We start from the raw sequence: 288,358 nt of genomic DNA, 5'->3' as shown, positions 1-288,358 counted from the left end.
ATATAACCTGACTTACATTTTAATAGAATCCCTCTGACTTCTATGTTGAAAACTACTCTGGCTTCTGTGTTCTCTTCTCCCTTCTCTGGGAGAGGGGTTCAGATAAAGCAGGTAAGAGATAGCGATGTCACAGACTGTCATAAAGAGAAGGTTTGGGGATGTATTTTGAAGAGAGTACTGGAAAGATTCGCTCATGGATTGGATGTGAGATGTGAGAGAAAGAGTCAAGCATGAGTTGAGTGGCTTAAGTCAGTAAGTGGTTGAAGCTGCCATTTATCAGGATGGGAAGATTGTTGGAAAAGATTTGGGGAAGGGTACAATATGTGAGCAAGATTTGATGGGCCTATAGCAATTCTCCAGGAGAGAGCAAGGGTGTGGAAGTAAAGATGTACTAGGCAAAGGGATCATTGTGTGCAGTGTCACTGAACCTTGGAAATACTTTAATTGTTTGGGAAGTGGTGAGATATTCAGTGTGGTGTAAGCAGTGTACATTAGGGGCTGGCAGACTATGGCTCACAGGCCAAATCCAGCACACTGCCTTTTCTTTTCTATGGCCCATAAGCTGTACAAATGGTTGAGAAAAAATTAAAAGAAGAATAATATTTTGTGGCATGTGAAAATTAGATGAAATTCACATTTCAGTGTCCGCAAGTAAAGTTTGATTGGAATGCAACCATGCTCATTCATTTATCTGTTGCCTGTGGCTGTTTTTGCACTAAAATGGCATATTAAATTGTTGTGACAGAGACTAAATGGCCTGCAAAGGTGGAAATACTTACCCTCTTGCCCTTTATAGAAAAAGTTTGCTAGAGTCAAAATGGAGCATTATTTGGGGGCAGATCGTGAAGTACCTTGTGTGCCTTGCTAAAGAATTGGGCCTTGATTGTAGGCAACAGGAAGATATCAAGGGTGGTTATCTTCCTAAAATATTACAAATAATACAGGAAAAATCCTAGCCCAACCTTATTCCCAGCTGGAGGAACAAACATGGAGACAGCAATGATTTGCCCAGAGGTTCCCAGCACTTCAGTGCAAAGACTAGGCAAGGACTGCAGTGTGTCAGTGCCCAGAATCATAGTTTTACTCCCGTTGTCCATCGTCTACTGTGGAGCTTCTGCATACAGGGAAGTTCCTCCAAAGATCTCATAGAATGTGCATGTGTGCTATAGAATGTCAGGAGAGAGAATTACTAGAGTTTAATGTTTTATCCGAACTTAACTACATGTTTATTTCATAATCAATAAAATTTGAGAAAAGAACCTTCATAAACTTTGAATGAAATTATAATGAAAATTGAGCCATTATTTTAATAAAGTTTGATCCAGAGCAAAGCTGAATTAGGCTAAAATTCGGCACTTCTTCCTCTTCTTATTGGAATATTCTCATTTGACTCCTTATCCCTTCATCCCATCCTGTTTCCCTTAAGCTATGAAAAGGCAAGTGTTTGCAGCAGGCCTGTAACACGGTCTCTCATTATCGTCATGGATTCCTAAAATTAATGATTGGAGGCGTATCACTAATTCTAGCTACTGTTGAATGGAGGAGCTTTTATGGATTTACAACTTATTCCAGGGAGTGAACCAAGAAGAAGCGTTAGGAAGGATTCTGTTATTGCCAGTGCTATGGTTGAACAGTGTATCTGAGCTGGAAAACCCAACCACAGGGGAAATGATGGGGGTGTAAACAGGTAACAAATGGAAACGGGAATGTCATAGCAAACAGAGGTGGGACATATCCCAGGGAAGAATGCAATAAGAGCAAGAGAATAATACTCTAAGCTATCCCTCTCAGGTCTAAGGCTGACAAATGGTGGATGCTGGGAGAAACTTCTTGATCTCTCTTTTCTGAAGAAGGGGAATTGGACTCTACTTGAATAATTTGAGAAAAGAAGTGATGCAGCATGTTCTCATGAATGAACTTACTGCAGCTAACTACGGCTCTCTTTCAGGTCATTGTTTACAGGCTGTATTTACCATTCTGGTTATTTCTCAGTTGACCTGAGAGAAATGCTATTGCTGAATTCTACTGGATGGAGATGCCAAACAGCAGAGCATCAGCATTCTGTGTGGGCCTAAGTCATGATGATGCATTGCTGCAGCAGCTGCCTGGATATGATGGAAAGCAGATTGTGCCTTCTGCCAAGTATTTTAGAGCTTGATTTGTCCCTTTGAATATATCAAATGTGAATGTGCATGGAGCACATTTAAAGAAAGCTGAAATGGAACCCAGTGATCCAATGTTACCAGTAAGTCTCTTTTGGAGGTACACAAAGGATGGTTATGGGAAGCATTATGGTGCTCTCAGATGGAGTTGTGTTTGAGGGTAGAATATATCCAATTGACAGCCTCATGTGGCACACAGTGTTTTTCATTGTAGCCTATATTTCCAAACTGCGTAAGTCCCATACATGTTAAATGGCAGCAACATATGTGGTAGCTTGATAAGAAATGACCTTGTCACGCCAGATGTTCTTTGGAGACGGCTTTGGGTATTGAGTCAGTTTGAAATGTTTCTGGATGATCATCATGGTAATAAGAGAGACTTGTTAACCCAAACAGTGACACTAGAGGGAGCTCTCTTTCAAAAATCACCACAGAGAAGCTAGTAAAGCTATACATAAATGAATGAATTGAATAGATATTCAACTGGAGCACTCTAATCATCAACAACACTAGGAGAGGGTGTGTATCCTCCCCAAGGAAGGACTATTGGATATTCTAGTCACTCCTGAATATGAAGTTTTTAAAGGCCGGTGGCCAAGAGTGTTGCAAAGGCTAGGTTGGGTGGATACACTTAGGGGAACAATATGCTAAGCCTAAATTATGCCGCTGGACAGTGAAGGTTTTATCACTGTCGTCTAATGACCCAAGTGTCATGGCTAGAAAATAAATATCTTCCCTTTGTAACCGATTTGGATGCACAGATGATGAACCCACTGTGCTGTACCTATGGGAGGTAGAGGAGTGGCATTAGAAAATGACACACGGGGACCTAACCTGTGTCTGTAACCCTGTCCGTTAGTGTCCAAGATATGGTTATATCAAACACCAGTGGAATCTAGAATGTCCCAAACAATACCTTCTAAGTCACCGTTCCAGTCATTGGGAATATGTGGTACACGTGAAAATTTCATTTGTGTTGGAAGGAATGCAGAATGACACCATAATTTTGACTAATTTCATGGTGTGTTAAGTGTTACTTTAATCTTTCTGCCAAAGCTGTGTAGTGTAACACGTGGCTTGTTAATCAACGAAATTATACAATAATTAGAAAATATTTTGGGAGGTTGATTTGAAGCTCACAAATAATATATGCATGGAAACTAATTGGCCAGAAATATGAGTGAATTTGGCCTTACTTTAGAAATAATTGCATACACTCCATCAAAACATATAAATGATTCAAATAACTATAGATGAGAAAGAGAAAAGAGTAACCAAACTTGTAAGAGAATGTCAAAATATACATGAAGGGATGTGGCCATAATTGAGTCCATTGGGTAGGCTCAATTTTGGTAGTTGTCAGGATGTTGTTGGACTTATTCTTCTGTATAAAATATTGTAAGACAGGGCTTCCCTGGTGGCGCAGTGGTTGAGAGTCTGCCTGCCGATGCAGGGGACACGGGTTCGTGCCCCGGTCCGGGAAGATCCCACATGCCGTGGAGCGGCTGGGCCCGTGAGCCATGGCCACTGAGCCTGTGCGTCCGGAGCCTGTGCTCCGCAACGGGAGAGGCCACAGCAATGAGAGGCCCGCATACCGCAAAAAAAAATATATATATATATATATATATATATATAGTAAGACAAATAATGAAAAGAAACTCAAGAAATAAGTGTCAAGGAGGTATTGACTAATGTCAGAATGTGGATTGGAAAGGAAAATGCTAGACACAGACTTGCAAGTCATTTTCTCCGTTTGCTACGGGATGCTCCTGGAAAGAAAAATACACCAAAACCCCTTGTAAAAATCTAAAAGATAGAAATGGCAAACACAGCAATGGTATTTTCTAGCAAGAGTATTTTTATACATGGAGTATTTATAGTATATGTATCTAATCTGTCTAGGACTGCTTGTATTAAACCTGTGTGAATTTAAGGGTCCTGGCTAACTGGAAAATATCACATAAGCTATGTTAACAACTGTGTACAAAATGGAGATATTTCATGACAGAAACACCTCTCTTTTATTAATGTAATGCTTCTGCATACAACACATAAAACTCATGTATTAAATCTACACCACAGCAGGCACTAATGCAGCATTAAACAACCTGGGGAGTGGCATTGGCTATCCCAGACTTCTCCATCCTTCCCTTTTCTCATGATTTCCTGTCTCCTTGAAATTATTTGTACAGCTTAATTCTAGATAACATCTCTGATCCTTTGAATCTGATTTGACAGTTCACGCCTTTTGATCATTTCAAGCTATAGCCCTCAATGCCCAAGACTGACCACTCTAACCCTTTAAATTGGCTTCCTAGGTTTTTTCACATCCAAGCCTTTCCTCTCTAAAGCCATATCAAAACTTGCCTGCTCCTTGATCAGGGTCCTCTAGATCTTGCTCTCAATTCATAAATTAATCATTAATAATTAATATATACTTATCATTATTATCTTTCTTAGTGTTTTCTGGTTAAAGAAATGGATCTGGGGTCACGTGTCTTAACACAAAACTACGGTGACAGGATACGTTATTTTCTAGTTTTCTAATTTATTTATTTATTTATATCTTTATTGGAGTATAATTGCTTTACAATGTTGTGTTAGTTTCTGCTTTATAACAAAGTGAATCAGCTATACATATACATATATCCCCATATCACCTCCCTCTTGCATCTCCCTCCCACCCTCCTGATCCCACCCCTCTAGGTGGTCACAAAGCACCGAGCTCATCTCCCTGTGCTATGCAGATGCTTCCCACTAGCTGTTTTATATTTGGTAGTCTATATATTTCAATGCTACTCTCTCACTTCATCCCAGCTTACCCTTCGCCCACCCCGTGTCCTCAAGTCCATTCTCTACATCTGCATCTTTATTCCTGTCCTGCCCCTAGGTTCTTCAGAACCATTTTTTTTTTAGATTCCATATATATGTGTTAGCATGCGGTATTTGTTTTTCTCTTTCTGACTTACTTCACTCTGTGTGACAGACTCTATGTCCATCCACCTCACTACAAATAACTCAATTTCGTTTCTTTTTATGGCTGAGTAGTATTCCATTGTATATATGTGCCACATCTTCTTTATCCATTCATCTGTTGATGGACACTTAGGTTGCTTCCATGTCCTGGTTATTGTAAATAGAGCTGCGATGAACATTGTGGTACATGACTCTTTTTTTTTTTTTTACATCTTTATTGGAGTATACTTGCTTTACAGTGGTGTGTTAGTTTCTGCTTTATAACAAAGTGAATCAGTTATACATATACATATGTTCCCATATCTACTCCCTCCTGCATCTCCCTCCCACCCTCCCTATCCCATCCCTCCAGGTGGTCACAAAGCACTGAGCTGATCTCCCTGTGCTATGCGGCTGCCTCCCACTAGCTATCTATCTTACACTTGGTAGTGTATATATGTCTATGCCACTCTCTCGCCTTATCACAGTTTACCCTTCCCCCTCCCCATATCCTCAAGTCCATTCTCTAGTAGGTCTGTGTCTTTATTCCTGTCTTACCCCTAGGTTCTTCATGACATTTTTTTTCTTAAATTCCATATATATTTGTTAGCATACAGTACCTGTCTCTCTCTTTCTGACTTACTTCACTCTGTATGACAGACTCCACGTCCATCCACCTCATTACAAATAGCTCAGTTGCATTTCTTTTTATGGCTGAGTAATATTCCATTGTATATATGTGCCACATCTTCTTTATCCATTCATCTGATGATGGACATTTAGGTTGTTTCCATCTCCGGGCTATTGTAAATAGAGCTGCAATGAATATTTTGCTACATGACTCTTTTTGAATTATGGTTTTCTCAAGTATATGCCCAGTAGTGGGATTCCTGGGTCATATGGTAGTTCTATTTTTAGGTTTTTGAGGAACCTCCATACTGTTCTCCATAGTGGCTGTGTCAATTTACATTCCCACCAGCAGTGCAAGAGGGTTCCCTTTTCTCCACACCCTCTCCAGCATTTATTGTTTGTATTTTTGATGATGGCCATTCTGAGCAGTGTGAGGTAATACCACATTGTAGTTTTGATTTGCATTTCTCTAATGATTAGTGATGTCGAGCATCCTTTCATGTGTTTTTTGGCATTCCATGTATCTTCTTTGCAGAAATGTCTATGTCTTCTGCCCATTTTTGGATTGGGTTTTTTGTTTTTTTGTTATTGAGCTGCATGAGCTGTTTATATATTTTGGAGATTTATCCTTTGTCAGTTGCTTCATTTGCAAATATTCTCTCCCATTCTGAGGGTTGTCTTTTTGTCTTATTTATGTTTTCTTTTGCTGTGCAAAAGCTTTTAAGTTTCATTAGGTCCCATTTGTTTATTTTTGTTTATATTTGTTTATTTTTATTTTTGTCTCCATTTCCCTATGAGGTGGGTCAAAAAGGATCTTTCTGTGATTTATGTCATAGAGTGTTCTGCCTATGTTTTCCTCTAAGAGTTTTATAGTGTCTGGCCTTACATTTAGGTCTTTAATCCATTTTGAGTTTATTTTTGTATATGGTGTTAGGGAGTGTTCTAATTTCATTCTTTTACATGTAGCTGTCCAGTTTTCCCAGCACTACTTATTAAAAAGGCTGTCTTTTCTCCATCGTATATTCTTGCTTCTTGTATCAAAAATAAGGTGACCATATGTGTGTGGGTTTATCTCTGGGCTTTCTATGCTGTTCCATTGATCTGTATTTCTGTTTTTTTGGCAGTAGCATACTGTCTTGAGTACTGTAGGTTTGTAGTATAGTCTGAAGTCAGGGAGCCTGATTCCTCCAGCTCTGTTTTTCTTTCTCAAGATTGCTTTGGCAATTTGGGGTCTTTTGTGTTTCCATACAAGCTGTGAAAGTTTTTGTTCTAGTTCTGTGAAAAATGCCATTGGTAGTTTGATAGGGATTGCATTGAATCTGTAGATTGCTCTGGGTAGTAGAGTCATTTTCACAATATTGATTTGTCCAACCCAAGAACATGATATATCTCTTCATTTATTAGTATCATCTTTAATTTCTTTCAGTGTCTTATAGTTTTCTGCATACAGGTCTTTTGTCTCCTGAGGTAGGTTTATTCCTAGGTATTTTGTTTTTGTTACAATGGTAAATTGGAGTGTTTCCTTAATTTCTCTTTCAGATTTTTCATTGTTAGTATATAGGAATGCTAGAGATTTCTGTGCATTAATTTTGTATCCTGCTACTTTACCAAATTCATTAATTAGCTCTGTACTTTTCTGGTATCATCTTTAGGATTCTCTATGTATAGTATCATGTCATCTGCAAACAGTGACAGTTTTACTTCTTTTCCAATTTGGATTCCTTTTATTTCTTTTTCTTCTCTGATTGCTGTGGCTAAAACTTCCAAAACTATGTTGAATAATAGTGGTGAGAGTGGGCAACCTTGTCTTGTTCCTGATATTAGAGGAAATGCTTTCAGTTTTTCACCACTGAAAATGATGTTGGCTGTGGGTTTGTCATATATGGCCTTTATTATGTTTAGGTAGGTTCCCTCTATGCCCACTTTCTGGAGAGTTTTTATCATAAATGGGTGTTGAATTTTGTTGAAAGCTTTTTCTGCATCAACTGAGATTATCATATGGTTTTTATTCTTCAATTAGTTAATATGGTGTATCACATTTATTGATTTGCATATATTGAAGAATTCTTGCATTCCTGGGATAAATCCCACTTGCTCATGGTGTATGATCCTTTTAATGTGCTGTTGGATTCTGTTTACTAGTATTTTGTTCAGGATGTTTGCATCTATGTTCATCAGTGATATTGGCCTGTAGTTTTCTTTTTTTGTGACATCTTTGTCTGGTTTTGGTATCAGTGTGATGGTGGCTTCACAGATTGAGATTGGGAGTGTTCCTCCCTCTACTATACTCTGGAGGAGGTTGAGAAGGATAGGTATTAGCTCTTCTCTAAATGTTTGATAGAATTCACCTGTGAAGCCATCGGGTCCCGGGTTCTTGTTTGTTGGAAGATTTTTAATCACAGTTTCAACTACAGTGCTTGGTCAGTTCATATTTTCTGTTTCTTCCTGGTTCATTCGGAAGGTTGTGCTTTTCTAAGAATTTGTCCATTTCTTCCAGGTTGTCCATTTTATTGGCATAGAGTTGCTTGTAGTAATCTCTCATGATCCTTTGTACTTCTGCAGTGCCAATTGTTACTTCTTTTTCATTTCTAATTCTGTTGGTTTGAGTCTTCTCCCGCTTCTTCTTGATGAGTCTGGCCAATGGTTTATCAATTTTGTTTATCTTCTCAAAGAACCAGCTTTTAGTTTTATTCATCTTTGCTATTGTTTGTTTCTATTTCATTTGTCTCTGCTCTGATCTTTATGATGTTTTTCTTTCTGCTAACTTTGGGTTTTGTTTGTTCTTCGTTCGCTAGTTCCTTTAGGTGTAAGGTTAGATTGTTTATTTGAGATTTTTCGTTTTTCTGGAGGTAGGATTGTATTGCTATAAACTTCCCTGTTAGAACTGCTTTTGTTGTATCCCATAGGTTTTGGGTCGTCATGCTTTCATCCTCATTTGTTTCTAGGTATTTTTGTTTTCCTCTTTGATTTCTTCAGTGATCTCTTGGTTATTTAGTAGCATATGGTTTAGCCTCCGTGTGCTTTTTTCTTAAGTTTTTTTCCTGTAGTTGATGTCTAGTTTCATAGCATTGTGGTTGGAAAAGATACTTGAAACAATTTCAGTTTTCATAAATTTACCAAGGCTTGATTTGTGACTCAAGATATGATCTATCCTGGAGAATATTCTATGAACACTTGAGAAGAAAGTGTTTTCTGTTGTTTTTGGATAGAATGTCCTATAAATATCAATTAAGTCCATCTTGTTTAATGTATCATTTAAAGCTTGTGTTTCCTTATTTATTTTCATTATGGATGATCTGTCCATTGGTGAAAGTGGGTTGTTAAGGTCCTCTGCTATGATTGTGTTACTGTTGATTTCCCCTTTTATGGGTGTTAGCATTTGCCGTATGTATTGTGGTGCTCCTATGTGGTATGCATAAATATTTACAGTTGTTATAACTTCTTCTTGGATTGATCCCTTGATCATTATGTAGTGTCCTTCCTTGTCTCTTGTAATAGTCTTTGTTTTAAAGTCTAATTTGTCTGATATGAGAATTGCTTCTCTAGCTTTCTTTTGATTTCCATTTGCATGGAATATCTTTTTCTGTCCCCTCACTTTCAGTTTGTATGTGTCCCTAAGTCTGAAATGGGTCTCTTGTAGACAGCATATATACGGGTCTTGTTTTTGTATCCATTCAGCCAGTCTATGTCTTTTGTTTAGAGCATTTAATCCATTTACATTTAAGGTAATTATCAGTATGTATGTTCCTATTCCCATTTTCTTAATTGTTTTGGGTTTGTTTTTGTAGGTCTTTTCCTTCTCTTGTCTTTCCTGCCTAGAGAAGTACGTTTAGCATTTGTTGTAAAGCTGGTTTGGTGGTGCTGAATTCTCTTAACTTTTGCTTGTCTGTAAAGGTTTTAATTTCTCTGTTGAATCTGAATGAGATCCTTGCTGGGTAGAATAATCTTGGTTTTAGGTTCTTCCCTTTCACCACTTTAAATATGTGCTGCCACTCCTTTCTGGCTTGCAGATTTTCTGCTGAAAGACCAGCTGTTAACCTTATGGGGATTCCCTTGTATGTTATTTGTTGTTTTTCCCTTGCTGCTTTTAATATTTTTTCTTTGTATTTAATTTTTGATAGTTTGATTAATATGTGTCATAGTGTGTTTCTCCTTGGATTTATCCTGTATGGGATTGTCTGCACTTCCTGGACTTGACTATTTCCTTTCCCATATTAAAGAAGTTTTCCACTATAATCTCTTCAGATATTTTCTCAGACCCTTTCTTTTCTCTTCTTCTTCTGGTTCCCCTATAAATCAAATGTTGATGCATTTAATGTTGTCCCAGATATCTCTGAGACTGTTCTCAACTCTTTTCATTCTTTTTTCTTTATTCTGCTCTGTGGTAGGTATTTCCACTATATTATCTTCCAGGTCACTTATCCATTCTTCTGCCTCAGTTATTCTGCTACTTATTCCTTCTAGAGAATTTTTTATTTCATGTATTGTGTTGTTCATCATTATTTGTTTGCTCTGTAGTTCTTCTAGGTCCTTGTTAAATGTTTCTTGTACTTTCTCCATTCTGTTTCCAAGATTTTGGATCATCTTTACTATCATCACTCTGAATTCTTTTTCAGGTAGACTGCTTATTTCCTCTTCATGTGTTTGGTCTGGTGGGTTTTTACATTGCTCCTTCATCTGCTGCATATTTCTCTGTATTTTCATTTTGCTTAACTTACTGTGTTTGGGGTCTCTTTTTCACAGGCTGAAGGTTTGTAGTTCCCATTAGTTTTGGTGTCTGTCCCCAGTTCTTGAGGTTGGTTCAGTGGCTTGTGTAGGTTACCTGGTGGAGGGGGCTGGTGCCTCTGTTCTGGTGTGTGGGGCTCTATCTTGTCCTTCTGGTGGGCATGGCCACATCCGATGGCGTGTTTTGGAGTGTCTGTGAAGTTAGTATGACTTTTGGCAGCCTCTCTGCTAATGGGTGGGGTTGTGTTCCTGTCTTGCTAGTTGTATGGCATGGGGCATTCAGCACTGGAGCTTGCCATTGGGTGGAGCTGGGTCTTAGTGTTGAGACGGAGATCTCTGGGAGAGCTCTCGCCAATTGATATTACATGGGGCCGGGAGGTCTCTGGTTGTCCAATGTCCTGGACTTGGCTCTCCCACCTTGGAGGCTCAGACCTGACACCTGGCCAGAGCACCAAGACCCTGTCACCCACATGGCTCAGAAGAAAAGGAAGAAAAACAAGGAAGAGAAAAAAATAAAAGAGAGCAACCAAACCAGTTAACAAATCCACCAGTGATAGTAAGCACTAAAAACTAAGCTAAGATAAATACAAAAGTCAGAAACAAATCACCTGCAGACAGCAAACCCCAAATCTACAGTTGCTCCCAAAGTCCACCACCTCAATTTTTGGTGGTTTGTTGTCTAGTCAGGTATTCCACAGGTGTAGGGTACCTCTAGTTGATTGTGGGGATTTAATCAGCTGCTGCTGGGGCTGCACGGAGAAATTTCCCTTTCTCTTCTTTGTTCGCACAGCTCCTGAGGTTCAGCTTTGGTTTTGGCCCCACCTCTGTGCGTAGGTTGCCCTCAGGTGTCTGTTCCCAACTGAGACAAAAGGTGGTTAAAGCAGAGGCTGATTAGGGCTCTCTTGCTCTCTCAGGCTGTGGAGAGGGAAGGGTACGGTAGTCATAATTGGAATGCAGGGCGAGCCTGCGGTGGCAGAGGCCAGCGTGACAGTGCAACAACCTGTGGCACACTGTGTGTTCTCCTGCGGAACTTGTCCCTGGAGTTTGGGACCCTGGCAGTAGTGTGTTGCACAGGCTCCCTTGGGGGCTGTGGGTAGTGACTTGTGCTTGCACGCAGGACTGTTGGTGGCAGTGGCAGCAGCATTAGCATTTCATTCCCATCTCTGGGGTCTGAGCTGATAGCTGCAGCTTGTGCCTGTCTCTGGAGTCACTTAGGCGGTGCTCTGCCTTCTGTGGGCACAGGAGGAAGGAATCCCCTCTCCTCATGCACCCCAAAATAATGGTCTCTTGCCTATTAGGCAAGTCCAGACATTTTCCCTGACTCTCTCCCTGCTAGTTGTGGCACGCCAACCCCCTTCAGGCTGTGTTCATGCAGCCAACACCAGTCCTCTCCCTGGGACCCGACCGAAGCCCGAGCCTCAGCTCCCAGCCCCGCCCACCCTGGTGGGTGAGCAGACAAGCCTCTCAGGCTGGTGAGTGCTGGTTGGCAGCGATCCTCTGTGTGGGAATCTCTCCACTTTGCCCTCTGCACCCCTGTTGCTGTGCTCTCCTCCGTGGCTCCGAAGCTTCCCCGTCTCTACCAGTGAAGGAGTTTCCTAGTGTGTGGAAGCTTTTCCTCCTTCACAGCTCCCTCCCAGAGGTGCAGGTCCCATCCCTATTCTTTTGTCACTGTTTTTTCTTTTACCCTACCCAGGTACGTGGGGATTTTCTTGCCTTTTGGGAAGTCTGAGGTCTTCTGCCAATGTTCAGTAGGTGTTCTGTAGGAGTTGTTCCACATGTAGATGTATATTTGATGTATTTGTGCAGAGGAAGATGATCTCCACGTCTTACTCTGCCATCTTGAAGGTCCCCCTCTTTTTTTTTTAAATTAATTTTTACTGGAGTATAGTTAACTTACAATGTTGTGTTAGTTTCTGCTGTACAGCAAAGTGAATCAGTTAACAGCAAAGTGAATCAGTTATACATATACATATATTCACCCTTTTTTAGATTCTATTCCCATATAGGTCATTACAGAATACTGAGTTGAGTTCCCTGTGCCATACATTAGGTCCTGTTAGTTATCTGTTTCATATATAGTAGTGTGTATATGTCGATTCCAATGTCCCAATTTATCCAATTCATAGGAGGTGACGTCTTTTACCTTTTGAACCATCCATGTGACTCTTTCTTACTGCCTTTCTTGATATATTCAGCCTTGAAATAAATTTTGTGTAAACATGTCTTATTTCTAGAATTAGGACAGAAATGTATGTAAGTTTTCTAAATCTCCCAGTGTTTGGCAGAATGTATTTTCTCTAAAGGCAGTTCATGAATATTTGACAAATTAAATTGAGTGGACAGATAAGCCTTTTTGTTTTCCTCAAAACAGGGGAGATTGTGATGATAACATTATTAGCATAAATAAAGAAATTCTACTCCAGTTTATTTTCTAATATCCTGCCCTTAGAAAAAAGAGATGAAACATCTTTCCTTTTTTATGTTTTCTTTATTGTGAGGAAAAAGACAAAGATTTATTTTTCTTTTTGGTGGGGGTGGGAAGCACCTTCAAGGAATTTTATTCAATTTGTCCAGCAGATTTCAGAAAATTCCTGAATTTGCCAGCAATCAAATATATGGGAGAAATGAAAAATCAGAGAATTAGGGAAATTAGGAAGCCTATTGTGTATTACTGATCTGAGTTATCAGTATCTGAGGTTTAATGAACAGTCACTGAAAAGGAAAGAACAGAGAAAATTGGCATTTAGAGAAACTTGTAATTTGTTTGTTCCTAAGAAACGTTCACATTGAGGTCCAATTAAGATCAAAATAGTTTTTATTGGTAGTTCATTAAACCCAGCAGATGGCCAGTGGTTTCTGCTGAGGGAATTATAGTTTACAAGTGATGATTTTGAGAAGTATTTAGATACTTGAATGCTTTGAGGACACGTTCTCTTAAGGGCACCTCCTACCATTCCCCATCCATTGATGTGCAGAGAGCCTGATCTGTCACCCAGAGGAGCAAGGGCTGTGGGAAGTTCAGAGGCTGGACCTTTGCACGTTAGGGTCTTCACATAAGGCACTCAGAGAAAACAGTCAGTCTTTAGTATTTTCTTGCTTCAGTCACTTTTTCTCCTGCAATTAGGCCAAGGTCAGGGATCTTCTGATAGTTTATCTATATGTAAGCAGATAGCCAAGTGAGGGGAAAAAAAGATGACAATTCTGTTCAGAGGATTGTCTTTAACTGTCTCATCTGAAACTGTTAATAAAACTCTACAAGTATAAAACCAACTTTGGTAGGAAAATAACATTATATAGCCTTATGCACTTAACAGAAAAACTTTCTTTGTTTTTCTAAGAACTTAATAGTATTCTTATGAAGTAGATACATATAAAATATTGCACATCTTCATTAAACAGGGACATTGGTGTGGGCTGTAGTTTAAATGGGTCACCTTCTCACTAGCTCTTTTACTGGCCACAAAGGAAGTTGTCAGTATGTTTGTGTTTTTTCTATGTGGATACAATAGCAATATTATTTATTAAATTTTGCTTTCTTGACTTACAGAAAAAACATCCAATATGAAGACTTTCTTTGTCAACATATCTCAGATAAAAACGTTTTCCTTTCTTTAGAAAATAATTTTCTGTTAGGATTATTTCTAGGAGGCTTATCAAAGTTTAATGTGATATGCTAGTCTTTATTCTGGAAGTTGGTATTTAAGTGCTATTGTGCAATACTCAAAAAGTCTTAAAATTTAGTCTCAGATCAGTGGTGTGATAAAAAAATCTATAACCAATAAATAATTTCATAGAAACTCAAAAATTTCCTTGCATTTCTCAAATACCCTGAAAAGCAATAACTTTGCTCATGCTAGGAATAACTCAAAAAATTTTTTCTCAATAATTAACTTTTGTTCCTTCATGTAAATTTTAACGCTGTCTAGTTGATAAAACTCTCCATGTAAGATTGCTTCAGGAATTGGCTCATACTTAAAGGAAGGAAGGAAAGATCATTTTCCAGTCATGTCCCAGAACTTGATAGCTGAGGGACACTAAGGACTTGACTAGTTTCCTTGTCTTACTAATTCTAAGTGAATTAGTAAGTGAATTTTACTAATTTACTAGTAAATTTTACTAATTTACTAGTAAATTTTACTAATACTAACTTTACTTACTAATACTAACTTACTAATACTAACTTTACTTACTAATACTAATCTTACTAATACTAAGTGAATTAGTAAGTGAATTTTACTAATTTACTAATTTACTAGTAAATTTACTAATTTACTAAGTGAATCTTACTAATTCACTATTTTCTTAAAAACAAGTTGATGAAACAAACAAGCAAACAAACAGACAAAAACAGGCTTGCTTACTGCTTCCAGCTCAGAAACTTTCAACGACCCTATTTCATGTTCTGTTAGAACCAAATTTCTCTGCGTGGCTTTTGTCTCTTTTTACATTCTGGCTACGTTGTTAGCTCTCAAATTCACTTCCTCCAGCCTGGTCTCTCTATGGTTTCATGAACATGGCATATATATTCATTCTTACACATCATTAATAATGGTGTTTCTTTGTCCGGAAATTCCATCTCCTCACCTACTTGTTCCCAACTAGTCCAAGGAGAATGCAGGCACTACCAGCTTTTTGAAATCTTCCGTGACAATCTCAGCAGTTTTTGAACCATTTCTCCTAGTACATTTACATTGTATTACATAAAATGCTTTATATAATTAGTGCAACATTTCATTTATCTGTTAGTGTTGCAAATGATTGCTTTCACAAGAGTGAGTTTTCTGGAATATGAAAGCACTGAAATGTCTTCATTTTTATATAATTTTGTATGAAATATTTCTGTCAAGTACTACAAGCATCTCTGCCTAATTAAATAAAGAATACAGAGCATACTTAAAACTACTGATGGTTCAGGATCATTACTATGAATGTCAATTATTACATTATGCTATAATATAGTAAATACCAAGGTATTTGCTCTATGTACACATTCTTCTGAGTTCATATTTTCTTTCGTGTCTTTCCTTGATCATAGACTTCCACCCCGTTTAGATGGACTGGACCTTCCTTGTTGGTGACAGGTGCATTGCTGAGCAACAAAGGCAGCATGCCATCTTAATTTCTAGGGGCTTGTGCTAATTTATTTGAGCCTCCACCACATCAGGAGAATGATTTCTAACTCTTCCCATTCCTGGGGAGTCCTTTTACACCATGCTGACAACCAGATAGATTGGGCAAGTGGATATAGGAGTATTGAGTTGATTGACATCAACATATGTATCTTTGAGGTCTTTGCCTGATCTCCAACTGGATCTGGACTTGCTATAAATGTACTATTGGGTTTTTTTTCTTCTTTTTTAAAATATTTATTTATTTATTTATTTATTTATGGTTGTGTTGGGTCTTTGTTGCTGTGCGCAGGCTTTCTCTAGTTGCGGCGAGCAGGGGCTACTCTTCGTTGTGGTGTGTGGGCTGCTTATTGCAGTGGCTTCTCTTGTTGTGGAGCACGGGCTCTAGGTGTGCAGGCTTCTGTAGTCGTGGCTTGTGGGCTCTAGAGCGCAGGCTCATTAGTTGTGGCTCGTGGGCTCTAGAGTGCAGGCTCAGTAGTTGTGTGGTGCATGGGCTTAGTTGCTCCGCGGCATGTGGGATCTTCCCAGACCAGGGCTCGAACCCATGTCCCCTGCATTGGCAGGTAGATTCTTAACCACTGCACCACCAGGGAAGCTCTGTACTATTGTTTTATAGTATTTCATGTCTTCCTTTCCTCAATGTGATAAAATTATAAAAATATCTTTTGTACATTTACCATAAAATAGGTACGTTCTGGATGATGAAAAATAATTATTATTTATGTTTATATCTGCTTTATGTTATAGATTTCTCATACATTACCAGTTTAACCCTCATAATCATACTGCATTGTAATTTATGATACATTAATTTTACAGATGACTAAAGGGAAGTTTAGAGAGAGAAAGAGGTTATGCTGTTGGTACATGGGTTTCAGACTCAAGTCTTCTGACCCCTATTCCAGTGTATCCTCAAGTACTACTTTACCCTCTGAGCAAGGCGTTGCGCTAGCCTTCAAGAAGCTTCTTGCTTATTCAGGATGAATAAAATGAACACAGAATAACTACATAATTGGGATGTGATAAGTGCTCTGCAGAGGTGTGGCAGTGCAGTGGAAATTTGAAGGGGTGGTGTGGTGTGTAATTGTGTGTCTGAGTGCTTGCTCAAAGCAAAACATATAAGAAAGTCGTTGATATTTATAAGGAAGAAATATCCTAAGAAATAGGCTTTGGTATGTGTAGTGTTTGGAAAATAGATACTGAATGGAATATGATGGCAGACAGAGGCGTAGGTTGGAGAAACACAGACTTGTACAGTTTGATACAAAGTACACATAGGAGATTTGTACGGGCTTAGTGGAGATTTATGGTATATATCAAGGAGAGCTGTGATGACCATGCTGAGGATTACGTCCTTAAAACTGTTTCTTGTTTATGGGGGTCTTGGTTTAATGGTGAGAGATGGAATTAGATATCATGTTATAATGAATTCATTTTTTTCCTTGGTTGAAGAAACAGTGAGATCGACATGTAAGCTTCTTGACTAAGAGGATGTTATTAATTAATATGCTCTTGAATATGATGTTCCAGGCAGCATTTGTTTGTATGCTGGTGCATGGGGAATTTGGAGATTTCTAGTTGTTTGTGTGATCCAATACTCTTGTTTCCACTCCAGATACAGATTCTTCAGTAGTCACTGGAGAAGAGATCAGTAGTGCTATAAAGACCCCTCACTGGGATTTTAATTAAAGATAGTGTATTTATGCACCAAGAAGAAGGTTATTAGAAATTATTAATAACACAATTTAAACTCCATAGGAAGAATTTTATATTTTTCAATAACCTGTCTTTAATATGGGTGCAATTTACATCATTTTCACTTTCATTTTACCTAAAGCTTTGGTAATGCTCTTTTGTTTTTCTAAACAATGATTGTATTGACCAACTGCTTACTTTAAAAATTTGTCTCTTTAAGACAAATCATTAAGATCAGTTGCTGGACTAGCTGCTTGGTTGATCTGTTAACTCAGGTAAAATGAACTCCTTAGTCCCTTGTAGAAAAAAAATCTGCAATATCTAAAATACAAATAAGCCCTCTTTTTCTTCCTCCCCATTTTAGTGGGCACACTAAATGTGCAAAGGTTTTTGTCTTTGCCTTATCTTCCCACAAGACTTTAAGGATTAAGTAATTCCTAGCAAAGAAACAAAAGCAAAGTCATCCTACTCCTCAAAGAATTCAAGTGAAACCTGGTAATAAGATGAAGTATAAGCTCAGGACACAGGAAGAACCAAATTGGGACTGCAAAAAACAGCCCACATGAAGGTGAACATTTTTGTGCTGTATTGAATTCAAGCTAGAAAGACACTCTGAAAATATTTTGATGCAGTTTTTTTTTTAAAGAAAAATGTCAGGTACTGAAGCTTTTAAACTTTTATTCATGCATTGAATAAAAAAAATTTTATATATGCGGCTGTGGGCTGTTTTGAACTAAGAATAAAATCTGAAACATTTTATTTGAAGGAGCACTTTTATAATCAAGTTTCCAAATTAAAATACACCTTTTGAAGCTCAAATAATCCTTCAACTGTGATTGGGTTTAGTTCTATTGGTACCTGATATTTTTAGGCTTTAGTGGCTAATATAAAAGTAACTTGATTTTCTCTATAAGTCAGTTTAAATTTTGAGCCACGGCTTTCAGTTTTTCTGAGAGCTAAAGTCAGAAAATACATCATACTCCTGTATAGTGCCATCTATTCCTATTTAAGAAAATTTACAGAAAAACTATTGTATCTTATTATTATGGCCGGAAGCACCATGTTTGCATTATTTGCAAACAAAAAGTTATATCCATATCCTGATGTAAATTCATTGTATGATTCTATTAATTTGTTACTTTCCAAAATATAGTTTTCTTTAAAAGTGAAAATTTTTTACCTAAATTTTTGTGTCTTTTGTATATAATCACTAAAAATATATTTGTGTTTAAACACTGTCTCTCTAGTTCCTTGCAAGTGTCAGACAATGACATTTCTCAGTTTTGTATTCCATCTATTCACTGATGATCTCAAATTTGTATCTCCAAACTGAGTTACTCTCCTGAGCCCCATAGTCACATATACAGCATCTTATTTGAGATCCCCATTTGGAGATCTAATAGGTATTTCAAACTTAATGTGTCTAAATAGAAGTATAGATGCTCTAGTCTCTCACCTCAATCCCAAATCTAATTTCTTCCAAGCCATTATATCTCCGATTATGCAAACTGCTCAATAAAAAGAAAATCAAGAAGTCATTCTTGGCTCTTTTCTTTCTTTCATATTTGCAACCAGTGTGTCAGTAAGCTACACCCCCCCTTCTAAAATAACTATATTTGAAATCTGACCTGTTCTCTTTATTTTCCTTGACACAGCCAGTCCAAATAACCATAATTCTTGCCCTCATTTCTACAATAGCCTCCTGTAACCATTCTGCTGAAAACCTTCCAAAGACTTTACATTGTACATGAAAAAAGCCAGTGCCAAAGAATCCTAGCACTCACCAATATCCTAGTTGCTTTTTTTTTTAAATAAAGAACCAAAATTTATTTCTCACAGTTTTTTTTGTTTTAAATTTGAACTATATTTGATTTACAATCTTGTGTTAGTTTCAAGTGTACAGCAAAGTGATTCAGTGCCATATATATATATATATATATATATATATTCTTTTTCAGATTCTTCTCCCTTATAGGTTACTACAAAATATTGCATATAGGTCCCTGTGCTATACAGTAGGTCCTTGTTGGTTGTCTGTTTTATTAATCAATATATATAGTAGTATGTATATGTTAATCCCAAACTCCTAATTTATCCCTCCGCCACGTTTCCCCTTTGGTAAGAGGATCCCATGTGGGATCCTCTACTCTCTCTCCCTGCTGGGTGGCAGAGTTGGAGACCATGTGTTAAGGGTGGTATTGCCGCAAGATGAAAGGAGGATGGGTTCTTCAATGTCTCCATGGAGCAAACCACCCACCCTAGCCAACTCTTATGAGACTGTAAGGTGTGTAAGAAATAAAGCTTTGCTTTGGTAAGTCGCAGTTTTAGTCCCCTTGTCATTCCGCCCCTGTCCATCTCTTCAACCTCATTTTTTAATACTCTCTCCTTTCTCACTAGGCCCCAGTTACTCTGGATTTCTTTCTGTCCTATGAATTCACACAGATGAGAACCTTAGCACTTGCTATCCTTCTGCTCGGATTGATCTTTCCTTTGGATCAAAACATGACTACTCCCTTCTCTTCAGATTATCAACCCAAGCGCCATTTCTTCAAAGAGGTCTTCTCTGACCATCCAATCCAAAACAGCCTCCCTTACTGGTCACTTTCTGTAACGTTACACTAATGCATCTTCTTCTCGGCAATTATGAGTACCTGAAATTATCATATTGTGTTTACTTTTTGCTCCTCAATTTCTAAAATGTCAGCTCAATAAGAGGAAGGATTCTTTTTTTTAAGTTGAAATGTACAATATTATGTTAGTTCTAGGTGTACTACACAGTGATTTGACATTTGCATGTATTATGAAATGATAACTATGAGAAATCTAGTAACCATTAGTCCCCTTACAAAGTTATGATGATATTATCGACCATAAACATCCCTTATGCTATATGTTACATCCCCCTGGCTTATTTATTTTGTAACTGGGTTTTGTACCTTTTAATCACCTTCACCTATTTTGCTGCTCCCTTCTTCGTAATCATCCATTTGTTCTTTGTATCTATGAGTCTGTTTTCATTTTGCTTTGCTTGTTTGATTTGTTTTTTAGATTCTCCATTTGAGTTCACATGGTATTTGTCTTTCTCTGACTTATTTCATTCTCTGTCTGACTTATTTCACTTCGCGTAATACCATCTAGATCCATCCATGCTGTTGTAAATGGCAAGTTTCATTTATTATGGCTGAATAATATTCCATTGTGTGTACATATATATATATACACACTTTGTATATATACATACATCTTCCTTATCCATTCAATAAGCTTCCATATCTTGGCAATTATAAATAATGCTGCTATGAACATTGGAATGCATGTCTTTTCAAATTAGTGTTTTTGGTTTCTTTGGGTAGATACCCAGAAGTGGAATTGCTAGATCAGATGATAGTTCTATTTTTAACTTTTTGAGAAACCTCCATACTGTTTTCCATAGTGACTGCAAGAAGTGGAATTGCTAGATCAGATGATAGTTCTATTTTTAACTTTTTGAGGAACCTCCATACTGTTTTCCATAATGACTGCACCAATTTATAATCCCAGTAAATGTGTACAAGGGTTCCCTTTACTCCACATATTTGCCAACACTAGGTACTTATTGTCTTTTTGATTATAGCCATTCTGACAGATGTGAGGTGATATCTTACTGTGGTTTTGATGTGCATTTCCCTAATGCTTAGTGATGTTGAGCATCTTTTCATGTCTCTGTTGGCCATCTGTATGTCTTTATCGGAAAAATGTCTATTCAGGCTCTTTGCCTATTTTAAAATTGGATTGTTCATTTTTTGACGTTGAGTTTTATGAGTTCTTTGTATATTTTGGATATTATTCCCTTATTGGGTATATTGTTTGCAAATACAGTCTCCCATATTTAGTAGCCTGCTTTTTTGTTTTGTTCATGGTTTCTTTCACTGTGCAAAAGCTTTTTGATTTGATGTAGTCCCATTAAAAATTTTTTGCTTTCGTTTCATTTGCATTAGGAGACAGATCCAAAAAAATATTATTAAGACCAATGTCAGAGACCATACTGCCTATGTTTTCTTCTAGGAATTTTCTGATTTTAGGTCTTACATTTAAATCTTTAATCTATGTTGAATTTATTTTTGTATACGGTGTTAGAAAGTAGTCCAGTTGCATTCTTGTGCATCTAGCTGTCCAGTTTTCCCAACACCATATATTGAAGAAGCTGCTGTTTCCTTATTGTATATTCTTGCCTCCTTTGTCATAGATTAATTGACCATATGCATTTATTTCTGGGCTCTCTATTCTGTTCCATTGATCTATGTGTCTGTTTTTATGCCAGTATCATACTGCTTTGATTATTGTAGCTTTGTGGTGTAGTTTAAAATCAAGAAGCATGATACCTGAGAGAAGGAATTCTAAATGTTCATCGTTATAGTCTAAAATATTGCATGTCATGTAGTGTGCACTCAATAAATATTTTAACTGATTGACTACTATACAAATGTAAGTTATTTGAAGATAGGAATTGAATCCTGTAGCTTAAATGTATATAAAGCATATATCTCATATAAACCATCATATTTCATTTAATTGCATGTAAATAAGGTAATAATGGAAAGGCATAGGATTTGGAGACAAATACCCAATTCACGCTTTGAACCTATTGTGTGATCCTAAGAAATTCTTTCTCAGGCTCTATTTCCACTATTTACACAATGGAAATACTATAGTATATACCTCATTCTGGTGGCAATTTCATGATATATAAAGTTTGTTAATAAACAGTATAAACTGTTTAGAGTTTTTACAGTGTAAGAGTTAAGGCCACAAAGCTGTTTTTAAACATATGTAAAATATTTTTTGTGTTGGGTAGACACCTTGTGTGTATAAATACTTTGTGGGTAGACAATGCTGATAAGTGATATGTATTTTAATTAGAAATATTATCCCATATTATTAAAATACAAGGTTCTCTGAGGTGTGTAACAGTCTGTCTCAGTCATCACAGTTTTTTGGGACTTCAGAATAAAGAAATTGCTTTCCATTCAACATATATTTCTATAATTCAATTTTTTCTTTGACATGCTACTATTCCTGTCTGGTGAGGGTGAATTAAGTGTCAATAAATGGGTGAAAACTTGAATTTTTTTCTGTTAGACATTAAAGTTTCTCTTCAGTGGTCTATTTAGCATTGTTCTTAGAGGCCCATACTCAACTGTCCTTTACTGACCTCAAGTCTTCCCAGATTCACCAAAGCTAGAAAAAGTAGCATCATGGGATCAAATATTTATTGTTCATAAACAAAATTTACAATCAAGCTTTTATCTGTGTGTGCTTTTCCTAGAAAACAACATATATTGTAGCAAATAGAACACGTAATGCTTATTGAATTCCTATGAGAAACGTTCTTTGGGAAACTAGGCTTGGTTGCTGTTAAATATTGCTAATGGAAAGAAGGGAGACTTGTCCCCTGAAACTGCCTCAATGAGGAAGTGGGTTATGATTGGTTATTATCACTGTTCCTAGTTCTGCTCCAGAGTATGTAATAAAGTGATCAGAATATTCCTGCCTTTCAAGTCCCCTGTTTGACCCTCAAATGAAGTTGTAGGTTGTAGGCAGTTCTCTCTGTACCTGTAAGACCAAGGGGCCATGCCAGCTCAGAACTTTCCCTCTTCAGCAGAGGGCTGAAATGCAATGTGAAATATATTGTAATTGAATCTTTTAAAAGCATTGCCTTAGGGGAAGTAATAAAGGGAAGAGTAGAATATTCCTTTGACTGGTTTCTGTCTCCAGGTGTGCTGAAACATCCATCTTATTGCTTATTAAAAAGACAATCAGATAGTCCTAGTCCTGAGAAGAGATCATTTCTGATTTTGACAAGGCTCCCAAACAAAGTTGTTTTTAAATGCTGTTATGCACGTTTTCACAAAGCAAGAGTTAACATCTTTGTCCTGCTTGGTAACACTGGCAAAAATTTTTTTCTTGATTTTGTTAATGAAATCGACAAATCAAGGAACATTTGAATAGAGACCTAGGAGGGCACGTCTATTAATGTTTTATAATACTTATTTAAAAGAACATAAAGGAACCTGAGAGATTTTGTGTCAGGATGGAATTGAAATGCATTATTGCATATCAGTGAGAATATACAGGAATTTTTCCCATAAATTGGATTCCAGCTAACCTAATACCCTGCTATAATAGGGCTTTTACCTTATGGATGTGTATTATTAGCAAACTTTATGGTGCTGAGTATATTGCATTTATAAGTCTAGTGGGGCCTGATCCAGCTTTTTAAAATTGTGCTTAATTAAACACTAGTGCCTCATCGAGCATGCTTACTCTGGAGGTAGGAAGAGAATGTGCTCCTAGGAGCCAGTACTGTGGATATATTGTGGGTTAGGTATGAGTGTTTATGCTTCATTTTAAGCAAAGAAAACCCTGCCATGGCTAACTTGATCTTTTTCTTTCATACTTGACAGTTCTTGCGGCATTAAAAAATTAACTTTTATCAGGAAAAAAACAAAAACAAAATTCAAAGTGGTCTCATATCCCAGCTGCTAGGATAAATCCCATAGACATTTTGGAAAATGTTTGTAAATGCACATGGTCAGAAAATTTACATCGTGTAGTGTGTTCTAGGGAGCATCAAGACAGACTTAAATGTGTCTTGAGGTAATCAGGAGAAATTTTTCTTGATATCTGCTATGACTTTTGACAGTTGTCTAGCCAACTCATTTTTGTTAATTTATTATTATTCTTAACCTTTTGCTTCAAAGGAAATTGGTTATTATAGCTACTAGTGCTTGATATATTTTCTAGTCTTTTTTTAATAAAGTGTCTAGCAAAATAAGAATAACTCTTTATGCCAACAGCTATGAAATAAAGAAGAGCTTTACAAAAATTTATTTTATACCATGGTTTTATTTATTTTATTATTTCAAAGTGGGCATAAAATCTTTCCTTCAAAAATGGATGGTGTTGGGCTTTCCTGGTGGCGCAGTGGTTGAGAGTCCGCCTGCCGATGCAGGGGACACGGGTTCGTGCCCCGGTCCGGGAAGATCCCACATGCTGCGGAGAGGCTGGGCCCGTGAGCCATGGCCGCTGAGCCTGCGTGTCCGGAGCCTGTGCTCCCCAACAGGAGAGGCCACAACAGTGAGAGGCCCGCGTACCACAAAAACAAAAACAAAAACAAAAATGGATGGTCTTTGAATTGTTCCATTATCCACACCTAACTTCAGTGGGGAATCTGGTTCTGGATGATTGTATAGTTATAATGAGGTTCTTCATCCCAGGAAGGTTTTCTTTGTTTTTATTTTTATTATTAATATTTGTGCTTGTATTTGTTCTTATTTAATTATTGGAAAAAGGGCAGCAACTATCATTGTGACTTTTTCTTTTCAAATGCTTCCACTGAATCCAGGGATTTAATCCAGAGTATTAAGCAATTTCTCCTTAAGCCAAAATGAGTTTCAGGGTCACTTTTATCTCTAAAAATGGTGATATTATGAAAAGTTTCATTTTGGATTTTCTCTCTACTTGGGAAAAACTGCTTTCATGGAAAACATTTGCATTTCAATCACTTGGAGGGTTGGCCTGTGAGAACCACCTTTTGTTCATAGCGAATTTTAGTGGGTTCTTTGATTTGCTGTTATCTAGACAGGCATATCCACTTGGATGGCTTCTATCTCTTCCCTCTTCTGGTCTTTCATGAGGCCTGGTTGTTCTCTGTCTTTTATTTCACACGTGCTCCCATGACTCCCTCTGTCAGTTGGTCTTGATGGTGGGTATTTATTTTGTTCTTGGCAGAATTCCCCATGTGCAGTTGTGGTGCAGTGCTCATATCTTCCAGTGACAATGCTGACTCTCCTCCTGAATCTATTCAGCTCCCCTTCAGCCAACTTTCACTCAGGCTAACAAAACTTTTATTCAGTGGCAACTGGCTCATTTTATAGAAGGAACTGCTTTTTAAAAAATTTAGCTCTGAAAGTCAACTCTAGTGTTGAAATAAAATAAGATAAAGACTCAACTAGTTAAATTTCCATATTTTCTGATATCTTTGGCATGCATAAAATTTAGTATTAGACCTAGTCTTTGATGAAATAAAATGAAGCTAGAAAATAACTCTTCTTCTGGGGATAATATTTCTTCTGGATATCAGATATCTGCTTTTTTCCCTCCCAGTTTTACTGAGGTATAATTGACAAATAGAAACTGTATATATTAAAGGATTGCAACTTGATGTTTTGATATAGGTATATGTTGTGAAATGATCACCACAATCAAGCTATTAACATATCCATCATCTCAACATGGTATTTTCTCTCCTTCTTGCCTTCATTCTTTTCTTCCTTTCTTTTTTTTTTTTTTTTTTCGGTGGTGACAACAAAGAGCTACCCTCTTAGCAGATTTCAAGTACCCAATACAGTATTGTTATCTACAGTGCCCATCTCCAGAACTTAATCATTTTGCATTATTGAAACTTTGTGCCCTTTGACTGACATTTCCCTATTTCCCCTTCCCCCACCCCTGGCAACCTCCATTCTACTCTCTGCTTTTATGAGTTTGACTGTTTTTGATTCCACATATAAGTGAGATCATTTGTCTTTTTGTGTCTTGCTTATTTCACTTAACTTACTGTATTCCAGGTTCATCTGTATAATCACAAATGGCAGGATTTCCTTCTTTCCCATGGCTGCATAATATTCCATTGTATGCATGTATATCATATTTTTTATGCATTAACCTGTTGATGGACATTTAGGGTGTTTCCATATCTTGGCTTTTGTGGATAATGCTGCAAGGAACATGGGTGTGCAGATATCTCTTTGAAATATTGATTTTGTTTCCTTTGGATGTATACCCAGAAGTGAGATTGCTAGGTCATAGTTTTACTTTTAATATTTGAGGAATCTCCATACTGTTTTCCATAATGGCTGTGCCAATTTACCTTCCCACCAATAGTGCACAAGGTTTCCCTTTTCTCCAAATTCTTGCTAATATTTATTATCTTTTTTTTATAATAGCCATTCTAACAGATGTGAGGTAATATTGCATTGTGGTTTTGAGTTGCATTTCCCTAATGATTAGTGATGTTGAGCACATTTTCATATACCTGTTGGCCATTTGTATGTCTTCTTGGGAGAGTTGTCTTTTAAGGTCTTTTGCCCATTTTTTTTAAAAAAAAGTTTATTTATTTATTTTTGTCTGTGTTGGGTCTTCGTTGCTGTGCGCAGGCTTTCTCTAGTTGCAGCGAGTGGGTGCTATTCTTCATTGCAGTGCACGGGCTTCTCATTGCGGTGGCTTCTCTTGTTGCAGAGCATGGGCTCTAGGGTGCACGGGCTTCAGTAGTTGTGGTGCATGGGCTTAGTTGCTCTGCAGCATGTGGGATCTACCCGGACCAGGTCTCGAACCCGTGTCTCCTGCATTGGCAGGTGGATTCTTAAGCACTGCGCCACCAGGGAAGCCCTTTTGCCCATTTTAAAATTAAGTTATTTGTTTTGTTTTGTTTTTACTATTGAATTTGCTGTGCAGAAGCTTTTTAGTTTGATGTAATCTCATGTAACTATTTTTTTTCTTTTGTTGGTTGTATTTTTGGTGTCATATCCAAAAAACTGTTGCCAAGACAAATGTCAAGAAGCTTTTTTTCTATATTTTCTTCTAGGAGTTTTACCATTTTATGCCTTATGCTTAAGTGTTTAATTCATTTTAGTTGATTTTTGAATATGGTATGAGATAAGGGTCCAATTTCATTCTTCTGTGTATGGATATCCAGTTTTTCTGAAACCACTTACTGAAGAGACTATCTTTTCCCCATTTTGCTTTCTTGGCCAGTTGACCTTAATGATGTAGATTTATTTCTGAGCTCTCTGTTTTGTTCTATTTATCTATATGTCTGTCTTTATGCCAGTTCCATATTGTTTTGATTTCTGTAGCTTTGTAATGTATTTTAAAATCAGGAAATGTAATACTCCATCTTTTTCGCTCTTGTTAAAGATTGCTTTGACTGTAGGGAGTCTTTTGTGTTTTCATATGAATTTTAGGATTGTTTTTTCTATTTCTAAAAAGGATGTAATTGAGATTTGAATAAATTTTGCATTGAATCTGTAGATCATTTTCAGTAGTTTAGATTTTTTAACAATACTAATTCTTTCAATCCATAAACAAAGGATGCCTTTCTGTATATCTGTGTATCTTTAATTTCTTTCATCTATGTCTTATAATTTTTAGCATGCAAGTCTTTCACCTCTTTGGATGAATTATTTCCCAAGTTTTTTGTTCTTTTTGTTGCTCTTGTATATGGTATAAAAACAATGTTTTCTTTGATAGTTTGTTGTTAGTGTATAGATATACTACTGATTTTTGAATGTTATTATTATATCCTGCAACTTTACTGAATTAGTTTGTTAGTTATAACAGTTTTTGTTGTTGTTGTTGAGTCTTAAGGGTTTTCTACATACGTAATCATGTCATCTGCCAACAGAGACAATTTTACCTCTTACTCTCTGATTTGCATGCCTTTTATTTATTTTTTCTTATCTAAATGCTCTCACTAGGATTTCCAACACTATATTGAATAGAAGTGGTGAGAGTGGGCATCCTTGCCTTGTACCAGATCATAGAGGAAAAGCTTTCAGTTTTCCTCATTGATTATGACGTTAGCTGTGAACTCTTCATATATGGCTTTTATCATGTTCCTTCTATATGTATTTTGTTGAGTTTTTCTTTTTATCATGAATGGATGTAAAATGCTTTTCCTGCATCTATGAAGATGATCATGTGGTTTTACTCTTTTATTCTGTCACTGTGGTATATCACATTAATTGATTTGGATATGTTGAACTGTCCTTTCACCCCAGGGTTAAATCCGACTCAGTTAGCCTCCATAATCCTTTTAAAGTGCTATTGATTAGATTTCTGTTTTTGAGTATTCTAAAATTTTTAAATTTTTAATTTTTATTATATTTTTGGCTGTGCCCACATGCAGCATATGGGATCTTAGTTCCCCAACCAGGGATCAAACCTGCACCCCCTGCAGTGGAAGAGTGGAGTCTTAACCACTGGACTGCCAGGGAAGTCCCTTTAAATATTATTTTTAATTCTGAACTGAGATCTCTTTGTATATGTATCTATGTAACTATTTACTCACCATCTGTCACAATTCAACATGGCACTGGCTTCAATCTCATTCCAAACAATTTACTGAAACTCCAAAAAGATGCTTTAAAAGATGCTTTGAAGATGCTTTAAAGTCTCTTCTATAAAGTGATTTAGTTTTACTTGAATTTGAGTAACGATCATGTCACTTAGCGGCTAATTGACCTTGGGTAAGCCACTTAACTTCTCCATTTCCTTATCCATAAAGTGAGGACAATGAACCTTATCAAGTGCTTTCAAAAGTACCAAATGAAATAACATATGTGAAAGTGTTTTATAAATAGGAGTGCTATATAATGTTAATTATTATTATTATTTTGGAGCAGATTATAGGATTTACAGCTTTATGTTTTTAAATATCTCCTAAAAATTGCTTGCACGGTTGCAATAGGAAAAGCATTTACCTGTGTAAATTATTCAGTTCTTTTAAGCTCTTCTATTGTTTTACACTTTATTCAGGAAGAAATGATTAGCTGTTGAGAGATTTTAAACAAGAGAGTAATGTATTTAGACCTATGCTTTTGAAAGATCACTCAGGCTGCAGTGTGAGAATAGAATGGGTGGTAGTGGGAGTGGCAGCAGAAGTGAAGAGACCATGTGGGAAGCTGTTAGAGTGAACACACAAGGGGATAATGGCATTTTGAATTTAGCAGCGAAGACCAATGGAAGTGCCAACTTTGCAAAATTTTGAGGAGGTGGAACCAACCAGATGAGGAAGAAGAAGGTTATAAACAACATACAGGTTTTTGGCATGATCAGCTAGAGGGAATTTTGCAGCGTTTTCCTGGGATGGGAGATGTAAGAGGGTTTTATTTAGTTGGCAGGATTTTGCTGTTTTTCATGGGGATGGGAAATACAGAAAGAGGAACACATTTGTGGGATCGGTTATTGGTTCATTTTTGTACCAGTGGAGCTCGAGATATTTAAATGGATAAATGTCTTTGCAATTGCATAACTTTGCTGGAACTCAGGAGGACACTGAACTAGTGTGGAAATTGCAGTCATGAGCATGAATGCAGTTATTTAGGGAGAGAATTTGTAGACTAAAAGAGTAGAGGGTAGAGAGTATGAACATTTAAGCAATGAATAGAAAAGGTCCATTTTTTGCATATCCCATCTGAGAAAAAGTAGCCAAGATCATGAGGAAAATGTGGCACCGCCTACCTCAAGGAAAGATAGAGTTTCACATAAAAGGGAGCACCCAACAGTGTTACGTGCTGCGGAGACGTCAAATAAGACCTGCACGTGACTATTGGATTTACCAAAATAGAGGTCATTGGTCATAATAGTCAGAGCTATTTTAGTGAACTGATGGTAGACACCTGACATGGGTTGAGAAGTAAATAGGAGGTGAGGAAGTGGAAACAAAATAAGTGGACAACGCAGAGAACTGTGTAGTATGTACTAATTTGTTGAATAAATGAAGATAAATGAGAGACAAGGCAGCTGTGGAGGGAGACGTAGTCTTTTTTTTTAATAGATCTTTATTGGAGTATAATTACTTCACAATACTCTGTTAGTTTCTGTTGTACACCAAAGTGAATCAGCCATATGTATACATATATCCCCATATCACCTCCCTCTTGAGCCTCCCTCCCATCCTTGCTATCCCACCCCTCTAGGTCATCACAAAGCACCGAGCTGATCTCCCTGTGCTATGCGGCTGCTTCCCACCAGCTAACTATTTGACATTCGTTAGTATATATATGTCGATGCTACTCTCACTTCGCCCCAGCTTCCCCCTCCCACCCCGTGTCCTCAAGTACATTCTCTACGTCTACAATCTTCATTCCTGCTCTGAAACTAGGTTCATAAATACCATGCTTAACATCACTAATTATTAGAGAAATGCAAGTCAAAACTACAGTGAGGTATTACCTCATGCTGGTCAGAATGGCCATTATCAAAAAATCTAGAAACAGTAAATGCTGGAGAGGGTGTGGTGAAAAGGGAACACTCCTGCACTGTTGGTGGGAATGTAAATTGATACAACCACTATGGAAAACAGTATGGAGGTTCCTTAAAAAACTAAAAATAGAACTACCATATGACCCAGCAATCTCACTACTGGGGAAACAAATATGAATTTTTTCACATTTTATTTTCATTTTTGATGTCTAGTGTTAGTAATGGGTGTAACATCTACAGCATTTTGTATCATTTAAGGCAATATTGATGTAGGTGCTGACATATGACTCATCTTGTAAATGGAAAAACATGAACTCATGGTATTGATAATTATAGTACAGACTGTAAGTGTATTTTCTCTTATGATTTTCTTAACTTTTTCTTTTATTTAGCTTTATTATAAAAATATAGTATATAATACTTATAACATACAAAATATGTGTTAACTGTTTATGTTATCGGTAAGGCTTCTGGTCAACAGCAGGTCATTAGTAGCTAAGTTTTGGGAGAGTCAAAAGTTATATTTAGATTTTCAACTGCATAGGGGGTTAGTGCTCCTAACCGCCATTGTTCAAGAGTCAACTGTATGTTCTATATATTATAATATTATCTTATGACTTCTTAACAGATCATTGTCAGACTTAAAGAATTTTCTCCTTCTATGCCTTTGATAATATTGTTCCAAAGGAATTTTGTGCTCTTTAGTAGAATATTTACTGTTCTATGTTTGAAAGGTCACAGGTTTCTTTGCTGTGACTGAACTTCATTCCTTAGGGACAGAGAATTTCAAGAGGGTTGTTTGTTTTGTCCCTTCAGGATAATCTCTTTCCATCATGAATGCATCATAAAAAGAAATTTTGTGTCTGATACAAGATTTAAAGATTCTACTTTTGTTCTTCTGACTTTTTCTTAGAAATATATTTCTGTACTCTTTCTGTATTCCAAAGTTAACCATTTTCTCTGCTTTTCTAACACTGGAGAAATCTTGTTCATTACTCTCCATAAGAGAAGCATTAGTATTTCACAAAAATTTAACAGTTATCTGTATTTATTTGGAAAGATGCTGTGATGGCTAATTTTACGTGTCAGCTTGACTCGGCCGTGGGGTGCTCAGACATTTGGTCAAACATTATTCTGGATGTATTTGTGAAGGTTTTTCTGTAGGAGATTGATATTTAAGTCGGTAGACTGAGTAAGGTAGGTTGCCCTCCCTAATGTGGGTGGATCTCATCCAATCAGTTGAAGGCATGAATTGAACAAAAAGCCTGACCGTTCTTTGAATAAGGGGGTACTCCTCCTGCCTGACTGTTTGAGCTGGGATATTGGTCTTTTCCTGCTTTCAAACTTCAACTGAAAAATTGGCTCTTCATGGGCCTGCAGCCTGCTGGCTTTTAGACTGGAACTTACGTCATTTGCTCTCCTGGGTCTCAGGCCTTTGGACTTGAGCTAGAACTGCACCCTGCGTTCACCTGGGTCTCCAGATCTTGGGACTTGCCAGCTTCCATATCATGTGAGTTGATTCCTTATAATAAATGCCTCTTGGGCTTCCCTGGTGGTGCTGTGGTTAAGAATCCGCCTGCCAATGCAGGGGACACCGGTTTGAGCCCTCGTCCAGTAAGATCCCACATACTGCTGAGCAACTAAGCCCGTGAGCCACAACTACTGAGCCCACGTGCCACAACTACTGAAGCCCATGCACCTAGAGCCCGTGCTCTGCAACAAGAGAAGCCACCACAATGAGAAGCCTGCACACCGCAACAAAGAGTAGCCCCCGCTCTCAGCAACTATAGAAAACCCGCATGCAGCAGCGAAGACCCAATGCAGCCAAAAATTAAATAAGTGAATAAATAAAATAAATAAATAAATAAATAAATAAATAAATAAATACCTCTCTATATAGATATACTGGTTCTGTTTCCCTGGAGAATCCTGACTAATATGATGTCAAATGAACGTAAGGCAGTCTTTCAAAACTTGATTTATTTATTTTGATGGAGGGCAGGGGAAGGCAGATATATGTAGAAATAGAGCCTGAACATAGATGCAATTTTATGTTTTACAGAACCAGTTCTCAGCAGATGTCTTGAGTGGTCCACATTAAATGAGACTATATAATAGACGCTCACATTTATATTTGAACTTATTCATTTTATAATGTAGAGATAACTATCTTTTATGTTCTAAAGATTTACTGTCCTATTGATCTCTTCAGTGTGTTTCATTATAAATGGTTGCTTCAGATAAATGATTAGAAAATTATTTTGATAAAAACCATATTTTCTTTTTCCTAATCTATCAAACATTTATGTTTCTCCTAAGGATCATGACAAACATGGAATTCAATACTGAGATTAAAGTGCTTCACTTCTTTTTGGATCAGATATCCATGAGGCTGCAATGTCTTCCTTAAAATTTTTTTCGATCTTTTGTGATCTGATATTATTCTCAATACTTTCAAGAAAGGCCTTGCAATATAACTTATTTGCTGGGAAATAAAGGTATTCATCTAGTAAGTAGGTAGTTTGACAGATCCAAGATCTGTCAGTCCTAAATATAAGACTTTCTCAGACTGATAATAATTTTATTCAACCTTTCATCCAGTCAAAATCTTCTTGTTTTTGAACTACTCTGAAAATTTCAAGTTGTATGAATGGTTTCAGGCCAAGGTGATTTACTACTTCACTAGGAGATAAGTTAGCTAATGATATCTCTAACACAAATTTAAAAGGGGTCATTGCGCTTTGAGAACTTTAATTTTGTTTTATTTTTGTTTTTGGTCCTGAGGAGTGATGTATCCATTTGTTACTTGGTTAAAAGAAGGTGCAAGTATATAGAAAACACACATTCCAATAACTTTAAGCAAATTCGCAAATAAAGATGTATCTTTGGTTCTGCTCCTTTTTTTCTGTAAATGTGTTTTTTAAAAAAATTTTACCTCCGATCATGAACATTGAGTTGTGCATTTGATCCTAAATTTTTTCTCCAGTATATGATTTTGTTTGAGTGTTTCCTCACATTTTGTGGTGCTAGATGATGAATTGCCTGTGGAGATCGCTTTGAAAACCATGGTGTAGCTTGCTGTTCAGATGCCATTTTAACCTGGAAAACTTGTTCTTTTTTTTTTTTTCAAATTACCCACAACACCCTGGAAATATTTTTATGGCTGCCAAATAATAATTATTGGATGGTGTTGAGGTATCTTGATTTGACATAAAAGGAATGTTTTTTTTTAGCAAGGCTGTCCCTAGGTCTATAGGGTCTTATGTGAATTGTGTTCTCCCAAATTCATATGTTGGAACCCTAATCACCAATGTGGCTATGTTTGGAGATAGGACTTTTAAAGAGGTAATTAAAGTTAAATGAAATCATAAGGGTGGGACCTTATTTCAATATGACTAGTGTTCCTCTAAGAAAAGGAGGAGATAACAGGGGTGTACTCACAGAACAAAAGCCATTTGAAGACACAGTAAGGAAGTTTGATTAGTTCCCATTTATTTTTTGCTTTTATTTCTGTTGCCTTGGGAGACTGACCTAAGAAAACATTCGTACAATTTATGTCAGAGAATGTTTTGCCTGTGTTCTCTTTTAAGAGTTTTATGATGTCATGTCTTATATTTAAGTCTTTAAGCCATTTTGATTTTATTTTTGTGTATGGTATGAGGGTGTATTCTAACTTCATTGATTGACATGTGGCTGTCCAGTTTTCTGAATACCACTTGCTGAAGACATTCTCTTTTTTCCATTGTATATTCTTTAGGGTGGCAGAATCTTTACACTGTTTAGAGTTCTTCCCCTTTAATGACATCAAAAATCATGCCTAAAGCCTTTGATCGCTCACAGGTAAAGAAGTGAAAAAAAACTTTATGTTCTTTGCTTACTTCTTTTTATTAAAAGTGAATATATGACAAATGGATTATTCAATTTCATTTTTAGTACCCTGCAATATAATTTAAATTATATAATATCAATAATCATTTTTGACAATTTCCTTTTTATTCTGTGAACTAGAAGATGCCGTTTTTGACATTTGTTTAATGTTTAGTCATGTTTACAGAAAGATTAGAGTCCTAAAGTTACAATAACCCCCAAACCAAAAGGAAAATTTCAGCCTTTGACAAGGAACTGTTTAAGTTCATCACCTGAGACGACTTGTTGACTTGAATTGGGGATTATAAGAAAGAGAGTAATGGTGGCTTCAAGTGCCTCAAACCTGGGTTTCCAGGGTCTGGTTGATTGTAAACGTAGCCCAAAGAATGTGAAAATTTTTAGCTAAGAAATGAAAAATGTCTTTCAGTATCTTGAAACCATTTAGAGAAAATGCTCTGATGTCATGAATGTGCTATCCTGTGATATAATTAATAAAATGCCCTTGACACTGGACTAGAAGTCAAGAGATTTTTGTCTTGACTTTGTCACTAACTTATGTAAGTAAACTGCTTCACCTGAGCCTCAGTTTCCTCTTATGGGTAAATGAGAAACTTGAGCTAGACTATCTCCAAGGTCTCATTCAGTTTTTACATTTTATAATTCCCTATTTTAAAAAAGAAATTGTCTTGGAATATACTTTACATCACTTATGATTTTAAAAGAATTAGTCCCAACTCAAAATTCAATCTCCTTCAGACCTAATAGAATAAGTGCTTGATATTCCAACTTGCGTGTTACCATATCAACTTGCACATATGTCTAGAATAACCGTCATTTTGCATAGCAATCTGATTTATGGGTATCACTCTCTTCTACTAGGTCCTCTGTTTCTCTAGGGCAGCTACTCTACTCATTATTCATTTTGTCCATGGAATTCAGAACAGGGATCATAATGTAGTAGATCCTCAGTAAATACTTTTTGAATAAATTCATTTAATAAATGCACTATTTCTCAGAGTATGTTCCGTGTACATAATAGTCCACTGAGATACTCTGCAAAAGGAGTTCCATGATATCAAGTTTGTTAAATATGACTTTGCTTTCTCTGTTATGAATATTTACAATTAACTCTTTGAGAAGTTCTGCAGAAAGAAAAATGACTTAATTTTGTGTAAGCTGGAATTTTGCACACGTTGGACTATGAAATTATTTAAAATGGAAACAATGATCCATGCAAGATGCTTTGTGAAGCAGTACATTAATGAATTAAATTTAAAACTCTGATAAATATGTTGTTTAGTAATTCTGAAGGAATTCCATATTCTTAAGTAATTAACCACATCAGCTTTGATATGATCTCTGCCTACCTCATATCAAAATATTCTCTCTGGGCATTATTACTGTAGTTTCACAAGGCTTCTAAAACCAGCAGGTAATTTCTGCTCAGGGCCTTTGCACAAACCTTCCCAATCTTGTCAGACCGTTCTTTGCTAAACACATCATATGTCTAATAACCACTCATTTTTCATTTCTCTATTAAAATTTCACTTCCTGAAAATATTCATTATTCTGTCTTATAGAACCCTGTTACTTTCCTTTATAGAATTTATCACAGTTGGTACTTTGTTTAATGTTTGTCTTCCTCATTAGGCTTTATAACAATATTGGTGATATATATTTTGTTCACCATTTTTACTCAGCTCCTAGTCTGTAACATGAGCTTAATAAATACTTTTTGAATGAGGATAAATATATTTATTTATTTTCTTAATGATAAATATTTCTCTCCCTCTTTAGGTGATAATGTGAAGGACGTTAGGGACTGTGTGTGTTTGTTTACTGTTGTAGTGACAAAAATATGAGTGCAGTAAGTAGTATTCGATAAATACTTGTTGAATAAGCTAGTTGTTTATTCCACCAGTTTGCATAAACTAAGTTGAATGATGAACTTTTCCCCCTAGTTTTATTGAGGTATAATTGACAAAAATGTAAGATATTTAAAGTGTACAACATGATCTGATATATGTATACATTGTGAGATGGTTCCCCCATCAAGTTAATTAACAGATTCATAACCTCACATATTTACCTTTTTATTTTTGGTGAGGACAGTTAAGTTCTAGCCTTAGCAAATTTCAGTTATACAATAGACTGTTATCAACTATAGTTACCATGTTATATGTTAGATCCTTGGAGCTTATTCATCTTATAACAGAAAGTTTGTACCCTTTTATCAACCTCTCTCCCTGTTTCCTCCATCCCCTACCCCCTGGCAACAACTTTTCTAGTCTGATTTCAACTTAAAAAAAAGTTTTTTAAGATTCCTCATTTTAGTGATACTATGAGGTATTTGTCTTTTTCTGTCTGGCTTACATCACTTAGCATAATGCACTCCCAGTTCATCCATGGTGTTGCAAATGACAGACTTTCTTTTTTTTAAGGCTGAATAATATTCCATTGTGTGTAATTTTCTTTAGCCATTCATTCGTTGATGGACATTTAGGTTGTATTGTGAATAATACTGCTATGAATATGGGAGTACAGATATCTCTAAGATACTGGTTTCGGGATTTCTCTGGCGGCGCAGTGGTTAAAAATCTGCCTGCCAATGCAGGGGACACGAGTTCGAGCCCTGGTCCGGGAAGATCCCACATGCTGCGGAGCAACTAAGCCCCGTGCACCACAACTACTGAGCCTGCGCTCTAGAGCCCATGTGCCACAACTACTGAAGCCCATGCGCCTAGAGCCCGTGCTCTGCAACAAGAGAAGCCACTGCAACGAGAAGCCCGCATACCACAACAACGAGTAGACCCCACTCGCCGCAACTAGGGAAAGCCTGTGTGCAGCAATGAAGAACTCAGCCAAAGATAAAAAATAAATAAATAAAAATTAAAAAAAAAAAGATAATGGTTTCATTTCCTTTGGATAAACACCCAGAAGTGGAATTGCTGGATCCTATGATAGTTCTATTTATAATTTTTGAGGAACCTCTTTATTGTTTTCCACAGTGGCCGAACCAGGATATGTTCCCACCAGCAGTGTATGAAGTTTTCTCCATGTCTTCAGTGTATGAGGTTTTCTCCATATCTTCACCAGCATTTGTTTTCTCTAATGATGAACTTTCTTTCTTTCTTTCTCTCTCTCTCTCTCTCTCTCTCTCTCTCTCTCTCTCGGCCTCTCACTGTTGTGGCCTCTCCCGTTGTGGAACCCAGGCTCCGGACGCGCAGGCTCAGCGACCATGGCTCACGGGCCCAGCCGCTCCACAGCATGTGGGATCTTCCCGGACCGGGGCACGAACCCGTGTCCCCTGCATCGGCAGGCGGACTCTCAACCACTGCGCCACCAGGGAAGCCCTCTAATGATGAACTTTAAATGGTGAACTTCTGGTTATTTTTTATTCTTTAAAATATTTATTTAACTTTCTAACTGATAGAATACTAGGAAATAGGATTTTCAAGGGGATGCGAGAAAAAAAAAATGAAGCAAAACAAATTGTCTGATTTGCAGTTTAGTAGAATGGAATTTTGTCACTAGAATAGAATTTAAATAGAAACCCAAATTTTGGAAGACTCTTTATGCAATTTCTATAGTAAGAAATTCCTATATGAAGCTGAATGTGCAGGAAGTAGAAAAGAATTCAGAATCGTGAGAGTTTGATTATTTCATGAAATATTTGTTGAGACTACAAAGAATTTTACAGTGTGTTCAAATAGATTGGATATCAGGGTGAGTATCAGAACTACAAAGGATCACAGTTTGTTTTTCATTATAAACGGTGATAATAATATAAACAACAAAGTATGAAGAGACTATAACAATTTTCTGAACTATAAGCCTCAGGAATTTCACTGTTTCTGAGGTAGGTGGGGATGAACAATGGGTTAGCCCCTTTGAGGAAGAGGAAAGCTTGGGCCCAGTGGAATTGTGACTTATCAGCTGTGCTTACGGGTATAGCTGGAAATGTTTGCCCTGTATTTGCTGACCTGTTCTTTTTCTGCTGTACTGATGAGTTTCTCTCTCTCTCCAACCCCTCCACCCCCTAATCTTTCTAATCAGCTTGGTACTTCAGAAAATATTTTAGCCTAATATTTTAGTCAGGGTAGAAAGTTCAGCAGCTCTTATTTCAAGATTTATTTCCTGGGGAAAATAAATGGAATTAGTGTGTTAAATTTCTCTAGGAAAGTCCTCTTGAGGCAGTTGAGAGTTCGGGTGTGGGGTGGATGCCATTCCGTGTGCTTTAAAGCAATCATTGCAAATGAGAGCACTTCCATAATCATATGTTACACAGTTTCTAATACCCAAGGTGAGTAATTTGCAAAGAAAATATAAAAAAGTGTATATGCAAGAGAGAGGTTAAAGTCAGTCTATTTCCCATTTCTGGGGAATTATATATATATAATTTCTGGAGGCTTTTAGATGTCTGGCAGTCCTGAAAGCTCTGAGTGCCCCATGAAAGAAGGTATGACCTTTTCTCTAGAGGTTTCTTTTGTCTAAAGTGTGAGGTGCAGAGAGCCTATCACTACTTTGCTGGAAATCACACCTTTGTTGTTTTCATTTGACCAGTTTTGGTTTAGAATGTGCGTAATGCCGATGATCACAACTGATGTCCCATTATTGGCTCTTGGGTGCTGACTCAAATCTCTTTAGCAGGGTTTTCATTACTTGAAAAGATCATTTGTGTATTTAGTAAACATTTCTTGAGCTCTGGTTCGGTGACAGGTGCTCACTGTTCCATGAGTAGGGGCACTGCGCTGAACGAACGGGCAGAAAGCCCTGCCCTTGTGCAGCCGAATCAAGAAAGTATACGATAGTTTAGTGACTGTTGCTGAGGGTCTACATCAGCGAAGGGAGCTCTAAAATGGCAGGGGTGGCCAGAGAAGGGATCACTGAGAAGTAGACTTTTATGTCAAGCAAGTGATAGAGCTGGCTTTCTCGGGGAGAGCAGCCCAGGAAGATGGGAGAGCCAGTGCGCTGGCTGAGATGGGAGCTTGTCCCTCGGCTTCAAGGAACAGAGAGAGAGGCCGCCAGTGTGTCTGGGATGGTGTAAGTGAGGAAGCACAGTTATGAGATGAAATCAGAGGGAATGTGTACCTCACATTGGGCCTTAAGGTCTGTATATTAGAGTCACCGGGGGAGCTCAGGCCACATCCTGGACCAATTAAATTAGAATCCGTGGGGGATGAACCCAGGCACTGGCCGTTTTGAAGTCACTCAGTGTGGAACCAAGACTAAGAAACATCACTAATAGGGGGATGAAATTATATGATCTGAATGGCATGATGGGATATCCATTTAAAAATATTCACGTTAGCGTCTAGTTTAAGAGTATTCTGAATGGAAAAGAAAAGAGCAGGGATTATCACTTGGGAGGTTATTGTAAGCTTCCAGGCAAGAAATGGTAGCAGTGTGGGGTGGCAAGAAGTGGTATATTTTGAGCTCAGTGATATGTATTTTGAGCTCAGTGATATATAAATTGAGCTCAGTGATATATAAATTGCATCCCCTAAAAGTTTTATATGCTGGTCTGCAATAAGTAGCTTATATAATTCACGGTTGTGAAATAGGCTGGCACTGACTCCTTGGTATCCAGCATAGGTATGGTGGTTCAAAGTAAGGGGAAACTGCCATCAGAGGTTCTGGCAACGTTCTGGTTCTTGAGTTGGATAATGATCTGCTTGTAAGACTCCATGAAATCATACATTCATGACTAGCACTTTTCTGCATATGTTTTATAATTCTACATGTAACAAGGTGGAGGAGCCTATCTTAGAATATAAGAGACTAAAGAGGCTTAAAAATGCATTGGTGATGCCTCTCTCTTGTTCAGTAGCTGCAGGATGGTGCAGGTGATTATGAACATTTGGGCATCCTTGCTTTCCAAGCCCCTGATGACCGACCTTTCTGTGTGCCAGTTTTCTACAAAGACCTTTGCCATAATAACAAACGTGTAAGACGTCTGTTCTGTTCTGATGAGGTTACTCAGATGAGGGTCTTTCCCTCATTAGTATTCGACCTGGTGGGATTGAGATCCTTGTGGAAGTAAGATGAATGTTTGACTTGGTGGGAGGGAAACAGGGGCATGTCTAAGGTCACCAAAAGATCAGAGAAATCAGTTTATTGGAGAATCTTACTCTCTTGACTACTGACTTTGTCACATGACCTTGTGCTTTACTAATACTGCAGTCTTAAAAAGTGACTCTGTACTTTGGGGAGTTCAGTGAAAGCTGATGTTTAAAAAGAAGCAGTGGACCCCAAAGACTCAACCAATGCGATTGCAACACCTTCTGGAATGCATTAATGTGCTTTTTTGAATAGACTTAAGCAAAGTTTGCATTTGTAAACAAAAATGAATAGAGTGAAAGATTCCTCTCTTGTAGAAAGAAATTGACATGCCAGACATAATTCACTTGGACCTGCATTTGTTGGTGAATACAGTGCATTAAAAGAGAGTGTTTTCAAGGAGCCAAGTCACAGCGAATACTTTGGCATTGTTTCATGGCTTTATATCTAGAAAGAGTAAGCTTGGAGGGACCTGCCAGCATTTGCTTGGCACTGTGAGTAGGGCCCTTGAAGGGACAAGTTGGATGTTAGTGCCTTGTCTGATGTTAGGGAGAGCATCATTTGGATAATGACACTCAGTTTTGTTCTGTTCTCTATTCAAGTGCCTTAAGAGTTGGTTTTGAAGGTAGAGTTTTTCAGGGCCTGAAATGGATGCTTATATATGCCTAACTACCTTCCAGTGTAATATCTGATAATCATTACATGTCAGCTAGTCAGCTTAAAAGCAATCTCAAAGAGGATTTTTCTGCTGTTTTTTAAACCCTGTCTTTTAAAGCTTAAGAGGAAGCAGAGAGGAAGTCTTTTCTATACCAAAAGAGATACAAAGGTACCAATCATTGGCTTTTGCTGAGCTGACAGTGCACTTAACTTCTGCTGCAAATGCATTTTATTGTAATAGGATGATGTGAAAAAAGATGTTTTGCTACACACAGGCAGGCAAATATTACACCACAGGGCTTGTATTAATTGCCATCCGGGCCATATGCTCTGCTTAAGCAAATGCATTGCCTTGTGAAAATTGCTTTCCCTGGTAAACCTAGTGTAGCCATCTCTCATTTATTTCCTTTTTAGGATTTAGTCTGAGCACTCAAGCTAATCAGTAATACTAACATTTAATATATTGAAAACATTGTCATTTTCTAGTTCTTTCTAAACTTGAAACATATAATAAAGAAAACATTGGAGGATTATTTTTTCATTTTTATAGATTTATTTATTTATTTATTTTTGGCTGAGTTGGGTCTTCGTTGCCGTGTGCGGGCTTTCTCTAGCTGTGGCGAGCAGGGGCTACTCTTCGTTGTGGCGCACAGGCTTCTCATGGCGGTGGCTTCTCTTGTTCCAGAGCACGGGCTCTAGGCACGTGGGCTTCAGCAGTTGTGGCACGCAGGCTCAACAGTTGTGGCTCGCGGGCTCATAGGTTGTGGCGCACAGGCTCAGTTGCTCTGCGGCATGTGAGATTTTCCTGGACCAGGGCTCGAACCCATGTCCCCTGCATTGATAGGCAGATTCTTAACCACTGCGCCACCAGGGAAGTCCCATATCGGAGGTTTTGAACATTGTTTATATTTTTGCTTCATTGAATGGAATTTTGTGGGCTTTAAGAATGTGATCGTAACTTTGAAGTTTAAATTAATTTTCTAGTTTTTTTTAGCCCTTTGCCTACTGAGTAAACTTTAGATCATTCTGAACAAAATTCAAAATAGAAGCAGGATTTTTCCCTTCAGTTGTCACACAGGTCTGTGACTTTGGAGCTTCCATAACAACAGAAACTTGAAGATAGGGTATCTGTACTGGTTCTGGATTATCTGAAAGTATTTTTCGGATCTGATGAAATTGAACAGCATTAATGACACTGTTGCCCGTGATAAAGGAGACACTGGTGGTCCATGACATGCTATGGCAAGATACTCATGCTCCATGTTGAGAAAGGCAGTTTGGTGCATGAGTCTTTCGACTCCCATTCAACCTCTTCAAGGTGGGCCTTGAGCTTGGGAGAAGGAGCTCACACAGCCAGTGCCAAGCTTATCATTTTGCATGGGAAGATCTTTCTCTGTTGTTAGCCCAAGGTATGTTCTTTTGTTCTGCTGTGTGCGAGCGTCATATAGAACTTGGCTGACCCCAATGCTATGTCTGTTCTCTGAGAGGAGGGGATAGAAGCCATCTGTTGCATGTGAGCCAAATGTCCTGTGTCAGCTGGCAGGAGAGACCCTTTGGCCCTGGGTGACTGATGTCCACTATTGAAGTGGCTCTTGCTCTGTCTCTTCTCTTTATGAGTAAAATATTGTTCCATCCAGTGCCTGACTCTGTTGTATTCTCCCTGGTCACTTTGATACCAAGATGCAATGGGCAGAAGTGTTTGGAATCCTCCCCTGGGACTGGTAACTAAATGGTGTTCTGCTAGACACTGGGCTATTTCTAAGTGTAGGGGAGAACTTGAAGAAAGAAAATGGTGGTCTCAAGTCTCAAGATTCAGAGAACGGACTAAAATGCGTTTATGACTGCCCTAAAATAAACTTTTATTTTCTGTAAACATAGGGCTGAGATTTCTGAAAACCAAACCTGAAGTCTAGTCCTGAAGGTGCCTAAATTTCAATGCAAAAAAACCGTGAAGAATTTCTAAATTTCAGTGCAAAAAAACCTCGAAGAATTTCTTACCTTTTTTAAAAAATTTTTTGAGTATAGTTGATTTAAAATGTGTTAGTTTCTACTGTACAGCAAAGTGCATCAATTGTACATATATATCCACTCTTTTTTAGACTCTTTTCCCATATAGGCCATTACAGAATATTGAGCAGTGCTCCCTGTGCTATACAGTAGGTCCTTATTAGTTACCTATTTTATATATAGTAGTGTGTTTATGTCAATTCCAAACTCCCAATTTATCCCTCCACCCCTTTCCCCCCTGGTAACCATAAGTTTGTTTTCTATGTCTGTGACTCTATTTCTGTTTTGTAAATAAGTTCTTTTGTACAATTTTTTTAGATGCCACATATAAGCAATATCATATGATATTTGTCTTTTTCTGTCAGACTTCACTCAGTATGACAATCTCTAGGTCCATCCATGTACAATCTTACAGAATTTCTTATGTTGATTATATTGATTTGCAAGAAGTGGAAACCAAAACATTGAAGTGAGGGCATATGGACAGACACTGATAGAGTGGAGGACATTGGACTCAAATTCTGCTGAGTCTGCTAGAATAAGAGGCTCTTTATCCATTGTCTGTGGAGGGTAGCTCTACTTGCCTGAAGAACATGAAGCCTCCTTTGAGGTAAAAGCCTTGCAAAGCCCTGCTGATTCTTCTTAGGGCCTACTTCCATCCAATACCTTTTAGATCTGTAATCAGACTAAAAATCCTGGTGCCAGCTTAGAGGGTTAGATACAAAATGCGATACATGAAACACTGCCATACACACCAAGATAACTGCAATTTTACTGATTATATTGACAGAATCCTGGAGCACATGTATGGGAATGAATTCTAAGGTAGTTGGAACAGCGTGGGAGAAATATAATCTTGTTTTGGGCTGAATTTGTTGATCTGGATGAACTAAGGAGAGATTCTATATTTAATATTTTAGCTTAAGTAGCTAGGATGACTCTAAGAGTTTCCTTGGTTTGTTTACTGAAACAGGGGCCCAAAGATGACCTATACTAATTGAAGTTGAAATTTCAGGAGTTTCTTGATGTACTGTAGAGAAAGGTATTCAAAGGCTTAGAAAGATTGTGATGCAAGAGTGGATCTGTTATGTAAGACCTATGCACCCAACCCGGAACCATGTCCCACAGGAGGGTCCAGAGGACACTCCCTTCATCTGAGCTCTAAGAAATATATATGTAAAGGAGCTCAGCATCCCTGGAGAGCTCTATAGTGGCAATTCTCTATAGGTTAGGACTGACAGTGGGATGCTGTCATCAAACTGGACTCCTGGAATTCAAAGGGGATGTTGAGGTCCCTGGGGGGCAGGGACCAAAAAAGTGGCACTTAATTTCCAGAAGCAAGGTGGGTGTAGTTACCATACTGGACAGCAGAACTAAAGCAGTAATCAGAATTCGACCTGTAAAGAGAGAGGGAGATCTTTGATGATCATGGTGTCTATAAAATTGAAATATTTTTGCAGTCGCCTGTAGTCTTACTTGAATTGTTTAAGTGGCAAACTCTAGGTCTAGAAACAAAGATCTGTCTTGAATAACAGCAATAGAGTCGTTCTTCTCAATCAATTCCCAAACACAAGCCAGTTTCCAGACCCAGAGTACCTTGAATGAAGGGAAGGCCAGGTCTCCTTGAGGAAGGATCCTTTGACATAGCCAACATTTTATACTGGAAATTTTTTCAACATTCCTCAAAGGGACCTACTGCTATTTACCAGTGTGGTAAGTTGAAAAAAGGGTAAATCACCAGTGTTTTAGGGAATTACTGGATAGTGGTCTCATGACAGACATTCCAAGAAACCCCAAATGCCATTGTGGTCCACTAGTCAGAGAAGAGGCTTATGGATGCAAGGTAATCAAAGAAGTTTTGATTTGGGTATTAGTGGGACAATGGGTCCTTAAATCCTTCCTGTGGTTATTTCCCTGGTTTGCAAATCCATATTTGAAATAGGCATGCTCAGCACTGGCAGAATCGCCACACTGGTTTCCTGACCAAGGTGGTAAGGTGGCTATTTTGATAAGAAAGGTCAGGTGGTAGCGCCTAGATCTTCTTCTGTCTACCAGAATCATAAATCAAAGACAGCAGCACACATCTGAAGTGATTGTAGAGAATATGGCCCCCACCGTGTGCTTGAAAAATGGTGACTCATGTCCTCACAACTTGAGTATTGGCTCAGCAGACAGATGGATCTTGGAGAATATCAGTGGATTAGCATCCCCTTATTTGGGTGTTAACTCCAATTCTAGCTGCTGTTCCAGATGTGGTTTGTTTTTGGAGCAAACTGGCATACCTTCATAACTTGGTATATCACTATTTACCTTGAAAATGCTTTTTTTTTTAAACCGTCTGTAGTAGCTAGAATAGACCAGATGGAGTGGTGAAATGGTCTTTTGGAGACTTTATTACAGCACCAGCTAGATGACAGCACATGGCAGGGTTGGGGCAGCATCCTCCAGCATGTGCTATATGCTCTACATCACTGTCCAATACATTAAGAAAATGCTCAACATTTATAACTGTGAGGCTCAAATTAGGTTTTTACTGATTGTTCATCCCTCACCTGCTAAACCAAACAGACCATCCTGAACAGAATTCACAATAGAAACAGGATTTTTTTCTTTAATTCTCACTCCCTGGAGCCAACTGTGGATTGTGATTTTCTCTTTTAGTTATACTGTTGACTTTCGGGTGAACCTGTAACTCCCATGCATGTATTTTTTGAGGTTGACATTGAGTCCAGTATTACAGGATCATGGGGAGAAAGTGTCAGCTTTGCGGTGGTGGCTTTTTGTGCCTGAATTGTTAGAACATATTTAAATGTTAGTAGTTCTCCTAAATACATGCATATTTCATTGTGCCTGGAGCATAGTATTTTTGCTGGGCCATGGACCACACATTAGAAAAAGAAATGAAGAGAATTTCTTTATGCTTTTATCCACTGTAGATTTGATATGTTACATTACGTGCTTTAAAATTTAACAGAGTATAATGCTCCCCTTCACTGTGTCTTTCATCGATAAAGAAATCTAATAAATAAACTTATTTGGGTCCTGGAGAGAAAATCTCAGGGAGTTTCATCACAGCAGAACCCGCTTTTGACTCAAAACTAGTATATCCGCATTGCGTTGCAATAAAAGAATTGAGCTACGTGGAAGCTGTTAAATGTTATAATGCAGGGATCCTAATGGTGATCAGAATTATATCAAATAAGCTTATTATAATGATACATTTGCATAAAACCTCGTATGTTCTCTGGATATCATTGTGAATCATCCTTGTTCATGTGAAATTTTTAAAAATTACATTATATTGCACGGAGCTTCATGTAACATTATATCTTGGACTACAAAAAAAAAGATAAAAGATTTCTTATTTTCCTATAAGGTAAAATTTGAGACTGTTTTTTTTTTTTGCCGTACGCGGATCTCTCACTGTTGTGGCCTCTCCGGTTGTGGAGCACAGGCTCCAGATGCGCAGGCTCAGCGGCCATGGCTCACGGGCGCAGCCGCTCCGCGGCATGTGGGATCTTCCCGGACCGGGGCACGAACCCGTGTCCCCTGCATCGGCAGGCGGACTCTCAACCACGGCGCCACCAGGGAAGCCCGAGACTGTTTTTAAGAGGTCAGGGAATGTATTATTTTTGCTATACATATAGGAAAGAGAAATGTCTCCTTTGCACATTTGGAATGGAAGTCCTTCAAAAGTCAGAAGTAGAGCGGAAAAGCATTTCTTGAGCTTTGGCCTGATTAGATGCAACTAACACTTGATGTAGCATTCAACCATTTACTAGGTGAACCAGACTGGATGGAATTCAGCTGAAAAATGATAAAATTTAAAACAAACTATAATAATAGTTGTCTGTAATGTTTATTAAATTGGTCAAGGACTTGAAAGTAATATCTTTGATAGGTCAGGTCATAAATTCTCTAAATTTGACAGTCCACTCAAAAGAAAAATGCAGGCTTTCAGACAGCTGCCAACTGTTAAATAATTTTTATCACTGACTAATCTTACCTTGTGATTTAGGAGATGCTAGGGATTACATGAGGCTTAAGTCAGGCCAGCTTCCATTACTTTATCTCCTGTATCCTCTTTTCAGTATTTTGCTGCCATCAAGAAGTTACATAATTATTCCCCGGGTATAATCAGTCAGGCAGCCCATCTTGTCCTTTCAGCTGGCTGTGAGGTCATTCTGGGAAAATGAAGTCTTTAGAGGATAAGGCTATGCATTTCAGAAAGCATGAAGAAAGGGTATCTGCTCACGTGCTAAAATATATTTTACTAAAATGATAAAAATCATCTCGAATTGCAGATGTTGGACTTTATCCTGTCTGGCCTTACAAAGATTGTGAAAACATGGTTGTGCTTCTGGACAGATTCTTGCTTCCTGTTCATCTTTTCAAGCTCCAAGAGGATGAGAGGAAAATGAAAATCTTGTTCCATTTTCTTCCCATTTCAACACTAACAGTATATATGAATCAGTTTCCTTTATGATAGGTCAACTTATTTTTTTGTGGTACGCGGGCCTTTCACTGTTGTGGCCTCTCCCGCTGCGGAGCACAGGCTCCGGACGCACAGGCTCAGCGGCCATGGCTCACGGGCCCAGCCGCTCCGTGGCATGTGGGATCTTCCCGGACCGGGGCACGAACCCGTGTCCCCTGCATTGGCAGGCGGACTCTCAACCACTGTGCCACCAGGGAAGCCCAGGTCAACCTATTTTTATAACGACCATGTTATACCTGGATTCTCTCTGTTTTACACACACACATCCTTTTCTTTTTTCTCAAAAGCAAGCACGGGGAAATCTTCATGTGTACTATCTTCTTGAATATAAGATCAAGTATACATGGGCTGAAAGATAGTCCTAGTGTTTATTGCATCCTCTTTAAGATATGGATCGCTTCATAGTTAGGACCTTGTTGTTTATCTATTTTACATATAGTAGTTTGTATCTGCTAATTCCAAACTCCTAATTTATCCCTTCCCTCCATTTCTCCTTTGGTAACCAGAAGTTTGTTTTCTGTGTCTGTGAGTCTGTTTCTGGTTTGTAAATAAGTTCATTTGTATCGTATTTTATATTCGGCGTATAAGTCATATCCTATGATATATGCCTTTCTCTGTCTGACTTACCTCACTTAGTATGATAATCTCTAGGTCCATCCATGTTGCTGCAAATGGCATTATTTCATTTTTTTTTTTTAATGGCAGAGTAGTAAGGAATTTGTTCTTTTTTATTGTTGAATAGTGTCCTGTGGTATGGATGTGCCAGTTTGTTTATTCATTCTACAGGTGAGAGATATTTGGGTTGCTTCTATATTTTAGTGATTATGAATAAAGCCACAAAAAGTATTTGTGCAGGCTTTGGTGTGAACACAAGTGTTCATTTCTCTTGCTGTAGAGATTGTCATAGGTATTTCTTGTGATTTTTTAATTAATTACATTCTACTTTCAAATACTACTATACCACTTTACATGTAATGTAAAGATCTTCCAACAATGTATCCCCAATCTTCCCTTCCATCTTTCGTGCTAGTTTTGCCACACATTATACTTTTACCTGTGCTGAGATCCCATAAGGCATGGCTACCATTTATGCTTTAGACAATCGTTGGACTTTGGAAACATTTTAAACTTGAGTTTTATTTTTATTTATTTATTTTTTTTGCCAAGCAAGAGGCTTTCTCCATTTTATTTCTTTGGGAAAAGAAAACGAAGTCTTTCCATCACATGTGGTAGATATATATATATATTTATATATATTTATATATAATTTCTTTTGTGGTTGGAAATCCCCAAGCTGAGTCTGTTCATATTTTTTTCATTTTTTTGTTTCCTACTAATGCCTCCTCTTCCCCCTGCCCCTCTGGCTCAGGCCCAGTTTCTGGGGCAGGTGCAGTGAAGGGTGAGTGGAATGGGCTGTGGTTGCCAGGACAGCCCCCCACCCAGCTCAGAGATCTGGTGAGGGGCACTGGAAAGGGCTGTGGAGAAGGACAGAGGCCACAGGGGCACTCCTGTTTTTGTGGGGGATGCACAGCTTGTTAAACAGTCACCAGTCATGGGAGGAAGCTGGTCAGGGGTCGGGGGATTGCTCACAGTGTTTGCCAGCTCCCTCCACCCTGCCCCACGAACCCAGTCTGTGGGTGGGAAGGAGAGAGTGAAAAGAGAGAAATACAAGGGCTGAGGGCCAAGCCTCCTCTGATTTTTATTGCTGGTGTTAAACTTGAGTTTTAGATTAACTTTGTTTATGCCAATTTTAGTGCTTTTTATTGCCTGTGTAATTAAAAGTTTCTTTCTGGCATTATTACTTTTACCTGAAGAACTTTAATCTTTCCTATAGTGTAGGTTTGCTAGACTAGTGTAGGTTTGAAAGACTTTGTTTCTGTTTGTTTGAAAAGTCTTTATTTCTCCTTCATTTTGTAAGATATATTCATTGCATACATGATTCTGTGCTGACAGTTTTTTTTTCACCTTCAGTACCTTAAAGATGTCACTCCATTAGCAGTTATATTTGATATATTAAAAAACATTGACTTGTGGAAGTGTTTAATAACTAAAATGAGTAGAAAAGGGACTCTGAGGAATATAGGACTTGCTACCACCATAGGGCTCAGGGAGCACAGCCAAAAAAGGAACAAGGAATTTGGAAGCCGTCCCTTCCTACCACAAGAGATTCAGACATCATGGGAAAGGGTATGGCTGGGGATTGCTAGATGGTGGAGAAGTTCTCTCTGGCAACGAGGCATGAAGCTGGACTGCAGAAAGCTGCCCTCTGGAGTGTCAGAGAAATTGGCTGGAGAGTGAGCACCCCGGCGGCCAGCTGCCATCCCAGAGGAAGGGGAAAAAATCACCCTAGAACACAGAAAGGAAGCCCTTTTCTGTACTATTTCTTCCAGTGTCCCTCCAACCCTCTCTGTTGAGCAAGCCTAATATTGTGCCAGCTAACAAAGGAGAGATGTTCATAGGGGCTTTGCTTTACTCTAAAAATGCAGAACAAAGAATTGTGGATTTGGAGTTATGAAGCAGTAAACTGACAACCAACACACATGCCAAAATAAACTAGTTGCAAAATGTACAACTAGGTATCACATGAGGCTTATCTACATAACAACTAGAAAACTGGATATAGAACAATCTTCCCTGAAGACTTCAGTGGAGAATCTTTCTTCACCTCTTTCAGCTCATACCTGGTGGCCCCAGGTCTAACTCCAGTCTCTGTGTCCATCTTCACATGGCTTTCTTCTCTGTGTGTCTTTCTGTGTCCTCTCGTCTCCTTATAAGGAAGCCCACCCTAAATCCAGGATGATTTCATCTTCAGATCCTTAACTAACGCAAATATCCAATTTCCAAATAATGTCACAAGTTCTGAGTGGACACAGATTTTGGGGGGCCGCTATTCAACCCACCATAATCATTATACAAAATTCAACTGCATTTGTACATACTAACAATGAACAATTAGAAAATACAGTTTAGAAACTCATTTATAATCACAAGAATAAATTCAATAATGAATGTGCAAGTCCTTTATGCAAAAATCTACCAAACATTGTTGGGAGAAGTTAAAGAAGACCTAAATAAATGGAGAAATACACCATGTTCTTAAATTGAAAACCTCAGTATTGTTAGGATATCAACTCTCCACACACTGATCTATAGATTCATTGCAATTTCAGTCAAAATTCTGGCAGGCTTTCTGGCAGAAATTGACAATTTGATTCATCAACTTATATAAAATGAGCAAAGGCTTGGAACAGATAATAATATAAGAATCAATATGTACACGACAGGATGCTCAACATCTTTAATTGTCATGGAAATGCAAATTAAATCATAATGAGATACTGACAGACATCTAGTAAAATGGATAAAATAAATAAACAAGTAAATAAATGAATAAACATATATGATAATGTTGTCGAACCCAAGTTTGTGTGCCCAATGCACAGTGAAGCAAAGAAACCAAAACGTCAGAGTTCGGAGCAGAGACAGGTTTATGGCAAGGGTAGAGCAAGGAGAGCATGGCAGCTCACACTCAAAAGCCCCAAACTCCCTAATGGGTTTCAGGGAAGAGTTTTTAAGGGGAAGGTGAGGGCGAGGAGTCTCAGGGGTGTGATCAGCTCATGTATGATTCTCTGATTGGTTGATGGTGAGGTAACAGGGCTGTGTCACAGGGCTGATATTATCAGTCCTTAGGCTCCAGTAGGTCTGGGGGCTGTATGTGCTTGTGTTCATCCAGTAGTTAACATCTTCCATTTGGTGGGGATTTTAGCATCTATAAAACAACTCAGGAAATGTGCATCAGGTAGTGTTATCTAGGTACTTCAGGGAGAAACTTAAAGATTCTTTGACTGACACGTGGCTGATTACTGTTTAAATTGTAACCACTTCTCCTGGCCCAACTACTTTTGTTGCTACCTGTTCACATCCTTTCAATCAATAATTCTTGAGCTAGGCTTTTGTGGCTCAGGGGAATCCTGGGAGACTATAGCTTTTCTACAAATATGAGGGAGGCAGAGGATGTGGGGAGAAGGGTCTGTCCCATGAAAGCCCCAAAAGGTCCTGCTAGGTTACAATAGCAAGTGTTGGTCATGATGTGAAGCAATAGGAACTCTCATACTTTGTCAGTGGGAATGTAAATGGTACAACTTTGGGAAGCCACTTAAAGCAGTTTCTTAACGAGTAACATACACATCATATGACCAGAAATTTCACTCTTAGGTATGCAAGAAAGAGACATGAAAATGTATATCTATCTAATAATTTGTGTATAAGAATGTCCAGAGTAGTTTTATTCATTAACTCCAAAACTGAAAACAACCCAAATGTCCCTCATCAGGTGCTTTGATAAACTGTGGTACAACTGTAAAATGAACAACTACTCAGCAATGAAAAGAAATAAAATATTGAGAATAGGTAGCAAAACAAATGATCCACAGAAACATTGGGCTAAATTAAAGAAGTCAGACATACAATGCCTACCATGTGATTTCATTTATATGATAGTCTAGAAGAGAAGAAATAATCTATAGGGATAGAAATCATATCAGTGGTTGCCTGGGGTGATCATATCAATGGTTGGCTAGTGGCATGAGGGAGTTTTTTGGGGTGATGTAAATGTTCCACGTTTGATGGATATAGTAAATAAATATGTGTATTAAAAGCTCATTGTTCTATGCACTTCACATGGGTGCATTGTATTTTATGTAAATTATAGGAAAATGTGGTTTATTAAAAACAATCCAAACAACCTGAGAATAATTTCAACCCAGTGTTGAGAATGAATGCCAGATTGCATGCTCTTCACAGGAGAGTGGGACTTGAGAAAGTGGGGAAAGAGGCACTTTTAACTCCTTAGTAGAGGAGTGTGGCTGGAGGTACATAGGACTCCAATTTGGGTGATGCCGGAACCCCTTCTGCCCCCAAAGCCCATCCTGAGTACACAGCACTGCATGTTATGCTCCCCCTTTTCCAGATTGTTTCTTCCCGCAGACCACCTTGTAATTGTTTACATCTGTGTCCCTAATAGGCTGTGAAGAACTCTTTCATTTATCTCTTATTGTAGGCACCTGAAGTGGTTGGCCGTAGTTCAACGTCTGTGAATGAATTAGCTCACAGTCCAGAAAGATCAGAGCTGCACTTAGAATTTCAGGTTAACAACTGCAGGAACTACTGGCTGTCACCCCACTGTGTTCTCATAATGGGGTCTCTAGCAGAACATTAAGATCAAGTTGAAATAAGAAAGAATCACAGTAACAAAGGGTAGAGTAAATTGTTTAAATCTCAAGCTGAGTTATTTCTGGTTCAGTTTCAAGTTCTAGGGGATGATATTTATTAGTCCTTTGATACAATCTAAGCTGGCCATTCCATTTTGGGGAACAGTCAGTGTTTAACTTGCCAGCACAGAAATTCTTTGCCATAGTTAGCCTCACCTTTGATACCTCTTGATCAGATTGTAGCAATGGTTGCACTTAAGCTGGAAAACTCAGAAGTAGAAGCTACTAATATGCATTTTTTCTCTTTGGCTGTATTTTCCCCTGGAACTCTGTTCTAGACTCTGCAGTGATTGCTTATGCCCTTCTGGGGAAGTTCAGAGTGCTCACTTGAATCTGTGGAGTTTGGGTGTTCTAACCACCTTGGAAAGCACGGGAGCACCTATTTCCTAGTGCAGGGAGGTCATCCAGGGAGCTGCTGCTTTTATATGTAAAGTTGAAACTATGCATTACTCTGGGAAAAAAGAGAAATTACTTTCCTTGAAACGTCCATTTGAGCCAAATGTTTTGACCTCCGGTATAAAAAGCATTAGTTGTGGCACTTTTTGTCGTCTAACAACATTCTCTCTTCTTCTTTATTAACAATCCCTTGATTCTATTCAGGCCTTAATTAACCAGCCCCAGGTGAAGCTGGTTTGTGCGACCCAACGTGGCAATCCCACGGGCTTCACCACTGATTGGTTGAAGTGTGAGCATGTGACTTACTTCTAACCAATGAGAGATAGCAGGGAATCTGCTGGGGGGGCGGTGCTTAGGGAAGATGCATGTTTTCTCCTTGATAAGAGAGAGCGCAGCGTGAGGGGGTGATGTTTTTCTTCCCCTCTTTCTTCTTGCTTTGGGTGCCAGTGCCTGAGATGCGTTTCCTGCTCCTGTGCTCCGTTAGGGAGACCATGTACTCACACCTCATCTCTCAGTGGGATATGCTGCTTGGAGGAGTCAGCCAGCACCTTGAAGCTGTAAGGAGAAGGGTAAGCAAATCAGTCTCTTGGACCCAGTGGTTTGGCGTCTTTGCGTTAATGAACCAATCCTAGGCTTGCTACTGCAAGCTTCTTGTTACATGAGGAAGTGGGATAACTTTATCACTTAAGCTTCACATGATCAAGTATTTGGTTACTTGCGGTGGAAAGCATTCTGACCGCTGATTCATTGTTTAATACCGATGATTGGTTTCCTTCTTTCCTTCCCTCCTTCTCTTAAACAGAATGTCAGCCTCACTGTTCTGCTTACAATTGAGTTTAAGTGAAAAGTTAGAGTTGCTGCATCTTTGCTCCTTTGAAGTTTCGAGTATTCTTGAGCCTTTAGAAGATGGAGTCAGTACGAAGTAATTATCTAATTATGCGTTTCTTGGGTGTCTGTTATCACTCAGTGAAGATTTGCTCAAACGATGAGCCCCTAAGCCATTGTTTAGTTTCCATGCTTACATTTAAGCATTGCTATTCATATTCTTAGAGTCTAAAGTGCCAAGGAAGAAATAGACAGCTGAATAATGAAAACCTGGTGTTTCACCTGGTGTTAGCAAGAATGTTTGCATGTGTGTTTTTCCAATCAAAACAACCTTTAATACTTAGAATATACCTTTACTTTGCCCCTATTTCATGTAATACTTGTTCCAGGATTTCGTTTTCGTTTAATTTTAAGGAAACGCACTAACTTTCCAGAGCCTTTGGAGACAACTGTAAATAATTTACACCTTGACAAATGCCTGCCCGGTGTGCAGAGATGAGAGCATGTGTGAGGTTGGGCCACTCATTACTCTCACTTGCTGGCAGCTCAACTGCACCTGGAGGTAGAGGGGAAAAATCCTTCTCCCCCATTACATATGCTTAAAACAGGACAAGTACCTTTTGAGTATTTTGGAAGATTTATTTTTCTGCCAGGTATAAATGGCCTCCATTGATATCTTTTTTAATTTTAATTAATTAATTTATTTTTTTGTGGTACGCGGGCCTTTCACTGTTGTGGCCTCTCCTGCTGCGGAGCAGGCTCCGGACGCGCAGGCTCAGCGGCCATGGCTCACGGTTCCAGCTGCTCCGCGGCATGTGGGATCTTCCTGGACCGGGGCACGAACCCGTGTCCCCTGCATTGGCAGGCGGACTCTCAACCACTGCGCCACCAGGGAATCCCCCCACCCGCCCCCCGCCATTGATATCTTAAACCCTGGCCAGAAAGCTGCATGGCTCTTGGTATTGCTATTAAGGCAGAATTATTTACGTTGAAATGCATTCTGTTTTATTTTTCCCCTTTTTGGTATGCATGCCCTTTCTTCGGTAGCTGTAGTATTTCTGCAATGTGCTGTGTGTCTACAAATACTTCATTACTGCAAACAAAAATATCCAGTGTCCTTTCTGTGGGTCAGGGTAACCAGTGACTTTGTTTGGTTCCCCAAATCGCCTAAGGATAGTTGGTTAATTAGGGAGTTGAAGTAGAGTTCACAGTCATGTTGGTTTGCTTCTTAGCTCAGGTTTCATTTGGGGAAAACCCTCAGAATTATTTAACATATACTTTAGTCTTAGTCTCTGACCCCATGGACTTCCATATTAATTATGACTTGGAGGCATGTGGTTATAGATCACAGACAGTTTAAACTTAACACAATATTTTTAAGAGAGAATTTTTTATTACTCAGTAAAAAAAATGCAAAGTAATATCCCAGATAAACTTGAGATTTTTATTTTAGTACCTTATCTCTAAAGAGTAAGTAACTATTATATTGAGTGTTTGCAATTTGAGTATCATATTCAGTTTTTAAAGCTTTCATTGACATTATACCTATTACTGCTTTAGGCTAAAATAAAAGGGTAGTCTATTTCTGATGTCTAAGCATCTCTAATGATATCTTTTCTCTTAAAAAGGGGCCATGAGTTTCCAAATAAAGTGGTGGTCAAGGTTGAGATCATGGGCAAGGATTCCCAGTAACCTAAACATGATGAATAATGTTGTTTCTAATGAAGTTGTAGAGGCTGTGCCAGTGGTTTTGGAAGGAAAATGGAGAGCTGGATTTTACCAGTAACAACTAAAGAATGTAGTAAAATGAGAAAAGTTCAAACAGAGGATATGATGATTTAAGAGTTTTTACTTTTAACGTTATTTTAATATATAATTCGATGCTTAACACAATCCCTTGTGGGGGGCTTGAGATAGAGGCTATATACTAAGTAGTATGGAAGTATCAGTATTTCAAAAGTAGATATGATCATTCCAATGAATACCAGCTAAATAGTTGCACTGCCTTCTTGTTGTAAGTATCTCTCAACGCTGAGAGCTCAGAACTTGGGGTACAACAGAATACGGGATGCTGGGCCTCTGCTCTACTTTTGTCTCTTTTGGTTCCTGAGCCAATAAATGCATTGCTTTAGCCTCCATTATTATTTCTGTTGGCCCCTGGTCTACACAAAAGTTTATCTTTTTTTTTGGCCATGGTTATAAGTATTTAAAACTATTAAGGCAGGGCTGGGTAAGTGCTTAAAGTATAAATTCAAAAATGCCAAACTCAATGGAAATCTCTTGACTATATATATATATATATATATTTTTTTTTAAATAAAATACTGTCTTTGCTGTTGGTGCTATGTGTTTGGGAAAAAATCATTTCCCAACTCAGAGTCAACTTAACCTGAAGTCTCATTCTCTCCTCAGACCACCCCTGTTTTGCTTCCCTTCTCACTACTCCACCAAAATGGCAGATGACCAAAGTCTCCTGTCTCTAAAGCCAACAGACAATTTTAAGTCATCTTCCTTGTACTCCCGGCAGCATCTGACCAGTTGACCTTCCACTCATCCTCAATATGCTCTCTTCTCTTAGCATTAAACACCATAATCACACTTTTCTTCCTTAGTATTCGTCGTCACTTGCTCCTCTGTTCTCGACCTTCACGTTTTGGAAGGTTTCATGACTATCCTTTTGTTGCTCACTCTACATTTTTTCCCTAGGTGATTCTAATTACTTCCTCAGCTTTCAACTCTATATTCTCATACCTCCCAAATTCATATAGAAGTCTTCTGAGCTTCACATTTTTTACCTAACTCCCTGTGTGACTCCCTCTCTGTTTAGGTGACTCCAAATAACTTTGATCTTAATATAACTGAAACTGAACTGTTAATTTTTTAGTTTTGGATTTACTCTTATTTCAGTTTTCTGTATCTCAGCAAATTCTACTAACATCTTTTCATTTTCTCTTGTTAGAAATGAAGAAACCAACCTCAATGCCCATTTCCCCCACACTCTCATATAGATCCATGACCAAATTCCATAGGTTTTCTGCCAAAGTATATCTGGAACCTGACTGACTACTGCCACCACTAGGGTACTGAAAGCTAGAAGCAAGTCCCTTTTAGCCACTACATTAGCTTCTTATTTGGTCTTTCCACCTCTAATCTTGCCAAATTGGAATCCATTCTCCACAAACCTAGGCAAAGAAATCTATTTAAAATAGAAATCAAATTTTGTAATCCCTTGCTGGGTTACTCTCGGTTCTCCAGAGGGTAGGCACCAAGGTAAAACTAAATGTGTGTGGATTTTATTAGGGAAACTCGTAAGAGAAAAAATGGGAATGGAGTTGGGGACGCTTAAAGAGTCATCAGACTATGATACAGGCTGATTCCAAGAGAAGGAGAGAGGGAAAGAAGGTTGGGTGTTAGCATCTAAAGACTGTAGTCAGTCTAACGTGTCAAGGCTGTGGAAGTGTCTTTGAGTCAAAATTGCCTGTCAAGGGCTTCCCTGGTGGCACAGTGGTTGAGAGTCCGCCTGCCGATGCAGGGGACACGGGTTCGTGCCCTGGTCCAGGAGGATCCCACATGCCACGGAGCGGCTGGGCCCGTGAGCCATGGCTGCTGAGCCTGCATGTCCGGAGCCTGTGCTCCACAACGGGAGAGGCCAGAACAGTGAGAGGCCCGCGTACCACAAAAATAAATAAATAAATAAATAAAATAAAAGATGTTGGTAAAGGTTGGTTCCCTCTTGAGGCTCTGAGGGGGAAACCCTTCCATGCCTCTCTCCTAGCTCCTGGTTGTTGCTGGCAAGCCTTTGCATTCCTTGGCTTGTAGGTGTATGATTCTAATGTTTGGCCCCATCTTCATACTGTTTCTCTCCCTGTTTTCGCGTCTCTGTGTGTCCTCATCTTCTTATAAGGACAGAACTTATTGGATTTAGGGCCCACCCTGGTCCAGTATGACCTCATCTTAACTAAGGAATCTACAAAAACCCTGTTTCCAAATAGGTCACGTTCTGAGGTTTGGGATGGACGTGAATTTATGGGGAAATTTAATCTATTATATTGACCCACCTCTTTAAGTCTTAAGGAAGTAGAGCACAAATAGATGAAAATGAGTGAGTTTTAATGAAGATGAGTATTATATAAAGATGCAGTTGGGGTGAGGTAGGAAGGAAAGGGAATGCCTCAAGTCAGCGGCAGCACCAGAAAAGAGGCTCTGGGAGTCCTCAAGATAGAGTATGAAGTTCTAAATGGCATGGAAGAGATGGTTTAAAGTGAAAGTATATAGAACCTGATAGCTGACTCAATAGAGGAAGTGAGGGAAAGGTGTAAATGCTTGATCTGATTGACACACAGTAGTGGTAGAGGAAAGGATGTGGAGTAAGACAGCAAACAGATGAGTTCTCAGCAAACAGATAAGTTAAATTTGGGGCATTTTGAATTTGTGGAGGTAGAAAGATACCTAGGGGAGAATAACTAACAGATGAGTAACATGGGTTAAGATTAAAGATGCTGAAATCATAAGGAAGGAGCTCCCCAAGAAAGGAAGGGTTGGGGGCTACCATGCATTATTAATCTTACCGGTCTTGGATTAGAGAATAGTTAATATCCCTAATCCCTAGACAAATAGGCACGTTTTTTGAATGGCGAAAAGTCATCTTTGCCCTTCTGTTTATAGCATATCTATGAAACAAGGCAAAGCAGCAAACGTGAACCAGTCACTAAACTGGGGGATAAAAGTTCAGGGTTCTTATAAAACAGTGAAATGGTATTCCTGTTCTTGAAGAGCAAAGGATCCTGGGCAGGGATCAGAGGCACTTCAATTCCTTATGTTTCTGCACTACAGAATAATGCAAACTCTGATGTACAGAGTGAAATCCTAACATAGGTCTGTTCAGTAGATTTCAAGTGAAGCAAAGCTCTTGGCCTTCATATGTGTATTTTGCAGAAAGCTGAGCTGTTCTGCAGCATTTTCTTCCACAGTACTTCTATATTCTCAACCGGAGCAAGGTCTAAATCAGTTTCTCCACCTTGGCACTATTGATATTCTGCTGTGTGTGGGGACTGTCCTATACGCTGTAGGATACTTAGCAGTATCTGTGCCCCTACCCAGTAGATGCCATTAGCACACCCCCTCCGCCAAGTTGTGACAGCCAGTATCATCTCTAGACATTGTCAAATGTCCCATGGGGACAAAATCATGCCTGGTTGAGAACCTCGGGTTTAAATCATGGCTCTCACACACAAGAGATCCTTGGTCTGCAGTGTAAGCTCTTAACATGTTCATATAATGAAGGAAATGGGCTAAACAAATGACATAGCAGGTAAAGAGCATTTGATTTAAAAGCTCTGAATACTGCCAGCTTTGCTGAGGACAGCTGTATGGCAGCCAGGGTGCAGTAGTTCTATTTAAGAAGTCTTTTGATCACCAGCAAGTTTTGCTAGAAGAGCACAACAACAAATGGCCAATCCTTTCTCATCTCCTGGACTTTAGCTAAACGAATGCCTAAGAGATGTCAAATTAGCCTATTTCATGTGTCATCTTGTTTGTAGTTTACTAAATGTCTTAGATAAAGTCTTTGAAGGTTGGAAGAGCTCAGGAAGGCTTTTTGATTTACCCAGCTCTCCTAATGCTTAGTCTCATTAACATAAATTCTGTAATTGACATCTTCTACTTGTTACCAGTATTGAATGCTGGGCTTTTGAAAGCTTTTCTGAGTTGCAGTTGGGATTTCTTGGGGAGATTTGTTGGTATTTCTTTTCCTCTCACTTAAGAGTCTCATCACAGCAGGTTTTCTCTCCCCACATTGTGAGTTCAGTGGAGCTAGCACCCCAGCAAAGCATGCTTTCTCCTTCCTAATTCTCTTCTAGCTTTTATTTGTAGCTTTGTTCTGTGGGGGACCCTGAACCTACTGCGAATAAAATGTGGCAGATATCAAAACTGCTGACACTCTTTCAAAGCAGATTGAGAGAGCAGCCAAATTTCAGGGCTGTGCTTAATTTGAAAAATTGGTGAGGAAGTCTTGCATGCAGTGAAGCATCTGGAATGTTTGAAAAATGGCCTTGGTGTTCCTAGCTGGAGAGAGGAGGTTGTTGACCAGTGTGGGATGAAGTGCACATGCCGCTCTGCCTTCAAGCATTATTATTTTTTTTTTCATTCTCTTTCTTTTGAAGAAAAATTATATATCTTCTGCTTCTGTCACTGAGGGGCTTTAAAATAGCATCATGCGTCTTCCTACCTCTCTGGACTTGATGGAAGGGGAGTCACTAGAGCGGATCAGATGCAAGGGTACCTGGTACAAGGTGCCTGTCGTCCATCACACTCATTCCCCACCACTGTTACAAATGCTTAATGGCAGCCTCAGGAGAACTCTCCCCATGGTGTCTCCAGCAGGACTTTCCCTGACTGTATAATAATCAGATCTGACCAGATGGTGATGAGTCCGGGAATGCTTTCTGAATGGATGCTTTTTAATCATTCCTGGTAGGCTTCCTCATTCTAAGCGGACCAGTCTGCTTTAGGCTGGTGCACATTACAAGATACCTCATGATTTGGATGAAAAGACTGCTACTAATTGTGATTTCCCATAGTTCAATGGGAGGGCAGTTTTCCCTGTCTTCAGTAATTTTATTTTAAGTGGCTGAAGTGACAGATTGTGACAGATCAACAGCTGCCGTCTGAAGACCTGATAACGTACACCGAGACACTCTTGGTGCCTTTATATACGTCTCGCCCGTATCAGAAAGATCACTGCGAGGGTCTCAGGTCTGTATGTTACTCCCATACTGTCTGAGGTTTGAGCTTCTGAGTGAGGGAGTAAGCTGCATGGTTGTGGGCACTGTGGGACATCACCCAGAGTCCTCTTCACAGCCTGCTCATCTGCAGGGTTGTTGGTGGCCCATGGCTTGCAGCTGGTCCTCTCCAGAAGGGGGTCGCCCTCAGCTCCCTCAGCAGAAGGGGGCTGCCTCCTCCAAGATCGCTTCACCCGCCTCGTCTCTGCGAGGCACCCATCTCTAGGCAGAGTGTAGGTCCTTTGCCTTAATCCTGGTAGCTCTAAAGGACCCCCCTGCTCCAGAATCTCACCCCCAGCTAAGGCCTCTGTGGCAACAGTCCAGCAGTTTGGCTTCTCCCCGTGTCCGATCCTGCTGGCCTTACTCCAGAGCAGTTTTACTCTTAGGACGCTCGCCAACTGACTTCCTGTGCAGACATCTCCGTCTCAGAACCCGCTTCTGGAACCCAAACTAAGGCAGCCGTTTAGAGAAAAACAGCGGTAAATGCTGTGTCCTCTGTCCATTTCAGGGACATTTCTCCGTTCAGCCTAGGAATGATTTATCACAACATGATGGTATTTTTCTTTTAATTCTGGAGGTGATGATTTTTCCCCACCAAGTGAAAGGTTATGATAACCATGCAGCAAACATTAATTGAGCATCTTATTCATTCTAGGTATTGGGCTGGACATAAAGATGACAGGGTCTCTGCTCCTGAGGAGCTCACAGTCCAGGGAGAAGACAGTAAAAACTGTTCCTGCCAGACCTGTAATGGACTGTGACAAGAGGCGGTGGGGAGGGGAAGACAGTGGAGGAATACACAGAGCCAAATGACATAATCATAGCCTGTAGCCATCCCTCGCCCCATCCCTCCCCCACCCCTCCCCCATCCCTCCCACCATCCCCAGTGTGCTCTCTGAGCTGTTCAGGATAGTGGTGCTTCCCACATTCTTATAATTCTGCTTTTATTACTTGGAAATAAACTAATTTTGTGCTGGCAGGTCTTAACTTACTCTAGATTACAAAAATGCCATTATGTGTTCTACAATTTTTTTTAGAGTTTCTGCTCTATACTGGAATGAGCATAGCATCTCATTTCAATGTAAATGTTCCCTCTACTCTGGTCCTTTATTACAGTTGGGTAGAACAAAAATTCTTATTCCTTGTTGATTATGTACAATGCTCAAGCCTTTATGAAAACACTTGTCTAAATTTGTGTTTAAGTTTTAAATTGAAGTTTGGACATTTGGGAGAAATGTTCTGCAGAGTTCTGCTTGCTCTATTCACATCTGTTTATCATCTATTTTGTATCATTAACTTCAGGATGTTTTCAGTGGGAGTGAGACTTAAAAAATACTAAAGCCCATGTAGGATGAAAACTTTTGAATTGAGGAAGTTATAACTCCCCTCAAATTCTACTGCAGTTCTATTCCTAAACTAGTTACATGAGTACATTTGAAAGCAAATTGTGTATATTTAGGATATTTAATGTAGGTGACACATAGGGTCTAAGGAATTTGGCAATAAAGAAAAGCAGAAAATATAATTTTGTCAGAGATTAGTGAGAAACAAAGAAAAATGCAAATGAAGTCCTTTAGATTTGCTAAACTTTTTTCTTTTTTTTGGCCAGTGTAATTTGTTGACCACACATTACAAAAATCATTTTTGATTTCATTTTTGACTCCCTATTAAAAGGGGTAAGATGTGCAGAACTGATGGGGTAGAAGATGATCAATCACCTTTTGGAATAGTAAAGGCAGAGAACATTTTTTATGCAAGTGCATACTCATAGCAGAGTCTTCATAATGGTCTAAGGCACTCAATTTTTTTTTTTTTTTTTTTGCGGTACACGGGCCTCTCACTGTGTGGCCTCTCCCATTGCGGAGCACAGGCAACGGATGTGCAAGCTCAGCGGCCATGGCTCACGGGCCCAGCTGCTCCGTGGCATGTGGGATCTTCCTGGACTGAGGCACGAACCTGTGTCCCCTGCATTGTCAGGCAGACTCTAAACCACTGTGCCACCAGGGAAGCCCAAGGCACTCAGTTTTTATTTCAAAGTAAGCAGAGCACTGTGAAGTCATAGAGCGGTGTGGATTCATAGTAAGTTTAGGCTTCTGTTTTTTTGTATTATCTCCCCCATGATTTTTCATCATGCTGTCACATTTTACGCTGCCTGCCTTGCTTCTGGCTTTTTACATCTGGGAGCTGGTCAGGGCACGTAGCCCTTTAGCCTGCGGATCGGGAGAGTGTGGTCAGTTGCGAACAATTCCCGCAGGTAAGGGGTCTTGACACCACACTCGTTTCACGTTCCTTTACTAGAGCACAGCAAGAGGATGGTGGGTTTGGGGTCGGGGGCAGGGTAGAGAGAGCAAAATGTTGGAGGAGAGAGAATGCTAGGTCCAGGTTCAAATTAGTCACCTGATAGGCAGCAGCAACCAAAAGATCTTTTAGCTTCCCTCAGTTCCTTTAGCCACAGCTCAGGAACAAGTGACTCTACTTCTTCCTTTGGTTGTCATCTAGACCATCCTGAACATGCCTCCAGAAAACCCAGACCAACCTTTCTGTGCTATTGGATGATATTCTGTATAATTGGGCACTATTCTGTGTCCACTGATTCAGTTCTCCTTTACTCAGCTGACCTAGCAACATAGGTCTGGACCCGATTCCTTTGTCTTTCCTGTAAAGCAGAATTTTTCTTGATTGTGGGCCATGTTCCAAAGGGAGCACAGGAAATGACTCACAGAACATTAAATAATATCCCATCACATGGTGAAAATTCAACCGTATCTCCTTTTAAATTATTTTTAATTTGTATTATTCTAGATTGAGGCAAGTTTTTCATTACAATCTTGCTGAAAAAAATATATTTTCACAAAGGAAGAACAGCTCTCAGGAGCTGAAGCACGTGCTGAAGTTTCACAGATAATAGTGAAATATTTAATTGGATTAAATACAAATGTTTAAAATTGAATTTACTTATCTAAAGGCTTTATTTTTTAGAGTAGTTGTGGGTTCACAGCAAAATTGAGAGGAATGTACAGAGACTTTCCACGTACCTCCTACCCTCACCCCCAGTCCCTCCACTGCAGGCACAGCCTTCCCCGCCATCCACATCCCCCGCCATCCACATCCCCCGCCATCAGAGTGGTGCATTTGTTGATAAATGATGAACCTACGTTGACACAGCATTACAGTTTAACTTTATGGTCATTTTCCATTTATTATGCTGAGTAATATAGTTTTTTTTTTTTTACAGTAGTGATAAATGTTTTGTTTGAAAATAAAGTAAAAAACATGCCAGTTCAAAAACTATTCAATAAACAATGGGACAGGTGGTACACTAACATGGCAAAAGTCCTGAAGTCCTTGAATAACTGAAGTTTGAAAAACACTGATTTTTTGTTTTGTTTCTCTGCGAAGGATTCTTGAGTGAATCCCATTAGTCTCCATGGCTTTAAATACTGCCAATATGTTGAAGTCTCTCAGATACACGTCTGTCTTCTGAGATCCAGGGTCATTATTATATGACAGTGTCCACAGGCTCACCTGGTCAAATGTGAACACACTTTCTTCATTATAAAACTTTCTCCTCTGATGTTCCCACTCATTGTTGGCATACCTCCTCCCTCCCACCCCCCAAGTCAGCAACCTAAGAGACTTCCTTAACTCCCCCTTTCCCATCCCTGTGCTTCCCATATGGAATTCTTTGCCAAATTCTATGGCTTCTTCCTCTTAAATCTCTTTTGAATCTGTTCTCTTTCATCCGTGTCTATCAGCAGTGCCGTAGCCCTGGCCCCTACAGTCTGTCTCTTGGACCAAAACACTTCTTAACTGAATTCTCTGCCTCCTTTTATTGATTCCCCTCCCGTCCACTGTGCTCACCGCTGCCTAAGTTATTTTTGTACTGAATAAATCAATACATGTCACTCCATTGTTTAAAAGCCTTTGTTGGTTTGCACCATCTTACTTAAAAATGGTATAAACTCCGTTCCTTGATATATGAACCCTCATGGTCTGCCTTTTGACTAACCATCCATCTTCTCTCATTTCCTGACATAACCCTTCTGATTTTCCACCTCACACCATATATTATAGCAACAGTTATGGTTTTCTAGTGTACTGTTACGGGTTACGCCTCTTTGCCTCTGTTACACATTACTCCATCTACTGAAGAAGTCTAGTAGTGTTTGAGAGCGAACTATTTGGTTTTGCTGCCTATCACTGTCATTTAAAAATTATGCAATCTTGGTCAGATTATTTAACCTTTCTAGGCCTCAGTTGCCTTATCTGTAAAATAAGGATATGTGCTAAGAATAACACATCTCACAGGTTTGTTTTGAGGATATAATGATTTAAAAATCTGAAGTGCCTAGAACAGTGCTTGAAACAGGAAGTGATACATATAAATAGGACTTACTACTGTCACTCTGAATGCCTTTTCCTCATGTCACCGGAATGAACTCCTGTAAATTCTTAACGACAGATCTAGTATCACCTCCTCTCTGAAGTCCTGATTCATGTCTCCTGGGGTATGTCTTTTCCCTTACACTGTGCCCCCACTGTAACTGTAATGTGCTTATTTGAGCAAGTATCATACTTCATTGCAATTTTTTTTTTTCTATTTCTCCCACTACTAGATTGTGAGCTTCTTGGGAGAAAAGGTTGTATTTTACTTACTTTGTTCTGCAAAGGGTACGTGTCCAACTTGTCAAATGAATAGTTACATGATTGTTTAAAAATATTTTACCATGAATAATTTCAAACACACTCAAAAGTAGAGATGCTCATATAATGAGCCATCGTATATCCCAAACCTAGTTTCAGCCATCAACATACTGCCAGTTTTGTTTTGTCTATTCTCTCTTCTTTATTGGTAGGGTATTTTAAAGCAAATTCCAAATATATTTTTATTCATAAATAAATCAGTAGGTATCATTAATAGATAAGGAATTAGTTTAAATTTAACCATGATGAACAAATTGACATTAATTCCTTGATATCCTCTAATACCCATTCCATATTTAATTTCCTCAATTGTTTCCAAAATGTCTTTGAAGTATTTGTTGGGTTGCATTAAGATTCTGCCCACCAAAGTATATATACTGCATTTAGTTAATGTGTCTCTAAACTCCTGAGTTTGAAGAGCATCTCCTCTTATACCATTAAATTTTGAAAGAAACTAGATCATTTGTTCTTTAGCATTTCCCACATTTTAGGTTTGGCTGATTATATTTTTATGCTGTCATTTAACATGTTGCTCTGTTTCTATATCTTGTAAAGTTATATCTAGAGGATTGATTAAATTCAGGTTCAAGTTTTTAAATATGAAGAGTACTTCATAGATTCTAATGTGCATTTTCTATCACATCGTATCAGTAGTAACATAATATCTGATTGTTCAGTTTTAGTGATGTTAAAATTTATCAGTGGAGCTTAAGTGGTGTCAACCTCATTCATCCCTTTTAAAAGACCCTCCTCATCCTTTAGCTCAATGTTCTAGTAGTCGATGAATGACCATTGCCTTGAGTCATTATTTTATTAGGAGTTGCAAAATGGTGATTGTCTAATTCCAACATGTCTTTTGCACTTATTAGCTGTGATTCTTATATAAAGATCATCTTTCCCTTATTATTATTTTTCCATTACCTTAAAATACAGTTCTTAAAGGAGAGGAAGAATAAAGGCATCAACTTTCCTTTTGTAAATTTTCATAATGATGGCATGGTGCTCTGATGATGCCAATGACGCAGTGTCTAAAGGTGATCAGTACAGTTTTGGACCATGATTTTGATCTCAAGGAATTTTTTATATTTGATGTGGTTCTTTCAATAGCAATCAGTATTACGTATGGTAATAAATTTTTCCAGCTTTGGTCTATGGGAACTGTTGAAGGTATTCCTAAGTGCTTTTGACATGTCTTCAGAAGTCTTACCTAGCATCCTTGCTTTCAGGTACAGCAAGATAACATCTTGTTCATTTCTTGCCACAGACCTAAAATGATTGATTGAGCTCTACTTGCCATAGCAAGTGCCCACATTGTTCTAGGGTCAACCCTCTTTGTTATTACTGTTAAGTTTTGAGTGTTCTCTGTATATTATAGATATTAGTCCTGTATGAGATATGTATTTTGTAAATATTTTATCCTACTCTGTAGCTTCTCTTTTCATCTTCTTAAGGGTATTTTGCTGAGTAAAAGTTAATTTTGATGAAGTCAAATTTATCAGTTTTTTCTTTTATGGGTTGTACGTTTGGTATCACATTTAAGAACACCTTGTCTAGCTCTAGATACCTAAATTTTATCCTATATTTTTCTACATATTTTTATAGCTTTAAATTTTAGATTTAAGTGACCCATTTTGGGTTAATTTTTTTGGTATGAAGTGTGAGACATAAGCAAAGAGTTTTTTGGTTTTCATTTTATGCTTGTTTTTTGCTATAGATGTCCAGTTGCTCCAGAACCATTTGTTGAAAGGCTATCTTTCCCCTACTGAACAACTTTTACATTTCTGTCAAGCACCAGTTGTGCATATTTGCATGCATCTATTTCTGGGTTCTTTATTCTGTCCCACTGGTCTGTGTGTTTATTCTTTGGTCAATGCCACATCACCTTGGTTCCTGTGGCTATATAGTAAGTCTTGAAATCGGGTAGACAGACTCCTATCACTTTATTTCTTTTCAAAACTGTTATAGCCATTCTAGTGCTGTCACCTTTCTACATAACATTTAAACTAATCTTGTCTATATTTACAAAATCTTGCAGAGATTTTGATGCAAATTGCATTAAACCTGTATATAAATTTAAAGGAGAATTCACATCTATGCTATTTGAGTCTTGTAATCCATGAACACATATGCTTCTCCATTTATTTGACTCTTTGATTTCTTTCATCATTGTGTTGTAGTTTTCAGCATACAAGTCCCACGTATGTTTTGTTATATTTAAATCTTTTTCATTTTCTGGAGGAGCGATTATAAATAGTATTTATTTCCATGTTCACATGTTCACTGTTTATAGAAATACAATTGATTTTTGTGTGATTATCTTGTATCCTTTGACCATGTTGAATTCACTTACTAGCTCTAGAAGGTTTCTGTGTGTTGATCTCTTGGGATTTTCTACAGAGACAATCATGGCACTTGCAAATCGGGACAGTATTTTTTTCTTTCTGATCTATATGTTTTTTATTATATTTGACTTACTTGCACTGGCTAGAATTTCTAGTACTATGTATCTTTTTTTAACACCTTTATTAGAGTATAATTGCTTTACAATGGTGTGTTAGTTTCTACTGTATAACAAAGTGAATCAGCTATACATATACATGTATCCCCATATCTCCTCCCTCTTGCTTCTCCCTCCCACCCTCCCTATCCCATCCCTCTAAGGTGGTCACAAAGCACCGAACTGATCTCCCTGTGCTATGCGGCTGCTTCCCACTAGCTATTGGTTTTACATTTGGTAGTGTATATATGTCCATGCCACTCTCTCACTTCGTCCAAGCTTACCCTTCCCCCTCCCCGTGTACTCAAGTCCATTCTCTACATCTGCATCTTTATTCCTGTCATGGCCCTAGGTTCTTCAGAACTATTTTTTTTTTTTGATTCCATATATATGTGTTAGCATATGGTATTTGTTTTTCTCTTTCCGACTTACTTCACTCTGTGTGACAGACTCTAGGTCCATCCACCTCATTACAAGTAACTCAATTTCATTTCTTTTTATGACTAATATTCCATTGTATATATGTGCCACATCTTCTTTATCCATTCATCTGTCGATGGACACTTAGGTTGCTTCCATGCCCTGGCTATTGTAAACAGAGCTGCAGTGAACATTGTGGTACATGACTCTTTTTGAATTATGGTTTTCTCAGGGTATATGCTCAGTAGTGGGATTACTGGGTCATATGGTAGTTCTATTTTTAGTTTTTAAAGGAACCTCCATACTGTTCTCCATAGTGGCTGTATCAATTTACTTTCCCACCAACAGTGCAAGAGGGTTCCCTTTTCTCCACACTCTCTCCAGCATTTATTATTTGTAGATTTTTTGATGATGGCCATTGTAACTGGTATGAGGTGATACCTCATTGTAGTTTTGATTTGCATTTATGTAGTGATTAGTGATGTTGAGCATCCTTTCATGTGTTTGTTGGCAATCTGTATATCTTCTTTGGAGAAATGTCTATTTAGGTCTTCTGCCCAGTTTTGGATTGGGCGGTTTGTTTTCTTGATTGAGCTATATGAGCTGCTTGTAAATTTTGGAGATGAATCCTTAGTCAGTTGCTTCATTTGCAAATATTCTCTCCCATTCTGAGGGTTGTCTTTTCATCTTGTTTATGGTTTCCTTTGCTGTGCACAAAAGCTTTTAAGTTTCATTAGGTCCCATTTGTTTATTTTTGTTTTTATTTCCCTTTCTCTAGGAGGTGGGTCAAAAAGGGTCTTGCTATGATTTATGTCAGAGTGTTCTGCCTGTGTTTTCCTCTTAAGAGTTTTATAGTGTCTGGCCTTACCTTTAGGTCTATAATTGATTTTGAGTTTATTTTTGTGTATGGTGTTAGGGAGTGTTGTAATTTCATTCTTTTACATGTAGCTGTCCAGTTTTCCCAGCACCACTTATTGAAGAGGCTGTCTTTTCTCCATTGTGTATTCTTGCCTCCTTTATCAAAAATAAGGTGACCATATGTGCATGGGTTTATCTCTGGGCTTTTTGTGCTGTTCCATTGATCTGTATTTCTGTTTTTGTGCCATTAGCATACTGTCTTGATTACTGTAGCTTTTCAGTACAGTCTGAAGTCTGGGAGCGTGATTCCTCCAGCTCCATTTTTCTTTCTCAAGATTGCTTTGGCTATTCGGGGTCTTCTGTGTTTCCATACAAATTGTGAAATTTTTTGTTCTAGTTCTGTGAAGAATGCCATTGGTAGATTGATAGGGATTGCATTGAATCTGTAGATTGCTTTGGGTAGTATAGTCATTTTCACATGTTGATTCTTCCAATCCAAGAACATGGTATATCTTTCCATCTGTTTGTATCATCTTTAATTTCTTTCGTCAAGGTCTTATAGTTTTCTGCATACAGGTCTTTTGTCTCCTTAGGTAGGTTTATTCCTAGGTATTTTATTCTTTTTGCTGCAATGGTAAATGGTAGTGTTTCCTGAATTTCTGTTTCAGATTTTTCACTAGTGTATAGGAATGCAAGGGATTTCTGTGCATTAATTTTGTATCCTGCTACTTCACCAAATTCATTGATTAGCTCCTGTAGTTTTCTGGTAGCATCTTTAGGATTCTCTACATGTAGCATCATGTCATCTGCAAACAGTGACAGTTTTACTTCTTCTTTTCTGATTTGGATTCCTTTTATTTCTTTTTCTTCCCTGATTGCTGTGGCTAAAACTTACAAAACTATGTTGAATAATAGTGGTGAGAGTGGACAACCTTGTCTTGTTCCTGATCTTAGAGGAAATGGTTTCAGTTTTTCACCATTGAGAAGGATGTTGGCTGTGTGTTTGTCATATATGGCCTTTTTTATGTTGAGGTAATTTCTCTCTGTGCTTACTTTTTGGAGGGTTTTTATATTAAATGTGTTTTGAATTTTGTCAAGCTTTTTCTGCATCTATTGAGATGATCAGATGGTTTTTCTCCTTCAGTTTGTTAATATGGTGTATCCCATTGATTCATTTGCATATATTGAAGAATCCTTGCATTCCTGGGGTAAACCCCACTTGATCATGGTGTATTATCCTTTTAATGTGCTGTTGGATTCTGTTTGCTAGTATTTTTTTTTGTGGATTTTGCATCTGTGTTCATTAGTGATATTTCTTTCTTTGTGAAATCTTTGTCTGCTTTTGATATCAGGGTGATGGTGGACTCGAAGAATGAGTTTGGGAGTGTTCCTCCCTCTGCTATATTTTGGAAGAGTTTGAGAAGGAAAGGTGGTAGCTCTTCTCCAAAGTTTGATCCAATTCGCCTGTGAAGCCATCTGGTCCTGGACTTTTGTTTGTTGGAAGACTTTTAATCACAGTTTCAATTTCAGTACTTGTAGACAGGGCCTGTCAACATGGTTGGCTGTAGGGTTTGGGGTGTCCTGATGCTGGTGTTGGCCTGTTGGCGGGTGGATCTGGATCCCAGGGTGGCTGACTGAGGGACCCGAAGTCTCCCGGAGTTGTTGCCAGCCGGCTGGTGGGTGGGTTGGCTCCTGGTATGGTAGGTTGCGGGGCTGTGTTAGTCCTGGGGCTGGTGTCTGTCTGCTGCTGTGTGAGGCTGGTGCTGGTCCACTGGTGGATGGAACTGAGTTCCCAGGTCTCTGGCTGCAGGGCCCTAAGGGTCCTGGGGTTAGTGCCAGCATACTGGTGTGGGGGGCCATGTTTTGGGCCCTCTGGTTGACAGGGCCGAGTCCTGGCGTGGCAGTGGCTCAGGGGGTCTTAAGGCAACGGGTCTGCTGGTGGGTGTTGCTGTTTGTCTGCCCAGCTAGTTGCTTGGCCTGAGCCATCCCCGTACTGGTACCTACAGGCTGGTTGGGAGTACTGGGTCTTGGAGCTAATAAACTAGAAGGAGGATTCCTGAATGGTGCCTGCTGGCATCAGTGTCCACGTGGTAAAACGAGCTCCCAGATGCCTCCTAGAGTTGCTTCAAGATCAGCAGGTGGGTCTACCACAGGCTCCTTTGAAATGACTGCTTCTGCCCTGGGTCCTGGAGTGTGTGAGATTTTGTGTGCACCCGTCACGAGTGAAGTCTCTGCTGCCCACAGCTCTCTGGGTCTCCTGAGCGTAAGCCCCACTGGTTTTCAAAGCTAAACATTCTGGGGGCTTGTCTTCCTAGTGCAGACACCTGAGCTGGGGAGCCTGATTTGGAGCTCAGACCCCTAGCTCCTTGGGGAGAGCCTCTGCATTAGTAATTATTCGCCGGTTTGAGGGTCACCCATCCAGGGGTATTGATCTTGACTATACTACACCCCTCTTGCCCTTCTCGTGGTTTCTTCTTTATATCGTTAGTTGTAGAAAGTCTTTTTTGTTAGTCTTCCAGTTTTTCTCATCAATAGTTGCTCTGTAAATAGTTGTAATTTTCGTGTGCCCGTGGGAGGAGGTGAGCTCAGAGTCTTCTTACACTGCTGTCTTGGCCACTCCTCCTCTCCCCCTTTTAGAAGCTTTTAAATTACAAACTTAACTTCCTTTAGCATTCTTTTAGGTTAGGTATACTGGTAACAAGTTCTTTCAGTTTTCCTTCATTTGAGAATGTTTCGATTTCCCCTGAATTGCTGAAAGCTATTTTCATTGTATATAGGATTCTGTCTTGACAGTTCCTTTCTTTCAGCATTTGAAAAATGCTGTGACATTTCTTTCTGGGCTCCATGTTTTCTGATAAGAAAGACACTGTCATTGAAATGCTTTTCTCCTAAAAGTAAGGTGTCATTTCTCTCAAGCTTTCAAGATTTCTAATTTGGTTTTCTTTTTTTAGAAGTTTCACTATGATGTTTCTTGGTGTGGATTTCTTTTGAGTCCATCTTAATTTTAGACCTAAACTTGACTTCTTGAATATGTAGGTTTATGTTTTTTGCCAGTTTGGGGGAGTTTTAGGCCATTATTTCTTTGAGTACATTTGTAGCCTTAGTCCCTTTTACCTCTGCTTCTGAGACTGTTTTGTTATAGTCCCACAAGTCCCTGAATATCTTGTTTTCCCTTCCTTTATTTCTTTATTGTTCAAAGTCAGTAGTTGCAGACAGCAGAGTCTTTCCCAGTTTCTGAGAGAAATGTTTTCACAGAATTATTGTGAGGACTAGAGATATGAGCTCTAAATTTAAGCTTCCAGATGCACACTGCAGTTTTGTCCCGTTCATGAAGTTGTTGTTATCTCTGACCTGAGAAACCACACAGCCTTTGATGCTTCTGTACCAGCAAAATGGACGCCCCATGTCCAACATGTGTTCCCACATAGCTTACTTCTGAGTCAGTCTCATACTAGCACCTTTGATTAATAGACCCAGACATATATCTGCCTCCATGCAGCAAGGGAGTGTGAGAAATGTAAGCTTTGGGTTTTTTTCAGATTTATTGAGATATAATTGACATATAACATTGGGTAAGTTTAAGGTGTACAACGTGTTGATTTGATAGGCTTAAATGTTGCAAAATGATTACCACCTATGGTCAGTTAACACCTTCATAACCTCACATAATTACCATTTCTTTTCTGTGGTGAGAACACTTAAGATCTATTCTCTTAGCAACTTTCAAGTATATAATACAGTATCATTAACTATAGTTACTATGCTGTATACTACATCATCAGAACTTACTTATAACTAGAAATTTGTACTCTTTGATCAACATCTCCTTGATTTCTCCCACCCTGCTCTCTCCCCTGGCAACCACCATTCTACTTCCCGTTTCTGTGAGTTGGCTTTTTTAGATTCATATATAAGTGATGTCACATGGTATTTGTTTTTCTCTATCTGACTTATTTTGTTTAGCATAATGCCCTTGAGTTCCATTTATGTTGTTGTAAATGGCAGAATTCCTTTTTTTCTCGTGGCTGACTAATACTTCATTGTACCATACTATATCACATCTTTTTTTTGTCCAGTCTTCTGTAGATGGGCATTTAGGTTGTTTCCATATCTTGGCTATTGTGAATAATGCTGTAACAGACTTGGGAGTACAGGTATCTCCTTGAGGTCCTGATTTCCTTTGGATATATACCTAGAAGTGGGATTGCTGGATCATATGATAGTTTTACTTTTAATCTTTGAGGAACTTCCACACCATTTCCATAGAGACTGCACCAACTTAGATTCCCACAAACAGTGCACAAGTGATTTTTCCATATCCTTGCCAACACTTGTTATCTTTTTCTTTTTGATGATAGCCATTCTAAGTTGTGTTTCTTTGTACTAAATAAGAAATATCTGAAAAAGAAACAAAGAAAATCCCACTCAAATAGCATCAAAACAATAAAATATTTAGGAATAAATGTAACCAAGGAAGGGAGCGACCTGTAGTGGAAAACTATTAAGACCTTTATGAAAGAAATTGAAGATATAAGTAATGGAAAGATATATCATGTTCATAGACTGGGAAATTATTATAAAAATGTCCATATTACTCAAAGCAGTCTATAGATTTAATGCAATCCTTTGCAAAATTTTAAAGGCATTTTTCACAGAAATAGAAAAAAAAATCTTAATTTATGTGGAACCACAAAAGACCCTGAATAGCCATCCAGAAAAAGAACAACAAAGGTAAGGGGACCACACTTCATGATTTCACACCATACTACGGAGGTGTAGTAATCAAATCAGTATGATACTAGCATGAAAATAGACACTTTGACGAGTGGCAGAAAACTGAGAGCCCAGCAATAAACCCTCACATATATGGTCAACCAGTATTTGACTAGGGGTCCAGCAATACCCAATGGAGGAAGGATAGTCTCTTCAATAAGTGGTGTTGGGAAAGCTGGATAATTACATGCAGAATAATGAAATTGGACTCCTATTTTATGCCACTAACAAATTAACTTGGAATGGATTAAAGACTGAAACATATCACTTTTAAAAAGTCTTTTTTTCCTCTCTGTTCAGATTGGATAATTTCTCTTGCTTTATCTTACAGTCCACTGATTCTTCCTCTGTCCCCTTCATTTGGCTGTTGAACCCAGCCATCAAGTTTTTTAGTTTTGGCTATTGTACCTTTAAGTTCTAAAATTTATTTTTGATTCGAATTACATCCTGTTTAAATATGGAAATTCCTTCTTGTATTTCAGGAAGGTTTCCTTGTATTATAGTTTTTGGTATTCTATTCCACTGATTTTGTTTTCTTTTCAGAGCTGCTTATACGTCTATGTTGGTTTATTTTTGCCTGTCATCTATATTTATTACTTTCTTCAATTAAAAAATTTTCTGTTTATATTTTACTCATTCTTTTTTCCTCTCTATTTCTACAATAGTTTGTTCTGTGGTGTCTTTTTTTAATTCAATCTGGCTTAATCTTTTTTCTATCCTTTTATCTACATCTGTTGCTAACTGTCCATAAATGACTCAACATTTATGATGTTTTAAAGTTCAGATTTGTTTCATTTGGCAGCTTCTAAAATTTTCCTTAGATTTTTTGGATAATTTTAGGTTCTGCCTTTTGTTCCATAGCCACGTTTTCCCATTGTGACTTCATTTTATAAGAATATAACTTAGATTTTTATCCTGTTTATCTTATAATATCTTAAATTATGTTTAACGGCAATTCTTTTAATTGTTCATTTTAAGTGAGAAGCACTTTCCTGTCTTTTTATTTTTAATTTTTTAATAGATTTTTATTAGAGTATACTTGCTTCACAATACTGTGTTAGTTTCTATCGTACACCAAAGTGAATCAGCCATATGCATACATAAGTCTCCATATCCCCTCCCTCATGAGCCTCCCTTCCATCCTCCCTATCCCAACCCTCTAGGTGGTCACAAAGAACAGATCTGATCTCCCTGTGCTATGCTGCTGCTTCCCACTTTTGACATTCAGTAGTGTGTATATGTCGATGCTACTCTCATTTCACCCCAGCTTCCCCCTCCAACCCCATGTCCTCCAGTACATTCTCTATGTCTGCATCTTTATTCCTGCCCTGCAACTAGGTTCATGAGTACCATTTTTTTTTGAAGATTCCATATATATGTGTTAGTATATGGTATTTGTTTTTATCTTTCTGACTTCACTCTGTATGACAGACTCTAGGTCCATCCACCTCACTACATATAACTCAGTTTCATTTCTTTTTATGGCTGAGTAATATTCCATTGTATATATGTGCCACATCTTCTTTATCCATTCATCTGTCGAAGGACACTTAGGTTGCTTCCATGTCCTGGCTATTGTAAATAGTGCTGCAGTGAACATTGTGGTACGTGTCTCTTTATGTATTATGGTGTTCTCAGGGTATATGCCCAGTAGTGGGATTGCTGGGTCATATGGTAGTTCTATTTTTAGTTTTTTAAGGAACCTCCATACTGTTTTCCATAGTGGTGTATAAATTTACATTCCCACCAACAGTGCAGGAGTGTTCCCTTTTCACCACACACTTTCCAGCATTTATTGTCTCTAGATTTTTTGATAATGACCATGCTGACCAGTGTGAGGTGATACCTCACTGTAGTTTTGATGTGCATTTCTCTAATAATTAGTGATGTTGAGCATCTTTTCATGGGCCTCTTGACCATAGGTTTGTCTTCCTTAAAGAAATGTCTATATAGGTCTTCTGCCCATTTTTTAACTGGATTGTTTGGTTTTCTTGATATTGAGCTCCATGAGCAGTTTGTATAATTTGGAGATGAATCCTTTGTTGTTTCATTTGCAAATATTCACTCCCATTCTGAGGGTTGTCTTTTTGTCTTGTTTATGGTTTCCTTTGCTGTGCAAAAGCTTTTAAGTTTAATTAAGACCATTTGTTTATTTTTGTTTTTATTTCTGTTACTCTAGGAGGTGGGTCAAAAAAGATCTTGCTGTGGTTTATGTCAAAGGGTGTTTTTCCTACGTTTTCATCAAAGAGTTTTTTTTTATACTGTCTGGTCTTACATTTAAGTCTTTAATCCATTTGGAGTTTATTTCTGTGTATGGTATTAGGCAGTGTTCTAATTTCCTTCTTTTACATGTAGCTGTCCAGTTTTCCCAGCACCACTTATTGAAGAGGCTGTCTTTTCTCCATTGTATATTCTTGCCTCCTTTGTCATAAATAAGGTATCCATATGTGCATGGGTTTATCTCTGGGCATTCAGTCCTGTACCATTGATCTGTATTTCTGTTTTTCTGCTAGTACAATACTGTCCTGATTAGTGTAGCTTTATGGTATAGTTTGAAGTCCGGGAGCCTGATCCCTCCAACTCCATTTTTCTTTCTCAAGGTTGCTTTGGCTATTAGGTGTCTTTTGTGTTTCCATACGAATTGCAAATTTTTTTGTTCTAATTCTGTGAAAAATGCCATTGGTAGTTTGATAGGGATTACACTGAATCTGTAGTTTGCTTTGGGTAGTCATTTTCACAATGTTGATTCTTCCAATCCAAGAACATGGTATATTTCTCCATCTGTTTATGTTATCTTTGATTTCTTTCATCAGTGTTTTATAGTTTTCTGAGTACAGCCTTTTGCCTCCTTAGGCAGGTTTATTCCTAGGTATTTTATTCTTTTTGTTGCAATGGTAAATGGGAGTGTTTCCGTAATTTCCCTTTCTGATTCTTTGTTGTTGGTGTATAGGAATGCCAGAGATTTCTCTGCATTAATTTTGTATTCTGCAACCTTACGAAATTCATTGATTAGTTCTAGGAGTTTTCTGGTGGCATATTTAGGTTTTCTATGTATAGTATCATGTCATTTGCACACAGTGACAGTTTTACTTCTTTTCCAGTTTGTATTCCTTTTATTTTATTTTTTCTCTGACTGCCATGGCTAAGACTTGTAAAACTATGTTGAGTAAGAGTGGCGAGAGTGGACATCCTTGTCTTGTTCCTGATCTTCCTGGAAATGGTTTCAGTTTTTCACCACTGAGTGTGATGCTTGCTGTGGGTTTGTCATATATGGCCTGTGTTATGTTGAGGTAGGTTCCCTCTATGCCCATTTTCTGGAGAGTTTTTATCATAAATGGGTGTTGAATTTTGTCAAAGATTTACTGCATCTATTGCGATGATCATATGGTTTTTATTCCTTAATTTGTTAATGTGTATCACATTAATTGATTTGCATATATTGAGGAATCCTTGCATCCCTGGGATAAATCCCACTTGATCATGGTGTGTGATCCTTTTAATGTGCTGTTTGCTAGTATTTTGTTCAGGATTTTTGCATCTGTGTTCATCAGTGATATTGGTATATAATTTTCTTTTTTTTGTGATATCTTTTTCTGGTTTTGGTATCAGGGTGATGGTGGCTTCGTAGAATGAATTTGGGAGTGTTTCTCCCTCTGCAGTTTTTTGGAAGAGTTTGAGAAGGATAGGTGTTAGCTCTTCTCTTAATGTTTGATAGAATTTGCCTGTAAAGCCATCTGGTCCTGCATTTTTGTTTGTTGGAAGATTTTTAATTACAGTTTTAATTTCATTACTTGTGATAGGTCTGTTTATATTTTCTAATTCTTCCTGGTTCAGTCTTGGAAATTTGTACCTGTCCAAGAATTTGTCCATTTCTTCGTGGTTGTCCCTTTTATTGGCATGTAGCTGTGTGTAGTAATCTCTTATAAACCTTTGGATTTCTGCCGTGTCAGTTGTGATTTCTCCTTTTTCATTTCTAATTTAATTGATTTGCGTCCTCTCCCTTTGTTTCTTGATGAGTCTGGCTAATGGTTTATCAAAGAACCAGCTTTTAGTTTTATTGATCTTTGCTATTGTTTTCTTTGTTTTTATTTTATTTATTTTACTCTGATCTTTATGATTTCTTTCCTTCTACTGACTTTGGATTTTCTTTGTTCTTCTTTCTCTAGTTGTTTTAAGTGTAGGGTTAGATTTTTTTTTGAGATTTTTCTTGTTTCTTGAGGTGAGATTGAATTGCTATAAACTTCGCACTTAGAACTGCTTTTGCTGCATCCCATAGGTTTTGGGTCATCAGGTTTTCATTGTCATTTGTTTCTATGTATTTTTTGATTTCTTCTTTGATTTGTTCAGTGGACTCTTGGTTATTTAGTAGCACACTGTTTAGCCTCCATGTATTTGTGTGTTCTACAGTTTTTTTCCTCTGATTTCCAATCTCATAGCATTGTTGTCAGAAAAGATGTTTGATATGATTTCAATTTTCTTAAATTTTCTGAGGCTTGATTTGGGACCCAAGATGTGATCTATCCTGGAGAATGTTCCATGTGCACTTGAGTAGAAAGTGTATTCTGCCACTTTTGGGTGGAATATTCTATAAATATCAATTAAATCTGTCTGGTCATTTGTGTCATTTAAAGCTTGTGTTTCTTTATTTTCTGTTATGATCTGTCCATTGGTGTAAGTGGGGTACCCTACTATTATTGTGTTACTGTCGATTTCTCCTCTCATGGTTGTTAGCATTTGTATTGAGATGCTCCTATGTTGGGTGCATGACCATTTATAATTGTTGTATCTTCTTATTGGATTGATCCTTTGATCATTACGTAGTGTCCCTCCTTATCTCTTGTAACGGTCTTTGTTTTAAAGTCTATTTTGTCAGATACGATTATTGCTTCTCCACCTTTCTTTTGATTTCCATTTGCAGGGAATATCTTTTTCCATCCCTTCACTTTCAGACTGTATGTTTCCCTAGGTCTGAAGGGGTCTCTTGTAGACAGGATATATATGGGTCTTGTTTTTGTATACATTCAGTGAGCCTGTGTCTTTTGGTTGGGGCACTTAATCCATTTACATTCAAGGTTATCATCAATATGTATGTTCCTATTACCATTTTCTTAATTGTTTTGGGTTTCTTATTGTAAATCTTTTCCTTCTCTTGTGTTTCTTGCCTAGAGAAGTTCCTTTAACATATGTTGTAAAGCTGGTTTGGTGGTGCTGAATTCTCTTAGCTTTTGCTTGTCTGAAAAGCTTTTGACTTCTCCATTGAATCTGAATGAGATCCTTGCTGGACAGAATAATCTTGGTTGCAGGTTTTTCTCTTTCATCACTTTAAGTATATCCTGCCACTCCCTTCTGGCTTGCAGAGTTTCTACTGAAAAATCAGTTGATAACCTTATGGGATTCCTTTGTATGTTATTTGTTGTTTTTCTCTTGCTACTTTTAATACTTTTTCTTTGAATTTAATTTTTGTTAGTTTGATTAATACGTGTCTTGGTGTGTTTTTCCTAGGGTTTATCCTGTATGGGACACTCTGTGCTTCCTGGACTTGGGTGACTATTTCCTTTCCCACGTTAGGGAAGTTTTCGACTATAATCTCTTCAAATATTTTCTCAGACCGTTTCTTTTTCTCTTCTTTTTTTGGGACTCCTATAATTTGAATGTTGGTTTGTTTAGTGTTTTCCCAGAGGTCTCTGGGATTGTGTTAAATTCTTTTCATTCTTTTTTCTTTATTCTGCTCCACGGCAGTTATTTCTACCATTTTGTCTTCCAGCTCACTTATTCGTTCTTCTGCCTCAGTTATTCTGTTACTGATTCCTTTTAGTGTATTTTTCATTTCAATTACTGTATTGTTCATCTCTGTTTTTTCTTTAGTTCTTCTAGATCTTTGTTAAACATTGGTTGTATTTTCTTAGTCCATGCCTCTGTTCTATTTCCGAGTTTCTGGATCGTCTTTACTATCACTCTGAATTCTTTTTCAGGTAGATTGCCTATTTCCTCTTCTCTTATTTGGTCTTATAGATTTTTACCTTGCTCCTTCATCTGTGACATATTTGTTTTGCTATCTCATTTTTTTTTTTTTTCTTGAGTGGCATTGTGTTCTTGTCTTACTGGTTGTTTGGCCTGAGGCTTCCAACGCTGGAGTTTGTAGGGTGTTGGGTAGAACTGGGTCTTGGTGCTGAGATGAGGTGCTCTGTGAGACCTTACTCGGATGAATATTCCTTGGAGTCTGAGGTTCTCTGTTAGTCCAGTGGTTCCAACTCGGAGCTCCCACTGCAAGAGCTTCGGCCCACCCCCAAGCTTGTGAACCAAGATCCCACAAGCTGCCTGGGGTGGCAAAAAAAAAAAAAGAACAATAATAAAGTAAAAAATAAAATTAGACTAGGAAACTAACAGATATATTAGGAAGAATATAAAAATAAAAATGAATCAACAACTGGAAGACATCAGTACCACAATAGTAAAAAAAAAAAAAAAAAGAGAAGGGAAAAGAAAAAAAAAGGAAAAAAAAAAGTGGGGGGGAAGATCTTGGGTGTGGAGGGTGGGGCCTAAGCCAGGGTGAGGTTTGGGTGGCGGTGGGGGGGGCTATGCTTAGGACACACAGGCTGGAAAAGGCCCTGGGGGCTGTGGGGGGGTGGGGCTTAGGCTCAAGGAACAGAAGGGGTCCAGGTGTGCCCCACACCCCTGGTCTCAGAGGGCAGGGGACCTCACTTGGGAGCCCAGCAGGCTTCCTGGGCTCAAATGGGTGGGCCAAACCCACTCCAGTCTTCTCCGGCTCCTCCCAGAGGGCCCCTCCCACCTGCCTCTCCTGTTCTCCCCTCAGCCTCTTTCCTATGACCCAAGGACCAGTGCAGCCTGAAGGAGGGGCTTTGGAGGGGGGTACTGGCCTTGGAGCTCAGCAGGCTTCCCAGCCCTAGTGGGCCAGGCGATCACCCACCACTCCTCTCCCGCTTTTCCCAGAGGGTCCCTCCTGCCTGTCTCTCTTCATCTCTCTGGCCCCAGGGGCAACGATCCTATCTGGCCTCCACTTCTACTCCCCCCTCAGTCCCAACATGTCCTACCCGTTCACTTGGGGGTTCCTCCTGTCTTCTTGGGCATCAGGGTCCCCCAACAGCAGCCGGCAGGTACCCTAGTTGTGAGGAGATGCTAACTCGGTGTCTCCCCGTACCGCCATCTTGACTCTACCTCTCTTTCCTGTATTTTTAGGAGGAAGTGCCTGTTGAGCAGAAGTGAAAGTCAAGATTGCTTTTCTGGCTTCATAACTAGGTTTCTTGTTTCGTTTCACTGTGATGTGTTACAGATTTATCTGCATACCTGGATCACTAATATTTTGAGACTTACCTCTTCTGCTCTTCTTTCATTAGAATCTATATCTTTTCTCTCTTTCACACCCAAGAGTTGTTACCCTCAACAAGTGGTGTTTTGTTCTGACCAGTTTCTCTTCATTGTAGGGTTTTGACTGTTTTTGACATCCCAGGGGGCTAGGTTGCCCCAATACCCCCAGAAGTCTCCCAGTCATTATGACTATCCTAAGTTTGGCCATTTGAGTCTCCACTCTGAATGGAGACCTCTTTTTGAAATGAATTCCCGAGTTTCTTGGCTTTTAGAGCCCGCTGGAATTCCCTTTGTATTCCCTTTGCTTATTCCTGCATAGCTGCTGCTGTTCCAGGATCTTGCTGCTGTCAGTGATGTAAGTACCCTTGCTCTTATACTAGGATTTATAGAATAATTTATCACCTTGTTTTGCAGTCTATTCTGTTTATTGCTGCATAACAAATGTGGCCAGAGCTTATTGCCTTTGAACAACAATTTATTATATTTCATGATATTTTGGGGTCATGGATTCAGGCATGACACAGTATGGGTGTGTTGTCTCTGTTTCACAGTGTTGCAACCTCAGGTGAGATAACTTGAGTGGTTGAGAGTTGGAACATCTGGGGGCTTGCCAAACATCTTTTTTCTTTCTCTCTCCACATGGCTAACATAGGCTTCCTTGGACTAGAGTGACTCCAAGGTATTTGAAGTTGTTACAAAGCAGCTGAAATCTCCCAGAGATGGAGATGGAAGCATCCAGTTCTGTTAAAGGCTAGGCCTGGAAGTGGTGTAGAATCACTTTCACCTACTCTATTATTCAAAGCTGTCACAGGCCAGCCCAGATTCAAGGGCAAGAGAAATAGATCCTGCCTTTTGATGGCAGAAATGTCTAAGAACTGTGGCCTCTTTTAACTCACCATAATATGCTACTCAGTTTTTTAAGAGTAAGAGTTTTATTGATACAATCCACATATCATACAATTCATTCATTTAAAGTGTACAATTTAATGACTTTTAGTATATGAACAGAGTTATGTGACTTTTGTGCAATCAATTTCAGAACATTTGTCACCCCCCAAATAAATCCTGAACCAATTAGCAGTAGCACCCCATTTCTGTCAGCTTTTTAAACAGGATTGGGGAGATTGAACAAAATGTAACGCCATCCCCACCACCATTTTGCTCAAACTTGTTTTAAGATTTTTAAAAAAGGGAATATTTCCAGGCTTCCCTGGTGGCACAGTGGTTGAGAATCCACCTGCCAATTCAGGAGACACGGGTTTGCGCCCTGGTCCGGGAAGATTCCACGTGCCGCGGAGCAACTAAGCCTGCGTGCCACAACTCCTGAAGCCCGTGCATCTAGAGCCTGTGCTCTGCAACAAGCAAAGCTACCGCAATGAGAAGCCCACGCACCACAATGAAGTGTAGCCCCCACTCGCTGCAATTAGAGAAAGCCCGTATATGGCAACGAAGACCCAATGCAGCCAAAAATAATAAAACAAATAAAATTTTTAAAAAGAATATTTCTGGTTTCTGAGATATGTATTATTGAAACCAAGGCAAAGATACGATTTTAAAAATACATCAGTAATATGAGATTTTATCTTCCCTATTACCTACCACATGTTATAGGGAACAAATGAAATGATGAAAACAGTTTTAAAAAGTTAAATTCATTCTACGTGTATTATTTATTGTAACTTAAATATTAAACACAAGAGGAAAATGAAGTGTTTTGAGAACATTACCCCAGATTTTATATATTTCTCAGTAGTTGTAGTATCAGTCTTCCTGTATTAAATTATAAATATACACATTCCTCACATTCAAAGCAGTGAATTCTAAAAACTTTTCCAATATGGTGAATGTTCACCCATACAGTTGTTTTCTCTTTTGAACCAATTAGAAAACAATGAACTTAAAAACCTAGAGACTAGAGAAATAGATTTAGAGAGTATGAGTTGTGCAGCAGGGCTTTGGTAATGACCTTGGTCCTCTAGTGCTTCTGCACCTACCTTGCCTTTCTCCTCTATGCCCTCTTCCTCATCCTGGCCTGGACCTCTGCAGCAAGGCTGTCCAGGTCACAGGCTTAGATGAGGCTGTGCCTGACAGCTTTCCTAAATGGGGGTCCACCAGGGGGAGAGAGATTTTTTCCTCACCTGCAGTTGGTGTGATCATATCATATATCCTGCCAAGTGTGATGCTTTGTCCTAGAGAAACACTGAACAGGACAGGCCACTGGATTAGCAGGTATATACTGGGCCACTCCCGAGCCATCAAGATGTGTGGTTCCTGCCTAATTCTTCTTGCTTTTCCTTTGTTTTAAACTGCCCCTGAGTTGCCTGCTAACTAAAGAATTGGATGCTTTTCTCTCCGGGTATATTCTCTGAGACGAGTCAAGTTTGGCAACGGCAGCTGGGGAAGAAAATGGATTTATGGAAAGGTATACCTCCATTGCTATGTAAGGTGAATACAGCATACATTCAGATATGTACTTATTCCTTTGAAGAGAGAGGGTCAGTGATATAGTCATTAGATAAATTATTTGGCTACATTTGGAAGGTGAATTTTTGTTACTGGATTAACACGTAAGTTATTTAGTGTTCTGTCAAATTAGACTTAAAAAAACTCCAATAAAACATGAGGGAATGTCTGCTGTGAATGGCCAGCTTAAATTCTCTCTGCAAACCTTATTCTTTGTTTCTCTCATGTTGGAGATGGTCTTGGGCTCAGTATTTCTCTTTACCTCAGTTTCCTTTAAAAATGAGGATAATACTAGTCCCTAATTCATAGGGTTACATCATACAAGGTGAGGTACAAAACACCTTCTATAAACTTAGTCTTACATAAATGGTAACCACATGGAAGGTGTTATTGTTGACTAGTAAAGCACGTGAGCCCTGAGATGAAGAGTCTTGGGCCAAAATTCCTGTTTTGTAACTTACTGTGTATTTTACAGATGACTTAATCTAAGCCTCAGGGTTTTTTGTTTGTTTTATGTTTTTTTAATTTAATTTATTTTTTTTATACAGCAGGTTGTTATTAGTCATCAGTTGTATACACATCAGTGTATACATGTCAATCCCAATCTCCCAGTTCATCCCACCCCCACCCCCGCCCCCCCGCCACTTTGCCCCCTTGGTGTCCATACGTTTAAGCCTCAGTTTTATCTATAAGATGATAAAACCGGTAACTTCTTCATAGGCTTGTTGTAAGAATTGAAGGAGATAATATATGTAAATACTGTAGCGTAGTGCTCATAGATGTTAGCTGTGGTTATTAATAGGATCATTAGTTCTATTAACAAAGATAATGGGAAACAGGATAAGAACATTTATTAATTTCAACAAGGTTTAATTGGGATTGTTCTTATCAATTTGTCATTTTATCCTGGAGAGGTCTCCCAAAGATTTGAGCTCCACCCCCACCCCCCCCCCCACCCCCGTCTCCAGGCTTTATTTCTGTCCTTACCACATGTGAATATGGTTTTCTTTGCTACATTATGGGCTTAAATTCTGGAGTAGTAAAAGACCAGTAGGTGAAAAAAAGATTATCTGTTTATTCTTCTGTCAACCTGTGCTACATTAAACACTACCCTCAGGGGAACTGAGCTTGTTAGATGCACCAGAGTAGAGGTCAAGGTATTTGCTTTATCTCCACCCCTGGCCCCAGCACACTTTTGGCCACTGAACCTGCAAGAGTCTGGACCCTTGGCCCAGATAGGATTCAATTCCCAGAAGGAAGAGGTGGCCTCCTGCCACTGACCTAGAATTGTGGCATTGTAACGTTCTATCATTTGATCTTCTGATTGCTCTCAGCCACGTTGTGATCACTTTGCGCTGGACACTCATTACTGCAGTGTGGTTTCATCTGTTTCATACCACGGACCTAAGTCCTCTTCAAAACAGACCATAATGTCAGAATTCAGTTTTTAATTCAATATTAAGGACCGATTTCATAGCTGCGTCGAAGCTGATTTGAACTCCTCTATCTGTAAAAGAATCTGTAGATAACTAGAAAGATAGTTCTTTATTTTACTTTTGTTTAAGTGCTCAATGTATGTGTTTCAAAAGGCCTCTACATTCAGATATATAAAGAACTAGCTTGTTCATTTCTTATAAATGATCTGATCTTTGTCACAGGCTACTGACGGGGTTAAAACAGTCCCCTTCAGTTATATGTTCAGATTTTCAGAATGCTGTTTCCTTCTCATATTTCCCCCTAAGATGGAGTCTGAGTATACAGAGATGCTCACTGTCTCCGCTGGCTTCAGAGAAAGGGCCACAGCTCTCTGTGTGTCCTTGTGCTGTTCTCGGGATCTTTATTGAATTCTGCAGCAACGATATCCCTTAACAGCCTGTCACATCTTGATTCACTGGCATCCTCTGCTGAGGTTTGAGGATGAAGGACATGGGGTCTCTCCTCTCTCGGCTTGGACAGGACCTATGGTCCTGTCAGCTGTCTTGATCCCACGTTAGCTCTTCCAAGTACGTTGGCTGCCAATGAGGTCTGGCTGTGATTCCCTTTTACCTCCAGCCTGTGTGGTCTGCAGCCCTCAGATACAGGTGTCGATGTCCTGTTTGTCATCCCGTCAATTAATTACAAGACATCCCATCAGTTACCTTCCACGGCTGTCCTTAAGGCATATGAGAATTTCTGGATTCTTTCCATGCCACGAGAGCCAAGCTGCAGAGCTAAACTCAGGCCCTTTCTCTGCATAACAACGCTATGCCATTGGCTTTATTCTGAAAGAGCTTCCCTAGGTCGGCTGGTCTCCTCCCCAAAGTGGCAAAACGAAAGTGGGGGAGAAGCCCTCCTAAGCTACTGAGAACGGAGGAGTAAGATTTTTCTTAGCTCCTGATTAATGGATATAGACTATTTTCTTTCCCTCCCAATGAAAGAAAGGCACCCTGAGTTTTGAGTCTCCTGTTAGCACACCCTGCCACTCATTATCTCTTTTTGAAGTCATCTACTGTCTGTATTTCACTTCTCATTTCCTGAAAAATTGAGCTCCTGTGTCAATTTTTTCCTCCTGTACAAGTACTGTCATAATTCCTGGTGATGTCAACATCTAAAGTTCATGCAATATCCTGACCTCTCATGTCCTTGGCCTTATGTCCTCCAATGATACTGGCCCTATATCTACCACTCTTGTTTATAGCCTAGATTTTGTGATTATTATTAACTACATCCCTTCTATCATTATAATCTCTTGCTTCCCATTCTCTGACCACCACTTCCTGCCTTTCCAGCTGACTCCCTTTAAGAGTCCAACTCAACAATCCTTTTACTATCAAGGACTTATAATTAGCTTATCTATCACTTTTCCATGTCCTTAACTCAGCAAATGCCCCACACCTTTATTTATACAAATTTATACAATGACTATTTCATGTTTCATAGCTAGAATCATTCCTTTGCTATAAAACCGCAGCTCCCTTTATCTCTCTTGTTTTACTCTACTGCCTGACAAAATCACAACTATAGTCAAATCCAACTCTCTGCCTAATGTGTGCCCATATCTGAAAAGCCAAACATGGCTGGAGAAAAACTTACCATCATGCCCACTGGTCTTGTTTTGAATTTATAACTAACCTCAAGTGGGTTCTAATGAAGCCTGATAGCCATATTATATTTCCCAAGTATACTTACTCCCTCAGTCTTTAGCTAACTTCTCAGACCTTTTTCTTTATGCTAAAACTTCTATCTCTTCCCTCATCATCATTCTCAGCTGATGATGATACAATGAAAGCAATCAGAAGAGCCTTTGCCTCTGTTTACTCAGTCTAATCTTTCTACCTATGTCAGTGCTCACGTATTCTGCCTTAACACCTTTTTTTCTTCCAGTTTTATTCAGATACAGTTCATATACAGCACTGTAAGTTTAAGGTATACAGCATAATGATTGCCTTACATACATCATAAAATGATGACCACAGTAAGTTTAGTGAACATCCATCATCTCATACAGATACAACATTAAAGAAATAGAAAAAAACATCTTTTCTTGCTATGAGAACTCTCAGGATTTAGTCGCTTAACAACTTTCATATATATCATACAGCAGTGTTAATTATCTTGTCATGTTGTACATGACATTCCTAGTTCTTATTTATCTTAAAACTGGAAGTTGGTACCTTATTGACTGCCTTTGTCCAATTCCTCTTCTCCCCTCCCCCACCTCTGGTAACCACAGATCTAATCTCTTTTTAATAAGTTTGTTTTTGAAGTATAATTGACCTTCAACACTATGTTAGTTCCTGGTACACAACATAGTGATTCATTATTTCTGTACATTTCAAAATGATCACCATGATAAGTCTAGTTACTATCTTAAATCCTTTGTGTGAATGAATTGTCTAAATTCCTAGCAAAGGAAACCCATCTATTTGTACACAAGATCTCATGCCCTTATCCTCTTAAGAACTTCCCTAGAAATTCTCTTACTCTATTCTTGCATCATCAGACTTCATTGAACTTTTCCATGAGCATACAGTAGTTTATTTTAACAAAACAACTGCTTCTACTTCTTCCAGCTACTACCTCTGTTTCCTTTCACTTATATCAAAGCTTCTAAAAAGATCTAGCTCTGTGCATCGACTGCAATTCTTTTTTTTTCTGTTAGACTGAACCTATTCCAGTCAGATTTTATTTTATACCCAGAATTATTTTAAGAGTGTTTGTGGAGGTCTCCAATGATCTCCAAGTTGCTAAATCCAGTGGCATTTTTTAGTCCTCATCTTATCTGATCTTTCTACAGGATTTGAAACAGTTAGTTATTCCCTTATCCTTGCAATACTTTCTTGCTTTGGTTCGCAAGATATTACACATTTGTCTACCTCATATCTCAATGGCTGCTCCATTTGAGTCTCCTTTGCTGGTGCATCTTAACCTCTCAAACTTCTCCAACCTCCAGGGCTGAGTTGTTTGACCTTTTCTCCATCTGTAGAGAGTCCCTTGGTGATATCATCCTACCTAGTGGCCTTAAGTGCCATCTGTGTGCTGGCAGCTCTCAAATTTATATATCTTGGGCCAAGACCTTCTTCTTGACTTCATAATCATACATCCAAAGGCTGACTCATTATTTGTATGTCTTATAGACCATTCAAAATTAACATTATTTATGTCTCACCCTGAACTTTTTCTCTTGTTGTTCCCATCTCAAAATCAACATCCTCCTTTTACTTCTTCAAAGTAACTTAGATTCATCTTCGGCTCTTCTCTTTCTCTTATTATACATGTCCAATCTGGCAGTACATCAAACAGGCTCAACCTTAAAATTACTTATTGAATACAGGACACTTAAACCACCTCCGCTGCCATCATCGTGCTTCAGGCCACATATCCATGCTTTTTGCAGCAGCCTCCTAGCTGGTTTTCCCATTCATATCCTTGACTCTCCAATCCTATTTATGGTGAAGCTGCCCGATGGAGACTGAAAACACATAGATCACTATTCTGTATGGTGCTGGAGTGGTGGATATATGACGCTATATGTTTATTAAAATCCATATGAAAAACATTTCACTCTATGCAAATTCAAAAAACAAAACAATAAAAATAAAAACGCAGATTGTCATTCGTGTCTCCAAAGTTTGAGCCGAAGTCCTTACAATGGCCTCCAAGTTCATTCTGCTTCAGTCATACTGAACACTTCATGTCTTCAAACACGTAAGATATGCTCTAGTTTCAGGATCCTTACACCATAGTCAAACAATGTAGATCCTAATGTTGCTAGTTTAAAAAGTTTGTTTTTATATTTGGCCTCAAATGTCAGGTTTTATAAATGGTCAAGGGACATTTAAAAACGAGTATTGTTTCGTTGCAAGTCTACGCATAAATCTCTAAAACCCAACTTATTAATTATATTATTACCAGTCATTATCTCCATATGGTCATTTTACTTTTGACTAATCTGTCACATACTGAGAAAGGAGGATTAAAATACTGCACAACACCTAAATACTGTCTAGCATGATCAGTACTGGAGCAAATCAAAAAATCCAACATGTCTGTTAAGACAGGGGATAAAGAAAAAAATATACAGAAGACCTTTTATTTTGACTTAAATAAAACACGGATAGACATTTAGTCGCTAATCTTTCGATGAAGAGCCGAAGTCTCTTAGAGTACGGGCCCTACATTGGAGTTCTATTATTTGTCTGGTTTAAACCACACCCATTGTGTAAGGTCGATCACTTTTAATTGTAGATTTTTAAAGTAGAATGAGAGTTTAGAGACATTTTTGAAAGTGATTTGAGTGTAGAATAATGTGTAGGTTTTTTCGGTTAATGTCTGATCTTCCAATAACTTAAATTTGTGTCCCCACACCTAATTTGACAGGAATTTTTAGAGAGTCACACTGTTGGAGGCTTTACAAACCGTTGTTTTAGTTAAGTATAAACTCTATTTTCACGTTTTAATACATGCTACTTAATACATAATATTGGGTCCAATGTCAACATCAAGTACAACAGATGTAAGCACGTTTGGGAACAAAGAGGACTGACCCTTGGTAAGCAGACAACTCGATTTGTGGGAGTAGAAAGGTATGAGCATGCAGTGGGGGTCAATCCATTGGTGGATGGTGGTGGTCAGTGTTTAGACTCCTATGGATATGTCAGCATATTTTGCAGAGGAATAGAAATTGTCAGTTAATCTAGAGAGTCAGTTAGGAGAGCTCTTACTGCATTATTATGTTTCTGTTAATGTCAACTTTTATTTCCAACCCTTTTCTTTTTGCTTTATGTTTTATGCTTTATTTGATGCATAAAAGTTGATGACAGTATAGCCTTTGCGCATTGTCCTTTTGTTCATAAAAGTAACATTCTTTGTTCCTTTGAAGCTTTTACCTTAAACTTGAAATTGTCTCTTAGAGCTATTGCAATCGTTTTTTTTTTGATACTCCTTACCTCTTTGTTTTTTCTTTTATGGCCAGAGTTCCTTTATTTTTTCTCTTCTGTAATTTGGAAGGCCTCCAAATTGATAGAGATCGATATTAAGACTTGAAAAACCTTTCTGGATTCTGTATTACTCAAGATACCAACTTCAATAACAATCAGCTTCTCTTCTATAAGATGAAGTGTTGGCAAACATCCAGTTACTTCAATCTCTTGTTTAACTTACATCTTAACTTATACATATATATATTTAAATTTTTAGATACTGAATTTTTTTTTAATTGGAGTATAGTTACTTTACAATGTTGTTAGTTTCTGCTGTACAGCAAAGTGAATCAGCTATATGTAAACATACATCCCCTCTTTTTTGGATTTCCTTCCCATTTTGGTCACCACAGAGCACTGAGTAGAGCTCCTTGTGCTATACAGTAGGTTCTCATTAGTTATCTATTTTATACATAGTATCAATAGTGTATATATGTCAATCCCAATCTCCCAATGGCAGATCTAATTAGAGTTTCTCCAGTAGAACATCAGCCCTACAAAAACTCATGAAGAAAACCTGCAACATAAAAGTGAAAGTAAACATAACATGCAAAAGTACAGATGCAAAAGTATGCTTTTGAAGCTACATTAAAGGCAGCAGAAGAAAATTTTAAGCATACATAGAATGGATAAAACAATAAGATCCTACTGTATAGCACAGGAAACTATATTCAATATCCTGTAATAAACCATAATGGAAAAGAATATGAAAAAGAATGTTTATATGTATAACTGAATCACTTTTCTGTATAGCAGAAACTAACGCAACATTGTAAATCAACTCTACTTCAGTAAAATAAATTAAAAAAAGAAAACTTTAAACAAAAACTGCTTTGCTAATATTTTAATAAGTTACAAATAAATCTCTATAGAAGTTACTATCACCATACCTTTATCCATATAGTTGAGAAAGTTTGTATACTCATTCAGCCAGTAATTGGTCTTAAAGGATTCCTCTACTCTGTCAATTCTTGCATATTTTATAAATGCAATTAAATGTATACTACTTTCATTGTAATAAAAAAACCCTGCTTTGCTCTCTCAAGGAAAAAAACAGAATCAATGAGTGATAAGCCAATAAACTTACATAAAACGGAGTATGATACGGTTAAGTCAAAAAAAATTTTTAATCTCTAAAGAGTTTTAAGTGGTATTGAAAGCTATATAAGCTTAGAAGCTATTGAAAAGAGCAGTAGAATCAACAATGTCAAAAATCTAGTCACCGCTTTGGATGAGAGGCTTTAAAATTCACCCAACATTTGTGGTGACTTTGTTTCTGTAAGGTTTGCTCTTAATATCTGTTGAAATGACTAAACTAAGGGTCAGTGTTCCCGACTTTGTTTTCTTTTCATTCTGTCCTCAATCCCAGAATTTGGCGGTGGAGTTGGGCTCTGCATAATCCTTCTTCTTGGTTTTTCAGCTTGCTCAGTGGAGGGCGTGCTACATCCCTCATCCTTCTGGGGACGTGGTCGAATACCTTCATTGTAAATCCGCCTTCATGGCCTTAGAGTCCTGTGAGGAAGGGAACAGTGGTACATCTCGTGTCTTTCTCATAGCAGCACAATTCCTCCAGCCTTTACTGCTTCAAATTAAAGCAGTTTGACAATTGTCTTTGTTTACTTTCTGCAGCACTGCTCTGTTTTTGCTGGTTTGTTTAAAGGAGTTGTTCATCAGCCCATATTTTCTTTTATTCTGTCTGGATTATATCTTGCAGGCATTCCTATGTTGGGGTTTGGTACCATCCCTTGTTATTAGTGTTCTTGTATCTCTCTGGTTATCACAATTGGTTTCTGGCTTGGGGAATTGGAATAGCCTCATTGATTTCTAGTGCGTTATCTTTTCTAGAAGACACCTTCAATAGGAATTTTGTTGCTATCTATACATTCTTTTTATTCATCCTCCTCCTTCACCCATTTCATTAACTGATTAACCTAAATGTTCTCTTCTTTTCTCCTTAACACCTAACTCCTCTAGATTTCTTGTAGAGAGTCACCTCAAGCTGGTGACTTTGTTTCTTTGTCTACTTTTGAATATATCATGACCACCAACCCATTGAATAAGCACGATTGAGGGAAATGATGTTCTACAATGAAATCATGAAGCACAGTGCTTGCCATGTGGGACTTTCTCAATAAATGTGAGTTCCAGTCCCCTACTCTTCCCACTTGGTTTTGTTCTCTAGCTCCTCCCTGGTTCTCTACATCCTGAAAATAATTGCTGACTAATTCTCTCTAAACATAGCTCTCTTGTTACTTACCTCTCTTGGGACAAAACCACCAACAAAGTATGTAGTCAATATTTGTTTCTGCTTCTTCATCCTTTACTTGATTTCCCTGTACATTTCTAGATGATATATAGCCAGACCAGTTATAAGAATAGAATAGATACTCAGGAACAGAATTCACTAATAAAGTAGGAATAATCTTTGCCTGTTTGATTACTGTATTATTCTGTATCACTACTTAACCCTCCGTGGCATCTGTCTTCCTTCCACTCTTCCTTATGTCTTAGGAGGAGGGGTTGAGAATACCTAAGAAATACTGAAACTATTATTTTGAAAAGAAAATCCCATGGAAAATGGAAAGTAATATTTGCTTGACATTTTGGGGTTTCATCTGAGATTTCTTTTGAATCTGTGTAAAATATTTTCTGCCATTTTTGAATTATGTGTGGAAAGGAAAAGATATTTATTCTTTAAAAAGTGTACTGGGGCTTTAAAAAATTCTATATTTATGCAGAAGGCAATTAGCAGTTAGATATTTCAAAATTGCTTTAGGAAAGAAAATTAATCTGGAGTTAAAGAGAAATGATGCATCATCTTATAAAAGATTAAGTAATAATGTCTGTGTTAGCAATAAACTATATCTTAGGTTAACACAATCTGTGTGCCCTAGTTAATGTTGAAACTGTTGAAAGAAGTCATAAGACTCAACTTAGATCAGAACAAATTATAGAATGAGTCAGAAAAGGGATCTTGCTTTGCTAGTTAGAAATGCATATACTCCAAAGTGTTCTTCCTTTCAAAAGTTCTTCCTTTTCAGTGTGAAGGATGATTTTTTCAATGATTTCTTTGATATCTAAGCTCAACTACTTTTACTGCAATTTAAAACTTTTTCCTATACTATCGTACTTATGTGGAATTGGGGACGTCATTTGACTCCAGTAGTTGCTGTCTTCCCAATCAATGGATGCATTTAAAGGAACCTGAGACGAATACCACACAAAATGCCTTTCCATAGGACTTCTATTCTTCTCTTCTGGTTACAATTGGAAATTATTTTTTCTTCCTTCCTCTACTATCTCCCTCTTACTTTAGAAACTTCTTTCTTATGTAGTTTAATACAGATAACCACATTTATCACAGGGAAGAGTTCAAATTAACGGCAGAATAATTTTTGTCAGGGATATGGACTTCATAAAATCATTACTACATATTGATCATGATTTTTATTTATTTTGAAGTATGCCTTTAACTTTTTCCAAAAAGCATCTGAATGGACATACCAGTAAATTCTACATGTTTATGTTCTATCCTTAAATTATCAAACATTTTAGAAAAATACCAGAAAGACAGGTTCCAAAAGTTAAAAGCAAAACCACTGCAGGTTTCATTAATGAGTATTACTGCCTCTGATTTTGGAGATTTCAAGCAAAAGATACTGTATTACAGGGTCTGGTGGTAACAGAAGCAAATCTAAGTGTCTGTTCATTGTAGTTACATGATCATAGTGAAATTTAAGAATTTAAGTCTATGGACTTTCTGTAAAATATATTTGAAAATGAAATTAATGTGTTGAGAAAATATTTGTAGTTATATATTCTGTTGTATCATGATACAAGATTTTTAACAAGTACTATTTTAATGACGGCTTAAAATAGCTTGTGTGTTTGGACATCTGCTAAAATCTCTTTAATGAAAGAAGACTTTACTCGTGTCGTACAGAATTTCTTCCTGCTCAGCATCTTTTTCTATTCTTGTGGTAATACAATATTTCATGGGAGAAACTCGTTAAGATTCAGGTTGAGGTCATTGACCCTCAGGAACCACAGGTGGTATACATGCCTTAGGTCTGGGCAACCAGAGCGTTGTATTCTGTGCTCCTTACAAGCGATCGTGATTCATTCAGAGGTGGACCCGTGGCCCAAGAACAAGCTCTCCCTAGGACATTTTTGGAATTAGAGATGAAGAGCGGGGACACTTCTTGCCTGAGATTGCAAGTATAAAAAAACGTTAATTATGAAATTTGGCAGGGGAAGTTTGCCACCCATTGGAAGAGGAAAACAGAGTGATCGTTCCAGTGGCTTTGTTTGAAAGCTGGGCCAAATCCACCGACTTCATGGTTATACATAATAATATATTCTCTACTGGTTTTTTTTTTTAAGTTGTTGCTGTTTTGCTTGAATTAAGTTTGTTTCTTTCACTTGCATTGATGAAGTTCTGAGTAGTACAAAAAATGGCCAGCATAGCATAATGGTTAAAGAATTCAGACTCTGGAGCAGATGGGCTTAGTTTGAATTCCAGCTCTTCACTCAGAGCTGTGTGACCTTGGCCAAGTCACTTAACTTCTCTTCCTCTGTTTCCTCACTTGTAAAATAGACATAATCATAGTACTGACCTCAGAGGGTTGTTACGATTTTGATAGTTTCTATATATAAAGTGCGGGCAAGAGTTCCTGGCACATAGTATGTACTGCATAATATTTGTTAAATAAATATGAATCATGTTGAATAAGTAGGTTCTTCATATTATAGGAGGGTTGACATTACGTTATCTTTGATTTTGTGATCCGTTTAAAAAGGGCAGAGAATATGCATAGAATGCTGCAGTTTTTTGCTGTTGGTAGCCAGATTACTCATTATCATGATAAAATTTAGGCTCAGCACAATCTATAATGATTATTTTGGTTTATCAAATATTCTATTTTTAAAGGATCACTTTTGTTACTTTAGTGGGCCATTTGGGTATAAGACTTGGGGCACCAGCTAAAAAGACTGTTTCACTTCATGAACATTAGTTTTCTCAGTCCTTTGAATTAAAGCAAGTTTCTGACAGCTCTAAAATCTGGCAGACATATGCTTAAAAATTAAAAGTCAGGTCCTTGACACGTAACATGCACTAATACAACAAATATTCTCTGCCTCTGTTACTGGTCCACCATGGTCTGTTTGATCCATTCTGCCGTGAAGAATCCGCTCAAGCATTTTGAAGAGAAGCATATTGTGGCAAAGACTTGAAGGAGCAAAGTCCCTCTCTTTCAGTGTACACACTTTCTTAAGTTATAACTATGGGTTCTTTATTTTTTACATATCCTTTGACTTTAACATTTTTAATAAATAAGAAGAGAAATGTGATTGCAAATATATATTTTTTGAAACTGAGAGAACTCAAGTTTTTAGTTTGCTGTCTTTTCATGGTTTCAGTTGAAGTAATTAAAGTTTATTAAATAAAGCTTGTGAAGTCACATTACAAACCTTTTTTTGTAAAGTCCACAATTTTTTTTGAGGTACAGTTGATCTACAATATTAAATAAGTTTTAGGTATATAACATAGTGATTCGCAATTTTAAAGGTTTTTTCCATTTTTAGTTACTATAAAATATTGGCTATATTCCCAGTTTTGCACAATATATCCTTATAGCTGTTTTTTTTTTTTTTTAGTGAGTGCATTGTGCCTTGAGACACTTGATTTTATTTTATTTTTTTAACATCTTTATTAGAGTATAATTGCTTTACAATGGTGTATTAATTTCTGCTGTATAACAGATCAGCTATACATAAACGTATATGCCCATATCTTCTCCCTCTTGTGTCTCCCTTCTACCCTCCCTATCCCATCCCTCTAGGCGGACACAAAGCACCGAGCCGATCTCCCTGTGCTATGCGGCTGCTTCCCACTAGCTATCTGTTATACACTTGATAGTGTATATATTGCCACTCTCTCACTTCGTCCCAGCTTAACCTTCCCCCCGCCCCATGTCCTCAAGTCCATTCTTTACGTCTTTATTCCTGTCCTGCCGCTAGGTTCTTCAGAACCATTTTTTTTAGATTCCATACATATGTGTTAGCATATGGTATTTGTTTTTATCGTTCTGACTTACTTCACTCTGTATGACAGACTCTAGGTCCATCCACTTCACTACAAATAACTCAGTTTCGTTTCTTTTTATGGCAGAGTAATATTCCATTGTACATATGGGCCACATCTTCTTTATCCATTCATCTGTCAATGGACACTTAGGTTGCTTCCATTTCCTAGCTATTGTAAACAGAGCTGCAGTGAACACTGTGGTACATGACTCTTTTTGAATTATGGTTTTCTCAGGGTATATGCCCAGCAATGGGATTGCTGGGTCATATGGTAGTTCTATTTTTAGTTTTTTAAGGAACCTCCATACTGTTTCCATAGTGGCTGTATCAATTCATAGTCCCACCAACAGTGCAAAGGGTTCCCATTTCTCCACACCCTCTCCAGCATTTATTGTTTGTAGATGTTTTGATGATGGCCATTCTGACTGGTATGAGGTGATACCTCATTGTACTTTTGATTTGCATTTCTGTTATGATTAGTGATGTTGAGCATCCTTTCATGTGTTTGTTGGCAATCTGTATATATTCTTTGGAGAAATGTCTGTTTAGGACTTCTGCTCATTTTTGGATTCGGTTGTTTGTTTTTTTCATATTGAGCTGCATTAGCTGCCTGTATATTTTGGAGATTAATCCTTTGTCAATTGCTTCGTTTGCAAATATTTTCTCCCATTCTGAGGCTTGTCTTTTCATCTTGTTATGGTTTCCTTCACTGTGCAAAAGCTTTTAAGTTTCATTAGGTCCCATTTCGTTTTGTTTTTATTGCCATTACTCTAGGAGGTGGGTGGAAAAGGATCTTGCTGTGATGTATGTCATAGAGTGTTCTACCTAAGTTTTCCTCTAAGAGTTTTATAGTGTCTGGCCTTACATTTAGGTCTTTAATCCATTTTGAGTTTATTTTTGTGTATGGTGTTAGGAAGTGTTCTACTTTCATTCTTTTACATGTAGCTGTTCAGTTTTCCCAGCACCACTTATTGAAGAGGCTGTCTTTTCTCCATTGTGTATTCTTGCCTCCTTTATCAAAGATAAGGTGACCATATGTGCGTGAGTTTATCTCTGGGCTTTCTATGCTGTTCCATTGATTTATATTTCTGTTTTTGTGCCAGTACCATACTGTCTTGATTACTGTAGCTTTGTAGTATAGTCTGAAGCCAGGGAGCCTGATTACTCCAGCTCCGTTTTCCTTTCTCAAGATTACTTTGTGTATTCGGGATCTTTTGTGTTTCCATACAAATTGTGAAATTTTTTGTTGTAGTTCTGTGAAAAATGCCGTTGGTAGTTTGATAGGGATTGCAATGAATCTGTAGATTGCTTTGGGTAGTACAGTTGTTTTCACTATGTTGATTCTTCCAATCCAAGAACATGGTGTATCTTTCCGTCTGATTGTATCATCTGTAATTTCTTTCAGTAGTGTCTTACAGTTTTCTGCATAGAGGTCTTTTGTCTCCCTAGGTAGGTTTATTCCTAGGTATTTTATTCTTTTTGTTGCAATGGTAAATGGGAGTGTTTCCTTAATTTCTCTTTCAGATTTTTCATCATTAGTGTATAGGAATGCAAGGGATTTCTGTGCATTAATTTTGTATCCTGCTACTGTATCAAATTCATTGATTAGCTCTAGTAGTTTTCTAGTAGCATCTTTGAGATTCTCTATGTATAGTATTATTTCATTGGCAAAGAGTGACAGCTTTACCTTTCCTTTCCATTTTGGATTCCTTTTATTTCTTTTTCTCCTCTGATTGCTGTGGCTAAAACTTCCAAAACTATGTTGAATAACAGTGGTGAGAGTGGGCAACCTTGTCTTTTTCCTGATCTTAGTGGAAATGCTTTCAGTTTTTCACCATTGAGGACGATGTTGGCTGTGGGTTTGTCATATATGGCCTTTATTATGTTGAGGAAAGTTCCCTCTGCCTACTTTATGCAGGGTTTTTATCATAAATGGGTGTTGAATTTTGTTGACAGCTTTCTTTGCATCTATTGAGATGATCATATGGTTTTTCTCCTTCAATTTGTTAATATGGTGTATCACGTTGATAGATTTGCGTATATTGAAGAATCCTTGCATTCGTGGAATAAACCGCACTTAATCATGGTGTTTGATCCTTTTAATGTGCTGTTGGATTCTGTTTGCTAGTATTTTGTTGAGGATTTTTGCATCTGTGCTCATCAGTGATACTGGCCTGTAGTTTTCTTTCTTTGTGACATCCTTGTCTGGTTTTGGTATCAGGCCTCGTAGAATGAGTTTGGGAGTGTTCCTCCCTCTGCTATATTTTGGAAGAGTTTGAGAAGGATAGGTGTTAGCTCTTCTCTAAATGTTTGATAGAATTCACTTGAATTCTGTGAATTCACAGAAGCCATCTGGTCCCTGGCCTTTTTTGTTGGCAGATTTTTAATCACAGTTTAAATTGCAGTGCTTGTGATTGGTCTGTTTACATTTTGTATTTCTTTGTGGCTCAGGCTCAGGAGGTTGTGCTTTTCTAAGAACTTGTCCTTTTTATTGGAATACAGTTGCTTATAGTAATCTCTCATGATCCTTTGTATTTCTGCAGTGTCAGGTGTTACGTCTCCTTTTTCATTTCTAATTCTATTCATTTGAGTCTTCTCCCTTTTTTCCTTGATGAGTCTGGCTAGTGGTTTATCAATTTTGTTTATCTTCTCAAAGAACCACCTTTTAGTTTTACTGATCTTAGCTCTTGTTTCCTTCACTTCTTCATTTATTTCTGACTTGACTTTTATGATTTCTTTCCTTCTGCTAACTTTTGGGTTTTTTGTTCTTTCTCTAATGGCTTTAGGTGTAAGGTTAGGTTTTTTATTTGAGATGTTTTTTGTTTCTTGAGGTAGGTTTGTATTGCTATAAAGTACCCTCTTAGAACTGCTTTTGCTGCATCCCCATAGGTCTTGGGTCGTTGTGTTTTCACTGTCATTTGTTTGTAGGTATTTTTTGATTTCCTCTTTGATATCTTCAGTGATCTCATGGTTACTTAGTAGTATATTGTTTCACATCCATGTGTTTATATTTTTTACAGATTTTTTCCTGTAATTGATATCTAGTCTCATAGTGTTGTGGTCAGAAAAGATACTTGATATGATTTCAATATTCTTAAATTTACCGAGGCTTGACTTTTGACCCAGAATATGATCTATCCAGCAGAATGTTCCATGAGCACTTGAGAAGGAAGTGTATTCTGTTGTTTTTGGATGAAATGTCCTATAAATATCAATTAAGTCCATCTTGATTAATGTATCTTTTAAATTTTGAGTTTCCTTATTTATTTTCATTTTGGATGATCTGTCCATTGGTGAAAGTGGTGAGTTAAAGTCCCCTACTATGATTGTGTTACTGTCGATTTCTCCTTTTATGGCTGTTAGCATTTGCCTTAAGTATTTAGGTGCTCCTATGCTGGGGGCATAAATATTTACAATTGTTATATCTTTTTCGATTGATCCCTTGATCATTATGTAGTGTCCTTCTTTGTGTCTTGTAACAGTCTTTATTTTAAAGTCTATTTTGTCTGATATGAGAATTGCTACTCCAGCTTTCTTTTGATTTCCGTCTGCATGGAATATCTTTTTCCATCCCCTCACATTCAGTATGTGTCCCATGTCTGAAGCGGGTCTCTTGTAGACAGCATATATATATGGGTCTTGTTTTTGTATCCATTCAGCCAGTCTGTGTCTTTTGGTTGGAGCATCTAATCCATTTACATTTAAGAAAATTATTGATATGTATGTTCCTATTACCAGTTTCTTAATTGTTTTGGGTTTGTTTTTGTAGGGCTTTTCCTTCTCTTGTGTTTCGTGCCTAGAGGAGTTCCTTTAGCATTTGTTGTAAAGCTCGTTGGGTGGTGCTGAATTCTCTTAGCTTTTCCTCGTCTCTAAAGCTTTTAATTTCTCTGTCAAATCTGAATGAGATCCTTGCTGGGTAGAGTAATCTTGGTTGTAGGTTTTTCCCTTTCATCACTTTATGTCCTGCCACTCCCTTCTGGCTTGCAGAGTTTCTGCTGAAAGATCAGCTCTTAACCTTATGGGGATTCCCTTGTATGTTATTTGTTGATTTTCCCTTGCTGCTTTTAATATTTTTTCTTTGTATTTAATTTTTGATAGTTTGATTAACATGTGTCTTGGCATGTTTCTCCTTGGATTTATCCTTATGGGACTCTCTGTGCCTCCTGGACTTAATTGACTATTTCCTTTCCCATATTAGGGAAGGTTTCAACTATAATCTCTTCTAATATTTTCTCAGACCCTTTCTTTTTCTCTTCTTCTGGTGCTCCTATAATTCTAATGTTGGTGTTTTTAATGTTGTCCCAGAGTCTCTGAGACTGTCCTCAATCCTTTTCATTCTTTTTTCTTTATTCTGTTCTGCAGTATTTTTTTCCACTATTTTATCTTCCAGGTCACTTATCCTTTCTTCTGCCTCAGTTATTCTACTATTGATTCCTTCTAGAGAATTTTTAATTTCATTTATTGTGTTATTCATCACTGTTTGTTTGCTCTTTAGTTCTTCTAGGTCCTTGTTAAACGTTTCTTGTATTTTCTCTATTCTATTTCCAAGATTTTGTATCATCTTTACTATCATTACTCTGATTTCTTTTTTTAGGTAGACTGCCTATTTCCTCTTCATTGGTTAGGTCTGGTGGGTTTTTACCTTGCTCCTTCATCTGCTGTGTGTTTTTCTGTCTTCTCATTTTGCTTCACTTACTGTGTACTGTGTTTGGGGTCTCCTTTCCACAGGCTGCAGGCTTGTAGTTCCCGTTGTTTTTGATGCCTGCGGGTTAGGTTGGTTCAGTGGGTTGTGTTGGCTTCCTGGTGGAGGGGACTGGTGCCTGTGTTCTGGTGGATGAGGCTGGATTTTGTCTTTCTAGTTGGCAGGACTGCATCCAGTGGTGTGTTTTGGGGTATCTATGAACTTACTATGATTTTAGGCAGCCTCTCTGCTAATGGGTGGGGTTGTCTTCCCATCTTGCTAGTTGTTTGGCGTAGGGCGTCCAGCACTGGAGCTTGCCGGTCATTGAGTGGAGCTGCCTCTTGATGTTGAGATGGAAATCTCCGAGAGAGCTTTTGCCATTTGATATTACGTGTAGCTGGGATGTCTCTGGTGGACTCATGTCCTGAACTTGGCTCTCCCACCTCAGAGGCTTAGGCCTGACAGCCGGCTTGAACACCAAGACTCTGTCAGCTGCCCAGCTCACTCTGGGCTTTTATTTCGATGATGTGGCTCTGCAGAGCTTGGGCCACTTTTCTGGGAATTGGCCAAGGAGAAGCATGAGGGTTCTGAGCATCTTGAAAATGCAAAACCAGTGCGGCGGCCGCCCTCTATTCCAGGAAGTGCTGAAGCCTCCCCAAGATGAGTGGGGTAAAACCCAAGGTGCTGTGGGAGCCGCCATCCTCATGGAGAAGAATCTGAACCCAGCCCTTGTGCACCTGCATGCCCTGGGTTCTACCCCTGACTCCACACCTTTTAAAAAAAAGAAAAAAAAGTAATCATTTTATGTCCACAGGTAGGAAGCAGTGTAGCTTTGGAGATACTAATCATTGCATTTCATGTCATGAGTAATACATTTATGTTCTCTGCTGCACTTTATCTAATAATGTATATATGCAGCATGTTTACCCTTTGCATGCATATTGTAGCTCTTACGGTATATTATGTACAGGCAGTTCCATTTATTGTTTTAGGGCTTATGATAACATCATGCTACTGTAAAATGAAAAACTAGTAGTCATGCTCAGAGATATTGGAGTCTTTATTAAAAGAGAAGCCTGATCCTGGTCTTAACTTTTGCTGGGCTGGAGATGCAACTAAAAATAGAGGTTGACATAACATATATCTAAAGATTTAAAAGCTACAAATGAAGCTAACAAAATTATAAGAAAATATGTGCTATCTTCCTACCTTGATGAACAGGTCTTCACAATAAATCACAAGACCAGTTAGAACTTGAAATTCTTGGAATACTTGGAGCTTCCTAGGGAAAGCCAGACATACGGCCTACGGCTTCTTACTTATCCCACCAGGCACTCCATCCCGAATCACAGGGTGCCTGGTGCTTTGTGCCCAGGTGTGTACACTGCAGTCCCCATCGGCAAGCTTCATGTATAGCTGCCCCTTGCACACACATCTTTTTTGCCGCTTTCTGGCTTGGCAATGGTGACTTTGCTTACCGTCTGGTGAGAGGCCTGTGCAAGTCCTGGAAACCCGCTAAGGCTGTTTCAGTAGCTACTTCCAGGGTCCCAAGGCCCCAGAGCCTCGGTGCTGCACAGACCTTATCTGTGTGGAGGGCCATAGCTGGAAGAGGGTAAGAGCAGACTGTAAATGCACTGGCTCAGGCCAGGAGCCCTCTTGTCCAAGTGGTACTTCTGAGAGTCCAATCTAGAAATTTAGTCTTCATTTACTTTACCTGATGGTTGCATTGTTTTGAAGGTTGAACTTCAGCAATCCAAACAAAAAGAGACGTTCTGTTCACTTACCCACATGCAGATATTTTAGAAGTAAAAGTGAGGTACCAAGGAAAATATGAGAGGAACTAATATATGTAATAAACCCTGATATTTAAGGGAACTTTTATCATGACAGTAAATACACTTCTGTGATTTTGTGCATTGTGGGTTTTACTTAAAATCGAAATAGCAAAATTCACTGTGATTTCCGGTTGCCTGTAAGTCATTCGGCGTTTGTAGTCTTCACAAAATGCAAGTTTTTATGCATGAACATATATTTTTCACTTAATTTTCTTCTAGAGGTTTGAGGTATTAATCTGCTAAGAAGGTTCCCTTTGATATGTAATACAAAAGTCAGATCCGTAGATGAGAATAAGTAACCAATAGAATTTAATAACTCTACATTTAATTAGGTATTTGATTGACTTGTCTTGAAACCTAAACATATAGTTAAATAACTAAAAATAATCAATTTTTAAAACTGCCAGTAATTTTGCAATAGAAAGAATAACAATACCCCTTCTGGGATTATACCATGAGAAGAGGCCACATCCTTCCTTTTAACTTTTCTACAATTTTCTATCACAACTGTTGCCTAATCAGTCAGAGAGAAATATTTGCCCAGATTAACTATAGATTATTGTATTCCATTTCAAACTGAAAATTTTATTACAAGTACATAGTCAAGGATTTAGTCTTCCTTCACTCCTGGTATTTTATCAAACCACATTTAATATGCTCATTTGAAAGCATATCCCTTGTTAAACAACAAGGATACTTTTTGCTTTATGCTTTGCAAATGACAAAGACGAAATCAACTTTCTATCAGGTCAGGCAAAGGCTCTTTATATGGCTGTGTTTAGTAAGAAGGCAGAGGGCAGGTTACTCAAAGGCAGGATGTAGTTTCACCTGTGTAAGGTGCGTAGGCAAATGTATGAAGTGAGATCCTAAGTCATAGAACCCTTCGCAAAAATTATTTTGGTGAGATACTGGCTCATTTTTCTGCATCAGTTTTGCTGTATTTTGGTGCTTAATGACTCCAAGTCATAGAAGCATCTGCTCCAGGCACCCAAATGTCACTTCCAAAAAGCGCACTGTTTGCTGCTGCAGTCTGGGTTTTAAAGAACCACTTGTATCATTTGTGAAAGTGTCCCAGAAATTAGAGCAGGAACTTGGTCTCAATAAAGTCCTGACCTCGTCTCTGCAGTCAGAGGATTACATGGGGAAATTTCTTATTAATACTGTGTACTAATCATTGCCTCAGTCCACGCATGTGCTGGGAGAGAGAAATTTTATTATATTTAGAAGGTAAAATCCCCACTGACTAGAAACCCTCAAAGGATATACTCAGCTGCCATTAAATGCATTGACAGTGCAGTGACATTTATGTGCACACATTTCCATCACTGAAAGTAAAATAAATTACACGAAGTAATTTCAATTACTTTATCAAACACATCTGCAGGATTTCATGACATTTAAATCATTACACACGGGCTGTTATAAGGAACAAGTGTCTGAAATGAGATTCAGTCCTAAGGGAGTAGCACAATTTTTTCTGTGAAGAGTTTCTGTACTGAGAATGAATACAAGTGTTCAGTCTTTTGGAATCTTGTTCAGTGCCATTACTTTTCAGCCATAGGCCAGAAATTGTGGATTATGGGTTTTTTCATAGGGCCTACCATAATCTGAGTATTAGCCTATCAATGACAGTTCCTCTGATTGCAAGTTCTTACTATGGAATTTTTCTTCTTTCATTAAAATGATTTAAGAAATAATTGTGGAAACTAGGCATCAGATTTCCGATATACAAGACCAGAACTGGAAAAATTTTCTGGGCTATTATGGTGGTGGGATGAGTCTAAGAGTCGGCCTTGAGGAGTTTGGGGCCTTCCTGACCTTTTTTTTTCTGTCGAATCTATGTTGCAATGGACACAGAAGGTATTTTGAAGGGAGTAAAGTCAGTTGGAGGAGTTGTTTGGAGAGGAATGGTAATAGTGGTGATGTAGGGCCATGAGCAGCTTTGACCTTTTCGAGCATCAGCAGAGAGGTTCTGCATTATTTCTCTCAACTCCAGGAGCTGAGAATCAGGTCCAGCTCCAGGCCTCACAGTACTGCCCGCATCTCAAAGACTGCTTGGTTGACGTTGAGGTATAATTGCCTCCAAAAGAGACCCCAGTAGACATTAACAGAGCCCTTAATTTCAAACAAGTGGTTTTAGAATATCAACAAGAAAAAATGAAGTAATGATGTTATACAGAGGAGTAGTGTTTAAATAAATATCCAGTTACAGTAAGTAATGGTGAGCAGAGGGGTTGCAAAGGCAACTTTAGGAGAAGACTTAATTTTTCATGAAAGATTACATTGTGGGTTTTGGATTCCAGAGGGGTCAAATGACAATTTTATTTCTTCATTAGTTTTTATGGAAATTAAGAAAAGTGCTTTGGGCTTCCCTGGTGGCGCAGTGGTTGAGAGTCCGCCTGCCGATGCAGGGGACACGGGTTCGTGACCCAGTCCGGGAAGATCCCACATGCCACGGAGCGGCTGGGCCCGTGAGCCATGGCTGCTGAGCCTGCGGGTCCGGAGCCTGTGCTACGCAACGGGAGAGGCCACACCCGTGAGAGGCCTGCGTACCGCAAAAAAAAAAAAAGAAAAAAAGAAAACTGCTTTGTTTGAACCTCAGTTCCCCTCAAAGTAGAACGGGGATAATGCCATTTCTCAGAATTTTTGTGAGGTTTGTAAACAATATATGCAAAATTACTAACATAGTATTTTGTGTGTGTGCACTTAATAAATTGTATCTGTTATATCAAATTGCTAAATGAATAGGAGAGATTCAGATAAAAAAAAAAACTCAAAGAAGAAAGAAGCATTTATAATGAAAAAACCCAGATAGCTATTACATATGGGAAATCAGGATAAAGGTAGGATGCTAAGATTTGGTGGAGAGGTATTAGGAGGAAGTAGGTAGGAATCTAGGCTTGAAATCCAAATGACTTGTGTTCAAGTCCCAGTGCTACCATTTAGCAGCTGTGTTTCATTAGGCAAATGACAAGTACTTTATTTTTCATTTTATATTTTACAGTTTATTCATCTGTAAAATGGGGATATTGGTAACCATACCTACTTGATATGGTTGTTCTGAGGATTGAATGAGTTGATATTTATAAATCTAAACGCTAGCATGTAGAAAGCACTGAGTAAACATTAGTCTTCAGTATGATTGCTTGGACTCTTGGGTGCTATTTGATACTTTTCTTTTTTGCTTTTTCAGACATAGTAATAGGGAAGATTGTCTTCCAGCGATTAAAAAAATTTCACCAAATGGTTTTTAGTTTGAATGTAAAATGTTGTAACAGGCCATCAGTCTCTAACAACCAAAACAAACCAGGTAAACTATAAAAATCATAGTTAAAAAATATCCCTATTATAAAGCTGAGCACATAAAGAAACACAAATAAAACATCAGAGTGTGAGGATCCCTTTATAAGAGAAGAGAGACTTACCACTGCTCTCATCATTGGAGGAAATGTCTACCAAAGATAGGAGAGAGAAATACCAGCTGAACTGCTAACATATGTTTAATAGCCATGTATGGGCTGTTGTAATAGAACTACAAGGGACCCTCACCGTAGAGCAAGTCTTCACTCACCACCAATTGGAAAATAACATTTTGAAAATGTACAATAGCATAAAAAATCAGATAAAAAAATCAACCTCATGATACTTAAGATCTCCATACTAAAAACTGTAAAATATTACTGAGAAATTAAATAAGACATAAAAATGGAGATACACTGCATGTTTCTAGATTGGAAAATGAAATATTGCTGAGATGGCTATACTTTCTAATTTGATATATACATTCAATGTAATTTATATCAAAAAGGCAACATGCTATTCTGAAGAAGTAGACAAGATGGTTCTAAATACATATAGAAAGGAAAATAAAATAGGATAGGTAAAACATGTTGAAAGAAGAAGTTGGAGGACTTCACCTAGTTTCAGAATTCATTATAAATACACAGTAATCAAGGCAGTGGTATTGGCCTAAGCATAGACAAATAGAATATGGAACAGAATAGAGTGTAGAAACAGACCCATACATATTCAGTCAACTGACTTTTTTTTTTTTAACAGAAGTGCCAAAGCTATTTTTGGGAGTTGTTCCAATTTTTGCAAGTTGTTCCTGCAATATCTGTCTTTCCAACAGATATTGCAGGAACAACTTGGTATCTTTATGGAAGAAAATGTATTTTGACTCTGATCACATACCATACACAAAAATTAATTCTAGATGGGTCATAGATCTAAACCAGATTCCAAAAGTTCTAAAAGAAAACAGAAAAATACCTTCATGACCTCAGGTTAGGCAAAACTTTCCTGTACAGGACACAAAAAACATGAAGCATAAGTTGTTTATTAGACTTAGGCAAAATTAAATTCTGCCCATCAAAAGACTCCATTAAAAATTAATACATCATGAACTAGAAAAATTTATAGTATCTTACAAAGGATTTGCATACAGAATACATAAAGAATTCCAATGAATCAACTGTAAAAACACAAATAACCAAATAGAAATATGTGCAATAGACCTGAATAGATACTTCACGGAAGTACATTAAAAAAGTATTCAGTTTTATTAGTTATCAGGCTATGCAAACTAAAACAAAAATGAGATGCTACTAAACATGCCCTGGAATGGCTAAAATAAAAAAGACTGAAAACATCAAATTTTGGTGAGGATATGGAGTGATAGAACCTCTCATACAATGGTGATGGGAGTGTTAGCAGGACAACTGCTTAGGAAAACTGTTTGGCAGTTTCTTAAATTTAAACATACATCTCGCCTATGACCCAGGAATAGTTCTCAGAGGTATTTACCATGACTTGTAGAAGAATGTTTATAGCAGCCATATTTATAATAGCCTTATACTAGGATCAACCCAAATGTCTAACAACAGGAGAATTGATAGACAAATTGTAGTATATCCATAGAATTGAATACTACTTAGTAATAAAAGGAAAAACTAATGATACACAGAGCAGTATGGATACATATCAACATTATATTAAACGAAGCTATACACAGAAGAGCACATACTGTAGGATTTCATATATATGATATCCAAATGCAGACAAAAGTAATCTATAGTGATAGAAATCCCGTATTAGATGTAGGAGTAGGGAGAGAAATGACTGGAAAGGAGTGCCAGGGAACATTTGTTCTACTATATATATTTTGAATGGTGGTTGCATGGCTATATTTAATTGTCAGAGTTCATCAAACTGAACATTTAAAGTTCGTGCATTTTATTGAATATTAATTACATCTCAATAAAGTGGGAACCCGCCGAGAAAAGTATCAGATCGTTGGTTAAAAAGTCACAGAACAGTCGAACAATTTTCATTTCCGAACGATGAAAAGAGTTTTCCAAGAATAACATGTAAAGGTCACAAAAATAATCATTTGCTTTGTTTGTTAGCAGAATAGAATCATGCCCCAGTACAAAATCCTTTTTGTCCTGAAGTGTGTCACTACCTAAGCGCAGCCTTCTTGAGTTTTGTCTCTAATCCCCAGAGTATTCTGATCTTTAGTGCAGCCAATTCTTATGTCGAAATAATTAACATTTCTGCTCTCTTTGTTGTAAATAAAACAAATGTTGCAACAACTTAACATTTTATGCGTCTTACGTTTTCATCAGAAAGCAATTTCTTGCAATGCAACCTGTCATGTTTTTATTATTTGGTACCTTTTTTTGCCAAGTATGTGATGATGACGTGTGTGTGTGTGTGTGTGTGTGTGTGTGTGTGTTGTGGGCAGGAGGAGTTAGGAGGTAGAAAGTGAGAGTGTATTGGACTTCAGTGAGGTTGGATGAAGGCTATTCAAATACCTGAATAAGGAAAAGCCTAGTGGAACGAATTTCTCTACTTAATGGAACATGATAAATTCTCTGAGTCTGTAGATGTTCCATAATGGATTGATAAATAATTTTATGTACTCCCCTAACTGAGAAACAGTTTCCTGCTGCAGTTTTAAAGAACTATCAGATCTACTACTTTCAAAATACGTGCATCCTTCATTGTCAACCTGTTTGAAGAGCATATAATTGTTCAAGTGCTTTGGAATAATTTTTATTACTATCTTATAATTATGTGGAGTGCTGGAGTCAGGAGTGACAGCTATGGAAGCACCTTATTAAGCTTTTTTTAAATGCTAGTGTCACTCAAATTCAACCTGAGCCTGATGAAAAGATATTCTCCCTTTCCTAGTTTAGCTGAAAAGCATCTAAACATATAATTTGTGGTGTGGTGCTCATTTAAATCAGATCACCTTGGAATTCAAGTCACATATAGCTCTTAGCAAGCTTTTTTCTCACTAGAACTTTGAAGAAAAAGGCATGATGAGTTCTGATGCATTGTTGGATTGAGTTCCTGTAGTTATTTAGGATGTATCAGTTAGGTATTGTGGAGCCACGTACATTCTGAGGGAGAATTTCTTGTCTGGGAGAGTATTCTGCCCTGGGATCATGGCAATGGGTCAGAAAACATATCAGAAGCCACTTTTTAATATTACTTTTTTGTTCATGACACCCAAAAGTGGGTCTTTTTGAGTGCCTGATGCTCAGTGGTGGATGAGTTAGGAAGGATATGGACATAAGAGTCTTCTTCCCTAGTTTATCTAACTGATGCTGAGTGGCCTTCCATATACCTAGATAGTATAAAAAGTACGTGTGTGTGCGTGTAATATGTATGTTTCAATATGCTTTTTATACATTTTACATATATGTATGTGTATACATGCAGATACGCACACACATGTATATAGATGGTTGATTGACCAGGTAAGAATTCTCTTTCAGCACCAATTGGCCAGTTCGTAGAAGGTTTTCTGGAGAACAAATTAGCAGGCTTCATCAAATTGGAAATGTGCATAATCTTTGACCAAATAACTTTACCTCTAAAAATCTATCCTACAGAAATTTTTGTACATTCTCAAAGACATATATATGACCATTGCAAGCTTTTTTTTGATGTAAAACGTTTGAAAGCAACTGAAATGTCCATCAATGAATTATGCTACATTTCTTCTGTCAAATATTGTGCGGTTACAAAAATAAGACATTGATAAAAGGAAAATGTAATTCACTGAGTGCTGTGTATAACATGATCCCATTTATGATAAAACAATCAAGTAAATAGCCTTTATGTATGCACAAAATATTCTGAAAGGAATTTTAAACTGTTACTTCTTGGGCAAAGAGAGGAATTAGGCAAGGAGTACAAAAGGGGAATAATTGTTTCCTCTTTTGTGTTGAATTTTAAGGTTGTATGTATGTATTACATGTTTAAACAGGAAAAAAATGAATCAATTGCAAGATTTCTTTGTCAATAATTGTGATCTATTAAAGAAGTAGTGAATTCCCATATTAGAATATGGTTAACAATAATGAAAGTTACATGATAATGTAGAAGATATTGATTGAAAAGATTGCTATTTAAACTTGTAACTCCAAAAGGTGTATTGAAAGATCTTAAATTTTTCATTGAAATGCTATTTTTTTGTAAATAGTTGCAAAACTTGATATTTGACTACTTCCTTTTCAGAGTGTGAGATATCTATACTACCTGTGTTTTATAACTGAGTGATTGTTTATGTAGCATTCTGTAGTGGGTTCAATGATGGATCCCCACAAGATACATCCAAGTCCTAATCCCTAGAACCTGTGAGTGTCTGTGCTCTTACTTGGAAGTAGTCTTTGTACATGTAACTAAAAGGATCTTGGGATGAGATGATCCTGGATTATCTAGGTGGCCCTAAACCCAATGATAAGTATCCTTATAAGAGTTAGGGACATGCAGATCTTATAGACAGAGGAGATTTTATAGACACAGAGGAGAAGGTCATGTGAAGGTGAAGGCAGAGATTGGAGTGATGCAGCCAGTAGCTAAGTAAGACCTGAGGTCACCTGAAACTGGAGGAACAAGGAATGATTGTCCCCTAGAGCCTTCACAGGGAGTGTGGCCCTGCAGACACCTTGATTGTAGACTTTTGGCCTCCAGAGCTGTAAAAGAATAAATTTCTGTTATTTTAGCTTCTAGATTTATGGTAATGTGTTACAATAGCCACAAGAAACTAATATACCGTATGTCTCCTAAATAAAAACTAGCAGAGGAGATGAGAATTTTAAAACTTAGAGTATTTCAAATTTCCTCTTAAATTTTGAAAAAAAAGAAAAAAAGCCACCAAGTCTTTATGATTACCAGGGAAATGAACGTTATTCCATGTGTTTCCTCAGGACTACTAAATATTGGAAGATTCCTTAGGGATCATCTGGTCCAGCAGCCATGCACAGAAGAGTCCATAAGATGTCAGGAAGGAGTCCTGGGTGTTGGAATTGGGCTGGGTTAGGGCAGAAGTGAGTAGTGGCTGATAACAAGTAAAGTGTCTAGTCTACTCAAATGCATTGCAAATCAAACAATTACAAACCCTGTGAAGGCAAAAGAAATAGAACTATCTGGCCCCTGCATGCCCATTTAAACTTAGGGGATTCTCCTACCAAAATGAAGAAGAAAGTGAAAATTGGAAGACAGTAGGCTGTCCCTGTCACAACCAAACTAACAGCTGAGCTGGGATAAGCATCCCTGGTTCCTCCCTCCTACTCTAGGGTTATTCCACCTCCAGTTTGCTTTATCTCTGCAAAGCAGAATGGAAGGAAACTAAGATGTGTTGACCAGCGTGTGTCTGACACCATGCCAAGTTCTTTTAGATATGTAATCTCATTTAATTCTCACAACAGCTCCCAGAGGTTGGTTGCCTAAGATCCCTCAAGTAGTAATGCAGGTCCTTCTGGCTGGGGAAACTCATGCTGTTTCCAAGACATAACACTGCTTCCAAAGGAGGGCACAACCAGCTGTGAGACTTTGGGGGAAATACCAATATGTTATCTTTCCAAAGATATGTCATAGTTATTTTTAATAATCATATTAAGTTTTAATATGCTCAAATTAGGAAAGTGTAATTCTTTTTGCCGTCATACAATTACCTTCACTAATTATTTTCTTTTACAAATCATGTAGGTTTTTCTCTTATCGTTTTGGCTCTATAAGAATTTCCTTTCCCTTAATAAATCCAAGACAGCAGACTTATTGCTTAATTTTTTCCCCTTGATTATTCTCCAACTGCTGAAATCATTGGATTACGTTTGGAATGTGACCTGATTTCCTCTGTACTTGCCAAATTAAGTAATTATTTTGTATATCTGCCTTTTTATTTAAACAGTTTGTACCTCTAACAATTTTGTCTTGTGGATTTTATACATGCTTAAAGAGCTAAGCTTGGCTCTGCTAGAAGACAGTCATTTTTTTTTTTGTTGACACATGGGGAAAATGCACTTTTAGATAATATGTTTTGGGAAGGAGTCTTTTTTTTGCCTGTAGTCATTCTGCCAAATGATGTAGGAATTTTCTACTTATTGGCCTCATTTAGTTAACCAATAAATATTTATTCATGGCCTATTACGTGCTCAGCATGTTACTTGTAGACCATTTTAGATGTCTTGAAATAAAGAAATATGATTGCAGTCTTTAGACACTTGCAACTTAGCTATGAAAATAAGACTAACAAAGAATCAGAGATGTGGATGCCTAACTGAGCATTAGGAACTCAAAAATTAAGCAGCCCAGTGTGAACCAAAGTAGAGAAGATTTCATGGGGATTGTGGAATTTGAGCTAGATATACGAAAATGAGTAGGATGGATTGGTAGGAGATAAGTTTGTTTTTATTTATTTACTTTTGTGGAAAGAATAGAATTAAAAAGGTAAATGTGGAAATTTGTGTAATTGGAGCATAGCGAATGAATGGTTAATCACCAATAAGAGGTAAGGAGAATAAGAAATTAGGTGTGGTAGCCAAATGGGGAAACAATAAATGCTTTGAAAGCCAGTCTAAGGAATTTAGATTTGAAAGCAGTAGATGATAATCTTATGCTGGAAAATGAAAAAAATAAAAGGAATTTATAAAGGAGATTTAGCATCAAAACATATGACAGTTGGATTAGAGTAGAAGCAGGGTCAGTGTTAGGGTCAAGTAAGCTGAGCAGCTAAAACACTGCTGTGCTAATCTGGCTGTGGTATAGGGAGGGTTTGGACTAGGGTGGTGGTAGTGGGGATGATGGGATAAAACAGATTCTTCCAGGAGACATTGAAGGAAGAAACAATGAGCCTTGTTCAGAGATTAGACAATGGAGATGCCTGAAGGCAGCTAGAAAGGACCTATGATTGAGTAGGGAAGGAAACGCAGGCCTAATAATAGATCACATAGCTGAAGATGCCCAGTCTCACTATAGTAAGAAAACCAGAGGGATGAGCTTAAAGAACACTCTGCACTTAGGAACCCTGTAGAGGAAAGGAGAGGAGAGATTGGAGAGGCCTTTAATGTACCAAAGATGCCAGAGGATGAGAGAATTTCATGAGCGGATGGTTTGTAACATCAAACATTATAAGATGTGTGAGGAAAGGCCAAGGCCATCAGTTTAGCAGGAAGAGATTATTGGTAATCTTCAAGGAAATAGTTTCTGTGGAGTGGTATGTACTGAGGTATTGGATTGGCCAAAAAGTTCGTTCGGGTTTGTCCATACGCTCTGATGGAAAAACCGGAACAAACTTTTTGGCCAACCCAATAGATGGTAAAGGGAGCAAGAAGGAATTAAAATCATTTAAAAGATGAGAGGAAAGATGTAGATCAAATATTTGAATAGCTTGGCAGCAAAACCAGCGTGGGGCATTAGATACTAAGTAAATAGATAGGCAGGAATAGAAGAGGGATGTTATGATAGCTGGGATCCAAGATGGTACCCAGTGATCTTCACTTCCTGCTATTCATAACCTTGTATAGTTCCCTCTCACATGAAATGACGCTGACTTGGATAACCATTAGTATATTGCAGAAATAATGGTGTATGACTTCTGAGGCTGGGTCGTAAAAGATATGGTTGGTTTTGCCATGTTCTCTCATAGATTGCTCGTGCTGGGGGAAGCCAGCCATCAATCACGTCATGATGACAATGATGCAGTTTGTGGAGAGGAACCTGACGACTCCTCGCAACAACTGGCACCAGGTTAGTGAGCTTTCTTAGGAACAGATCCTCCAGGTCAAATCAAGCCTTCAGATGTCTGCAGACATGGCTGATATCCTGACTGCAACCTCATAAGAGACCCGAAGTCAGAAGCCCTCAGGTAAGCCAGAACTGAATTCCTGACCCATGGAAACCAGAGGTGATAAATGTTCATTGTTTTAAGCCACTAAGTTTTGGAGTGATATGTGATGTTAACTAATACAGATTTCTTTAGATACTTGCTTTTGTGTGTGTGTTTATCTTTTATGTTTTGTTTTTGGCTGGTGGAAACCCAAATGTGTTTTAAGGTCCTTATGGATATTGGAATGATTTGAGATGAGAATATCAGGAAGAGAATTGCAAGACTAAACTCTGAGTGGCTGAAAAAATCGGATGACTAAAAGCTGGGGAGATGATTTTCAAAAAGTAAAAGTGCTCTGTTTTCTGAAAGTAATGGAAAGTTTAAAATACATGTAGACTCCATTCCATCCTGAGATGAGGACAGGAGTGCCTGAAATAATTCAGTTAAGATAATTTCAATTTATTAAGTCCTCTAGGTGTACATAACCCTCTGCATTTATGTTTTTACCTAAATAGGCTAGTAGATGCTCTACCTATGAAAAGAAATTTTCTGTGATGGTATGCTTTTAAGAAAAATTGTGAAAATGTTAATCATTTCTCACAAAGGTCAGGAATCTGCTAAGTGATCTACTAAATGAATATTTAATACTTTATAATGAAACAAGTAGTTTTACTTTTGGTTACCTCCATAGTTTTTCTTCAGAGGTTGCTTATAACTTTTTTAACCCATTGACTTATCTTGGCATCAGGGAACTATGTGCATGAATTCTGTAGGTCCTCTTTGCCATCTAAAGGGCAAATGGACTTTTGAACTTGTGTCTTGTGTTCTAAAAGGTTTACTAGGCTGTTAGTCTAATAGAGGGGGTTGAAGAGCAGTACAGATGAGATTACATAGAAGTGATTTGTGAATTGATTTTGACCCTGTACAGATTCTCAGATTCTGCTGTATGCTCTTTAATATGTATCTTCAAGATGGGAATGTTCATTTATCAGTATCGTTTGGACATAATCCATTTGTAGGGTATTGGATGAATACCTCTAAAGGTGAAAAATATCAATTAGAATCTTTCCCCAAGTAGTTTATCGTCAAATATGATTGCTATAGGCAGGGATGGTCTGGGTGTCAGAGAAAAGGAGTAAGAGTGCACGTATGCCCTGAATGCCTCACGTGATTATTGCATATGAGTTCCTATAACAGGGTTCTTCTTAGAGTGCTCTTTGGGATGAGGTGAAGAAATTAGGGAGTGTGTCACCATTCTAACGTGCATTCACAAGCAGCAGTTTACCATATGAAATATTGTTACGGCCCAGATGGCCTTAACATTCCCCTCAGCTTGACTAAACTTTAGACATGTTGCTTCCTTACTATAGGCCCCTGATCTCCCTTTTCTTAAAGCATTTAATTTAGAAAAATTGAAATTGTACAGTCTTTCTCTGCCCCTTTGAAATGTATATAAATCTTCTCCCAGCCTTTTGCCACTTTTATAACCTAGGAAATGTCTTAAAGACTGGGGGACTATCTCTTTGAGATGTACCTCTGTCTCCCAGTAGGAGAGGTAGGAGCCTAACTTTGATGCGTACCAACTAGCAAACCCAGATGGCCTAATCACAGGTGCTGGAAATCTTCCTCCACACGTTGCTTTGGTCAACTTACCCCTCATATCCTCCAGTGCTTTCCCCCTAGCTCACCTCATCACTTAAAAATCCTCTTGCCTTTTGTCCCAGCAGAATGGAGTCTTTCTCGCCTATTGCAATAGCCCGAATAAAGTCTTTGCCTGCTCAGCTTTGGTACAGTTTTTGCTTTGGTCCTGGAAATCCTGATGTCATCTGGCCTTGCATACCAGTCTTAGTGAAGATGACATTTAGATGAAATCTTAATCCAACTTCTTTGATGTGATGAGAGACACAAATAAATGCTCAATTAAGTATTTAGATGTAAGTTGGGATAAGAATTTACAGGGGTCTGGAAATGGAATACTGGACATTATTTCAAATTAATAAAGTAATAATTTGGTTGGAAAAGAAATCAAACCCTAACCCAAACTTCACACAAAGGTGTACAACAAAGAATGAATGTGTCCCCTATTCCTCTTCTCTAGTCCGCTTCTCTCAGAAACCTTAATGTAATTATATCTTTTGACATGTAATTCGTTCTTTTATCATATAAAGTCCAGGTTCTTGGGGTTAAGACATGGACATATCTTTTCGAGGGCCACCCTTCAACCTGCTAAATGTTATCAATGACCTTGTCCTACTCTATTGCATTAAAATTCATTGGTTTACCTTGCGATCTGAATTGTATTTTACCATGCATACTATTTTAACATCATGCATTAGTCATTTGGAAAATACTCATGAGTTATGAAGATCTTCCAAATATTGACACATTTTTTTATGTAGTATCAAAAACCTCCGCTTATTAATATCAACACAGAACTTATCAGAAAAATCTTTGAAGATTGGGAACATGCATAGTGGCAGATACAAGTTTTCCAATTCTAATTTTCACTTGGAAGTGCCAGTTTTATCAATGGCAACACATCTAGTCAGTTCTTTTCCTTGAAGTGACAGGCTCACTTTGCTGCTCATTTTTAAGAAATGTTCTACCAGCTATCTCCAACCTGAATAACTATCACTTGTTTGTCTGTCATTCTTTCAAGGAAAAATAGTATTCCATGAAAAAGTAGCTAGTTCAGCTCACAACTCAATTGCGTGAGTGCTTTTCCCAAATGCAGCCATTCTACTTGGATGGAGCAAAGTACGTTATGTATATTTCCCCTTTGTCAAATAGAATATTTAAAAGATGCATACCAAAGAGTTGGGATTTCATGCTGTTAATAATTTCTACTGCTTCTTAAGGATATTTTTAAGTGAAATTGACTTTTCTCCCTTATTAATTTTTTTGGTAGTGTGTGGGGTGAAAATATCACTGCTGGTACAGCCTGATACTGCTCGATTCATGGGGAGGTGTCAGCAATTTTACCCATGATTGCTGGCACATGTCAATGTGGTGAATAGGCAAATAGTACATTAAAATAATGAAATATTGTTTTGACCTTGCAGAACGCTGAAAGGTCTCAGGGACCCCCTGAGAATTTCTGAGTTGAGGTGTTCTCAAAGCTCTTTGCATTTAGAGTCTGGCACTTTTAGATTTGAGGTTTTTGATGCCTTTTTCCGTACAGAATTATACTCTGTATCATCAATGACATTAAAAGTATAGCATTTCTTAAAAGGATGCTCTACCGTATACCCTGCAATTTTTTTCCATGCTAATGCTATCCATCCAGTATATTTTGATATTGAACTCCTTCTGTTGATAATTTCTGTAAATGACATGAAAAGTTCAGACGATAAGCAGGATGTATATTCCTTCCTCAAATAGTTCCAAAGCTGTTTATGACTGGACAGTTTAGGGGTTGCAATTGTCTAGTTTTGCCAGTAGGGCTGAAAACTGAGGTCATGGTTGTACAAGCAATGATTAACATTCATGTGATATCGAATCATATATGCAGAAATATAGTATGTTGTACCTTTTGTTCTAGCTGCTTCTGTGCCTTTCAGGAGCATTTTATGGCTTTCCTCACATAGGTTTGGAACATTTCTAAACTGGAAAATAAATATAATCCTAATGGGGTCCTCTCTTTCATTATATCCTGTAGTTGATTTTGAGTCGTGTGTTTATATACTGTATTACTTCATAGAAAGATTTAACATCATATAAATACTTTATAAATTAATAAATTAATTCAGTCTCAGTGGAATTATCATTTAGTTTTTTCTCTGTGGGGATAAACATGTTGATTAGCCATTTAATTTGGAAAAACAAATAAGCAAGTCCAGCCATGAATGTCCTGATAAAGAGTAGTGGTATGTGGAGTGAAATAGCTCTATCAGATATTAAAACATATAAAGATCAAAATAGTGTATTATGAGATTTAGACAGAGAGGAATAAGAAAATCTGTAAATAGATCCTAATCCTTGTGAAAATTTGTTGTAAAGTCAGCATATCAAATCACTGGCGAAAAGATACATATTTTTAAATAAGTGACGTTGGGATAACTGACTAGACATATAGAAAAAGTAAAACTTCTGTTCATTCTCACACCATACTTTAAGGAAAATTTCAAATGGATGAGAAATACAAATTTAAAAAACAAAGTATACAAGTACTGGAAGGAAACCTGAGTATGTTCCTCTGTAGCCTAGGAGTAGAGAAATTTCTTAACTATGATTAAAAGACAAGTGACAGAGGCTGGTATATTTGATCACTTAAAAAAATTGAATGACAAAGGAATTATAAACAAAATCAAAGGTAAATGATAAATTGCAAGCATTTCTCTAGTTTATTTCAAAAATAGTTACTATGTTACAGAAGTTCTAAAAATAAATTACTACAACTGTAGAGAAAAATTAGCAGTTCATAGAAGAAGAGAGGTTAAATGATTCTGAAACGTAGGAAAAGTTTCTCAACTTTGTTTCCAACAAGTAAAAGGCAAATTGAAACCACAACGAGATTCCATTTTATTGGACTGACAAACGTTCCAATTTGACAGCATGTTCTTTGATCAAGCCTGTAGGGAAATAGGTGTTCTCATATGCTGCTAGTGGGAATACAAATGATACAGCTATAATGAAGAGAAGCTTTGCAGTGTCTAGTAAAATTATGTGTGTCTTTAATTTTTGACTCGGCAATTCCTCTGATTGAAATCTATTGCAAAGATACTCAGGCAAAAATGCAAAAAGATACTTGCATAAGACTGTTCATTCTAGGACTGTTAATTTTTCCAGTACCCTTTGATGTATATTTGGGTTTGATACTGTGTAAGAACTCTTACAGCCACACAATGGAGTTTTATTCAGTTGTAAAAGAATGAAAAAATTTTATATATACTGCCATGGAGTATTTATATATATATTATTATAGTATATAATAAGGTATAAAAATGTGTATAATGTATTATTGCTTATATCTATATGTTTAGATATATACATATAAACCTATATATACACACACATATATATTGATATTTATACACATATGCGTATGTACATATAAGTTTTATATATTGTATAAACTTACATATGTATACTATATGAAATAGGTATATATATGTGAATATACATAAATATGTATATATAAATTTACTTATATTAAAACAATGTTTGAATAAATAAGAATATTTTTTAAAAAGTGAACAATATGTGGAGGGCACATAAATAGAAGCCAAACTGCTTTGAATGTACTACAGTTTATGGATTTGACTTTGAAACCAGGTAAATATGTTGATGTTTCCATAAGATTAGAGAATTTATACAAAGAAACACAAAAATGTTACATAAAATAAAAAAAGCAAAATGAACTGAAAACCTAATTTTGACTCATTATGATTGTATAAATCATAAAGAAAGGAATTATTGTACGTGATTTTAAATTCTGATAAATTTACCATAGATCCCTAGTGGATTATATTCTAAGGAAAAAAGTACATACCGTTGACCTTTAAACAACATGAGGGCGTTGGGGCGCCGTCAGGTGAGCTGTGGAAATTTCAGTATAACTTTTAGTTTGCCCTCCGTATCCACAGTTCTATGTCCTCAGATTCAACCAGCTTTGGATCCTGTAGTATGTAGTATTTACTATTAAAAAGAAATCTGCGTGTAAGTGGACCCATGCAGTTCAAACCTGTGTTGTTCAAGGGTCAATTGTACTTGAAAATTGTATTTTTTAAGTAGTTATACTATTCATTATAATACTGGGATTATTTTCTTATTAGTAGAATAAAAGCACTAAGGAATACATTAATGCCACGTGGAACCAAAGTTTTCCAGAATGAGGGAAAAGAGATAAAAATAATTTAAATTTGAATAGAAATAACATGAACTCACACTTCACGCTGCATTTTCTCTTTTAAGAAATGCACATCTCCTTGGTTTGTCTACTGAAAAGCCTAGAAATAATGAACTCTGTAGCAATAAACACCTGTAGTACTCAGATTACTGTCTCTAAATACCATTCCCTGTCTTTTTTTTAAATTTATTTTATTGAAGTATAGTTGATTTACAATGTTGTGTTAATTTCTGCTGTGTAGCAAAGTGATTCAGTTATACATACATATATATATACATTTTTAAATATTCTTTTCCATTATGGTTTATCACAGAATACTGAATATAGTTCCCCGTGCTATACAGTAGGACCTTGTTGTTTATCCATTCTATATGTAATAGTTTGCGTCTGCTAATCCCAAACTCCCAATCCAGCGCTCCCCCAACTCCCTCCTCCTTGGCAACCACAAGTCTATTCTCTATGTCTGTGAGTCTGTTTCTCTTTTGTAGATAGGTTTATTTGGCCATATTTTAGATTTCACATACAAGTGATATCATATGGTATTTCTCTTTTTCTGTCTGACTTACTTCACTTAGTATGATAATCTCCAGGTCCATCCATGTTGATGCAAATGGCATTATTTCATTCTTTTTCATGGCTGAGTAATATTCCATTGTATATATGTACCACATCTTCTTTATCCATTCATCTGTCAGTGGACATTTAGGTTGTTTCCATGTTTTGCCTATTGTGAATAGCACTGCTGTGAACATAGGGGTGCATGTATACCACCCTGGATGTGTCCGATCTTGTCCCTATCTTTCTGGAAACCAAAACATCTGGGGAAAATGAGAGACTTGAGTATAGAGCAAAGAAAGCTGTCAAAGACTTCTTTTTTTGTTTTCTGCTTAGGACATACTGTGCTTCTTGGATGTCTTGATGTATATTTCTCTTCCATTCTGGAATATACTCAGGCTTTATTTAGCTCTTAAATATTGCCTCTTCTCCATTTACCTTTTGTGATTCCAGCAAATATTTGATTCCTGATTCTGTCCTCCATGCCTTCTAATCTCTTACACATTTTTCATCTCTTTCTCTCGTTTCATTCTGGATAAATTATTTGTATGTATCTTTTAGTTCATGAAGTTTCTTTTCTACTGTATCTTTCCTGCTGTTTTAAACATTCATTGAATTTTTAATTTCAAATTCACTTCTACAAATTCTGTTTTTTCAATTTTATGTATTTATTTCTGAGAGTTTGATTTATGCTTATCTTTGTCATTGCCCAGTTCATTTAAACATTTCATTCATGGTTCTTCTGAATGCTGGGACCAATGATTTCAAAATCTTCAAGGATTGCAAGTATTAATTTTTTATTAATCTGTGATTTCTTGTTTTTGCTGGATATGACTTAAAGTTGCTTACTTTCCTACATGTGTGGCAATCTTTGTAAAGTTAGGTATGCTTTTTATCTCTGGAAACTTTGCAGGCCTACTGCATAGGATCTTTGTGCTTCTTAAGGGTATGGGTTCAGAGCAGATAGCTCAGACTCAGCTTCTCTTCCGAGTCAATATCCCCAAAACTGTGTTGCTGGAAGGCTTGTCCTCAGGGCTTCCTTGCTGCTTCCTGCTGCCCCACATCTAGGCCAGCTCGCTCTTTCTTACTCTCTGGCTCTCAAGTACTGACTCCACTTTTCCCACATGGTTATCCGAGGCATAACTGCTCTAGTCCCCAGCTACGAAAGCCTTGGCGTTAGAATTTTAAGACATTAGAGAACTTTAGTTCCCATCTCTGCTTCACCATTTACATACTGGTGTTAGCCAACACTCATAATTTTCTTTTTAACTTCATAAATGAGACACTATAATCATAATTATTATTTTATCTAGACTCTTTAACAATTTTTACACTCAATTTTTCTTCTTGTGTTGGTACTGATGGGAAGAGTGGCTAATTCGGGATGTGTAAAAAGATTTAAAAGATTTTAGAAGACTTTGGGTCCTCATGGAAGTCGTTGCTGCCTTAGACATTAGTAAACATTTTTCTAGTGTATTTTAGTAAGTAAACACAGTAAAATTTTCTTGGGGTGGGTCTGCAGGGGTCAGAAAAATTGTATGCTAGATAGAGGATTTTGCTTCATGCCAGGGGGCTCTCCCATAGACTTTATTTCAATGAGGAAATCATGGCCTGTAGCTTGAGCCAGCAATTTACAGATTAGTAGACAAGAAGATTTATTGAACTAAACAGTAAAAAGGAAAAGCCATTTTATAACGTGTGATAGAATACTCTAACCAAAAAATCGTTGTCTCCCCAATCTATACATAAATCAGTGCTTTATCATTTCTGTGCAGTCATGCTTAAAATTTTCTACCCTGGAATTATGAGCAAAATCTTTGTAATACTGGCCCTAGAATACATTTTTTATGTCACATCTAATAAGCATGTTTTAAAAATGCCATTTTCCAATTTTTTTCTCATTTTTATTCTGACTCTCTCTGTTAGAAACTTCAAATCCAGTAAATCACTGTGTGTATCATGAACAGAACCTAAGCAGCCCTGTGCAGGTGGCTCATCCTCAGATGTGATACATGACTCTGCATGGAGAAAATAGGAAATTCAGGATCAGTACTCCAGCCTTAATGTTACCAGGGTCTGTTTCCTGTTGCAGGAAGTATGATTTTAGTGGTGGTTATTACTAAGGATGGGTAAGATCTGCTTGAGGCTGGTTTGGTTTTGTTCTTTCTCAAATTGACCCTTAAGGGATAAACATTTTTCTAGTGTTCATAATTCCATTCTTCATTTCCATCTCCTTCCTTTCTCTGTTTCTCCTGCTGCTCCAGCCTCATTTCAGAAATTGCTGTTGACAGAAAGCGATGTGCGTAATGTGAGTTATCTGGCTGGATCAGATCACATCCCCATCATCAGTAAGATGGTTTAGAATCGGTTTTAATGTCGTAAAAAATAAAATAAAATTGTGAAAAGCAGTGGAAATGAGAGAGACTATGCAGGGCTCTAATGTATTAGTTCCTAGGTGTGAAAAAAAAATCCTATGTTCGGGACAATATTTCTAAAGGAGGTGATGTTTGAGAGAGGAGGTAGTTTTCCTGTTGGTAAGGCAAGTGGTAAGTAAAGCAATTAATTAAAAAATGAAAGCCAAGAAGCCATAGTTATACCCCAAGTTTGTTATACCCCAAGCACCATAGAAACACCCTGGATGACTTTGCTTCCTTCCTCCTCTTAGCTGCCAGGAGGGCACCACCATTCTGAGTTTCTGAATTTGTGATAATCATTCTCACACATTTCTTTCTAATTTTATTAAAAAAAATATGTCTTCTCCAACAATGTACCATTTTGCCCTTAAAAAAAATTGGTAGATGTGGAATCGTATTGTATGTATTCTGAGAGTTCCTTGTTTGGTTTCTTCCTGTTAATGAGATAGTCCATCTAGTTTTACTATCATATAGTGTTGCATTGTGTTTATCTCAGTGTACATGGGAATGTACATATGTGTGTACACATACATTTTCATGCACATACACATCATGATGTTTTATTTATTCATTCTACTAGTGATGCATTTTGGCAGTGTTTCCAGGTTTTTTGGTTATGATTAATAATCCTGCTGTGAATAATAACAGCTTAAGTTATAATACTTCATATGTGCCAGGTAATGTTCCAAGCACTTCATGTATATCAGCTCATTTAGATAAAAACACAAGCCTGTAGGCTAGGCTCTATTATCAACTTACAGATGAGGAGACTAAGACATAAAAATGCTAATAAATTAACTAAGATACAGTTACCAAGTAGCAGAGATGAGATTTCAATGTTAAGACCCTGGCTACGTAGTCCATGCTCTTAACTGAGGGGCTCTGTTGCTTGATTCTTGCAATGCCTGTGAAACACAGGTACAGATATGTCTCTATACTTGAGACACAGACATGGAACTGCTAGATTGTAGGGTTTGCACATGATCTGTTTTATGAGGTAATGCCACACCTTCCCAAGGGGTTGTTCTAATTTACCCTCCTACTAGCAGTGGATGAGAATTTTTGTTATTGCACATCCTTGCCAAAACTTGGTATCATCTGGCTTTTTAAATGTTACAGCTTTTGAGGGTATGAAGGGGTATTTGATTGTGAGATTCATTTTCTTTTTTAATTAGGTTGCGTGTTTTTCATATGTTTATGTAGGAATTTTGTGTTTTCTGGGAAAAGTTTTTAAATCAGTATTTTTCTAAATATTTGTCTTATTGATTCATAAGTTTTTTTTTCTTGGGTAATATGCCTTTGCAGTTTATGTGTTGCTAATATCTTCTCCTAGTTTATGGTTTGCTTTTTTAATATTGGTGTATAAAAGTCTTAGTTTTACTGTAGCCAAATTTATAATTTCCTCTGGTATGCATTTTTTTGTATTTTAAAGTCATAGACATGTTTTTCTTCATGGTATTCTAATAGTTTTTTAATAGATTTTCCTTTCAATTATAAATGTTCAAACTTTATTTTTTGTTTGTGATAAGGTAGAAGTCCACTTTTATTTCCTTTTTTTATGATAACCAATAACCCTAGTACCATGTATGTAATGAAGAGTCCATCTTTTCCCCATTGAACAGGAGCTCCTATTCCATTATTAAGAATCCCATGTGTTTATATGACTGAGTGTGTGCATACACGTGTGTGCATTTATGGATTCATAGCCTATCTTTCTCTTTATATGTGTTCTTTATTGTCTATCCAAAATTTTCTTCACAAGTGTTATAAAGTTTTTGTTAAATTTATTTCTAGGTACTTGGTATTTTTTTGTTGCTATAGGAAAATGATACCATTAAAATTATATTTTCTGTTTATGTTCTGTAGAAATATAATCGTTTTATATTTTTATTTAAAAGACATTCGTTTTGATTTCCAGCAGTATTTCGATGCTCTTCTTCATGCTAACAATTACCTTTAGGTTATTTTGTGTGTATTAGGTAGATAATTATATTATCTAAGAATAATGACTTGTTTTCTTTTTTTCCAATTGTGATCACTTTCAATTTTCTTTTTTCTTATTCTACCGGTCAGAACTTCTAATACAAAGTTGAACAGGAGTGATGTAGCAACCATTCTTGTGTATAAAGAAAATTATTTTATAATGTCACCACTAAGTAAGACATTTACTAAGGGTTTTTATAATGCCTTCAATCAGATTAAAAACATTTCTTCATTTTGAAGTTTATCATGAGTGGATATTGAATTTTATTGACTGATTTTTGTGTGTTTATTGACTTTTCTTTTTGGTCTGTGGTAAATTACATTACTTGATTTTATAATATTACACTTAACTGTGCATACTTAATGTTAAACAGTATAGTTTCTTTCTTCTAGGACAATTCATATAGGTTTACCAAATAAAATGCAGGACACACAGTTAAATTTAACTTTAGATAAACAAAATGGATTTTTATGTGCTAAATCTGGCAGCCCTAAATTCACAAACATAAAAATGGCTTTGATTCTTATCAAGCAGATACTGTCCTTCTGTGTCTAGCTTATTTCACTTAGCTTAAATGTCCTTCAGGTTTAACCATATTATCACAAATGGCAGGATTTCCATCTTTCTCATGGCTGAATACTATTCCATTGTATGTGTATGACACAATTTTTAAAAATCTGTTCATCTGTGGATGGATATTTAGGTTGCTTCCATGTCTTGGCTATTGTGAATAATGTTGCAGTGAACTTGGGAGCGCAGATATCTCTTTGAGATCCTGATTTGAATTCTTTTGAATATACACCCAGAAGTGGGTTGCTGGGTGATATGCTAGTTCTATTTTTTAAGTTTTTGAGGAACTTGGGTATTCTTTTCCATATGACTGTACCGATTTACATTCCTGTCAATTATGCAATGATTCTCATTTCTTCAAATCCTCACCAACACTAGTTATCTTTTTTTTGTTGATAGTCATCCCAATTTGTTTGAGATGATACCTCACTGTGGTTTGGTTTGCATTTCCCTGATGATTAGTGATATTGAGCACCTTTTCATAAACTTCTTGGCCATTTGTATGTTATCTTTGGAGAAAGGTCTATTCAGTTCCTTTGCCAACTTTTAAAATGGGTTATTTGGTTTTGCTGTTGAGGTCCCTGTGTAGTTTGGATATTAATCCTTTATCAGATGTATAGTTTGTCAGTATTTCCTCCCATTCTACAGATTGCCTTTTCATTTTTTCATTGCTTTGCCGAGCTTTTTAGTTTGATGAAGTCTCGCATTCTGTTTTTGCTTTTGTTTCCTATTTTTGGTGTCATAACAAAGAAATCCAAAGCCAAAGTTTAGAAAATTTTTCCTACGTTTTCTTTTAGAATTTTTATGATTTCAGGTCTTAAATCTAAATCTTTAATTTATTTTCAGTTAGTTTTTGTGCAGAATGTGAGAGAAGGGTCAAATTTTGTTCTTTTGTATGTAGATATCCAGTTTTCCTAGCACCATTTATTGAAGAGATTACACTTTGCCCATTATATAATACTTGGGACCTTTGTGGAAGATTTGTTGACTGTATATGTATGGATTATTTCTGTGCTCTCTGTTTTGTTTCATTGGCCTATATGTCTTTTTATGCCAGCACTATACTGTTTTGAAAACTGTAGTTTTGTAATATATTTTGAATTCAGGAAATGTGATGTTCCCAGCTTTTTTTGTTCTTGCTCAAAATTTCTTTGGCTATTCAAGGTCTTTTGTGGTTTCATATGAATTTTTTCAACTTTAATGAATTAGAACTGACAAAATTGTATATATTCAAAGCATACAACTTGATGTTTTTGATGTTTTAAATATATATTTTAAATGATTACTGCAATCTAATTAACATATCCATCATCTCACATTTTCTCTCTTTCTCTTTTTTTGTGCTTAAAATTTATTCTTAAGTACACAATACATTATTGTTAACTATAGTCATCATGCTGGTACATTAGAACTTCTGAATTTATTCATCTTGCATAACTGAAACTGTGTACCCTTTGACCAACTTCTCTCCATTTTCTTGTACCTGCCCCTAGTTCCTTACACAGTTGTCTCTTAGTACCTGAGGGGGGTGGTTCCAGAACCCCCACAGATGCTCAAGTCCCTTATACAAAATGATATAGTACAGTTGATCTGCCATCAGTTGAATCTACAGATATGGAACCCACAGATATGGAGGACTGACTGGATAATTTACATATTAGTCACTTATCCGATGTATTGTTTGCAAATATTTTCTACCATTCCATAGGTTGCCTTTTCATTTTGTTTGTTTCCTTTCCTTTGCTAAAACTTTTTAGTTTGATGTAGTCCCACTTGGTTATTTTTGCTTTTTGTGCTTTTGATTTCATATCCAGAAAAATCATAGCCAAGACTGTCAAGAAGCTTTTTCCCTATTGATGATTTCAGGTCTTATCTTTAAATCTTTATTCCATTTCTTTGAGGTGTATTTGTGTTTTTTTCCACAGCTTTAAAATACTATTGACATATAACATTGTGTGACTTTAAGGTGTACAATGTGCTGATTTGATATACTTATATATTGGAAAAAGCTTGTTACCAGAGCATTAGCTTACAACTCTATCACATTACATAATTACTATTTCTTTTTTGTGTGTGTGTTGAGAACATGTAAGATCTACTCTCTGGTAACTTTCAAGTATATGATACTGTATTATTAACTATAATTACCATGCTGTACATGATGTTTATGGGTGCATTGTTCTGTCTTTATCCCATGGAAGAACTCATGCTCTGAGGGGGTCTCTCATGTTCTGAGGAGATCTCTCATGTTCCAAGGGGATCTGTCTTAGAACTGTGCTTTGCCAGGTTGCGGGAGGGGTGATATAAAGTGAAACTTTGCTTGTTAACCTTGGCAGTGCATTTTTTTTTTCCTCTTTTGGGTGTTTTACTGGGATAGTGTAACCTCTTACTTGGGTTCTGGAGCTCTTGTAAAGGTATTTTCGTACATAGATGATTGTTAAATCAGTGTTTCTGTTGGGGGAAGAGTGTGGGACCGCCTATTCCACCGTACAGCTGATATCACTGCCCTGTTGAATATTAATTACAATTATAATTGCTAACACTTGTTGACTATTTACTATGTGCAGACACTAGGCATTGTGTAACGTAATCTTTGCAGCAAATATATAAGATGCTATTTTTATCCCAATTACCAGGGATAACATCGAGACTCAAAGTCACATAGCCTTATGTGGTGGAGCTGTAACTCTGACCCTGTATGACTTTAAAGCAGATAGTTGTAACCTGTATGATATATCAACTCTACTACTTCTGTAGTATCTCCAAAACCCTGTGGCAAAGTGGAAGTGTTGTACATTGCTTTTGGGTAGGGAAATATTTCAAACCAGGTATCTTGTAAAAGCTAATAGATTAAATGTGCAACCTTTATGGTTAGAATATTTGTGCTCCTGAGTGGTTACTTAGTGTCAAAATAAATTTTTTCTTTGCTGGCTTTATATATTTTAAAATTACACAACACTGTTAAAGAAAAGTTGGTCTTTCCCTCTAAGATAATTTTAGAGGTCACACAGTGTGTGTGGGGCTGGGGGGAGGTTCAGAAATAAGATACTTTAAATCTGGCATTGAGAGTTTCTGGTTGTTAAGGTGCCAAACAGAACTGCTGATTGAATAGGAAATAAGTTCAGTTTATATTTTTGTAATATTTCATTGAGGGAAGCCTCTCATTCTAAAACAGTTGTTTTAGATATACTGTACAGTGATTTTGTTTTCTAATTAATTTCCTTTAAGTAAAATTCTTTTTTTTTGGATTACTGTCTTTACAGAATATGGAAAGATTTTACATCTTGGGAGGAAACTTCCTGGCTGATGTGAGATATTTGTCTCTTTCAAAGTATTTATTACAAAGTATTTGAGAATAACGTCAGAAACAAAGCAAGTTTCTGAATTGGTTAGCCCAAATAAAGCTGGAAAAGGTTGGTGATTCATAATCTGAGAACGCAGAGGATGTGAATGATTAGTTCATATTTCTTTCTTGATGAACTCCTTGCGTAGAGAATCAATGAACAGATTAGACCAAGTTTGAATTACATCTTTTCCTCTTGCTCAAATAAATCCTTTTATACTAAGCATATTGTGGGGTTTTTTTTTGTTGTTGTTTGTTTGTTTTGGTTTTTTTCTTCAGCCACTAACTTTTTGTCTCAAATGAAACAGACGGTTGGATTCTGGTTTGTTTTCTAGCGTCAGTCTAGGTAATTGAAGTGAGAAGAAACGGTGGTCCTGGCAGTTCTGGATTAACCAATTAGCATCTGATGCTTGGGGTGAAAACATTAGTTAACAAGCCCAGGCCTCAAATGCCTTTCTCACACCCATAATCAGACAACAGCTAAAGAATCGGCCATCTAGGGCTAATGATTTCCATCACTGTTGGCCTAGTTAACTCCAAATGGCCGCCGTGGAAGGAACATTGCTGTGCATTATGTGTTGCCTTCCCATTGCTCCATTTCCTCTCCTTCACGTGGTTTCCATGCCATCCTGCCTTTGCTGGCTGCAGCGTCTGTCTCTAGGAATCTCCTAAATAAATAATCAGGTTTGCTCTTAGGTTCTCTTTTATTGATGCTTCTAAAGTGTTTTAGTTCCTGTCCCTTCAAGGTTTAGCTTTTAACAGTTAGAAAGAAACCTTTTCACCTACGAAGCTTCAATTAACTTCAATACTTACTCATTTAGAGTAAGTATTGGTGTATTATTATGTTGCTTTTTTATTGTAGAGACATTTATCATGTAGTCAAATCATTAGTAACCTCTGGAACTGAGTGTGAAATGAGGATTTTAAAGGCCCTCCCCAAGCTCTTTATATTTATTTATGAAGAAATTTCCCCAACTAATTTTATTAAATATATGTCCTTTTGCCTTGAAATAAATAATTGTTGGCACTGTCACGCTGTCTTGAGCAGAACCAAGTGGTGCTCTTACATGTTTTTCTGAGAAGAACACATGGCTGTAGTTACTTATGGGAAAATGATTGGAGAAAATAGAGACTTGAGGCAGAAATGTTTTAGACCTTTTAAACCCTGGGTCTAAATGTTTGCATATGTTTTATGTGTTGTACCTATGGTGTGGGGTCTGTTTTATGGTTATGGAGGGAAAAACAGTTCTGGAAAGAGAGAATATCCAATGTACGATTTCTTTGGGGGCATCTTTATTGGGGTTGCCATGAATTTTCTCTAAGTATTGGCCAAGAAGGAGGAAGTAAGTACAGATGTTTGGATTTAGTAAAATCTTTTTGATCAAAGAGAAATACTTCCCTCGACAGATTGTTCTTTTTATCCTTAACTCAAAAAGAGAAGAGTATTTATTAAATTAGGACAATTGAGGCACAAAGGACAATGTTGCTGTTTGACAGTAGGAGCTATGAAAAGTAAACTATGTAATGTGATTTCTTTGTGAGTTGCACAACCAATGTTTTTCACATGTATAATTGTGTTAGCAGGATATTAATTCATTTGTGCTGCCACAGGGACTACCTTCTGTTAGAGAGTTCACAGGCTCCTTATGTGTGGTGGTAATGGAGGTGTGTGCCATTTGTTACATTTTCCTCATTTTACTTCCCTGGGTTGGTGAGCAGCGTTATCTGACTTTATATAGAAAACATGGATTCTTAATGCACATACGGAAAGAAATATCTTCCAACTGTTATATTGAAGGGGAAATAGAGTCTGGAAGAAATCCCCCCCCCCCCCCCCCCACTGTTGGCAGAAAGAAAGCTATCACTGATATTTTTTTCCTTTGGGAAAGAATTAGGAAACAGAATGCTTTTAAAGTATGACAACATAAATATGGCTCTACTTTGTCTTATCACATTATTCTGGGCAAACATTTTACTACATCACAAGAATTGTCAACAGAGCCTCTGAAGACTAGACAGACAGGGCAAGAATATTCACTGAGGCAGAAACAAATAGTAAAAATCCTGCGGAGTGAATGCCTTAGATTTGTTACATTTTTTTTTCCAATCAGGAACTTCTGAAGATGAATGGATCTTGTTTGTTTAGTTGGATCTAGAATGGATCTAGTTAGTTTAGATTTCAGAAGAAAACCAAACTAAAGACAGAATTAGACTCAGGGGTCAAAAGAAGTTAGGAGGGAGCAAATGTTCTGGAAAGAAGTGGCAAAATGAAGAATTTTTTTTTTTTAAAAGGCATGAAAATTACGCTATGTGACTTTGGCTAGTTGCTTGTATTCTCTGGGTCTCCAACTTCTCTATCTGTGTAAAGAGCATTGGTGATCTGTGGAGGAGGGGGTGGTGATCAGAAGGTTCCACTGGGTGCAGGTTATAAGGGGGAATATCAACTGTAGAGAATTTAAACTGAAATTTAGTATCCTTTCTTTTCTTTTCTTTTTTTAGATCACCATGCACAGGCAATTCTAAATGATGTTAGTGTTAAAATACCCCTTACCACAGGGGAGGGCCACTCTTGCTGGCTGCCCTCTATATTGCGATGCTGTTTCCTTCTCTACATCTCATTTACATCGGTCTTGGTAGTAGAAGCAGTGCTGAATATTCATAATTTACTGCTGAATCTAAGGAAATGAGAGCTAATGCCTTACTATATTAATGATAAAACTACAACATGATAGAAACAACAGGGAGTGTTTATTGAACAACTGTGATATCCTAGGCACTATACATACATGTGTTTCTCTTTACTACAATCACAAAACAATTATTACTACATTTTTCAGTTGAGAAATTTGAGAACTTAAGAAATTTGGTTTAGGTGCTAATATTCATGTCCAGGTCTGTCTGATTTCAAATCCTACATTGTTTTCCATTATAAATACATGCTTTCCTGCTAACTTGGTCTTCTTTGCAGAATGCTTTATAAAAATTTTTAAATTTTATATTGGAGTATAGTTGGTTAACAGTGTTGTGTTTTGGATGTACAGCAAAGTGATTCAGTTGTACATATACATGTATCTATTCTTTTTTAAATTCTTTTCCCAGTTAGGTTATTACAGAATATTAAGCAGAGTTCCCTGTGCTAAACAGTAGGTCCTTGTTGATTATCTATTTTAAATATAGTAGTGTGTATATTTCAATTCCAAGCTCCCAATTTATCCCCCCTTCACCTTTCCCCTTTGGTAAACATAAGTTTGTTTTCTAAGCCTGTGAGTCTGTTTACATATAAGTGATATTGTATGATACTTGTCTTGCTCTGATTTATTTCCCTTAGTATGATCTCCAGGTCCATCCATGTTGCTACAAATGGCATTATTTCATTCTTTTTAATGGCTGAGTAATATTCCATTGTATATATGTACCACATCTTCTTTATCCATTCCTCTGTCGATGGACATTTGGGTTGCTTCCATGTCTTGGCTATCGTAAACAGCACTCAATGAACATTGAGGTGCATGTATCCTTTCAAACCATGGTTTTCTCTGGATATATGCCCAGCAGTGGGATTGCTGTATCATATAATAGCTCTATTTTCAGGGTTTTTTTTGTTTTTTTTTCGGTACGTGGGCCTCTCACTGTTGTGGCCTCTCCCGTTGTGGAGCACAGGTTCCGGACGCGCAGGCTCAGCAGCCATGGCTCACGGGCCCAGCCGCTCTGCGGCATTTGGAATCTTCCCGGACCGGGGCACAAACCCGCGTCCCCTGCGTCGGCAGGTGGACTCTCAACCACTGCACCACCAGGGAAGCCCTATTTTCAGTTGTTTAAGGAACCTCCATGCTGTTCTCCATAGTGGCTGTACCAATTTACATTCCCACCAATAATGTAGAAGGGTTTCCTTTTTGGAGAATGCTTTTTAATGAAACTTTGATAATAATGTTGTTCTTTTTCTTCTACCTCCTATTCTCCTTTCATTTTTCCATTCTCTTAAGAAGGGCTTTAATATTCTCTTTATCTCTTGACTCCTTTGGCAAGTACCTCAGCTTGCCCTAGGTCAGATGTGGCTTTCTTGACAGATCCTGCAAGGCACTTGTGGCGGTTTGGGAAATAGGCATGCAATGCACAACTTTCTAACCTGTTCACTTGAGTAAGAAGCCAATGATGAAAGTGAGTCTATGGATAGGGTATAACCTAGTTTCCTCTTGTTAATTGTGGTAGGTCTGGTGTTACTTGTCACCAAGAGCACCTTCTTGCTGAATCCCATTGCCACTTGTTGTGGACTGCATGTTTGTGTTCTTCCAAAATTCATATGTTGAAAGCCTAATCTCCTGTGTTATGGTATTTGGAGATGGGGCCCTTGGGAGGTAATTAGGTCATGAGGGTGGAGCCCTTATTATGGGATCAGTGACCGTGTAAGAGACATGGGACAGCTTGCTTCTCTCTGCCATGTGAGGACATAGAAGACCACCATCTGCAAACCAGGAGGAGGGCTCTCATCAGAACTTGACCATGTTGGCACCCTGACCTCAGACTTCCCAGCCTCTAGAACTGTGGGAAATAAATTTCTGTTCTGTAAGCCACTTGGTCTATGGTATTCTGTTATGGCAGCCTGACTAAGACATTACCCAGTGGGATTCTACCTGAATGGAGAATCAACATCAAGGAGGAAGGCTGTCATTACTCTTTTTTTTAAGACTTTAACTTTTTAAAGAAGTTTTAGGTTTACAACAAAATTGAGGAGGTACAGAGATTTCCCATATGTATCCTGCGCCCACATGTGCACAGCCTCTTCCATGAACAATATCACGTACCAGAATGCTACATCTTTACCAATGATGAACCTACATTGACATACCATAATCACCCAAAGTTTTACCTTAGGGTTCACTCTTGGTGTTGTACATTCTGTGGGTTTGGACAAATGTACAGTGACATATGTCCACTATACTATACAGAGTATTTTCTCTGCCCTAAAAATCCTCTGTGCTCTGTTGACTGCTCTGCCCCCACCCCAACCCTTGGCAACCACTGATCTTTATACTGTCTCCACACTTTCGTCTTTTCCAGAATGTCGTATAGTTGCGATCATACAGCCTTTTCAGATTGGCTTTTTACACTTAGTAATATGCATTTACATTTCCTCACTGTCTTGCAATGGCTTGATAGCTCATTTCTTTTTAGCTCTGAATAATATTCCATTGTCTGGATGTACCAGGGTTTATGTATCTATTCACCTACTGAAGGACATCTTGGTTACTTCCAAGTTTTGGCAATTATGAATGGAGCCACTATAAACATCCATGTGCAGGTTTTTGTGTAGACCTAAGTTTTCAGCTCCTTTTGGTAAATATCAAGGAGCAGGTTTGCCGTGTAGTAAGAATATGTTAAACTTTGTGGGAAACTGCCAGACTGTCTTCCGGAGTGGCTGTACCATTTTGCATTTTGGCAGTGAATGAGAATTGCAGTTGCTTCACATCTTCATCAGCATTTGGTGTTGCCAGTGTTCTGGATTTTGGCCATACTAATATATGTGTAGTGGTATCTCATTGTTTTAGTTTGCACTTCTCTGATAACATATGATGTGGAGCATCTTTTCATATAGATATTTGCCATCCGTGTATCTTCTTTGGTGTAGTGTCTGTTAAGGGCTTTGGGCCATTTTTTAATTGGGTTGTTTTCTTATTTCAATAATTCTTTGTATATTTTGGATAACAGTCCTTTATGTCATTACCTTTTTAAAAGATATTGAGGGAAACAGGAAAATTACCGTATTGATTTTATTCCTTCTGACTACTTTTTGGACTACAATATGATCTGTGGTCCCAACTGCAACCACTCTTTTAACTTAGATTTGAATTGCAATGGATTTGCAACTATGGACAATGATTAAATTGTGATTATGTAATGAATATTTGATGTTACTGAATAATCATTTAAAATTTAATTTTGAATGTTTTAAAATATTCTTTACATACTAAGGAGATACCTCCTTTTGCATTTCCTAAAACTGGTACTAAAGGACCCCTTCCCCCATCACAATAATGGTTATTTAAAATTAGTTTTAGTTTCTTCCAAATATTTAATTGTGACTATTGTAGATCTTCACAAATGCAAAAAATCCCAAATCCCTGTGCTATCAGCTTCATGCGAGCCCTATTATTCACAACGATGACACAATCAAAATGCGTGACCAGATAAAATGGGGGTGGAAATAGCAGTTCCCAAAGGGTATAGAAAATTGCGTTCTGTATCCAAGGCTACATGTTGTGATGCATACAGCAACATACAAAGGGCAAATAACTAGTATCATTTAGATGAACAATTACTTCATAAGTAATTTTGTTAGTATGTATTACATGAAGTATCACCCTGTTTTGCTAATTTATAATACAAAAGATGATTAGACCAAATGCAATATTTTCTCAAGCTGTGTTTTTGTCTATAAATGTATCCGTTTGTCTATCTTAACCCATCTATCCTTAGTGCTGAGTTAAAATGCTTCGTAGAGAAAACAGACCTATATGCCCTTATTATCCATGGGCTACAGAACACTAAAGTGGGAAAAACAGGTTGATATCTTATAAAAGTGGAATGCAAATTATTTGTATGTGCTATTTTCAGGAAAAGACAGATATATTTAATAAATGAAGGAGAATAAATGCAAACTATTAACCTATAAGCCACATACCCTCATTGATTGCTTATTTCATGTGACTTTGGGGAGTGGAGAGTATTATTTTACCCCTCATGTGCAGAGTCTCTGCTGGCTTAGGACTGCTGGCTCCTTTGCTGACGCATCACTCACTCCTCCTTGCTGAGTGCAGGTTAGAGAGAAAGAATAGAGAAAGCCAGCCGAGCCCTTTTCCTTCTATTTTTAGGAGTAGCTTCCTCCACTTTTGTCCTTTTCTCTCCGACACTCAGGTGAACTCCCAGGGATGCGTAAAGCCTGCAGTCCTGCCTGTCACTTGGTGTGTGAGTCTGTCTGCTTCAGGGATGGAGTGCTGGGAAATCCTTTGGGTGCAGGTTTAAAGCCATATTCTCTAATCTGCTTTTTCAGCGACAAAGCTGTCATTTAAATCCCCATCTATCCCCTGTGCTTTATTTTTAATTGGTTCTGAACCTAAAATGGGAAGAAAGGAGTATTATATATTGACCTCATAAGAGACGAAAGGTATCACACTGAAATCCCTGGAGCATATGTTTCTGTGAAATGTGGAAAATAAAGCCACCCTGTTGGAAATTCAGATGAAAATATGACTGAATTACATTCAAATGAACGCTGTTGTATTTTTTAAAAAATCCATTTAAAATTTCTAAAATGTGAACCAATCGAATATAAAATCCAAAATCATAAATTTATTTTGGCATTCTTCATCCAGGTCAGATATAGAGAAACTATTCAATTCCAATGTATAAATATAAATATAAATCCCATGATTTATTTCTTCAAAGATAGTGGTTTGGGCTTTAGCTTGTGTTGTGATTCATTATATAGTTTGTTTAATCATTCAAAAAAAAACATCCTGTGAAAGCCCTTTCCTAAGTTCAGTCTTATTGCCTTTCTTCAATACCAAGTTAATCTAAGAACTAGGGCATGATATTTATGTATGAAAAATTTCAAATAAAAAGGAACATAATTTTGTTAGGGCTTTTAAAAGTTTTTACACTTGAGAAGGACATTTTACAGTATGTTTCACATCTTACAATACTTAGGGAGCATAATACAACTTTATTAGTATTCCTCATTGAATTAAATTTCTTCTTCAAATTTTTTGTTACCTATTTTTAACATTCTGGCCACAAAGTGAACTTTTCATTTTTATTGTCAAAGAATTGAAAAAGTGGAGGAATAAGATTGCCTTGCCTTTCAATATTTTGTATATTTGGTATTTCTCCTAGTAAAGGAGTATTCTTAAGATGACAGATTTTCTGGTTCTATTTTCCAAATTACATATGTATTATTGCAAATAAGTTCTGCCACAAAGAAGTCCACAGTGAAAATATTAAAGGGAATTAAAGTGCTGTTTATAACATGTGAGCTAGCTCCATTAATCTGAGGGCAAAGGGATTGAGCTATTATGTTCGCAGATGGCATCAGACAATGAATGAACAGTCCTTTCTAAAGTGTTAAGTTTTTTTTTTTTTCCTGAAGGTTAGGCCTAGGAGCAACAAATTGATGCTGGTTAATTGAAGTCCCTGAGAAGCATTTCAACTCAAGTTTAAAACTTTATGCCCCGGGTCATTAGGTCCCTGTTGACTAGAAAAAGATGTTTAAAGTTTTAAAGAGATACCTCCTAAGCCATATTTGGGGGTAAAAACAGGAGTTAAACTAAGTCTGTATATACATTTGTTCTGCAGATTTGTAGGCACAATTGATTTTTCTTAAGTTTTTAGGCTCTCAGATGGGTATTTTGTGAGACAAGAATGAGATGGTGATTGTTACAAATGCCAAATTGTTGAAAAATATTATGTTTCCTGGCCAAAAAATTTGGCGATTATGATCATGCAGTAGGAACTTCCTTTTGTCCATTCCTCTGAATTCTTAGTATTTATTTTCTTGTAGTGATTATTCGACCCTCAGAATGTACTACCTTACCACACTCACTGTATAGCAGAAAGAGCAAAAGCTTTGGAATCAGACATACTTGGGGTATGTCTAGCACTCGTGAGCTATCGGACTATTTTCTCGTAACTGATGTGAATCTCAATTTTCTTAGCTGTAAAATAGAACAATAAGTACATTACAGAAAAGTTGCAATGATTTAATAAATTATATAATGTCCCTAGCAAAGTTCCTGGCACGAAGTAGGTGCCCAACACATTTAAATATAACAAAGTCTTGTATTTCCCACTAAGGCATCACGTGCTTGAGGAAAGGAACTATGCTGCTTTTTTAGTGTTGGAATAATTATCTGTGGCTGCAGCTGCAGCTGCATTGCCTTCATGAAGATTCCTTTACTGGCACAGGTAGAGCTCTTGTAAGGGTTTTCAGTGACTGAGCAGACAGGGCACGTCAGACTTTACTGTAGAACTGCCTTGTGTTCTTTGATTTAACTCCTTTGGCTCTAGATGGAGAGGGGGATGAGATGATGTCGGAGAGGTTTCCTGTCTTGCGGGCACTTGGGCAGCCTGGAGACCACAGTTCCAGGACTCCATTGCCTTCAGGGTTCTGGTTACATCCTGGCAATTAAAGGCTTTCATGAAGATTCAGAATGGGAAAAGGGAGAAACCGTTCTCCAGATGCATCAGGTCAGGCACATGGCATATGCAGATGGCCGAGATGGGTTTTGCCTGCAGTTTGGGGACATCTTCCTCAAAATCTCTCCTTTGATTATGCAGGCAGATGAGATTACTGATGGCAGCTTCCTTCTAACCCCGAAACTCTGGATTTCCTGGGAGAGCTCACAATGTCTAGAGTAGCTTTTGTTCTTCTGATCAAACTTTAATAGATACCTAATACTAGCTTCTTTCAGTTTAACAGCTGACACAGGAAACTTGTTATCCATTTTTATGAGCCAGCAAACTAAACCTAAGCCTGGTGTGTGTACTCAAATTCATTTGAAAGAAAAGGAAAGCTAACAATTTATTACCTTCAATTTTGAACAGATTATTTTGGTGATAATATCTTGTTCATGGTAAAACTAAGTGAAATTTTGAATAAATTGTTGAAAGTTATCAGTTTCAGGTTAATAAGGCATTTGGTATCCTCTGCCCTCCTATGAATTGATTTTTAGTGAAAAGGAGAAAGGGAAAAGAGTTATTAATTAATTTGAAAAACGTATTTTGGTAAGCAGAAGGAAAAGAGCTGCTTTTTTTTTTCTTTTGGATTGGGAAATACTTCAGTGCATTTTTGGATGCTGTGGCTTGTAAATACTTGTATAAAACATGTTAGAATGTTTTCTGGGAATATAGACACATAGAATTAAAAAGTAAATAAGTGATTTCAATAATTACGTTGCTCAGATCATCCTATACAATTAGAAATTGGTTAATGTAGGAAGATTCATATGGTCATATGGACTGTACTTCTGAATTGGATTTCCATATCTGATAGCTGTGCTATTTCAGGACGACTTTCTACCAGAGTTGAGGGTAGAGCGATGACTTGGCCAAAATCTCTGATTCTGAAAACTACAATCTTCTGGGGAGAAAACTTTAGTGTAGATGTTAATATGATATTTATAAGAGTGTTTTTAGGACCTATTATTTGGGAATGGTAATGACTGATTTGAGGGTAACAAAAAGTCAAAAAAATTTGATACCCTCTTTCCTAAACATTTCCTAAAATTGTTCACATTATACAGTAATTTTTGGATCAAGATTTAAGCAGAGTTTTATGAGATTGTGGGATTAATGGTTCCAAGGTGTGCTGCTGAGCTGGTCTGTATGAGTGGGGCAGGGTCTGTTAATCCATGATACCCCTGTCCTCCAATCCTGACCCAAGTCTCAACAATGGCCATCCGGAGGGGTAAGAGTATGTACCCACGTAAGCCCATGCTCATTTGAGAGTTCATACCTGTTGTGGAGGGCCACTATGATGTCCTTCATAACATATAACTTTAAAGCATTTTTTATAAAACTTCATATAACACCTGTACGTTCATTATCTCATATGTTTCTCAGTCACCTTGCAAAAAAACAAAAAAGATATTTTCATCTTTATTTTAAAAGATGCAGACTCTCAAGATCAAAGCACATCAATGTCTTGACTAAGGTTATCTAGGAAGTTTAAAGGGAGGGTGGAGGGTGGAATCTGGGTGCACTGACCTCTAGGCCAGTGTTTCTTTCTACTGCCATCTGAGCAGTAGTAGTGGGTTTTTATTTTAATTTCGGGCACTGGGAATCTTGAGTGAGAGGATGACATAGCTCTAACACATAATATTAATAAAAAAGATACCACTAGTAGAAAATAATTGCGGGCACTGTAAAAGATATGAAGCCCCACATTGCAAATTTTCTTTCAAACTTCAGTGTCTTATCTTTTCATTCAGCCAAGGATGTGCTGTTAGTCATCCATTGTTGCCAGAATGAACAACTTCAAAGAAACCATCAGCCGCCTGGCAAGGTTTTCTCCCCAACACGGATCCAATGAATCTATGCCAGGCTATTTGCACCATCTGTTGGGCCTGATTCAGTGGAGGGAGAAAGGGTGGACAGCTGGAGCTGTCAGCTTTGAAATGCCACTTACTGGGGAAATACCAGAGTTCACAGCAAAAGGCATCAAAGCGAAGTCCTCGGCCAGTCCAAAAAGAAGACTGGTTAAATATGGTGGCATTTCTGATGAAGGTCTTCTCTTTCCAGACACTCAGGTCCCTTTTTTATCCTCCCTAGCCTCCTTCTGAGGGAGGATTTTGTTGTGCCATGTGAAAGAGATGTGAGCAGAGACTTTTCATGTGAGTATAGTAGGAAATTGGGAAGCAGGGCATTTTGAAACTTTTGTTTGATTTTGCATTAGAGGAAGAGGTATACATTCATACTTGTGTCCCTTTAGCTATTCACCCATTCATTGAATGCTTACTGTACTCCAAGTGCTGATGGATGAAAGAGAATAATAACTACCATTTATTATGTACCTACCATGTGCAGTGTGCTTTAACTATGATAATTACTGTTGGCAAGAATACAACGGTACGAGAAGTATTTTCTCATTTTTCCGTGACAAATAACCGATTCTGTGACTGTGACCAATTTTTAAAATAACCCAGGATTTCAATCCCAGATAAGTCCCTTTCACTTATCTGGTGATTTGGCACAAATTTACTTAGAGAAATCTAAAAAGTAAGAATTGAAAGTTCTCTGCCTCTCGAACTTCACTCTCCAGAAGTCACCACCATTTAATAATACAATATCTTACAATAAATTGTTTTAATTAAAATGGAATCTTAACAAACATAATGGGTTGGAGGTTACTTTTATTAAAAAATAATGTATTATGGACATCTTTCTAGGTCAGTAGGTTATATTTACTTATTCTTTTTTACTGCACACTTAGTATTCCATAGTAAGGTTATATCATAATTTATGCTACTGTTTCATTTTGATGGCCATTTAAACTATTTTCAGTATATTTTACAAGATAGAGCTATAATGAAAATCATGTCTTTATGGCATTCATAGTAATTGATTGAAACATAATTAATGACAATACCAAATATTCTAATGCATGAAATTATTCATTCAAATCTTTATTCATTACTGTGAAAGGTTGCCCCCCCATTCCTTTCATAGAGTTTTGCCAATGTCTTAAGTAGAAAAAATTGTGTTGATTTGCATTTACAAGGGACTCGTCCAATCATGCTGCTCTCATATATGAAAGAGCATTGTATCTCAAGAATTAAGTTATATGAAAATAAAGCACCCAATTTTGTTAATTCTATTTACCATACTTACATTAAAATGAAAGATAGTCATAAGGGAAGAGCAAACAGAAAGACTACACAGTCCTGTTAGCATTCTTATATTTGCTAATATCATTGAGATGGAAATTGATGAGTTTAATCACACAGGAAAATCAAATCCTAGACAAAAACCTCTTTACAATCCCTTGTAGAAAGAGAATTTCACTGGAAGGATTTATATCCTAAGGAATACAGTAATTTTAACGGAAAACATTCTTTCAAAAGATCAAAATACATACTATTTAGATTAGAATATTTTTAACTTAGTATAAATATCTAGTCAGGTGGATCTAAACCACATTCTAATCTCATCTGAATCAACTGTTTATTTCTTTGATATTCAATCAATGATAATTTGCTTGTTAAGTGTTTATGAAAAGTCCACACAATATCTTTGATATACTTAATAACATAGCTCATAATTTGTAGGCTATTACATTCTGTATGACATCGCTTAGCATAATACCATTGCAAAAACTATACGAACATATACTTGTCATTTTAAAATCTTTTAAGCCAAATACTCTTATAACAAAACTTTAGTGTAGTGAAAATGTCTATTAAAGTATTTAAGCCACATTAATTCAATCATCTCAAAAGGTATTTAGGTTAGTAAGATTCTAGGTTAAACAAATAGTACCTTCATCTTCGGGATATGCTGAAATAAAAACTACTTTTTTTGATCATAAAAGCCAAAGACAGTTTCAAGCACAAAAAAGTCATTATCCTACTATTATTAATCTTGTTATCTTTTATCTTTTTCATACAAAACTTTTATTTTTTAATCTTACTCTATGAACAATTTGGATTTGGACCCCAGTTTTCCTTTGTTTTATTTATTTATGGCTGCATTGTGTCTTTGTTGCTGCGCGTGGGCTTTCTCTAGTTGTGGTGGGTGGGGGCTACTGTTCGTTGCAGTGCGGTGGCTTCTTTTGTTGTGGAGCATGGCCTCTAGGTGCACGGCTTCAGTAGTTGTGGCACGTGGGCTCAGTAGTTGTGGCTCACGGGCTCTAGAGCACAGGCTTAGTAGTTGTGGTGCATGGGCTTAGTTGCTCCACTGCACGAGGGATCTTCCCAGACCAGGGCTCGAATCCGTGTCCCCTGCATTGGCAGGTGGAGTCTTCACCACTGTGCCACCTGAGAAGTCCTTCCTTTATGTTTATAGAATAATTTGCCTTGCCTATTGGTTTATGGTATTCATAAGCATAATTTTTAATTACTGCAAATATTTTATTATGTGTTTATCCATCAGTAACCTAAGTCATTTCTTTATTCTTGGACATTCATTTTGTATTAATTTTTCACTCATAAATAATGTTGAAAGGATGAATACTCATGTATATATTGTTTCACCTATTATGAGTTATTTTATTAGGACATATTGCTTGAAGTTAAATGTCTAGATTAAATGGAATGGACATAAGTAAAATGTTCTGTCTGTGTTATTTTAGCAGTATAATATCAACAAAATTTAAAAAAATATACAATGTTAGGGATCAAATTGCCTGAAATATATATGTGTGTATATGTATAAATATGTATATACCTGTGTGTGTATATATATGCGTGTGTGTGTATGCAAATAGCCAATGTTGACTATATAGCTTAATACTGAATCTTGAATATATGAAATAATAAGCCTAAATGGGGGTTCAAGATACAGAGTTGGATGTCATAGAATCAGTCAATCTTTCATGCATAAACATTTCACCATAAATAAGCATTTGAAAGAACAAAGAGATTTCCATGGACGTGGCATATGGCCCAAACCACCAGTGTCCTATTGTTATGAATACTTCTCTACAAGAAGTGATCCTGTTAGGTAATTTTGTGCCTGTTCACTAGCCATGTCCAAAATATTTTGCTTTCGTTAAAACAAGGAAGGTGAAACAAAAGAGTTGAAAGGTATTGACAAGATTAAGTAAAATTGATATTCAGTTTTCTTCCTCTCAACACTGGACATTTCTTAATTACTCTCCACCACCTAAACCCCAAAATCCAAAAACTCCAAACAAATCAAGCACACCTCTATACCCATCCACATAGGACCTAAGACCCCATCTAAGGCTAAACCAAACTTCAAGCCATAATTGGAAAAGAGAAGCTTACAGGGTGGTGAGCTCATTATACTTTTCTCCTTTCCCAGTTGAGTTCGAAATATTTCTTTTCACTTACTAATTCAAGCCAGAGTAGCCACCCATCAGCAGGGGTTCAGCTTGAGCTCTTCTGACTAAGTGTATGAGCAGAAGACCTAAATAGACATTTCTCCAAAGGAGATATACAGATTACCAACAAACACATGAAAGGATGCTCAACATCACTAATCATTAGAGAAATGCAAATCAAAACTACTATGAGGTATCACCTGACACCAGTCAGAATGGCCATCATCGAAAAATCTACAAACAAGTGCTGGAGAGGGTGTGGAGAAAAGGGAACCCTATCGCACAGTTGGTGGGATTGTAAATTGATACAGCCACTATGGGGAACAGTATGGAGTTTCCTTAAAAACTAAAAATAGAACTACCATACAACCCAGCAATCCCACTACTGGGCATATACCCTGAGAAAACCATAATTCAAAAAGAGTCATGTACCACAATGTTCATTGCAGCTCTATTTACAATAGTGAGGACATGCAAAGAACCTAAGTGTCCATAGACAGATGAATGGATAAAGATGTGGCCCATATATATAATGGAATATTACTCAGCCATAAAAAGGAACAAATGAGTTATTTGTAGTGAGGTGGATGGACCTAGAGTCTGTCATACAGAGTGAAGTAAGTCAGAAAGAGAAAAACAAATACCATATGCTAATACGTATATGTGGAATCTAAAAGAGAAAAAATGTTGTTCTGAAGAACCTAGGGGCAAGACAGGAATAAAGATGCAGACATAGATAATGGACTTGAGGATACGGGGAGTGGGAAGGTTAAGCTGGGGCGAAGTGAGAGAGTGGCATGGACATATATACACTACCAAATGTAAAACAGATAGCTAGTGGGAAGCAGCCGAATAGCACAGGGAGATCAGCTGGGTGCTTTTTGACCACCTAGAGGGGTGGGATAGGGAGTGTGGGAGGGAGACGCAAGAGGGAGGAGATATGGGGGTATGTATATATCTGATTCACTTTGTTATAAAGCAGAAACCAACACACCACTGTAAAGCAGTTATACTCCAATAAAGATGTAAAAAACAAAAAAAGCAAATTACTGGTCCAGTGGAGTTCATTATAATGGGATGTTACTCATATTTGTATTTTATCAAGAATATAAATCAACCTGCTAAAGGTTTTCTATACCCTCCCCTTCTGGAAGCCACCTGCCAATTTATATATTCTGCTCTCATGAGTGGGTACTTAGGGAAGCCAGTCCTGTCTGTGTGTTTCAGCATTACATGACAGATATGAAGTATTTGCCACTCATGTGATAAGATTCACAAATGAGATGAGATACAGTGGTGTAATTTTTGTGTTATTAGGTTGTAATGCACTTTAGGAAAATACTTTCAAAGAGGCCACCCTTTGTCTATAGCATGGAAACCAGAATTTACCTTGCATGAGAAATTCAGGATGGATTTATTTTCCAGAGGAAAGATGATAGGCAAAATACTCACTCCCTGGACCCATGAAGAGGACTTTATGAGTTCAGTCTGCCTTAAATAATAATAAACAATTATAGCCCTTATTATATACCACATATTTTTCTAAGCTCTTGTATTTGTATTAACTCAGTCAGTCCTTTCCATAGCTGTATGAGATGTAGATTATTATTTGGTTTTGGATGAAGAAACTAAAGCACAGTTAAATAAGTTACCTGAGGTCACACAGCTACCAAATGGTAGAGCTGAGAATCAAATCCTGGCAATCCCAGTCCAGAATGCATCCTCTTAATAACTGCTCCCACTGGGAGGTTGGAGAGATGGGGTACAGGGAGAGATGGTACTGGGATGTCTAGGCTAGATGCTTCCTCTCTTCCAAATGCAAATTGTACCTAAGAATGTATGAGGGACCAGTGTCTCTGTCATAGGCCAGTAAAACAGACTCATAGGGCTGTACTTCTCAAAGTTCAGCATACATAGGAATTACCTGAACAGCTTGTTAAAACACAGATTTCCAGGCTCCATTTTCAGATATGCTGATTTGAGATTGTGCACAAAGATTTATATGTCTAATACGTTGTAGTTGATTCTGATTCTGGCTTAAGGGTCACATTTTGAGCAGCACTGGTATGAAGGACACCTGGACCCTGAGGATCCCAGATGAGTAACCTCCCCAATGGGATGAGATACAACTCTGGCTAAGAATTCAAAAGTTATCCAGTGAATAAAAAGTCAGAATGTCATTGGCTGACAAGATTGCCTTTGTTTTTCCAGTAGAGTTTATTTTACACATTCGATCATTTTAATTTAACAGGGCTTCACAGAAAGTGGGGAATGAGTGAGGAGGGCACGGCCCAATAACCAGGGAGCAGAGACATACCAATGAAGGGACGGAGATTTGACAAAACAGAGTTGAAAAGGAACTTCTAGGTCCTTTCAAGATTTAAGGCAGGCTGAGGACTCCTAAGTCTTGCACTGTTTCTCAGGAAATGTTTAGGTATCAGTCTTTACGGTTTGAGGCGAATATTTGCTAACTGAGGGCTTCAAAATGCTTGTGTGTTAGTCTAGCTACTACATGTTTGTTAAGGAGTGTCTTATGTTAATTATACTTAGTATTTTATGGCCGGAAGTTCCTTTTTTCCTTTCAGCCCTCTCTTCCTTGTTTTCAGAAACATTTATAGAACAAACTACTATGTGCTAGACTTTGCAGTATTGATAGGTGGTGGGGATCATGGTGTCTGTGGTCAAGCAAGGGGAAACAGACACTAAACACACAATGAAGCATGTACTCCATGAATTGATTGCAATAGTGATTAGTTCTGTGAAGGAGATGCTGGGGATGGGGCTGGAAAGTTGCCGTGGTACGTCTTTGAAAGATTGGACGTCATTCCTTAAGATACTAAATCTACCACAGGGAAATCTCTGTAGTAGACAAGGTCAGACTGCCTTTCTCTGTGGTATCTGTCACATGATTACGTTGTAAAGAGGCCATTTGTCGCTACTTGGGTTTGAGTTATTTCATTCTTGAACAAGAAAGAAAGGCCATATTTCAATGGACTTTGTGGATGCTCATCCTAAATACCCCCTCCCCCCCAAAAAAAAAGCATGTGAGTGTCTAAACTCTTTGACAGTTACTGTTTATTACTTTTCTGGTGGCCATATGACCTGCATACACATGCTCTGTTCTGTTGTCTGTTTCAGATTGTAAAACTACTACAGGTCAGAGGCCCAGAGCTATGCAATTAATTTTCTCAGAACTGAGAGCTTCATGCACGATTAGGTGCTTAAACACTTTTTCATTCTAGGGATAATGCTCATTGAAGTTTGTGTATGTATTTGATTGATGGCCCAAATGATGTTTGGTTTTACACAGATAATATTAATGACTGTTTAATACAGTGTTAAGATGATTATGCTTATAAGCCAAAGTTTCAAAAATTAGTGAGAAAGCCATACATGGCCTTTTGTTATGTCATAGGGCCATATGCTTATGTAGAGTTAGTTATTTTTGATTAAATTTCTGTGTTTTGCTAGAGGGTGAGGGATAAATGTGGAGTATGGCAAGATGTCACAGTAGGTTTGTTAAATAGACATTAACGCTAAACTTTACTAAGTATCGTAAAGGTAAAGTCATGTTCTAATGTGGCATGGTTATCTGTATAGACTTTGAATCTTTTCTCTATATAACTGATGAGAAAGTTGCAATCATTTTTTATGACCCCAGTCCTATATATTAATATGTAATAATGTTAAAAACTATATGTTAATTATTAATATATTATATATTGAAATCAGTATGAAAGTGCAAACTTAGTTCTCTAGGAAAATAAGCAAAAATCCTCCTTCGAGCAAGAATTAGATAAACAGAAACATTTTGAAGACATTGAAGGTGTTCTATAAATTTTAACCTTTCTTAACTACTGCTTTTATATTATATTTTGTGATGCATATTAAAATTGCAAAGAAAATTTTCTGGGACTTGTGAAATAATGTTGAGTCTTGGTGTTCACTTAACGATAATCTGCTAGCATCTTGGCGTAGAGGGCATCAAGCTGCTTTAGCCTGTAGAGACTTGGAAGGGTCTGCATTTCCAGGATTTGCTGTCTTTGCAACAAGGAACTGTCTTGTCTGGCCATTCAGAAGGTGTGAAATCTGATCCATTCAGTGTTCCCCTTTTTCCTTCCAGCACTAAATTTTTCCTTATTTCCTTATTCTGCTTCTTAGCTAACACCCATATCTGGGACAATTTGCTGTCAAACTTGGAAAGCACTATAGCTACTTAGAGTAGTGCCTAAAATACACATTTGTTCAGCTTTTCCTCAAGGGTGAATCCAGCTCAACTAAACCTAGACATTGTGGATAAACATTTCCCTTTTTTGATGATTCTCTGCTAAAACTATCAATCCAAAATGAGTCTGTCCCATGTTTGCTGCTCATTTACTTGATTTCCTTTTGCATACCTAGAGCATGTTAGCTTGGATTTTTCCAGCTCTGTGATTTCTAGATTTTCTCAGTCTATGAGTCCTTTTGCTGACAGTATGCCTTCATAACTCTCAGTTCTCTCATTTGTAAAAAAAAAAATAACACTTTCTTATAGGTTGTTGTAAGGATTAAATAAAATTAATGTGTAGAAAAGTGCTTATCATAATAGTTGGCACAGAGCATGAGTATTCAGGAAATTTTTTATTTAATTAAATAAAATATAGATACGTGATTTGAGAATCATAAAGGGAACATTCAGATGAACACTAAAGTCCCTAACTGATGGAGTAATTAAGAATCAAATTTGTAGAAGTACCCAAATTTTAAGAAGTAGTGAAATATGTAATGTCAAGTAGAAAGTAAAAGCATACAACAACTTGAGAGCTAATATACTAAAGATTTAACACCTAACATCACACTCAATGGTGAAAAGCTGGAAGCTTTTCTTCTAAGATCAGGAAGAAGATAAGGATCCCCACTCTTGCCACTTTTATTCAACATGGTACTGGAAATCGTAGCCAGAACAATTATGCAAGAAAAATAAAAAAAAGGCATCCAAATTGGAGAGGAAGAGGTAAACCATTTATCACTATTTGTGGATAAAATGGTTTTATATATAGAAAACCCTAAAAACTCCACCAAAAAACTGTTAGGACTAATAAATGAATTCAGTAAAGTTGCAGGATACAAAATGGATATACAGAAATATATTGTGTATATTCAGTTGCATTTCTGTACACAGACTATCAGAAAGAGAAGTTAAGAATACAGTTCCATTTGCAATTGTATCAAAAAGAATAAAATACCTAGGAATAAATTTAACCAAGGAGGTGAAAGACCTGTACACTGAAAACTGTAAGATATTGATGAAAGAAATTGGGGAAGACACAAATAAATAAAAAGATATCCTATGTTCATGGATTGGAAAAATTAATACTGTTAAAATGTCCATACTGTCCAAAGCAATCTACAGATTCAATGCAATGCCTATCAAAATTCCACTGGCATTTTCCACAGAAACAGGAAAAAATCCTAAAATTTGTATGGAAACACAAAAGACCCTAACTAGCCAAGGCAACCTTGAGAAAGTAGAGCAAAGTTGGAGGCAATACACGCCTTGATTTCTAATCATGTTACAAAGCTATAGTAATCAAAATAGTCTCGTACTGACAGATAAGTAGCTCAATGGAACAGAATAGAAAGAGAGAGCCCAGAAATAAACCCACTCATATATGGTCCATTAATTTACACCTAAAGAGGCAAGAATATACAATGGGGAAATGACAGTCTCTTCAATAAATGTTGTCGGGAAAACTAGAGAGCAGAATACAACAGAATGAAACTAGACTACTATCTTATACCATATATAAAAATTAACTCAGAATGGGTTAAAGACTTGAAAGAACCGAAACCACAAAACTCCTAGAGGAAAACATGGTCAGTAAGCTCCTTGACATTGATTTTGGTGATGATTATTTGGATCTGACTCCAAAAGTAAAGGCAACAAATGTAAAAATAAGTAAGTAAGGACTAAATAAAACTAAAAAGTTTCTGTGCAGCAAAGGAAACCATCAACAAAATGAAAAGGTAGAAATGGGAGAAATTTTCAAATCATATATCTGGTAAGAGGTTAATATTCAAAATATATAAAGAACTCATACAAGTCAATATAAAAAAAAAAACAATCTGAAAAATGGGCAGTGGATCTGAATGGAGATTTTTCCAAAGAAGACAGAGAGATAGTCAAGAGGCACATTAAAAGATCTTCAACATCACTAAACATCAGGGAAATGAAAATCAAAATCATAATGGGATATCACCTCAAACCTGTTAAATGAAAGGCTCTTATCAAAAAGACAAGGAAATAACAAGTGTTGGTGAGGATTGGAGAAACGGGGACCCTTGTGCACTGTTGGTGGGAATGTAAATTGATGCAACCACTATGAAAAACAGTATAGAGGTTCCTCAAAATATTAAAAATAGGGGCTTCCCTGGTGGTGCAGTGGTTGAGAGTCCACTTGCCGATGCAGGGGACATGGGTTCGTGCCCCGGTCCGGGAAGATCCCACATGCTGCGGAGCGGCTGGGCCCGTGAGCCATGGCCGCTGAGCCTGCGTGTCCGGAGCCTCTGCTCCGCAACGGGAGAGACCACAACAGTGAGAGGCCCGCGGACCGCAAAAAAAAAAAAAAAAAATTAAAAATAGAACTATTGTATGATCCAGCAATTCCACTTCTGGCTATTTATCCTAAGAAAATGAAAACACTAATTCAAAAAGATAATATGCATGCCCATATTCATTGCAGGATTAACGAGAATAGACAAGACATGGAAATAACCTAAGTGTCCATCTATGGATGAATGGATAAAGAAACACAACGTATGTATATAATGCAATACTATTCAGCCATAAAAAAGAATGAAATCTTGCCATTTGCAACAACACAGAAGGACTTTGAGAGCATTATGCTAAGTGAAATAAGTCAGGGGAAGACAAATACCATGTGATCTCACTTACATGTGGAATCTAAAAAACAAAACAAAACCAAGGGGCCTTCCCTGGTGGTCCAATGGTTGACTCCCTGCTTCCACTGCGAGGGCGCTGGTTCCACCTCTGGTCAGGGAACTAGGATCCTGCATGCCTGTAGTGTGGCCCAAAACAAAACCAAGGTAACAGAGAGAACAGATCGTCGTTGCCAGAAGACAGGGGAGTAGCGGGAGGGTGCAGTGGTTGAAGGAGGTCAAAGGGTACAAACTTCCAATTGTGAAATAAATAAGCATAGGGCTGTAATGTACAGCATGGTGACCATAGTTAATAACACTGTATTGCGTATTTCAAAGTTGCTAAAAGAGTAGATCTTAAAAGTTCTCATCACAAGAAAAACACGTTTCTAACTACATATGGGAACAGATGGTAACGAGATTTATTGTGGTGATCATTTCATACTGTATACAAATATTGAGTAATTATGTTGTACACCTGAGACTAATATAATCTTACGTCATTTGTACCTCAATTAAAAAATTTAAATCACGTTTGCATGATTTAACATTCATATAGTCAAACTTATAAATCAAAAGTTTTCCTAACACATTTCATTTTGAAGGGAAATTTTCAAATTTTAATTATTTCAGTAAATAATTATTGCATTCTCTTTATGATAAGGTAAATATTGTAGATAGGGTTAAAATTCTTTTCTTTTCCCTCCCTAGGGTTAAAATAATTTTTGTCTGTTTCATATATGCATCCATCCTTCTATTGTTTGTGTATATGCAGAACAAATGGAAACGTTACTTTAATTTAAAGTGTCTATAAATGGTATGGTGCATATATTTTGGAACTTAAATTTTTTCCTAGCAAAATGCCTTGATGAGTTTTCCATGTCGGTACATACAGATAGAGCTTTTAAACTGTTACTTACAATGGATATACTACTGAATTATAATTTCTTTAGTAACCCAGGGAAAAAAGGGGCTCCTGACCTTGGCCTCACATATTACAAACTCAAATGATACATTTATTTAGGAGCTAAAACACACTTGACATTTTGGATCTGGTACTCTGGGCTAGAAATAACAATTGTAGCCCTAAACATGTATTTCATGACTAACCCAATTCAGGCCCCAGCAAAATGCCTTTCCAGCTCTACACCTATGTCCACAAACGAAAAGTGATGTATCTGAAGTATATAGCACCATGGGTAGTTCCTCTACTAAAGTTAGAGGTGGACACCGCTCCAGAATGGGGGAGGATTTTGTCCAAAAAATTACTGAGATAAGTGAAAAGGAATTAATTAACACGTCCAGTTCTTCCCAGCATATGCAATAGATTTTTGCAAAGTAAAATATCATTTCAAACAGTTGAGAATGCATATTTTGTGCTATTACTATTCATCCTGTTCGAATTCTAAGTACCGTAAATTAGCACAGCATTCACAGATGTGCTGCATGGTGCCTGGGAACATTTTACAGGATTAAACAATTCACATTACTATTAAAAATCCCAGTGCATCATGGGTGAAGTAGGATACTAATTTTTTACATTAACAAATATATGGAAGTTAAATTACAGAATTGAAAATCATTTTACTTTTCTAGTAGTATTGAGATTTAAATTTTCATAACACTAAATTTATTGTTGGTTTTACTTAATTTTGATTTAAAAATTAGTTAAGTTACAATTTAAACTTTACTTTTTAATTTTAGTATTTAATTTCAAATATTTTAAAAGTAAAATAACTTTTAAAATAGATATTTATATTTTGATGTTTTTACATTTATCTTAATTTATGATTTTTCAATGAATTTATTATATTTCTGACTATAAATATTTGGGAGGAAAATATACTAAATTTTTTTACTCTATAAATAAAACTATTTCATTTTTAATTCTTTCAAAAGAATAAATAAGGTCAAGATAATGGTGGAAACAAAGTGGAGTTTAGAAAAGAAACAAAGCTGTAAAGAAAAGAAAAATCTTCAGAGAGGCACTGTTGTTAATTTGTTAAAACTTGGAAACAATAAAGTAAGCATTTTATGCTGTTAAGCACAAACTACATAAAATTTGCTAATAGGACAATATGGATTTGTGATTTGTTGAAGGTAATTCCTGATAAAATAATGACAGTGATCAAGAAAATTAATCTCACCAAATTCAAACCTACAACTTGAGCAGGTCAGATAAAATCCCTGCAGCTTATATCTGTGCTACTAAATGAAGTTTTAATTGTTGATTACAATCATGAGAATTACAAAAAGAATTATTCATATTGAATTTACAGATTAAAATTTAAAAAGTGCAACTCTCCCCATGACTTTTTCATTGATTGTACATCTGTTATAGAAAGTACAATTTTCAGTTTGAGAGGAAAATTGCAAAAATGATTTTGAATATTAACTGTTAACACATGATGAAGAGTAAGTTTATTGGTAAAGGAAGAATCTTGGTCAGAATTGGTAAAGTAAGAATCTTGGTCAGAATATTAGTAAATATTCTATGGCATATTTGGCAACATAGTATAAGTTTATTCCTGTGAAATGTGGGCTCAACTGTCCTAGGAACAAGTCAAAAGTCATATCTGATCTTTGTGCCCAAACATTAAATGTCCTCATGAATCACATGACAGATATGACATTAAATCTCTTGGATGCGTGGTGAGAATGTCATCATCCTATTGAATGCTGATAAAAACAATTATATTTAATTGAGATAAGATGTGAATGAAAGGCAGTAGAATAATTGTGTGAAACAACAGCATATCTCCAAATAAATGCCAAATGGTCTTCGGTGAAAAACTTATTTTGAACTTCTACTACCCACAGTCATTTGACTATGAACTATTGCATATTATTAAAACTGTTAGCAAAAGTGTACCAAACATCTAAGTGTGGATATTTCAACCGTTTAAAGATTAGAATTTTTTTATTTTAGAAAAAAACTTTTAATAGAAAGAAACAAACTGATATAAACAAAAGTAACATTTGAATTAAAAATGACAAAAATATATATACCTATAAAGGAGATTTATGAGCAAATAAATCTGAAACTAACTTCTACTGAGACCATTTCTGTTGTCAAGATATAGTCTCAGAAAGGTTGCTCACAAATTGAGCAACATGCTTCTATTTTTGATTTTTTAAAAATGGCATCTTAACATTGAAAACCTTGAAGAAAGAATTTAACAGTTCATGGGCCTAGATATTGATCTAAGTGACGTTAAAAATCATGCTGTGGTAGTCATTTATACAACTAAATTAAAATGTATATTCTGCAACAACGATAAGTTATATGTAGTGCATCGCAGTGTTTGGATACCATATATATAATGTGTTATCTGTAATCTACATATGATTTATTAGTTCTATTAATAATTTCAGTTTATATCTCCTCAGCAGTAAGAAGTGGCTCCAACTAAAAATAAATAAAAACTATGGAAGAACTACACTAGCTTCAGAAGGCTATCTACTTTGATATTAATATTAATAGAACAAAAAGTTTTGGAAATCTGGATTATGGCATAACCTAGTTATTGACTTAATTGAAAAAATCAAGGAAGATAAGTTTTATGGAATAAATGTGTAATAATTTATGGATTATCACATCTTTGTTTAATTCAAATATTGCTAGCCCATTAAAAGACCTTTTAGACAATGGCAATAATAACTACACCAGTCATGTGTTGATATCATGCTGACTTTCAGTAATATAAAAATGTAGCTCTACACATGCTTTTCAATTTTGAGATTATGATGGTCTATCAAGAGGGAAGAGCATATTAAAAGTTACAGCCTTGGTTTAAAACTTTTTCTAAGTTGTAAGATAAAACGTTGTCAGATTTCATAGATACTGCTAAACTGCTCTGATTTTAGTCTCCTTCCCTCCAGTTCCCCATACCTTTGCCAACACTCAGTCAATCCTGTCTTCTGCATCTCTTCCTTGTTAAACTTTAATATCTTTTAACTGTAGATTAGAATCTACAGAAAGTTGTAAAATTCTAGTCTACTTTTAACTTTATTGAGAATGTTTCCAACATTATACCATACTTTAAGTTTCTGATAGATATTCCCAGTCTATTTAGAGAATTTTTCATCATTTTTCTTAAATTTGAAGTTGATGATACTTGCTTATATGTTTATCTTTTTATTTGAGGTTCATACTTAGGGGAAGGTGTTAGATGGGTTGACGCAGTTTCTCTTCAACCTTTGCTCACAGAGATTCAGAGGGAGAGAAGCCCAGACAGTGCTGATATTGAATAGGTTGCCTTTTGCACGTTTCCCATTTTTACTGATATATATAAACAAATATATTGAAAGTTTGGTGAGGGATGGGATACTTACATAGTTGCACAGTAATACCCCCCTCCCCCAATATTTATTAACTGGTAAAGGGGAAAAAGTAACTTTTTAGTGGAGAAGCCTGGTAGACACCGCCTAATAAAATGATCAAAGTTACCAATACCTCTAATAAGGCCAATCAAAATGTGTACGAACTTATAGGATGCAATGGAAAATACAGTGTCACTTCTATGATACTCCTCCTGTAAAGATTTGTAACCTGAATCTGATTGTGAGAAAATGTCAGACCAAGACAAATTGAGGAACTTCTTAAAAAATAATTGAACTGTAATGTTGAAAAGTGTCAAGATCATGAAAGTCAGGAAAAGACGGAGGATCTCTTCCAGATTAAAAGAGAATGAAAACAAATGCACATGTGATTCTGAACTAGTTGCTTTGCTATAACAGACATTATTGAGATGAATGCCGACCCTTGACTGAGGTCTGAAGATTAGACGGTAGCAGCATGTCATTGTTACTTTTCTGATTTTGATTGTTGTTTTGTGGTTATGTAGGAGAATGTCCTTATTTTCAAGATAATACTAAAGATATTTAAAACTTCAAGAATTTAAAAATACATGAAAAAATTTACTAAAGTACTTAGGGTAGAATAGGAAATCAGAATGGCAACTTATTCTCATATGGTTCAGGAAAAATCTCAATTCTATTTTCTTGCAGCTTTTCTATAATTTTTGATTGTTGCAAAATAAAATATATTTTAATTGTACTGTATTCATATGTATTATAATTAAAGCTAATGTTTATTAAATATTCCTCTAAGGGATTACCACATAGTAAGTTATTCAGTCTTTGTAGCAACCCTGTGAGATTGGTACTATTATCATCCCTACTGTACAGAATAGGAAACCAAAGAAAGCACAGAGGAGTCAGATGACTTCCTCATATTTATATGGCGATAAGTGATGGAATTGTGTTTTGAATGAAGGCATTCTCATGGCTGAACCCTCACTTGTAACTACTAAGCTTCCCTGCCCCCTGGCAATTCAGACTTTATTTCTATAATCATATCAGTCATCTAAATTTTTTTCTATAATTTGGGTCTGGGGAAATTCCCCTTGATCCGTACTTTTTATAACAGCTGTGTTTCCATTTATGAATCCCAACATTTCCTAAGCCAGAGCTTCCCAATCCATATACCATGAATGGGTAACACATTCATTGAGGTAGTGATTCCTTAGCCCTGGGTGGACCAGGGCTAGTAGGACCAGGGGCAGCCATACCCTGATGGCCAGGCTCCTGTGGCCCCTGAGAAGTAGTGCAGACAGATCATTTGCTAGGAACACCATGATCTGGGATAGGGAAGCCTTTTTAGGATAGTATTCCTCTTTCCTTCAGCCTGTTACTTATTAGAGCCAAAGTTGCAAGAATTTTCTTCTGTCATTACCTAGGGAGGATATACCACACTATTAGTCTTGAGATCACATTAGGTTCTTTGGTTGCCCACAGCAAACTCTTGATTTGGGATTGGCATGTTGTTGATTTAAATGTCTCTTTTTATCATTTAGGTGCTGCTAACCCACACCTCTACGATCTATTGTGGTGATGTTTTTCCTATAGATGCAGGGCCTTCTATTTACCCGGTTACATTTATCTTATATTTGACTCAATATTCCAAGCTATTCTGATCTTTTTGAGTTCTGAAAGTGCACCAGTATCTTTGGTATTCTTCCATTCTGTATCACCTGAAAATTTACACATACATTCTTTGCCTTTATCCAATTTATTGCTTCATAGATTGAGTAATCCAGAGCCATGGATGGAGCCTTGAGCATGGCACTAGCTCAGCTACAGGGGTCTAGTTCAGCTGTAAGCCAATGCCCACTTATAGTGAAACAACTAAGGGATAGAATGTAGATGGCCCTGGGTTTCTGGCATTGGCTAGTCCTTAGTAAGCAATGATTTGTATTCACCACTTTGAAGATCTCAAAACACTCTCCCTCCTAGTTCTTCCCTTGACTTTTCTTTAAAACTCTCAGGATAAGGATATTCTTGTTACAAGTTTCTTTCCCCGGAAAATCGGTCAAATCAACTATCCATAACCTTTTAATGGGAGTTATTCTCAGTGATACGAAGTGTTGTATCTACCTAAGGTGTCTCAAAGTGAGTTACTTTGTTCAGCTTACCCTCCACAGTACAGCCGAGTACAGTGTGACCTCTCTCATTGAACAAGCAGAAATCTATGGATTTAACGTCTCATGGTCTGCTTTACTATCAGGTCTGTTTTTCTTGCTCACTTGGGTGTACTGAGTTTACTGTGGATTTTCTCATATTCACTTAAACTTTATCTGGCAACATGTAGGGCTTTGGAAGGTGTGGCACAGAATTCCCACATTTAACCCTCAGATTGTCCACTTCTTTTTTTTTTTTTAATTTTATTTATTTATTTATTTATTTGGCTGCATTGGGTCTTTGTTGCTGCGCGCAGGCTTTCTCTAGTGTGGCGAGCGGGGTCTTCTCGTCGTTGTGGTGCACAGGCTTATCATTGCGGTGGCTTCTCTTGTTGCAGAGCACCGGCTCTAGGCTCACAGGCTTCAGTATTTGTGGCACGTGGGCTTAGTAGTTGTGGCTCCCAGGCTCTAGAGCACAGGCTCAGTAGTTGCTGTGCACGGGCTTAGTTGCTCTGTGGTATGTGGAATCTTGCCGGACCAGGGATCGAACCTGTGTCCCCTGCACTTTCAGCTGGATTCTTAACCACTGGAAGTCCCTCAAATTGCCCACTTCTTTAGGATTGGCCAAGGAGCAGTATTGTTGTAAGTGACCAAGTAGGCTCTAGGCCAGTGGCTGTGAGCTGACATGTTGGAATTGTAAGCGGAGGGGGGAGAAAATTGTTTAGCTTCAGTTTTCTATGCTTTATTATTATTTATCCTTATTGGTTTTTGTTGCAATGGTAAATGGGATTGTTTCCTTAATTTCTCTTTCTGATCTTTCATTGGTAGTGTATAAGAATGCAAGAGATTTCTGTGTATTAATTTTCTATCCTGCAACTTTACTAAATTCATTGATTAGCTCTAGTAGATTTCTGGTGACATCTTTAGGATTTTGTCATGTCATCTGCAAACAGTGACAGTCTTACTTCTTGTTTTTCAATTTGGATTCTTTTTATTTCTTTTTCTTCTCAGATTGTTGTGGCTAGGACTTCCAAAACTATGTTGAATGATAGTGGCGAGAGTGGACATCCTTGTCTTATTCCTGATCTTAGAGGAAATGCTTTCCGTTTTTCACCATTGAGAAGGATGTTTGCTGTGGGTCTGTAGTATATGGCCTGTATTATGTTGAGGCAGGTTCCCTCTATGCCCACTTTCTGGAGAGTTTTTATCATAAACATGTGTTGAATTTTGTCAAAAACTCTTTCTGCATCTATTGAGATGATCATATGTTTTTGTTTTTGTTTTTGTTTTTTTTGCGGTACGCAGGCCTCTCACTGCTGTGGCCTCTCCCGTTGCGGAGCGCAGGCTCAGCGGCCACGGCTCACGGGCCCAGCCACTCCGCGGCATGTGGGATCCTCCCGGACCGGGGCACAAACCCATGTCCCTTGAATCGGCAGGAGGACTCTCAAACACTGCACCACCAGGGAAGCCCGATCATATGGTTTTTATTCTTCAATTTGTTAATATGATGTATCACATTGATGGATTTGTGTATATTGAAGAATCCTTCAATATATACAAATTGAAGTGGGATAAATCACAGTTGATCATGGTGTGTGATCCTTTTAATGTGCTGTTGGATTCTGTTTGCTAGTATTTTGTTGAGGTTTTTTGCGTCTATGTTCATCAGTGATATTGGTCTGTAACTTCTTTTTTTGTGATATCTTTGTCTGATTTTGGTATCAGGGTGATGGGGGCCTCATAGAATGAGCTTGAGAATATTCCTCCCTCTACAATTTTTTGGAAGAGTTTGAGAAGGATAGGTGTTACCTCTTCTCTAAATGCTTGATAGAATTCGCCTGTGAAGCCATCTGGTCCTGGACTTTTGTTTTTTGGAAGATTAATGTTATTAATATAATGATTCTCATTCTCCCCCTGTAAATGTTTTATATGTTAGGCTGTTGCATAATACTATCTCAGACCTTGGCCTTTTCAAAGCAGAGGTAGAGTCAGTAAGGAGATTGTTATAGGAAAGAGAAGCCAGTCATCAAGCTTATTTTCACTCGACCAGGATATAAATACAGATCTCTGCAGTTGAAAGAATTGTTTCTATTGAGTTATCTGGCCCCTTTTATTATGGCAATTAATAAATCTCAAAATAATTACATTCTCAAGCTTAGTTTAGATACCTATCTCCAGTGGGTACCTTATGGAACACTCACTTTCTGGGGCCTGGAAGGGGTACTGGCGGACGCAGAATAGAGTTCTGACTTTTTCAGTAGCCCTGTTGCCTATACATTTTATCTTCTCCACTTAAGAATCATACAGTGTGATACCATAGGCCCCAAACTCATCTTGAAGAACATCAGGTTTGCTTTTTTAAAGCCTTAATTAGTAGACACGCTGACAGATTTTATTTTTTTAGTATTGGTGGTCAGTAAAACCTTTACTGTGGTTGGAACACATAGTGTTTTTGAACTTTTTGATATCTTTGATCTAAAGAATACTATTTCACATAATAAAATAATTACTCTTTCCTTTTTAAGAAGAATGCTATAATTGTAAGATATTCTGTTTGGTTTGCTTTACAAATAGAAAGCATTTGCAAATAAATTAAAATCTAAACTAGTCCAGTATCAGATAATCGGCAAATAGAAGTAACAGTGCAGCAAATGGCTCCTATAGCCAGAAGTTAATACAAAAATGATAAAGCAGTATTGCTTCTGTCAGGAAATCCAGTCAGCATTTATGTCATCTCATTCCTATGGTCAAGTAATATTATAATTGTCTCTGGGTTAATAGAGAAGGAATTTCATAACAACTTTGAAAAGTAATATATAATTGCCCAAAACAATTTTAGCAAAAGATTTTCTGTGCCATGGTGACATTTAGTACATTTTGAACTGGCCTCATGAGATCAACACAAAGTTTCCTAGAAATGATGTCGTTTCATTCTCTTTGTATTGTCTTTAGGGGCATATGATACCATTCCTGTGTTCAACAGTTGATTGTATTTTTTAAGTGTGAAGAAATAATCTCTTCCTATTCCCACCCTTCAAGTGGGTCAGTGGCAAGGCCCCTTTAAGTAGTCTTTGAAAATATTACTTGAATAGAACATTTGGATATTTCTAGTTTACATTAATATAATATACCAAGACATGAAAACAAATTTAACCACTGAGACAAATCTTATAATGTAGAGAGGGAAAGACAACCTTATAATGCAGTCAGGTGACACTGAGTACTTAAAAATATACCCCTGTTGGATTTAACCAGGTTGCCTCTCTACAGTTTGTATTGTAAACTATATTGGGTACGTCTTCAACTTTTGTACAGTACACAGAAAGTAGTGAATTCAAACAGATAGGTTCATATTTGGTATTCTTTGTTTGTTTGACACTTATCAGAAACACTAAAATTCCCCCGTACCTCGTTAACTCAAAAATGACAAAATTGACTCTAATCATCTTTGCTTCTGTGGGCTGGATGATAATAGTAAGTAAATACTGTGCAGTTATTTACACTGCATTGACTTCCAAATGAGAGTGGAAGGGATGAAATATACCATTATCCAAATATAAAAAATGATCTAGTAGCATAATATAACTTTCTTTTAAAAATTATAATCTTTGCATCACCATAAAAATCCACTTCAAAGGTGCCATTATCTTTGAATCACCAGCCCGGTGCCGTCACAGATGATGAGAACAGAGCCAGCCTAATTGTCATTTTTCCTGCACAATGAGTTTATAAAACAATGGAACATAGTTCTTTCCGTTGCTCCTGCTGCAGGGCTCTGGTGTTTGGCAGTAAAGCCTGCACGCTGAGAGGGTTGGTAAGTCGATGTACTGCATCCACCAGATGTGACGCTTGTTGTGCTCGACTTTTCAGCCAAATCTGAAAGGTTATTCATAGGAAATTAGATAGTAAATGCAGATAGGATTTTTAATATTCCCGCTGTCCACATTTTTCCAGTTGTATAAATGGGATGATAACTAAGCTTGGGAGGGATGAGCCCTTACTCATCATCATATAGAAAACTCTGAAAATAAGAGTGGAAGAAATCATTTCTGCCCTCTGAGCATCCCTGAGGAGAGTAAGGCGAGTGCAAATGGATTTGAAAATGGCTCTCGCTACCCCATGCTGGCAGCGTAATTGCTTTGATAGTACTCTTTCAGAACTGTCAGGCACAAGAATGAAATCTAGGAATTATGCCCTGTCTTCTCAAATTCCTAGTATATTTTTTAACTGTGTTGCAGTCCAGGGAGAAGTAATCCAGAAGTAATCCTGGTGGTGGCTGCAGGATCGACCTCCATCTTTGTTTTACACTTTGCCAATCCTTTCCTGCTCCAGTCCTGCATTAGTCCCCCATCATACTTAGATTTCTTTTTTGTTTGTTTATTTTATTTATTGTTTTATACAGCAGGTTCTTATTAGTCATCCATTTTATACACATCAGTGTATACATGTCAATCCCAATCTCCCAGTTCATCACACCACCACCACCCCTCTCCCCGCTTTCCCCCCTTGGTGTCCATACGTTTGTTCTCTATATCTGTGTCTCTGTTTCTGCCTTGCAAACCGGTTCATCTATACCATTTTTCTAGATTCCACATATATGTGATAATATATGATATTTGTCTTTCTCTTTCTGGCTTCCTTCACTCTGTATGACAGTCTCTAGGTCCATCCACGTCTCTACAAATGACCCAATTTCGTTCCTTTCTATGGCTGAGTAATATTCCATTGTATATATGTACCACATCTTCTTTACCCATTCGTCTGTCAATGGGCATTTAGGTTGCTTTCATGACCTGGCTATTGTAAATAGTGCTGCATGCATTGGGGTGCATGTGTCTTTCTGAATTATGGTTTTCTCTGGGTATATGCCCAGTAGTGGGATTGCTGGGTCATATGGTAATTCTATTTTTAGTTTTCTAAGGAACCTCCATACTGTTCTCCATAGTGGCTGTATCAGTTTACATTCCCACCAACAGTGCAAGAGGGTTCCCTTTTCTTCACACCCTCTCCAACATTTATTGTTTGTAGATTTTCTGATGATGCCCATTCTAACTGGTGTGAGGTGATACCTCATTGTACCTTTGATTTGCATTTCTCTAAAAATTAGTGATGTTGAGCAGCTTTTCATGTGCCTCTTGGCCATCTGTATGTCTTCTTTGGAGAAATGTCTATTTAGGTCTTCTGCGCATTTTTTGATTGGGTTGTTTGTTTTTTTAATATTGAGCTGCCTGTGCTGTTTATATATTTTGGAGATTAATCCTTTGTCCAATTGATTCATTTGCAAATATTTTCTCCCATTCTGAGGGTTGTCTTTTCGTCCTGTTTATCATTTCCTTTGCTTGGCAAAAACTTTTAAGTTTCATCAGGTCCCATTTATTTATTTTTGTTTTTATTTCCATTACTCTAGGAGGTGGGTCAAAAAAGATCTTGCTGTAATTTATGTCAAAAAGTGTTCTTCCTGTGTTTTCCTCCAAGAGTTTTATAGTGTCTGGCCTTACATTTAATCCATTTTGAGTTTATTTTTGTGTATGGTCTTAGGGAGGGTTCTAATTTCATTCTTTTACATGTAGCTGTCCAGTTTTCCCAGCACCACTTATTGAAGAGACTGTCTTTTTTCCCTTGTATACCTTAGATTTCTGATGGAAGTAGTGGGCAAACATTTTCCAGACTCAACAAGACTATATCATGTAGTCCTTATCCACATTAACTGTGTTGGGTTCTTAAAACGATACAGCCTTATTGAGTTCTACTGTCACTCTTACAGGGTTCAGGGAAGTGTTGAATTATAATTTTAGTGTCAAATTTATTCTAACACAGTTTATGACGTTTTACAAACTTCTAAGTTTATTATGTTCAACATCCATGGCTCTGTTATCTGAATGGTGTATTCATGTACTGAATATATCCCATTGGATAGAACATTGTTCCTTTTAAGACCCTCTTCTTGAAATTCATTGTTATATATATTTTTTCCTTTTTATTTCCTTTTTTATTTTTTTTGCCATTCTCATAGCCTATTTATTTCCCTTAACAAATTAAAGGTTTAGAAATGTAACCCAAATCCATTCTGGGGCAAGAGTGGTAGTTTGTTCTGCAGTATTCATTTTCTTTCTATTCTAAGGCAGTAGGAACCCCAATTTTTAGGTAGGTACATAACTGCCCAGAAAAAGGACTCTATTTCCCAGCCTCCTTTACATCTAGGTGTGAGCATGTGACTTAATGTTTATTAATGAGGTATAAGCAGAAGTGTTCTTTAGTAGTTTCTAGGACATTACTTAAAAAATAGTAAGGTTATGTCCTTTCTTCACTTGATGTCTCTTCATTTATCCTGTTGCCTGGTAAGCAGATGTGAGTAGAATTAGCTGTTTGGAACCACATAGATTAGGTCCTAAGGGATGGTTAGCCATCGAACTTAAAGCAGCTTGGTTCCCTCCAGATTTGGGGAAACAAAGTACCACCTCAAGACTGTCTACCTCTAGTAGATTCCATGGTGGTGTCTGTATGACTTCTGAGCTCTGTACGGTAGAGGACTGAAATTGAAACTGGAATTGGGATATACCATGTTCTTCTTCTAGATAGAAAATAGTATTAGAAACAGGGGACCAGGATAGATAGAGATACAGAATGTGAAAACATTTTCTGGACCTGACTGGTTTGTAGAAGGAAGATGTTCTGGTCTTGTTTTAGAAAGTAGTATGAGAAGATGATGAATTTCAAACACTTCATTTTATGGTTTGATCAGTTAGGCTACGAAAAGAGTTGTAGCACTTGTGGCATCCTAACATATATTTTATGCAATAAATAGTTAATCAAAATTTTCATTTGATGGAATGATTCTGTTTATTCTATTTTTCTTGATGACATTCTTCTTGGAAATGACCTCTACCATTCTAATTGCTTTTTAGATTGGCTGTACAACTGTAATCTGATATATTTTTTTAATGTACTATTACATTTGCACTTTTTTTTTCCCTGGTATCTCATGTCTTTACTTGAATAATACAAGAAAGAACACCTGAGAGGTAAACTTTTTTGATTCTTTTGATGTCTGAAAATATGTTCATTTTCTCTTTATACTAGATTCATAGTTTGCCTAGATATAGAATATATATGACCAAAATAATTTTTCCTCAAAATTCTGATACTATTTCACCATCCTATAATGTTCAATAAAGTTGAAAAGAAGGTTGTACTATTCTCATTTTGAATCCTTTGTAAATCATCTCTCTGTCCCCTTTCCTTTCTCCAGAAGTTTTACTATCTTCTTATCCTGACTATCCTTACATTTCATGATGAAGTTTCTAGTTGGATTCATTCTTCATTTATTCTACTCAGTACTAGGTAATAGTTTTTACTTCCTTTATTATTTATTTTTTTTCCGAGTTCTTTCATTTATTGAAGTATAGTTGATTTACAGTAATAGTTTCTGATGTAAGGTATAATGATTCAGTATTTTTGCAGTTTGTACTCCATTAAAAGTTATCACAAGGTAATGGCTGTAATTCCTCATGTTATACAATATATCCTTGTTGCTTATCTATTTTGTATACAGTTGTTTGTATCTCTTAATCCCATACACCTAAAGTGCCCCTCCCATTCCCATCTCCCCACTGGTTAACACTAGTTTGTCTCTTATATCTGTGAGTCCATTTCTGTTTTGCTGTGTATGTTCATTTGTATTATTTTTCAGATTCCACAAATAAGTGATATCATACAGTATCTGTCTTTATCTGACTTCCTGCACTAAGTATAGTATTCTCTAGGTTGATCCACTTTGCTGCAAATAGCAGAATTTCATTCTTTTTCATGGCTAAGTAATATTCCACTCTGTGTCTCTGTGTGTGTGTGTGTGTGTACACACATATATACACACAAACATAGCCCAAATCATTATCTATTTGCCTGTTGATAGACACTTGGGTTGCTTCCCTACCTTGGCTATTGTAAATAGTGCTGCTATAAACATTGGGATGCATGTATCTTTTCAGATTGGGGTTTTTGTTTTTTCCCGGGAGTGGAATTGCACTGGTTTATATTCTCACCAACAATGAACAATGGTTCCCTTTTCTCCACAGCCTTGCCTACATTTGTTATTGGTAGACTTTTTGATGTTAGCCATTCTGACTGGTGTGAGGTGATATCTCACTGTTTTCATCTGCATTTCTTTAGTAATTAGTGGTTTTGAGCATATTCTCATGTGCCTGTTAGCCATCTGTGTGTCTTCTTTGGAAAAATGTGTATTCAGGTCTTCTTCCCACTTTTTGATTTTTTTTTTTTTTATATATTTAGCTTTATGAGCTGTTTGTATATTTCGGATATTAACCACTTATTGGTTATAAAATTTGTAAATTATTTCTCCCATTCCATATGTTTTCTTTTTGTTTTGTCTGTGGTTTCCTTTGCAAAAGCTTTTAAGTTTAAATAGATCCCTTTTTTTTTTTTTCATTTTTGCTTTCTTTTGCCTAGGACACAGATCCAAAAAAATACTGCTACAATTTGCATCAAAGAGTGTTCTCCCTATGTTCACTTCTAGGAGTTTCATGAATACCATCCTTATATTTAGGTCTTCAATCCATTTTGAGTTTATTTTTGTAAATGGTGTAAGGAAATGTTCTAAACTCATTCTTTTACATATAGCTGTCCAGTTTTCCCAGCACCACTTTTTGAAGAGACTCTTTCTCCGTTGTATATGGTTGCCTTCTTTGTCATAGATTAATTGACTGTAGATGCATAGGTTTATTTCTGGGCTCTCTATTCTGTTTCATTGATGTGTGTCTGTTTTCGTGCCAGGACCATGCTATTTTAATAACTATAGCTTTGTAGTATAGTCTGAAGTCTGAGCAGGGTATACTCCAGCTTTGTTCTTTTTTCTCAAGATTGCTTTGACAATTTGGGTTCTTCTGTAGTTCCATATTTATGTTCTCACCCTGTGAAAAATGTCCTGGGTATTTTGATAGGGATTACATTAAATCTGTAGATTGCTTTGGGTAGTATGGCCATTTTAACAATATTAATCCTTTCAATCCAAAAGCAATGAAATATCTTTCCATTTTTTTGTATCATCTTCAATTTCCTTTATCAGTGTTTTATAGTTTTCAGAGTATAGGTCTTTCACCTCGTTGGTTAAGTTTACTCTTAGGTATTTTATTCTTTTTGATGCAATTCTAAATGGAATTTTTTTTGTACTTTCTCTTTCTGATAGTTCATTATTAATGTAAAGAAATGAAATAGATTTCTGTATATTAATCTTGTATCCTGAAACTTTGCTGAGTTCATTTATTCTAATAGTTTTGCAGTGGAGACTTTACAGTTTTCTATATAAAGTATCATATCATTTGAAAATAGTGACAGTTTTACTTCTTGCCTTCCAATTTGGATGCCCTTTATTTTTATTTTTTCATGTCTGATTGCTTTGGCTAGGACTTTCAATACTATGTTAAATAGAAGCAGTGAGAGTGGGCACCCTTGTCTTGTTCCTGAATTTAGAAAAAAGGCTTTCAGCTTTTCACCATTAAGGATGATATTAGCTCTGGGTTTGTCATAAATGGCCCTTATTATGTTGAGATATGTTCTCTCTATACACACTTTGATGAGAGTTTTATCATGAGTAGGTGTTGAATTTTGTCAGATGGTTTTTCTGCATCTATTGAGGTAATCCTGTGATTTTTATCCTTCTTTTTGTTAATGTAGTTTATCACATTGATTGATTTGGGAGATTGGACCATCCTTGTGTCCCTGAAAGAAATCCAAATTGAGCATTGTGTATATGAGCCTTTTTTATATATTGTTGGATTTGGTTTGCTAATATTTGTTGAAGATTTTTGTATCTATAGTCATCAAAGATATTGCCTATAATTTTCTTTTTTGGTAGTGTCTTTGTCTGGTTTTGGTATCAGGGTGATGGTGGCCTCATAGAATGAATTTGGGAGTGTTCCATTAAATTTAATTTTTTGGAATAGTTTGAAAAGGATAGTTCTTCTTTATATGCTTGGTAGAATTTCCCTGTGAAGCCAAACAGTCTTGGATTTTGTTTGCTGGGTGTTAAAAAAATTTTTTTTAATTAATTAATTTATTTATTTATTTTTGCTGTGTTGGGTCTTCGTTTCTGTGTGAGGCCTTTCTCTAGTTGTGGCAAGTGGGGGCCACTCTTCATCGCGGTGCACGGGCCTCTCACTATCGCGGCCTCTCTTGCTGCAGAGCACAGGCTCCAGACACACAGGCTCAGTAGTTGTGGCTACGGGCCTAGTTGCTCTGCGGCATGTGGGATCCTCCCAGACCAGGGCTCCAATCCGTGCCCCCTGCATTAGCAGGCAGACTGTCAACCACTGTGCCACCAGGGAAGCCCCTAAAAAAATTTTTTTAACAAATTCAGTTTCTCTGCTAGTGATTGGTCTATTCAAATTGTCTGTTTCTTCAGTTTGGGCAGTTTGTATGTTTCTAGAAATTTGTCTGTTTTGTCTAGGTTGTCCAATTTGTTGTTATATAACTGTTTGTAGTATTCTCTTATGATTTTTTGTATCTCTGTGGTATTAGTTGGTATGGCTCCTCTTTCATTTCTTGCTTTGTTTATTTAGGTCCTCTCTGTTTACTTCTCAGTGAGCCTGGCTAAAGGTTTGTCAATTTTGTTTATCTTTTCAAAAACCAGTTCTGGATTTCATTGATCTTCTCTATTTTTTTTTTAAACTCTATATTAGTTATTTCCTGTTCTTTAATATTTCCTTCCTTTTGCTGACTTTAGCTTTCCTTGTTCTTCTTTTTCTAATTTCTTTAGGTGATAGGTTAGGTTGTTTATTTGAGTTTTTTGTTGAGGAAGACTTGTATCACTATAAACTTCCCTCTTACAACTGCTTTTGCTGCATCTCATAGATTTTGGAGCATTGTTTTTCCATCTTCATTTGTCTCAAGGTATTTTCTGATTTCATATTTGATTTCTTTATTGTTCCATTTGATTTTTAGTAGCATACTGTTCAGTATCTATGTTTGTTCTTTTCCCATTTTTCTTTCTGAAATTGATTTCTAGTTTCATATCATTGTGGTTGGAAAAAATGTTTGATACAATTTCTATCCTCTTAAATTTAGTGAGACTTATTTTGTGGCCCAGCATGTGATCTATCCTGGAGAATGTTTCATGTGCACTTGAAAAGAATGTTTTCTGCTGTTTTTAGGCTGTAACGTCCTGTAAATATCTATTAAGTCCAACTGGTCTGGTGTATCATTTAAGACCACTATTTCCTAATGATTTTCTGTCTGGATTATCTGTCCACTGATATAAATGGGGTGTTAAAATCCCCAACTATTATGGTATTCTTGTAAATTTCTCTTTTTATATCTGTTAGCATTTGCTTTATATGCTTAGGTGCTCCTTTATTGGGTGCGAATATGTTAATGAGTGTAAAATCCTTGTATTGATCCCCTTATCATTATATCATGCCCTTCCTTGCTTTTCTCGTAGCCTTTGTTTTAAAGTCTACTTTGTCTGAAAGGAGTAATGCTACCCCTACTTTCTTGTTGTTTTCATTTGCATGAAGTATCTTTTTCCATCCTTTTACTTTAAGCTTGTGTGTCTGTCTTTAGCTATGAATTGAATCTCTTGGAGGCAGCATTTTTAAGTGTCTGGTTTTTTAAGCCAATCAGCTTCAGTAGTTTTTAATCAAAAACTTAATGCTGCTCTTCACCTCTAAGAAAATCCCTTCTTTTTCCCTGATTATTTATACCTCTCTCTCTCTCTCTCTCTCTCTCTTGCTTTTAAAAATAGCACTCCTATGAGATCTCCTGGATTGATCTCATAAAAATGTGTCTCATACTTATTTTCTCTTTTTGCTCAGTGATCTGAGAAAGTTCTGAAATTTTGTTATCCAGGTCAGTACTATTTTTCTCTATAATCCTATATACTCTTAGGTGTTTAAAGTGGTTTTCTGTTGCTTGATTTATTCTGGTTTCCTCTAGTGTGAGTTTAAAATTGTTCTATTTATCCTGGTCTGTCTCTTTCATGATGCTGTTTTTCTTCATTTATCCTGTGATTATACACAGTCGATTTGTATTTTAGAATAAAGGCATTTATTTGTTATTTCATGTGGGAAGTAGGTTATCAGGTCAACTGCCAGGCTTCTTTTTTGGGTGAGTAAAAATACAGTCAGCTATTAATCTGGAACACCCCTAAGGGACCAAAAAGACCTTTGTTTCTATATGCGGAGGACCAGTCTAACCCAGTTTTATCTAGGCAGTTAGTTCAGTTTCTTTAAAGATGAGCCCCATGTTATCAGACCTGGAATTAAATACCCGTTGCCCTTGGTTTGTATTCTGGGGAGTAGAGAGATAAGGAATTTTTGGTTCCTGATTTCTGCCTGCCTTAAAAGTTGTAAAAAGAATGCCTCAACTCACAAATTTTATTGACTCTGCATCCTACATGTCTCCTAAAATCGTTAACTTCTTTGAATCCTGCTGCTATTACCTTAAAATATCTTAAATTATCTACTCTTGTTTTGATTAATTCAACAGCCAGCTAGTGTCATTGACTAGTGTTTCCTCCTGTTCTAATATTGCAAATGTGATATTTCTAAAACCAAAATTTGATGATTAATTATTCATCCATTCATAAAATATTTATTGTGTTTATAATGTGAAAGCATTATTCTAGGCATTTGTTTATTGCCCTCAAGGAGCTTGCTTTCTAGTGATAATGTTGTGTGATGGTCAGATAATAAACAAGTAGACAAGAAAATATTCTATCTTACATGAGATGACTCAATGTTGCATGGACATCAGTTATTTTTATATATATTCTTATACAGTTCATGAAATTCTAAACAAAATCTTGAAGGTATTTTCTTACCTTACATTTATTTTCAAAGTTTGTATGTGATTCTACAGCTTCCACCAAAATCAACATAGTGATCAATGGAAAAATAAAGGGTATAACCATACTAAATATTCTTATTTATTATAAGATAAAATCAGTATTTTAGATCAGTGACACGAAGTTATTTTTTTCTCTATAAAATAAAAGCACAATGTAGAACTATGAGTGTTCAGAGATTATAGGATGTAAAGAAATGATAAGAGAGATGAACCGATGGACTTAAAGTAAGAAGAGAAATAAAAATTTGGAATGTCAGGGAAGTTAAAACCAAATCAGAATAAGCACAAGGAAAAATAGATAACATTGAAAACATAGTAAGAGGAATGAGAAACAAACAAAAGAAAATAAAAATGAGTTAAAAGGGGCTAGAGACAAAATGATAGGATTGGAATAGAGGCAAACAAGATTCAGTAGATGTGTAAGTGAAAACCCAAAGGGGAGAGAAATAATGGAATAGACAACTATTTAAGCAATTATAGAACAAACCAACCAATCAAACAAACAAACCAAAAAAACCTTTATAGAAATGAAATGAACTTGCATCCACAAAATGAAAATATACACTGCATTTTTTTTTTTTTTTTTTGCGGTATGTGGGCCTCTCACTACTGTGGCTCCTCCTGTTGCGGAGCACAGGCCCTGGACGCGCAGGCTCAGCGGCCATGGCTCACAGGCCCAGCCACTCTGTGGCATGTGGGATCTTCCCAGACCAGGGCACGAACCTGTGTCCCCTACATCGACAGGCGGACTCTTAACCACTGCGCCATCAGGGAAGCCCTACACTGCTTTTTTGAAACTACATATCTTTGTAAGTTTTCTAGACTTCAAATTTAAAAACATAGACATGAGTTTTATGCATTTTCCTTTTTTCACTTTCCAAGTTTTACATTGATTTTGTATTATTTTTAACTTTAGAAAAAAATGACTGGTAAACCGAGACAAATGAGAAAAAGCTTAGTAGCTCTAACATGGAGCCAGAGAAGCTGTGTAAATGTGGTAAAGATTGGTCATAGACTCTGTACCTCTCAGTAGTTGATGCAGAAGAAAAATTACCATTGACAGTTGTTTTTAAAATGAAAAGTGTAATCCATTAGGAAAATGATTGGTTTTAGAGAGGATTTTGATCCAGTATGAACACTATGTGGTGGAGATACCGTCTTCAACAATATTTGGATTGCCAGTAAAATGATATAAAGTGAAATATTGCTCTGTAACAGCATTTCTTTGAGCAGCTCTCTGATGGCCTCCCTTAATCCAACGGCAAATAAGAGGACGTAGAGAAAGGATATTTATTTAACTAATAATTTTTCAAAATATTAACTCTTTCAACCACATTTTTTTAGGTATTTGGTAATAAGTTTGCAGGTTTTTGCTAACAAATATGTCTACTGTATATATTCCTGTTTTTAATATACATTTACTTTGGCTGCCTTTGCTGAATCATCTGGCATCAATGTGTATAATGCTTGACTGGATCCAGGTAGTAGTCCATTCAGACTATCAGTTAATCTCCAATAATTTCTCTAAAACATGAAGTTAGTAACAATGGACCATTTCAGTTTTTACAGACTTTGATGATGTTTAAAATGTTTTGAATTCTTCTGGGAAAATGGCATATAAATGTAATTCAAGGTAACTCTTATACTTGCCATCATCTAAATTTGACAGCCTTGGTACAGGTCTTAAATATACCCAGTCCTCACATGGGACTCAACGCGTTTTATTTTGTAAGCATTCTAAGTCTTTGCTGATATCCTTACAGTGGAATTTGATTGTCTGGATATACTTCCTCCGTGTGTTTTACAGCATTTTCACTTATCCTTCCTAACAGACACTTTATACATTGCATGGCAGTGTATTATTGTCTTCTAGGGTTAGCTACGTGCTTTACGTACCATTAAATGGTAAGGTTGTATGGGAAAGCCCACTGGCATAAACTGTGGAGAGTCAGCAGTTTTGAACTTGGTAAGTCAAGGTTGTGTTTGAGGGCTCTGAGGAGACTAAATATTTTATTCACAGAGTAATTCAGTGTATGTCTGAGGTTTCATCCAAGAGTATGCCTATCAGGAAAATGCTGAATATATAGTATTAGCAAGAGGGAAGCAATTTTAGCTGCATGTATCTCTGCCAAAGTGAGTTGGCCAGCATCCTGTAAGGAACACGTTAAAAAAGGGAACAATGTAACACTTCACCTAAAGCTAAAAGCTAAAGACTGTGAATTCCATATCTTTAAGTACACACTTTTTTCCAGATTACAGGGTGAGGAATGTTTAGCCATTCCAGTGATTGGATAGACTAGCTTTCTAAAATAATTTTAAGTGCTTTGCAATAGCTCTGACTTCCAGGGCAAATCGTATTCATTTTGAAGTTTAAAACGTCTCTGTTTGCACCCACTTGAAAACTTTGGTTTGAAAATTTAATTACTGTTATATCTCTTATTAGCTAAACTACTAAAGAATTTGCCTGTACTATCTTAAAGTATATTAAGTAAGAAAATAATTATTCTTGTGTTCTCAAGTTCTTGTTACACATTTGGAGACAAGTATTCAATGTCTGTACTTTACAGAGGAGGAAGAAAAAGGGCCTAAAAACTCTTCTAAAATAAATACTAACTCCTACAAGCCTGAAGTTTTATTCATAGGTAGTTAAGTTTTTATCTGTGGGTTGAAACCAGGGCTCAGTCTCCACTTGGTTGAACTTTGGAATCCCTAGGGAGCTTTAAAATATCCTGCTCTCTGGATCCCAGACCCCGAGTTTCTGAATTAATTGTTCTGAGGTATGTCCTTGCCATTCAGTGAATGCTTAGAAGAGGAAGCTAAGATTCAGATTCTAGGTGACCCTTTTAACTCTCATAATGACACTCCTACTGTTTGTCATGACATACACAACCCCGTGTTGTGCAGGGTCAAGAGAGAAGGGAAACCAAGAAAAAATGTCTTTAACAGTTAAAGTGGGAAAGAGGTTTGTCACTCATATGAGCTTTTTCCAAAATAGCTTATTTAAACTGTTACAGAATCATAGCCTTATACCCATGACTCAGTAGGAAACATGATATCAGTAAAATCTCTGAGGATTCTGTATACCAACAAAATTTGATTGACAATATACAAATCAATGTAATATTGGGAGATAATCCTCTGTGGATCTCTTCTGTGTCTGCATGTCTTGAAAGCAGAGGCACTGCCTGTCGTTTTTCAAGACTATGTTCTCCAGGATTTTTTATAGTGAACAGCCTTGGAAGATAGAGTATCTCCCTCTGGAGCAAAGGGCAGGCATACTTACCATCCATTGTAGAAGATACAGGTTCCCCAAGCTCAAGATTTCTCTCCTATAATACAACACACAATATAATACAATGTACAGTATAATACAATATAATATAATACGCAATCCACTCTGTATTCAGGCATTTCTCGGGGCCTTTCTGCATCATCCCTTTAGGACTTGGGACAAAAGGAAGTGGTACAGATATGCTGATGCTTATGTTTCTTGCTGTGCCATGAGTAATAAAAGTCCTTTGTCTCTGGCCCAGGAGTCTTATGTCTTCTTTAAGCAGCCATGAATGGTAGCTGTCTAGCTTATTCATTTCCTAGTAGGTAAAATCTCAAACCCTTCACAGTTCTTGCAGGTTAACACTGGTGAAATATTTTTAATGACTTAAAAGATTGAGTCAGTGATTACGTCCAGTCATGGTGTCCTTAATGTATCAAGGCTATATAAAATGTTATAACCATGTAAAAAATCAGGGAATACTCTACTCCCTGAGCCCTTTTTGAGGCATCTAGAGACAAAGAGCTTCATTTAACTAGGACATGGCCTGGGAACTTGAGCAAAAAGGACTGGTGGTAATCATTCAGCTTATTTAAGTGGAGATCTAAAGATAAAACTAAGGTGAGGGCAAGTATTAAAGCCAGTATGTCAGTGCTATAGCTGTAATGAGTAGAAACATACAAGGAAAATTTTTGAGGTAAATAAAAGGATAAAGGGAAATGTATAATGGACTTATTGATTACTACATAGTAAATAGTAGTAAAAGGATATTACCTAAAGTTAGTTAACCCTAGCATTAGATGCCTAATTAGGAAAAGAGAGGACCTTAGGCATTATAAAATGTACAAGGATAAAGATAACTACTAGCGCAGTAATACAAACTTTACTAAATGAGAAAGAACAATAAAACGCAGAAGAAAAAAAATAGTAAATTAAAAACAGTAAATATAACAAAGTGCACACAGTAAATACAGCATAAAATAGGCCAAACAAATGAATTATATCAAATATAAATGGGTTTAACTCACTTATTAAAAGAGAAGAATTTTTTAAAATTTTTATTTTATATTGGAGTATAGTTGATTTACAATGTGTGTTAGTCTCAGGTATACAGCAAAGTGATTTAGTTAGACACATACATGTATCTATTCCTTTTCAGATTCTTTTCGCATGAGTAGAGTTCCCTGTGGTACACAGTAGGTTCTTTTTTCTTTATTTTATATGTAGCAGTGTGTATATGTTAATCCCATCCTCCTAGTTTATTCCTCCTCCCCCCACCAACATTCCCCTTGGATAACCGTAAGTTTGTTTTCTAAGTCTGTGAGTCTGTTTCTGTTTTGTAAATAAATTCATTTGTATCATTTTTTAGATTCCACATGTAAGTAATATCATGATATTTGGCTTTCTCTGTCTGACTTACTTCACTTAGTATGATAATCTCTAGGTTCATCCATGTAGCTGCAAATGGCATTATTTGATTCTTTTTTATGGCTGAGTAGTATTCCATTGTGTGTGTGTGTGTGTCTGTGTATGCATATAATACATATATATTACATATACCACATCTTTTTTATGCATTCATCTGCTGTTGGACATTTAGGTTGTTTCCATGTCTTGGCTATTATAAATATTGCTGTAGTGAACATTGGGGTGCATATTGGGGTGTATGAATCTTTTCGAAGTATGGTTTTCTCTGGATATGTGCCCAGGAGTGGGATTGCTGGATCATATGGTAGTTCTATTTTTAGTTTTTTAAGAAATCTCCATAGTGACTGCACTAATTTACATTCCCACCAACAGTGTAGGAGCATTCCCTAAAAGAGAAGGATTTTTATATTGACTCATAAAACTCAGTTAAACACTAAAATAAAGTGATACAGGGTGGCTAAAAATTAAGTAATGGGCAAGGGTGTCGCAGGTAAATGCAAACAATAAGGAAGCAGGGGTAATGATATTGATATCAGACAAAAGAGAAATCAGGCCGAAAGTAACAAATGAGAAAGAGAAGGAAACTGTATAAAGTAAGGGCTAAAAATCACACTGATGATCAAAGTGTATGGATATCTTTGCACCAAACAGACAGCAAAAACTTCATAATGCAAAAAAAAAAAAAAAATAGACTAGAATAAAGCAATAGTAAGTAGACTTTAAGATAATAGTCTTGGTTTAACATAGTTCAAGTAGATAAAAATGGGTAAATATATAGAAGGTAAGAACAAGATCACCAATAAGGTAAATATTATATAGATGTGCATCAAATGTCTTATGAGAACATGAAGGATTTATAAAAATTGACCACAGTAAATTCTGTATAACAGGAAAATTATAAAGAGCGTTTTCATATCATACTCCAATAACTAGAAGTTAATAACAAAACCAGAACACAGTCCTTTAACTTGAAAATTTTAAAGTTCTCTATTAAATGTAAATAAAAGGAAATAAAAGGTGAATTTTCAGAATTTCTAAATGAAAGCCGTAAAGAAAACCATATTTTAGAATCTATTGGTTACAGCTTAAAGCAGTGATCAGAGGAATATTATTCTAACTTATTTTGTCAATAAAAATGAAAGAATGACATACATAAGGTATATTCCTAACTCAAACAGCTTGAAAACAAAAGAAATGTAAAGAACAGAATAAGTATAAAGACACACTGAGAAAACAAATATATTAAATAAAATGCTGTCTCTTCAAGAAAAATTCAATAATATGGCAAAGCCCTAACTAATAAAAATAAAGGGTGGGGTGGGGAGGGAACAGAAATATGCAAAATAAAGTATAAGGGGAAACATCTCTGAAAAAGAGGAAATTTCAAACACTCTTTCAAAGTATATTTGAGATTTTATATAAATAGTACAATTTACTAGGAAAATACAATCTCCAAAATTGACTTCAATTGAGATTGCCGGTTTAAACAGACCAAATGTTTATGGAATAAAGAAAGTCATAAACTATCCCACAAAAAGTTTTACACTAAGATGGTTTCATGGGGGAATTCAAGAAAACATCAAAAACTAGATGCAATTCTATTAAATTATTTCAGTAAATTGGAAAAAGAAAACTTTTAAATTATCCTTGAGACAAGTATAACACTGTTCCTAAACTGACAAAAAGTGTTCAAAAAATTAATACCAATGCAACAATTCTCAATAAAATACTAACAAAATCTAACAACACATTAGAAATAATACACCATGATGAACGGTGAAGCACTGGATGCTTTCCTCCTAAGACTGAAAACAACACAAGGATTTCCTCTCTCACCACTCCCATTCAACATCGTTCTGAAAGTCATAGTTACTGCAATAAGAGAAAGAAAAGAATACAAGATACACAGATTGGAAACAAGAAATAAAACTCTTTATTTGCAGATAACAGATGGTTTATGTAGAAAATCCCAAATAATCTATTAAAAAAAACCTCATGAACTTGAAAGTGTAGCAAGACTAAAGGACCCAAAGTCAATATACAAAATCAATTGCTTCTTTACATACCAGGAATGAAAAATTGGAATTTGAAATTTAAAAGTACCATTTCCAACAGCACCAAAGAACCCCCACTTAGATATAACTCTAAGAAAATAGGTATACTATCTACACATTAAACATTACAAAACATTGATTAAAAAAATCAAAGACGTTTTAAATAAATGGAGAGAGATAATAAGTTCACATTTTGGAAGATTCAGTGTTGTTCGGATGTCAATTCTTCCCAACTTGATTTGTTGCTTGTGATTTTGGGTATCATACTAAGAAACCACTAACAAATCGAAGGTAATAATTTATCCTCATTTTTGCCTGTGAGTTTTACAATTTTAGATCTTAGAGTTAATTCTGTAATCCATTTGAGTGAATTTTTTTGTTTCTGGTGTGATGAAGGGGTTTAAGTTCATTCTTGTGTACTATATGGATTCCTGGTTATCCCAGTGCCATTTGTTAAATAGCCTATTCTTTCTCTATGGAATTGTCTTAGCACCGTTGTCAAAAATCAATCATAAGTGTAAATGTTTTTTCTGGACTCAATTCTATTCCATCTTTGTCTGTCTTTAAGTGAGTACCACACTTACTGATTACTATAACCTGTAACTTTGTAGTAAATTTTGAAACTGGGAAGTGTAAGTCCTCCAAATTTGTTCTCTTTTAAAAAGAAAAACTTATTTTGCCTATTCTGGGTCTCCTCCAACTCCATATGAATTTTAAGATAAGCTTTCGATTTCTGCAAAAAAGTCAGGTAGAATTTTGATAGAGGAATTAAATTGAATCTGTAGCTCAATTTGGGGAGTATTGCCATCTTAACAAAATTAAGTCTTCCAATCCGTGAATACTAAATAAATGTCTTTACATTTCTTTGACTTTTTTTCCAATGATATTTTGAAGTTTTTATTGTAGAAGTTTTATACTTCCTTGGTTAAATTTATTCCTAAATATTTTAGTCCTTTGTAAATGGAGTTGTTTCTTGATTTTAGATTGTTCATTGCTAGTGTATCAAAATACGACTGATCTTTGTGTATTGATCTTGTGTCCTTCAACCTTGCTAAAGTTGTTTATTAGTTCAAATAGGTTTTTGTGGGGGTCTAAGGCTTTGAATGTTCCATCCTGTTATTCCTTCGTGTGTGTGTGTTTGTGGGTGTACGCGTGTGTAGACTCAATCCATTTGATTCAATTTTAGCTTTTTAGGTGTAAGGGTTAGATTGAAAAACTTACTATATCTCACACTGTCCTCTTCTGACTTATGATCTCATTTCTTCAGACAAAAGGAATAACCATCTATGCCTTGCCCATTCTCAAGGGCACTTCTGGCAATATTGCAGGGCCCTGGCAGTGGGTGGTGGTTGCAACCTGTTATAAAGCATTCAGCCTGATGGTGGTTTCCAGATAAAGAATCTTAGTAGAGTTTTCAAGTCAGTCATGATGAGAATGATAATATAATTTATCATCACCCTGGGCCACTTTGGAGACTTAATGTGGGGGGGGGCGTGAAACATGTGCTATTAATTACTATGCAGTACAACAGGCATAAACTTTGAATATCCTTAATAAAAAGGTATGATCATCCTTGTCATAACACATTGTCAACAGATGGGTTTTCAAGTGTACATTAGACAAAATGAAAAGGGTAAGCTGGGGCAGAAGGTTTGGTACCAGAAGATGCCTATGGGTTCATGGGGGGGAACAAGGATTACAAAGGTCAAATCAGGAAGGATGCTCTACACCGATATATGCTGGCTAAGAGCATGGGTTTAGAGCCAGATTGCCTAGGTTAAAATCCTTCCTCTGCTACCTACTAGCGTGTTAGTTTGAGCAAGTTGCTTAACCTGTTAGTGTCTTAGTATACTCAAATACAGAATGTGTTTGATAGTAGCCTTACCTCATAGAGCTTTTATGAGGATCATAACAACTCCTCATAGAGTTGTTATGAGGATTCATACATATGAATATATGTAATGATTTAAAATGAAGCTCACCATATAGTGTGTGCTGTGTAAACATTATCCATTAGTATTAGTTAAATACTGTAGTGATCGATTTTGTATCTTGGGTAGGGATATGGGCTGAGCCAACTCCAGGAGCTCACTGGTTAGTTAGTGGGACTTTGACAAATCCACGTTGCTGACTGTATTACTGCTGAGAGGGGCCTGTAGGGAATTTGCTGTGACCAACCTCTTCAGTGCTGCTCTGCACTGAGCCTCTGCCTTCTTTTATTTTTAAAAATATTTTAGAAGCTACTTCCTACTTCCTTTTCAAAATACAGCTTTGGGAGAGAGGGTCTAAGAAAGCTTGAAAGGGGCTTGAGTTTAGTAGGATTCAGCATGGGCTTGGTAGTATGAAATTGTCAGCTACCAGGAAACCAGTTCCATGGAGTGATATGTTAATTGATATTCTGAGGTTTAATTTCTGACTATTAAACTCTGAGAAACACTAAGTATATTTCTCCTCTTTTTCAATAGCATGTTACTGAAACAGAGATTCTTTAGGAGGGCTATGTACAAGTTAACTTTTCTTTCCAGGTAGGAAAACTCTTAGGTAATAGTCTGGAAAACTCAAATGCCATATTTTCTTTCTCAGTTTAAGTACTTTCTTCTCTTAGGTAATTATTTGTCGGATTTTAACTTATCTTTTGAAGGTATAGAAAATTGAATATTTACTTATATCTAGAAGCTGTAAATTTAATCAAATTTTCTTCAGAATATTAAGGGCAAAAAACCCCAAAAACCCAAACATACAAAAAAAGAATATTAAGGGTGTTAGACAAAGGAAGAACTACATTGAAAATGTATCTTTAGTTTATACTCAAAGAAAATTCACTTTTTATTATTTTTGTCAATTTCTTTAAGGTAACAATTGGAAGTTTGGGCTATTTATTACCTTTTTAGACATGATATGGTATAAACCCATTTGTAATCTTTAGCCATTAGATTGGATAGGGATTCAAAATTTAATATGGGGTTTTTGTCATATTCCAGTTGGTGGTGTATCTGACTTTAGAGGACTTGGGTATTGATCTAGAAAACAGACTTGAATTCTTTATTAGGGCTCTTTTTTATGATAGGAGGTAACTTTATTTAGTTGATAAGATTTTTGTATTTAGTTATTTGCTTTTAGATGACTACTGGTATGCATTGCCTTATAATTTAAAAAAGGACCCTGGGGACTTCCCTGGCAGTCCAGTGGTTAAGACCTCGCCTTCCAATGCAGGGGGTGCGGGTTCAATCCCTGGTTGGGGAGTTAAGATCCCACATGCCTCACTGCCAAAACAAAACAAAACATAAAACAGAAGCAGTATTTTAACAAATTCAATGAAGACTTTAAAAATGGTCCACATCAAAAAAATATCTTTACAAAATAAAAGGCACTCAACTTTTATAGAGTATAAAAATTAGTAGGTGGTTGTTCCATTTAAGATGAGTATTTTTTCCTTAAAGAAATTATCATAGGACTCCTTGAAGCCTTGCTTCTACATTCAATGTAAGATTTATTTTATATCATAAAATAGTAGTTTAAAGGGGTATTGCCACTTGCACCTTAGAGCATAGGGTCTTTGTCCTTTGTAAGGGCCCTAGTGTGATTTTATTGGTTGTGAAAATTTTCAGTTGAGTAGCCATCCTTGGTCATGAGGAGATGGAAGAATTGAACTTTCTTCCTTGTGTGGTTTGATAAGAGTTTCTCTCAAGTATGCTGAAATCTGGGAAGGGGGAGCCCAATGAGGCAGCTTTGGTGTCATCTGAGCAGGAAGGGACAAATATCCCAACTCTCTTTCCCCAGGACTTGTGGCCAGGGAGCTGAGCCAGGGCGTGTCCAATGCCCCTGATAGGCCCAGGGATTAGAGGAGCAATGAGTTCCCAGAAATAAAATCCCTTTGAGGAAAGAATATTTATGGTGACAGCTTGGAATCATCCTAAGAGTTCACTGGGAGGCCTGATTTCAATCGCTGCTTATACATAAAATTTACAATTTACCTTTGCAAATATTTAGACTACAGTAATTAAAATTTTAAATAAATTCTAAATGACCAGAGTTAGGTTGACCATGTTTAAAATAACTAACACAGTGCCCAAGCATATGTAATGTACTAAAAATTTTATTTCATTTATATAAATTAATAAAGACAAATTATACAATCAAGAGTGTTGGAAACTATGAAAAGGAAAACTCTGCTGTTACAGCCAGTTGTATGAGGTGCTATGAGCAGAAGTCAAGTGGCAAAGATTCTCTCCTTGACCAGACTTTAGTCAGGCTTCTCTGAACTCTCTTCCCAACTAGACTGTGCCTTTTGGGCTTCTGTTTTCATCTTTGCATCACCCAGTTTCTAGCAAGAATTCTGCTAAGTCAGTTTAGTATGACTCCCCTACACTCAATAAGTGATAGCTGATCAATTTCCTCATCTCCGACCCTTGTTACACGATCTCTCTTGCCTGCTTTCAGCAAGAATCCTGTCTAGCTAAATTTTGGTTTAGCTAGAATCCCTCCTCACCCCAGATGTTTCCTCTTAGGAAATTTCTATCCACTGACCCTTGCCCTTCTCCTTGCCTATAAATCCCTACTCGTCCATGCTATATTTGGAATTGAGCCCAGTTCTGTACTGAAATCTTTTCCCCCTTACTGTAATAGTTCCTGAATAAAATCTGTTTTTACACCTTTCACTACTGTCCAAGTCTTTCTTTGCTGTAGCTACGGTTGGGGATAACTCAGTACATAGTTGTCAAACATCATTCATTATGTCCTTAATCCCTGGAATTAAGTATTATTAGTAAACCGATCCGAATCTTGCCCCTGTCACATTGCACTTTACAGGGCTGTATTTGCTTTTGGTGATGATCATGGACCATGCATTAAGTATAAAGGAAGGAAGGGACATGAAAATGAGAAAGAAGATAATCTAGTTTCTTGAGTAAACACCGTTTGGAAATTGGTAAATAAGTCAATTGTTATTGCTTAAGTCAGCGGATGTCAACGCATAGCAGTTAGGCTGTGTTCTCTGTCCACCTGATTCTATCCCCTGGGTTTGACTCAGACCAAGGGCCTGGCTCCCCCCAGAGCTGCCTAGGCCTTAGCAGAGAACAAAAAAGCCAAGGGAAGTCAGTAAGAGTCAAAAACTGTCCCAGCTCAGAGCTCTGGGTAAAGAGATGGTGAGGAGCCCTCCTGTTTTCATGGCTGCATATAAATCAGGGTCCACATTTTCTCAGCGCAAAATAGTGATTGGGAAGCCAGGAGAGCTCAAAATCTGACAGAATATTCCTGCCAAACCATCTTTTCTGGGGCTGTCACTGTAAGCCCTTCCTGCCTGGAGGCACTCTGGTTGAGTCAGAGGAACAAAGGTTTGGGGGCAAAGAGACCGGTGCCCACCTGCCCCCCATACAAGCTATGCTGCCCATTAAATACCAGACTAGGATGCATGTGATGTGCACCTCTGTGCCTCATTTTTCCCATTTGCAGACAGGATGCTGGGTGAGAGGTGCCCAGAATAGTGCCCATTATTACTCATTCAGCAGATAATGATTGAGCACCTACTGTGTGCCACACATAAAGCTAGGCACTGGAATACAGCAGCGGAGCTTACAGCCTGATTGGGAACAAACAAGCAAAAAACAAGTGAGAAAGCAAATAATGTAATTTTGAATTGTTTCAATAGCCAGGAATTGTTTCAATAGCCAGGAATTAAAAACTATATCCAGGACATGGATATAGACATAACTGTGGTGCCTTAAATCAGATGGCGTGATTTGAAACCTAACAAATAGCCTTTCGCTCTTCACCTCTTGTCTTCAGCCTGTTAGGGAAAAAGTGACCTTGACCAGGTGTGTCATGAAGTGAAGATGTCAGGTCAGATTAGGTGTGACCTTACCGGGTTATGAAAAGGAATTTGCATTCATATATAAAGTGGAGGAAGAATGGATTGGCATATGGTTAACATCAAACCTGTAATGGGAGACTTCCCTGGCAGTCCAGTGGTTGGGACTTCACCTTCCAGTGCAGGGGGTGTGGGTTTGATCCCTGGTCAGGGAGCTAAGATCCCACATGCCTCACCACCAAAAAGCCAAAACATAAAACAGAAGCAATATTGTAACAAATTCAATAAAGACTTTAAAACAAAACAAAAGCAGAAAAAAAACCTGTAATGGTAGTGGTTGCTGTTATTATCATTCCTATTGTTGTTGTTATTCTTCCAATCTGACTTTTATGGGGTATCACTCATGTCTTAAAGAAATAAAAGGGGAAAACTGTACACTGCAGGAAAAACAAAAACACCTGAATGAAATTTCAACAAAGAGCAATAACCCAATTAATGTATTTGGCAACAATTTAGTTTGTCAGCTGTTTTCTTCAATTAAAACATAAACTGACATGTAACAAAATAGTGCCTCCACAGAGATCATTTAAATTTTATTACACAGCTACCAGTCCTTCATCTACTTCTTTAAGACAAAGGGGACCCTTTAAAAATGTTACTTATATCTACTTAGGGAAATCCCAATAACCAATAAATGGTTATTGAAGTTGAAGTGCAATTATGTTAATCTCTCTTTAGAAAATACATGTAACTGAACGTTTCTAGGCCTAAAGCAAAAAATTACATAAATATCCATTCATAATATTCATAATGTGACACATACCAAAATCAGGTCCAAAGATTAAGTTGCAAACATATAAAACATGCTGTGGATGGTTGGGACACAAGAGGAAGTGGGTATATACACATATACAAATAGAGCCTGAAGAGGTTGCCAAGCTGTAATTTTCCATGTCCAGATTTTATTGGCTACAGGTGCATCTGTGTGGCTCTCGATCTTCAGTATAGAGGTAGAAGCAACATTTGTGATTCAGAGATTTAAGGGTAGTTCCATTCCTTTGCTCCACTAATTTGAAGTGGAATATGATAGAAATATTTTGATTTCAAGCTCTGACGATTTCTTTGTAGAAATGGTTTGTTTGATGTGACAGTGTGTGTGTATGTGAGTGGCGAAGTAGGGAAAGGGAGGGGCAGGGTAGTGTACAAGGGAGAGGATCACAACATAAATATAGGTAGCAAGTCTTGTTAGATCCACATGTCCATACATGTCAAACATGTGCATATTCCTTAAGTAACGAGATCTTCCTAGCAACTTTCTGCAGGAGGATTGTAGAACTGATTAACAAATTTGCATAATGAAAAAAAATTCCAGCAAGCAGTTTTGCTTTGTAAAAGCATGTGAGCTGCCCTTACTGATTTCTACATTTCAAACAGTTAATATGAAAAAACAAATAGCAGAACATGGAGGACTACCTAGATAAGACAATATCCAAGGATCTCTAGAGATCCTTGGATATATATATTTCTCATCCCCAGGATGAGAAAATTTCCTGAACACCTCACCTCAGAAAGGGTGTTGTTATTTTTCTTTCTAAGATCCATTTCAGGCAGATACATTACAAAATTCTGGCTTTTATATATTGCTTTATTCTCAAGGACCTGACTTTGAGATCAGGGTCATATAATGGAAGTACAAAACTTGGCATCATGCTGCTGTGAGAATGTGAAAAAAAATATTTACAGTAGCAATCTATCAGAAAACTTTATTCACACTGGACCCTTAGGTAGTGGGCAGAGACCTTGGGATTTAATTGTGACTCTCCTGTTAATTACTAGTGTCTCCTTGGTTTTGTTCCTTTGTTCTTCAACAACCCTCTTCAAGGGTTGATAATGAGAAGTTACTAACAAAATGCATACTACACCAAAACATGCTTCTGAGATGCAGAGCTTTCAAATAAAGATCACTTTCAACCAAGGTCCCTAACTAGAAAACTGCAGTGATGAAGCTGCTGACAGTGACCTTTCTAAACCCCAAATCTGCTTATATTACTTCCCTATTTAAAATCCATAGAGAGCTTCCCATTACTCGTTGAATGACATCCACACTCCTTAACGTAGTCTACAAGGCCTCGCGTGGCCCCTGCTTATTTTCCCAACTCATCTCTTGTCGTCAAGCCTGAAGCTCTTCCTCCCAGATACACCAGCTGTCTTCCTTCCTTTTCTAGTACACCTTGGCCTCACCCATTAAGCCACTGCACAGAAACCTCTTTTCCTGTTTCCATGCCTAGATCACTCCTACCTTTGTCAAGGTTACAGGTGACCTGTCCCTTCCTATAAGATGCTCTCCTTGATCCCTCAGGTGAAATAGACACCTTTCTTATTTGCTTCAAGCTCGGTATTTCCAATGTCCCTGTACCTTTCACACTGCATTTCACCTGCCTCTTTATTGCCCTGTGACCTGTTAACTCCACAGGGGTGGGGATTCTGTCTCTTTCCATTCATTCTGGTATCACTGTGTCTAGCCCAGTGCCTTGCACAAATTAGTGCCCTCTGAAGATTGTTTGAGTGAGCAAATACATAAATGAAGGACTCTATCCTTTTGCAGTTCTACTGTTTATAGTACATACACTTAAAAATGAGAGGTAATTCAATACTTATTTTCTTTATTTCCTTTCTCTCATATTTTTAACTTCTCCCTCCTTATCAGCAACTTGCAGTTTGTCACCCAGAGACATAAGTAAGTCTTCCTAATTTTAATTGTAAAAATTCTCCTCTTGAGTGTGAATTCCCATCAGCCAATAGAAGTGTTCTCTGGGGGCTTTGCTCAATTTCTTGAAATAATATCATTTGCTAGCTCCATTTTGTCAGCAGTCTGACTTTTTCCAGCATGATCTAACAAGCCGTTGATAGAACTTTCTCAATATTTAACAAGCAAGGGTCTCTTTGATCAATCTAAAGGCCTGTTCTCAAGCCTGATCCAACTTCATACCAGGGACGTTCTCCTCTGCGTATTCCAGATAGACCAGATGCTGAATTTACTTGAAGGGCCAAATTATGGTAGTACAAAGTCCCACTGGCCTGGTTGTCAGAAAATCAACTTCAGAATGTTCCCAGTTATTTATCCCCAAAGAATTGTTTGTCTGGGGGCTGAATTCAGAAAGCTAGAATTGATTGCTTTGCCTCTCACCAGGTCTTTCCCTCTTGTTCTGTTTCTCATTTGTCAAAGCGAAGCCTTGATGAAGGCTTTCTACTCTCCCCGTCGGCCCTGAGAAAACTAATGTTCATCCCAAGTGCCAGTTCCAGATGCTACCAAACATCTGGTCCTCAGAGAGCAGAAGTACTGGTCAGTTTCAGCAGGAGTAAACAGAACAGGGAAAAATGGTCTCCTCTGTGATGTTACCCATGTGTCACCTGGCTCTGTGCCCAGAGCCTCACAAAGTCTCTCTGGGAAACTTCTCTCTGCTTCTGGCCATGACTCAGTATGTCACCTTGTACAGTCTTCCCCAGAACATGCTTATTGCCATCCTTCCCAGAAATCCTGCTCTTGTATACATACAAAGCCAAACATATTCCCTATATAAAAATAACCACAATCCACTGAACCCCTACCCACCCTCTCTTCTGATCTCCCAGCCAACTGAATTTCCTTCTTTTTCCAAGGGATGTAATGCAACGTTGATAACCACATGCTATGTGAAGTGGAGGTGTGGTTTGTAGCAACAATATCTAGTCCTCTTTCAATCACACAGGGCGTTGAAACATACCTGTTGCACAGTAACAGTAGTGCAGAAGTTTTGTGCAGTCCAACTATATCAGGCATAAAAAAATTCAAGTATATTGTATATATATTTTATATAACAGTTGATCCTCATTGTTCACGGATTCTGTATTTGAGAATTTGCTTACTCACTTGAATTTCTTTACAACCCTGAAATCAATATACTCAAGGTGTTTTCATGGTCATTGTCAGACATACACAGAGTGAGAAAAACTTTGAGTAGCCCAAGTTGCTCAGTTTCCAGCAGAGGCCAAATAAGGTGATGTCTCCTTATTTCAGCTCTTACACTGTAAGCAAGTGGGTCTTTTTGTGGTCTAATTTAATGGCATGTTTTTCACATTTTTGTTGGTGATTTCACTGTTGAAGAGAGTCCACAGGCATAGTGATAAAGTACTGTCTAGTGTCCCTAAGCATAGGGAGGCTATGGTGTACCATATGGAGAAAATACATGTGTTAGATAAGCTTCATTCAGGCCTGAGTTATCATGCTGTTGGCCATGAAGTCAATGTCAGTGAACCAATATGTATTAAATAAGTGTCATTAAATGGAAACATACATAGAATAAGGTTGTGTAATGACTGGTTGATGAAAAGGTTGTGATCAGAGGCTTGCAGAAACCCAACCCTGTGTTTCCCCTGGGAGCAGTGGCTTAGTGCTTAGTAATTCAGTGTTCAACGTGACTTTATAGGACATAACTACATGAATATTGAGAATTGATTATTTACATATCAAAAAAATGTTAATTTTTGAAATATGTACTGAGGCTGCTATTTTTCCTTGGTCTATATGCTCAAGAGTTGGTGGTTGGCAGAACTAGAACAAAAAATTTCACAATTTGTATGGAAACACAAAAGACCCTGAATAGCCAAAGCAATCTTGAGAAAGAAAAATGGAGCTGGAGGAATCAGGCTCCCTGACTTCAGACTATACTACAAAGCTACAGTCATCAAGACAGTATGGTACTGGCACAGAAACAGAAATATAGATCAATGGAACAGGATAGAAAGCCCAGAGATAAACCCACACACATATGGTCACCTTATCTTTGATAAGGGAGGCAAGAATATACAGTGGAGAAAAGACAGCCTCTTCAATAAGTGGTGCTGGGAAAACTGGACAGCTACATGTAAAAGAGTGGAATTAGAACACTCCCTAACACCATACACAAAAATAAACTCAATGGATTAAAGATCTAAATGTAAGGCCAGACACTATAAAACTCTTAAGAGGAAAATATAGGCAGAACACTCTATGACATAAAGCACAGCAAGATCCTTTTTGACCCACCTCCTAGAGAAGTGGAAATAAAAACAAAAATAAACAAATGGGACCTAATGAAACTTAAAAGCTTTTGCACGGCAAAGAAACCATAAACAAGATGAAAAGACAACCCTCAGAATGGGAGAAAATATTTGCAAATGAAGCAACTGACAAAGGATTATCCTCCAAAATTTACAAGCAGCTCATGCAGCTCAATATCAAGAAAACAACCCAATCCAAAAATGGGCAGAAGACCTAAATAGACATTTCTCCAAAGAAGATGTACAGATTGCCAATAGACACATGAAAGAATGTTCAACATCATTAATCATTAGAGAAATGCAAATCAAAACTACAATGAGATATCATCTCACACTGTTCAGAATGGCCATCATCAAAACATCTACAAACAATAAATGCTGGAGAGGGTGTGGAGAAAAGGGCACCCTCTTGCACTGTTGGTGGGAATGTAAATTGATACAGCCGCTATGGCGAATAGTATGGAGGTTCCTTAAAAAACTACAAATAGAACTACCATATGACCCAGCAATCCCACCAGTGGGCATATACCCTGAGAAAACCATAATTCAAAAAGAGTCATGTACCACAATGTTCATTGCAGCTCTATTTACAATAGCCGGGACATGGAAGTAACCGAAGTGTCCATCAACAGATGAATGGATAAAGAAGATGCGGCACATATATACAATGGAATATTGCTCAGCCATAAAAAGGAACGAAGCTGAGTTATTTGTAGTGAGGTGGATGGACCTAGAGAGTGTCATACAGAGTGAAGTAAGTCAGAAAGAGAAAAGCAAATACCGTATGCTAACACATATATATGGAATCCAAAAAAAAAAATTGGTCATGAACAACCTAGAGGCAAGACGGGAATAGAGATACAGACCTACTAGAGAATGTACTTGAGGATACGGGGAGGGGGAAGGGTAAGCTGGGACAAAGTGAGACAGTGGCGTGGACATATATACACTACCAAACGTAAAATAGATAGCTAGTGGGAAGCAGCCGCATAGCACAGGGAGATCAGCTAGGTGCTTTGTGACAACCTGGAGGGGTGGGATAGAGAGGGTGGAAGGGAGGGAGATGCAAGAGGGAAGAGGTTGTGGGGACATATGTATATGTGTAACTGATTCACTTTGTTATAAAGCAGAAACTAACACACAGTTGTAGGGCAATTATACTCCAATAAAGATGTTAAAAAAAAAAAAAAAGGAGTTGGTGGTTGGCAGTGATGCCCGTGTCAGCCTGTCAGCCTTTAGTGACATACTGAAGCCCATGTGTGTCTGATTAAATGGACTTGTATATCACATTATATCACTTTAGTGAAATAAACGCTCACAGACCACGGGCAAATAGCCTAACAAATATTCCTACACAGAAGTGAAAGATGGTATGATATTTCTAATACAAGAAAGAAAAGTGAACAAAAACAATAAAAAAAGGCAGAACTTAACAATTCATCTGTAGTATGAGCTTTTGGTCAACTCCTTATTAGGTGAATGAAAATTTTGTAAGATTTGACACACTTGCTCTTCTCTAATTAAAATTAGTGAGAAATATTTTATACAAATATATAAATATATATATGTGTGTATATTTATATACATTTATTTAAAATCACTACCATATATTCGATGGCTCACCCTAAATTGATATTTTGCCTTTGGTATTTGCAAATGATAGTTGTGTATGTTAATCACCTACAAATTATAAATGATTCATAATTTAAAAGTTTTTACTGATGGGGTAAGAGACCATTGGAGTAATATAGTTGCAATATTGTTAGACTATAATATCCAGTATATATACCAGTATATAATATCCAATATATACCAGTATAAATATACTAGTATTGACTCTACAATATATTGGAGTATTATAGTTGGAGAGAAGAGGCCACAAAAATCATGGCTTCTTATAAATGGACACATGATCTACAATTTTACTTGTAAGTGTATGTTTGAACATAAACTCTTATAACTGTTCAAGATCATTAATAAAATTCTGGGGAATTTAGTCCTGGTATTGGTGACAGCCCTTGAAAACTTTATCTTTTTTCTGTTGTACTCATTCCTGATGTGGAATTCAGCACTTAGTTCCAAATGCCAAATGACACTTAACCCATAATTTCTCAGCTCTGTGTGTTTTTCTATAGAGAAAAAGAGAAGGAAAAGGAAAACCCTTTAAAATTCTTTGGATGGGGGTTTGATACTTTTCAAAATACTGGTCGAAACCAATTAATTGGAGGGTAAAACACATAAAATGGCAGGTTATTACAAACTCTGCAGGAAAATGTGAGGGCTTCAAGAGAGTCAGCCAACTAACTGCTTGATGTATTTGAGAGTGTTGGGAAATATTTTTATATTCTAACAACTTCAGGAAGCTCGTGGAGAATGTGTGCTGTGCAATCATTCCCTTGTGTGTTTCTTCACATTCTACCATGTGAGCTGCTTCCCTCATGTGTAGGTTAAGCTGTCTACCCTTGTGTAAATAGGGCCTCTACAAAGCCTCTCGTGCAGGGCAATTTTAACATACTGAGAGATACCAATTTGTCTTATTCTTACTCCTGTGGAGAAAAAAGTTTATCTCTCAATCCCAATCCAAACACACTCAAATTTATTTGCTCACTAGGTCGAAAGACCAGGTATTTCTGTTCTGAGATTCCTTGTACCCTGTGGGGATTAACAGCCTGTTTGGTTTTAGGAGCCATTGAAGAGAGAGCCCTCAGGGAGACATAGGTCCTTAAGGAGAGACTGGCTTTGCCCTGTAAGGGAGAAGGATGGAATTTGCAGCTTGGTGTTGAAGACCACATAGGATGGGGTTAATTTCTCCCAGATGAGAAGGACAGGATTCAGGTTAAAGGGGTTCTGATAACCAGTCCCTTTGGAAGCATTCTGAGAATGGCAGGGCCTGAAAAGGGAGTCAGGCTGGTTACCCCCTGTCAGCTGCCTTCCTAAAACATTCTGTGCTTTTCTGTGGTTCTGCTGCCAGCTGGCTTCTAGTTCAGCTACTGGGAGGCAATGGCAGGCAAGAGGACCGGAGGAGGAGAAATCAAAGTATTGTTTCCTGCTTCCTTCCTCTTTGGGTGCTTCCGTGGCTATGGCTTTTGGGTGTCCGTGGCTATGTCTTTCTACCAGACTGGCTGTGTGGCCCCTCCTCCATGGTCCAGCTCTCACTGGGCTCCTATAAAACTGTTTCCTCCTCTTGCACCTTTGGACCTAGTGGTGGTATTGGCTTTCTTCTGCTAGCCTCTAGGAGCTTCAACCTCTTTTGTGGATTCCTTTAATTTGGGTCATACCTCTATAAATATTCCTTTCATTAAACTTTTTAATTGAGCCATTTACCCGGCATTCTGCCTTCTTCTGGAGCCCTGACTGTTATGGGTCCTAGAGAGGTAGGGCACTAGCAGCTTGGGTATGAGGCATCTTGCCTTGGAAGCCTGGGATGTTGATGATTCTGTTAGCAATTACTGTCTCTTGATTTGAGGTGTAAACTCTGGTTTAATGGGAGAATATGCCATGCAATGCACAGAGTATCAACTGCCAAACTAAGAAGTACTGACAATAGCCTGACTGATTACATCTGTCATGATCTTAGAGGAGATTTGGATTATGAGAATAAATGTCAATTACCATATTATACGACTGTAGACAATTGAGGTGAATTTGTAATAATCTAAGATATTCCTTGGAAGCTGGTTTTTTTAAACAAAAGACTATAAAACATTCTCAAATTTACATATATATATGTTTATGAGGCAGAGTCAATGGTGCAGATGAAGTCTGAAATAAACATTCATTTATACATTTCAGATTCATGATTTAATATAAGTATGCATTATCATAATTATTTTGAATATTTAAAATATATAGGGTAAAATGGTATCAAATTAATATCTTTTTAATAAATCATAGAGTGATGAAATAGAGAAATCTGGAATGTATTTAATAAAAGGATATAGATAAAGTTTCTTTTCTAGCATTTAGTGACCTTGATGTTACTATTTTATAAACTAGGTCAATTATTGTGATGACTTTATGGAATAGTTTCCTTTCTTTGAATTTGATACAAATATATATGGTGCTTTATCTCCTGTGTAGGTAATCTCTATGAATTTCAGATGATGGAATGAGATTTCAGTGTACATTTTGTCATAAGACTCCCAGTTCACTTAAAAGATCTATTTTCTGATTCTGGGTATAGTTTCTCTAGCACTGATACAAAATAAAGTTAGTGCATCACAATATAATGTGTATTAAATGGTTTGTTTATTCATCAAAAGTCTGCACATGGGGATTGCTGTTAAAAATCCACATTAGCGCTTTGGACTGAATATTGCATTAATAGTTTTAAAACTCCATTTTAAATAGAGGAAATATTGCTGAAATTTGTCACTATCCCTCTTCATCAACGTTTTAAAAACCTCACGTATTATCAGTCATATTTTTCATGTTGTGTCTTTATAAATGGCTTTCTTAGGTCAACATGTGACTGTTTCTTATCATACGGATGCCACTTACATGTATCAGCGCTGCCATCCCCTCATACTCAGCATGTCCAAAATTGAGTCCATCCTCTTCCTCACTAAATCGCTTTCCCTTCTTTTATGATCATACTGTTCTTCTGTATTTTTTGTCATTACTTCAGTTTCCAGGGCTAAAAATCTTGAAGCTCTCTTTGACATCTTTTCCTCCTTCATTGTGCCTATTTGATCAAAGTCAAGACCTACCATTTAAAAAAAAAAACAAAACATTTGAAATATCTCCTGGGTTCTCCATTCCTTTCTTTGTCCACAGCTGTCAACAGAATTCAGGTCTTTAGCTGCTTCATGTGTGTACTCCTAAAGGATTACACATCTCTCTAGCAACCCTGCCCCAATAAACACACACACTCCAATCCATTATGAATTTTACTCCTAGACCCACCTTAAAACACCAAATTTATAATATTACTCTTATGCTATTACTATTGCCAACCACATCTTAATTTTAAGAGCCTTATAACATGACCCTAATTTATTTATTCATCACCATTTAAAGCTATTTCCTAACATGTGTTTATATTTCCAGTCCAGGCTACCCTTCAATTCAGTTTCAGTGACTTTCTCATAAGCAGTTAATATTTCAGCCACACATATCTGTGTTCCTGCCATTTCCTGAATGGTCCATGCATTCTTACCCATTCATTTATTTGCATATGCTACTCATTCTGCCTAGAATGCTCTTCCCTGCCTCCAGCTGTCAAGTTTGTAGCCATTGAGAAGTCTTCCACAAACATCTATTCACGCTCCAGAATTTGGTTTTCATTTTTCTGTGCTCTTCTATATACAGTGAGTGTATTCATATAAAGAGTGTATCTCTCAGCTCCAGGACTTGCAGACCCTGCAATCAGAAACACTTGACCCAGGTCCACCCAGCAGTGGTCAGGCATGAGCCCCAGGACCTGGCTTCATGCACTGGTGGGCAAGTACCAGCCCCAGCATTGCCTGGGACCTGACTCCGCCCACCAGTGGGCAGACACCAGCCCCTGGACCACCACAGTCTCACATCCTGCCTTGTCAGGACCCAGCAAATATACCAGAGGATAGTACCAGCCCTGAGATCCCCCAGAGCCCCAACTCTGCCCACCAGCAGGCCAACAGCAGCTATGGAACACCTTGGGTCCCTCAGTTAGCAGCTGCAGGATCCGGCTCCACCAAGTAGTGGGCCAACACCAACTGTAGGACACCCAGGACCCAGCAGCCAGAGACCCTGGGACCTGGCTCCACCTACCAGTAAGTCAGCACAAGCCCCCGGACTCCCTGATCCCTTGGCCCCATCCACCAGCAGGCCAGTACAACTCTGAGAGAGCATAGACTCCTCAGCCAGCCACTGCAGGATCCAGCCTCACTCACCAGAGGGCCAGAACTAGCTTTGGAACACACCATGGAACTGGCAGCCAGATGTTTCAGGAACTTGCCCTATCCACCAGCAAGCCGATACTAGATCAGGGAACTCCAGCCCCACAACTGCTGATCCCAGAACCTGGCTCTGCCCACCAGTGAGCCACCACTAGTCCTGGGACACCACCCCCCACCAACGCCCCAGCCAGACAACTTGTAACCTAGCCCTGCCATTCAGCAGCTGGTAGTCTCAGCAGAAGGCAGGGCCTGGCAACCAACCAGACCAGGGCCAGCCATGCCTACCAGAACAAGACAAGGATTCCCACTCTTGCCACTTTTATTCAACAAATTGAATAAATTGAATGTCCTAGCCACAGCAGTCAGAAAACAAACAAAAACAGAAATAAGAGGAATCCAAATTGGAAAAAAAGAAGTGACTGTTTGCAGATGACATTATATTATACATAGAAAATCCTAAAGATGCCACAAAAAAACTACTAGAGCTTATCAATGACTTCAGCAGATTTGCAGGATACAAAATTAATATACAGAAATCTGTTGCATTTCTGTACACTAAGAATGAGCTATCAGAAAGAGAAATTAAGAAAAAAATTCCATTTACCATCACATCAAAAAGAATAAAATACCTGAGAATAAATCTAAGTAGGTAAAAGACTTGTACTCAATAAACTATAAGGCACTGAGGAAAAGAAATTGAAGATGACCTGAACAAATGGGAAAACATGTTCATAGATTGGAAGAATTAATATTGTTAAACTGACCATACTACCCAAGGCGATCTATAGATTCAATGCAATCCATATCAAAATACCAATGGCATTTTTCACAGAACAAGAACAAATAACTCTAAAATTCTCATGAAAACACAAAGGACCCTGAATAACGAAAACAATCTTGAGAAAGCAGAACAGAGCTGGAAGTATCGTGTTCCCTGCCTTGAGAGTATGCTACAAGTTATAGTCATTAAAACAGTATGGTTCTGGCACAGAAACAGACACAATGATCAATGGAACAGAATAGAGAACTCAGAAATAAACCCATGCACTTATGGTTAATGATAAAGGAGACAAGAATATATGGTGGGGAACAGAAGTCTGTTTAAAAAGTGGTGCTGGGAAAACTGGACAGCTACATGTAAAAGAATGAAATTAGAACATTCTCTAACACCATTTACAAGAATAAACTCAAAATGGATTTAAGATCTAAATGTAAGACCAGAAACCATAAAACTCCTAGAAGAAAACATAGGCAAAATACTCTTTGACATAAACCATAGCAATATTTCTTTCTGCTCTGTCTCCTAGGGCAATGGAAATGAATAGAAATAAAAGCAAAAATAAACAAATGGAACCTAATTAAACTTAAAAACTTTTGCACAGCAAAGGAAATCATTGACAAAACAAAAAGACAACCTACTGAATGGGAGAAAATATTTGCAAATGATATGACTGATAAGGAGTTAATATCCAAAATATACGAACAACTCATACAACTCAATATCAATAAAAGAAACAACACAATAAAAAAAATGGGCAGAAGATCCAAATAGATATTTTTCCAAAGAAGACATATAGATGGCCAACAGGTATATGAAAAGGTGCCCAACATCACTAACTATCCAAGAAATGCAAATGAAACCCACAATGAGATACCCCCTCACTCCTGTCAGAATGGCTGTCATCAAAAAGAACACAAATAACAAATGTTGGTGAGGATGTAGATGAAAAGGAACACTTGTGCACTGTGGGTGGGAACGTAAATTGGTGCAGCCACTGTGGAAAACAATATAGCGAGGTTCCTCAAAAAACTAAAAATAGAACTACCATACCATCTAGTAGTTCCACTCCTTTGTGTATATTGGAAGGAAACAAAAACACTAATTTGAAAATATACATGCACCCCAGTGTTCACTGTAGCATTATTTCCAGTAGCCAAGATATGGCACCAACCTGTTTCTATCAGCAAACGAATGGAAAAAGAAGCTGTGGTGTATATATACAATGGAATACTACTCAGCCATAAAAAAGAATTAAATTTTGCCATTTGCAACAACGTGGATGGACCTAGAGGGTATTATGCTTAGTGAAATAAGTCAGAGAAAGACAAATACTGTGTGTTATCACTTATATGTGGAATCTAAAAAAGATAACAAACGAATATTACAACAGAAACAGACTCACAGAACAAGCTAGTGGTTACCAGTGGGGAGAGGGAAGAGGGGGAAATGAAAGATAATAGTTTGTACCTCTTAATCCCCTACTTCTATGTATAAAATAAATAAGCTACAAGGATATATTCTACATCACAGGGAATATAGCCAATATTTTATAATACCTTTAAATGGAGTATAATCTATAAAAATATTGAATCACTGTGTTGTACACCTGAAACTAATATTCTAGATCAACTATATTATAATCAAAAAAGATTTTTAAAAGTTATAAAAAAATGTATCTTATTCATTTACGAATTCCCAGAATCTAGCTTTTACCTTAAAATAAGTAGGTGCTTGATAAATGTTGGTTTATAAAAATATGTCATATTAATTTCTCTTTGTCTTTGCTGAAGCCCAGTTACCTTTAAGCTCTGTTTCTAACAACTCCAAATCCTCAGCATTCACAGAATTAAACTATTATGACTTGACAATTTGTATTAGGGTTCTGTATAGCTCTGTACTGAATGTTTGTGTCCTAATCCCCAATGTGGTGGTTATTTGGAGGTGGGGGTCTTTGGGAGATAATTAAATTTAGATGAAGTCATGAGGGTGGAACTTCCATGATGGGATTAGTGCCCTATGAGATGATGAAGAGACCATAGTTCTCTTTCCACCATGTGAGTATACAACAAGAAAATGCTTATTTGCATACCAAGAAGAGGAAGCAAATTGGCTGGCAACTTGATCTTTGCCTTCTAAGCCTCTAGAAGTATGAGAAATAAATTTTTCTATATGCCTCCCAGTCTGTGGTATTTTTATTATAGCAGCCTGAATTAACACATAGATTTATTTTAAGGAACTGTCTCACATGATTCTGCAGGTTGGCAGGTCCAAATCTACAGTGTGGGCTGCTGGGCTTGAAAACCAAAGAAAGGTGATGGTATGTTTCCAGTCCGAAGGCCAGCAACCTGGAGACCCAAGAGAGCTGAGGTGCAGATGAAATCTGAAGGCTCACAGATAGGCAAATGAAGTCCAAAGGCAGTCTGCTGGGGAATTCTCTTGCTTGGGGAAGTTGGTCTTTTTTTTTTTTTTTTTTTGCGGTATGCGGGCCTCTCACTGTTGTGGCCTCTCCTGTTGCGGAGCACAGGCTCTGCACGCGCAGGCTCAGCGGCCATGGCTCACGGGCCCAGCCATTCCACGGCATGTGGAATCTTCCTAGACCGGGGTACGAACCCGTGTCCCCTGCATCGGCAGGCAGACTTTCAACCACTGCGCCACCAGGGAAGCCCCGAAGTTGGTCTTTTTGTTCTAATCAAGGCTTCAGCTGACTTTATAAGGCCCACCTGCATTATGGAGGGCAATCTGCTTTCTCAGCGTTCACTGATTTAAATGTTAATCTCATCCAAAAAAAAAAACCACTTCTAAGTTGACACACAAAATTAACCATCACAGCAGTTGATGAGGGATCCCAGTCCTCTGTAGCATGTAGCGATTTAAACATTGATAAGACAGCTTTGAAGTGCATACTGTGTAAGGTCAATGTGGTATTCTGAGCTTCTTGGTGAGCAAATGAATGTTGCATACAGTCTACTGCTGATGCCGTACAAATGCCTGAGAATTGGGGGATATTAAAGTTCTGGAGATATATTTATCTTAAAAAAATAAAGGATCTGTTGGATTCAACATGCTTTTATGTAAAAATTCATGGCTTATAGATTAGTACTTGTTTTCTGATTGTTTTCATCTTTTATAGTTACACTGTGAAATGAAGGCAGGAACCATTTATATACTTTAGGTTCCTTCATATCAGCCATTGATGAATATAGTAGATGTTTATAGTAATATGTAGCAAAATCCTTAAAATATGCTGATGTTATACTTGCATGCAGTTGCTTACGATCTAAATGTAGGGACTAGAAAATAAGGGTAATAACCTCTCAGGAGAAATGGAGGAGGCTGAATTTTCTGTTCTGGCATTGAATGGGTAGAGAAATAGTAGGTGAGAAAAGATCCTCAACCCCACCTTGGACTTGGGGCTTCTCACAGCTACTCCCTGGTAAATAGGCAAACAAGAAAAAAACCCAAACACTTGGTTGTCAAGAGGGCAGGAAAGAGACCCTGAAGGCTCACTAAGAGAAAAGTGTGTGGTGTGTTGGCTGATGGTGGTGAGAGCAGGGCAACCAAAGGAGCACTTGTAGAGAAGAGCCCAGGAGTGTCTCGTGAGACACCTTAATCTTCCCAGATTCCCAGCACACCAGTTCTTTATGGGCTATATATACCCAGAGCCCGGCCCCCATCTAGGGGAGGAGTTTACTGTGGATCAGCCTTATTCCGGGCATAGAAGCAACAGCAGCAACGATGTGGCAGGGGTCCAATTCTCGGTGGTGCTGTGAGCAGTGAGGGTCTGTCATTACAGTGATGTGGGAGCATGTGAGAAGCAGGGAAAGAAGAAGGAGCAATCTTCCAAGGATCTTTATCGTTTGCTACCTTTTTGAGCCAGGAGGAGGAATTTAGAGCCAGTGATCCATTAGAGAGCTGTTACGCTGTTGATCTACACCCTGTCTCTATTCCTGTCCAGGGTGTCCTAGGGAACTACTTGCAGCGGTCTGTTATTTATTTATTAATTAAACTTAATTATTTATTAACTAAATTGTTGATATTAGGGTTAATTTATTAATTAAATTGTTTATCTTTATGTATTAATTAAATTGTTGACAATGTTAGGGTTACCCAGATGGGCACGTATATCAGAACTCTTTGTTTCATGCTACAGAAACACAACTCAAACCAAAGTAGCCTCTGTGAAAAATGGGATTTACTGGATTATTTACCTGAAAATTTCAGGGTTTTTTCTCGTTTCAGACATGGCTGAATCCAGGGGCTTAAGAATGTCATGTTTTTCTCTCTCTCTCATTCTCTGGCTGTCTTGCTCTTTGGCTCTGGCTCTAACTCTCCATGTCTTGACACCACATTCCTCTGAGCATTGATTTCATTCTGAAGAAAGTTTTTCTAGTTTGCTGGAACAGATGGTTGTTGGCCACTCCAAGTCCTTGCAGCCCACAGTTAGAACAGAGGTAGGCAAGTAAAGGTTAGTTGAGGAGATTCCTTTATAGCTCTGGCTGCAGAGCCCCAGAGAGAACCCCGTTTAAAAAGCCTTGTGTCATATACCCAATTTTGGATTTACTTCTTTGGCTGGTCAGTACTGGATCACATGCTTATCTCAAAGAAGATATTCTGGGTGAACAGCAGCTTATGCACAATGGAACAGAGAATATGTGATTTGAGGACATACCATGTATGTTAAATCAGAGTGATACTCTAATAATCACATTCTATACTTACAACACTAATTCCTTAGTAGAGTGAGTTGACTCTGGAGTAGCTTGTGAAATACATTTAAATTTCCCTTCCTTGTCTTTTAAAATTGGACAGTTTTATTTCTAAAGCATGGTTTAAATGTAAATTACATAAGATTTAGAGGGATGAGTTCTCTGAAAATGCACAGGGTAAACTTCTGCCCTTTATGGTAGCAGTCCCTATAGCTGCTGTCTTTATACCGAGTAACACCAGGAGTTAACCCTGCAGACTGGAGTCTTAGGCCAGGGAGAAGGGTACAAGTGTCCATGTAGATCTTGAAGCTAGTGACTGGTATTTAATCAAGAATGTATATATAGTACTTAAAATGTGCCAGGCTCTATTCTCAGTGTTTGATGTATGTTAATTCATTGAATCCTTACGACAACCCTATGAGATAAGTACTGTTTCCACACCCCCTCCACCCCATTTTATAGATGGGGAAACTAAAGCACTGAGAAGTTAAGAAACTTGCTGAACATCACATTTAGTAAAAGACAGAAGTGAGACTTAAACCCAAGCACTTTATCTTCAGAATCCATGCTTTTAACCACTAGAGTCTTTGATGTGTGCAGATCAAAGAGAAAGGAAGGCGGAGTGTCCTGTACTATTCCTCACTGCCCCCTATCACCTAGCAAAGTTGTTTTCAAATTCTGGGACTCTGTGAAACTCTTGAGTTTCATTTTCAAATGCAGTTCACTTGTCTCAAAAATGGTTTAAAAATAGGGAGACTTAAAACTGATACAGCAAATGTTAACACTTTGGAAACCAAAGTATTAGCCAGTTTGGGCAGATTACCTTGACATTGCCCAGATATTGAAATGAAATTTCTGCCATTTCTGAGCATATAATTGAACTTCTTGAAAATGTGATAAGAATTATTAAACTTGTCACATTGCATTGGTGTTTAAAAAACAGTTGGTCTGTGTACACTTGAGTATGTTAGTAAATGTCCACAATACTCAATTAAATGCAAGGCAAGGCTCAGGCATTTTTGCATGTTTCATATCCATTGGTCATTTATAACCATTTCCTTTTCATAAAAATCAAGTAAGATTTCCCTGCACACACAAAACTTTGAAGTCAGTGGCTACCGCATCCCACTCTTTGGGGTACCATAAGAGAAACCAATAAAATTAGAGCATTAAGTGAGCAATGTGGAATTTCCTGATGACTTGGAAAAGGAGAGGGCTTATACCACATACCACACAGAAAATGGCTTGGGATTCCTCTTCAACACTTTGCTTTTCAAAATCTCTTTTGACCCCCACCCTATTATGTATGAGGTCTGGAGGGAGGGAGAGGAGATGAGGTAGCCTACATAGGAGGAGGGTGTCGCAGGACCCTGGGCTTCAGTATTTTTGCCTCCTGAACTTTCCTTGGGACTTACTAAGGCCTACTCTCCCTAGAAAGCTACATGGGTGGATAAAAAAATAAGACTTTTTCACCTGCATATTTTTCTCTTAATTTGTATTCAGTACTCTTCTCATACTAGAAAAGTATTTGGTCATGATTACACCTTAAACTTTTAGTTATGATTCTCTTGCCAAAAATATATACTTTATAACATAAGAAAAGTGTTAAAAAAATTAAGAATAATCCTTAAAAAAATATGCATTACATTAATTCTATTAATCCTACATGTACATTATAACTATATCAAAAAGCATGCAAAGGAACATAAGCTATACTTAAATTTTCTTTTGGGTAAGGAAGGAAGCCCAGGCCCTTTTTGTTTCAACTGTAGAAGACAGACATGCTGATTGCGTGGTCAGCAACACTCCCCTGCATGCCAGGACACCAGAATGTTACTGAACAAACACACACCAAGCCATGAAAAAAGAGACAGTGAATACCTAGGCTAGGTGGCAACCAGAATATCAAATTTGGGCATAATGGGTGAGGAGGTCAACTGCATGGTGATGGATGGCAACTAGACTTGTACTGGTGATCACTTTGTAGTGCATCCGGATGTCGAATTATAATGCTGTACACCTGAAACTTACATAATTAAAAAAAAAAACCTTTAAATAGCCTTAAAAAAGAATATCAGATCCTTAGTTAATGCCAATTACATTTCTTTATGCCAGCTAATATTCTAATACTTCATTAATATTTCACTACATTTGCTAGAGAATAAAATACAAAACAAATCTAAACTGCTTATCTCTAAATATTTGGAGCTATTTTATTCAAATATTCATAGCAGTAAGCAGCAAAATAAATAGATAAATAGTTCTCAGATGTACCAATTGAGAAAATTAGTTGGGGTCAGACCAACAGAATACTTCTTACTGTTAGTTTTTGACTACTTCTTCATAATGATCATAGAAACACAAGCCTAGAATTGTTTTTAATAACAGGCTATAGTGAACACTGATAATTCTTTTTATTATAGGTATCCAACTATTCTCTGTTTATTTTCAAAATATATTGTAAGCCCTGTAGCTAAAACACCTTTTAGTTATTATCATAATAAAACTTATACTTTATAGTAATGATAACTTTTCTTTTGATAAGCTTTAAAAGTTTCTTTGGTTTTCAATCCTTTTTGCTGGTTTCTCTCTATTCCATTTGCCCCTTGATGTTCATCTTTTTCCCTCAAGTGTGCGTGTGTGGTGTGTGTGTGTGTGCACGCGCACATAGAAATCTAATTTTTAAAGGGGAGTAAATTTGACAATCCCAAAAGGAACATGTTAAAGATATTTTGGGGTTCAAGATCCTGGGGTAAAAAGTGTACAGCAAGCGTATTTTAAGATGATTCCACAGAAATATCTGGTATTAGAGAATGCTTCTGTGGAATTTTTTTTTAAAAGCCTGTTTTGTCATATTCCAATTGCAGATAAATTCTTCTTCTCTCTGGCATATGATGACAATTAAAGGGGACCTCAGATTGATTATTGGAATAGTAGAAATCAGAGAATGAGAACTTCTCCTATCTCCCAGTGTTCTAGAATTTACATTTTAAACCATTCTGGAAAATTCTATTTCTGGAATTTCTCCATTTTATATTATATGCATAGGTTACTTTTCTCATTTTAATTTATTCAGTATTTTATGTGTCTACTCCCTCATGCTTTAAATAATTAGTAACCACCATTTCTGTGCCAGGCAGTTCTAGGCCCTTTAGGTAGATGAATAAAATACAATCCCAGGCTCCAAGACAATGGAAGTCAGGTGGGAAAGCTCACAGTTTCACTGTGTTTATAGGGTCAGTTTAACTGCTGATTTGAAAGGACTTTAAAAAATCTTAGGAGGCAGCATTGAAAATGATCACTGGGGTGTACTAGTTATTTCTCATGAGAGAAATTTTGCAGTTAAAACAAATAAAATCAACCCCCAAAACCCTGATTTAGCTCTGTTTGGGTTAAAATCTGGGACATCTGTGTAGGTCAAACCAGTTAGATAATCACTAATTCCTGATCCCTTGCCATTTAAAAAATTATTTATTTATTTATTTATTTATTTCTGGCTGCATCGGATCTTCGTTGCTGTGCAAGGGCTTTCTCTAGTTGTGACGAGCCGGGGCTACTCTTCCTTGCGGCGCACGGGCTTCTCATTGCGGTGGTTTCTCTTGTTGCGGAGCACGGGCTCTAAGCGGGAGGGCTTCAGTAGTTGTGGCTCGCGGTCTCTAGAGCACAGGCTCAGTAGTTGTGGCACACAGGACTAGTTGATCCACGGCATGTGGGATCTTCCCGGACCAGGGCTCGAACCCGTGTCCCCTGCATTGGCAGGTGGATTCTTAACCACTGTGCCACCAGGGAAGTCCCCTGATCCCTTGCCTTTTTGCTCTATATTATAGCCAAAGACAGTTTGTAGGCTGATCAGAGACCTTTGTTAAAAGTTTGTGCTGAGTTATTTGTGCTGCATTACATTTCACAGTTGGGTCACAGTGTTCAATAAGTTGATTTTTCTGTCCCTTTTATTTCTCGTTCCAGAGCTCTGCCATAATCAGATACATGCGACTTCCATTCTGTGTAATGGAAGTACCTGTACCTCGAGTGACAGAGGCAGGCTTTTGAAGTTTTCATGAAGCAGTTGTGCTGATTCGCTCTTTGTTCAGCGTGGAGGGTAGGATGCGTCTGGCTCATCTAATTTAGACACTTAAAAGTCAGATCCCATTTCTACTTTTGAAAACCATCTGGGCTGCTTTTTATTCTGCAGACCCAGGAGCCCTCAGTGAAATCAATGGGGTTGGCAGGAAATATCTGTGAAGAGGTGAGGTTAGCTTGTTGTGTGCAAGACATTTTTCTGAGACCTGGACAAGAGAAAAACAGCTTTCCCGGGTGATATTTTTACAGAAATAAAGACGTTTTGAGGGCTTTTGTGGAATGGTTAGGATTTATTAGAAGATAGGACATGTTAAATATGCTATTAAAAACTGATGTAAAAACCAGTATGCATTTAAGTATTTTTCTTTTAGTTTTGATTGACCTCTAGAATTAAAAACATAAATGACTTAAGGCACAATTTCTGTGTTCTTTTCTTCTTATGTAAGAAAGATTGGGGGCAATATGTTATAAACTTTATCTTTCAAGTTCAGAAAATGGGGACATGTTAGAGGCTCATACTGGTAAATTGCAAGCTTAGAAGCTCTTTGATTAATGCTGTTATTCTAAAATAAGATTTGAGCCTAGTTATGGTGAAAAGAAATAGACTTTCATGCAGGGTCAATATATTGGGCAAGGTGATACTATGAATAAAGTTCAAGTGCCCTCAATTGAGCCTCTGTTATTTCTTCTGTGTCATTGTAACCATTTTCCAGTCAATAGTGTATAAATATTTTTAGACACTGCACAGCCAGGTAAATTCTGTTGACCAAAGGTAAAGGTCTATCTGTCATTAGTTCACTAAAGAGCAAGGTGATTTTCATTAATCATTTTTTAAAATTCTCCAACTCAATAAGTGGTTATTTTGTCCATGTTATTATTTAATATTTATGGTGCCAAACTGAACCTCAGATATATCTATACGGTTGATATAGAGTGCAAAACTATTAGCTCTCTATCAGTTTGATCACTGTCATATGATTTAGTGTGAAGTAATGACATCAAGGCTCATTCCAGTCCCTACATCTAATCATCCATTTATAAAAACTAGGAAAAGCTTTTGCACAGCGAAGGAAACCATAAACAAAACGAAAAGACAACCCACAGATTGGGAGAAAAATATTTGCAAATGACGTGACCAACAAGGGATTAGTCTCCAAAATTCACAAACAGCTCATGCAGCTTAATATCATCAAAACGAACAACCCAATCAGAAAATGGGCAGAAGACCTAAATTGACATTTTTCCAAGGAAGACATACGGGTGGCCAAGAGGCACATGAACGATGTTAAACATCACTAATGATTAGAGAAATGCAAATCAAAACTACAATGAGATATCACCTCACACCGGGCAAAGTGGCCATCATCAAAAAATCCACAAATAATAAGTGCTGGAGAGGGTGTGGAGAGAAGGGAACCCTCCTACACTGTTGGTGGGATTGTACAGACACTATGGAGAACAGTATGGAGGTTCCTTAAAAAACTAAAAATAGAACTACCGTATGACCCTGAAATCCTACTCCTGGGCATATATCTGAAGAAAAACATGGTCCAAAAGGATACATGCACCCCAGTGTTCATTTCAGCACTGTTTACAATAGCCAAGACATGGAAGCAACCTAAATGTCCACTGACAGAGGAATGGATAAAGAAGATGCGGTACGTATATACAGTGGAATGTTACTCAGCCATACAAGAAGAATGAAAGAATGCCATTTGCGGCAACATGGATGGACCTAGAGATTGTCATACTGAGTGAAGTTAAGTCAGAGAAATATTGTATGATATCGCTTATATGCAGAATCTAAAAAGAACGTGTTTACAAAACAGAAACAGACTCACAGACTTCGAGAATGAACTTATGGTTACCGGGGGAAAGGGTGGAGGGAAGGGATAGTTGTTAGGGAGTTTGGGATTGACATGTTCACACTGCTATGTTTAAAAAGGATAACCAGCAAGGACCTACTGTATAGCACAGGGAACTCTGCTCAATGTTATGTGGCAGGCTGGATGGCAGGGGAGCCTGGGGGAGAATGGATACATGTATATGTATGGCTGAGTGGCTTTGCTGTGCACCTGAAACTATCACAACATTGTTAATTGGCTATACTTCAATATAAAATAAAAAGTTTAAAGAAAGAAAACTGAGGCTCTTAAGATTTTTTAATTTTCACGTGCCACAGAACCTGAAACCACTTCTCTGGTCATTGCAGTGCACTGGTTTTCAAAGTGTGGCCCGTGACCAGCAGCATCGGCATAGCTAGGGACTTGTTGGAAAATGCAGGTTCTCAGGCTAAACCTCCAAAGGACTGAATCAGAAAGTCGAAAGGGGGACACTAGCAATCTGAGTGTTAGCAACCCTCCAGGTGATTCTAATGCATGCTAGGAGTAGAAAATGGTGGGAAAATGAATCTTGCCTGGATTTCTCAGCACTCCTGAAAAACATCCTCCTTAGACATGGAAATTTATGTAATGTGAAGATAGGGAGTATTTGCTTTCACTTTCTCTAGAAATATTTCACTCTTCACATACCATGAGAATTAGATCTGTAGTCATTTGTCTGTTAAATTGCTCTCATCTTAAAGGATAATAAAACTTCTCATATCCTCCCAAAGGCTAAATGATGACAGCCTAAGCCAGGTCCCTAAGGTAAGCCCTAGGGTGCTGAGGAGATGGGAAGACTGTTCTTGGAGACATCTGGAGGTCACAAAAGCTGAGAAACGTGAGAGAATCTGACTCCTGGAGAGATCTCATTTGCATGAAATTGAGACCCAAGGAAGTTAAGTAACTGTCTAATGGTCTTGTGAGTAGTGACTATGGAGTTAATTCTATTACTCAGGCACATTTTCTTTGCAAGGTCGTCCATGCTGGAGGGGGAGGGGCACAAGCCTCCTTCCCCTTTGCAGAGAAAAATCACTTTTTCCTCATCCCTCATCTAGGGAGTGCCTAGCTATCCATGTAGGAAAATTGACCTGGCTCTCATATTGCTCTCGGAGTGAGGACTAAGTGAAAGTGGGGAGGGCACACATTTTTTACTGGGAGCTTTTAGAAAAAAAAAAAAAATCTGTGTATCTGTGTTCTCAAAAAGGAACACTTTGTGAGTATATTCATGATAAAATTAATAAAGATGAAGATTAAAAACCCAACAATAATACATGATTCACTTAAGAATTTTTCTTTGTCTTAGGCCCCATACTATCTAAATTCATACTCATCAAAAGCAGAATGTCTGCATGTACACAGTTTGCATTACTAGACAGGACAGATCTAAAATCTCACTCTGAAGCTTCTGTAGTTGGCTACTGCAGCGGTTGAAATTCCCCTAAAAGCATTGTGTAAGGACTTCTTTACATATGCATAACCAGAAATGCTCAAATGGTTAGTCCCTCTCAGAAAAAGGGCAGGGCCGGTCTCCAAAAGGGATTTAATTTTATCTGCAGGATGTGGTGATGGTTTAGGATCATCCCCCTACATCACATGGCAGTTTGCCCACTATTACATTTCAAGATCGAGTCTCTCTATCTCTTACATTAGAAAAACACCGCTGCCTGCAACTCTAACTAGCAGTAGGGCTTTATTACAAATATCATTAATGTTCTGGGATATGCCCCATTTTTGTAGACAATTCCCTCCAGGATTTCATAATCACAGAGAGAACTCTAGAGATGAAGGGACTTCATCAGATGTATAATTCAATTCCATCATTTTTACAGATGAAGAAATTGACACACCTGGAAATTAAGTAACTTTCCAAAGATCTTGTGAATAGGAACTGGAGAGTTAGTTCTAGTTCCAGTTTCCTTGACTCTTTATAATCTGTTTTTCAGTATAATATACTGCCTGTATGAATGGAAAATCTCCCGTGAATTCCTTCTATTCAGAGGTACTTCTACCTATTTAATTATCTCTGGATTGGGGATGTTAAGCACAGGATCTTCCTTACAGGTGCTTTGGACTAACAGTGGCAGAATTGGGAAGGCCTAGCCGTGGTTGAGGCTCTCCGCTTATTTATAGCTCAGACATCTCTTAACCACATCTTTTGGAGGCTTATCCTAGAATTTCTAATTTCAGGTGCCACTGTTGCTTAAGCTTTCTAATCATCAAAATATCTTTATTTAAAACACAGGGATACTGTTTTTTTTTAGGGTTTGGTAAAAATTCATAAGGGAATGCATGTAAAGACAAAAAGCAGTTGAGTAACTTGGAATTCTCCAAGCCTTCTAAGAAGAGGTTGCAGAGCTCTGAACACAGAAGCAGATAAATGTGATTTTATAATTGTCTTAAATCTTAAATGGCATACTGTGGATCTGCAAAGCACACAGAGTCCAAAAAAAAAAAATTTAAAGAGATGGAATAACACGGGTACACGATTAAATGATTGAATGAGAATGATAACAAGTGAGTTAATGAAAATAAGACTGTTTAGCACCTATTTTTTTCTATCCTTTTTCATGGACTGCAAGCCTTTTAGATAGTTTTCCATGTTTTAAAATAATTTTAGTTCTCATTTTATCAGTGATGTGAACTAGCAGGGAAAATAACAAGGACTCAAGATCCCCAAAATAGTCCAAACATAAAAACCAAACATAAAAATAAGATTAAAAATGCGAAAGTTGCACGCAGCCAAAATCTCATGGTATAGCACACCTAGGAAATAGTGTTCCTTTTACTAGAGTTTCGAGAGTAAACAATGACAGGCTTTTAAACCAAGTGGTCTAAATTTAATATGATTCAAGAACTATACATGAAATCGGAGATAAAGGCAGCAGAAGAAGGAGCCACTCATTTTTCTCTATTCTAATTATCTGTGTTTCAGTGGATTAGAAAATGGTAAATGTTGAAGTCAAGTTGGAGATGGTCCTGAGCTCAATCACCTGCCAAGTTAAGTCTGATAAATGGCAAGTGTGTATAATTAATACTGTCATTTTTCCCTAGACCAAAGGGCGACTGCAGTAACCATAGATTGTAATTGTCATCGTTGTCACATAAAATGTGCTATTATTAAGTTCAGGCTGAATTTTATTGCTGGGAATGCTCATAAATTGAGCGGTCAGGCATTTAAATTACCAAGTAGAAAGCTTTGTGGCTTTGCTCTAAAACTACTTTCTAAGACAATGTATTTGACTTTGGACCTCTAGAAACTAATTGCATTTTTTGAACAGACAGTAGACAGGCTGTAACCTACGTGAGGATATTCTGACAGACATGCCATGTACATTTAAGCATGTTCGTAGGAATCTTAAATTTTTATTTCCAAAATTTTTGGTTGTAGGGGCAAGAGAGGAATGAGGAGTAGATGTGAAATGACATATGAATGGGAGAGATCATTTTGAAACCCACTTATTGCTTTCTTGCAAGATGCCTACTTTCCAGAAGGTGGTGTTGATAAAAGATTAAAGAGTGCAGGATGAATATTATGATGGATTTGTTGTTCATGTCTTAGAGAAGGATCGTGGGAGAGAAATTCGAATGGAGTAGCAAGAGATAAGGAACCAGCTAGCAATATGTTAAAAAGATTAATAGTGACTAATAGGATATTTGGTGATTCCATTTAATATTAGTTCCATCTTTTTTGTATATTTAAAATCAATATAATTAAAGCAACATATATTAAAAATATGTTTGCCTAAAATATTATGCTAGGTACTCTGATATGAAAATTATTGATGAGACACATGATCTTATCTTTGGAATGTTTAATTCTATTTCCATCTTTCCATTTAAGTCTAAAAATAGAATTTTATATTTATATTAAATATAAAAATACAATTCTAAAAATATAATTTTAAAAAATACACATAGAGGAAAAATACCCTACCTCCTTTATACTGGTACCAAAATTGTTGCTATTTTAATGCATTTCATATATGTGTGTGTGTATATATACACACACACATAAATGAATTTTTATAATTGTAATCGGTACTTATGCAACTTTTAGTTCTGTTTTTATGTTCTGTTCATCTTTTCTCGGATTTTCTAGATCTTCACATAGCTGTCGATTTCACTCTTATTGAAGTCTCAAATCAAATATCACCTCCCCAGATCATTCCTACTATATTAGCCTACTTTCCGCTGCAGCTTTCTGTCGTACTACCGTTCACAGAATTATTATATTCACAGTAGTTAGTTCTGTAGTAAGTAATTTTGCTTAATCATTTGTTCATTTATGTTCTGTCTTTCCTCTCTTAAAACCAAAGTTCTGTGACAGCAGGAACTTGTCTGCCTTATTCACTACTGTATCCCCAGCCATGAAAACAAGGCCTGACGTCTATAAATATATATATACTGAGTGAATAATGAAAAATTTACTGTACCATTCTTCCATTGTTGGACATAATTTATTTCAATTTTTGTGTTATTATAATTTATACATTTAGGGATATCTTCCACGAATATAATGATTTTCAAATTTTAGAAATGTTAGAAAAAGCTTAGAAAATAATTCCAAATGTTAGATAATAGGTCTAAGAGTCTGAAGGTATTTATATTTTGATATGTGTGTGTATTTATAATATATATATTATATATATATATAAAACTTGTTTTTTAGAAGGCTTGACCAACTGCCAATAACCTTATGTTTGTGTTTACTTTTTGTCATAGTTTTACCTCTTCCGTGTATTATAATCTTAGAAAATCTGCTATTAAATTAATGGTCAAAAACAGCATATCCAAACTTGTTTATTTTACTTTTCTTTGATTTTTAGCAAGTTTGTACTTTTATTTTTAATATTATTGGTAAGTGGGATTTTCTCTGTTGTAAATTTGTAGTCATTTCTCTATTTTGTTTTAACATTTTTCTCAATCAGTATGAGCTCTTGTGTATATTTTAACCCTTTGAGTGACAAACTTAGTTGTATTGTTAAACTGTCACTTAGAACGGTGACATGCTGTGAGTTTAACTGGTACAACAAGGAATGAGGAAGCTTCTGTTAATATCACTCACATGATGTGGCGAAGGAGATAACAGTTCTGGCCTCCACTGCTGAGCGCCTGTTACGTAGGTTATGTCAGATTCTGTGGTCAGTGCTTTATATCACTTAATTCTCACAACAAATCTGCAAAGCTGTTAGTGTATCCCTATATAAAGATGTGAAATTAAGGCTTACTGAGATCAAAAAGCATACCCAAGGTAACACCATTACTGAGCCTTGGGGTCATGAGTTCAACTCAGATCTGTTCTCTCCCACACTCTGCACACTTTCTGCTCTTCCAGGAAGTTACCTTCGAGCTAGACATGTAGATATCTGACTTGCAAGGCAGAGTGACACAGAAGTCTGGGAGAAAAATACTGGAAATGAAACAATCTGGGAACACGGACTGATGATATTGAAATGTGCATTTTTTTCAGTTTATTTGAATTAAGTCACATGTTTTATAAATGCACAAAGGCATTAACCGCTTCATTTGTTTAACTATGTTAAGTGCTAAAATTGTAATAATGTGGTTTAAATTGCTAACTAAAATAGTTTAGTCTTGCTTGTTATGCAAGATATTGAAGAATGGTTTAAAAATGTAAAAACACATTCTCTGGTTCAATTGTTGGCACAGTATTTTCACTGAAGTTTACATGGTATTTTAAAAGATGATGTGAAAACTGTTGTTCCTAGGACATATTGACAGTTAAGATCTTGGCTTTAGCACTCTCAGTAGGATTTACTTACTTTCTCACATTCTGTTCCTGGATAAATCCATTTAGAGAATATATGATTTCCTATGCTTACATTGGCAGTATGGGGTTGTTTGAACATCACTGGCCTGGGTATTATTAGCATTATTGTGATAAACAAATACGAATCATTATTGTGATAAACTAATACTAATACTCACATGGCATAATCCCTACTTTTAAGACATAAAATCATATACTTGCACAGAAGTTCTGATGTAGGGAATAGAGGAAGTGGCGGGGGCACCCTTTTTTTTCAAAATGATTGATCTCATGCAGCCAAAGAAAAAATGTCTCCAATAAGACACTCTTTTGGGGAGTTGCTCTGGATATCTTTGTGTTGCTAAAGAGACATAGTAGCGTTTTATGTGTTATTTACTGTGGAAGGAGAGAGGAGAATCTCTCAGAATAGCTGAACTAGAAATGTCTCCCAAGTTCTTTTCCCCTCTCTTTGTGCGTGTGGAGAGTGGTGAATACCTGGGCAGAGACTTAACAGAATTAAGATGATGATTGCCTTCGTCATGTCCTTTAGGTGTCTCTTTTTTAATAAACTGAATTGCTAAATTTTTATCATGACCCAAAAATGTATGAGGAAAGGAAGTTCTACAAGTCACCTTTTGGCCACAACTTACAGAGAAGCCTTTCTTTGAACTGAACATTTTTTGCTGTGTTCCTGAAAAATAATACAATAGGACTTGCATTCTGATAAACTTCTAAACTGCCCCTTTTACCTCTCTTTCTTTGGTGCCTAAACTCCATACTTTCTTTTAAGTTGCACAGGTAGTTGACTTTATTCCTGTCAAATGTGTGTGTTGAAGTAGGAAGAGTAGTTCATTTTTACAAAAATGTGTCAGTGTTCTGGAAATAAACAAAATGTGCTGGGATGTGAGGCTAGGATGCGCCATCTTAACCAAGCATTGATCTGGGTATCAGATGATGTGATTTTTTTTTTTTCAAGGTACTGTTTTCTCTATTAAGGCTCAGATAAGCTGCCTCCCAGGTCAAGTACTCATGAACACCACGGTCCCTGGACCAAGGGGTGGGTGGGCAGGTAGATGATGGGAATTTTAATAGCAATTATACCATTGTATCTTGGATAAAGAATTTGATCTCTCTGAGTCTCTGTTTCTTTATCTATGAAAGAAGTATGTTAAACTAGATGGTATCCAAGTTATCACAGAATCCTCGATTTCTGTGACACCGTCACTTCCTTTGGAGAGGTGTATGTGGAAACTAGACGCCTGTATTCTGTAGAGAACAATCATCTTATGTTGTATAACATAACCCCTCCGACCTTTCCCAGCCATTTTACCTGAAATAGTTCATTGCATCAATATCACAGTGCAGTGATATGCACAATATGGTGGTATTACTATCCATAGAAAAAGGTGCAGAATCTGAGATTCAGATCAATCATGACTAATCCAAGCCCACACAATGAATTCCAACCAGAGCTGCATACCCTGGGTTCACTAATAAAGGTTTGATAAGTTATAATATCCTGCTGTGTTAGAACACCTACTGGCTTCCCACTGAATTTGCTTCTGCTTGAGACAAAAAAATTTCTTCTTAATCTGGTTTGCATCCAGAATTCACTAACTAGCACTTCTAACTCCATATAGAGGAAAAAGAAAGTAGTCAGTGCCTAGAAAGCAGTAAGAAACAGTGTCTTTGTAATTTAGATCTGCCTAGATTCAGGTGATTGGTTCATGGTTGGGCTACAGTGTTTCAGGGCATCAGCTTGTGAAGTCTTTTATGCCTGGTAGCCCCCATAGCCCCCATACTGTTCTTTTCTGTTAAGACATAATGCTTCTTGTTTAATACTAATGATTTTGAAGTGTATGTTTATGGCTAGCATTCCTTTAGAATCTTTTATCAAAAAGAAAAATAAGGTAGAATAAGGCAGAATACTAAGAGGTCATCTTCAAGTCTGCATAGCTGAAATAGCATGTATTCCTAGAGACAGGAATATGGCAAGTAATAAACTACTGTGTGAGGGATTACAGAGCCCCATAATGCTTGTCAACTGTCTCTTGATGGACAGAGCATTTATAAGACAATGAGCTGTTAATATGTAAATTGCAGTTTTAGTCTGTCGTTTCTGAAAACATGTCAATATGCCATTTTGAAAATGTTATTTTGCTTTCCTGAAATAAGAATATGTCCTGTGAATAAACTTGGGTATTTGTCAAATCTGGATTAAGTCAGAAAAAGACATGGCTCAAAATACTGGTTTGGTTTATCTATGTATCATGTGTGTTCTGCTGACAGGAATTTATACGTGTACGATTCTCTTTGCCGTGGTGACTATACTCTTATATTTAATAAATTTTATTTGTAAAAAGCAAAGCTCTATGCAGAATTAAAATATTAGTATTAATTATTAGGAATTTCTTTTTATTAGGGTCATATAACTTCTTGATTAAAAGAATCTTATAGTAGATGACTAGTTGGTGTAAACTGAATGTTTTAGCCTGTGATTTTTACCTATCAAAGACAAAGGGAGAATAATAATCTCAATTATAAAAATACTGAGATGCCCAAATTAATTATGAGATTTGAAAGTTGAAAGCCTCCATGTGTAATAGTTTCTCAGTTTGTATAAATGAAATTGTACGAAAACAACGCTTTTATTCTGGGCATTTCTGGTTCTAGAAAAATCAGAAAAAAGACTTGTATTGTTTTTTAAAGTAGTGAGAAGCATTGAACTGAAAGCCAGGGTACTCAATTTCTAATGCCATCTGTTTGTCCTTGGGCAAATTTCATTCCATCCTGTGCTCTGGGAGCATTTTGTTCTGTAACAGGGAAACCAAAAACCAGTAAAGTCAAGTCTACGGTATGTTTGAGGAACTCGGAAGAAAAATGAAATAGAAATTAGATACCCTTTTATAGGCATGAAAATAAGCACCTTTATTATGTCTGTAAGAAACGTAACGATCTAACTTTTTTTATATTCTCTTTATTAACTTTGTAATGATGTTAAGGAATATGAATTTAGGGGAAATAGACACAAGTGTTGGGCAGGATCTAGGTGGGCAGGAGACTAACTGGGATGTCATGAATCTTTATCTAAACATGCACAGCAGATCCAAACATTCTGTCTGACTTGATTAGGGGAAAAATCAATCAGGCCAGCTAGGCAGTTCAGTCAGGTCATGAATTAGTCAACTAGTTCTTACTGGTCTGAACGGATTAGCTGATATGTTTATTTATTCAGCCAGCAAATATCTTTTGGAACATCAATTATATGCCAAGCAATCTGCTGTGAACACAAAGATGAAACAGACACACTTGCCTTTAAGGCTTTCCACAAATTATGTTTGATTCAACTGTAATCCAAGGCTTTGAGTTAAATGCCATCTAAACTGAGTTGAGGGGCAGTGGGCAAGTGTCTAGAGGATGAGACACTTTTGGTCAAAATACAGGTAATTCAGGAAAAAGCTCTGCAGAGAGTTTTGGGATTAGGAAAATTTCTTGGCCCAGTTATTGTTTCCATTCTTCAATCTCAACCCAGATGGCATTCGGCCAAGACTGAGAATAAGCGACTTTGTCTCTAATTTTTTTTTACATTTACTAGCCCAAATTGACTGGCTTCCTTTTTGCCTAGTATCATCCAGAAACTCCTCCTTTCCTTGCTCTTTGATAGAGGACAGAAAATCAGGTGAGTAAGGAAGATATTTCACAGATAAGTAACATGACTAAGGAAAGGGAATAAAGAACCACTGCTCCATATATTAAGATGAGATGCGTGATGGAGGAATCACACAGTACATTAGAATGTCAGTGATAACGCTTAAAGGTCATCAACCCTATTAATGAATATATGAATATAAGTAAATGAGGCCCCAGCACGAGATGGAACAGTGATTTGAACTTAGGCCTTGGGTGTGTAGCTCACTGATCTTTAGACCACGGCTTGAAAAGCTGTGGAAAAATGTTTAAATGCCATTTTTTAGTGCTCTTCTTGGTAGTCCCCGTATTCATGTTAGATAGAAATGTGAAGAAGGAGGCATTTGTGTATTTAGGATCATTCTGCAGTGAAGCTTTAGTATGCAGTAGGATTACCATATAAAAACTATTCAGTTAGGGCTTCCCTGGTGGCGCAGTGGTTGAGAGTCCGCCTGCCGATGCAGGGGACACGGGTTCATGCCCCGGTCCGGGAAGATCCCACATACTGCGGAGCGGCTGGGCCCGTGAGCCATGGCCGCTGGGCCTGCGCGTCCGGAGCCTGTGCTCCGCAACGGGAGAGGCCACAACAGTGAGAGGCCCTCGTACCGCCAGAAGAAACAAAAACCAAAAAAACCCAAAAAAGACTATTCAGTTAAAGCTATGTCTAATGAGAGAGGAAGAGGCAGTGCTAAATATTCTGTGCTAACAAAATCCAGCTTTTCTGAAGGTGTAAAACCATCCTGGCTTTTGGTGTTCGGATGGTGGGACTGGGGGTTTGCAGGGACAGCACTTTAATCAAAAGACCAATTCATGGATTGTAATGGCACTGGTGAAATGAACGGTACGGTGCTCCCAGGAAGGCAAGGGATTCTTTCAGATTGTTTATGGGAGAGTGAAGGCTTTGTCTTTGCTCTAAAACAACAGGAACTGCTGAGATTCAGTTTAAAAATCCTGTCTAGTTCAGAAGTTTATTTTTAAAATAGATGTCACATCTGACTTAAGATTTTGCTGCATTATTTTTTCTGCACAATATTAATATTAATAACCTACATTCAACATTAACTTAGTTGTTAGTTACTTAGATATTATAACTAAATATTTATTTAAATGGATTAATAATAGCTGAATGCTGCTCTAGGAACCATCTGTCACGTTAACGCTTTATTGCTCTTTCTGTCCAGATCTCAGTGTGGGTCACCTAGTAGAATTGAATTAATTCGTCAACTTTTTATTCAGTTATACTGGTTTCACCAGTAAGGATTGCCAGAAGGTTCTGCCTAGACTTCAGTGGAAGGATCTCTGAAAGGTGTGGGGCAAGTTGTACCATCAATAAGCCTGAAGCAAGCACATCTGGAGTCTGTGTGGGCTATGCAGACTTAGTCTCTAAAAACACTCTTTCTTAAGGGACATTTTGGTTTATTTGAAGAGGAGAGCTGGAAAAGGAAGAGGAAGGGAGTGACAGGTTACACAGTCATCATGATGCACAACAACTTCGACTTTGGATCTGGAATTTAGTGTAGCACTGAGAGAGTCTAATGGAGGTGGGAAGAGAATGGGATGAATTTGACGAGAGGAGATTAACGAATTAAAGGTTCAGATGGTGGCTTCAAAGGATACAAAACCAAAAGGATTCCATTTTCCTTAATTTCTTCTTAAACAAGCATCAAGATACTGAAGCAGAAATCTCGGAAATGATGTTGTATTAACTGATTAAATCCTTACTAAGTAGCTTTTGCATTCAAAGTTCAGTTGGGCAGCTGTGCTGTCTCAAAAGCTTTGAAATCTGATAGTTAAAGGCAGGGGTCCACAAACTAGAATCCCCCAGCCATATCTGACCACTGCCTGTTTTTGTACCACCTGGGGACTAAGAAAGGTTTTTGGATTTTTTTTTTAATGAATAAAATCAGAGGAATATTTAGTGACATGTGAAAATTATATGAAATTCAAGTTTCTGCCCATACATGAAGTTTTATTAGAATGCATCTACGCTCATTTTTTTTTTTTTTTTTTAACATTTGGTTAATGGCTGCTTTCCTGCTACAAGGGCAGAGTTGAGTAATTGAAACAGACTGTGTAATCTGCAGGCTCTAACATATTTACTTTCTGGCCCTTGGTAGAAAACGTTTCTGAGCTCTGGTTTAAGATAACCCCAGTTCCACTACTGCTTAATTTGGGATTCAGTGATCTCACAGCTAAGTTTTATTGAGGACTTTCGTGTGTTGAGCATTTTTCTCTGAGCTTTACTTACATCATTTAGTCCTCAGAACACTTTCATGAGATTGCTGCTATTTTTCTGTATATTTTAAAAGAAGAAACTGAAGCACAGAAATGTTAAAACCTTGCCCCTAAATCACATAGCTATTAAGTAATGGAATTGAGATTTGAACCCTGGGCAATCTGACTTCAAAGACTATGCTATATGCTTTCTAATTCTCAATTTCTCATGTTTAAGATATGGATAGTAATACCTTTTAAAATAGATTTATTATTAGGATTGAATTTGTTAAAATATATAAAGCCCTTGGTATAAAAAGTTGATATGTAATATGTTCTTCATTTCTTTCTACCTTGTATGCCAATTTTTCTTAAGGCTCTCCTAGTTTACTTGTTAACATACAAATTTGAGATCCTGGACCCAGAGATTGTGGGAGGGAGGCTAGAAATATACTTTGTGAAGAGTATCCCCAAGTTGTTTCAATGCACATGGTCAGGGTGGCACTTTGAGAAATCCTGGGTCATTGTGGGTATGAGGAGGGAAAGAAGAGAAGATTCTGCCCTCCAAAAAGATCAAACTTGTGCATGTAAATATATAACCATCATAATGAACATCCAAATTGAAAGTTATGAACGGGTTCTGTAGAAATTCAGATGAGGGAGAGCTTATTGTAGGAATCAATTAAAATTATGGAATAAGAAGTAGCAAAGGTCATAAAAACACATAAAGAAAGACAGTGAAAACTGGCCAACTATAAGCTGTCCTAAATGAATGAATAAACTAATCTGGAAGCTAACTTGAGGGGGCATTTACAAGACATTTCTGAAAAGTCAGGCTGTCCAGGTGTCTTCCAGGAGTAGACACAGGGACCCTACACAAGAAGGAATCTTGGTCCGCACCTTCAGGGAGTTTACGGTTAAGTCCGGGAAGCAGTGATGGAAACAATGGTTACAGTACAGTGTTGCAAGTTCAGTAACACACTTATGATCAGCCTTGCATATCTCTAAGGAAGACATACCAATCCATTCCCCCTTGGGAAGGCAAGCAGGTTTCATTGAGGGGTCACCAGCATTACTGGTGAGAAGCCAGATGAAACACGAAAACCATGATATGCAAAAGAACAAGAATAACCAAGGAACATCAATGGAGCAATTTGTGACGATGTCAAAGAACAGCACATAATTTTTCTACCAAAATGCGACCTAAATACAGAAGGCTTAGGTCAAAGTACCTATGAACAAACAATTTTAACTTTAATAGATACGTTAATTGTAAAAGACGCACACGCACACTCTTCCCACTCTCCCTCCCTCTCCCTCTCTCTGAATTTAACAAGCGTAGATAGTTCATAGTTAACATAGTCACCAGTTTTAGGGAACTTGGTGATGTGGGATGCAAAGATCCACAAAAGGTCCACTCTCAGGGCTTTTTGTTCAAAGCCTTACTATGGTTCTCAAGATGAGCTCCAAATCAAATATGAACTTTTGAAATAATACAGATGACTAAAGTTAAACTGACTTTATGTCCAAATTTTCTGGTATAAGAACCCTCTATCTTTGGCCTAACTTCCCAAGATTAGCCTCCTTCAAAGTGTCTCCCTCCATCTTCCTTACCTTCCCCTTTTTTTCTGTATTTTGAAATATTTCAAATATGGAATGTAACACCACTACCAAGTGTCATCAGCTCTCAACATTTTGCCGCATTTGTATCCTATTGGTCTTGATTGTAAATAACATGTTAAAGATACAGTAAACCTAAAAGCCTCCTTTATATGCCTTTTCAATCTTTTCCCCTTCACTCTTTCTTTACAATTAATCACTACTATATAACCTTGGCATTGATCATTCCCAAAAAGTTTTAAAATTTTTGCTATGTTAGGCAGTGATAAAAAATATAAAGTACTGATGTCATATATTAAAATTTCTAGTATTGTTACATGTATAATTCTGAAGGACGCATTTTTATTTAAAACTGTGTTTTGCGGTTTATTCATATTGAACTTTTTAACTACTGTCTAACAGTCCATAGTGACTGTGCCACAAGTTGTTAATCCAGTTTCTTGGTAAAGGATATTTGGTTTGTTTCCAGCTTTTAGCTATGACAGATGATATAGCAATGAGTATTCTTAAAGGTATCTTCTTGTATACCTGTATGAAATTTCACCTGGGACAATGGTCTCAACAATGGCTGGAGATTGCAGTCCCTCCATCTTTGAGCCTCATTTTAGAGATTCTTATTCATTTGTTCTGGGCAGGGCTTAGGTAATAGTATTAAAGATCAAACAAGCAAAAATCTCCTTAGGCAATTTTAGCCTGTAGCAGTAATTGAGAATCTCTCTCTAAACCAAGAGTGTAGTTGCTGTTTCACAGAATATGCATATTTTCAAATGTGTTAAATTTATTGACAACTTATTCTCCCTGTAACAGTGTATGTGTGTCCCAGTTAAACTAAATCCTCATCAATACTTGAATCTGTCTCTTTATTTTTGTTTGTTTAACTGTGAATCTTAACTGAAATGCTGTACCATGTGGTTCTACATTTTTATTTCCTAGGTTACTTGTGAGATGAGTTTTGCTTTTGTTTTATTTTATTATATACTTAAATCCCCATTACTGTGAACTTCCCATTTATTTGTTTTGCTCATTTTTCAATTGGATTTTTAATCTTATTACTTTTTTGTATGTTTTTAATATTATCCAAATATTGTTCATATAGCAATTATATGTGCTACTAATATTTTCCTCAAGTGTGTGATTGTTTTCTCTTTGTTTATGGTAAGTTTTTTCCTGCTGACATATTTTATTTTGATGTAATCAATTTTATTCATGATTTTCATTATGATTTGTGTGATTTGTGACTTATTTTAGAAATTCTTCCGTATATTGAAATGATAAAACGTGTTCTGTATTTCTTTTAAAAGCTTAAAATTTTAGCTTTTCACATTTGGATTGTTAATCCATCTGGAATTTATATTTGTGTATGTTGTAAGCTCATTGTAGTAGCTAGAGATTAAATGGAGAACAGACAGTAGTAAAGTAGGCTGGTGTCCTATGTGCCAGTGGTATAGAGTATTGGAGGAGAAGCAGATTGCAAATAAGTTGTGCTGCCTAGGACTGGTTGGTAAGGTTTGGGATATGTATTAGTTCACAAGGGCCACCACTGTGACCACAGACTGGGTGCCTTAACCAACAGAAATTCATTTCTCACAGTTCTGCAGGCTGGAAGCCCAAGATCAAGGTGTGGGCAGGTTTGGGCTCTTCTGAGACCTCTCTCCTTGGCTTGAAACTGGCTGTCCTTTCCCTGTGTCCTCACATGGTCCTTCCTCTATCTGTGCATACCCTTGGTGTCTCTTTGTGTATCCAAATTTCCTCCTCTTAAAAGGACACTAGTCAGATTGGATCAGGACCCACCCTAATGGTCTATTTAACCTAATCACCTCTTTAAGGCCCTATCTCCAAATACAGTCACATTCTGAAGTACTGGGGGTTGGGCTTCAACATAGGAATTTGGAGTTTCAGCCCAGGACAGGATATATTGAGTTTGCTTTATTTTTAGGACAACTTGACATGTACATAGCTCCTGGAAAGCAGTCATGGTAGCTCTGGGATCTCAGAGAATGAAAGTGGAAGCTGTCAGGCCTCCGAAGGTCTAGGCCTGGAACTGACACAGTGCTACTTCTGCTGCATTCCATTGGTCAATGTAAATCACAGGGCCAGCACAAATTTTAGGGGAGGGGAAACAGATTCCACATATAAGCACAGAGAGAATTCTTGGTGGCCATGATTGCAGACTAAGAATGTGGTCACAGAGGTGAGAACAGAACAGTGGGAGTTCACTCTCAGATTCCAAGGAAGAACAGTGATTTGACCTACTGTGTTTGGTGTCTCCTTTTCGCAGGCTGCAGGTTCGTAGTTCCCGTTGTTTTCCGTGTCTACCCCCAGTGGCTAAGGTTGGTTCAGTAGGTTGTGTAGGCTTCCTGGTAGAGGGGTCTGGTGCCTGTGTTCTGGTGGGTGGGACTGGATCTTGTCTTTCTGGTGGGCAGGACCACGTCCGGTGCTGTGTTTTGGGGTGTCTGTGACCTTACTATGATTTTAGGTAGCTCTCTGCTAATGGATGGGGTTGTGTTCCTGTCTTGCTAGTTGTTTGGCATAGGGTGTCCGGCACTGTACCTTGCTGGTTGTTGGGTGGAGCTGGGTCTTAGCGTTGAGATGGAGATCTCTGGGAGAGCTTTCGCCGTTTGATATTACGTGGAGCTGGGAGGTCTCTGGTGGTCCCATGTCCTGAACTCGGCTCTCCCACCTCATAGACTCAGGCCTGACACCCAGCTGGAGCACCAAGACCCTGTCAGCCACACGGCTTTTGGGAAGTCTGCGGTCTTCTGCCAGCGTTCAGTAGGTGTTCTGTAGGAATTGTTCCACGTGTAGATGTATTTTTGATGTATTTGTGGGGAGGAAGGTGATCTCCACGTCTTACTCCTATGCCATCTTGAAGGTCTCCAGGACAGTGATTTGAGAGGCATATAATTCAAAGTTTTAAACATGGCAGAGTAATCAAACAGGATATGGAACAGAGGCAGTCCCTGGATTTGGCAGTCAGTAAGGACTTGGCAAACAGTGAGATTTGGGGGATACAGAAGAGCATGGATTTGAATTTAAGGATTTAAATTCAATGGAAGTGGGGGGGAATAAAATAGTGAGCAGAGAACTACAACTGCACACACACAAGTACCTAGATCAAAGAGAGGAAATGGGAGACACAAAGAGACAGGCTTCTTTGAGTTGTGGGGAGGAAATGGAAACGGGAAAGGAGGTAATTATAGATGGTATCTCCATCGCAGGGGCACATATAAAATCTGCAAGATCCAGGCCCTGCCTTTCATTTAGGTTGTCATCTTTCAGACCTCTCTCCTATAGTGATGTGACTAGAATATTAGGTAAAGTCTGGCCTCATTTGGGGGAGATACTGAGGAGGGATTTCTCACTGAAGATTTTTTTCACTAAACAGCAGATAACTTCCAGAGAGAGCTTATGTTCTTGTGGTGTCTTTTGGTTGGGTAGATTGTTTTCAGATGGCACACACACCTCACGAAATCTGCCAGAAGAGTCTGTGGCAGGGATCATTAAATGAGTGTTCCTGGCCTGCTGTCCGTTTTTGTAAATAAAGTTTTATTGGAACACAGCCACAGTCATTTGTTTATGTATTGTTTGTGGCTTTCCTGCTGCACTGGCAGAGTTGAATAGTTGAGAAAGAGACCATATGACCCACAATGCCCAAAACATTTATTATCTAGCCCTTTTCAGGAAAAGTTTCCCAATCCCTGCTGTATGATACTGAGAACTTACTCTGAAGTGTTGGCATTTAGCAGGCAGCCAGGGCAGCCTAGGGTAATGGATTAGGAGAAAGTTTGGTAATTGACAAGCCACTGCTGAAGGTCATAGAGACCATGCTGTGGAAGGGGCATTATTCAGAAAAGTCAGGCTCAGGACAGTCCCCAAGAGGGTGGCCAGATTCAGCAAATAAAAATAACAGAGTACCTAGTTACATTTGAATATCAGATAAAAAAAAGAAAAGGTATTTGTTTTTTTTTTGTATACGTATATAATTTGGGGGACCTACTTATTCTAAAAAAGCCTTGTTGTCTATCTGATATTAAATGTTGACTGGGGGTCCTGGGTTTTCTGTGTCTACCCTAGTCTCCAGGCATCAGAGTGGTGCTTAAGAGTAGACTCTGAACACAGACTGCCTAAGTTCAGATATTGGCTCCACCTCTTCCTGGCTGAGTGACTTTTGGTAGCATATTTAGCCCTGGATGGCCCAGTTTCCTCATCTGAAATATGAGAATAGTAACAGTTTTCACTTTAAAGGATTACATGGGGATTAAGTGAATTCACATATACAAAGCATCTAGAACAGTACCTGTCACAAGTCTTCTATATGTGTTTACTTTTATTAATTATGCAGCAGAATATATCAGGATGAGGAGAACTTTGAATCTTCCTGAATACAAATGCTGTGAAGGACTATATAAACAGAGGTGGTGCTCAGAGAGGCAAGTATCAAGTCAGAAACAGATTGACTTGTCTGGCATCCATTTAGAAGCAACTGACATGGACTGCAGTCTCTCCTTAGAGGGTGCATTTTTTTTTTTTTTTCCCCTCCGGTATGCGGGCCTCTCACTCTTGTGGCCTCTCCCACTGCAGAGCACAGGCTCCAGACGCGCACACCCAGCAGCCATGGCTCACGGGCCCAGCCGCTCCGCGGCATGTGGGATCTTCCCGGACTGGGGCACGAACCCACGTCCCCTGCATTGGCAGGCGGACTCTCAACTGCTGCGCCACCAGGGAAGCCCGCGTTTTTTTTTTTTAATGCAATTGATCTAAGATGCAGAATCCCTTATTCTTAAAGTATCCTGGGATCCCAGAGTGACATCATCATTCCAAATCACTAAGCAGACGTTATATATTTGTTGCATAAAAAGAAATTGGGTGGGACACTTTTTTCTTAATCAGTAGATCTTAGGCAGCATTACCTTATCTTGGAATGGTCCCAGCTATTTACCATCATAGATCCTACTCCAAAAGAGACTATTTCTTAAATTCCTCAAAATGGAATGTGCTCTAGTAAAGTAAAAAGAGCAGTGGTCGTATCCCTGATTCAAATGATATCTCCTAACTAATGAGTTTTTACAATTACAGAACAGCTTCTATTTTATACTTATGACTGATTTTTCATAGTGCCTTTAAATCTAGGGCATAATGTGACAATTCAGAAAGTGATAGCAACATGGAAACTGAGGCTAAAGTCAGGTTTTGATCTTTGACAGATCAAAGTAGGTTTTAAAACTGAACTAGCCTTGTCAGGACACACTAAAGGTCTAGACCAAAAGTTCTTCTCCTGTGATGACAACTTACATTCTCTTGTAAGCTAAAGATTTAATTTATTTATTTATTTTTAATTTTTTAATTGAAATGTAGTTGATTTATAATGTTGTGTTAGTTTCTGGTGCACAGCAAAGTGATTCAGCTATACATACATATATATTTTTTCAGATTCTTTTCCCTTATAGGTTATTACAAAATATTGAGTAGAGTTCCCTGGACTGTGTAGTAGGTCCTTGTTGGTTATCTTTTTTCTATATAGTAGTGTGTATATGTTAATCCCAACCTTCTAATTTATCCCTCCCCCCACCCCTCTTTCCCCTTTGTAACCATAAGTTTGTTTTCTATGTCTGTGAGTCTCTTTCTGTTTTGGAAGTAAGTTCATTTGGGTCTTTTTATTCTTTTTTTTTTTAGATTCCACATATAAACAGTATCATATATTTGTCTGGCTTCATTTAGTATGATAATCTCTAGGTCTATCCATGTTGCTGCAAATGGGATTATTCCAAGATTTTATTTAAATTCATTTCAAAAATTACTGTTTCCTTTTTTACTGGTTCTTTGCCTTTAACCCCTGTTCATCTTTCTAACAGTGTTATTCACATAAACAGAGCTCATTGTACAATGTTATTTGTATCCAAGCTTTTTCATTGTTTTAGTCTTAAATAGTCCTGTCTAGTGACCACGTGCTGGAAATAGAGGCACAAGCTTTCTCTTGGCATGGATTCCTTGTACATATGCAATATAAGGCTTTTATTTGTGTCCTGACAGTAACAGATGACTTATGGAAATACTGGGTGGTTGAGCAATAGATGCCCTGAATGAATGGTCCAAGAATAACACAGCACACTCTGAATTACAAAACATTTCAGAATCATGATGATGAGGGAAAGTAACTTACAATTATTTTCCGAATTCATTAAGAATTTTAAGTGATTAGGAGTTTAGATATATGTGCTATTGAGTCAGTACCAACAAATTATCTATCTATCTATCTTAGGAGGAGAAATGTTATGGGAGGAAAAGCTAATGGATAAATATGAAAAATATTGTAGGGAATTGCAAAATTGTGCAAAGATGTAATATGTCTCTAAGCCAACACAATTTGGTTTGATACATGATCCTTTTGTTTTACAGTTTTAAAATGCATCTCACAGCCCAAACCATTCTTTACTCTTCTCCTTGGGGAAATATGCAAAGACAGGCAGTTCCACACAGGTCTGCCCCACTGGAAGGTTTTTATTTCAATGCTATCAACTTCTATTCTCTGCAATCATTTTTCTTTTATTCTCAGTATCCATTGTTTCCAGTAATTCACTTGAGCGATCTGAGCACCGCTGAGAACAACTGTGAGAAATCTCTCTGCCTGCCGACTTTGTTGAGAGTGAATTTTGAGAGGGAGGTTATTTCCGAGTCTATGGACAATAAATAAATGGACTGAAATTAAATTATCATTATCTCACACAATCACCTTGATAAGAAAATACAATTTTATTTTTTTGCTGTACAGAAATGCCCTTAAATCGTATCTGGTAACCTTGATCCCCAGTATTATGTGTGATAATGGTGTTTACTATTTTCCAGTAGGGAGGAAGCCGAGGAGGCGTCAGGGCAAGCTCTCACCTCCCCTTACTTATAGCGCAACTTCTCCTTGGTCATCTATCCTGTGATGACCTCAATTTTAATTTCTTTATCAGTGGCTATTCTATTGTATAAGGTAATGCATTCAGTATAACATGTGAATAAGTTCACAGGGAAAAAAAAACCCCACTGAGTTATAAGGTTAATTTGGTTGTTTAAGCAGTTTTACCTGAAACGTATTCATGATATCTCTCTGATTGTTATTGTCATCTTCATAATCATCGTAATTCTCACCATTATCGTTGATTTTATTAATTTTAAAGCCCTAACTATATGATATCACAGTTAAAGATTTACCTAATTCAGTCACCTTAAATAAGTCAAATCTGTTTTTTAAAATTCATAAAGGCGATCAGGTCCGTCTCATTGTTCAGAAATAGACAGTCTAACTGATGCCTTGCCATTATTAGGCTGATGGGAGTGCTGGTCAGTTGCTTTCAGCTGACCAACTCCCAGATAACTGTGAAGCTTCATAATCTGCACCTTTTTTGCATCAACTGTGTATATAGAATAGATAACAGGTCTCTGTGCTCTTGAGGTTGGAAGGGATTCTCTATGTTATGTAGTAGTCTTTCATTTAATAGTTGTAGTGAGGGTGGCTTTGTCTCATGGAAGTTGCCAATGTACCGCCTAGTCTAGGATTGTTCTATCTGTTCATCTATTGAGGGAGCAGTTCCTTGGGTGTAAATAATTCATTTCACCAAGTTCTTCTGTTTGGACAAATTAAAAGTAAATTCTTACTGGCGTGAGATGATACCTCACTGTAGTTTTGATTTGCATTTCTCTAATGATTAATGATGTTGAGCATCCTTTCATGTGTTTGTTGGCAATCTGTATATCTACCTTGGAGAAATGTCTATTTAGGTCTTCTGCCCATTTTTGGATTGGATTGTTTGTTTTTCTGATATTGAGCTGCATGAGCTGCTTGTAAATTTTGGAGATTAATCCTTTGTCAGTTGCTCCATTTGCAAATATTTTCTCCCATTCTGAGGGTTGTATTTTTGTCTTGTTTATGACTTCCTTTGCTGTACAAAAGCTTTTGAGTTTCATTAGGTCCCATTTGTTTATTCTTGTTTTTATTTCCATTTCTCTAGGAGGTGGGGCAAAAACAATCTTGCTGTGATTTATGTCATAGAGTGTTCTGCCTATGTTTTCCTCTAAGTGTTTTATTGCACTGTTGGTGGGAATGTAAATTGATATAGCCACTATGGAGAACAGTATAGAGGTGCCTTAAAAAAGTAAAAATAGAACTACCATATGACCCAGCAATTCCACTACCGGGCATATACCCTGAGAAAACCATAATTCAAAAAGAGTCATGTACCACAGTGTTCATTGCAGCTCTATTTACAATAGCCAGGACATGGAAGCCACCTAAGTGTCCATCGACAGATGAATGGATAAAGAAGATGTGGTACATACATACAATAGAATATTACTCACCATAAAAAGAAACGAAATTGAGTTATTTGTAGTGAGGTGGATGGACCTAGATTCTGTCATACAGAGTGAAGTAAGTCAGAAAGAGAAAAACAAATACTGTATGCTAACACATATATATGGAATCTAAAAAAACAAAAAGGGTTATGAAGAACCTAGGGGCAGGACAGGAATAAAGATGCAGGCGTAGAGAATGGACTTGAGGACACTGGGAGGGGGAAGGGTAAGCTGGGACGAAGTGAGAGAGTGGCATGGACTTACATATATACTACCAAATGTAAAATAGGTAGCTAGTGGAAAGAAGCTACGTACCACAGGGAGATCAGCTCAGTGCTTTGTGACCACCTAGAGGGGAGGGATAGGGAGGGTGGGAGGGAGATGCAGGAGGGAGGAGATATGGGGATATATGTATAGGTGATTCACTTTGTTATAAAGCAGAAACTAACACACCATTGTAAAGCAATTATACTCCAGTAAAGATGTTTAAAAAAAATCTTGCCATGCAGGTTTTTCAAATATAACTATTGATTTCCAATTTGTTTGATCTTAGTCAGTGCAAGTGGAGAAAAAGTGCATGATTAGATCAGTGTGATTGAAAGGAATCAAGTATTATAATAGGCATATTTATTAGCTCTTCCTCTGTGACAGTAAGTTATTTATAGATATAATTACTGTCAACTTTTAACAACTCTATTCACTATTTTTCCTATTATATAGAAGATTTTGCTGAGACAGAGAGCCCCAAGGTACAAAGCTAAAAAGTAGTAAAGCCAAAAACTGAACTTGGCTTGTCTTGTTTCATAGTTTATGCTCATGCACATTCCACTACACCCATGTCTACCCTTTCCCTTTAAAAAATACCTGCTCAAATGCAATGAGATTTTTGCCTCATTGTAGGAAGAAATTTACATTTGTGTCTTGCTTATAACTGCACCATTAAAAAGTTCTGGGATTTGCATGAGGTGGATGATGCAAAGGGAAATATTAACAGAGAATTGACTGCCTCCCTTTTACTTTATAGAGTCTTTCCTGAAGAAAATCGGAAAAGAAAGTAATTAAGCCAGAGTTTTCTTTGCGGAAGAAAAAAATGATAAATATGTAACAAGGGTTGGGGGGTGAACAGGAGACTCCAGAGGCAGCCAAGGTATGTGAGACAAAGGAAAGGGGAAGGAGGGTTTTTAAGTTTTCTACTTTATTTCCATTATGAATGTGGTCTTATTTTTAGCATTTCCTTGAGAGTAATGTCAAGAAAACTTTTAACTGATTTAGCTGGTTTTTAATTATTTCTAGGGACCAGACTGAGGTTTCTTGGGATATAATTGACCCTAAAGGAAGGCCTAACTAACATGGTTGACAAATCTTTTGCAATATTACTATGACTGCTAAAAATAAATATAATCGCCACAGCTTTTTGTCTAAAATTTCGTTTAGCTCATATTTTAGCATGACTTTATCTAGTCTTCACAAAAACCGTGTATTGTTGGTATGATTCCATTTCACCAGTTCCCTTTTTCAGACTGGTACATCCAATAACTGCTGTAGTTAGTTGCAGCATTATTAATTATTGATGTCAAAATGGAAAACATGGATGCCACTACTGGTGTAAAAATAGTAATAGCTGCCTTTTTCTCTTTTTAAATGCTTTTTGTAACTAGGCATGCTCCAGGCAAACTCTTTTTTTAAATACTATAGTATTCATTTGTGCAACTAGCACTCTTAGAAACATTTTCTACGTATGTCTCTGTAGAGTGTGTATCATGCAGCCCAGAGTGGTGAACATAGTACTTCACAGAAATAACACTACACTGATTCATTTCCACAACTAACACTTAGAAACATCTTTTACACAGTTGTCCTTGGAAAGTGTATAACATGCCAGGCTAACTTCAATAAAAAATTATCCGTGATTTTTCAACTACTCTGTAAGGCCAATATAATTATTGTCATTATGTCCTTGAGGAAATTGACACACAGGGAGGTTAAATGTCTCACGTAAAACAAATGCTTCATCCCAAAAGAACAACTGAAAATCCTGGACATTAGGTATCAAGCATTGTAAGAAGACTGTAAAGTGGAAAGAAGGTGGCAGACCCCAGAACCACCAGGGTGGCAAGGCTTACGGGTTTCTTGTTGGCTCGTGTATCTCAGACTTTCAGTGAACATATAGGCAACTGGTAAATGACAACAGGCACAGACAAAAATAGTCCAGTAAAAGCCTGTGCTTTCAGGTTAGAGGACCAAGAAAGGGGCAGCCTTTAAGACAGGAAAATTTTAGACCACAGCCAGTCAGCTATATCCAGACACCCTAAGACACAGACACAGACACACACACACACACACACACACACACACACACACACACACACACACGCCCCATCCCCACCCAAGTTGAAGTCTAGACTTCAACCCTTGCCCAGCTGTAATGGGTGCTTCCATCTCCCCATTAGCGTGGTCTCAGAGAATGCTGAGTGAAAGACTTTTATCCCCACCTGGTAAGGAAGAAGCACCTTTCCATCTCCCTAATGGGGTGGTGTGAGGGGAGGCCCAGTGGAAAGTCAGGACTTTGACCACCACACAGCCATAACAAGGCCATCCTCCACCCCCATGGTGTCAATGAAGGCTATACAGGGAGCAATAACAAGGCACCCCAAACTATTTCAGCCAGGGAGGTCAGTGGCTACCTTGTGGGGAGCCAGAACTGCCATGCCCACCCAGTAGTAATGAAGAATTCCCCCCTTGAGTGTCAACAGAGGCCAAATGGGGAACCTGGACTTCTACTCCACTAGGCAGTGATGAAGAGGTGCCCCATGTACCCTAGATGATTTCTACTGTGTTGCATCTTCAACTCTTTGACTTTTAAACTTAGGAGTTGCAGTATGGTATGTGCCATAAGTCTTAAGCAGTGCTCTTTAAGTCAGGGTATATTCTCCCTGGAGTATGTAAAGCATGATTCAGTGGGATGTAGAGTTAAAATGTTAGAACTTGTATTAATATTTGGTTATCTCATCAAATGTCTGTTGTTTATATTTAATTAATTAACAGTATGCAGTAGTACCTGTGTAGCATTAGTATATAAACACACATATATTGGGGAGATATGCTCAGTTTTTTACTGACTGGATACATCATGCTAATGTTTGGAGACGACTGTTTTAAACCACTAACATGTAAAAGCTTTTCTGACCTAAGGATTGAGCCCTGTAAAAATGGGTTGGTCTCTGGGCTTGGAACAGGTACTCAGAAGAATGAGAAGGGCATGGCCAAAAGGATTTGGAAGGTTCAGGAGACAAATACGGTTTTGCCTATGATCAGTCTGATTGGACACAGGGACATACCTAGGCGATCACTTACTCTGTTATCTAATGACGTAGTTCTGACCTGACTTTAAAATGTAATTATTTTAAGCCTCAGGTAAAGGAAGAAGAGCAATGCAGCATGTTAAGTGGGATATGTGCAAAGTGCTGGAATTGCCTATCCCATGTGAAGTCAGTTGGGCTGAGGTGTGTTAATGGAGCAGGGCATGGACAGGGTTTGCTATACCTCTAACCGGGCATCTAACAGGATATGGTGTTGGCTGTAACAGTGCTTCTAAAACTCTGATAATTGGATTAATTCAATCAATATGTAATGTCTTTAAACCCCAAGGGGATCACACATGAGTGACATTTAATCAGTGATATTACCACATCTAAAGAAAGAATGATTCCAGTGAAAAAAAGTAGAAAGCCTGGAAAATTGAGATTCAGAAAGTGAAGATCTGCCTAATGTTCTAGTGAGTACTGCTCCACTAAAGGAAGACTCTAGATTTGGGAGATGAAAACAAACTTGTTAATTGAACTTCACTAGAAATGAAATGTAATGCTATTACTATCAACACCTCATTGCCCTGGATCTTTTATTTCATATTTACCAAGCAAACTTCTGCCGAAAAGATGTGGGTTCCCAATAATCATGCTAATAACAGCTCAAAGTAGTTCATTGTTACTATGTGCCAGACACTGTTCTGGGTGCTTTATATGTATTAGTTCATTTAATTCTTATAACAACACTCTGAAGTGGAAGTCATTATTATTAGCCGCATTGTACAAATGAAAGAACTTGATTCCACAGAGACTAAGAAACTTGCTCAAAACCAAATTGTTAGTAAATGACAGAGCTGGGATTCACACTGGGCCAGTCACAACTCAAAGTCTGAGATCTTAATCATTCTGAAACGCTGCCTTGTTGAATCTGGGACAAGAGAAGCCTTAGAAGGAGGGTAGGTACTAAATCACTGGAATAATGTGACTGCTGTTTTATGTTAATGAAGGTCATTGAGGTATAATGGTAAGAAGTACATAGATCAGTCTCGTGCATAGTCAGTTAGCAGGACTTCATTACAGAAAGACTAATCTCTCTACGTTACTAAGAGCTTTTGGTCTTTGGACTTGAAATCATGACTGCTGGCTCTAGAACTGTAGGGACTATAAGGGGATTACATTTACAAGAACTCAAAGTTACTTTTAAAAATAATCATGTTATTAATAGAGTAATATTGTAAAGATCAGTTGAGGGTTTTTGTTTTGTCCTGTGAATCGAAAACAATAAAATAGCTATTTTACCAGCAAAATGGGTTTATTCAGGAGTAGCGAAAAATTGCAGTTTGGGACATGCAACTATGGTGAACCTCATACAAGTCTGGTAAAAACAAAGGAGAGGAAATGCTTTTATAGAAGAAAAGGGGTAGGTGGGTGGGGCTGTTATAATCAAAAAGTCCATAGGTGGAAACTGGGAGTTTGAAGTATGGTGGCTGTTCATTTGCTAAGTTGTGACAGTTCTTACTGGCTGAGCTGTTGCCAGGCAAGAGGATCTTTCTTCCTCCTGCCTGTGATACGAACTTAGGTCACTTCCTCCCAGAGATGCTAGGTATGTCTCTTCCTGTTTGGGTCTGTATTAACTTAGGGTGGTACATGATGAGAGCTTCCCCTTCTGGCCTCCTGACTCCATTTTAGTGAGGTTTCTCTCTAGCAACTTTCACAGCCCATTTGTAGGACTCAGAAGTGTTTTAAAAAGTAAAGTTGATTATTTGGTAAACTCGCAGTTGTGTTGGGCAAGTTCTTCTCCCTGGGAAATTAGTCCTGAGAGTTGGCTTGTGTCAATTACTACAGGCAGGAACAGCTGCTAAGCTATTGTTTCCTTGGCATTTACAAAAATAGCTTTCAAGTTGTTGTTGTAGTTTTAAAAGTAATACATTTTCTCTGTATTCTCTTCTCTCTCCAAAACCCATCTCAAGTGATCCTAGCACCATGGGCCACGGTGATGTTCTCTTGTAGCCCTTTAGCTTCTTTCTGGCTGAGATGATCACTAGAGAATTGGGATCAACCACAGGCACATCCATTAAACAGCTAAATCCAACTCATCATGGCTGTAACCTCACTAGCTCACCTCACTCCCCCAGGCCTAGGCCTCTAATTCTCTCCCATTTCTCACTTACCTAGAATGTTCTCACAATGAACAGAGCTCAGTCCAACCAACTTTCCTTGATACTCTGTCTTGCTTACCTATTTTTAATCATTTCTTGCCTGCCTACCCTGGTAATTTGACCTTCACCTTCGTATGCTGCCTTTTCTCATTAATCAGACCAAGGAAGTTGCTTTCCGAGTTCTGGTTACTTCCACTGATTGCTTTCTGAGCACCAAAAATGACTTCTTTCCTCCCCCTTTTGTTATAAAAGGATTTTTCTACTGTCTTCCTGTACCCAACTCAGTAAACATAGCAGAATTTTTTGAAAGAATGATGGAAGGAAAGAAGATGGACAAAAGGGAAGGAGAGAGGGAGGGATGGGGGGGAGACATCACTCATTTGATACCTTATCAAAAATTCAGCTGCCTCTCAAATATTTCTTCCTATCTCTTCTCAATATAGTGAAAGGCCATTTACTAATGCCTACCAAAGAGAATAGAAATAATTCAATGAATAATTCTTTGTTTAGTTTTCTAATTGATTTTTATTGATGGATAATTGTAAGACCTAATGTGTTGATTTTAGGTATATATTGTCTTTGGAAGTATTGATCATATTTATTATATGTCAACACTCTGAGAAAATAAAATATAATCATAGAAACTAAAACATTTATATATAGACAATAGGGGCTTAAAGTAGCAGTAACACCTTAGTTAAAGTAAATGGTAATCCCCTATGTTCAAAGTTATCCTGACTGTAATTTATGAGTTAGCTATTTGGTTTCTTTTGTTGGGTCATGATTTTATATTGAAGTGGAGAAATAAAGGTAAAATGACATGGTCATACAATATCATCATCTTCAGAAGCTTGAGACAGTTTAGGATAACATAAGCTTCATCCTCACACCTTTTACATGAGGATGGGTAGAACTAATTTTATTCTCTTTTCTAGAAATGAAGAAATTAAAATAGGAATTTTCTGTGAATTCACAAAATCTGAATACCACTTTTAGAAATTGTTCTTCTTTAGAATACATTTCTCATCATTAAAGTTGCCATGATTTGAAAGTCCAAATGTGGCAAGAAGTAGCATATTTAGTCAGAGAAAATTTATTGAGGTATATATGATGGCAAATGCAAAGGAGTCAAGTTTATAGCAACTGAGTGTATAAAAGGTAAGGTTGCTGAAAGATTTTCTACATTCAAATGTCAGCTCTAGGATTCACTGAAACATAAATAAGTCTTCAAAGTTTGCTCCCTTCCCTTGTACCCTCTTGACTTTCCAGGGACTTCTAAAGTGATGTTGAGCCCAGATCTACCTTCTCAGAGCAGCACTACTTATCCAGAAAATGGCTATCCCCATTCTTTCCCGTAAATAGGCAAAAATCCTTATTTATTCCAAATGTCGCTGCTAAGGGCTAGTGGTCCCACTGGAAATTTTCTGATAAATTTATGTGGAGTCTATTTCATGTGATATGTATCTTCTTATAAGGAACAAGTTCTTAAATACATGATGTACTCTCTAATGCTGAAATGGCAGGTATCTGTAGCAGATTGATAGGGGGAAATTAGGGATGTTAGAGCTTTGGGGGATTTTAAGTCAAATAACCTCATTGGACCTCCTGTACAGGCTTCCTAAACTTGGACCTACTGAAGCTTTGTGTACAAGTTCTAGAAAGTGATGCTCTGCTGAATCATATTCAGGGCTGTGGTACATTATTACATTAATAAGTACAAATGAGTAACACCTCCTCTTATCCATGTCCCTGTCTAGTTCTCTTCCACAATCACTATGGGCTTGGTCATATGACTTGATAAGACCAATGGGTCATTAGCAAATATGAACTCAAGTAAAGGCTTGTTCTTTTTTGCGAGAATACACATTCCTTTTATTTTTTTAAGATTTTTATTGGAGTGTAGTTGCTTTACAATGTTGTGTTAGTTTCTGCTGTACAGCAAGGTGAATCAGTTATATGTATACATATGTCCCCTCTTTTTTAGATTTCCTTCCATTTAGGTCACTTCAGAGAATTAAGTAGAGTTCCCTGTGCTATACAGTAGGTTCTCATTAGTTACCTATTTTATACGTAGTATCAATAGTGTATATATGTCAATCCCAATCTCCCAATTCATCCCCCTTACCCCGTCCATATCCATAAGTTTGTTCTCTACATCTGTGTCTCTATTTCTGCTTTGCAAATAAGTTCATCTGTACCATTTTTCTAGGTTCCACATGTAAGTGATGTTATGTGATATTTGTTTTTCTCTTTCTGACTTATGTCACTCTGTATGACAGTCTCTGGGTCTGTCCACATCTCTGCACATGGCACTATCTCGTTCCTTTTTATGACTGAGTAATACCCAGAGAAAACCATAATTCAAAAAGATACATGCACCCCAGTGTTTATTGCAGTACTATTTACAATAGCCAGGACATGGAAGCAACCTAAATGTCCATCAACAGAGGAATGGATAAAGAAGATGTGGTACATATATACAGTGGAATATTACTCAGTAAAGGCTTGTTCATACACACTTTGGTTTCACCCTCGAACCCCAGGATGCCTAAGATAGCCTGCCTTATAAGGAAGGTAGAGGAAAACCAAGGCGCTCTGACTGACAGTATCAGCCAACTGCTGTGGCCACTGGGGTCAGCCAGCCCCCAGCTGACCTGCTAATTGACTACGTCTGCATAAGTGAGTCAAGTCAACCTAACAGGCAGCAAAGACAACCTCCCCAGTGAAGCTCTGCCTAAGTTGCCAACCCAAACAGCTGTAAGCAGATAAATGATGGTTCTTGTTTTTAGCCACTGTTTTGGAATGGTTTGTTTTTCAGCTCTAGATAACCAAGCAATGTCTGCTAAAAAGTGTGTTGGTAATTTACTAAAAACTCGGTAAGTTTTTGTCATTATCCATAGCATGATATTGGGTAAATTATATACTCTGAGACTCAATTGGCTAATAGGTAAAATAGGAATAATATTAGTGTCTTTCTGTTTACATTTCTTTAAATTACATAGGTCATTTAGTTGTCCTTTTTCCAGTTGCAGAGACAGAGATTTGTGGGGTTAAATGACTTTATCAAAGTCACAAAAAATACTAGTTGGCAGAAATTAAATTAGCTCTCCTTTATATGAGTAATAAACACTTTAGTTTTAAATGCTATGGGATGAGATAAGAGGAGGAGAAGTCACATTAAAAAAAAAAGCAAAACCATAAAATACCCAGGATTAAACTTGACAACAAAGAAATAAGACTAATAACAGGATTTATCAGAGGATGTAAAATGAGACTGGCATAAATAGAGAGGCCTGCCAGGTTCCTGGGAAGACATGATATTCTTAAGGTGCCAGATACGTCCAAATCCATACATTTAATTTCAGTCGACACTCTATTTTGTTGTGGTTAGAAACTGAAAAGCTGATAGTAGTGCTGTTCATCTGAAAGAATAATGTATGAAAATGGCCAAGAACTGTAGTTAGAAAACAGGAAAAGAAATTTGTGGAAAAGATAAAAACATCGGTGAAATAGACTGTGAAGCAGCTGTAATTGAAATAGTATGGTTCTGGCATCCTCACTCTTAGGTAACGTTCTTGCATCCTATTTCATTGAGAAAAATGGAAGCAATTAGAAGAGAATTTCCATATGCTCTCACCACTACATGTGTCAGCCCGTCTACATCTGTATCCAGATTCTTTGTCTCCTCTAGTATCATTATTGATAAACAGTTCATGTTCTTGTCCAGTACCAACCCCTTTATTTTACAAACTGTATCTCCTTTTGCCTGTTAGACTTCGTTTTAATAATTATCTCTTGGGCTTCCCTGGTGGTGCAGTGGTTGAGAGTCCGCCTGCCGATGCACGGGACACGGGTTCGTGCCCCGGTCGGGGAAGATCCCACATGCCGCGGAGCGGCTCGGCCCGTGAGCCATGGCCGCTGAGCCTGCGCGTTCGGAGCCTGTGCTCCGCAACGGGAGGGGCCGCGGCAGTGAGAGGCCCGCGTACCGCAAAAAATAATAATAATTATTATTATTATTATCTCTTCTCTCTTTTGCATCACCTTGCCCTGCTCCCCTGGATTATCTACCAGTGTACAGTTATGTTGTTATTTTTCTTGGTTTGAAAAAAGGAAAAAAAAAAAGTCTCGCTTGACTCCTTATCTTCCTCAAGTTTCTGCCCCATTTTTCTTCCAGCCAAACACCTTTAAAGAAATTTCTGTAGTCACTCGTTCCACTTCTCTTCTCATGCTCTGGAAATCATTGCAGTCTTTGGTACAGTCATCTCACTCAAACTTCAAACTTACCTGTCCATCCATCTGTTCAATATACTTAGGCATCTCAAACTTAACAAGCTCAAACCTAAGCTCCTGGATCTTGCCACCCCAAAATATTCATCTCGCAGTCCTCTCCATTTAAAACAATGGCAACAACATTCTTCTAGCTGCTTAAACCCAACACTGTGATGTTATCCTCTGTGTTCTTCATGCCTCATAACAGCAAATCCTGTTAATTCTAGTTTACAAACATTTTTAGAAACTCTTCCATCACTATCACTATCATAGTGATCATAGATGATCATAGATGATCATTTTTCCTTTCCTGGCTTATTGCCATAAGCTCTTAACTTATCTTCCTTCTTAAGCCTTCCATACTACTTCCATGTAGTTTAGTTTAAACTACAGCTAAATTAAAATATCCACACTAAAGAGGTCCTCTAATAATCAATATGGCTAATGTCATCTTTCTTGAGGAAGTTGTAGCAGATGTGGGTTCAAACTCAGATTCAACCATTTAGTATCAGTATGACTATAGGTAAATCATGAAAATTTTTAGCCCTTGCTCCTTTTTTAATGAAATGTGTGTGTCATTTGCTCCCTCTACCCCATAGAGATTTTGAGAGGATTGAACAAATACAGAGCACATCTGTGTATGTGAAGTTTGTAAAGCACTACCCAAATACAAAGTGATAATAAAGTGATAGTCTAATTACTATGACAACGGGATAAATGATTGTTCACTGTATAATATTTCTTCGTCATAAAATATTAACAATTTTAGGTTAATAGAAACCATACTGTAATAACCACTTCATAGAATCTACTGCACAAAATGAATGGGAGGATGGCGTGAAGAGTGTAGCACAGCCACTTTAGGTGGGTTTGTAAAGATTTATTAAGTCCAAGGAGCAATCTGCAGTATAGTAAATTGGCATTTGAGGGGTGTCACAAATAATAATGTAATACATCTTGCACTACAATGCACAGGTGTCCAAAGGCTATTACAATCTAAGCATTGCACTAAAATTGTATGAAGTTAATAGCATGGCTGCTGTGAGAAGGGTACTCAGAAAAGAGCTTTTAAAAAAAATCTATTTAGTACAATGACTGCTACCTTTAGTTCAATAAAACCACAGCAACTCAAGAAATTAAATTCTCTGCTCCCAATTCAGCCACTATTCTTTAAGTAATAACTGCAGGATAAAATAATTGTGTATCAGAAGGACGTCTGAAACCTTAGGCTTACTAGATTCAACCCATGTGTAAGGGATTGTTGAAACCTAACTGAGGATCTAGGAGATATTGGGCCTCTCAATATCAGGCTCCTTTTAGAAGGAGTTAAATGAGCCCTTTCTAGTAAGAACTTTGGTATGAGATTCTTTTATTTTTGGAATATCTTTTGGATCTATTGCAAAGGCATAGTGTATTTGATGCATCCCTTTTATAGACTGTATCCTTGTATCAGTTCTTGAGTCAAATTTCTCGATTTTGTTCAACTGATTAATTATTTAGTCGACACTCCCCGCAAATACAGGTTTAGTTCTGAACACAAAGGAAATAATAAAGCTATAATGCTTTTTCTATGCTATACTCAGTTAAATCCAGCATTATATCTTCTGCCTAATGAAAAAAGGTATTTTATAAGTTTAAAAATGTTAGATATTGGGATAGAAAATTAATTTTATGGGCAGAAGTTAAGGGAGCCAGCCTACCTTAAAGACGATAAAAGGGCTTCATAATTGTCATTCCTATAAACCATTTTTCATACCAGTTTCTATACCTGCTAGGAATTATGCTAGGGGTTGGAGCCACAGGATGAGCAGGAGAGATACAGTCCCAGATGTGCTGTTTTTATATAATGTTCAGATGTATGGCCTCTTATTTTCTGAGATTTCCAGACTCTATTTCCCTCCCCTATTTCTTTTGGACATTCTCTTTCCTTCCTGCGTACTTTTGAGGTCGTGCTCCATTTGAATTTTATTTCGGGCTGACTCTCTTTAATGTGAGGATTTAGCCAAGAAGGGATTTTCAGTTTGTCGGTCTGGAGAGCTCATGGCATCCTGATGGCTTCACCTCCTATAGACATTTCATGGGACCCCTGCAATTATTTCTTGACCAGAGTTTCAGCTGAAGTGCTCACACCAACTCGTCCTTTCCTCTGAGTACCTATTGACTGTTTGAGGTTCCCTTTCTTCCCCTTACTTCCTCCTGCATCTTTGCTGATGACACACAGGTCTTTTAGTTGTCATGATTTATCCATACCTTCTCATATGTGGGGCTACAGATATATTTCACCTCTTTTTCTTGTTGATATGGTCTGTGGGTTTTAGTTTCTCTATTTCAGTTGCTTTTTTTTTTTTTTTTTTAAGGGGAATGCAGGGAGACTCAAAAACTCTGCCACCATTACCATCTTCCCAGAACTCAAAACGTGTGTTTTTGAACTTGTCTGGACAAGTAGAGAATCTCTGGGGATGGAATAAAGCCAAGAGTTATACCCATGCCAGAAGTGATAACTAACAGCACAGCTAGTCTGTACACTGGACTGGAAACTGTGAATCAGGCAGTCGTTCATCAATATCAGAATGTTTTTATTCTTGGAAAGCTTTCTTTCAGGCTGTTAAATCTATACTCACTAGCATTCTATGAATATGTATATGTACATATAGACTGCAGACAAAAACACACACATAATATTTTGGAACTGGGAACCAAAATGGGATGCTGTATTACCACCTGTGTTTAATTAAATATTTGTGGTAATTGAATGTAATTAAAAATTAAACAACCATTTGGTACAGGATAATATATTTCCTACATCACTTATGTGCTTCAATATGCTCTCTGCTGATTGTTTCAACTTGGATTTGGTGTTAACAGCTCCTACAATTGTCTGTTCTAGTTTGTTGAGTTTTACATTTAAAACACCCTCTGCTTGCATCTCTTTCTTCCCACTCTTCACCCAGTTAAATTCCTCATCATACTCAGGTCTTAGCTTGAATGTCACTTTCTCAGAAAGGCCTTTTTTTTTTTTTAACTAATACACACCCAGCTCCAGCTGAAATCTGGTTCTCCTTTTACTCTTTGTAATAATAGTTCTTCTGCAGTTCCTAGGAAGTGTCAATAATGGAATAAACGAATGAACAGCAAAGCAGTATCTCCTTATGGTTTTCATACAGTTTTTTGAACTCTGTGATTTTGAAGAGTAAGGTAAACTCAAAACCCATTTCTAAAGAAGGTAGGGTCATAAAGCTTCAGCTACTTCAGTGTCGGAAGCTCTGTGCTGTAGGGCTTAACTGATGGGTTTGTTATTGGAGTAGGAATTATGGCCCATATATTTTCTTTTGAAGGCCCAAGAAGAACAGTGTCATGTAGCTCTTATTATTATTTGTCTGCACAGTTGCTCTAGTACCATATTAGGAACCACTCCCCCCAAAGGGGGGTTTGAATATTTATATAACCTGACTCTACTCCAGGCTTAGGAGTGAGCAACTAAACCAAGTGGGCCCAATCAGGATTTCCTGGCAGGGATATGAAGTCAGGATTTAAGCATCGTTGGACTTTTCAGTACAGGATCTATAAACCTCAGAGATATGGTCACCCATGTGCTACCATGTGAACTTTTAATAAGGAAAGGTGATATTTTATGAGTTAGAATTATGGTGTACTCAGGCAGAGAGGCAGACATGAGAGATGAAGGGTGTTGTGTTGGCATTTGTATCCCTGGTTACAGGTTTATTCTGAGGCCTGATTGAAGCTAGATCCTTTATGCTCCGTAAGACATTTTTATATTCTAAAAATTCTTTTTTCTAGTATAATTTATTTAGTGGCTTTTTGCTAGTTGCAATCTACAGAGACCTAATAAAAGTACTAATTATTAGCTATTTTTTTTTAACATCTTTGTTGGAGTACAATGGCTTTACAATGGTGTGTTAGTTTCTGATGTATAACAAAATGAATCAGCTGTACATATACATATATCCCCATGTCTACTCCCTGTTGCATCTCCCTCCCACCCTCCCTATCCCACCCCTCTAGGTGGTCAAAAAGCACCAAGCTGATCTCCCTGTGCTATGTGGCTGCTTCCCACTAGCTATCTATTTGACATTTGGTGGTGTATAAATGTCCATGCCACTATCTCATTTCATCCTAACTTAACATTCCCCCTCCCCGTGTCCTCAAGTCCATTCTCTACATCTGCATCTTTATTGCTGTCCTGGCCCTAGGTTCTTCAGAAACATTTTTTTTCTTTTTTTTGATTCCATATATATGTGTTAGCATACGGTATTTTTTTTTCTCTTTCTGACTTACTTCACTCTGTATGACAGACTCTAGGTCCATCCACTTCACTACAGATAACTCAATTTGGTTTCTTTTTATAGCTGAGTAATATTCCATTGTATATATGTGCCACATCTTCTTTATCCATTCATCTGTCGATGGACACTTAGGTTGCTTCCATGTCCTGGCTATTGTAAATAGAGCTGCAATGAACATTGTGGTACATGACTCTTTTTGACTTATGTTTTTCGGTATTCTCAGGGTATATGCCCGGTAGTGGGATTGCTGGTCATATGGTAGTTCTATTTTTAATTTTTTAAGAAAACTCCATACTGTTCTCCATAGTGGCTGTATCAATTTACATTCCCATCAACAGTGCAAAAGGGTTCCCTTTTCTCCACACCCTCTCCAGCATTTATTGTTTGTAGATTTTTTGATGATGGCCATTATGACTGGTGTGAGGTGATACCTCATTGTAGTTTTGATTTGCATTTCCCTAATGATTAGTGATGTTGAGCATTCTTTCATGTGTTTGTTGGCAATCTGTATATCTTCTTTGGAGAAATGTCTATTTAGGTCTTCTCCCCATTTTTGGATTGGGTTGTTTATTTCTTTGATATTGGGCTGCATGAGCTGCTTGTAAATTTTGGAGGATAATCCTTTGTCAGTTGCTGCATTTGCAAATATTTTCTCCCAATCTGAGGGCTGTCTTTTTATCTTGTTTATGGTTTCCTTAGCTGTGCAAAAGCTTTTAAATTTCATTAGGTCCCATTGGTTTATTTTTGTTTTTATTTCCCTTTCTCTAGGAGGTGAGTCAAAAATGATCTTGCTGTGATTTATGTCATAGAGTGTTCTGCCTATGTTTTCCTCTAAGAGTTTTATAGTGTCTGGCCTTACATTTAGTTCTCTAATCTATTTTGTGTTTATTTTTGTGTGTGGTGTTAGGGAGTGTTCTAATTTCATTCTTTTACATGTAGCTGTCCAGTATTCCCAGCACCATGTGGGACCACTTCAATAAGCACCACTTATTGAAGAGGCTGTCTTTTCTCCACTGTATATTCTTGCCTCCTTTATCAAAGATAAGGTGACCGTATGTGTGTGGGTTTATCTCTGGGCTTTCTATCCTGTTCCATTGATCTATATTTCTGTTTTTGTGCCAATACCATACTGTCTTACTTACTGTAGCTTTGTAGTATAGCCTGAAGACTTGGAGCCTGATTCCTCCAGCTTCGTTTTTCTTTCTCAAGATTGCTTTGTCTATTCGGGGTCTTTTGTGTATCCATACAAACCGTGAAATTTTTTGTTCTAGTTCTGTGAAAAATGCCATTGGTAGTTTGCTAGGGATTGCATTGAATCTGTAGATTGCTTTGGGTAGTATAGTCATTTTCACAGTGTTGGTTCTTCCAATCCAAGAACATGGTATATCTCTCCATCTGTTTGTATCATCTTTAATTTCTTTCATCAGTGTCTTATAATTTTCTGCATACAGGTCTTTTGTCTCCTTAGGTAGGTTTATCCCTAGATATTTTATTCCTTTTGTTGCAATGGTAAATGGGAGTGTTTCCTTAATTTCTCTTTCAGATTATTCATCATTAGTTTATAGGAATGCAAGATATTTCTGTGCATTAATTTTCTATCCTGCCACTTTACCAAATTCATTGATTAGCTCCTGTAGTTTTCTGGTAGCATCTTTAGGATGCTCTATGTGTACTATCATCTCACGTGCTAACAGTGACAGCTTACTTGTTCTTTTCCAATTTGGATTCTTTTTATTTCTTTTTCTTCTCTGATTGCTGTGGCTAAAACTTCCAAAACTATGTTGAATAATAGTGGTGAGAGTGGACAACCTTGTCTTCTTCCTGATCTTAGTGGAAATAGTTTTTGTTTTTCGCCATTGAGAACAATGTTGGCTGTGGCTTTTGACATACATGGCCTTTATTATGTTGAGGTAAGTTCCCTCTATGCATACCTTATGGAGGGTTTTTATCATAAATGACTGTTGAATTTTGTCGAAAGCTTTCTCTGCATCTATTGAGATGATCATATGGTTTTTCTCCTTCAATTTGTTAATATGGTTTATCACATTGATTGATTTGCATATATTGAAGAATCCTTGCATTCCTAGGATAAACCCCAGTTGGTCATGGTGTATGATCCTTTTAATGTGCTGTTGGATTCTATTTGCTAGTATTTTGTTGAGGATTTTTGCATCTGTGTTCATCAGTGATATTGGCCCGTAGTTTTCTTTCTTTGTGACATCTTTGTCTGGTTTTGGTGTCAGGGTGTTGGTGGCCTCGTAGAATGAATTTGAGAGTGTTCCTCCCTCTGCTATATTTCGGAAGAGTTTGAGAAGGATAGGTGTTAGCTCTTCTCTAAATGTATGATAGAATTCACCAGTGAAGCCATCTGGTCCTGGATTTTTGTATGTTGGAAGATTTTTAATCACAGTCTCAATGTCAGTGCTTGTGATTGGTCTGTTTATATTTTCTATCTTCCTAGCTCCGTCTTGGAAAGTTGTGCTTTTCTAAGAATTTCTCCATTTCTTCCAGGTTGTCCATTTTATTGACATAGAGTTGCTTGTAGTAATCTCTCATGATACTTTGCATTTCTGCAATGTCAGTTGTTACTTCTCCTTTTTCATTTCTAATTGTATTGATTTGAGTCTTTTCCCCTTTTTTCTTGATGAGTCTGGCTAATAGTTTATCAATTTTGTTTATATTCTGAAAGAACCAGCTTTTAGTTTTATTGATCTTTGCTATTGTTTCCTTCATTTCTTTTTCATTTATTTCTTATCTGATCTTTTGGATTTCTTTCCTTCTGCTAACTTTGGGGTTTTTTTGTTCTTCTTTCTCTAATTGCTTTAGGTGTAAGGTTAGGTTGTTTAATTGAAATGTTTCTTGTTTCTTTAGGTAGGATTTTATTGCTATAATCTTCCCCGTTAGAACTGCTTTTGCTGCATCTCATAGGTTTTGGGTCGTCGTGTTTTCATTGTCATTTGTTTCTAAGTATGTTTTGATTTCCTCTTTGATACCTTCAGTGATCTTTTGCTTATTAAATAGTGTATTGTTTAGCCTCCATGAGTTTGGGTTTTTTTTCAGATTTTTTCCTGTAATTGATATCTAGTCTCATAGCATTGTGGTTGGGAAAGATACTTGATACGATTTCAATTTTCTTAAATATTCCATGGCTTGATTTTTGACCCAAGATGTGACCTATCCTGGAGAATGTTCCATGGGCACTTGAGAAGAAAGTGTATTCTGTTGTGTTTGCATGGAATGTCCTATAAGTATCAGTTAAGTCCATCTTGTTTATTGTATCATTTAAAGCTTGTGTTTCCTTATTTATGTTCATTTTGGATGGTCTGTCTATTGGTGAACGTGGTGTGTTAAAGTCCCCTACTATGATTGTGTTACTGTCGCTTTCCCCTTCTATGGCTGTTAACATTTGCCTTATGCATTGAGGTGCTCCTAGTTGGGTGCATGTATATTTATAATTGTTATATCTTCTTCTTGGATTGATCCCTTGATTATTATGTAGTGTCCTTCTTTGTCTCTTGTAGTAGTCTTTATTTTAAAGTCTATTTTGTCTGATATGAGAATTGCTACTCCAGCTTTCTTTTGATTTCCATTGGCATGGAATATCTTTTTCCATCCCCTCACTTTCAGTCTGTATGTGTCCCTAGGTCTGAAGTGAGTTTTTTTAGACAGCATATATACGGGTCTTATTTTTGTATCTGTTCAGCCAGTCTGTGTCTTTTGGTTGGAGCATTTAATCCATTTACCTTTAAGGTAGTTATTGATATGTATGTTCCTATTACCATTTTCTTAATTGTTTGGGGTTTGTTATTGTAGGTCCTTTTCTCCTCTTGTGCTTCCCACTTAGAGAAGTTCCTTTAGCATTTGTTGTAGGGCTGGTTTGGTGGTGCTGAACTCTCTCAGCTTTTGCTTGTCTGTAAAGGTTTTAATTTCTCCGTCAAATCTGAATGAGATCCTTGCTGGGTAGAGTAATCTTGGTTGTTTCATCACTTTAAATATGTCCTGCCACTCCCTTGCGGCTTTCAGTTTTTCTACTGAAAGGTCAGCTGTTTACCTTATGGGGATTCCCTTGTATGTTATTTGGTATTTTTCCCTTGCTGCTTTTAATATTTTTTCTTTGTATTTCATTTTTGATAGTTTGATTAATATGTGTCTTGGCATGTTTCTCCTTAGATTTATCCTGTATAGGACTCTCTGTGCTTCCTGGACTTGATTGACTCTTTCCTTTCCCGTATTAGGGAAGTTTTCAACTATAATCTCTTCAAGTATTTTTTCAGTCCCTTTCTTTTTCTCTTCTTCTGGGACCCCTGTAATTCAAATGTTGGTGTGTTTAATGTTGTCCCAGAGGTCTCTAAGACTGTCCTCAATTCTTTTCATTCTTGTTTCTTTATTCTGCTCTACAGTAATTATTTCCACTATTTTATCTTCCAGGTCACTTATCCGTTCTTCTGCCTCAGTTATTCTGCTATTGATCCCTTCTAGAGAACTTTTAATTTCATTTACTCTGTTGTTCATCATTGTTTGCTCTTTAGTTCTTCTACGTCCTTGTTAAATGTTTCTTGTATTTTCTCCATTCTATTTCCAAGATTTTGGATCATCTTTCCCATCATTACTCTGAATTCTTTTTCAGGTAGACTGCCTATTTCCTCTTCATTTGTTTGGTGTGGTGGGTTTTTACCTTGCTCCTTCATCTGCTGTGTGTTTCTCTGTCTTCTCATTTTGCTTCACTTAGTGTGTTCGGGGTCTCCTTTGTGCAGGCTGCAGGTTCGTAGTTCCCATTGTTTTTGGTGTCTACCCCCCAGTGGCTAAGGTTGGTTCAGTGGGCTGTGTAGGCTTCCTGGTGGAAGGGACTGGTGCCTGTGTTCTGGTGAGTGAGGCTGGATCTTGTCTTTCTGGTGGGCAGGACCATGTCTGGTGGTGTGTTTTAGAGTGTCTGTGACCTTATTATGATTTTAGGCAGCCTCTCTGCTAATGGGTGGGGTTGTGTTCCTGTCTTGCTAGTTGTTTGGCATAGTGTCCAGCACTGGAGCTTGCTGGTCGTTGAGTGGAGCTGGGTCTTAGTGTTGTGATGGAGATCTCTGGGAGAGCTTTCACTGTTTGATAATATGTGGAGCCGGAAGGTCTCTTGTGGACCAATGTCCTGAACTTGGCTTGGCTCTCCCACCTCAGAGGCACAGGCCTGACACCTGGCTGGAGCACCAAGACCCTGTCAGCCACACGGCTTTTAGAAGTCTGTGGTCTTCTGCCAGCATTCAGTAGGTGCTCTGTAGGAGTTGTTCCACATGTTGATGTATTTGTGGCAGGAAGATGATCTCCACATCTTACTCCTCCACTATCTTGAAGGTCTCCCAATTATTAGCTATTGAATGAGGTACATGACACAACTTTTAAGAGTTTTAAACTCAGAGCTTTCAGTTGAGGAAATAAGCAGTCACTATGATAAGAGAAGAAGGTTCATTCTTCATACAGCACTTGATTATATTATATAGGGCAGGCAGAACTATTCAGAATGTATGGTCACTTGGCAATTAATATCAGAATTGACCTTGAGATTCATGTAAGCCATTTATTTAACCATGTCTTGGGTATCTTTCACATGTGTCATCCTCTTTAAATAGAGGTCAGCTAAGTTCCTCAATAATAGCTGCAGAGTTTATGTAAAACAGTGGTATTAATGTAACCTAGACTATCCAGGGCCCATCTTTGAATAACGAGTGCAGTGGTTTAACTTCCTCCTGGTGTATCACAGTGCCACCAAGAAGTGGGGTGTGAGGAAAGCACTGGCCTAAATATGAAATAGCTCTCTCTGACTCTGGCATAGAAACCAGCTGGGGCAGGAGATAAACCTAACTCTGTGCAGCTTCAAGGAGCTCTTCTGCTACTGCTGTCATCACAGAAGCTCCCCTTGAAGGCTTTCTTAAGACAGTGCCCCTGATAGAATGTTTGAACCTGATTCTCGTATTGATTCTGTGATCCAGTACTTCCAAAGGTTGATTTTCATACCATGTGCCTAGAACAAGCTGAATCCAAGTCCAAGACAGCATAATTTGTTGAACATACTGTAGTTTATGAAACTAAGGAAGAACTTTCTTTAACAATAACCCTCCAGGTTGCATCAGAGGGAGGGAGAAACACAAAGATTAGGGACTTGGTAAGTAGTAGCTGCTCAGGTAAGTCAGAGCCAGGCCAACAATATGGTAGATGATTCTTATCCCTGACTACCAGAAAGTAAAAAAAAAAATTAAAAAGATGGAGGAAGAGGTGCCAAATGAATACATACTTTCCATGTAATTTGTACCTGTTTCCTTCCGCTCATCCAGAATGATTCTCAGCTTCTCAAGACAGAGCTACTTTTTATTTGAATTGTTTGATCATACCGGCAATACCTTCTTGTACTCTCTTTGCATGTTTATACTATTATGACGTGAGTACTAAATGAAAATAAGGAAAATACTTAGGTTCATAAGCTTATTAATGGACTGATTGCCAAAAACTAGTTAGTATTTAAATTGCGATCTTGAGGAACAGGCCATAGCATTCTGCATCAGAGCATTTGCAGTTAAGTGACTAAAACACTCCAAGTCAGCCTGTTCCAGTAATTCCCTATATTTCATGTATTTGTGTTTGTATGTCCATATGTATGAGCAGTCAAATGTTTTTATCCTATTATGTTGATTATTATTTTTATTCATTTTCGCATTTCATATTGCATGCCTTCCTTGTTATATTTAGAGCCATTGAGCGTGAAGCATATATGGTTGAAACTGGAATTACTATGAGTTTTCAAGTGCTGTCCCTAATAGCTATTATCATGGATGATGACACCATAGAAATGATTGTAACACACACAAAAAGAGCAAATTGGATATTTTAACCAGAATAGTGTAGATTAAAACAGGACTAACAAGTCTCGCTTGGAAAGTTGATATTTAAAGAAGAAATATATCCTTTCTCTAGAAATGAAATTTCCCTTTAAAGGTGCTATTTGTTTGTAATAGCGGCTCCGTAAGCCCTCAGTGTCTATATATCATGGCATTCAGCATATTGTTGGAGTAAAGGGAAACTTTGTCATAATGAAATGTCATTTCTTCCTAAAAGACTTGCACATTTAAATCTGTGGAAGTAATGAAGCTGATATCATCAAAATATCCCCTACTCCTGAAAATTAAATTTTTTAATTGATTTTTCAAGTATGCCAGAGTCAGCATTTTATCATAATTTCTATGGATTTTCCTCTATCCATGGAAATAAAGCTATTAACTCTAAGTATGAGCTTTAGCTTTTTTTTTTTTTTTGACTTTGCTGAAATTTGTTTCATAATGTTGTTCGGTCTCTTGCCAGTTCCTAATTTTAAGCCCTTTTAAATACTTCTTTACTCTTTTAACTTAGGTGCCAGCTGTTAGGGTAAGATGAGAATTATCATGGCATAATGCAGAATTGGAAAACCTTATTTTGAGGAATCTTTGTTTCAGTGTCTAAGGCAAAGGTCAGCGTGGAAATGATGTTGTTTAACATGCAGTGGACAGTTACATAATATCAAATCTGTTTCATTGGCTCTGGGGGCTACAAATCATGTGACTATGAGAGAGTAACTCTCCTGAGCTTCTGTTTGTCCATGTAGAAAATGTAGAAAATAAGGAGTCCTGGAAAGCCTATCACTCAAAGAATATAAGGGGAAAATAGGATAATACATATAAAAGAGCTTTGTAAATTGAATGATACTAAAAAATGTTCAGAGGCTATTGGCATTTCCAAAGCAGACATAATTACCAGAGAATTTAAATTCCTTGAGAATCTGGTAAATGTTTTTATTTCTTTGAGATAGACAGAGCAAAACCTGGCTCATCCAGGAATGTTCTAAAGCTCTACCTGAGGAGCTCTGTCTCAGATGTCCCAGGAAAGGAGGACTATTAAACATTGTCTGCTGAATGTCTTTTGGGCACCCAAGAAAAGAAAATAGCTTGTAGATATATGAGCCTTGGGTGCAACAAATCCTTTACATTACTGTTGTTTTTATAACTAATGACCTTTTTGGGTTATTGGAGTTACTATAGATAAAATCTTAATTTTGAAGTTTTCTGATTATAGATAGAATAGTAATAAGGAACCAGTATTTTTCGTAAATCATGGTGAAATAAGAGAAAAAGTCATGTATTTTCCCTATCATTCAAGTTTCTGAATTTCATACAGAAATTCTGGAATTGAAACAAAGTGTGAGTATTGTAGAATTTAAATATATGTAAGTTGAATTGTAAAGTTCAAGCACAACTAATTATACTTTACATACATATGTGGAATTTCAGCACCATATTTATGCATTAAGTATTTTGGTTGAGATACAGCTAATTCAGTGGACTCTACACATGAAATTTAGTAGAAGAAAAGAACATCTGGCATCATCCTAGAGATATGTTATCTGATTAGCAATGCCATTGACATGAAGTAATGGTTTTTTTGTTTATAATGGTAATTTCTCTATGTATTTCTGAGTTATTTTTATTTGTTTTTTTCCTTTTAGTCCAATTGCTTTTTGATGACCTTCATGCCCTTGGGGCTATAATCAGAGGACGGGATTAATTCTTACATGTTAAGAGTGGAGAGGGTCATAAAAATAAAATAGAGTTGAGTGAGTATGGCATATTATACTATGAAATCTTGAATTTACTAATTAATACGTCAGTTCTAAGTGCCTTCTTCAGCTCATCAACTCTATTAGGGCACCATGGGAAAAGTTGTTGTAAGAGCTCACCAGTCATGTGTAGTTTCTCACGGTCTCTCTGTGGTACACCTGTCTGATGCATATGTTTGAACCTGCTCCCCTATCCCCAGACTGGCAACCTTCTCTCTCTGGCATCTTTAGGTCAGAGCTGCAGGACACAGATGAGGTTGAGAAATAGCCTGGAACTACCTCAGAGAGTAGCTTATGCCACCTCTTCTGTCTCAAAGGATCATTTCCAACTCTTACCAGAATGATGGTATTCAAAATCCTAGCAGAGTATTCGCCATCAGAAATGTTTTCCTGGCAGATCTGAAGTTGAATCAGACTGTTGGCATTTACTTGCAAAACTCTCCTGATGCCAGGAGCTTCTAGTTTGTGAGAAAGGGAGTGTGTGGTCTCAGCCTCATAAACTCTGATATATTTAAATTTAGTACAATATAAATTCGGCGAGTGATATTTGCCGTGTTAAAACTGACAGATACAAGCAGGACTTGGCAGACAAGTGCTGAAAAATAAAAAGCAGTTACCCAGAAGGACAACAAAGCAGTGATTTTAGTTTTGTAAACACCACTAGAAAAGACAAGCACGTTAAATCACATAACTCATAGATTTTTCTGTAGAGCACAGACTTCCTTCAAGAGGGGATGCAATGATTAATACAGGGAATGCATTGAGACATAGGAAGAGTTAAAAATTAAAGATTCCATGATGTTATTGTGTTTGTATGATATGACTGTCTTATAAGGGAAGTGAGTAGAATAATACAAATGCATATATCATTGTGATATTCTAAGTCTCCTTGCTGTCCAAAAGTCCATTTTCATACTTATATGTTAAGTACAGATTTATAATCCTAAAGTGTTTTAAAAATAAAGACGTATTTTTGAATTCAATACTTTGAATATATTTTTGTGCAAGGAGCATCTTTTATCTATGGAAATGAGGTTCTGTTATTTCTCAGTCGTTAATGATCATGTTTTAATTCTAGCCTGGCTTTCCCTGCACATCTGTGGCACATTCAGGTTATTGCTTTCGAGGTTTGTTGTTTTTTATTCTGAGCGTGAGGGCAGGATCATATTTTAGTATTGATGAGATACCAACATTTCCACTTAGATCCAAGCCAGAGAAATAGCAAATTCCATAGAGCTTTATACACAAACTTTAGATTTTCTGTGCTTCTAAATCATCTTTGGTAGCACACCCAAGAGGAGATCTTTCCTTAGAATTCTATATTGCTAGCTTCTTAGGTAGCATTTTTTTTTTTTGCCTTCATTTTTGTGGATAGAAAAACACTAACAACAACAAAATTTTAAACTGCTTTGCAGCCACTTAGCACAGGGAGATCAGCTTGGTGCTTTGTGACCACCTAGAGGGGTGGGATAGGGAGGGTGGGAGGGAGATGCAAGAGGGAGGAGATATAGGGACATATGTATATGTATAGCTGATTCACTTTGTTGTAAAGCAGAAACTAACACACCATTGTAAAGCAATTATACTCCAATAAAGATGTTTTTTAAAAAAAAAAAGCTTTTGCCTTCATAACTGCTCAAGTAAATCATAAGAAAACATAACGTAAGGCTGACTTAAAGGTCCGTTTCTGAACTTTACTCAGCAAAGAGTGTATATTTGTGACCCAAATCCAACCATTGGATGCATCTACAGATGTGTGCTTCAGAGCTAAAAAGAAATAACTCTTTCTTTCATACCCACTAGAGCAGAAGCAGTAGTGTCCTTCAGGGTACAAAAAGGAGAACCTCTCTTCATTTCTATTCCCACTGCCCCACCTAATTTGAAAGAATTAGTTCTGTAACTACCCACGAGATATGGGATTGTCTGTAAATGACATATACTTTTATAGGAAAAATAACTATACAGAATATTTAAGAAAATCTGGTGTATCATCACTCATATTCTGGATGCCTGATGTCAGTAAAAGTTTTCCCTCTTTCCTGCTGCTTGTCAGTACTGTCTACATGCATATGTGTCTTTTTAACAAATACATATTTTTGCACCATTTGCTGTTTTCCTTTTTGTTTTTAGGTTAACCTTAGAGCATACACATTTTCCTGATTGCCCTCTGAATTTCATACTCTTTTTAATGACTGCATAATGAATTGTCCATTTTATTAATGTATAAGTAAATTATTTCTGGCTGATTTAACCTTAAGATTGAATCTAATTTGCTGTTATAGATGATGCCACAATGAAGTACACGCCTGCCTAAAATACTTGTGGTATATTCTTTTTTATATAGTAACAGGATGCACTTCTACACATTCTTTTAGTAACTCTGGTGTCCTGACTCTCTATTCCTGTGTGACAAACCACCCCACATTTAGTGACATAAAGCCACAACAATTTTATTATTCTTATGGATTTGGTGGTCAGGAATTTGGACAGGGCACTGTGGAGATAGAATTCTGTTTGGGGCCTCTGCTGGGAAGACTGGAATGGCTGGGGGTGACTTAAATGATGATTCTCTCCGGAGGTTTTGTCACTCACATATCTGGCTGCTGGCCTGGGATGATTCAAAGGCTGGGCTCAGCGTAGGACTAACTACTGGAGTGCTCGCACACAGGCTCTCCACGTGGCTTGGACATCTCACAGTATGGCGTCTTGGCTCTGAAAGGGAGTGTCCTTCAAGGGGAAAACTGTTGCACAGTGTTCCTATTGTCCAAGCAGACCAAGATGCTGTACAGGAAACTAAATCATGTAGGGCTTTGTAGGGGACAGGCTTCTTTGGACCTAATCTCAGAAGTCACAGGAGTTGCTTCTATCCCATTCTATTGGCTTCAAGTAAGTCAATAGAGTCAGTTGAGATTCAAGGAAATTAGACTTCCTTTCTTAATGGGGGACTGGTAAGGTCACATTACAGAAGAGCACATGGGGTAGAAGATATTTTTCCAGGCATCTTTGGCATACATGGGTCGCTAGAGTATTATTTCTGGTGGGACCATGTATTAAATGTATATATTAACTGCTTAGGGGAACTGTGGGAATGATGCTCCATTTGGGTCAGAGGGTTTCTACAAACCACTTTGCCATCCCAGAGAAATACATGATTTTAACTCTGCATAGCAGACCATCAACAGAATGCAGAATCCTTCAGCCCTGGTCAGTCAAACCTCAGAAACAACTTTTGAGCAGGGACATAGTGTTTCAGATTCACCTCCCTTGTTTTCAGTTAGAGCCAGATCTCTTCTTAAAGCTCACTTTTTTTTTCCAATTATAAAAGCAAACATGCCCTGAGACATGCTTATCATCTCCTCTTTCTATTTGAGACCTGATGGCTAGGATTATGCAAAATGCCTGATTAAGTAAGTAATCCATTTAGTTTTTCATTCATGCATGGATGCACACATTTATTCCTTTAACAAATGTTTATTGAGTAGTTTTTTGCTAAATTATGTACATTGTGAATAAAGTTATGATCCCCACTATATTGGGTTTTAGGGCAGCATGAGAAAGACATTAAAAATGCATATCATAGCACACATACAATAGCACATTGTGATAAATGCTGTGAAAGATAAGTGATGAGAGTGGCGTGTGAAGAATGAGAAGGAGTCAGGCTGGTGAAGAGGTTGAAGTAAAGCATTTGAGTCGGGAGGCAGCATTTATTTGAAAGTGAAATTTGTAGCTGAAGAATTGAAGGAAGGCCAGTTTCACTACTGTCGTGAGGGAAGACAATAGTGCAAGAGCTTAGGGAGATGGGCAATGGTCTGGACCAGCAGGATCTTGCAGGTCAGTTGAATAGTCTGAATTGTCTTCTCAACATGAAGGGAAAGCATGAAACTGTTTTAAGAGAGAAGTGATGTGGTTTGATTTATTCTTTAGGAATTCTTTGGGTGAAAAATAGTTTGAGGGAGGCCAGAGGGATTCCATTGAAAACAGTGAGAGAAAAACTCAGCAATTCAGTTTAGAGATAATCAAGATTGGTAGGGGAGGTGAAGAGAATTGGAAAGCTTTCAGATGTTTCTTGAAGTTTAAATTAAGATACATGCACCCTAATGTTCATAGCAGCACTATTTATAGTAGCCAAGACATGGAAACAACCTAAATGTCCATCGATATATGAATGGATAAAGAAGATGTGGTACATATATACAATGGAATATTACTCAGCCATAAAAAAGAATGAAATAATGCCATTTTCAGCTACATGGATGGACCTAGAGATTATCATACTAAGGGAAATAAGTCAGACAGAGGAAGACAAATACCATATGATATCACTTATAAGTGAAATCTGAAAAACTGATACAAATGGACTTATTTACAAAACAGAAATAGACTCACAGACATAGAAAACAAAGTTAAGGTTACCAAAGGGGAAAGTGGGGGGAGGGAGGGATAAATTAGGAGTTTGGGACTAACAGATACACACTATACTATATAAAATAGATAAACAACAAGGGCCTGCTGTATAGCACAGGGAACTATATTCAATATCTTGTAATAACCTACAATGGAAGATAATCTGATAAAGAATATATATACACACACATATGTAGATTATATATATATATGACTGAATCACTTTGCTGTATACCTAAAACTAACACAACATTGTTAAGTAAACTCTACTTCAATAAAAAAATAAAATTAAGAAAAAAGAATTTTGGTAGTAAATGAGTTGGGAATATGGAGAGGTTGCCCCAAGTGGTACCTTTGGTGTACCTGTCAATCCTTAATGACAGAGAAAGCTACAGAATGATGAATCACACTCGGCATGAGGATGAGGCAGCTCTGGTTTGGGAAGGAAGAGGTCCACTGTGGGCTGAAGTTTAAAAAAATACTGCCAAATCCTTAAACGTTCCTAAAAGCCCTAAGGCTACTGTGGCTGGAGGAAATTAAGTGTAGATGAGTAGTAAAAGGTGAAGTCAGAGCGGTAATAGGGAGTCACACTGTGTCAGACTTATAAGTCACAATAGAGACTTCAGATTTCACTAGGAGTGAGGTGGGATGCCACTGGAGAGTTCTGTGCAGAAAATAGATATGATCCTAAATGGTTTAATAGAACTACTCTGTTAAAGCCAAATTGCAGGAGAGAAAGGTCAGATTTAGAGTGACAGATTAGGAGAAAAATGAGGTATCATGGAAACAGGTGATGGTAACTTGGACCAAGATGTCAGTCTTGCAGATGGAAAACAGTGGTCTAATTCTAGAAAAACTTTGAAAGTCACTGGCTTTAGAAATAAACAGTTTGGTAATCATAACTCCTTGTACTCTTCCAGAAAGCTTAGGTCAAAATGGCATTCTGCATTTTACTGAAACAGAGCTTACCTAGCTGAAAAAGAGTATCATACTTTGTATTAACATGTCGAAGAATGATGCTACTGCACCCCGCACCCATTTTAGGTATGAAAGTTAATTTTTTCATGAAAATACTGAAAACAAGTTGCAAGTAATTTCCACTCATTTTTGTAGTGCAAATTTTCTATAGATATCTGTTTCAAAGTAGGATGAATAGATTATTAGGGATATGGTATAATATACACTGTCCTCCTTTAGGGAATAATGTAGACCTCATAGTGTTTTTACCTGAGACACTTAGAAGTTCTATATGCATAGTTTGTATCTTGTTGAATCCTGATTCAAAGAAATAACTTGAAATAGTCAGATTGAGAAATATGAGCATGTAGTGAATATTTCATCATTTTAAGGAATTACGGTCTTTTAGGTATGATAGTGATATCATGGTTATGTTTTTAAAATGTCCTTACCTTTTAGAGGTACATACTGAAAAATTCAATGAAATCTATATTGAAAAAAATCTAATAGAACTATTGAATGTCTAAGATTTGTTTCAAAACAAGCCTCCATGTGTGTGCATGCGTGTGTGTGTGTGTGTGTGTGTGTGTGTGTGTGTGTATTTTGGGAGATGATGAAGTGGGTGGAGTATATATAAAACAAGGTTGGCCATGACTTTATAATTGACAATACTGGGAAATGTTCATAAGGTTTCATCATACTATTTGGACTACTTGTGGTATTTTGCATACTAAAAACATTTATAACACGAGCAATGTGATAAAGAAATCATATGAGAGCCTAGCTGGCTGGCCAGGAGCATCTTGTAGTGTGATAATAATCAAAGCTGATTGGTACCTAAGGAGACAAACGACCTGTATGCAGAAAATTATAAAACACTGATGAAAGAAATTAAAGATGATACAAACAGATGGAGAGATATACCATGTTCTTGGATTGGAAGAATCAACATTGTGAAAATGGCTCTACTACCCAAAGCAATCTACAGATTCAGTGCAATCCCTATCAAACTACCACTGGCATTTTTCACAGAACTAGAACAAAAAATTTTACGGTTTGTATGGATACACAAAAGACCCCGAATAGACAAAGCAATCTTGAGAAAGAAAAACGGAGCTGGAGGAATCAGGCTCTTTGACTACAAAGCTACAGCAATCAAGACAGTATGGTACTGGCACAAAAACAGAAATGTAGATTAATGGAACAGGATAGAAAGCCCACAGATAAACCCACACACATATGATCACCTTATCTTTGATAAAGGAGGCAAGAATATACAGTGGAGGAAAGACAACTTCTTCAATAAGTGGTGCTGGGAAAACTGGACAGCTACATGTAAAAGAATGAAATTAGAACACTCCCTAACACCATACACAAAAATAAACTCAAAATGCATTAAAGACCTAAATGTAAGGCCAGACACCATCGAACTCTTAGGGGAAAACATAGGCAGAACACTCTATGACATAAATCACAGCAAGATTCTTTTTGACCCACCTCCTAGAGAAATGGAAGTAAAAACAGAAATAAACAAATAGGACCTAATGAAACTTAAAAGCTTTTGCACAGCAAAGGAAACCATAAACAAGATGAAAAGACAACCCTCAGAATGGGAGAAAATATTTGCAAATGAAGCAACTGACAAAGGATTAATCTCCAAAACATACAAGCAACTCATGCAGCTCAATATCAAAAAAATAAACAACCCAATCCAAAAATGGGCAGAAGACCTAAATAGACATTTCTCCAAAGAAGATATACAGATTGCCCACAAACACATGAAAGATGCTCAACATCATTAATCATTAGAGAAATGCACATCAAATATGCAATGAGATATCATCTCACACTGGTCAGAATGGCCATCATCAAAACATCTACAAACAGTAAATGCTGGAGCGGGTGTGGAGAAAAGGGAACCCTCTCGCACTGTTGGTGGGAATGTAAATTGATACAGCTACTATGGAGAACAGTATGGAGGTTCCTTAAAAAACTAAGAATAGAACTACCATATGACCCAGCAATCCCACTACTGGGCATATACCCTGAGAAAACCATAATTCAAAAAGAGTCATGTACCAAAATGTTCACTGCAGCTCTATTTACAATAGCCAGGACATGGAAGCAACGTAAATGTCCATCAACAGATGAATGGATAAAGAAGATGTGGCACATATATACAATGGAATATTACTCAGCCATAAAAAGGAATGAAAGTGAGTTATTTGTAGTGAGGTGGATGGACCTAAAGACTGTCATACAGAGTGAAGTAAGTCAGAAGGAGAAAAATACTATATGCTAACCCATATATATGGAATCTAAAAAAAGAAAAAGAAAAATGGTTAGAAGAACCTAGGGGCAAGAAAGGAATAAAGATGCAGACATACTAGAGAATGTACTTGAGGATATGGGGAGGGGGAAGGGTAAGCTGAGACAAAGTGAGACAGTGGCATGGACATGTATACACTACCAAACGTAAAATAGGTAACGAGTGGGAAGCAGCCGCATAGCACAGGGAGATCAGCTTGGTGCTTTGTGACCACCTGGAGGGGTGGGAGGGTGGGAGATGCAAGAGGGAAGAGATATGGGTACATATGTATATGTATAACTTATTCACTTTGTTATAAAGCATAAACTAATACACCATTGTAAGGCAATTATACTCAATAAAGATGTTAAAAAAATTACAATGTACTACATAAATATTAGATTTTCTATTTTTCAATTCCCTGTTCATTTATAACCATCAGAAAGCTTTTAATTTTCTAACAAAATTTTTTAAAGGTTATGAAACAATAGTAATATTTTCCATTGATTATTGAAATCATTTTTGCATCATTTCAGCTTGCATGGTCTTTTTTATGGTTCAGCACTACTGTGCAAAGCAAGGACTGCCTATATATCAAAATGTTGATAATGGTAAGGTGATAGGATTATTGGCAATTTTTAATTTCTTCCTTTTGTTTATCTGTATTTTCTAGTTTTAATTCCATAAACATGTATTGACCTTGTAATTCAAAATGTGGCAAAAAATTATAAAAATTTTAGAAGAATAAACATGATACAGTTTTGTGCAGATATATATAAAAAAAGAAAAAGAAGATGATCGGTTCAGGCCAGAGTGTGGCTCATAGTTTGAGAACTACAATTTTCTAAGGCATCCAGAATTAGTTGAACTTGGGTGACTGATTCATATTAACCAAGTTCAGAATCTTGATGTAAATCTGTGGATACTTTTTCCTAGTCATGAGAATCTTTGGGCCTTTCATTATATGCACCCCCTAGACACATATCAGACTGGAAGGTTACAGATGTGCAAGAATGAGAGGAAAAGGGCATGCAGCATTTTCAAGGATGTGTCCTCCATGCCATGGTGAGCCCTCTAAGCCCTTTGTGATCCTCAGTTTAAGGGCACTTCTCTAGGGATTGGAGGGCCAGTGTTATTCCTCCAAATCCACTTGGTCTGTGCTTGGCATATATGCAGTGTCAAAGTCTGTTTTTACATCCCATTCTTTCTGGTCATAGTATATGGTAAAGTTATTTGAGTATCTTTTAGACAGATACTCTAATTCACTCATTGACTCTGGGTCAGAAAGCACTCTAGCCACATGTTCATTCCCAAGGGTTTTTTCATAGGTCTCATTCATTCATTTTGGGATTTTCCTAATATCATCCTGAGGTAGTTTCCATGACCTTTGGTCTAACCTTACTGTTACCCTGTAGGACAGGGATCCAGTGTATAGCTACCCTTTCCCTTGAGAATTATTTAACGACATTATTGGCAGAGAGGTTGAGTGAGGTACATGGTAGTGATGGGTACATTTTATGTGGCAGTATTTGAATAGCAGTTTTTACAGTGTGTGGGGGGGGATCACTTAGGTAGTTGGTAATTATACTAATTTTCTATTTCTGCATAATAAATTTCCGCAAATGTAGTAGCTTGAAACAACATTCATTTATTATCTCACAGTTCTATAATTCAGAAGTCTCGTATGGTATGGTTGGATTCTTGACTCAGGGTCTCAGAAGCCTGAAATTAAGTTATTGGCCAGCTATGTTATTATCTAGAATTTTGGTTCCTCTTCAAAGTCATTGCTGTTAGTGGCAGAATTTAGTTCCTTGTGATCTGGAATAATGTTCCCATTTCCTTGTAGGTTGTTGAACTGAGGTTTATTCTCAGCCTCTTGACCCATTTCGTCATTCCTTGCATGGGCCCTCTCTATCTCAGTGACATGTCAAATCCTTCTTGTGTTTTGAAATGTGACATCCCATTCTGTTGCTCCCTGGAGAAAATCTTTGCTTTTAAAAGGCCTCATAAGATTAGATAAGACCCATCAGATAATCTCCAGATTTAAGATCAGTTGTGCCATAGAACAGAACATAATAATGGAAGTAATAGCTTATCATATTTCAGTCTTCATAGTTGTAGATGGGATATTTTTGGGAAACCATCTGCCTACCACATTAATCCTAGTCCACAGCCCAGCATCTGCATCTAAAATGCTGTTTTTGAAATAACTGTGCAGTTTTATTGAATTTATAAAATGTCTGTATCTTTATGGAAAAAAAAAAACCCTTCCGAAAGGAAAGAATTTATATAGTTGTGGTTGTAAATTTGGGTCTTTGGCTATAAACCTCAAGAATGTAAAGCTTATACTATTATTGTTTTCAAGGCTACACATGACTTACTGTATATACATTATTTTGTAAAATTTACTGTATGTATACTTTTACTGTATAATTAGAAGGAAACTGCATACAAACTCCATCTGATACAGAATTGTTATTGATATAGAAACAACTTTTGTACTTATTTCCAGTTCCCTTCCTAGTTCACTCTTATTATAAACTCAGTCTAAGATCAAATATGTTACTTTCAACAACCTCAAATCAAATGCACATTTAAGGAACAGTAACAACTGGTCTACCAAACATATCTCTCAGTATAATGCATGTACCATTATTATGTATAAGATTGCTGGGGTGACAAAATACTTCCTCTTTATAAAATTATAGAAATAATAATTCGGAAAGAGAAAAAACTCCATAATTCCAAATCTAGTGAAACCATTTTTAAAATTTTGTATGATTTCTCTGGGTGTTTTTTCCCTTTGCATGTATTAACATATAGATTTACAGATAGCTATAGTTACATTATTTTTAAACAAGAGGGACTTATTTATTGAGGTAAAAGTCACATAACATAAAATTAATCATTTAAGGTGAAAATTTTTAATGGCATTAAATACATTCACAATGTTGTACAAAACCCACTTCTATCTAGTTCCAAAACCCTGGAGTTGCCATCACTCCAAAATAAAACCCTGTTTGCATTAAGTACATTCTCTCCAGTACCCTATCCTGCCAGTCCCTGGCAACCACTAATAAGCCTTCTATCTCTATGGTTTTATTTATTTTTAGAGATTTTATATCAATGAGATCATACAATACTTAATATGGGTCTGGCTTATTTCACTTAGCATAACGTTTTTAAGGTTCATCCAAAGTATAGCATGTATCAGTATTTCATTTCTTTTCAAGGCTGAATAATAATATCCCATTGCGTGTATATACCACAATTGTTTATTCATTCATCAGTTGATGAATATTTGAGCTGCTTCACCTTTTCTTGGCTACTGTGAATAGTGATGTCAACTCTGTGCCAGATACTTTTCTAGGCAATTGAGATATATCAGTGATCAAGAGACAAATGTGGTTCCCCCCCAGAGACTACATTTAACATGTTAACATTTTTCATTCTTTATGTTATACAAATATAATATTATAATTATGAATATTGATGTATGCTGAGAATATGGAGTTGGAATTTTCTTAGAAAATAATTCCCTTGACTAATGAAAAAATTTGACCTAACAGCAAATGTGTAACCTGAGAATCATCCAACTTTTTACCTCGTTTGAGATATTAATAGCAAATCTGAATAATTCATAAAAAGGACAGTTGTATAACATGATTTGTATCTATATTATCCGTTATTTCTTGAACTCCTTGGTTTTTGTCTTCTTATATAAGAAAATGGCTGGCTTTTCCTTAAGTCAATTTCACTCTGACTTGAGTGAACCTGGACTACATTTCTCTGCCTCCCTTGTGATAGTTTTGGCCATGTGAGTGAGTAATTGGGTGAGTGGAACCCTGGCAAGTGCGATATGCACCAGTTCAAGCCGTGGTACATGTAATTCTTCAATGGGAGATCTTCCATGCTCTCTCCCATCATGTTGGCTTGATGTAGATGTGAGCAGTAACCTTGGAAACCAAACCGTATGTGGAATATGGTGGAACCAAAACATGGAAGGACAATGGGTGCTGATTTTCCACTTGGAGGATAGCCACCTGCTTAATAAGAACAACTCTTTTGGACTTTGGTTTGAGGCATTTTATGTATTACAGCAGCTAGAGTTACCTTTATTATACTTCCCTCCATAAATAGCAAAGGGAAACAAAAATGTCAGTGGATTGGAAGCAAAAGAGCTATTTAACAGTTTAGGGTTGAAAATAAAGAAAGGGTTGGTTTTTCTACAAATCTTTTTCATAGGGGTGTGTGTGTGTGTACATATGTATATATTTCATTCCCTCAGAATGAAAGCTTAAAGAGAGCCAGAGGAATTGAGGAATTTACTTTTTTTTTTTTGGAATTTACTTTTTTAATTTTACTTTTACTTTTAAAATTAAAAAAGAATTTTACTGAACTCCATCTAACAGATGAGAATGAGGACACAATGAGCAGAAAATAAGACAGATACATTTTCTATGTTATTTTCTCCAATTTCCTAGAGGAAAGCAACACTTACAGTCAATTTAACCAAGAATCAGACTATGATTTGAACAAAAAAGTATCCAGGACATTCTTCATTATTGTTTTGATTCTTGGTTAAATGGGCATTGCATTCGTTATTGGAAATATCTAAGAAGGTACCACAAGCATGGAGATAGACAAAAATAAAGATTTTCCAAATGGGAGTAAATTAGATTTCAGAAGCTGAGAACTAAAGAGCTTGGTGTTGATTTATATTAACACTTTAGAATGAATTATTTAAGCGCATGGCTTGAGTGAACTTAGAAAATACTATTAGCTAACATCTTTAGTAACTTCAACTCTTGCCAAATTAACCTGCCATTCTTTTTCAGAGGGTAATTAGGCTGACAGAAGAGGAAATTGACTGTCTTTATACATGTTAATGTAAGCCAGGCATCTCACCAAGATTGCTTATACACAAGAAAAAATCATGTGCTCTATAATATCACTCTTAAGTGGAATTCTGGTCACTTTAAGTGGATGTGGAAGCAACTAGTGCAAAACTATTTTTTTTTTTTAACTTAAGCTCTCTTAGCTAGAAAAAACATCTAACTATCTCACATTCCGTGGAAAAATAGTTTTTATTTAGCTTGTAAGAGAAGAACATGACTGAATACCCATGATTTAATGTTACAAAATTATGTCTAATAAAATTAGCAATTACTCAGTAATTTGTTTTAATATTACATACATTGCAGTTTACTTAAATGACAAAATTTGCAAGCAGCACACCACAAATAAAGAGCCATTATGGAAGTTCAACCAAAATTATATATATATATACACACACACACACACACACATACACATACACCAGCTTCAACAAGAAAAAAAAAGTATGATTCACAAGTAAGCCGTGATACATGCATACATGTCTTATAGTCTAACTGAAAAATCATGGCTAAAATGTGCAAAACATTCTACTGTACATTGTAGACAGTGTACAGTAGAATCTCCCCTAGTAATCTAATAATAATAAAACAAAATTAACACTCGTTTAAAGTGAGAAAGGAAGAATAATAGCATATGAAAATTCTGATGATAACTCAGCACAACAGTAATAATGCATAGTTAACTGTTCTTTTTGAATATGTCAGGATTTTCAAATATATACACGTGAATTGATCTGGTTATCTATTACTGCATAACAAATCATCTCAAACTTATTGGCATAAAACAACAGTTATTTTATTATGTTCGTGGAGTCTATGTCAGGAATTTAGAGAGGGCCTTTATAAGTTTCCTAAGGCTGCCTTAACCATTTGTCACAAACATGGTCATTTAAAACAATAGAAAGTGATTCTCTCGAAGTTCTGGAGGCCAGAGGTCCAAAATCAAGGGATCTGTAGGGCAGTGGTTGCTCAGAGACTCTAAAAGAGAATCTCTTCCTTGCCTCGATCTCCAAGTTGAAAATCTAGAGTTGAAAAGCATAATAATTGAACTGAAAATTTCACTAGGTGGGCTCAACAGTGGATGTGAATCGGCAGAAGAAAGCATCGGTCACCTTGAAGATAGATCAATAGACATTTTCTAAACTGAAGAACAGAGAGAAAAAAGACAAAAGAAAAATGAACAGAACCTTAGAAGTTCAGATGACGTGTGGGGCAGTGGTCAGGGTTCATCCTATGTTAACTAGAGTTCCAGAAAAAGAAGAGAAAGTGAAAGAAACAAAATTAAATTTGAAGAAATAATGTTCCCAAAGGCCCCAAATTTAATTTAAAAATGTTAGATTATAGATATAAGAAGCTAAATTAAGCCCAGGTGGAATAACTATTGATAGAGCATTGTATCATCTTCTAGACGTTAACTCGTTCCCTATGTTGGAAATGCTTTACTCACTGCTGTGGCACAAGGTCTTGCGTGTTTGACTTGCAGGTGCCATCAAGTGTCTGTGTGACCATTTTTCCTATTAGTTTCTTTTATTTGAGCCTCAGTCCATGATGATATCTTCGGTCTTCACTCGCAATAAAATTATTACTTGTCCATTAAGTCTATTTCTTTTCTTCTTCTCATTTGCCTAGGGCAAGAATTATCAAACTATATCTGTAAAGTGCCAGAGAGCAAGTATTTTCAGCTTTGCAGGCTGTACAGTCCCATAACTACTCACCTTTGTCATTTTAATGTGAGACCCACCATAGACAATAAGTAGATAATGAATGTGGCTTGTCCCAATATGACATTTACAAAAAATAGGATGTGGGCTAGATTTGGGGTGTAGGATGTAGTTTCCTGAGTCCTGTTTGGGATAATGCAAGATGTACTACTTGGGCCAAAAAAAAGTAGGAAATTTTAGCCCTAAAATGACATGCCCTTATCAAAAAAAGATTGTGATTCACATAATTTTGAAAGTGCTTATGTTACGGTTTCATATGAGGAGAAAAAACACAGTTTTTTTTTTTAAAAGAGAAATGATCAAATTTGAGAAACAGTGAACTAGAGGAAGATCTCTACTGGTGAACTACAAGCTGAACTACTTCTTTTTCAGTAATTTTTATCGATAATTTGGATGAAGTTAGAAATCTTTCAAAATGGCAGAAGGCACAAAAGCAGTAAAGATGTCTAATATTGTGGAGGAGAGAACAATGAAGCCATTCTAACGATCTCTTAAAAAGCAATTTAAGGTGATAGAATATTTGCATACTATAATATTAAGTGAAAGCAATAGGGTAAAAAGTAAATACAGTAAAATCTCAATTTTGTACAAAACATAGGGGGAGAAACACCAGATTATGAACAGCATAATATTATATCTGTAGTAACAGCTAACTTGCTTGAACGTTTATTATATTTGTCTGCCCTTTAAGCAATTTACAACTTTATTGCATTTAATGCTCACAGCTAAACTATACAGAGGATTTTGTCATCCCTTCTTAAAATGAGAAACCGTAGGCAAATAAATTATTTGCTCAAGGTCTATAGGCAGTAACTTTTGAAGTTAGATTTAAATTCAGTTTTTTTCTGACTGCAAAGGCAATGGCCTAATTTGCTAGTCTTAAATGGTGGGATTATGACTTTACTTTTATTCTCTATATACTACATATTTTTGCATCTTTTATGTTATCCACATTGAAAATGTATTATTATGGTAAAAATAAATATATCAGAAAGAAAATAAAGATAGGAATTGTTGACATAGTAAATTGACATTTTACAGTCATATTAATATATTAAAATTACTGAATTTATATTTTCAAAAGAAATTCAGTAATACAGATCTGGATGGATTTATTTAACCACATAAAAAATAAACTTAAATTTTTTAATGGAAGTATAGTTGATTTACAATGTTGTGTTAGTCTCAGGTGTACAGCAAAGTGATTCAGTTATGTGTGTAAATATATACTTCTTTCTTTTTCAGAGTCTTTTCTCTTATAGGAGTCTTTTCTCAATATTACAACATATTAAGTATAGTTCCCTGCGCTATACAGTAGGTCTGGTTGGAATAATTTAGATTAATAGATGTTAATGGGAATTTGGTTGACAGAGTCTCAATTAAAGGATATAGTTTCAGTACTCATACAAGCATGGGCTACACAAAGTTAAGTACAGCATCTATTACCTGGGACAGCGCTGCTCAAAGCATGGTTCTTAATTGCTGGCCAACCAAAACTATTTGTCACCAGTTCATGAAGAGCTAAGAAAAGAAATAGAGAGGAAGCAGTTGGCTGAGTAATTTTATGTTAGATGAATCTAATAATAATAAACAGGGCTTATAGTTTGTGTCTTTTTTCACTGTTTTACTAATTTATTTTTAAACAAAACTTTGGTCCTCAAGAGAGAGCGGAATAGAAGCTCAGTGGTATTTCACTATAGATAGTAAGAGAATCACTGACCTGGGAGGTAATCTGTGGCAATGGGTACACATGTCTGTGGTACTTATACATACTCAGGTATAAAATTTAAGTGGAACTTTCACAGAAGGGAGGTTAGGATAATTAAAAGCCTGGAAATGGCATCGCATGATGAATGACAAAATGGAGAGTTAGCAACAGGTAGTCCGATGATTTTGAAATTTGAAGAGTCATCATAGGAAAAAGAGGAAGTGCTTATTACGTGTAGATAGAACTAGAACCAAAAGGTAGAAATGAGTAGAAGAAAGATTTTGAGTCAATAATCAAGAAGAAGCCTAATTATCAGAGTACTAAAAATGAGCATATTCTGCTATAAGATGGAAAATTCCACCACATTAGAGCTATTCAAATAATTTTGGGTGATAACTTGAAAGACATTTGGTGTAAGACTGATTCTTGAAAGTTCTTGCTTACTTCCAAGACTGTGACTCTCAAAATCAGATAAATAATCTGATTTGGTAATATTGTTCCAGCTTACACTGGACATCAGTGCTCAGTGGGCTCTGAAACCAGTAGTGCTGCTGTCCATGTAAGTTCAAGACCATACTAATTAACTGGGTTGATCTTAATTTCGTGATGTGTTTTGGTTCCCTTAGGTGTAGAGTTTTGGCAACCCTATTTTTAAAACAATCACTTATTCTGAAATGGTATTGAGTAATCTACATACATTTTTTTCCTAAGTCTTTATTTTTGTTCAGTGAGATGCTTTTGCTGTCCAGATATTTTTCTCAACCTTACATATCTTACTTTTGCATGTGTGTTCTAAAAAGAACAAGCCAGTCCTGAAATATACTCAGGAACTAACAGTGCATTTGACAGCCACAGGTGTAACAAAGATAAAATGAATTCATATTTTATATCCTGAAATAACCTCTTCTCTTCTCGACTCTCATAGGAACTTCTTTATACCTTATTTTCTCCATTGCATTATATTTATCATTCTTTTATAATAAATACTTGTCACAGCTTAGTTAGACTGTTCTCTTCTTGGTCTCTCCTGAAAGCGAAAGGCATGCATAATGTTTTCCTTTCAATGAGAAGTGAAAGGGATTGAGAACTACTTCTTCCTGTACAATTTTGACTGTTTTGCTACTCATTATGACACTAAAACTGAACGTTTATCGAGCCATTGCTATGTCGAGGCTTTGTGCTAAACATACTAATTGCATCTTACCATTTATCCTTAGTCATGGCTTAGCTCCGCCTCTAACATGGGTAAACCTGGTGATTAGGTAGTCTTGCTATTACTAACATGAAAACATTTTTGGTTCCTACGTGCCAAATATTGAGTTTGGAATATTTTGATTTTCCCTTGGAGAACCATGCATACTTAAGCCATTTGTATACGGCTTTAACCTCCTACAAGGCAGTGGTTGTTATCATATCGTTACATTTTCGTACAAGAATAAAAATCTCTTATACAGGGATAGCTCAGTAAAAATCCATTTTATAGCTTAAACTACTTTTAGCCTGACATACAGATGAGTGTTATGAGATCATCCAAGCCTACTAGAATTGCATTGGATAGAGAAACCACCACTCCATGGACAACTTACAAACCGAAGCTAGGGATATGGAGCAGGAGTGACCATTTTTAAGAACGGATTGTTGGGTTTCCCTGGTGGCGCAGTGGTTGAGAGTCTGCCTGCCGATGCAGGGGACACGGGTTCGTGCCCCGGTCCGGGAAGATCCCACATGCCGCGGAGCAGCTGGGCCCGTGAGCCATGGCCGCTGAGCCTCCGCGTCCGGAGCCTGTGCTCCGCAACAGAAGAGGCCACAGCAGTGAGAGGCCCGCGTACCGCAAAAAAAAAAAGAATGGATTGTTAGTAAACAGAGTGTGAGACTGGGAATGCTAGTAAAACAGTCCTGGGGCTGAGGAAGAGATTTAACTCAGCAATCATTCTTCTCTTGTCTTGTCACCGATGCCAGATTTAGAGCACAGGCTTTGGACCCCAACATGCCTGGGTTTCTGACCATAGGCAAGTCATGTAATTTATTTGTGCCCCAATTCCTCATTGATAAAATGGAAACAATAATACCTATGTCAGAAGGTTATGGTGAGGAGTAAATGAGGTAATCTAAGCCAAGCAAGAACATAGTATCCCGCACATAGCAGGCACTGAGCAAATGATTGTTTTTTCTTTCCTTCATAACTGATTCTGGAATATATGTTTGGCGCTGCCTTATTGTTCACCCATGATATTACTGCCTATTATGAACCCTAATTCTAACATACATGTTTTTGATTTTTGACCATATTCTAACTTCTCAGATTCATCTACACTCTTGTCTTGCCTCTATTGTTTTTTTTTTTTCCCACTTTGGGCACTCAGCTTCATACCTGTCCATTTCTCACAACTTCATCTCATATAATCCTCTCAAGAGCAGAGAAAGCATAAAGAAATATTAGCACAAGCATAAGAAAACAAATAAGATCTGATATTTTCCATAGAAAGATTTTTTTTTTTTTTTTGCAGTACGTGGGCCTCTCACTGCTGCGGCCTCTCCCATTGCGGAGCACAGGCTCCGGACGCGCAGGCTCAGCGGCCATGGCTCACGGGCCCAGCCACTCCGCGGCATGTGGGATCTTCCCAGACCGAGGCACGGACCCGTGTCCCCTGCATCGGCAGGCGGACTCTCAACCACTGTGCCAACAAGGAAGCCCCATAGAAAGATATTTTTAATCACTTGAATATCTGATGAAATCTGCCTTCTGTGTGTATAAGTAATATTTTAGCAAGCCTTATGTCAGCTTCACAAAAGTTTGTGTATTTTTTTTTGTTGTTGCAAGAATGTTTTCTGTTCAGGGAATGATAGTAATAGAATATGCTGCAATATCTTTGCATTTGCACTGTTATATCTCACTAATCTTCTGTTGCAGAAGAGCGGTAATGACTCAGCCAGGTAAAACTTGCCAGTATGTGAACCTTAAATTTAATATAAATAAATGTCCTAGTTTATATACCTATGTTATCATTATAATGTAGAGTTATGGTTTTGTAGACTTGAATTCTGCCTTATATAAATATTATATTTAAAACCTAAATGTATAACAGTCAGAAAAGAACCAAATTAAAGAACCTGAATATTAAGTAGGTTTTCTTTAAGGAAGAAGGGGTTTACAAAATGCTATGCAAACTGGTTAGATAAGCACATAAATCATTCTAGGCTTCCACTGACTTCTTGCATATCCAAAGACTATCTGGATTGAGAAACTGTAATTCTGTCATTAGTTTGTTTATCTTTACCACAGATATGACATATAGCTTCAAATATTCAAGAGCATTGTCTTTAAAATTTAGTATGCATTTAAAATCTGAAAATGAAAAAGGAGGTGAATTAGATAATCACTGCTATGTTTCTATATGTTAAATATTTATATAAGAGACTATAGTAAATAAAATCTGTATTTTTAAGTAAGAAACATTTACCAAAGAGCATTATAATACAGATAGTTTATTTTTAAGAGGTTACCTTATATCGAAGTTCAACATTATTGAAGAACTTCCAGGATAAAATGAGTTATGTTGCAAGTACTTGTACCTTATTGAATTTAGCCCTTCATTGCGTTGCTTAAGTATTCATGGTTCATATAGTACTGCTAAAATTTATATTTACTACCAGTTCATTAGTACAACTAATTCGTATAATTATCATGGGATAAAAATACCAGACTAAATTATTCAGTGATTGGTTAGTAATTTGAGCTGGACTTCACTGAACATTTCTGGTTTTATCTAGGCTTCCTCATGTGTCTTCAGCCATCTGGAGGCTGTTGGTGGATGATGGCCTCCACACAGGGGCTCACTCCTGCCTGCCAGCCCAGGCTTATTCACACAGAGACTCACTTCAACAGCAGCAAGAACATAAGCACCAAGGCACCAGCATTTTTCAAATCTCCGTTTGTATCATGTTATATCCCATTGTTTCATATTATGCACTATTGGCCAAAGCAAGCCTTATGAGAAAGCCCATCAGTCAGTGTGGTATTGCATCAGCCAAAGGTGAAAACACAGAATGGCATGAATAAGTTTGGGACCATACTGCAATAATCTACCACAGTGAGGTCTTATGGAATTATTCACATTAAGCCTTCTCTTACTTCATAAGAAAATAGTTAAAACACAAAATGTAAGCATTGCCTATTCACTAGAATTTTATTTGCTTGATGCCATAAGAATTTATTTGCTTGATAACTTCTCCTGTAGCAAATAATTTCCTGGTGACACATATGTCTTATGGAGACATATGTTTGTTTCTATGTAGAAAACTTGAATGTTCTTCCCTTCCTCCATCCCACCATCCTTCTTCACTAACCCCTCAAAAAATTAAATCATGACCAATGTGTTTCTTTTGACATAAAATGAACCCCACACAACAAACCAAACCCAACAAACAAAAATCAAAACCCTCAGACTCTGACAAAAAGCAGATAAAGTATTTTTTAGAGAAAGTTTACATAACACTCATTTTGCATATCCATACTTCGAAATTAAGATTTCTAACGTGGAATTAAGATACATGCTAAACAAATTTCAGAATTTTAGGGAAATGTTCATATATGGTAAGTGTTGAGTCACAACAACTCGTTATTAATGTTCAGGGTTTTGGTGAGAAAGTAGAGCTTATTAAGTACTGTGTTAGTCTCTATATAAGCAGTATATTTTGTTGCCTTCCTGTAGCCTATTCCTTCTCTAATAGTTGCAAATCAGCTTCTCAATATCTTCCCCTCTTTCTCTTCCTCATTTATTTACAAATAATTTTTATTGTTTACTGACCTGCAGATTTATTTGGGAAAATCTGTGAGTGAAAGCAAATTATAATTTAAGGGGATAATAAGGTCTCTCAAGAGGGTTTTTAGACTAAGTAAACTGAGCATATTTGTAGACAAAAGAAATGAATCAGGAGAAGAGTGAGACTTTGCAAGAGAAAGGGTATAATGGTGGAATGCGTTCACAGGGAACATAGGTGTTATCCTTAGAAAGTGGGCTAGGCTTGTTCCGCTCTGAGAGGGAAAGAGGGTAGTGTAAGTACAGACTGAAGAACAAGGCTATGCAAGAGAGCAGAGTGTGATATAAAGGAGACACAGTACATTGGAAGAAAAGACTTTTTCTCATGCTTCTTAGTAAGAGCAGTGATAGGATCACTTACTTAGATTGAAAGTCCAGTTCATTTCAGTTCATCTCACATTATTTGAGCCTCTCTTATGTGACAAGAATCATGATAGGTACCTATGATCCAAAGAGGGATAATACACGATCTCTGTATTGAAGGACTTTACAGTCTTGGTGGGAGACAGCTGCATAAATCCAGTCTAATGTTCATGGGAAGGCTTTCAGAGGAAATGACACCTCAACTTGATTTTAAGGGATGTGTAGACATTGACCATGAGAAGACAGAGGAGGAAATTGCAAGCAGAAGGAAGAGCAGTTGCCAAATCAGCCAGGATGGACAGATGAATGTTCAACATAGACAGAGCTGTTTCTCAACTGTTTTCAACCTATTACCCCTTTGATGAACATGAAGAATGTTCACATCCTTCTTTCAGAGATGCGAAATTGCCTTCCACCAATGAAGACCCAGTTTTCTAGTATAAAAGCTGAAGTTTCTCAGTGATGAGAAGACTCTTCTGAGCAGATTGAACTGGCCCTGGGAATTATGTGTAGGTCTTTTCATTAGCAATTATGTGGGAGGTGAATGCTGAGGAGACAAGAGGTAGTAGAGTATAGATGGAAAGGGAGTGAAAGCTAAGATTAGCAAGACCCCTCCTTTTCGCCCAGAGGAGCCATAGATGACTAGAAATTGTTCCGAGGCAGTCAAACGAGGTGCTTAAATTTTTCTACCAACTGAATTCCAATATAACCGCTAATGAAATACCAATTGATTAGAATAACCAACACTTAGGAACTGCATTTCTCAGTTCTCCATGTTTCAGAAGACTGTTTGTACTGGTATTCTTTTTATCTGCATTTAAGTAAAATCCAACAATTGGGTTGAATTGATCCTTTGGCTGTCAAACAAATAAACAAACCAAAAAACAGGTTTCTAAGTTCATGTTAATTAAGTGAGCTTAGAAGCCATTTGAGTAATCCACTTGGACTTCACTAAAAGCTACCCTTCTAATGACAGTCTCCATAGGGGAACAATGTCATTAAGCCAGCTTTGCTTGAAGATATTTATTCATAATATCATAGGTTAAATTCACTGTTACGTTATGATTCAAATACTCCGTAGTTTTATATTTGTACATTTAATAATCCATTCTTAATGTCTTTGGATATATTTTATGGAAGCAGTGGATAACTGGATTAAATGGCTCATGAAGTTGACATGTCACACATATCTGAGACCCCAGAGGTTTTAACATTGAAACTGACAATAGAGGGAATCGAACCAGCGACCTAAGACTGTCCACACGTGTCGGGTCTACAGTCTTCCGCCCTCCCAGTTGAGCTATCGAAGGGTGTGCGCCGCCAGGCCCGGGCCCTTACTTTTTCTGGAAATGCCGGAGCACGGCACTGGGACGCCCGAGAGTTAGTGTTTCATCAAGGAGGTTATTTTGCGCTGTTGGCGTTTGTATGAAGAAGGCAGAGCTGTAGGTGAACGTGAGCGTAAGTAGCCTCGGAGGGAAAGCTCAGCGGTCATCTTTGGGGAGCCGCGGAACGAGAACCGGCACCGACGTGGGGTCGCAGAGGATTCGCTGGGTTGGCAGGAGATGTTATTCTCCTCCACAGTCCGGCAGTGAGGACAGGACTGATCTGGTAGTTGTTGTTTTGACTGAATCAGCTAAAAGTCTTGTGGCCACACAGCAGTCAGGCTTCTTTTTCTGTGCCCCAAGGAGACCCACAGACATTTGCACAAATATTCCACAGTGTGCTTTCAGTTGGGGCTGTGCACTGGCTGCTTCGTGGAACTCTGCAATCAGAAGACGTGGCTGCTTAGATGGAGCAGCACATCGGGGACTCAGTGACCCACCATACAAAGGGTACTGTATTCATGACCGAGGGAAGCCAGCCGCCACGACTGTGGCAGAACTGAGACCTTTAGAGAGCTATCCAGAGGGTGTTAGTGGGCATACTTGAAGCCTTTCCTGCTGAAGGTTTTTGAATTATGCCTATTATTATGGCCACTATGGATGGTGCTTTGATAACAGCTTTCACCCCCGCCTATCCCATGAAAACCCAGATTTCATCTCCAGTCAAGTTTGGGTGACATAATTCTTCTGTTTGGCGTTTGTGAGACCGCACACAAGATAACTACATCTGCACGGCTAATTCTTCTTTCTGCAGACATACAAACTTCACCTTCTATGGACCCAACTTAACTTTACGGTTAATTCAGTTACGTCTAGAGTATTTGTACAAATGTCTGATTCTTCACAATTAAGCATAACAATCAACTCTTTAGTTTCTATAAAATGCTATGACTTTTGTTTCACTCGAGGCCATTGAAATGGAACTTTGCTAGAACGGTGGTCGAGATCACTTGTTCATTAAACTTTTAGCAATCAGTCTTTATATAATAGGTCTTCTATTAGTAATGTTCTTTCCCTTCATGAAGTGTCGTTCCTTTCATGGCGCGGAAATCAAAAATGGACCACGGTGGAGTGGTCATATAACAGCTTTACAAAACCATCCACCTGTAATCCTCCACCCCTTGGTAAGGATTCCTCAATCTTGCATCACAGTGGGGCAACAATATCAAAAACATATACTACACTTGAATATTTCTTTCCCTGCCCAACCTAAATGTAAAACTAAAAGAGCTTGGTATGATACTTTATTAGGCGCTACTGGAACTTGTATGGGCCTAGTTAACTCCATAGATGTAGAAACTCTAGCTAATCGATTACATAATACTGGAAAGGACATAGCTCAAGCTTTAACTAATGTTCAGTGGATGCCCACTATTATGAAACCCCATGAGCTAACCCTGAATTATGATAAAGAATTCATGCAATTATTTAACATATCCCAAATTGGAAAGCTGAAGCAAACTCAAAAAATAAGTAAAGTTTTCAGTTGGTCCAAAAGGATAAGGCTCAAAAAATCTTAATGTCTAATAATGTATATGCATGGAGAAACATATTTGCTCAGTGAGTCCCTACAAATCATTGGTTATCGATTCCAGAAGGAACTACTAAATGTACAGATACTTGGAGTACAGGCACCTTGTACCATTATAATGTTTTAGATAATTTTACTATGTGTCAATTTCATGTGTTACCAGTTGTTTTTAATGGTGAATATTGGCTACCCCACTTTAATGGAAGTTACCTAGATTCAGATAATCAAACACACCTTTTACTGGACTGTGTGTGAGCAGCTGAAGGACTAGTCTGTGGACAAACTTTGAGGATATGGGAACCCTGTTTGTTGGAATGTTCTATCAACTTGTTAATGGACCATATACCCTCAATCTTGTTGTATGTTTTTTAAAGTGGCTCCCCAGTTCTTATGTATTGTCACCAATGATGAAAACACTATTTCAACTTACCATTTAGAAGTTCCATTTTCTGGTTGTTTATCACATGTTGATAATTTATATTGGAAAGGTGTTTGGTATAAGTTTTTATCTGTTAAAGAAAAACCATTGTGAACACAGTTGTCGATTCCTACTTTACCCACTACTAATGCTACTCTACCTTTAGAACCTTTAAAAAAGATATCAGAGGGCACAAAAAATTTAGGCAAATTTATTGGAAAACATAATCGTTCTTTATTAGAACATTCTGTAATCACTACCATTGCTGCAAACAAATTGCTGGATGTAAACGTAAATGTCCCAAAACACGTCTCACTCCTGGTGGGACGTTTTCTTCACTCAGTCTCCTAGTGCCACAAAACTATTCTCCACACCGTTTAATCCTTTATTAGTTGCATTGATTGTACTATTTCAGTTAACTATTTGGAATTGCCATTTGTCATACCAAATCAGGAAAACAACTCGTGTTATTTTGCCTTTTTCCTATGCCCTCGGGCCTAAACAATCCTGAGGCCGCCTGTCAGGAAAATTGAAATGGAAATCGTCTTGTTCAGGCTTCAGAGGCAATACTAGGCCTCTGACCAATTCGTGACCTTGCCTGGACTACATGCTTGCTCATAAACTGCTGTCAGCAAGTCTGGTGGCACTTAAGATAAAGAAAGGGACTGGGTCTTGGAATTTCTCGAGCCCTGAGAACCTGGCCAGGTTCCCCGGGGTCTGGAAAATCTTGTGACTCACAAGGTAAAACATACAGCATTGTTGAAGAAAACCAGAGCTGCATATTTGCGTGCAAACTGATGATATCAGCTTGCGGCCTGGTATTATAAACGGGACTCTCCTAGACTACAATCTGAAGTCTAACCCGTGGAGTGGGTGCACTGCCCAGGTCCTTTCCCAGTTGGGACTCCAGATTGCTGTTTCCGGGAGTTCCCAGCACTGTTCAAGTGTGGATATAGGTGTCGGCCCAATTTGGTGATGTAAGTGCTTTTACTTCTCTCTCTTATTTATATTTCTTCCTTTTTGATGACTTCCTATTAAAATTGAGCTAAAACTGTTAAAAAAAAAAACTGACAATAGAATAAAGTTATGGTAAATAAAATAGTTTCAGATATTATGGTAAATAAAATATGTTCACGTAGTAGGTATGAATGTATGTCAGTCTCATAAATCGTTAACTTCATAGGACAATGGGATCATGACGAAGGAATCACTGTTTTTTTTTAATTTTTATTTTTATTGAGATATAGCTGATTTATAATGCTTTGTTAGTTTCTGGTATACACCAAAGTGATTCAGTTATATATATATTCTTCTTCATATTCTTTCCCATTATGATTTTTTGTTGTTCTGATTTTCCACATGGTCAGGAGTTGCTGCAGCACCTAGACGAGAGCTTTCACACTAATGTGTGCCTGGGCTGTGCCCAGCCTTAACTACCCTGGTGGGGCCGGTTGGAGCTCCCTGCCTGACATCCTGAATGGCGGTCCTCTCTTCCCTGTCATTCCCAGAGGCCACAGGGGCTTTTAGGGGGTGGAGAGTTACGCTCCAATTCATCATACTAATCATTTTTTACCCCCCACTGTTTCTCAGGCCTTCTATCATAAGGTGGTAGAAGCCTCACAGAGACATACTATGTTCTCCTCTTTTGGGGCTCTCCTGAATGCTAGCCCCCTGAAACAGCTAGTTCCTCCTATATATCGATCCGGGTCGTGGCCCCCATCATTCCTCCCTGTGCACTGGTTTTTCTTGATTTCCTTTCACATGACCTTTAGAAAATGGCTTCATGGATCTGATATTGTTCACCTAGCCCATGGTTACCCTCTGTGGTTCTCATCTTGTCTTTCATAGTGTTATATACACGGCAGATTATGAGATATGATTATCAAAGCAGTTTTCTTTGTTCTCTCATCTTTCCTTTTTCAATACTATTTTTGACTGCGCTAAAATACATATAACATGAAATTTACCATTTATAACCATTTTAAGCGTACCATTCAGCAGCAGCAAGTGTATTCATAATGTTGAATAACCATCACCACTATTGACAAAATTTTTCACCACCCCAAACAGAAACTCTGTTCCCATTAGGCAATAATGAACTCCCCATTTCTCCCAGCTTCTGGTCACCTCTAATCTACATTCTGTCTCTATGAACTTGCCCTTCTAGATATTTCAAATAAGTGGAATCATGGAATATTTGTCCTTTGGTGTCTGGCTTAGCGTAATGTTTGTCACTGAGCATAATGTTTTCAAGGCTCATCCATCGTGTGTCAGAATCCCATTCCTTTGCATAGCTGAATAATAATCCATTGTATGTATATACCACGTTTTGTTTCTCCCGTTTCCTTTTAAAATTCATTCGCCTGGAGTAGTCCTTCCTCTCCCTGGCTCAAAAGTCAGGCGGGCTATGTAAGGTCAAAAGTCAGGCACTTGTAAGCGATAAAAAGCCTTAGAATCACTTTATGTTGTGCATTCATGTTCTCAATCCATCAAAAATGCCTTGTGTTGAAAAATAAACTTGATGTATCGTTAAATCTTCTCCCTGGCCCCCGAGGCCCAGCCCTTTGCGCCATACCTGAGTCCACTTGGCGTAGAAGCCCAAATGGGCTGATGCAGCTCACCTGGTCGCTCTGAGGGTTCATCAGGTCCTGCCTGTACCATGACTCTTTATTCATCTCAGATTAAGGTTGACAGGAAACAATAATAGATCATTATTTACTTTATTCCCCCTGAGAAGTGTCCACTTCATCTATCTCCAGATCTAGGTTTTTCAATTCTAGTGCTTAAAATTAGTTTGCCTTGAATAAAAATAACTTAACCCTGCGTTAGTGCCTATAATGTTTCAGCCTCATTACAGGATCATCCCTACAGACCAAAGTCCCCTGTCCTAACTTTGGTAGCAAAATCCTAACCATGTTCCTGTAGGTATAACAGAAATGTGTTCCTGCCCAAAATATAGCTCATGGACATAATTGCAAAGATTTGTCAAGATATGTGTGGAGGATATTCTTTGTAGCACTGTTTTGTAGTAGACAAGAATTTGGAAACAATCAAATTTTCAATAATATTGTACTGGTTAAATATATTTTTGACATATCTGTATAATATAGCCTGTTTAAAAAAATGGCAATGTGGTTAGGTTGAGAAGTTTTCTTCTGATGGTTTTAATATTAATTTCTTTCCCTCTCCTACTTTTTCTCTAGTATCCATATTGAATGGAATCACCAAATCAAATTTGAATTCTGATAATTTATCTTAATTTTACCTATCCTGCACTGTTCTTCTGTCTCCCAGTATTTGTAGAGGGGATTGTGAAGTGTAATTAGGAACTTGAACTTGGAAGTCAGACATACCTAGATTTTGGTTGTGTGAATTTAGGCAAATTTTAAATGTCTTAGGCTTGGTATTAGTTATTTCTTTTTATCTATCTATCCATCCATCTATTCATCTATCCTCATCTATAAAATTGACATAATAGTACATACTTCAGAGGGTTGCCAACATGGTTAATGAGATCAGGTACAAAAAGTACTTCTTTCTTTTCTCTTTTTCTTCTTTTTTTGGATAGACTCTCAATGAACTACCACTAATAAAATAATAATGAACTTTCCTCTTGAGGCAAGCGTCACTTTGTCCTGAACACATCAGGCTCTCCTGAACACATCAGGCTCTTTTGACTCCCATTTCCTTGTGCATAGTTGCTGCTTCTTCCTATATAAATTATAATCCCTTAGATGAGACAGAGCCAAAACCCCACCTATTCCATGAGGTCTTGTTCTGCGAATGTAGAACACAGAAGTTTCTGAATCTAGATCTAAATTTTGTGTGTGCCCTTTGGTCCTTAATTGGCGTTGTGGGCCACTATTGTTGTTTGTTGATTTGCCCATGTAGATATTATTTCCTGAAGAGATTTAAAATTCTTAGGTCGTAAATTATATTAACAAGAAACAACAGACAACAAAATAAAACAAAACAAAAATACTGTCAACCAAAACAAACTATTCTCCCCAGACTCTTCCAGAATACATTTTAAGCTGTCACGTATTTACTGAGTGGATATTTGAATGGCTGTCATAGAATATTAGAAATGACTCTCAAGTTCAAAGTGACATTGACTACACCCAAAATGGAGTATTTTTTCTTAGAGAAGTTCTTGTCAGCTAAGCCTTTTATTGGTGTTGAAAGGTTGGCATTAGATCACAGCGTAAAGTCAACTTTACCTCCTCTAATGTTGATGCTGCATTTTGATTTTGGACCTCCTACAAACTTAATGGTGGCAGCAGAGCTGATATTAAAGATGCGCTGGAGCTGGTTTTCTTTTGCGGGCTTGCTTCAGATCTCCTTTTATTATCTCTGGTTACCTAGCAACAGATAATGTTGCGCTAAGGCCAGATGACGCCCTCTAGACTCATCCCTGTGCTAAGATTTTGAGTGTTTATTCATTAACCATATTTCTTTGATGTTCATATAAAGGCCCATATTTGTGTGGAAAATGGGAAAGAGTGATTTGGCTAATGAAACAGCCACACATTATTTGAGTCTCTAATATAGTGCAAGCTTGTTTTAAAAATGTGCTGCGTAAACTTCTTTGATAATTTGCAGAAAAATAATTTGGTGGTGACTTACTATAATTTAAAAAGAAGTGGAAGTGATTTCCTTTTAGGCGGTTTCTTTCAAATTGCAGGTTTAAAGGTGGCTGATGACAGTAAACTAATTGCCCAACGTTAACTAGGCTCACTGCGGTAAGAAGTCTTGAAAATATTTCTTCTCGTGGTGTTTGTATCACCTTGAGCTTCATTTTAATGATGCCTTACTCTTCTTGTATTGAGCCTCATTTCCACAGAAAATGTGAGCTATTTTCACTTTTTGAAAAGCAGAATCATGTGTAAAATGTTTAAAGCTGCTAAAAAAGTTTCTCATTAGTTTAAAAAATTCTGCACAGAGAGGTCAGTTTTTCTTATTTTTTTCAAGTTTATAATACTGTGACTTTAGCCACTCTCTCTAATACCTCTGTGATATTTGTCATTTTTACTTCAGAAATATAATTACCAATGCCACTGGAGTGTAATTGTATGACTGTTTCGATAGAGAACCATGAGAATCTCAAATTTAGGTAATCTGAATTCTAAAATTTAAGGAGATCTGCATAGTTTTATAACTAATTCTTCCACCTAACCAGAATTTAAATTTAGAATGAATGAAATCAATTTAAAATGTCAAACATTTTTTAAAAACAACTGACTTCTAATTTAATCCAACAACCCCTACTGCATGTTTGTTATGTTTATATGACTGACTGAGACATTTTAGGTCTTGCACATGAAAATGACATAGTCTTTGTTTGCAAGTCTTGCACATGAAAATGACATAGTCTTTGTTTTCAAGTAACTTATAATTTATGAAGGAGATAATGGGTATGCAAGTAAATATAACACAAGGCAGAATGGAGTTACAAACAGAAACCTATGCAGATATAAATACACGTACATACTAGATTTGTTCAAGAGACAATAGGGCTTAAATTTGTCTAGGACAGTGGTTCTCAAATGTGCACCGCAGGCTAACCAGCAGCATTAGAATCTTTTGAGAACTTTTCAGGAATGCAGATTCTTGGGCCTCATCCCAGACTCCAAACTCGAAAACTCTGGAATAGAGTCCAGTAATCTGTTTTCACAAGCCCTCCAGGTGCCTTTGATGCATGATAAAATTTGAGAACCACTAGAGATGAGCTGTCCCATACAGTAGCCACCAGAAACATGTTGTTACATTTTTTAAATCTAAATTAAATAAAATCAGGATTTCAGTTCCTCAGTTGCATAAGACACATTTCAAGTGGTCAGTAGGCATAGGTGGCCAGTAGCCACCGTATTGGACAGGACAGATGTCTAACATTTCCATCACTGCAGAAAGTTTTATTGGACAGCATTGCTCTAGAGCATGGAGACCTCAATGGGAAATTATTGAGAAATGAAAGAAAGTAGATTTAGCTCAAATTACACAGATTCTTAAATGCAGTAGTAAGAAATTTGAGCTATATTTTCAGAGGGGAATGATGGTTTTTTTTAAAAGGACGTGACAAGCCTACACTGTGCTTGTGGAACATCACTCTTGCAATCAGGTGCCTGATGCTTCCTACTGAGTGAGACTGGAGGAAAGCAAGCAACAGGTATATTTGTACTGAGACTGTAATAGTGGGAAGGGAAAGAAGAATGTTTGTTTATAAAACATTGAGAATATAGACCCAGTAGGAACTGATTACTCGTTGAATGAGAGGTGGTCAGAGAGAGAGAAAAATTAAATAAGATTGGATTTTGAGTGAGTAATTGGGACAAAGTTAACACCATTAACAGTGGGAAGGAAATAGGAATAGCAGTAGTTTATCAGGTTACATGAAAAAAAGATCTTGGGTTTGCCATGCAATTCTGTTATCCAGTAGCTTTTATATTCATCCAGAAATTTTCTTCATTACTCCTAAAACACAGTTTTATCCTGTTACTTTCTTTTCCTATCTGGTAATTTTTTAGATAACTGGTTTTAATAAAGAAAATGAATGTTTTTCCCAATAATTACTTTGAATGTTTTTCAAAGATGGAAGAAATTTTATTTATCAATGCATCAGGTGGAATATGTCAAAATAATTCCTTCGTTTTTGGCTAGAAAATACTTTTTCTGGATGAAAGAGTTGCAAAAAAAAAAAACAGATTGTAATGTGTTCTATGAAAATTCTGGTTTCCTCAAGTACCATCTGAACATTATAGTTGTATTTCGTGGCAAAACTGAAATGAGTTTCAGTTTCGTGCTAAACAGAATACAGTTGACCCTTGAACAACGTGGGTTTGAACTGCATGTGTCCACTTACGTGTGGATTTTTTTCAGTAATAAATACTACAGTATTATATGATCCCGGGTTGGTTGAATCCACAGATGCTGAACCATGGATACCGAGGAACCACATATATGGAGTGCCGAGTATAAGTTATACGTGGATCTTTGACTGTGTGGAAGGTTGGAACCCCTAAACATCAAGTTATTCAAGGGGCAACTGTATTTGTGTTTAAAAATAAACAGAGTGCTTGGAGTGTCAAGCCTTGTTCTAATCCTTTGTTATCTTACAAATTTCACAGCAGTGTATACTTTTACATATTAATATACTTATATCTCTGTGGATAAACTTTATTTTTATTTTTGAAGATTAAAAAAAATACTGGTTAACATGTTAGAATGGTTCGTGCATTTTAGCTAGTTCTTTACAGAGCTAGCGTGATCAGTATGATTTGAGGCATCATAGTAAGGTAGAAAAAAAAAATCACTGTTAGGTGTCCAGAATTGGGGGTTGTAGTTCTACTATTTTTAGGATGTTAGATAAAGTGTAAAATTCTGTGGGCTAACATTTTTCATTTATGTAATGATGAGCTTGAACTAGATTACCTTGGTATTTCTGGCTCTAAATGGAGCAAAGCATAAAAACATAATTGCTTGCAAATTATTCATTAGCTGCTGTTGATTAAAGAGCATGCCTCCTAGGTGGGAAGGAGGCACAGGGCAGGCAACTTGCTGAGAAGTTGAGGAAAATAAAATGTGGGACAGAGGATGGCGTTGCTTGTATCAGATTGGACAGTAGCAACTAGAGACGTAACTTGAAGACTCTGAGACCTGGGGTAGTGTTCCCATAGGGGAATTGCTATCCTCATGTAAACGTGATTCTAATTGGTAACAGGTAGTGTGATGGAAAATGAAGAAGAATGTTACTTAAGGTTGTCCAGAAGTGGAGTTAGAGAGGCTTTTACAAAGACTAACTGTTCATATAACTGTTGTACTCGGTCTGCCTCTAGCTTCTGTTTATACTGTTAAATGCATATATTCAAAATTTGTACAGGGTAGAAGTGAATTTGGAAGATACCTTCATGGGTGAATATCTGATGGGGTAGAAAGAACACTGGGTAGGGAATCATGAAGCCTTGTTTGGGTGCTAGCTCCTGTGACTAGTGCTGTAGTGTTGCGTAAGTTCCTTACATTGATACCTGCTTCTGTGCCAGCTACCCTCTGGGCAGACTTGACACTCTTAGGCATATCTAAGCAGCAGGGAGAGTGATCTAAACAGGAAGTGGCTAAATTGCTCTACTTTCCAGCCAGTCTACTTAGTTTACCAGCTCATTGAAATTGGTAGCACCCCAGATCAAAACTCTTTCTGGTAACCATGCTGACAAGTAGTCCTAGGCAGACCACATGGATTTGTGAACATTCACAGTGCTGACCTTGACTGTGTCCAAACCCGAGGAGGAAACAATAGATACGTGCAGCAGTAAGGAGTGATTGATCATTCAGATGAGTTTAATGCCTTTCTTAAAACACTTGAGTTTTTTTTCCTCCCATAGTCTAGTCATTTGTCTGCAGCACCAACACTTATTAAATTTCTCTCCAGACCTTTCCAAATGGGGCATCTTTTTTTTTTTTCTTTTTTTTTTTGCGGTACGCGGGCCTCTCACTGTTGTGGCCTCTCCCGTTGCGGAGCATAGGCTCCGGACGCGCAGGCTCAGCTACCATGGCTCACGGGCCTAGCCGCTCCGTGGCATGTGGGATCTTCCTGGACCGGGGCACGAACCCATGTCCCCTGCATCGGCAGGCGGACTCTCAACCACTGCGCCACCAGGGAAACCCCCAAGCGGGGCTTTCTAATTGCAGTTTCTCAGCCTCCTAAATATCATTAACTTCATTTATGTAGTCATTTCTTGTTGACCCAAGGAGGGATGTCTGTTATCAGGGAAACCAGAGGGTTGGGGAACAAGAAAAGTTAAATCTGTGCTTGAACCTGCTCAGACTCCACCTGTGTTTTCTGCTTTTCCCTCTCCACTGACCACAAATTGTGTAGTGACAATGCATTTATTCTTGTCCTCTGTATTTCACTGACCAGAGATTTCTCAGTGACCAGAAGAAAGTTTTGAGTTTTTATTACCTCACCAGAGAACCGAAAATAGTTCTTCAAAATCCTTTACAAGATTTTCCATAAAGTATATGTTTTATAATTCTTAAAATTAATTACCACACTGATATATTCGTCTTATATTAAAATGAGAATAATGATTACATTAACATAAGTCCTTTCTTGATCCTCTCTTCTCCCAGAAGCTTAATCTCTGGGCTGTATTTTTTTTCCCCTGCAAATAGAGGAGTTTGGATTTGGTGATCTCTGAGTCTCTTCAAGCTCTGAGACTAAGTCTGAAAGTTAAGGATGATAATAGGAGGATTCTCCTAGTTTCTTGAGATTGAAGTCATGAAAAGTGTCTGCTGTGCTACTTTCTAAAACAGGCTTTAGATTCACTGAAGTGAGTAAACCACTGCAGTGGTCTGACACTGAATGCTGTGTATCTTCTGATTTTCCTCAGATGGTTGCCTCTCACTCTTCCATGCAATGATTTTGCAGGCATTCAGTCCTTGAAGCAAGTGGCGTTTTTCCAATTTTAACTCAGGTCTGTCAGCTGGCTGAGTACTGATGAACCAGCATTTGTTAAAATGATGTCTCAAGTGATGTCAATCTGGACTGAACACGTGCTGTGCCGAAGAGATTTCTTCATTAACCTGCTGACACTGCCAGTGAGAGTTCAATGTTGTTTCAAGAAAGGGTCCCAGAAGCACGTACCCCTTTGCTATTTTTACCATTAGCCTTGGTGTTCCATGAGTATCATGTCTTTTATTTTCCTTATCAAAGCTAAATAATTTGTGAATACCATTTAAATACATAATTTTTAAATATGCTGGTGACTGTGATATTTGATTATTGAACCCTGGAGGTACTGAGATATAGGAATATCTAAGTCACAAGCTAGGACTGAATGAGCTACTTCTATGATTTTGATTTGCTTATTTATTTGTTTATTCATTTATTGCTTTTAGAAAGATCTGTTTTGAAGCCACTTATCTGTAAAGCTTTCCCTGACAATCCTGAGACTCTCTCCCAGGGACAGGATGTTCATCTTGCCATTTTTGAAAGTGTAGTATAGCTGCTGCTGTGGCTTTTACTCTGGAAAACCTAGTATGTGTCCATTTCATTTTCTGTCAGATTTGCTTAGGTAATAAAAAATATATATTCCACTAAAAATAATATTATGTTTATCATGGATTAATTCAACAGCATCTTCAAAAATTGGATAATTTAAATACAAAAAAATCCATGAGTACATGTATACATAAGAATTTTACATATATTTACTACCCAGATTAAGATACAGATTATTTTCAGACTCCATAAGTTTCCTGGTGTCCCTTCCCAGGCTCATCTCCTCCTCTGCCCTGTTGAGGCAACCACTATTCTGATTTCTAGCATCATGACTCATTTTGCAAGAATTTTTTATTCAGATCCAAAGAGAAATAAGATAGAAGCTTCCTCTTTCCATAGCTCACAATATAATGGGGGGAGATAAGAGCCGTGAAGAAATTACCAGAGTACCAAAGTGATCCCTAAGTGCCATGTGTTTCTAAGATTAATAATGCCATCCCAGATTTTATATTATTTGGTATTTATAAATATGTGTACACTTACAATCATAATTGACCCTCACAACACCTCTGGACAATGAATGCCATTATCTTCATTTTACACACGAGACAGCTTAAGATCATAACGGTTGACCAACATGCCTGTGTTAGTTTTGTATTGCAGTGTAACAAATTAACACATCTTAGACAGCTTAAAATGACAATACTTATCATCTCACTTCCTGTGGCTCAGAAACCCAGAAACAGGCTAGGAGATGTAAACCAATGGGCAGGAATCTTTGAGGCCACGTGAGTACCTAAATGTAAGTAGTGTCACATAGCTGATAAAAAATGAACTAAACATGGATGCATTTTTTTTTAACATCTTTACTGGAGTATAATTACTTTACAGTGTTGTGTTAGTTTCTGCTGTATAACAAAGTAAATCAGCTATACATATACATATATCCCCATATACCCTCCCTCTTGGGTCTCCCTCCCACCTTCCTTATCACACCCCTCTAGGTGGTCACAGAGCACGGAGCTAATCTCCCTGTGCTATGCAGCTGCTTCCCACTAGCTATCTATTTTACATTTGGTAGTGTATATATGTCCATGCCACTTTCTCACTTCACCCCAGCTTACCCTTCCCCCTCCCTGTGTCCTTAAGTCCATTCCCTACGTCTGTGTCTTTATTCCTCTCCTGCCCCTACGTTCTTAAGAACCACTTTTTTTTTTTTTTTTTTTTAGCTTCCATATATATGTGTTAACATATGGTATTTGTTTTCCTCCTTCTAATTTACTTCACTCTGTATGACAGACACTAGGTCCATCCACCACACTACAAATAACTCACTTTCATTTCTTTTTCTGGCTAATATTCCGTTGTATACATAAGGCACATCTTCTTTATCCATTCATCTGTCGATGGACACTTAGATTGCTTCCATCTCCTGGCTATTGTAAATAGTGCTGCAGTGAACATTGTGGTACATGACTCTTTGAATTATAGTTTTCTCAGGGTATATGCCCAGTAGTGGTAATGCCTTGTCATATGGTACATGTATTTTTAGTTTTCTAAGGAACCTCCATACTATTCTCTACAGTGGCTGTATCAATTTACATTCCCACCAACAGTGCAAGAGGGTTTCCTTTTCTCCACACCCTCTCCAGTATTTATTGTTCATAGATTTTTTTAATGATGGCCGTTCGGACTGGTATGAGGTGATACCTCATTGTAGTTTTGATTTGCATTTCTCTAATGATTAATGATGTTGAGCATCCTTTCATGTGTTTGTTGGCAATGTGTACATCTTCTTTGGAGAAATATCTATTTAGGTCTTCTGCCCATTTCTGGATTGAGTTGTTTGTTTTTTTGATATTGAGCTGCATAAGCGGCTTGTATATTTTGGAGATTAATTCTTTGTCAGTTGCTTCGTTGGCAAATATTTTCTCCCATTCTGACTGTTGTCTTCTTATCTTGTTTATAGTTTCCTTAGCTGTGCAAAAGCTTTTAGGTTTCATTAGGTCCCATTTGTTTATTTTTGATTTTATTTCCCTTTCTCTAGGAGGTGGGTCAAAAAGGATCTTGCTGTGGTTTATGTCATAGAGTGTTCTGCCTAAGCTTTTTTCTAAGAGTTTTATAGTGTCTGGCCTTATATTTAGGTCTTTAATCCGTTTTGAGTTTATTTTTGTGTATGGTGTTAGGGAGTGTTCTAGTATCAATCTTTTACATGTAGCTGTCTAGCTTTCCCAGCACCACTTATTGAAGAGGCTGTCTTTTCTCCATTGTATATTCTTACCTTCTTTGTCAAAGATTAGGTGACCATATGTGTGTGGGTTTATCTCTGGGCTTTCTATCCTGTTCCATTGATCTATCTTTCTGTTTTTGTGCCAGTACCATACTGTCTTGATTACTGTAGCTTTGTAGTATAGTCTGAAGTATGGGAGCCTGATTCCTCCAGCTCCATTTTTCTTTCTCAAGATTGCTTTGGCTATCGGGGTCTTTTGTGTTTCCATACAAACCGTGAAATTTTTTGTTCTTAGTTCAATGAAAAATGCCCGTGGTACTTTGCTAAGGATTGCATTGAATGTGTAGATTGCTTTGGGTAGTAGAGTCATTTTCACAATGTTGATTCTTCCAATCCAAGAACATGGTATATCTCTCCATCTGCTTGTGTCATCTTTAATTTCTTTCATCAGTGTCTTATAATTTTCTGCATACAGGTCTTTTGTCTCCTTAGGTAGGTTTATTCCTAGATATTTTATTTTTTTTGTTGCAGTGGTAAATGGGACTGTTTCCTTAGTGTCTCTTTCAGATTTTTCATGATTAGTGTGTAAGAGTGCAAGAGATTTCTGTGCATTAACTTTGTATCCTGCTACTTTACCAAATTCATTGATTAGCTCTAGTAGTTTTCTGGTAGCATCTTTAGGATTCTCTTTGTATAGTATCATGTCCTCTGCAAACAGTGACAGCTTTACTTCTTTTCCAATTTGGATTCCCTTTATTTCTTTTTCTCCTCTGATTGCTGTGGCTAAAACTTCCAAAACTATGTTGAATAATAGTGGTGAGAGTGGGCAACCTTGTCTTGTTCCTGATCTTAGTGGAAATGGTTTCAGTTTTTCACCGTTGAGGATGATGTTGGCTGTGGGTTTGGCATATATGGCCTTTATTATGTTGAGGAAATTTCCCTCTATGCCTACTTTCTGGAGGTTTTTTATCATAAATGGGTGTTGAATTTTGTCAAAAGATTTTTCTGCATCTATTGAGATGATCATATGGTTTTTCTCCTTCAATTTTTTAATATGGTGTATCACGTTGATTGTTTTGCATATATTGAAGAACCCTTGCATTCCTGGAATAAACCCCACTTGATCATGGTGTATGATCCTTTTACTGTGCTGTTGGATTCTCTTTGCTAGTATTTAGTTGAGGATTTTTGCATCTATGTTTATCGGTGATATTGGCCAGTAGTTTTCTTTCTTTGTGACCTCTTTGGTTTTGGTATCAGGGTGATGGTGGCCTTGTAGAATGAGTTTGGGAGTGTTCCTCTCTCTGCTATATTTTGAAAGAGTTTGAGAAGGATAGGCGTTAGCTCTTCTCTAAATGTTTGATAGAATTCGCCTGTGAAGCCATCTGGTTCTGGACTTTTGTTTGTTGGAGGATTTTTAATCACAGTTTCAATTTCTGTGCTTGTAATTGGTCTGTTCATATTTTCTATTTCTGCCTGGTTCAGTCTCGGCAGGTTGTGCATTTCTAAGAATTTGTCCATTTCTTCCAGGTTGTCCATTTTATTGGCATAGAGTTGCTTGTAGTAATCTCTCATGATCTTTTGTATTTCTGCAGTGTCAGTTGTTACTTCTCCTTTTTCATTTCTAATTCTATTGATTTTAGTCTTGATGAGTCTGGCTAATGATTTATCAATTTTGTTTATCTTCTCAAAGAACCAGCTTTTAGTTTTATTGACCTCTGCTATCGTTTCCTTCATTTCTTTTTCCTTTATTTCTGATCTGATTTTTATGATTTCTTTCCTTCTGCTAACTTTGCAGGTTTTTTTGTTCTTTCTCTAATTGCTTTAGGTGCAAGGTTAGGTTGTTTATTCGAGATGTTTCATGTTTCTTAAGGTGGGCTTGCATTGCTATAAACTTCCCTCTTAGAACTGTTTTTGTTGCATCCCATAGGTTTGGGGTTGTCGTGTCTCCATTGTCATTTGTTTCTAGGTATTTTTTAATTTCCTCTTTGATTTCTTCAGTGATCACTTCGTTATTACGTAGTGTATTGTTTAGCCTCCATGTGTTTGTATTTTGTACAGATCTTTTTCTGTAATTGATATGTAGTCTCATAGCATTGTGGTCGGAAAAGATACTTGATACAATTTCAATTTTCTTAAATTTACCAAGGCTTGATTTGTGACCCAAGATATGATCTATCCTGGAGAATGTTCCATGAGCACTTGAGAAATATGTGTATTCAGTTGTTTTTGGACGGAGTGTCCTATAAATATCAATTAAATCCATCTTGTTTAATGTAGCATTTAAAGCTTGTGTTTCCTTATTTATTTTCATTTTGGATGATCTGTCCATTGGTGAAAGTGGGGTGTTAAAGTCCCCTACTATGAATGTGTTACTGTCAATTTCCCCTTTTATGGCTGTTAGTATTTGCCTTATGTATTGAGGTGCTCCTATGTTGGGTGCATAAATATTTACAATTGTTATATCTTCTTCTTGGATTGATCCCTTGATCGTTATGTAGTGTCCTTCTTTGTCTCTTGTAATAGTCTTTATTTTAAAGTCTATTTTGTCTGATATGAGAATTGCTACTCTAGCTTTCTTTTGATTTCCATTTGCGTGGAATATCTTTTTCCATCCCCTCACTTTCAGTCTGTATGTGTCCCTAGGTCTGAAGTGGGTCTCTTGTAGACAGCATATATATGGGTCTTGTTTTTGTATGCATTCAGCCAGTCTGTGTCTTTTGGTGGGCATATTTAATCCATTTACATTTAAGGTAATTATCGATATGTATGTTCCTATTCCCATTTTCTTGATTGTTTTGGGTTTGTTATTGTAGGTCATTTCCTTCTCTTGTGTTTCTTGCCTAGAGAAGTTCCTTTAGTATTTGTTGTAATGCTGGTTTGGTGGTGCTGAACTCTCTCAGCTTTTGCTTGTCTGTAAAGGTTTTAATTTCTCCATCAAATCTGAATGAGATCC

The 288,358-nt window shown here is 37.3% G+C and overlaps 1 long non-coding RNA gene across 1 annotated transcript; it reads right to left on the bottom strand.

Moving 5' to 3' along the window:
- Positions 1–164,157: 164,157 nt before the first annotated feature.
- Positions 164,158–174,252, bottom strand: LOC113617847 (uncharacterized). Its single transcript, XR_003431785.1, has 3 exons — positions 174,236–174,252; positions 171,836–171,843; positions 164,158–164,377 (listed from the first exon to the last, which is right to left on the bottom strand). It is a non-coding gene; the product is annotated as an uncharacterized LOC113617847 (long non-coding RNA).
- Positions 174,253–288,358: the final 114,106 nt, after the last annotated feature.

The sequence above is a fragment of the Aethalodelphis obliquidens genome, unplaced genomic scaffold, assembly GCF_003676395.1.
Source record: "Aethalodelphis obliquidens isolate GAN/ISIS:26980383/991018 unplaced genomic scaffold, ASM367639v1 scaffold5, whole genome shotgun sequence".
In the NCBI taxonomy this organism is placed as follows: domain Eukaryota; kingdom Metazoa; phylum Chordata; class Mammalia; order Artiodactyla; family Delphinidae; genus Aethalodelphis; species Aethalodelphis obliquidens.
Note: the sequence above shows the minus strand (reverse complement) of the source record. Positions and strands in the feature narration are given on the sequence as shown.